The sequence below is a fragment of the Peromyscus maniculatus genome, chromosome 9 (genome assembly GCF_049852395.1).
Source record: "Peromyscus maniculatus bairdii isolate BWxNUB_F1_BW_parent chromosome 9, HU_Pman_BW_mat_3.1, whole genome shotgun sequence".
Lineage (NCBI taxonomy): Eukaryota > Metazoa > Chordata > Mammalia > Rodentia > Cricetidae > Peromyscus > Peromyscus maniculatus.
In genome coordinates, this window is record NC_134860.1 from 71,048,875 (window position 1) to 71,302,829 (window position 253,955).

Sequence of the window (253,955 nt, forward strand, 5' to 3'; positions counted from 1 at the left end):
CTGCCCCCGGCTCTCACTCCTAAGGATGCTTGTGGTTGCACTGGTGCACCTGGGTAGTCCAGGGTAACTGCCTCTTCTAGGCTGTTCTCGGTTGTGATGAACACCCAAGACTTTGGTTTGTAAAGAATGGAGGTTTACTTTGGCTCACAGTTCTGGAGGCTGCAAATCCAAGACCAGGCAGTCACATCTGGAGGGGCCGGTGCTACATCGTCACATGGATGAAGAGGGGGAAAAGCAAGGGGTTGTATGTAGAAGGGACAGACACGAGAGGGGACTTGATTTTGAACAGCCACTCTCACAGGCACGGACAGGAAGAACTCCAGCGTGAATCTTCCTGACCCTAAATCACACTGTAAGGCCCCACTGCCATTTGAACTGTAGGGGAAAGATGATATCCAACCATAGCATCCCCTCTTACCATCAACCAATTAACACCATTCATTCACATAACAGACATCACATACATCACATTCATGGGCTCCAGGGGGTGGGACGTTGGTGACTTTATGGGACCAGTACTCTGCCTGCTATATCATAATGAGGTTGTTACTTCATCTGGTAAATAGCACTAAGAAATGTCATTTATTTATTATTTGTCTTTACTTTTGAGATAAGCATCTTGCTGCAGAGACCTGGATGACCTGGTATTCACTATGCAGCTCATGTGGCCTCAGTCACTCAACAAACCTCCTGCCTCAGCCTCCCAGGCACTGGGATTACAAGCATTTAGCAGCACAATGGGGTATCATTTTACCTCTTGGGGCCTATGGTTCCAAAGACAGCCTGCTCTGCTCTCTGAAAGGAGAGCGCTGGGTGTGGTGATTTGAAAGAAAATGGCCCCCAAAAGGAGTGGCACTAATGGGGGGGTGTGGCCTTGTTGGAGTAGGTGTGGTCCTGTTGGTGGAAGTGTGTCACTGTGGAGATGGGTTTTGAGATCTCATATATGCTCAAGCCATGCCCAGTGAGACAGACCACTTCCTGTTACCTGCAAGATGTAGAGCTCTCAGCTACCTCTCCAGCACCATGTCTGCCCACATGCTGCCATATCCCATCATGATGATAATGGACTGAACCTCTGAAACTATAAGGGAGCCACCACAATTAAATGTTTTCCTTTGTAAGAGTTGCCATGGTCATGGTGTCTCTTCACAGCAATAAAAACCCTAACTAAGACAGAAGTTGGTACCAGGGACCAGGGTAGTGCTGTGATAGACCTGACCATGCTTTTGTTTGAAGGAATATGGACCTTGGGACTATGAATTAGAAAAGCAGTTGAACACTAAATGCTGCTTAATGGGCCATCCTAGTAGGAGCATGGAAGACAGTGGTGCGGAGTGTGATTTGAGCTGTGGGGAGCTGGCTTAAGAGGTTTCAGAAGAGAAGAATTCTAGTATGCACCCTAGAGACTGGTCTTGTGATATTTTGGTGAATAATGTGGCTTCTTTTTTGCCCTTGTCTAAAGAGTCTGCCTGAAGCTAAAGTGAAGAGTTTTGCATTAATTCCCTTGACAGAGGAAATCTCGAAACAGCCTAGTACAGGCTCTGTTGTTTGGTTATTAGTGTTAACTCTAATGAAGATATATAATGAAAAGGAGCAAACTGAGCAAGGAGAAATATTTGAGGAAAAAAGTAGCACCAGGAAGTGGAATAGAGCGAAGTCCTGTGTTCTAGGAGATAAACAGATTAAGAAATGGAATAAGGGCCAGGTGGTGGTGATGCACGCTTTTAATCTCAGCACTCGGGAGGCAGAGGCAGGCCGATCTCTGTGAGTTCAAGGTCAGCCTGGTCTACAGAGCGAGATCCAGGACAGGCTCCAAAGCTACAGAGAAACTGTCAAGAAAGAAAGAAAGAAAGAAAGAAAGAAAGAAAGAAAGAAAGAAAGAAAGAAAGAAAGAAAGAAAGAAAGAAAGAAAGAAAGAAAGAGAGAAAGGAAAGAAAGAAAGAAAGAAAGAAAGAGAAAGAGAGAGAAAGAGAGAGAGAGAAAGGAAAGAAAGAAAGAAAGAAAGAAAGAAAGAAAGAAAGAAAGAAAGGAAGGAAGGAAGGAAGGAAGGAAGGAAGGAAGGAAGGAAGGAAGGAAGGAAGGAAGGAAGGAAGGAAGGAAGGAAGGAAGAAAGGAAGGGAATAAGGGGAGTGGTGAATTCTCTCCTATGGATGGTCTCATAGGAACATCTATCATATGTTCGTTCATTCACTTTGTGAGGATTAATCTCCGCCGCCGTGAACAAGGCGCTGGAGATCCACCAAGGACTGTGACCCTGCGTCTGTGGGCAGACCCCTCCTCCCTGCAGGAATGCTGTGGATCTCTCTGAGGAAGACAGAGGGAAGCTGATTGGCCTTGGGTCTCCCAACCTTTGCTTCCACACAGCTGCTTCAGTGTTTCCTGTTTCACACTTTGGGAGTTGGTACCTCTCTAGTGCCTGGTACACAGAGAGCCCTTCTATACAGGAACACAGCAGCCTCTTAGCATCTGAAGACCACCGGGGACAAGCCTTGTCCCAGCTAAGTCTCCAGGGTTGGCCTGCAGCGTTGCCTACTCTGTATGACCCACCCCACGTCCTTTAGCCTCTAATCCTGAAAGCATCTTTCTGCTTTTTTTCTCCACACACGTCCATCGTGCAGTCAACAGCTACCCGTGCCCCACCAACTGCCTCGATGGTTTTTCTCCACTGCCGAGCCACGTCCGTTGCTCAGCTCGCATTATTTCTGGAATCTGTTTGGCCTCTCCTGTCATTTTTCTTTCTCCTGCTCACAACAGTTATGTTCTTCAAGCCACTCTGGGACTCCTTCAGCCCGGAAGCCCTGTTTTGCCTGAGGGAGAAGAGGAAGTACCACTTATGCACACTTGTGCCCCTCCCCCCCCACGCCTTCATCTCAGGGCGGTACCAACACCCGCCCCGCCGCCGGCCGCCGCGTGCAGCTCGGCAGAGACTTCTGAAGTGGCTGAAATTAGCTGTCTCAGCACTTCCTTTCAACTTCTAATAACACCTGGCATTGGCAGGGCCGTTCACAAACCACTTTGACACGGCTGCATTTAATTTGAGCCTCCAACGCCCTTCTGAGGTAAGCAGGGCAATGAGTCCTGTTCTGGCTCTGCAGAAAAGCAGCTGGGCTTAGACGGGACCAGGGGCACGAAAATGGCAAACGCAGCCCTAACTCTAGACTTGAATCTAGCCCTCTCCTCACCTGTAGTCTGCTTCACCTGCAACACAATTCCCCCGGGGTTTCAGGACCTCGGTCGGTTTTGCAGATAAATTTGTCGAAGAAAAGTAGGCAATAGGATTAATCCTGGCTTGGGCAAAAATGGCTACACCCACCCTCCTCAGTGTTAGCAGCTGGCTCTGTTCAGAACCACAAACAAAGCTAGCACGCAGAAGACAAAGCTTCTACTTGCATTTCATTTTGGGTCCTCCTCCAAGCTCAAAGGGGGAAAAAAAAAAAGGAGGAAACGCTGTGGCTTTGTTATATGGTGCAATGCCATGGGGAAACTAAGCCAGCTTGGCTAAGGGAGTGCTGCTCTTCCTTGGATGAAGTTGTGCAGCCATTTGCAACCAATGAAGACACTCAGCAAAATCCACAGCAGACCGCTGGCCTGCAAGGTGATTTTCCTCACCAACAAGCTTGATCTGGGCACAAGTATACACACACACACACACACACACACACACACACACACACACACACACTCATGTCTTCATTAACTCTCACACTTTGCCCTCTGCTCTGGCTAAATGAAGTTACATGTGCACAGACCATTTATTACAGGACTACTATTTGTCTTCTGATCTGTGTCTTGGCTAACTTGAGGGGTGCCATGATTTCCTTTAGGCCAGTGGCTCTGAACCTTTCTAATGCTGTGGCCCTTTAATATGGTTCCTCCTGTTATGGGGGATTCCCCCAACCATAAAATTATTTCATTGCTCCTTCATAACTGTAATTTTGGCTACTGTTATGAATCGTAATGTAAATATCGCAACCCCTGTGGAGGTCAAGACCCACAGGTTGAGAACTGCTACTGTGGATGGATATGGAAAAGGGCTTGGAGTCTTCTTCCCAGATGAACCAGTGGCACGGTGTTTCTTACAATCTACCCAAGCTAGCTAAAATCATACAGATTCCCCTGTTCAGGGAGAAGTGGCCTTCCCTATGGAAGATCACACTAATTGGTTGTCCAGTACCAAATGGTCAGCCTGAAAACATACATACAGATAGCACTGTACGAACTAAACAGGTTATATGTGGGAATATATATGGATATTCATGCTGTGGATATCACTCTATGTAAATAAAACACTGATGGCCAATGACCAGGCAGGAGGTAGGTGGGACAAGGAGAGAGGAGAATTCTGGGAAGCGGAAGGCTGGGAGAGAGAGACTGCAGCCACCGCGAGGAGAAGAGCATGTAGAGACGCCGGTAAGCCACTAGCCACGTGGCAAGCTATAGATTTATAAAAATGGGTTAATTTAAGATAAAAGAACAGTTAGCAAGAAGCCTGCCACGGCCATACAGTTTATAAGTGATATAAGCGTCTGAGTGATTATTTTATAAGTGGATTGTGGGACTGCGGGGCTTGGGGAACCTGGAGAGAAGCCCTCCAGCAACAAATGGCGCCCAACGGCTCGAGTTTCCACCTTAAACCTGAGAATATTTAATAACCAATTCTAAACAGAGCCAAAACCAGGTTCCTGCTTCTTGTCTCATATGAGCAGCTAGACGCTGCAAAACGCAGGTTTGAACACTGGCGGGTTCCTGGCGGGTGCGTTTCACCGGCAGTATGGCGGAAATGAGGCATCTGCCAACGGCAAATTAAGCTGTGTGGTAGATTTAGTCTTTACTAGTATTTAAAAAAAAAAAAAAAAAAGAGGTTTCTGGGCTACATGCTGCTTTGATAAAAGCTTAGACCCACTATTTCTGAGACTTGATGACTCCCAGAGCTGGCGGAAAACGTACCACCGCCATGTTGGGAAGCTGAAGTGGGCGGAGCCAGCAGCCACAGCGCCGTTTCAGGCTTACAATGGTACAGTTTAAAGCAATAGGCTCAAGGCTCAAGGTAATATAAAACATAAGCCACATAAAGATGGCTACCACACAGAGAATCTGGATTATGTTCTCTTTGATATTCATAACTAAAGAAAAACATTTGATTACAAAACCTGTTGAGTTATGCCAAAATGTATATTTTAAAGGTACCTTGACTTCAAAATTTGGATATAAGGATATGTTACTTTGGAAAAGAGGTTCTGCTTTTGTTTCCACAGAAAGCCAGAGGCTGTGGACTTGTTCCAGATTAAGATACATCAGGTTTCACCAGCCAAGACCCCCTGAAAGGTCTCCGATGACACCATGGCCCAGATGATCCAACATCCAGACCGGTTTCAAGGCAACTGGTTCACACAATACAGCCTCACGGACTACTCCATAGGTCTAAAATTTTCTTTGTATCCCCATAAGATACAGCGCCCCCCTCCAGCAGGAAGTAGTAAGAGATGCTACGCCCAAATTCCCAAATATACCAAGCTGGCTTTGGAGGTGGAATTGGCTCGCTCCCCCTCTAAACCCAGACATATTGCTTTAAAAAAAAAATGGTTAATTGATTCTTGTGTCCCAAATCAGAAGAGCCCTCTGGTGTGGGACAGAGAAAAACCAATATTTTTATTTAAAACAGGTTGATTATAAATGTGATCTCTTTCAAAAAAAAAAAAAAAAGAAAAGGGGATATGATATAGATATATAGGAGGATATGGAGATGATAAGATAAAAGGGTAGATTAATGAACCTACTTTTAAAGAATAACTTGTTTAAAATGTTTTACATTGGTATAGATTTTGGTTTATGTTTAAAATGTTTTACATTGGTATGGATTTTGGTTCGTTGATACAAACTTGAAGTTGATTTTGTTATACTCTCTCTATATATGTATATATTTCTATTCTTGTTTGAGGTGTTGTGTTTATATAACTCATTTAAAATTGTAATGGATAATTAAAAAATAGATTAATAATTAGTCATCTATGATAATCATATCTGTAGCCATGTTAGTTAAGTCTTCTAGGTATACATAGATATATTTCAGATAGATAGGTAATCTTCAAACACTTCATAGACCTGGAGAATATGGCATTTAAATAACTTAGAATTCTGTTGATGTGAGACACAATTGCTCCTGGCTGCACCAATTGATCCCGAGAGAATGTTGGGCTTCTAAGACATTTCCATTCGGAAGTTTGTCTTTTTGGCACAAAATGGCCTACTGGGCAAAGAACTGCCCTTGCCTTGACGGCTGACAGTACAAATGCAATGCTGTCCTTTCTGGACAAGCGGGACACAAGGAAAGCGACCACTGTACTCTGCCAAGACAGGGTAAGATGGTCTCTCAGAATTCCTGCTTCTAAAAATGGTCTGTCAGATACTCTAGGCCTGTAGCCAATTTGAATGCACCAACAATGCTGAGAAACATCAGGTGACTGTCCAGGCTGCCAGTTGTCTTGGTCTACTCTTGCAAGATTCCCGAAGTTGCTCGCATCCGTCTACCATTTCTCAGGTACCATTATGTTCCTTCTCAGGTCTTTGATGTGGTTGAAGGCTAGATAGTCGTAATTTCCTCAGTTATGATAAAAGATAAGTTAGCTATAAAACCTTAAACTCACAAATATAAGATAGATAGGACATCTTCTTTAATATTGTAACTATAATTCTTGCTCGGTAATTGTTTTGTTATATGTAATTTTACCATGTTAAAGTTAAAACCTTCCTTTTTAAAAAAAGAAGAAAGGGGAAGTGCTGTGGATATCACTCTATGTAAATAAAACACTGATGGCCAATGACCAGGCAGGAGGTAGGTGGGACAAGGAGAGAGGAGAATTCTGGGAAGCGGAAGGCTGGGAGAGAGAGACTGCAGCCACCGCGAGGAGAAGAGCATGTAGAGACGCCGGTAAGCCACTAGCCACGTGGCAAGCTATAGATTTATAAAAATGGGTTAATTTAAGATAAAAGAACAGTTAGCAAGAAGCCTGCCACGGCCATACAGTTTATAAGTGATATAAGCGTCTGAGTGATTATTTTATAAGTGGATTGTGGGACTGCGGGGCTTGGGGAACCTGGAGAGAAGCCCTCCAAAACCAGGTTCCTGCTTCTTGTCTCATATGAGCAGCTAGACGCTGCAAAACGCAGGTTTGAACACTGGCGGGTTCCTGGCGGGTGCGTTTCACCGGCAGTATGGCGGAAATGAGGCATCTGCCAACGGCAAATTAAGCTGTGTGGTAGATTTAGTCTTTACTAGTATTTAAAAAAAAAAAAAAAAAAGAGGTTTCTGGGCTACATGCTGCTTTGATAAAAGCTTAGACCCACTATTTCTGAGACTTGATGACTCCCAGAGCTGGCGGAAAACGTACCACCGCCATGTTGGGAAGCTGAAGTGGGCGGAGCCAGCAGCCACAGCGCCGTTTCAGGCTTACAATGGTACAGTTTAAAGCAATAGGCTCAAGGCTCAAGGTAATATAAAACATAAGCCACATAAAGATGGCTACCACACAGAGAATCTGGATTATGTTCTCTTTGATATTCATAACTAAAGAAAAACATTTGATTACAAAACCTGTTGAGTTATGCCAAAATGTATATTTTAAAGGTACCTTGACTTCAAAATTTGGATATAAGGATATGTTACTTTGGAAAAGAGGTTCTGCTTTTGTTTCCACAGAAAGCCAGAGGCTGTGGACTTGTTCCAGATTAAGATACATCAGGTTTCACCAGCCAAGACCCCCTGAAAGGTCTCCGATGACACCATGGCCCAGATGATCCAACATCCAGACCGGTTTCAAGGCAACTGGTTCACACAATACAGCCTCACGGACTACTCCATAGGTCTAAAATTTTCTTTGTATCCCCATAAGATACAGCGCCCCCCTCCAGCAGGAAGTAGTAAGAGATGCTACGCCCAAATTCCCAAATATACCAAGCTGGCTTTGGAGGTGGAATTGGCTCGCTCCCCCTCTAAACCCAGACATATTGCTTTAAAAAAAAAATGGTTAATTGATTCTTGTGTCCCAAATCAGAAGAGCCCTCTGGTGTGGGACAGAGAAAAACCAATATTTTTATTTAAAACAGGTTGATTATAAATGTGATCTCTTTCAAAAAAAAAAAAAAAAGAAAAGGGGATATGATATAGATATATAGGAGGATATGGAGATGATAAGATAAAAGGGTAGATTAATGAACCTACTTTTAAAGAATAACTTGTTTAAAATGTTTTACATTGGTATAGATTTTGGTTTATGTTTAAAATGTTTTACATTGGTATGGATTTTGGTTCGTTGATACAAACTTGAAGTTGATTTTGTTATACTCTCTCTATATATGTATATATTTCTATTCTTGTTTGAGGTGTTGTGTTTATATAACTCATTTAAAATTGTAATGGATAATTAAAAAATAGATTAATAATTAGTCATCTATGATAATCATATCTGTAGCCATGTTAGTTAAGTCTTCTAGGTATACATAGATATATTTCAGATAGATAGGTAATCTTCAAACACTTCATAGACCTGGAGAATATGGCATTTAAATAACTTAGAATTCTGTTGATGTGAGACACAATTGCTCCTGGCTGCACCAATTGATCCCGAGAGAATGTTGGGCTTCTAAGACATTTCCATTCGGAAGTTTGTCTTTTTGGCACAAAATGGCCTACTGGGCAAAGAACTGCCCTTGCCTTGACGGCTGACAGTACAAATGCAATGCTGTCCTTTCTGGACAAGCGGGACACAAGGAAAGCGACCACTGTACTCTGCCAAGACAGGGTAAGATGGTCTCTCAGAATTCCTGCTTCTAAAAATGGTCTGTCAGATACTCTAGGCCTGTAGCCAATTTGAATGCACCAACAATGCTGAGAAACATCAGGTGACTGTCCAGGCTGCCAGTTGTCTTGGTCTACTCTTGCAAGATTCCCGAAGTTGCTCGCATCCGTCTACCATTTCTCAGGTACCATTATGTTCCTTCTCAGGTCTTTGATGTGGTTGAAGGCTAGATAGTCGTAATTTCCTCAGTTATGATAAAAGATAAGTTAGCTATAAAACCTTAAACTCACAAATATAAGATAGATAGGACATCTTCTTTAATATTGTAACTATAATTCTTGCTCGGTAATTGTTTTGTTATATGTAATTTTACCATGTTAAAGTTAAAACCTTCCTTTTTAAAAAAAGAAGAAAGGGGAAGTGCTGTGGATATCACTCTATGTAAATAAAACACTGATGGCCAATGACCAGGCAGGAGGTAGGTGGGACAAGGAGAGAGGAGAATTCTGGGAAGCGGAAGGCTGGGAGAGAGAGACTGCAGCCACCGCGAGGAGAAGAGCATGTAGAGACGCCGGTAAGCCACTAGCCACGTGGCAAGCTATAGATTTATAAAAATGGGTTAATTTAAGATAAAAGAACAGTTAGCAAGAAGCCTGCCACGGCCATACAGTTTATAAGTGATATAAGCGTCTGAGTGATTATTTTATAAGTGGATTGTGGGACTGCGGGGCTTGGGGAACCTGGAGAGAAGCCCTCCAGCAACATATTCATATACATAAATGTATGCGATAACAATTATTTTTTTAAAAAGAGGCCATGAACTTGAAGGAGAGTGAGGAACAGTGTATGAGAGGGTTTGGAGAGAGGAAAGGGAAGGGAGAATTGTTATAATTAAATTATAATCTTAAAAAATAAAGGTTCTCCTCTTCAAGCATAGTTTGGCTCTGCCACACACATTAAACCAGCTATCTTAAATAAGCCAGATGTGAGCGCCCTGGAGTTTGTTGACACAAAGCCTGGATGGAGACTGGGAGAGCATAGCCATCTGGTCAACCTTCTAACTCTCTAGTAACACAGTCATTGCATCCCCAAACAGGCACGCTACAGAAGCCATGACAACATAGCCAGTTATCCTTACACCGTCTAATGTAGTTTCTCAACCTTACCACTGCTGGTATTTATGGCAGTATAACTCATCACTGGGAGAGCTGTCCTGTGATTTGTCAAATGTTTAGCAATGTTCTTCATCTCCCCTTGCTGGGTGTTATAGTTTAGATCTTGAATGTCCCCCTTGGGCCTCTCATCTTGGTGCTGATGGGAGGTGGTGGAATCTTCAGGAGGTGGAACCTAATGGGAGGTTTTAGGTCACTGTGCATGCCCTTGAAGCGGGTTGTAGAACTCTGTTCTCTTTCTCTTTTGTTTTTGCCTATGAGATGAACAGGCTTCTTCGGTGGCATTCTCCCACTCTGGTATTCTTTACCTTTCCATGGGGACAAAGCAACAAGCCAGCTAACCGAAACTCCCCAAAACTGTGAGCCAAAAGGATCTTTCCTCTTGTTTGTGTGTTTGTCTGGTGTTTTGGTTTTGGTTTTTTGAGACAGGGTCTCACTATGTAGCTCTGACTATCCTGGAATTCACTCTGTAGACCAGGCTGGCCTAGAGTTCACAGAGATCCATCTGCCTCTGCCTCCAAGTGCTGGGATTAAAAGCATGAGCCACTATGCCCATTGATCTTTTCTTTTTTTATATTAATTATGTCTTTTGTTATAGTCATGAAAAGCTGACTAACACATCAAAGTTGCAACAAGCAAAAGTCTCCTGGGACATGTTCATCCCGGGTTGAGCTGTACTATATACTCAAATAGCATTGTATAGTAAACTGGGTGACTGTCGTGGATTACAATAGTCTGAATTTGCCCCACCCCTTCCTTCTCTCTGTCTCTCTGGTGTCTCACTAATTAGGCCAGGCTAATATTTGGCTGACAATCCTCCTGCCTTAGCCTCCCACATGCTGGGATTACAGGATACACTGCCACACCTAACACATCTTACAATTGCATACTTAGCCATTGTACATGTGGTCATAATGCAAGTATCAGTCAGTTATGTGGAGAACATAGAAAATACTGTGAAGTTGTAACAATTTGAGTAGTGACTGCCTTGTTGCTTTCAGCTGCTTTGCTGCTTCGCTGCTTCCTCTAGTGGGACCTTCTTCGGTTCTCTTTTTCTCTCCCAGTGCATGCTTTGAAGCTGAGCTTGCACGGCACAGTGTGTTTTCATTTTCTTTCACCCAAGTTGGGGTTGGGGTCAAGTCACCGATAAGGGCAAGCTGCAGAGTCAGTGTTTCCAAAGCCTCTCCGAGTGTCTCCTATCATTGTCCTAACAGAGCAGGTCAGGAACCCAAGGAGGAAGTGAACCAAGACAAGGAAAGATGATCTTTTCAAATTGGAATATGCACCCTCCTTCATTTCCTGTGGTCTCCTTGTCACTCTTCGCTGTGATGGCAGGAATTTTTTTTTTCATGAGTTGTTATTGCCGGTGACCCAAGGGAAGGGGAAACATTCATTTATCGGTCTTTATTTCTGAGAAAAATCCTGGAGGGTAAGTGTCTTTCTGCCTTTGCAGCTGCGACTTCATTTCCAAGCTCTGCACGGGCCTGGCAGCTGTGTATCAGAGCTCCGCTTCCGCACCTTTGCTACGAGAGACCTGAAAGCAAACAGCATTAACTGCTCAGTTTCCTGGTGAGTCACACAGCTTATTAAAAGTGTAGCAAGGCAAGCTAGGATGACTAACGAAACGAATACAAGAAGGTTTCTTGTTTTGTTTTGTTTTAATTAAAGAAAGTTTACTTGGCCTAGTGTTAAGGTTCCTTTGGCCATAGTCCCTGCCAGTTTAAACACTTGTATTTAAATGTGATAATTACCTTGAAGCAATTAAACCAATTCACGTTTAGATACAAAGCACTCCGAAGAGCGCTGAAGAGATAGCCCAGTCAGTTAAAGTACAAAAGGGAAAGCTGGCTTAGGCCCCAGAACCCACATTTAAAGAAAAGGGGATCCCCTTGCTCCACATCCTCTCAGAGCCTATTACCTATGGTTTCATGCCTTGATGCTGCGGGGAGGGGCTTGGTCCTGCCTCAACTGAACCAGGCTTTTGCTGGTGCCCCATGGGAGGCCTTACTCTTTTGGAGGAGAGGATGGGGGAGGTTGGAAGGGGGAGCTTGGGGGTGGGGGAGCGGGAAGAGGGATGAGAGGGGGATCTGTGGTTCATATGTAAAATGAATAAGAAAAATCAAAGAAAGAAAGAAAGGAAGGAAGGAAGGAAGGAAGGAAGGAAGGAAGGAAGGAAGGAAGGAAGGAAGGAAGAAAGAAAGAAAGAAAGAAAGAAAGAAAGAAAGAAAGAAAGAAAGAAAGAAAGAAAGAAAGAAAGAAAGAAAGAAAGAAAGAAAGAGGCCGGGCGGTAATGGCACACACCTTTAATCCCAGCACTTGGGAGGCAGAGTCAGGCAGATCTCTGTGAGTGCAAGGCCAGCCTGGGCTACAGAGTGAGTTCTAGGAAAGGCGCAAAGCTACACAGAGAAACCCTGTCTCGAAAAAAAAAAAAAAATCTGGCTTGGAGTTCATAGTTCTGGAGGTGGAGGGTAGGTTCCTGGGGCTCACTGGCCAAGCAGCCCATTCTACCTAGTGAGTTCCAGGGTAGCAACAGATCCTGTCTTAAATAAAAAGTAGGCCAATACCATTGTCCTCTGGCCACCTCCATACACACACACACACACACACACACACACACACACACACACACACACAATCTGAAGAATAGGATTGATAAATGGACACTTAATAGACTAGTTAAAGAAATAAATACTCTTGCTTATCTGTAGACCTGGAACCTAAGGATTGTTAAAATAGGCAGACACTTTAGAAGTTTCCCAGACCGATCCTTATTTAGTTATTTATTTTATAACTAATAGCAAAACGGAAGCCACACCTGGAATCTCTCAGGCCACCTGAACAGGAAGCCACATTTATGAATAAGTACTTCTGTTCCTACCTCCTATTATCGCATCTCTAGTGTGAGGGGTCTGAGGTTTCCTCCTCGAAGCACACTGTTTCCTGCAGATAACACGCTAGATCTCTCCCGTCCGCACGCACTGCCTTTTCTATGCGGATGACACTGAGCAAGAAGATGCCCATCAACCCACACTGCTTGCAGTGGCTCTGCTTTCTAACACCACTGTCATCCTGGCTTTGCTTACAGCAGCACAATTGTGTACCAGAGGTCTGAGGCTTCCAGGCTGGGCGCTGTGGTCAGTGTCTGGCGGTTTAGATGTATTTCCTGCAGGCTTCTTAACTCTGTCTCTTGAAGTCAAAGACCTCAGAGTAGCAGTGGTCCAATTGCTGCTTAATTAACACACACACACACACACACACACACACACACACACACACACACACACCATTCCTTGCTTTAAGTGTTAGTAAATTCATAGATTTGGACATTAATCTGGTTCTAGATCTGTGACACAGAATAACAATATGCCTGAAAATAGAACTATAAATGTGGATTTGCAAATGTCAACGTTTATAGTGGTTAAATATATTTAGGTTAAATATTACTACAAACAATGGAATCAACAACCTCACCCCTCACACACAAAAATCCAACAACACCGTTTAAGTTTGGATTTCAAAGTCTTGAAGAAACGAATAAATGAGGTTTGTCCACATTACTCGTTCACAGTCAAGGTGCTTAAAATTTGAGGCAATTCACCAAGTGAGCCCTGGCTGATGCAATGACAGTCCTACCCTGTGAGGGCCCCTGGATCCACCTGAAGATAACATCATCAAAAGTGGAACAGCATTTGTGGAGTGACCACAAAAAATGCTCCAGCCAAAGGAAACCAAAGTGAAGAAGGTTACCAGATAATTCAGAGGCAATAACAGGTAGGGTATTTCAAGGGACAAATAAGTAGAAATATCAAGATAACATAGGATAAGCCAAAGAAAATAACACCTATTAAACTTCTCAGGCTAATCGCCCCAGCATTACACCGTATAATGTTGCTGGAGCTATTAGTATTAATAATAGTAATCATCATTTATTATGAGTGCAGCAGTGCAAAGATGAACAGATAGACTTGAAAGGAAATCTGCACTGAGTTCTGGGATGCCATGCAGACTATGAGCTCTAAGAACAAAGGCCTTACCCACTTCATTATTGTAAAATTACCACCCGACCACATGTAAGGCAAGTGTTTTCTTCCCAACTCAATTCCTGTAACTGAAGAAGATGACACTCAAATGGCTGACTTGGGTGACTGGAACCAGAAGTGTGTGCTCGTTGGGAGTCCATTTACCCTTTTTCCTAATGTTTTTCCTTTTTCAGAAGTCCCCAAACAAATTTATCTTGTCATTGTGTTGAGAAATATATAGATAGATAGATAATAGAATGTTAGAAGAAACTATAAAGCCCTATCAATTACTTAAAACAGTGTGTCACTTCAAACTTTTATTGATATAATTGCAGATTCCCATACAGCCATAAGAATAATATGGATGATACGTTCTACCAGTTTCCCTATTTTGCAAAACAGTATACTACTGTAAGCCAGTAGCTGGCACTGGATCAACACACATGCCTTATACATATTTCCCTGATTCAACATGTATTAGTGTTTGTGTGCCTCATTCTGCACAGTTTTGCTGCGTGTGTGTGTGTGTGTGTGTGTGTGTGTGTGTGTATCAGATCACACACAGGACACTCCACTTCCACAGGGATTCCTCCCCACCCTTTTTGTTTTCTTTTTATAAAAGCACTCACCTCTCCCTCTCCTCCACCATTATTAACCCCTGGCAACCACCAATCTATTCTCTAAAATTTTGCCATGTAGAAAATGATGCAGAAACAGAACCATACAGTGTGTGACCTTTTTAGATTGGCTTTCACACTCAGCATAATGCCTTGAAGATTCAACCAAGTTATTGCTTTCAACAATTATTGGCTCATTTTAATTCGTGTATAATCATCGATCTATTGAAAGTCATGAGCTTTTGGGGTTTTTGTTTAACTATTACAGTTATGCTGTGGATGTTCATGTGTAGGATCGTTTTATGTGATCAAGAGCACAATTGTTAGGTCATAGATTAATTCAGTGTTGATTTTTAGGTCATAGGTTAACTGAATGAATTAACATGCTATACTACATTATTGTTTATATTATTTATAGGCCTTTATTTTTTCTTCTAACATCATATATATAAATGTAGATAGATAGATAGATAGATAGATAGATAGATAGATAGATAGATAGATAGATAGATAGATAGATAGATAGATGCCTTTTAAGAAGTTACTTGAGTATTTTCGGGTAGCTATATAATTTTACTTCCAATAAAGACGTAACAACAGTTCCTCTGTGTCATCCCCAGCATCCCGATTGTCACTTGTTTGTTTGTCATTTGATAGTATTCAGTAACCTCATCATAATCCTAATTTGGATTTCTCCAAAGACCATCACCCATCAAACATCTTGGCATAGGTTTATGTGCCCTACTACCATAGGGCACATAAAAGCCTCTTCATGGTTTTCATCCATTTTCTGATTTCTGGTCACTCATATTAATAATTTTTTTACATACTATTGGATTCAGCTTGATAAAAAAAATGTATTATGGATCAATGTGTGTAAATTTATGAGGATATTGGTCTGTGCTAGGTAAGCCACAAAAAAATTCTTAAAAATCCAAATTATTAGCTAGGTGTGATAGCCCATGCCTTTAATCCCAACACTCAGGAAGCAGAGGTGCATGGACCTCTGTGAGTTCTAGGACAGCCTTCTCTACTTAATGAGTTCCAGACCAGCCATGGCTACATGGTAAGAATTTGTCTCAAAAAAAATTTTTTTAAGCCCAAATTATCAACAGCATACATACTACTTTGATCAATGTATATTTAAAAAAAACCCTGATATTTAAAACTAGCCTAAATGAAAAAAAATCATAATTTGAGATATCCTAAGACTGAAAGGCATTGCATTAATTTGTAATTGTAATTTTACATGAATTGTAAAATTGATGAGCTATTATAGATGATAATATAGGAAAATTTTTAGTTCTAAATATCTACATTGGGGCTAAACACATTTATTTTTTTCCCACAGAACATCCTCTCCTGAACTCCCAGAGTCCTAGGTCTAGGTCAGCACTTAGACCTATAATCAGCCAAAACACAGGTGCCTAAACCCCAGTGTATAAACACAATGACAACAGAGACAATACGTCTCCACTAGAGCCCAGCTATTCTACCACAGCAGGCCCTGGATATTCCAGCCTAGTTGAAGCACAAAACACACAAACAAAAACAAAGCAAAACAAAAAACCCTTAAAACCACCTGTATGAAGATGATAGAAGTCCTTAAAGAGGAAATTAATAAATCCCTTAAAGAAAGCCAGGAAAACACAAACAACTGGAGGAAATGAATAAATCCCTCAAGGAAATTCAAGAAAATACAAACAGTTGAAGGAAACAAATAAGACAGTTCAAGAGCTGAAAATGGAAATAGAAGCAATAAAGAAATCACAAACTGAGGGAATTCTGGAAATGAAAAATTTGGGAATTTGAACAGGAACTACAGAGGCAAGCTTCACCAACACAACAGAAGGGATGGAGGAGAGAACCTTGGGCTTTGAAGATATGGTAGAAGAAATGGATACATTGCTTAAGGAAAATGTTAAATCTAAAAAATTTCCTGACATAAAACATCCAGGAAATCTGAAACACTATGAAAAAAAAAAAAAAACAAAAACCTAAGAATAATAGGAATAAAAAAAAGGAAAAGAACCCCCAGTTTAAAGACCCAGAAAGTATTTTCAGTCATAGAAGAAAATTTTCCTAACCTAAAGAAGGAGATGTTTATAACGGTACAAGAAGCATACAGAACACCAAATATACTAGACTAGAAAAGAAAGTCCCCTCACCACATAATAATCAAAACACTAAACATACCGAACAACAACAACAACAACAAAAAGAATATTAAAACCTTCAAGGGAAAAAGACCAACTAACACATAAAGGTAGACTTATTAGAATTGTACTTGACTTCTCAATGAAGACTCTAAAAGCCAGAATGGCCTAGACAGATGTCCTGCAGACTCTAAGAGACCACAGATGCTAGCTCAGACTACTATACCCAGCACAACTTTCAATCACCATAGATGAAGAAAATAAGATATTCCACGATAAATCCAAACTTAAACAACATCTATGTACAAATCCAGCCCTACAGAAGGGACTAGAAGGAAAACTCCAGCCTAAGGAGATTAACTACACCCATGAAAACACAGGAAATAATCTCACACCAGCAAAACACAAAGAAGGGACACACACACATACACATACATACACACACACACACACACACACACACACACACACACACACACACAAACCGTCTTCTCAGCACCTCATAGAACTTTTTTGAAAACTGGCCATATACTCAGACACAAAGCAAGTCTTAACAGATATAAGAAAATTAACATAATTTCCTGCATTCTATCAGACTACTACGGATAAAAGCTGGATGTCAACCACAACAGAAAGCTTACAAATTCATGGAACTGAACAACCCTCAACTGAATGAAAAGTGGGTCAAGACAGAAATAAGAAAAAATTAAATAATTTATTAGAATTCAATGAAAATGAATACACAGCATACCAAAACTTATGGAACACAATGAAAGTTAGAAGGGAAGTTCATTATCAGTAAGTGCTTACATTAAAAAAAAAAAAGAAAGAAATCTCATACTAGCAACCTACTAGCACACCTGAAAGCTCTAAAACAAAAAGTAAGCTCATCTAAGAGGAGTAGATGGCAGGAAATAATCAAACTCAGGTCTGAGATCAGTAAAATATAAAAAAAGAGAACAATACAAAGAAACATTGAAACAAAGACTTGAGTCTTTGAGAAAGTCAACAAAATAGACAAACCCTTATCTAAACTATCTAAAAGATGGAGAGAGAAGATCAAAATTAACAAAGTCAAAAATGAAAAAGGGGACATAATGGACATGGAGCAAATCCAGAGAATCATCAGGACATACTTTAAAAACCTTACTCCACAAAATTGGAGAATCTAAAAGAAATGGATAATTTTCTCGATAGATACCACTTACCAAAGTTAAAACAAGATTAGATAAACAATTTAAATAGACCTATATAAGCTCTAGTGAAATAGAGTCATTGAAAGTCTCCCAAGTAAAAAAACAAACAAAAACAAAAACAAACAAACAAACAAAAAATCCTTGGGCCAGATGGTTTTAGTGCAGAATTCTACCAGACATTCAAAGAAGAGTTAATGCCAATACTCTTCAAATTATTCCAAAAAATTGAAACAGAAGTAACACTGCCCAATTGCTTTTATGAGGCCACTGTTACCCTGATACTCAAACAACATAAAGATTCAACAAAGAAAGAATTATAGACCAATTTCTTTTATGAACATAGTTCCAAAAATACTTAATGAAGTACTTGAAAATTGAATTCAAGAAAAAATCAAACAGATCATCCACCAAGATCAAGTAGGCTTTATCCCAGAGATGCAGGGGTGGATCAATGTACAAAAATCAACAAATATAATCCACCTCATCTCATTAGATGCAGAAAAGGCCTTTGACATCCCTTCATGATAAAAGTTCTGGAGATATTAGTTATTCAGGGGACATATTTAAACTTAATAAAAGTAATTTACAGCAAGCCTATAGCCAACATCAAAATAAATGGAGAGAAACTTAAAGCAATTCCACTAAAATCAGGAACAAGACAAGGTTGTCCACTTTCTCCATATCTATTCTAGATAGTACTTGAAGTTTTAGCTACAGCAATAAGATGACTAAAAGAGATGCAATTTGGAAAAGAAGAAGTCAAAGTATCATTATTTGCAGATGATATCATAGTATATACATAAGTGACCCTAAAAATTCCACCAGGGATCTCCTACAGCTGATAAACTCTCAGCAAAGTGGCTAGATACTAGATTAACTAAAAAAAATCAGTAGCCCTCCTATATACAAATGATAAATGGACTGACAAAGAAATCAAGGAAATAACACCCTTCACAATAACCTTAAATAATATAAAATATCTTGGGATAACTCTAACCAAGCGAGTGACACCAACCCAGCCACAAAAATCTTTGACCTACAATTTGTCCTGCCTGCAAGATGTGCTGGGACAGCGGTGGCACAGAACTTTTGGGAGTGGCCAACCAATGTCTGATTTAACTTGAGGCCCACTCCATGAGAGGGAGCCCATGCTGGACACTGCTTGGATGGCCAGGAACCTGAGACTGGTTAGACCAGAGGCCAGTGTCTTAGGATTTTATTGCTTTGAAGAGACATCATGACCATGGCAACTCCTATAGAGAAAAACCTTTAATTGGGTTTGGCTTACAGTTCGGAGGTTTAATCCATTATGAAATGGCAGGAAAGTATAATAGCATGAAGACAGACATGGTGCTGGAGAAGCAGCTGAGAGTCCTACATCTTGATCCTACAGGAAGAGAGTGCCACACTGGGCAAGCCTTGAGCATCTGAGACCTCAAAGCCAGCCCCCAGTGACATACTTCCTCTAACAAGGCCACACCTACTCCAACAAGGCCAAAACTCCTAAGAGTGCCATCTCCTATGGGCCTATGGAGGCCATTTTTATTCAAACTACCACACCTGGGTTTGGTGCCTTGACCAATAGTCGTCAGAGAGATTTCCTCTGGCAGCAGATGAAAACAGAGACCCACAGCCAGACATTATGAGGAGATAGAGTGTAAACTGGAGGACTCCATTGAGTCCATCTTCTCATAGCTCAGAGAATCCCGAAGAAGAGGGCACAGAAAGATTGTAGGAGTCAGAGGGAAGGGAGGACACTGGCACACAGCCCACTGAATCAACTCAGCAGGGCTCACACGGGCTCACAGAGACGGAAGTGGCAAGCACTGGGCCTTCAGGGGTCTGCGCCAGGTCCTCTTAGGACTCTTTTCTTCCTGTTAGGTTGCTTCGTCCAGCTTCTACGTGAGGGCTTTTTCCTGGTGTTGTTGTATTTTGTTTTGTTGTGTTTGGTTGCTGTCTGGAGGCCTGCTTTTTTTCTGAAGAGGCAGTGGATTCAGTGGAAAGGGGAGTTCGTGGGGGGGTCTGGGAGGAATGGAGGGAGAGGAAACAGGTCAGGATGTATTATTTGAGAGAACAATCTATTTCTAATAAAAAGAGGGAGAGATTCAGCACATACACAAATTAGTTTCATCCATCCAGTAATTTTTACAATGTATTTTGACCAAATACGTCCCATAATTTCTTCCAATGAACCCCTTCTTCCTCCCAAATAGCCCCCTCCCACTTTCATGTCTTTGGGTGTTTGTGTGTTGACTCAAAATGTTATTCTGCCACATCTGATTGATTTAGAGAAGCCCAAATCTAAAAAGAGTGTTCTATGCGTGGGCCAGAACACTGAAACTCAAATCAGCATAACAAATTTCACAGTTCATTTAGAGATTGTCAGCCTCAAAATATACTTTACATATTTGACACATAAAACTTACCATTTGCTCCTATAAGATATGCTTACATATATCTGATTAAAAAGGACATTTTCACTGAGCATTACCATGGGAAGATAATCACCTTTCAGGCACTGAATGGGGAGGGGCCAGTGGTGTTCCTGAGCTCAGGAATTCCTCTGAACTTTTAGGCAGATGTGGAAGATTTATCTGAGCCATGAACTGGTTCAAGAAACCTCACAGAAGGAGGAAGACAAAGAATCATGTGAGGTAATGGGAACCAGGAAGACAGGTTAAACTGGGTCCTGGACCTTCTGCTCAGTAGGTGGAAGATTCTGGGTCTTAAGCAGAAGTAAGACATGGAAGAGCTTTGGTCATAAATGCTGACGGAAGGGAAAGAATTCCAGGACATTGACCACAGATTGAACACTGCCAATCAAAGAGAAGTCCAAAAGAAACCCCTGCCAGACCCACACAGACAGCAGGAATTATAAGTAGACTGGCATGAGAGAGAGCAGAGAGAGGCGCTGGCCAGAACCGTGGAGTCCAGTGGCATCGTGTCACATCTTCCTGGTTTCTAGTTGCTGTTGTTACTTTTAAAGATGGGTATTATTATGAAGCTCTGGCTGGCCTGAAGCTCACGTTCTTCTTTAGACTGGCCTTGATATGGACTTAGAGTGCTCCTCCTGCCTCTGCATCAACCTTCTCAGCCTGTTTGGTTTCCTGATAACAAAGGTCCTGCCCGGTTGTCAGCCCCAGTGTGAACTGTTGACTTGTAACTGGTATCTGTGTTCCCTAGTCTTACTCCTCATTTCTTCTTCTCCACGTTGCTCTAGATGTCTCCTGGGGGAGAATCAACAACCATTTCATTGATGATGCCAGCACATCATTCATTTATCTATCTATCTATCTATCTATCTATCTATCTATCTATCTATCTATCTATCTATCTATCTATCTATCTATCCAGTTAGTTTTGAGACAGTCTCTCTATGCATCGCTAGCTATCCTGGAACTCATTATGCAGATCAGGCTATCCCAGAACTCACACAGATCTGCCTACCTTAGCCTTCTTAAAGGTGTACAGCAGCATGCCTGGCTATTTATTTATTTGAGACAGGGTTTCATCTAGCCCAGGCTGTCCTCGAGCTTGTTTTTGTTTTTTTAATTTGTTATTTTTTGTTTAATATATTTTTTATGTGCATTGGTGGTTTTGCCTGCATTTATATCTGTATGAGGGTGTCAGGTACCCTGGAACTGGAGATACAGACAGTTGTGAGCTGCCATGTGGAAGCTGGGAATTGAACCTTGGTCCTCTGGAAGAGCAGCCAATGCTCTTAACTGCTCAGCCATCTCTCCAGCCCCCTCACACTTTTTATGGAGCCTAGGATACTCTTAATTCCTGATTCTCTTACGTCTGCCTCTAAAAACTGGGGTTATAGCTATGCACAATCATAACCAGTGGATGTGGCGCTGGAGGTCAGACCCAGGGCTTTGTGTAGGTGAGGTGAGAATTTTACAAAGTGAGTTTCTTCCCAGCCTCCTCTGTATAAATATTTCAAAGTATAAAAAGAATTAAAATATCCCTTCAGGTCCTCCTTTCACTGAGATATGCCTGAGAACATCAGTTCAGAGTGTACTAGGAGCTTTGGAAACATGATACTCAGCCCTGCAAATGTGAGGAGGTATTAGTTCCATGGTTTTAGAGACTTGGGGCTGAAGTCATCAACTCCTAGCTCAGAGTAGGACAGCAGATGGGAATCTCGTGAGAGGGGATTGAATCAACACTGCTACTAAGTAATGGCATATGAACAGATTTTCTTCTATGGGGCTCTTCACCTTTCATACTGACCCATTCCTTGCAATTCTTGCAGTTGGGGTAGCATTTTTGAGCCAAAGCAGTCTTGTGAGCCTCTCTGGTGGCTGGCTTGGAGGGAAGATAGTTTCAGCCCTCCCCTCAGGTAGCAGGTGTCCTGCAGTATCCTCTCCAGATTCACACTGGCTCAGGCTGGAGTGGTTTGGACATGTTCAATTTTTTTTTTTTTTTTTTTTTGTGTGTGTGTGTGTGTGTGTGTGTGTGTGTGTGTGTGTGTGTGTGTGTGTTTATTTTTATTTGTGCTGTTGGAGAGAAGCCTCTGGAAGGCCTCTTTCACTCCTGATAAAACTTCAAGGCAGTCTGTTCCAATTTGGGCACACAGCCAACTTTATGGGAAGGCCCTTTCCTGAAGTCTCACAAGAATATTCTAGGGTAAGTCTGTGAGGATCACTTCACTGGAGATCCTGAAGGTAAGACAAGGAACAAATGTCAAGGCTACCATATGGCCCAGGAACCCACGACCTACTGTTTTCCTACTGAGGTAGAGGCCACATCTCTATTTGTAAGTCAGGAGGTAATTCCTACTGTCATTCATCCGGTGAATGGGTGGATGTATCTAACTAAAGCACAAACCAGCAGCTGACCTGGCCGGGACCTTTTGCCACATCCATATTGGCGGCTGTATGAGTGTGAACTCTTACTCCCTAGAGCTCTGACCTGGCAGTGGACAGAGGAAAGCTTGTTTTCAGTTTTCCTGCCCCTGCTGAGATATCACAGCTACATGAAGACTCTAGCCAGGCTCTGAGAGAACAAGAGGCAAAGGCTATAGACGACTCAAGTAAGTATCCGATTAATCAGTACTTGCTCTTTTCTGTCTCAAAGCCATTACCCAGGTTCGCCTGGACTCCCCCAACCATTTCTTGGTTGGCTTCCCTATACCCACTCATTCTCCTCTATGCTATCCTCTAGATCCTCTCTGTGAACAGTCTTTACACACCCATCTCATATCTTTCGGGCGTTTTCCTACTTCAGCACCAAATCCAGGAGCGCAAAGTAACCTGCTATGTTAAATTTGCCACAGCAGCTGTCCTAAAGCTATCAGAATGTGGGGCATGCAATGTTGACTCAGTGTCCTTTGTCACTGTGTGAGTGGCAGGATCTGTCATGCACAGTCATGACTATAGAAAGGAAAGTTTTATTCTGGAAGACTTGCATTTGTATGTGGGGGACAGAGTGTGTGTGTGTGTGTGTGTGTGTGTGTGTGTGTGTGTGTGTGTGTGTGTGTGTGTGTGTGTGTGTTCAGGTATGCTTGCCCATTCATGCATGTGAGGGAGTCAGAGGTAAACGTCAGGTATTTTCCTCTATAACTCTCTAAGTATTATTTGAAATGGGTCTCTCACATTTGAGATGGGTCTCTCACATTTGACATGGATCTCTCACTGGACCTGGAGCTGGTTATTTGGCTAGATTTCCTGCCTGGTGATCACACCATGAGAAAAATCATAGATAACAAGGACTTATAAAAAAACTTTTTATTTATTTTTGATAGAGGGTTTTACTGTGTAGACCAAACTGGCCTTAAACTCATAGAGATTCACCTGCTTCTGCCCCCTGAATGCTGGCATAAAGGGCATGTATCACCATGCATGGCAAAAAGGGACTTTTTGATGAGATTATGTATTTGGGGAAATGCTGTAACATAAAATAAATAAGAATTACTTGGAATAATACTTTAAAAAATGTATCATACCATGAAAATTTAAACTTTGTAAAAATATATAGGGAATTAGAAATTAGACATCCTCTCACCTATGAGAGAGAATTGCTCCTGACATTTAAGTGACTATTTCCAAGCACGTTTTGGTATAAACATACGCATTTGTGTTTGACTGTATGTATGTGGTTCTACTTGCCAGTATTATACCAGCAAGATGTCTCTGTCAATAAATCTAGGTCTCAGTACTAGAGAACAAAACTGCACATAAGTATCTCATGTGTCACTGGACTCTTCCATCCTTCCATGGTAGCTCCTCACACATTGAGTGGTAGGTGTCTCTCCAGAAGCCTTCTGTGGACTTTCTGGTACTACAGATCAATGGCTTGCACCAGTCACATGTCTGCCTAAGACCCTGTCAACTAAGAATGGCCTAGTACTATCAACTCAGAAAGCAATGGCTTCTTCTCTATGACCAGCTGAATTACAACCTAAGCAAAACCCAGGATCTCTGAAGGAGACCTGAAGATGAAGTCTATGAATTTGCAGTACTACCAAACACCTACAGACCCGGCTGGTGATGCTTGGAGAATGCTAGTGGGTTGACTCATTATTTTGAAAACTGGCAAATTAGTAGAAAGAATGAGGAGCTCCTTCTGCTTTTCCTGTGTTGACTGGGAATCACTGAGGAAGGACATCCCTCTCTATGAAAGTAGTCCAGCTCGTAAGTCAACAAGAAATAATACAATGCTACCATTCCCAACATCTGCTGACTGCATGGACTGAGCATCATCAATTACCATGTCAGAGAAAGAAACCATCTTACTTCCATGCCACTGATGGAAGGGACCACTGCTGACTCAGAAGTCAGTTTTCCAGAAAAAAAAGAAAGAAAGAAAGAAAGAAAGAAAGAAAGAAAGAAAGAAAGAAAGAAAGAAAGAAAGAAAGAAAGAAAAGAGAAAAAGAAAGAAAGAACACTAAGCAAAATTAAATACTTTCAAGACTCTAAATCTACTTATTAATTTATGGTGAACATGAAGGGTGTGTACTCAGGACAAGTAACTTGACTTTTCCAATTAATAAGCTGCATAAAACAGAAGAGGCAGGAGAAGGAACTTATGCATTAAAAGGAAGAAGTAAGGATTCTGACTCAATCACTGTGCCTGACTTCATTTGAATCCCAAGTCAAGCTGCCAGGGGACTGTGGTACCCTTTAAGTACTTGAGGACTTAGGCTCTGAAAGAGTGTTGCATGGCCAAGGAACTAGTGGTAGTTTTTGCGGGTGTGGTATATTTGATTAGAATTTTTAAGATGCTTTATCTTTTAGAAATAGTCTCTGAAACATTGGTAGATGAATAAGATGCTTCATACAAGCATGGTGGTGGTGAAGAGAAAGTATTAATCAAGCAAGGTGGGCCACGAAGTATGGATGGCTGAATGAGTCAGATTTTTACTTTCCTTTCAATTATTCTATGCTCACATATTCTTCCTTAATTTTAAAATTTGCAGCTTTTAATCTGCCATGCTTTAACTTACCCAAACAGTGGGCTATAGAATATATAGGCTATTTCCCGAGTACTGTTATGTGAATGGCAGTGTCCTTTCCTATTCATATGGTAGAACCTGGTATCCAGGGTGGTAACATTACCGTGGGCCTTTAAGTCATAGGAGAAGGGAGGAGACTCCAGGGACCTCCTCACCTATTTAGCTACTTCAGGAGAGTGCTATCCTTTCCACAGTGTGGGAACAAACAACAAGGTGCTGTCGACCAAGCAGAAAGCAAGCTTTTAGCAGACACCAGGTCTCCCCATGGCTTTACCTTGGGCCTCCTGGCTCCCAGAAAGGTGACCAATACATTTCTGTTTATAAATGACCCACACTACGGTATTTGGTGAGGGCAGCCTGAATGGACAGACACCATGTTCTCCAATTACAAACAACGCTACTGTGACCAGCCTTCTACATGTTTCATACTCAATTCCTAACAGTAAGATTGTCAGGGGGCAAAATGTCTTCCAGAAAAGTCTTCCTCTAACACACTGGGCTTTCAGTTACATTTTTAAAATATTTAAGTAATCCTAAGTTTGTTTGTTTGGTTGGCTGGTTTTTTTCTACCCTTCTATTAGGGGTGTGGATTAAATTTAGAATAGACTCCTTCCTAAGGATAAGGGCCTGCCTCTCCACTTTGCCTTGCCCTGGTTATATATTGTCTTTCTAACTGGACATCACCAAACTCTATCAGTACTTTTGAAAGCTTTTCAGTTTGTTTCCTCAAGGGTCAAAGCACAGTTAGGTCAGACCCAAAAGTGGGACAATTCAGGCAGTGTTTGCCCAGGGGATCTAGGGAAGCCCAGCCTTGCTGGTCTGCTCTTGTCTGAAGTCTCTAGAAGTACATATGAAGCAAAGCGTGCAAACGATCATTGATACAGGCTGTGATATTAAGCTGGTGTAAATTGGGCTACAACATTGTTTTTTTTTTTTTTTTTTTTTTTTTTTGTTTGTTTGTTTTTTTTGGTTTTTCGAGACAGGGTTTCTCTGTGTAGCTTTGCGCCTTTCCTGGAACTCACTTGGTAGACCAGGCTGGCCTCGAACTCACAGAGATCCGCCTGCCTCTGCCTCCCGAGTGCTGGGATTAAAGGCGTGCGCCACCACCGCCCGACTTGGGCTACAACATTGTACTATAAACATCTATAATACTCAGAACCAAGACCTGCTTGCCTTACAACCTGCTCTGCTCATGACTACCCTAGTACCCTGTTCTTACAATACTGGGAAAGGCCACGTTAGAGCACACCACTGACCACAAGTTTGTGCAAAATGCAAAGAGCATTTGCTCCAGTGACTGAGGCTACTCAACTGTCTTCTGGGCATCTTGCTGTTTCAGGTACAAGGTAGAAAAGCTGAAGAAGAAATTAAAATGTCACTTTCTGGGAGGGGTCTGGATGTTTTCTTTTCCCTCAAATGTAGGCAGAGTTTTTCTGTGTCCCAGCAGCTGCTCCCAAATAACCAGACTAAAACTTATTATTAATTATAAATGATTGGCTGATAGCTCAGGCTTGTTACTAGCTAATTCTTACATTTTAAATTAACCCCTATTTCTTATCTACACTCTGCCATGTGGCAGTACCTTCAACATGGCATGTTCATCTTGTTTCTCTCTGCATCGCCTGAGACTTCGGAGATTCTGCCCTCCTTCCTCCCAATGTCCTCTCTGCCCCAGAAATCCTGCCTAGCCATTGTCCAATCAGCTTTTTATTAATAGTGAGAGCAACTCGTCATTATAGTGTACAAAAGATTATTCCACAGCATTTAAGCCTTACATAGAGCAGTCAAAAAAGTAACAACTTTCAGAGCCTACTGCTAGACAGCTATCCTGTGAATGGATAACATGCTACCCCAGCTCCGTTGACAACTCCACCATCTAGGACAGCCATCCACAAATGCCTTTGAATTTCACTCATCAAAAACTGGAAAGGAAGCTGGGCAGTGGTGGTGCATGCCTTTAATCCCAGCTCTTGGGAGGCAGAGGCAGGCCAATCTCTGAGTTTGAGGCCAGCTTGGAGAAGGAAAAGAAAGGAACAATTTGTGATGTTGCCTACAGTCCTAGCGCTTGGGGGGTTCAGGTTTTGGTATCAGATGTTCAAGGTTAGTCTTAGCTACTTTGTCTCAAAAAGACTTTCTGAAAAGGAGCTGTGTGTATAATTGAATCACCTAAAACATCTGTACTAATTTCAGTTCTCACATTCCATCACTGTATTACATTTCAGCATTAATTATGTGAGCAAGCACCAACTTTATTCCTGTATTTCTTAGATATATTCTTAAGCTGTTTATTATTGAGTGAATGTAGCCATTTACTAAAGGTTTCTTTGATCAAAAATGACTATTGAGTCAGCCGTGGTGGCGCACGCCTTTAGTCCCAGCACTAGGGAGGCAGAGGCAGGTGGATCTCCGTGAGTCCCAGGACAGCCTGGTCTACAAAATGAGCTCCAAGACAGCTAGAGGTTGTTACACAGAAAAACCCTATCTTGAAAAAAACAAACAACAAAAGACTATTGAGTGCTATCACTTTAAATAATCAATTAAAACTTTCCTATTTCTTTGACCTGTTTATGTAGAATAACTCTTACCATTGTATCATATTTATACCACTGAAATAATCCCGATATTCATCGTGGTATTTATTGTTGGATCTTATTTGTTGATATTTTATTTAGGATTTTAAAAAATATATGTCATCTTTGTCCGGCTTGGTACCAGCAGCATGTTGTGCGAAATAGTAAACAGACCAATGCTCCATCTTAAAGGCAATGATTTGGAGCCCATAAAAATATATGACACGTATTTCGAATTTTTTTCCCGACCTTCCACATCTAGTCTTGATTCCATTTTCTAAAATTATCTTGAGCCCATTTTCTCCTCTCTTTAAGCCCGGTCCACTATTGTACTAAATTCAGGGGCTGCCGGTGTTCTGCCTAAACTGAGCTTTTAGCCTCCAGCCAGTAAACTTGCTCAAGACCAAGAATCATGCGGACCTCTTCCCAAGAGCCCTTTATGGATCCTGTGACCCAGGTTGCAGTTACACTGCTAAGGCCTTCATCATTTGACCCACTTTTCTGAGTCATCTGGAAAGAAACCACATGGTCAAGGAGTGAAGAGATGGCCTTGAGTCCTGGCTTTACCTCTAATTGGATGGCCGGAAGCAAGTCACCTAAATCTCTGCTGTCTCCCTTGTAAGTGGCCTGAGATCACGTACTATGAAAAGCTGAGGCCAAGAAAATAAGGAAGTACATTCCTTTAGAATTTCCACTGAAAATCATATATTTATGTATATATTTATAGGGCAGTTTTTTGATATATGTATACACTATGTGATGGCAAAAATCAAGCAGGGGGAGGAGGGAGGGAGGTTATGGAGTTCGAGCCTCACTTGGGCATCTAGGGAGACCCTGTTCCGCAATTATCTATTCCCTTAGCAATTTTTGGTGTGCACTGTTGATAACTGTAGCCGCCGGGTAGTACAGTGGCTTTCTTGAGCTTGCTCCTCCTAACTGAAATCTGATCACTAGCTCCCGTGTCCCTTTTCCCTAGTCCCAGTAACCACCGCTCTACTGTGCCGGTGAGACTTTTTAAAAGCTCCTTAAATGAGATCCGTAAGTATCTGCCCGGTGCCTACTCTGCTCAACATCCTCCAGGTTCGTTCCACATCGTCCCAAGTGACAGAATTTCCTTCATTTTTAAAAAAACGGGACCGATCTCTGTGCCTTCCAACACCACACAATGAGGCCGGCCTCCTCCGGGATGGAGTGGGTAAGCCTGGACTCGCACCCGCCGGCTCTTGGTTTCGCAGCAGGCAGAAAAAAAAAACAAAAACGAACGCCTTTAAACCTGGAGAGGCATAGGTCGCCCGAAATGTGGGCGCTAAGACAGAATGAGGGGTCCAGCACAGGGGTCCCCACCGAGGCTGGGCTGCAGGCAGGGTCGCGGGCGCGGGCGGAGGAGGGGGGGGAGGAGGAGGAGGGGCGCCGCGCGCAGCCCCCTCCCCTCTCCCACTACCCCCTCCCCTCCCCGCATTCCCCGGGCCCTCTCCTCCCCTCCCCTCGTTTCTCTTCCCACTCCGCGGCCCCCTCCTCCCCGCACGGCTGAACTCGAGCGCTGCCCGCCGAGCCGGGGCCGCTTCAAGGGGGGGAGGCGCCAAGTGTCGGCTGTTCCCGGGCCCCGGCCGAGCAGTCCCCGCTGCCGGCGGCGGAGCGGACGCGAAACCCGGAGGTAAGCGTGAGTGTGGGCGGCGGGCGCGGGCGGGTCCCGGGGAACCCAGGCCAGGCCGGGCGGAGGCCTCACCCTGCGCCGGCCCGGCTGCGCAGCCGCTGCGGGGGTGCTGGGCGCGCCTCCATTCCCACCCCGGGCCGCAGGCCGAGGGGGGCAGAGGGGGCCGCCCCGGCGCGCACGCGCGAGCCCGTGGGCGAGGTCGGCGGCGCGGTTCTGGGTTCACCTCCCTTTCCCGGGCCCTGGGGCCGCGCCGCCTTGCGCATGCGCGCAGGCCTGGACTAGGGTCCACCTTTTGGCGTCGCCCCAAGGCCACGAGGCTAGGATTCCGGGTTCCCGCTCGCGGTTGGGGAGAGGCGGAGGGGTCCCCCAGCTACCGGTGCGCGAGCTAGCCGTGCTCTTTCAAGGTCTTCCCGCCCGGGACCGCCTCGCGCGGCTCACTTTTGCAGGCCTTGGGTCGCCAGGTGGAGGGATGGCGGGGAAGGCCTGGCTCGGCATCCAGAGCCGCCCCAAGATTCTCGGCCTGCCACTTGGGCCCTACTTCGGCCGGAAGCGGAGGGGTTTAGCGGTGGGAAACTTGCCCAGTGCCCCCTCCTTGGCGGAGATGGGACTTCCGCCCGAGTTGAAGACAGGTTTAGAGCCGACCTTTTGCCGTTCGTTGTTCTTTACAAGGTAAAGATCGAACCCGGACTGTTAACAAAGGACACAAAAGTCGAGATGCTTTCTAGCGCACCCGGGCGGCTGCCCTGGCTGCCCGAAACTAGGCTTCGGTCACATGAGGCCGCTTGGCGAGAGAGCAGTAAAAAACGGATTTTCGTTGGGAAGGTCCTAACTTGAAATAGTGGGCAAGTGGGCAGGGCCAGGTGTGGTCCGGTGTGTCTCGGACCCATCCTGTCTCGGCTCCAGTCACCATTAAAGCCTTATAAAGCTGGAGGGAGAGGCACACGGTGCCTCCCTTTAGAGTAGCTTCCATCCTGCCAGAACCGTTACTTGGTGACTTAATCCCTGCCATAGCCAAATAAAAGTGATCGAGGAGTTCACCAACAGCCCTGCGGCGGAACTTAGCTCTTTTGCCCCGCGATAGTCCACTGTTTACCAGTCGTTGGGTTCCTCAGTTTCTGCACCTTCCCAGTGAAGTCTGCCACCTTCCCGGGCAATGGCAGGAAGTGAAGTCAGTTTCAAGAGGCCAGGGGCTACTATGGAGAATGTCTAACAATGCCATTACTTCTGTGCCTTGTAGTCTTGTGCGATGTTCTGGCACAGACATTTGGTAGCTGGAATAGAGTAACTGCTCGGAGACTCTGAATGCATTGGGTGCATGCATTGTTTCCTGCTCCATACACACTACCAAGTGGCAGAGCCACCAGAGTGACACTTATCTTAAGCACGACACCACTCTCACCGTACCGGCCTTGTTGCTGTGTGGGGGCTTCCTGAGTGGACCCCACCATTCCAGAGCGTGTGCATTTGTTCCACGGTCGCATGGCAGTCAGTGGACTTGAACATCTTGTGACGGTTGCATCACTTCAGCGAGAGAACTTTCCCATCTAAAATGGCCACTGCTCTGATTCCCCAAGCTCTTATCCTACCCTTGGCCTTGTAGCCCCTGATGGCATCTGATGATATACACTTCCGTGGTTCTCTTGTGTCTGCCCCACAGTCATTACCTACAAGGTATTCGTTAACTATATGAAATCTAACTATATTGAAATATATATATATATAACTATATTGAAATCTAACTTACTCTAGAGAGACTTTTTGCAGGACTTGGACTCGTGGAACACTTCTTTATTGCTATCCTAGTGTTTGGAGTTTAGCAGTTAATAAAAAGATCACTTTTCTCCGGTGCCTACATTCTTGTGAAAGTTGATCAACAATCAACATCTAATACATTTGCCAGAAAGTGTTAAATGCTCTAAAAAGTGGAATACGGATTGAGAGTGCAGAGGTGGGTTGTGATTTTTAACCACCTGGTGACTATGGAAGGTGATATTTATGGTGGAATGAAAAGTCCTTTTAGGAGGAAGTAAGTACTTCCATCCTCTGTCCTGAGGCCTGTAGCACTGCTGCTATGACAACAGATGTCACTGTCCTTTGTAGTGTGTAGATAAGAGGTGAAAGGATCAGGATTTTTTGGCTTAACTCACCATAGCTAGTGAAGAGACCAGAATCTTTCTCATTGAAGAGACTAACCAGATAACCACTATGGATATGATCGGAAAAACTATAGAGCCAACTTTCCATATCCTTACATTCTGTAACCACAGATTTAGCAAGCCTGGAATTGGAAAATATTAAGAAAGAACCTTTAGTGAACATATAGAATTTTGAGGGGTCATAATTAACTAAATAAGAAAGGATATCAATTTAAAATTTTTTTTTTCCTTTAAGACATGATTTCACTCTGTACTTTACTATCTCAGACTGTCCTGAAACAACTTACTAGGATCCTCCTGCTTCAGCTTCTCCAGTACTGAGGTTACAGGCACCAAGCCTGGAGGCATAGCAACCATCCACACAGCACTTGCATCGGGTGTTACTTCTGTGTCTGGTTGCAGATACATAGGAAGGAGGGTGTGCCCTGGCTGTGTGCACACTACAGTTTCTGTAGGTGACTTGAATATTCACAGAGTATGGTATTGATGGAGTCTGGGTCCTGCAACGGTCCCACTGTGCTCTGGTTTATTGTACCATGCAATTGCTTCTTAATGTCCCCTGACATTAAGTCATGGGGACGACTAGTGGGATGTTATGTCATGATATTCAGTGATCTCTATTAGAGGTTTTGTATGAGCCAGACAAATCTAAGCAGGCTTTGGCTCTTGACTTTAGAGGACTTGGAGAAAGACACTGATAGAGAGGAACTATTTTAGGAAAGTGGTTCCTCTGAGGTCGTTCATTGAAGTGAAGTAGATTACAGACACTCTATGTTCAAGCATTAAGAGACGATTGCTCTAGAGGTATAGCTGTAGGGAGCTCTATTAATTTACTTTATGCACAGGAGATGGTCATATTTAATTTCAGTTTTAACAGATCTGAAATAGAATTAAAATGCTTACTAGATACTACTATTTTCAAGATTTATTTGGCATTACTACCGTCTAAAATTGTCCAGGAAAGGGGGGATGCAGACAGAATTATCAGGGTGGCAGAGGCACTGAGACCTTCTGTTCACACTGAGAACAAGTGAGTCCATGTGGGAATGCCCCCTTAAGCAGATCAGTTGCCCCTCTTAGCCCTCTAGCTTTCCTTATCTGGAAGGAACACTGTGTCTCTTTCATGTGGTGACCTCATCCTAACACTTTGAATTGAAATAATAGATCATTATACATCCATCTGACCCTGAAGTTTGTGTTTCTAATATCTTCAGCTTTGCTAATCCAACCTGAGTTAATGTGCATTGTGTGCCCCCCCCATGCATTTTGAGCTAACAAGTGCTCGTGGATGATAGCTAAACTGCAGTGTTTTCTATATTATGCCAAATGTACACACAAGGATTCCCAAGAGGAAACAAGTGGAGGTCAAAGGGTCTACTGTGTTCATGGGATTCATGTTGTAGAGCCAGGGTTTTTAATAGGGTAATAGTTACCACATCTGTTAATATCTATTTAAGCATTGGATATATAAAAAAAATAAATCTTAAATGGACTTACAGATGGCTCTCTGTCTGCTCAGGTCATTCACGTAGCAACATAAAATGTATTTGTAGTTTATGTTGACTATTGCCCACTTGGAGATGACATTTTGTTATCAGTGTCATCAGTGTTGGCCTTCTCAGTAATGTGAAGACGACTGCCAGCATTGCTGTGGGCTGATTTACCCCAAACCTCACTGTGAGATTTGGAAACCTTTTTGAAAACAAATAATTGGAACAACAACAGCTATGCCCACACAGTCAGTGTTCCGCCTTCTGTAAGCATCGGGCAGCACTGTTTCCTTGGGGGTGCGCGGACTTTCTCACCCCTTGTGGTAGAGTTCTGTCCCCCTGTTTAGAAGCACCCCAGAGCAACCAGCAGCTGGTTAGATGTCCCACTGTCACTGTCTGTGACTGCCAGCATCTCAGTCAAGAAGAGCTGAATTATAACCAGTGCAAGTGACAGCTGAGGCCGTGCTTGATTACTTTATAGACTTACATTGCCTGTAACTCAAGGATGGCACTAATAAAAGACATGAATGATACTTTTTAATTACTCAGCAAACATGCTTGGGGACCCCCATGGGCATTTATTTTGTCTGCAGCTACCTTACACTCTGATACCATAAACTGTGCCCCTCCCCCACTTTGCTTAACCCTTTCTTTGCCTCTTACCGAGTTTCTCAGATGGGGGAACTTGCCAGTGGCATTGAGGTATATATCACAAGGAAGGAAGCTTCTTATACATTATGTTCCTCAAGCATGGCTTTAAAGCTGATCTGATGGAATTGAACTTAAAAACAACTCTTAGATTCTCTGAGGACCCCCCCCCCCTTATTTTCTTCTGAGACCACTTCTAATAGATAACTATCAGCATTTAGAAGCCTCTGGTTAACCAACCTATTAGCTCTTCAGGCTCTCCACAGCACTTGACAGTTGGATCTTCCTGTCTTGTGTTTTGTCTTTTCCATGTTTGTTTTCTACTCACTGGAAATACAGATAGTAATCAGGCAAATGAACCTGTGTTCTATAATCAGCTTAACTCCCTTGCATGTCACTTATTTCCAAGTAATGTCCCACGTTGAGTTGCGGACACACTCATTAATGCTGATTATTTCACCAACAGTCTGTATATACAGTTTATTCTTTGCTTTGTACAAGGATGTTAATTATCCTGTTGTCTGTGAGGATTAGGAAGGGGTATGTTTGTCATATTATAAAGACTTATCTTTTTATCTACCGGTCTTTGCCTACATTCTTACTAACAACGCGGAGAAAACTCTCAAAATACAATATATTCAAACCAGTTGTCTGTCTCAAACAAGGATAATTTAGAAATAAGTCATTAAATGATATAAGTTTAAGAAAACAGCTGGAATAAAAAAATACCATGTGACAGATGATCCTACTTTATACTTATTTGGCTTTGAAGAATTACTAGTCAAACTTTGGAACGCTGGCTCCTGAGTGTCCAGCTGCTGGCTCCTGAGTGTCCAGCTGTGAGTCTTGGAAGGCAGAGATAGGGACAAGAGCTTCCACTGGTAGACAGTCTTCTTTCTCATTCTTGTTTCTAGATCAAATCGTGAGATCCCAGAATGTTATTTTTGTTACTTGAAACCAAAGGAAATGTAGAGGAAACTATTTTTGCAGAGCTTACTATGGAGAAGCATATTGCCTACAGCAGATGGGGAGGCAGAACCAATAAAGTGACATGCAGTAGGACAGTTAGGGTACCCACTGCCATCCCTATCACAGGGGCCAACTTATGCTATGACACTGTCATTAAAGAACTGCCCTCTACCTGCCCTCCAGAAGCACTGCTTTCCTGTGCGGAAAACAGGGACACCCGGAAGCCAGTTTAGAGCAGTTTAGAGCAGTTAGAGAAACCACTTGTGCTATCCTAGCATGACAAATGTTAAACAATTTTTTTCTAGGTCAGATTCTCCTTGCCGGGCATGTATCATTCTATAGTATTAATTTACTTTTAAAATGGCAAAAGAAATCTTGGTGTATGAGTCATCATTATCAATATTTTATGAAATTCCTGTGTCCCTAGCAAAGGCAAAGGCAAAATGGTGGTACTCCGATTTTAATATTGGTTAACCTTATCCCCCTTACAGGTTGGGCTTGAACCAGCAATGTAGCTGAGAATGGCCTTGAACTGCTGAGCTTCCTAAGGACAGGGATTCTATGTGTGTACTAGCACAGTGACTCTCAATGCACTACCTTGTGATTGGAAAAGTAGTGGTCTACAAATACATTGTTATAATTACGTGGAGTCTTACCTTTGGCGTTACTTTCATCAAAACTTTTCTGTGAGAATCCTCAGTAAAGCCTCGCTATGCATCATGTTGTCATCTGCAGTATGACAAAATGAAGGACGTTTTCTCAGTGCTCTTAAGCCTTATCAAGTGGTCTGTTATACCATTTGTATTATTTTGTGATGTAGGGCTTGTTCAACATCACTAAATCTAGAAAATTATTTTTAGATGTTTATTTGTGTGTGGGGGTGGGTGGGTGCACACAGAGACTGGAAGAAGGCATTGGATCTCTTGTAGCTGGAATACAAGCATTTGTGAACTGCCCAACATGGACACTGGGAACCAAGCTCTGGGAGAACAGGACCCACTCTGAACTGCTGGGCCATCTCCCCATCCCCTAGAGAATTTATGTTAGTTGATAGATGGTATAGATGGTATGTCTATCCCTGTTGGTTATTCTGCTGACCTGTGTACTCTTCCTTAGTAGTGTTCTCTGGTTTTCCTACTGCAGGGTACATCTAGGTCAGCTTTGTTTTATTTTATATTTTTTAAACAGGGTGAAGTAATTTTAACATTTTTTTTTTACATTGAAATATGGTGGAATGACATAGGGTGGCAGAGGGCAGAATAACAGCAGTATAAACAAAAAGATCCACTATCTCATGTAGGAGGAATAAGAATTGTTTTATGAAATTTGTTTCAGTGATATAGTAGTCATTTTTGTGCCGCTATGACAAAATGACAGAGTGAAACCTTTACATTGAGGAAAGATTTACTTTAGCTCACAGTTTTAGACCTGTTGCTTTTGGCCCGTGGCCAGGAAGCACATCATAGTGGGAATACATGGTGGAGCTGAACTGCTTACTTCTTGGCAGCCTGGAAATGGAAAGAGGAAAGGGCCAAGAATCAGATATATGATTAGGGCTGGAGAGGTGGCCCAGTAGTTAAGAGTACTGACTCTTTCAAGGGACCTGGGTTCAATTCCCAGCATCCACATGGCTACTCACAACCATTTTTTAACTCCAGGATCCAGCACCCTCTCCTGGCCACTGTGGGTACCAGGCACGCATGTGGTTCACAGACAAACATGCATATAAAAGAACTATATACAAAATTAAATATACATACATACACATCCTTCCAGGGCATGCCCTCAGTAGCCTGCTTCCTCCAAGTACTCCCTACCTCTTTTTTTTTTTTTTTTTAATGGTTTTTCAAGACAGTTTCTTTGTGTAGACTTGGCTGTCCTAGAACTTGCTCTGTAAACAAGACTGGCCTCAAACTCACAGAGATCTGCCTGCCTCTGCCTCCAGAGTGCTGGGATTAAAAGAATGTGCCACCACTGCTTTTAGGACCTACCCCTTAAAGGTTTCCATCACCTTCCTGTGGCCCACGAAGCTAAGAGACCAGCAATTAATCTCTTGATAAGGTTAAAGTCTTAACAATCCAATCACCTCCCAAAGTCCACCCCCAGATACTGCTGCACTAGGGACCAAACTTTGAACACATGAGTTTTGGGGGAATTGTTTGAAATCCATACCATAATAGACTCTATATGTGTCAAAAGAAAAAAAAACACCAACAAAAAAAGATGTTGTGGTGATCCAAACACTGGAGTTGTTCTTCAGAGTGATTGAATTAATCTGTGTTCCCTTTGGCCTTATACAAGTATGCCTTTGTCTCCACTATCACTGGGCACTGTTCCGGATGAATTTCTGTGGGTCTAGTGGGTAAGGCTGAACTCACTGTGTTTGTGTTCCCGTGATGGTTCTGTGATGAAGTTGAGCAGCTTTCAGTGCGATTGCTGACTTGTGTGATTAGCCCGTACTCTGTCCCTTTAGTCCTTGGCAGCGGTCAGTTCTGTGTGCTGGAACAGTCTGTCTTCTCCCATGCTGTGCAGTATCTTACACTTTTCACAGCTCTACTACTCTGTGGTCTCTGGCTGAGTGAGAAGCATATGCCCATGAACATCGCATTGGGGAGGTTAATTCAGAAGGATTCCAAATTTGAAGGCAACCTGAGCTATACAGAAGAACCCTGTCTCAATAACCAATGAAGAAACAGAAGGAAATCTTCCTGTACTAGAGAAGTGGGAAGTTTGCCTTCTTATATTTCTTGTGCCTTCTCTTTTGTTGAAGAGTACAGTCAGACTTTATTGGGTGCCTGGGCATGGTGGTACTTGTATGCAGGAGGCAAAGGCAGGTGGATCTAGAGTTCCATCTACATAGTGAATTCCAGGTCAGTCAGGGCTACATAGTAAGGCCCAGTCTCCAAAACCAAACTCCCAAACCAACTTTCTTTAAAATATATTTTTACATATGCTTCATTGCTCACACTGTTAAAATCCTGTTTTGAAACTTATAAAACATATTTGAAAGTTGCATCTTAAGTTTTTAATATTTTATATTTGAGTACCTCTACTGCTGATTTTTTAAAAAAAAGAGCTGATGCAATTTAAGAAACATTTTCCTTTAATAAATAATGGATTGTTAACTTTGGAAAATTGTTGTTTGAATCTTAGATGATCTTTTAATAAAAAAAAAAAAAAAAAAAAAAATCCGGTACCAGATATTGGGATAAAAACTGAAAGATCAGAGAAGCAGAGCAAGCCACAGCCACCACCGATTACCTCACCAACTCCTCAGCCGATTCTGTTTCATGAATTCTCTGACTGAAATCCTCTGAGTCCTCACCAGAAAGGGTCTCAGCTGAACTGCTTTAGTTCCTTTTCCTCACACCTTATATACCTTTCTCCACCCTGCCGTCACTTCCTGGGATTGAAGGCGTGTGTGCTTTCCCAGTACTGGGGTTAAAGGTTTGTGCCACCACTGCCCGGCTCTGTTTCCAGTGTGGCCTTGAACTCACAGAGATCCAGATGGATCTCTGCCTCCCAAGTGATAGGATTAAGGGTGTGTGCCACCACTGTCTGGCCTCTATGTCTAATCTAGTGGCTGGCTCTGTCCTCTGATCCCTAGATAAGTTTATTAGTGTACACAATATATCACCACAGAAAATAGTATATTCTCTTTTTGAAATATCTCTAGTATAATTTATTTGTGTGTTTATATTTTCAGTCCTGTGAACTTTTCTAGAAGACAGCTTTACAAGGATCTAGAAGGACCAAATTCGGGGCTCCAGAACTCTCCAGCAACGAGGTACAGATGTTTGTGGAAGGAGTGCTCCTAGCCATTGTGTATAGAGTAAAAGTATTGAGATGGGCATAGGAAAACTTTAGGATCCTTTCATAGGAGCAGGCAAATCAACTGTGGGCTTGTGAAATGATGTCATCATTTACACGGTTCACACTCGAGAACAACATTACAAAGAAACTGCAAAACAAATCTCAAAATGTTTTTGATAATTTTGAATTTGGGTTAGGCACATTCATGGCTGCCCTCTGCCTCATGTTTGCGGCTGATTGGACGTGCCTGCTTAGAGGGTCCAAGAACAGCAGCTTTGGAAGCACGCCTGATTTTCATTCCAAGCCCGATCTGACTGATGGTTACTATAGCCAGGTTGCTGAAGCATCCTAAAATGGAGGCTGTGGTTATGCCTCATTTCTATGATTATTTGTCTGGATATTGCAAAAATTAAATAAGGTGCTAACCTACACTGTAAATGTCAGTATTTCACACCATGAATGTGGTTTACAATGCTGATAATAATAGCATAAAAATCATGTGGGTGACAGGTTGAAACAGCTGTAACCGCCACACACTGTACCCCAAGTGGGAGAAATCAATTTTCTCTGTTACATGTGCCACTTTGACATGGTGGAAAACAAGTTGTTGTTGTTGTTTTTTTTTTAAACAAAACTAGGAGATGTGTTTATATTATTTCACATTAGTAATTAGTCCTGATGTTATTTTTGAATTTTGACTAACACTGAATAACATGAAATTATGTTAATATTACAGTTAATTCTAGTTGGCTCTTATGACTATTTCCTCTTTGAATGTGTAATTTCCATATGCTATGCATACAGTTATGTTTTAACCTGACCAGTTCAATAAACAGAGTGGACTATTTTTATCATCATTTTTAAGGAATTGATTACACTTACAGTGATCAAAGAAAGATACTGAAAGGAGTCTTTTTTTTTTCTGCTTAAAATACTCAGGATTCGGGTGGAATGGGGGGAGGGGGAGGGGGGTGTGAGTGGGAGAACAGGGGAATCTGTGGCTATTATGTTGAACTAAATGATGTTGTAAAATAAATTTACTTAAAAAAATTATAGATAGATTAAATTACAAAAAAAAAAAATACTCAGGATTCCTAATCACGGACCTTAGCACATATGAGTGTTCCCCCTTCCTGCTAGCCGTGGGAGACCTGAGGGGTGGTGAGGGCGGTTATCTCTGGGTTTGCTCTTTTTTCTTCTCCCCATCCCCTCCTCCCCACCTTTGAATTCTTTCCCCCTATTCTTCCCTTCCTCATCATTCTCTCTCTGGTCTCATCTTTCTGTTTCTGTGATGCTGACATTGAACTGGACCCCCTGCGTGCTAACCCAGTGCACTGTCACTGAGCTGTGCCCCCAAGGCCAACTGTCCCTTCTTCTTCTTCTAGTAAATTTAGGGTTAAATGTGCAAAAAGTGTTTTCCAGTTAGGGTAATGCTGAAGGAAGGTAAGGGCCCCCTTAAATCCTTAGGCTAGAGATTGTAGCTCAGTGGTAGGATGCTCGCTCTGCATCAGCAAGATCCCAGATTTGATCCCCAGCAAGGGGGTGTGGGAGGGTACCTCAAATGGGCATGCCAGCTCCCAATATCTGGTTCTATTTTCCAGTACTCGGAACATTTACATTATGTTCTACTCTGAGTAATACATGGTTATAGTAACAAGCGGATTGTGGTCTCCTCTCTGAAAGAGCTTGCCAATTAATAGAGAGAAGAAGTCACACAAGGATAATTGACGTGAGGCAGACTGTGTGCTTCTTGAGGTTGCAAAGAGAAGTGCTGTGGAACTACAAAGGGCCCAGCCTGTGTGGCTAGTCAGGAGCCACAGCAGCAGCAGTCATGCTGGGGTTCAAAGAAGATTACGATTTCAGTAGATATGCCGAAGTGCTGTAATGTGTGATGGTGATTAAATATGGCAACATGTTTTTCCAGATCAAATCATGTAAATTTACAAGATAGAAACTTGAAGTGATGGCTTTTAGTTTTGGTTTTGGGTAGGCAAATAGTTTAGCCCTGAATTTCATCTCCAGTTCCTGAGTGAGCTTTTAAATATAAGCATGTCTTTTTAAAATTGAAACATTAGAAATAATGATTTACTATTCATTGTCCTCATTTTAAATTCAGATTTTCTGAATGCATTATTCTCTATAAAACCTACTTATAATTGGGGAAAAAATTGAGGAAAATTTCATCAAGAACATATAAAACATTGATAAGGGCTGTGGTGACATTTGGCCCAGTTTGATTTTTTGTTTTGTTTTGTTTTTTAACACAGAGTTTCACAGTGTAAACAGCCTTGGCTGCCCTGGAACTCGCTCTGTGGACCATGCTGGCCTTGAACTCACAGAACCACCTGCCTCTGCCTTCTGAGTGCTGGGATGGAAGGCGTGCAACTCCATTGCTCAGCTTGGTGTGTGTGTGTGTGTGTGTGTGTGTGTGTGTGTGTGTGTGTGTGTGTGTGTGTGTGTGTGTGTGTGTGTGTGTTCTGAGGAAGGGTTTCTCTGTGCAGCCCTAGCTGTCCTGGAAGTCACTCTGTAGACCAGGCTGGGCTCTGTTTCCCAAGTGCTAGGATTAAAGGCATGTGACATTTTTAGTCTATCTTTGTCCAGTTCTAGTTCTATTGCAGCATAACTAGGTGAAAGTGTAATAAAAAAGCTCGCAATACGCATTGCATTTAAGGAATTGGAGCAAACCTAATAAATTAGACAACAATAAATGTTACTAAATACAGTTTTATTAAGTTGTCTTCTGGAGGGACACACTACTTTGTTTATATTGTCTTTAGCTCTGGGCTAGCTAGTGTGTAATGGGTGAACCATAGTGAAGATCCCGAGTGCCTTCCATAGGGCTGCTGCCCCTGCTGTCCCCAGCTCCTGCTGTCCCTTGGATGCGACGGCAGGAAGTTGCTAAGGAAAAAATATTCAGTGATCTTGTTCCATACTTGATGGCTTTTGTTGTTTCAGACTTTTTGTTGTTAAAGTCCAGGACAACAAAGCTGCATTCATTTGTTCATTCATTCATTCATTCATTCATTCATTCATTCATTCATCTATTTGTTCATTCATTTTATTCATCCATTTCATTCATTTCTCCTTTGTTTTTTTCCAGCTTAGCAGATCATACATCCTTCAGGAGCTGAGAATTCATAAGTGTGGTCTTCACCGTGGTGATTTGGAACTTTCCAGTCTCAAAAAAGTTGGCCAAGGTCTAGAATTTGTTTATTCCCTATCAATAGCAAAGTCATCTGTGAGATGGAAGTTTCTGCTAATTTCCTTTTAGATAGAAGGACCTCTGTTCTGCGATGGCCATCCAGACTTCAGGAGGATGGTTCACTTAAGAGTTCCTGAACATTGAAAACTACTTGTAGGGCTTATAGCTGTTGGCTCCCATGCTAAAGGCTTAGTTCCTCTGTCACCCACTCACCATTTGGGGACTTACTTTCCCTGTTAATTAGAAGTAAAGTCATTTTGTTCGTTTGATACAAGGTCTTGCTTGCCCAGGCTTTCTAATTCCGTAGCCTCCCAAATGCTGGGAATACAGGCCCCTGCTTACTCAAGCAGTTTTCTGTGTCCCTTCATCTGGCACGGGCTCCTGATTTTACCAAATACTTTTTCCCTAGGGACTGCACAGGACTGAGTCCATATGGAAGAAGAACTGCCTGGTTTCTGTGGAGAAAGTGGCCAGGTTAGAAAAAAGCATGCCTTATAGTGTATTTTGTTGCATGAACCATATCTGTTGTTCACCTGGTTAGAAGAGCAGTGAGATCATCTAAGTCTTCCTTGGAGAGGCTGCAGTGTGGTGCCTGACATACCAATAAATAATTGATTGGGGGATATAGGATGTGGTCAAGGCCAGCAAGGAACAGATGCTACCTGGGCATTGAGGAAGGGCTCCCTGGGATGGTGGCATTTTAACTTGGTAAGGAATATAGGCTTCTGTTCACAGATGATGACCTGTAAAAGGCTTTGTTTAAATAATGTTTACTCTTTTCCCATGTATTGAAAAACACTAAAAAAAAAGTCATAGAAGATATGCTTCCAACTCATCGTGCTCTTTTATTTTCCATCACATCTGAACATTACAGTCATCCAGCTTAAGTCTATACAGTATCCAATGAATGCTGTTTCCCATGCAGTATCCAGTGGATACTGTTCCCCATCCTGTATCCAGTAATTATTCCCATCCAGGATCCAGTGGATATTGTTTCCCATCCTGTATCCAGTGGATATTGTTCCCCATCCTGTATCCAGTAGATATTGTTCCCCATCCAGTATCCAGTGAATATTATTACCCATCCAGTATCCAGTAGATATTGTATCTCAACCAGTATCCAGTGAATATTATTCACCCATCCTGTATCCAGTGGATATTGTTTCATATCTTTCAACCTGCCTGTTGATTTCTATCTTGCATCGTGTTAAATTTTCAAAGTATTTGCTCATCTCCATAAAACAGTTTAATATTAACTATTACTTTCTTTTGTCTTTTTTTCTACTTTAGGAAATAAAAAAGGTAAAATTCAATAAATTATAATAATTATACACAGAACAGCCAAACTTGAAATTTTACCACATGCTGACATGAATGTTTCTGTGTGAACCCTTACAGGAATTTGTAAAAGTAGCTTAAAAACTAATGATAGAGCCTAGAGACTTAGAAAGTGATCGTAGAGGACTCCCTGGAGAGATGGCTCAACAATCACTAATGCTTGTTGGTCTTGCCGAGGACCAAAATTTTAGTTCCCAAACCCTTGTTACGTAACTCCAGCTTCCAAGGATCTGAGGCCCTCTTCTGGCCTCCATGGCCATAGGTGCCCCCCCCATACACACACATAAAAGGTGTTAATAGAAAAATTCCTAATTCCTCCTGGGAACAGACTTCATAAAATTAAATAAATGAATTCACATAGTCAGCAGTGAATTTACCTTATTATGTATAAAATGTTGCAGCTAGGAAATCATCAACAGGTAAAGTGTTGAATTTTTTTAGACATTGTTTTACTAAACATGCCCAACATGTCACTTTGATTTTCCTATATAGGCTGTATTTTAACGGAATTGTAACAGCTTGCCAGTTTGCTGTGGTCATGTGCAGTGTGGTCACTCAGTGGATTTCTCAGTGGATACAGCGTCTGTTTGTTCCAGACCACACAATGAGACTAACAGGATGTGTCTTAGTCTCTAATTCATGGCAGGTGCATTTCCTGTATTATGTTTTCCTTGACAGAGTATTAACATCTCATTCCTTGCATTGCAAAGAGATGCCAGCTACAGGTAGGGTGGTGGATAGGATGTGACTGGAGTAGTACGGGAACAGCTCAGGAAGTGGTTGTTCAGTCAGGCGGCTACCTGGGTCACCCTGGAACTGAATTCAACAGACACCATCTTAATGGTGACGATTGCAAGGCTCTCTGTTCCCTTGAAGAGTCAACATTATGACCCTAAGCAATTTAGGGAGAAAAGGGTTTATTTTGGCTTGCACTTCCACATCACAGACCATCACTGGGAAAGCAAGGGCAGGAACTCAGTACAAGAACTTGAAGGCAGGAGCTGATGCAGAGGCCATGGAGAGGTGCTGCTTACTGGCTTGCTCCTGGCTTGCCCAGTTTGTTTTCTTATACCCCAGGACCACCTGTCCAGCAGTGGCACCACCTACAATAGGCTGGGCCCTCCCACATCAATCATAAGACTTGCTCACAAGCCAATCCTATGGAGACATTTCCTCTTCACAGATGACCTTACCTATTGTGTCAAGTTGGTATAAAAACTAGCCAGCACACAAGCTCTTCAGTTGATCCCTCACCTGGCAGTGGGCATAGAGTAGGTGGAGACTCCAGCGAAGACATTTCTAGCACACAGAATGGTTGACAGATGATCAAGGCTCCTACATGTGCTGTACAGTACATCTTTGTACATTGTCTCTTGAGTGTCCTGGAACAAAATGCTATAATTCCATGAAGCTACTATTAAATATTTTCTCCAAAATGTATTTGCATTTATAAATTAAGCTATCAGTTCCCTATGTAATAGTTTTCTCTCAGACTTAAATAATACACTTGTGATGACCGTTGCCAGGCATCTAGTTGTCAGACAGATTTAAAAAGCAATATATTCCCCTGTCTGGTGTACTTCCCATTAGATTGTGACCTCTAAGGAGGGCATGGCAGTGTCTTATTTTTGTCTTAAATTTAGTAATTCTACCATAGCTGATATTCTCCTGCTTAGCAGCATCTCATAATAAATATAGGACTGCAGATTGCATAAACCTCATTCACATTTTGGAATCCCAGTGGTCAGAATCATGGGCTGGGTACTGTGTACAACTGTACAAGTGGACCAAGGAGAAAGTTCAAGCTTATGACTTGTACAGAAGTGTTTAGGAATGGTTGGAATTTACCATTCAGTTTTCAGTATTCGGGAAGCCACTTGATACTGTAGCAAAGGACAGGATCAAATCCAAAAACATGCTTGAAAGGAGAAACAGCTGAGGTAGGAAGTAAGCAGTCATTGTATCTTGGCAATGCAAGATTCCTTCATGGTCTGAGAAGGTAGGTAATTTAAAACAGACGCTTAGACTAAAATCTCATATCACAGTTCTGTGTCCAGCTTTGACGGTCAACAAAGTGTCTCTAGAGAGAATTCTCTTTTACCTAAAAACTCCGATTTCCAAATTAATATAACACTACCATATAAAGTCTTCAGTTTCCTGAAATAGCCACAATGAAAGTAGGGGCCTATTCTATACATCCATACAATTGCAGCTTCTTGTAGATGTGAGATTTAAAAACAATGCCGGATTCCAAATTGAGTTTTTCTTGGATACCCACTGATACTGTTGCAAAATGCTCTGGTATTTAAAAGTAACTGAAGAAATAGTAACTACTGCATCAGAATCACAGGAGAAACAGCTGTCGCTGCTGTCCCAGGTGTGAAAGTAGGACCTATCATTCTTGGCATAGGGACTTGAGATTTGCATGGGGAGACATGGATAAGAGAGCTGGACATAGGGACTTTGAGCCACCCTTTAGACAGTTTTTTTTTTGTTTGTTTATTTGGTTGGTTAGTTGGTTTTTCAAGAAAGGGTTTCTGTGTATAGCCTTGGCTGTCTTGGAACTCGCTCTGTAGACCAGGCTAGCCTCGTTCAGGGATCTACCTGCCTCTGCCTCCCAAGTGCTGGAATCAAAGGCCTGTACCACCACCCTTAGACAGTTTTAATCAGAATTTACTGTATACTTGCCGTCATTCACAACAGCAATGGTGTGGTGATGAAGGAGGCTGCCCCTGGTTCTTTGCTCAGGACTGTGCTAGACAGTCTGTAAAAGCCCCAGAGTACCACAGTAATGAGGATGGGTGCTTGCAGGTCAGCCCAGACAGCCTCAGCTGGCGTCCAAGGTGAAGGGGATAAATGCTTTCTCAGATCGGAAGCAAGCAAGTGGCTGGCCTCTCAGATCTTCTTAATAAGGTTTGTTTAACAGCTAGTGAGAAAGAGCCCAGAAAATCTTTACTCTTTTAAATTAAATATGAGTTTGGTATTTTTCTGGAAAATACTTAAAAATACCATTTGATGGCATAAGGGCTATTAAATTTACAAAATATGTGCATATTTTTAAAACTCAAAAGTTAAATGAAGGGACTCTGGCCATCTCAAGTGAGGCAAACATGGCTCTGGCAGGCCTTGCCCTTCTCCCCCATTCCCGCTGCCTTGCTAAACCATTAGATTCCATCCCTAAAGCTGGCCACCAAGGTCTGTTCCCTTATTTGGCAATCTCCTCTCCTCCTGAGGCTGACTACCGAGGTCCAGCTAATCAAAGTATTGAAGTCCAGCAATCAAAAGCCCCCTTTGGTTCACCTAATTAACATACCAAACTGAAACATCCCACAGCATTCTAGCCCGTCCTAACACAGACCTTCCCATTTTGTCTTCTTTAAAATGACACCTGTAAGGTCATTTGCTGCTGTTTTTCTGCCTGAGTCAGAAAGCAGCCACTTTAACTTTGCCTCCCCACTTAATAAAAGATCTCTCTGTGAAAACAGGTGTTGGGGTGTGGTTTGTGCCTAACCCAGGGTCTAGGAGGAGGGAACACCCGCTGTTTGAGGGTCTCCTTCATTAAGTGAGTAAGTAAGTACCTCCATTGTACAGATAAATAACAACTGTCTTTGAAGACCACTTTGGAGAGTGCACACGATCATGAAATTATCATGCACTGTTGAGGTTTTCATGGCCCTCCAAGATTATGTGCCTAAGTCCAAAACCAAGTGTAGATGTAACCAACCGTCTTATTAAATAAGAAACACAGAAACAATGTAAAAGAGAAAGCCGAGAAGTCAGAGCTCAGAGCTAAAATCTCACCCTTCCTCCTGCTGTCCCAGCTTCGCGAAAAGAGACCTACTTCCTGTCGGTTCGTATTTTTAAAGTATGTTGTTCTGCCTTCTCATTGGTTGTAAACCCAAACACATGACTGACTCGTCACTGTCTGAATGTACAGCCCCCTAGGTCTTAAAGGCATATGTCTCCAATGCTGGCTGTATCCCTGAACACACAGAGATCTTATGGGATTAAAGGCGTGTGCCGCCACCGCCACACTCTTGCTATGGCTCTAATAGCTCTGACCCTGAACACACAGATATCTATGGGATTAAAGGCGTGTGCCACCACCGCCACACTCTTGCTATGGCTCTAATAGCTCTGACTCCCAGACAACTTTATTTATTAACATACAATCAAAATAATAATTCAGTACAATTAGATTATCACCACAACCAAGACCTCAGATTAGCTTAGTTAAGATGAGTCATTAAAGCTGGCCCTAATCCAGGCTGACTTGTGTGTTTATTAGAAGGGAAATATTGGACACAGATCCACATACAAGGCAGGCAGTGCAGACAGGCAGAGGGAAGAGAGCCCTCTGCAAGCCAAGAAGGGTAGCCTGGACTAGACCTTTCCCTGACAGCTCTTGCAAGTCAAGCTAGCTGACACCTTGACGTGCGACTTTGGAGTCTCTAAAAGTGTTAACACACGTAGTTGTTTCTGCCAGCTAGCTGTGGCTGTCGGTGCTAATGAGCACGTAAGCTACCTAGATGGTCCTCCATGCTGTGGTTGGTTTGAATGTCAACTTGTCACATGTTAGAATCACTTGAGTAGGAAGCCTCACCTGAAGAAGCATCCTGATGGCCTTGATTGATGTGGGAAGGCCCACCCTGGTAGTGTGTGGCATCTACAGGTAGCAGACTAGTTAAAGAGCTATTTCGCTTGTGCTCCTTGGCTTTCCCTCTGCCACCAAGTTGATTTGTCCTGCCACTGCTGCTGCTGAGTCCTTCCCTGAAAAGAACCAGGGTTTCCAAGCTTCCATCATGGACTGGGGACCACTGGTTCTCCAGGAACTTCTTGTGCTTCCAGTGTCTGGTTGGGACTACTGAGTCCACACCTTGTAGACAGTAACTACTGGTTGTTGCCACCCAGTGGGTGTTTGGGAAGCTGAACATGTGGTCCATGAGGAAGTGCACTGCACCAGGAGAACCTAATGAGCTTGCTAACTTATTCAAGCTTGGAGAGTATGTGTGGCAATGGACTTTAAGGGTGTGGGATAATGGTAGGAGGAGTATAGAATGAATCAAGCTGAGTTTGTCATTATGAGCCCATTGAACAGAGATTCTAGGTTTACTATTGAACCTTGAACAGTTTTTTAAAAAAAGGTACCAAGGATCTATTTGATTGGTTAGTTGAACTATTTGGGGAAAGGTGGTCTACTGAGAATGGGACTGATATTCTTGTTTTATTGTTGATAAAGGAATTTTACAGTGTAGGGAAACTGGAATGCTGGAGTGGATTCCCTCTTAAAACCTAATCCTCCACAATGTGCAGGCCCAGAAGACATGCCCTTCACCAGTACTGTAAGATACCAAAGTGTGGGAGGGATGTCAGCACATTTGAAGAGCTTTGTTGTCGCCCTTTTCCTTGGCCAGATGCTGCTGCTCAGCTGGATGCATTAAATATGATGCACTTAATGGGCCCCAGAGCAGCAGGAGTCAGGAGGCAGCAAAACATCACCAAAGGCAAGATGAACATGCTTACCCCCATAGTGGGCATCATAGGCAAAGCGATGCCCGCAATGGCCTGACCCATAATGGGCAGCACAGGGAAAGAGATTTTTATGATGGCATGACTCTCACATTGGACTTTTGGGACTGGCAAATCAATAATGGTGTTTCCTGGGGTGAAATAGATGAGTTTATTTTTGTCTGATCTATACATGCACAAGACTCTAGAACAAAGGAAAGAATTACTACATTTGATTGTAGTAATGGGGCTCCATGGCCCATCAGTCAGTTTTCGGAGGAGCCAGTTTACAGACCCAAAACCCCTTGAATGAAGGGAAGGCCAGGTCTCCCTGAGGGGCAACCTTGCTATAAGACCTAAGAACTACACTGTTAGCCAGAATGCATATGTGTTACACTGTTAGCTAGCCTCCCATTCTTCCCCCAGAGAACCCGACATCTGTTTGCTAGAGGAACCGTACATAGGGACAGCAGATGCAGTGGCCCACCCTCCTTCCTCCAGCCTGTCCTTGCTGAACCAGCCTGTTCCTGCAGCCGCATGCAAACCAGAGCCCCTATTTAGTGTGTTGCTACCATTCAGCTGGCCAAGGTCCAGGCTTGGATGCGTTGGGCGTCTTTGAGATCTCATTTTGCCCAGGCCCCTGGCCCCCGTGGGCTACAGCTCTGAGTGGCTCTCAGCAACAGACAGCCTGTGGCAGATGTGGGTCGTTCCTCCTGAAGCAGTTCACTCTGCAGAAACCAGAGTCAAGGGATGCTTTCTGGTGTTTTAATTGCTTGTCTCAGTACATAAGTCTTGTTCCTTTCAGCCAGTACAGGCTACCCTGTCATCATTGAAGATGTTAGATGTGGGAAAGTGGCCAATTTTTTCCCTTTGTTCTGAGGAAGAACTGCAGTCGATCCGTCAGGCTTGTGTCTTCGGCAGTGCTGGCAATGAAGTTTTATACACTACTGTCAACGATGAGGTAACTTTGAAGAAAAAATTCAACCACCCGTGTTTTTAGTAATGGGTTTGTAAGTACCTTGTGTATGTGTGTGGGGGAGGGGGATAAAGGAATGAAACCTTCAAACAGAAGTATGGAAAAGCAATTTTTTTTTTGTTTCAAGACAGGGTTTCTCTATGTGGTCCTGGCTGTCCTGGAACTTGCTTTGTAGACCAGGCTGGCTTCAAACTCAGAGAGATCCACTTGCCTCTGCCTCCCATATGCTGGGATTAAAGGCGTGTTTCAACAATAAAACAAGAATATCAGTCCCATTCTCAGTAGACCACCTTTCCCCAAATAGTTCAACTAACCAATCAAATAGACCCTTGGTACCTTTTTTTAAAAAACTGTGCAAGGTTCAATAGTAAACCTAGAATCTCTCATGGCTGAAAAGCCAACTTTTATGTATTCTGTAACAAGGCAGTTTCCTTTAGGAAGGTTGCTTGAGTTAACTTACAGACTTGCCAGAAATTTGCCTCCTTGAACTGAGTGTTTTGTCCACAGATTTTTGTGCTCGGCACAAACTGCAGTGGCTGTCTGGGCGTAGGTGATGTTCAGAGCACCATTGAGCCTCGGAGACTGGACTCTTTAACTGGCAAAAAGATAGCCAGCCTTGGCTATGGGAGTGGCCCACACATTGTTCTTGCAACAACAGGTAATAGGAACTCAATGGATAGGTTTAGGGTATTGCTTATTTGTTAAGAAATAAGACCAGGATGCCCTGAAAATTGAGAGCAAACCTTCTGATTGAGCAAGAGTTGCTGGCTCTGCTCTGTGAGCTTGGCCATACATTGGGAACATGGAGTATGGCTGTACTTGAGCAGCAGAGAATGGTAGTTTAACACACGGCGTCCCAACGGATGAAAGACAGTACACACAGCCTTTCCATTCCCCACTGGGTAAGTGTGAGAACTCTGCTTGCTTTGGATCTTAGGAAGCCTACACTTCTTAGATTCCTGACCTGTATATTGAGAGACCAAATAGTGATTCTGCCATTCCTCTAAGCATTCTGTAATTCTTACATTGAGTAAGTGGCTGATAGAAGTTTGCTTTAGTAATATAGAGAAAACATTCTCTTGGCTGCATCATGAACTCAGATATTATACAGAATTAGAATTAAATTATGCCTTTGAGGTATAAGTTCTGACAATATGGGTGGGAGTTTCCAGTAATAGGCAAGATGATTCAGACCATTTCTTCATTTAAAAACAAACAAACGGACAGCTGAAGTCTGGGGTTGGTGTGATGACTTTAGCAGTTAAGGGAAGGCAACGTCAGGTAAGGTGAGGAAACAGGAATAGTCACGTGAGGCTGGAGGAGACTAAAGCTGGCCTGCTTTTGAGGTACCCATCTGCCCAGCTGATGCTGAGCTATAGTTTGTACTCTTGAGGTGAGAGGTTACAGGTCAAGAGGTCAAGGTCCCATGTAACTGAAGTATAATAGGAGACCTCCAATAGGCTGGGACCACAAAAGCCACACTCTCAGCACAGGATTTGCCACTTCCTAAGGATTGAACAGGAGAACTTCTTGCTTGGAGCACCCCAGAGAAGGAAAAAGAGAATGAAACAAACCATTCCCTAGAATTTGCAGCTGTATACTTGTGTCACGTTAGACTGGATGGTCTGAGTTTCAGGCCTTGAATTAGAGGTATGGACTTTATCAAAGGGTGCCGTGGAAGTGAATGCACGTCCTTTTGAGAGCAAGTCACCTCCATTGGAAGCCTGGGAGGATCGCCAGAAACCGCTTGTCCGAGTCAGTGAGCAGCAGCACGTGGTTTCACACACAAGCATGTGGGCGCCAAGGCACCTGGATGTGGCAGGAGACAGAGCAAAAGTGCAGCTTGCAGACTGTGGTTGGCCTTCCCTTGCAGTTCTAGGATTGGACAGTGCTTCACCCCTGTAACGTGCCTGTTACCATCAGCTGAGCAGGAGGTTGGCTGTGTACAGGGAAGTGATGTCAGCAGAGGGAAGCTGGGGATTTATAGGCTGAAGCTGTCCTGTTTGGAACTTGGCGCTTGGCACCCTCCCACCTTGGTTTCTCGGGTCAGATAACAACGCAGCCTTGCTTGCTGATGTGGAAAGTGAGCACCCACTTTGGTTGGGTGCGGCACCGAGAGCTCAGTCCAAACCACCAACCTCCTGTAGGGTCTAATGCGTGAGACCCAGTAGGAGTGGCAGACGGTGATTATTAAACATGAGCTGTTGGAATCCCAGAAAAGAATTACAGAAAGCAAAATATCGACAGGAAAAAAGATCTACAGACAACATAGAAGATTTGGGAAAGACGCAGTGAGCAATTGAATTATCAAATGATTGTCAAACCAGATGATCAAATGAAGTCCACTCATAATATAACCTATGTAATGCAGAAAACACAGATGACAGGGAGCATACATGTGACTTAGTTCTTCAAAGTTCAGAATCAGAAAGCTAAATTCTTATATGTAGGTAGGGTACATGTATGCAGGGCTTTTGGGGAATCGTGCTATGGTTTGTGTATATATGATTTTTTATCTGTAAATTGCACATATGTTCTATGAATTTTTATAATTGCACAAGTAATACAATAAATTTTAAAATATATTTGGTCATCTTTCTCTAAAGGAAATGAAGATCTAGAAGAGTTAAGTAGCGCCTTACACTCTTGACTTTTGATGTACTATTTTCTCTGTTTTATTTAATTAGAAATCATCTAGCTATTTTTGAACTTCATAGCGTTAAATTCCATTGTGCTGCTTTCATGTAGAAGGCAGTTTGGGTTTCCAAATAGATTCTGTCACAAAGTGAATTTGGAAGGAGGAAGTCGAGCCACCTTTGAAGCTGACTCTTAGCTTCCATCTGTGGAGGCTGAGGGATGTGTTGTAGTCTTCTATAGAGAAGGATGTGTTGTGAAGGCTGTTCATCTTTCCTTATTTTCAGATGGAGAAGTCTTTACCTGGGGTCACAATGCTTATAGCCAGCTGGGTAATGGGACAACGAATCATGGCTTAGTGCCCTGCCATATCTCTACTAATTTGTCAAATAAACATGTCATTGAGGTTGCCTGCGGGTCTTACCATTCTTTGGTCCTAACATCTGATGGAGAGGTGAGGATAATTAGCATAAACTCACTGATTTTTTTTTCTTTTTTTACAATATGTTCTATAGATTCCTTTAACTGCCCCCAAAATATGACTAGGCAATAAAATCAGTAAAATTGAGTTTGCTTTGTATTGCTGTGATAAAACATCATGATTAAAAGCAACTTGAAAGAAAGGGTTTATTTGCCTTACAGGCTACAGTCCACCATTGAGGGAAATCAGAGTAGGAACTCAAGACAGGAATCTGGAAGGAGAAACTGAAGCAGAGGTCATGGAGGAACTCTACTTACTGGCTTGCTCCTGGCTTTCTCAGCCTGCTTTCTTATACCTCTCGGGACCACCAGCTCAGAGGTGGCACTGTCTTCAGTGGCCTGGGCCATGCCACACCAATCATTAATCAAGAAAATACCCTATAGACTTGCCTGTAGACAGTCTGATGGGGGCATTTTCTCAATTGAGTTTCTCTTCCCAGATAACTCTTCCCAAGAGTGCTCTAGAAGAACAAAACTTAAAAAGGGATCTATCTACCCATCCATCCATCTATCTATATCTAATCATTATGTATATATATGTATATACATGAATAATAAGATAGATGTGGGATTTATATATATATATATAGATATGTAGATGGGCTCTATCTGTCCATCTACTATAGATATAGACAGATTTTATATATATACACATACATACACACACACACACACACACACACACACACACACACACACACACACACACACACATATATATATATATGAATGATTACTAGAATGGTTTACAGGCTGTGGTCCAGCTAGTCCAGCAATGGCTGCCTACCAACAGAAGGTCCAAGAATACAGTACTTTTTCAGTCCACAAGGATTTAAGTCTCAGCTGGTCTTCAGTATATACTGGAATCCTAAAGAAGTAGGCTCTAATGCCAGTGGAGGAATATACTCATTAGTGAGGCGAGAGCAAACAGGCAAAGCTTGCTGCTTCCTTCTTCCGAGACCTTTATATAGGCTTCCAGCAAGAAGGTGTGGCCCAGATTAAAGGTGGATCTTCCCACCTCAAAAGATCTGAATAAAAGGTGTATCTTCTTACCTCAAAGATCCAGATTAGAAGTGGGTCTTCATACTTATAGTGATTTAATTAAGAAAAAAACAAAAACAAAAAACTTGTCAAAAATGTTCGACAATTTGGGTTTTAATTAATTCCATATGTAGTCAAGTTTACAACCAAGAATAGCCATCACATCTAGCTTGTGCCAGATTGTCAAAAAACTAACCAAAGTAGTTATGGTGAGCTAAGCGGGGATGTTTAAAATAATTGCTCCTCAGACTCAGCCTTATTCTTGGTAGCAAGTTATTATCATGATGGTTGTATTATGACATTTCCCTGTGTGTAGTAAGGACTTCAGTCACTACAAATCTTAAAAGGACTCATTATTACTTTTATATTGCTATAACAAAGGTCTTATTTGCAAAATAAAAAAATCCCAAAATGTTGAAAAATATGGCTGAGGTGGGCAGGTATTTTGTATTATATGATCATTGTTACTCTTGTAGCGATAGCACAAGCGTCATAAAATAATACTTTCTCTGCCTATATTGTGAGACCAGCGGGGAAGCTCTTTGACAGGATGGTGAGATGCCCTGAGCACATATCAGTGTCCAGCTGAGACACTTTATCCAAGGTGTGTTTTGTTTATCAGTCTTCTTTTTCACATAGGTATTTGCCTGGGGTTATAATAACTCTGGGCAGGTAGGCTCTGGATCAACCGCTAATCAGCCCATTCCTCGAAGAGTCACTGGATGTTTGCAGAATAAAGTAGTTATGAACATAGCATGTGGACAAATGTGTTCCATGGCCGTTGTGGACACTGGAGAGGTAGGAAGGTTACTTCGTACTTGGTTTCAAAAGTTTACTTTGCCTCCTTAGTGTCATATAAGCATGGCATGCTTCTCAACAACAGAACTGAACTGCTGACTGCTATGGTTCTTATCTTTCCCCAGGTCTATGTCTGGGGTTACAATGGGAATGGACAGCTGGGTCTGGGTAGCAGTGGCAACCAGCCAACCCCCTGTAGAGTGGCAGCCCTGCAAGGCATCCGTGTCCAGCGGGTACGTCTCCTGGTGGTCTGTGTGCAGTGCTCTGGGTCCTGGTTTTCTTATACACATGGAAAGTTCAGCTGGTTTGGTGCTTCTGTTGAAGTAAAGGTTAAAGCCCCTTTGCCTTGACTAAGGTATCCCTGTTTATAGAGATGCTGTTTCTATATCAGTTTTGTGAACTGAACCGAGAATGTAAGTTGCACACCCTTTCCTGAAGAATCTTTGAGAGCATATATGCCAACAGTTTTAAAAATTTTCATGCCTTTTTACATGTAATTCCACCTTTAGAGAATTCTCCTATGTAACCAAACAGAAAGTCTCATAAAATTAGTTCAGTCATATGAAATCCATTAATATGCATTAATAGTTATAATCTTAACAAAGGAATTCTTGGGGAGAGAATAAACAAAAATGGTTAAGAAGAATGTAAGAAAAGTAAGTTTAATCAAAGGGATAGGCATTGTATAATGTACTAATCTAATGGTAGGAGAACAGTTGCTAGATTATGCCCGTCAATATGAGACTGGTGGTGATGCTGTTCTTGAGACGCAGTCTCACTGTTAGCTCAGGCCATACCTGTGAACCTCTTGCTGCAGCCAGCTTCCTGACTGCAGAGATGACATGTATGCGCCACCATAGCCAGCTTACAAAGTTCTTTTTTGTTTCGTTTTGTTTATTTTTAAGACAGAGTTTTCTCTGTGTAACAGTTGTAGCTGTCCTGGAACTCACTTTGTAGACCAGGCTGGGCTCGCACTCACAGAGATCTGCCACCATCTGCCCCTTAAGAGCTGGGATTAAAAGTGCACCACCACTGCCACTATCTGGCTTTACAAAGGATTTTTAATAGTGGGGAGAAAGCAATGTCAAAGTAACTTTAGGTAAAAAAGATAAAAGATAGGTACATATGCTACCACTTAAAAATTTGTACATCCATATTTCTTTCTGTTTCTTTTCTTTTTTTTAAAATTTTATTTTATGATCATTGGTGTGTTGCCTGCAATGTATGTCCGTGTGAGGGTGTCAGATCCCCTGGAACTGGAGTTATAGACAGGTGTGAGTTGCCATGTGGGTGCTGGGAGTTGAACCTGAGTCCTTTGAAGAGCAGCCAGTGCTCTTAACCACTGAACCATCTCTCCAGCCCCATAAGTGCATATTTTTATATCTGAAAAGTTGGGGGAAAAAAACTTCTCAATTTCTGGTCTTGAGAACTTTTCAAGCTGGCAGTGGTGGCACACGCCTTTAATCCCAGCACTCAGGAGACAGGGGCAGGGGGATCTCTGAGTTTGAGGCCAGCCTGGGCTACAGAGTGAGTTCCAGGACAGCCAGGGCTGCACAGAGAAACACCCTCTCGACCCCAGAGAGCTTTTGATGTTTACACTGTCCTCCATTTTCCACAGTAAGCACGTTTTCCTTCCATAACTAGAAGAAAGAACTAGGTGTCCGTGCCTTACCCTGGCCTCACGGCCCCGGGTTCTCCGGGAGAAGCCAGTGCTGCTGGAGAGCTCACTGCGGTGGGCTGAGCCAGCGGAAGAACTGGGGGTGATCTCTGCAGCACCGGCCACACGGCTGGGCCTGCACTACTACCAGACAATACTGGTTCTTTCGCTGTCCGCCCTTAGGGGCAGTCTGCCCTTCCTCGGCTTCCATTTTAGTCTTGACCTCCTTGGTAAAAGTGCAACATTTCCCTTTACTTGCAGACCTGACAAGATTTGTCTTTTGTCCTTCCAGGTTGCCTGTGGCTACGCACACACGTTAGTATTAACAGATGAAGGTCAAGTGTATGCTTGGGGTGCAAATTCTTATGGCCAGTTGGGCACTGGCAATAAAAGTAACCAGTCCTACCCTACCCCTGTTGTTGTGGAAAAGGACAGGTAAGGGGGACATTTCCAGATCACCTCCATGGTCTTTCGTGTGGAATTATGGGAAGTCACTCTTAGCTTAGACTGCTCTTTAGCCAGATTGTTCATTCCTTGTTGAAGTTGCCTTGTGGGCTGTTGGGGACATGGCGTTCCTGTGTCACTTGCCTGATGTCACTGTCCCCCAGTGCTGTCTGTGCAGGCTGCAGTGAACTGTCAGGAGAGCTCTGTGCACGTCAGCTGAGTGCTCTCTCCCTGCTTTTGTTCTCATCCTCAAGGGGAAGGTGGTGGTGAGTGTTTGCGATCTGTCTTCTGTGGCTGGCTGGGGAAATTTGGTGTTTCCAGTGGGGTATGTATGACGCTAGCCTCTCGCCTCCTTATAAGACCTGCCGGTCAGAAGGGCAGGGTGGTTTCATTGTTTTGACGTCGCCGCAGACTTGTGCTGTGCAGAGGAGTCAAGTGCTAGAAAATGAGGACTCGGTTTTGAGTCATTTCCAAGTGATCCTAGTGATCTTGAAAGCCTCTGGCTTCCTCAGTCAGTCACGGCACTGCCTTTCCCCTGTCGTCTGGCCTTGGCGTGTGGCACAGACACAGTACAGTACTTCCCCTTCAAGCCAGCGGTGCTGTCACTGTGGAAATTAATGTGCTCTTCCTATTTTTATTCCACAGAGTACTTTTTATATCTGATTTAAATAAATATGTGGATTAATAGATTAGCTGACATTGGGCTTCTTTGATTTTTTTTTTCCATTGAGATTCCTTATAAATTGTCATTTTTATTTACATACTGTAAACATGGTTAATTTTACATAACTGATATAGATCTGGAAAAAACACTTTTTTTAAGCTAAAAGTTTGAAAATAGGACCTTTGACTCTTTAAATGGGGAACAGGGGGATAGTGGAGGCAGGAACTGGTCCATAGATGCCTGTGGCTCTTACCATTTGCTGGCCTTGTCAAGTATCCACAGAGGTCAAAGAAAGCAGAAGGGATATTTTCTCACAGCCGGGCAACTATGAGGATGCCTCGGCCCGCCCATGCAGGCGGTAGAGACACTTGGTACGCAGCCCGAACACAGTGCGGAAGGTCAGAGAGAGGAGCAAGGACAGCAGAGTGACTCACGGGCCCTTCCCTCGTGGGGCGTCCGCATTACCTTAGCATCTCATCAGCTAAGACTGGCTGGCATTGCCTTGCTTTCTCTGATCCAGAATGAGATCGCATCTTCCCACTGGTCCACTCTGGAGCCGACCGTGGGCCACTAAGAGGGGGCGAGAGCCGGAAGCTGAGACGCAGCGGAAGCTGAGACGCAGCGGAGGAAGCCATGGGAGTGCACATTGCTCAGCAGGGCTCTGAGCTGCCTGCCCCGTGCTCTGGACGCAGACACTGGGCTCCTCCTGTGTACTTCCGCCCTTGCTGCCGCCCACACATCAGGGATGGCTATTCTGAAAGGATCTCCCTGGTCTCCTCAGTTTCCCAGCCTTGAACTCCAGGTGGCAGTTTCTGAGCTTGCGCAATGTCAGTCAGGCCTCAGTTGATGGCATGTGGTGAATCTGCTAGGACTTGTCCGGCAGCACCCGGCCCTACCCGGCGGTTGAGCCTCACACATCAGTCATGACTTTCTTCTGACTCTTGTGGAGCTCTCCAGAAAAGCCTAGTTAGGAATGGAATTGAATTTTGGGTGGGGCAGGGGTGAGTCTGTGGTTGTTAGTGCCTGTTCATAGTGAAAGAAAAATAAAATCCATCTACATGATTCTCTGCTCAAAAGGAAACGTTTTTAAAAGGTTTAGCACATGTGTCCTTGTTCTTAAGTTTATCCCAAAAAGGCATATTATAACTTGTAATGTAAAATTAGCCGTGCCTTGAATTTCTGATCATTCTGTGGCCTCTTGAGCTCTTCAGTCGTCCCCTGGGCTTTCCAGAGCCATGACTAGGCGTCAGCTTCTGGGTTTGCCTTTTCTACGGGGGTGCCTTTTCTCCATTGTTCACCAACGCAAAGATCCTCTCTTTGTTCTCTGTTTTTATTTATATTCTTTCTCACACTCTGCCTTTTCATTTCCAGTATTTCACAGCCATTAAGCTCTGTGGTGGGGTAAGCCATTCCACCGAGGCGATACAAAACACATACGCTAAGAACTTGTAGTAATTTCCCCATTCACTTTGGCTACAGAGTGAGTGTGAAATGTGCCAGGGTCCACAGTGGAGGTTAGCTCACTTTACACCCGTTCACTGTTGCATGTCAGCCCAGAAAAGTCGAGGTTCAAAATGTGTTTCTTGGTACAAAATCAGGATTTTTTAAATATTTGTTGATTGTTGGTTTATTTTTGAGGTCTCTGTAAAACTTGCAGGTGGCTGTAGCACTGAAGTAAATTCTATTCCCTCAGGAGTTCTTTTTTTTTTTTTTTCATTTTTTTTTTGAGATTTGATATGTTTTATTATATTCTTCCCCTTCCCCCAACTCCTCCTAGTTCTTCCTTCACTACCTAGCTACCTACCTGTCTTAGTCAGGGTTTCTGTTGCTGTGAAGAGACGCCATGACCACGGCAACTCTTATAAAGGAAAACAGTTAATTGGGGCTGGCTTACAGTTCAGAGGTTTAGTCCATTGTCATCATGGTGGGACCTGGTGGCGTGCGAGCAGATACGGTTCTAGAGAAGGAGCTAAGAGTCCTACATCTTATCTCACAGGCAACAGGAAGTGATCTGAGACACTGGGCATGGCTTGAGCATACATGAGACTTCAAAGCCCACCCCCTACAATGACATACTTCCTCCAACAAGGCCACACCTACTCTGACAAAGCCACACCTCCTAATAGTGCCACTCCCTTTGAGCTTATGGGAGCCAATTATATTCAAACCACCATAGTACCCAACTTCATGTACTTTCTCTCTCTTAAAAAACAACAAACCAAAACCAAAACCAAACTGCACACTTGTGGACACACACACAGAGGAACCCGGCCTAGGCCTGACCTCAGAAGGAAGAGAGTAAGAATAGCTCACCAATGCTCACAGGAAGGTGGTATGGTATGGCTCCTCCTCTAACTCAGAAAAGCTGTGATTACACTACTGATAGCTAAGATGTTCAAGTGCTTAAAAACAAAAGCCTTTTATTAACTGCTTAGCTGTGTGTGTGTGTGTGTGTGTGTGTGTGTGAGAGAGAGAGAGAGAGAGAGAGAGAGAGAGAGAGAGAGAGAGAGAGAGAGCGCCCACCACAGTGCTGCTTCAGCCCCCAGGACCATGGGGTTGGGGTGGTCAGGGCTCACACTCCAGAGCCACCTCTGACTCCTCCTGCCTGTGGTCGTCCAGGCTACCTTGATTCTGCTTGGTGACAGGGCGTGGCTGTGGTGGTGACCTGCATGGGTCCTCCCAGCTAGCCCCCCCAGGCTGTCTTTTCTCTCCCTTACAGTCTGTTGTGTACACTGTCCTAGAACACTGTCCTCTGACCTGTTCAGAGCTCTCTCCACTCAGCCGCCACATCAGACCATGATGGAGCTCACGGGCCTTTGCTGATCGACACTGTGGTTCATAGCAAACCCCGAGGCTCACAGGCCCCAGACTGACCTGTCCGTTCCACCTAGATTCTCTGTCACACCTCCCTCCTGCCCTGCTGTGCCTGCCTCTGCCTCCTGTTTGGCTCTAGGTTTTTCTCTACCTCACAGGCTCTGTGTTCCTCTGACAAATTCAAAGTCTCCTGGTCCTGGTAGCTCTCAGGTCTGTTCTTACCCAGCAGAGCTGGTGGACTGCCATACTCTGGTCTGCAGCTTCTCGCCAGGTGGATGGCAAGCTCCCATGGTTGGCCTCTGTAGCTCCTGCAGCAGCAGCTGTTAAAATGATCATAGTCATGGAAGAAGACACACTTGATGTCTTGCTCTTAGGGGTTGCCTTGCTTCACTTCTTCTGTACAACAGTGCCTCTAAGACAGTGGCTGCTCTGTTACCTGTACTCTGTCTAAGTTGTGCACTCTGCTCTCCCCACCTTGATTCTTTTCCTTAAAAAGATAATAAAACTGATTATAAGACTATAAATGATTTGGCTTGTATAAACGACTGTTGCCTGAGGGCTAGTGTTGTACTCAAAGCAGGATGCTCAGAATGGCTGGCATTGAGGCCCTTGTGTCTTCTCTGAGGTGGGAAGCCTGCCAGTAAATTGATGGGAGTAGTGGACACATTTATCTTCTATTAGATGAATTTCATTTCCTGACTTCTCCTGTTTTCTGTATCTGTTGAAAAATGTATAGTAACTTTCTAGCCAGATCATGTGGGCCATTTTCCCGTTGCGCAAGGCTGTTCTGCAGAACACGGGATATGGGCATCAGTTGCATACAGACCCAAGCATGCAATGGTAGGAGAGACTAGGAAGGTCTGCCAGCTCAAACAGACCATCTCTACACGACGCGTTTTCATGTAAAGTGATACGTTAACTAGATGACCAGAGGCCATGGCTGTGCCCTGCACACACTCCTGTCTGAGGCCAAAGGTCCGAATGGACTCTCTTATGCTGGTTTTCAGGCATGGAACTGAAAAGTAAGCTATTTATCTAACCTAAGGAATCAGGATTAAAAATAACAATAGCCAGATTTCCCAAACAGGCCCATTGAAATGGCGTGACACCGAAGTTCCCTGTTGTAATCCTTATGCAAAAAAGGGTCACTTGATGTCACCCAGGCACTCATTTCCCTGTTGTTTTGATGGGGAAAACAACTGAACTGACCAGCTGTCTCTGTTGGTTTCTGCTTATTTCTCTCATTCCTTCTGTTTACAGCCTCCTTTGGCTCAGCCCACAGGACACTTTATTTTGTGATGTGTGATTGCCCAATTGTAGAAGTGAAGAGAGCTAGTTAAGGTTGCTGCAGGAAGTTCTGATTTTGGCCTTTTAGGCCCTTCTTACTCTGCTGGTCGCTTCACCAAACATGGCCCAGCATATACCACTTACCATTCAGTTCTCACCCTAGATGAAACCAAGACTCTTGGACCCAGGCTTCATTCAGTATAGTGCATCCTCTCAGCATGCAGAAGATGAGGGTCATTCAGTATAGTGCATCCTCTTAGCATGCAGAAGGTGAGGGTCATTCAGTGTAGTGCATCCTCTCAGCATGCAGAAGGTCCAGAGTCATTCAGTATAGTGCATCCTCTCAGCATGCAGAAGGTGAGCGTCATTCAGTAGGACATCAAGACAAGAAGCTATTGAGTTTATTGTGCAGATAGAAGCCAGAGTGACTTTCAGCCCTCTCCCTTTAAAGTGACCGAAGGTTTGTTTGGTTTCGGTGACAGGGATAAGCCCCGGGCAGCTCACTTGCTGAGCGAGTGCTTATGTGCTGAAACCCATCCCACCCTCAGCTTTCCTTTATTGACCCAGGTTAGATGGTCCATGTCTTCATTATTAGTTAGTAATTTTTTAAGCATAAAATGTTACATTTTTAACTCAAAGCAGGATGGTATTTTTAAGGCCTATTGGTGACCAATAGATCCTCACGAGTTAGAAATGCCATTGAAGTATGACTCCAGTATTTGGTGACTGAAAATTTAGGAAGTGAGATGTCCAGGTCTTGACTTGTTCTTTTTGTTCCTTGGGCCCACTCACTTCTGTCAACTAGTTAGTCCATGATAGACCAGTCAGGTGCACCCAGGGGAAGGAGAGGCAGCTCCTTTTCCTCCCGTTCACTGTATCCCTGTGGTGTTCGCTTGTGACTTTTAGGATCATAGAGATCGCAGCCTGTCACTCCGCCCACACGTCTGCCGCCAAGACCCAGGGCGGTCACGTGTACATGTGGGGCCAGTGCCGGGGCCAGTCGGTGGTCCTTCCCCACCTCACCCACTTCTGCTGCACCGACGACGTCTTTGCCTGCTTTGCCACGCCTGCTGTCACCTGGCGCCTCCTCTCCGTGGGTAAGCGTGCCCTGTCCATGTGGGGCATTTCCTGAGGAGTGGGAAGAGGGCTGGGGCCGTTGCTGGGGACGGGATCTGTGAACTTCCTTTCTGGGGGCGGCGGCGGGAAAGAGAATCAAAACTCCTGGGAGCAGCACCAACACGAATTAAAGGTCATTTGATTTGATTGCTTTTTTTTTTTTTTTTTTTTTTTTTTGGTTTTTCGAGACAGGGTTTCTCTGTGTAGCTTTGCGCCTTTCCTGGGACTCACTTGGTAGACCAGGCTGGCCTCGAACTCACAGAGATCCACCTGGCTCTGCCTCCCGAGTGCTGGGATTAAAGGCGTGCGCCACCACTGCCCGGCTTGATTGCTTTTTACTTTGACTGGAAACTGCATCTTTTATTTTTATTTTTAGCTAGAAACATTCTGAACATGCAACTTTCTAAAATTTTACTCAGTGAGAGAGTTGGAAACATTTTTGGTTTTGCCAAATTTATAGTGAAGTTTTGGAGATGTGAATCCGTATTCGGGGGTGAAGCCTTGTGTGGCTGGTCAGTTGTTTGGGGGAGGAGCCTCCCCTGAGTGCCCAGGGAGTAGGGTCCCCTGCCTCCGTGTCCAGCCATCTGTGGCTGACCCTACCCGTGCTGTGCTGTTCTCTTAGAGCCCGATGACCACCTCACTGTGGCCGAGTCACTGAAGAGGGAGTTTGACAACCCTGACACTGCAGACCTCAAGTTTCTGGTTGACGGAAAATACATCTATGCTCACAAAGTCCTCCTCAAAATTAGGTAAGAGTGGGCCAGCACAGTGGCTCGGCGGGGATGGGCTTGGTACCCATCAAGCCTAACGACCTGAGTCCCACCCTGGGTCCCATATGGCGGACAGAGAGAGCTGTCCCCATTTGTGACCTCTACATGCATTCTGTGGGACACACACATGCATGCATACACACACACACACACACATGCGCGCGCGCGCGCGCGCGCACTGTTTAAAATAATTAGTAAGAGCTCGTCTCTTGAGAATTGAAATTAATTCATATGTTGGTTGTTTCAGGTGTCCAAGGGACAATGCCAGGCACTTGAGTAATTAAGAGCCAGCTCTGTCAAGGCTATTTTTGCCCTTAAAGCACACAGTGTGGGTGGGGGCAATGGAACAAGATATGGAAAGGAGGGTGGGCCCTGGGTACTGAGTCTGTGTTCAGGGACAGCCCACCTTAGAAAGCTCTAGTTGTGGCTTCTGACCTTGGTGACTATGTTTAGCCCTTGGGATAGGGCCAAGTGCTCTGATTTACTTTACTGCCTGGACTGGAATACATCCCTTAATGACAGCCATGGTGACCCTTCTTCCTCAGGCTTAACTTTCAGATGCTGTTAAAAAAACAAACAAATAAAAAAGTGGTGGTTGGGCAAGGCTTTCCCAGACCAAGGAGGCCTGAGTGATGCCAACACAAAGATGTTTTAAATCATGTTTATTATGTTTAATTTCTAAGCACTGAATGATAACCACTCACCTTGGTCCCATGTACATAGTCTGGGAAGCCACTGCTTTACCTTCAGATACAGAAAAATTCTGTCATACCTCAAAGATCCCACAGCCCCAACTTGAGCAGCTACTGATTTTTTCTGTCATCATAGATCCTTAGCATTCTTTAGAAGCTTGTATATATGTAATTATATGGCATTTCTTTTTTTCTGCCTGGCTTTTTCCTCTTAGTGTAATGATTTGGGATTTTGTTGTCACTGTGTAAAAGGTATTTAAATCTTCTTTCAGTGACTCACAAACCCAATGTGGTGTTTCAGTCTCGGGTTCCCATCTTGTAAGGTCACACAGTGCCACGTGAGTTCACGCTCACCATAGAGCATATACTTTCATCAAGGAAGTGGGGTTTAGCTTACAGGGCACTTACACACATGTGGCCTAGACTGTAGAAGCTTACTTTTCACAGTAGCAGTTGGTTTTTCTCCGAGGCTGGAAGAAGAACCCAGGCCCCGACTTGAGCTTCTGGTCATGGCAATCTTTGTGGTTTTGAGGCCTGAGCCATGTGGCGTTCTCTGAGACTGCCTGTGTCTAAATCTCCCCTTTGTCTGATTGCACTGGAGCCCACCACAGTGACTTGACTTAACTTGATGTCTTCTGTAGAGAGCCTGTCCCCGAATATGGTCACACTGTAAGTTACCAGGGGTTAGACTCATCAACACAGGGACTTTTCGGGGATCTCATTCAGACTGAATGGAGTACAGAAGCGAAATTATTCCTTATCAAAACAAGCTGGTCAGTAAAGACAGTCTGAGCAGGCACAGGCCCTGCCGTGTCGCCTTTGGTTGACTTGTAGACAGCTGCCTGGGCTGCCCGCTGCGATGATTAGCTGACCCAAGAGCGTTGACTTAGTGTTTGGTACTGCTGAGCTGTACCTTCAGCTTGAAAGCTTCTTGCCTTGGCTCAGGTTTGATTGGAGGTTTCACTCTATGATTGCTTTGCACCATTGTTGGGGCCTCTTGAAAGGCAGCATATCATGGTAGGAAGTGCTTGGGGGAACAGCATTGCTAATACCATAAGCCAGGGATCAAAAGGAGCTTGGGTTCCACAAACCCCTTTGGGTTCATTTCCCCGAGATTGAAGACCTACTAGATTGCCACCCTGGGACCAGGCTCGGACAGATGGGCCCTCAGGGGACACCCAGTATCTAAGTAGCAAATAGGAATGTATATGACTTCAATAGAAAGTCCTCAAGCAGCCCTCTGACTCCAGCCCACAACCTGGGATATGATCTTTCTTTCTTCTTTTAGGTGTGAGCATTTTCGTTCTTCATTAGAAGACAGTGAAGATGATATTGTAGAAATGAGTGAGTTTTCATATCCTGTGTTCCGAGCTTTCCTGGAGTACCTATACACGGATAACATCAGCCTATCTCCTGAGGAGGCAGTAGGTAATCACCAGACATTACCACAAAATTGGCAAAATGTTGAGTCATCAGGAAGGCAGGCTTCTTTCCAACCCAGGAGAAAGACACCATGACCACTTGCAGGAGCTCTTCTGTCGATGTTGGGACTGAGCTTTCTCTTTGGGCTTAAGATGGGACACTTGCCTTTGCTCATACTCCACTGCTGAGCTACAGTCTCAGGCCCGGAACCCAGACTTCCCTTGTTGCTGCTGCACGTGAAGGTTGAGTAGGCAGATCCAGTGAGAGGTCCATAAGACACGGGTGCCCACTGGAGTATCACAGACAAGCATGCAGGAGAGGGAGGACAGCAGATGCCAGTGTCTGGAAAGGCAGAGCCCTAGAAAGTCTTCATCAGTGCCCCAGAGAAGCTCGAGGCCACATCTGCTACACAGCGCTTGTGAAGGTGGACATTTCTAGGTGGCTCAGTTAAATACTTCATGATCTGGGCAGAAAGGCAAAATGGATTTGTGTGTGTGCATGTGTATGTGTGCATTTGTGGGCACACATGTGAGGACTCAGGATGATATAGCCCAGCAGCCATATATATCCTCAGCAAAACTCATTGACCACTGGCCAAGTCTGACATTTATCCATTAAGCCCTTTAATGAACATTCACTACTACCTAATAAAAAGGTGTATGACTTTAAAGAAAGGAGAAAAAGCAAAGACTTACCATTATCTCTCATATAACAATCCATATTACCAGAGCAGGACAGAGTCCTTCAGACAAAGCTATTTGTTTTTAAAAAGTTAAAAATAGTATAAAGGGGCCAGTAGCCCAGCAGGTAGAGGTGTTTGCTGCCAGGCCTGACAAGCCAGAATTTGAACCGATTCCCACAGGTTATCAGCCTTTCAGTTTGGCACCGTGAAGCTATTTAAGTGGGAGGATTCAGCATGGCTTCAGGACAGGGGGCGGTGAGCAATGACAGCAAGTGCAGACTGCCCTCCAGGAGTTTTGCTAGAGGAGAAGATGGGTGGGAGGCAGATGTGCCCAGAAAAGGGGATTCCTTTCTATTCTTGGGTGCAGGAATTGAAGGTAGGGCTTGAGCCTGCTACGTGGTGCACATGTGCACTGTGTCACTGACACCCCCAACCCCAATCCGGCTCTGTCCTTTTTAATTCTGGGACAGCATGTCTGCTGATGGGCGTGGCCTTGGAGAGGATTCTGTGCAGGAGAGGGTAATTAAGAGAAACACAATCCTGTTGTTTTGTCTCTAGGAAGCATCATTGAAGCCATTCTTAGGTTACTCCCGTTCTTCAGTCGTGCTTCTCTGTTAGCTCAGCTGCCTTCCTAGGAGGCTACGGTCAGCAGCACGACCATAGCGTCAGTGCTGTGCAGAGCTAGCTCGCTGGGCCTGATGGTGGCCGCCCGCGTTCACATCCCTTGGAACGCTGCTGGGGGTGAGATCAGGTACTCAGAGGTGCACCCACAATAAATTCTCCTTTTCATCAGGACTGCTAGATCTGGCCACATTTTACAGTGAGACTCGGCTGAAAAAGCTCTGTCAGCAAACCATCAAGCAAGGGATCTGTGAGGAGAATGCTATTGCTCTGCTCTCCGCTGCTGTGAAGTATGATGCTCAGGTAAGAAAAGCATCTCCTAGAAGACAAGTTATGTGCCATCACCATACTGTAAAATAAGCTCTAGATGAAAATGGAACATACAAAATAAAAGTACAAGAAAAATTATGTGACTTCATATTGGTATAAAAATGTGACTCAGTAACGTCAAAAGAAGACATTTATAAAAGACTGGTAGACCTGATTTCCAGTGATTAAAACTTCATATATGAATCGTGAAATGACTCACAGGTAAAGGAGCTTGCTGCCAAGCCTAGAAGTGTGAGTTCAGTTCCCAGGACCCACATGATGGAAACAGAGAACTGACTCCAAGTTGCCCTCTGACCTCTCTATGTGTACTGTGACATGCTCCATGTACAAGCACACACACACACACACACACACACACACCCCTATAAATTCACAAGTAAATGACATATTGGGAAAATAGTTTTTACAGCATACAATAAAGCAAGTTATTCATAGTAAAAAGGAAAAAGAAAACATGGACAATTTGGGGGGGAAATGGACCAAAGAACAAATAAAAAATATAATAAATATCATGGAGGAGCTGGGAGATAACTCTATCATGAACGTGCATATGCTTGCATATGGAGATTAGACGCAGTTTTTATTTCCTTCTCTTTACTTTTTTCTTGAACTTTCTACAGTGGCTGTGTATTGTTATGATAAAGAAAGGAAAGAAAACTTATTCTAGAGGAATAATCTGTAGGAAACAGGCCATAACGTCTTGGAGACAGTTTCCTTTTGGTGTGAGGATATCCTCTCCATTGATTTAAAAAAAAAGTCTGGTAAAAGAGAATGCCTTTTCCTCTTTTGTAAACAGTGATATGCTTATGTAGGAAATTCTATGTCTGAGGGAGGAAACGAGGCATGGAACAGACATTACAACTGTCCTCTGTCATAGGGCATGGCTGCCCCCTCCACCCTGTCAGAGCTTGATCCTCTTTCCTTTCCTTTCTATTAAAAACTTTTATTTTTGGGTAGTTCTGGCCATTGAATCTTAGGGCTTTGTACTTGCCAGGCAAGAGCTGACCTCTGAGCTGTATCCCCTTCTCTGTTTATTGTGAGGTAGGATCTCTCTACCAATCCAGGTTTAACCTTGATCACTTTATACCCCAAACAGGCCTCGAACTTGCCATCTTCATGCCCTCGGGCTTCGACATGCCTTGAAGAATAGGCCTGAGCCACTAGGCATGACTTGCATATATTTCTAAATACCTGATGTTTCATTTTTTATTCAATGTTTAAATAAGAACAGAACATACCCAACTGTTCTACATGGAATAGGGACGGTAGGGAGTGTCCAATGAGGAGGCCATGTCCACCAGCAAGTGGTAGTGTGGACTCACCCAAGTCATTGGCTATAGGGATGGTGAGAAGTGGTTGGATTGTAACTCTACTTACAAGGCAGAGGCGTTAATATTTGTTGATGTGGGTTGGGGACTGGGAAGGACAGTAAGAATCATGTCAAAGTTTTTGGCTGAGTAACTAAAAAGATAAACTCTGTGAGGTGGAGGGTGGCAAGGAGCACCGAGTTGGGTAGGATGGTGAGGAGCAGCATTTTAGGAGAAACGCGAGGATCTATGAGACATTAGGAAAGACACAAAGCAAGGAGTGGGTCGCCCAGTCTGGAGTTCAGAGAGACGGGTACTGAGAGCTGTACGCAAGCTGTGTTATGAGACGGACAGGGTCGAGGCAGGTCTCGGGTGTTCAGTGTCAGAAGCTAAGATGGGGGCACTAGCAAAGGCACCCCAGGGGAACAGGAACCAGAGTGAAGCCATCCCCATGAGTACTTGTTTTTAACTTTAATGCCAAGTAAAATGTGAAATTTCACATATTTAGAAACATACACGTCAGTCCACATGGTTCAGGAGATGATACCCTGAAAGCTAGGAAAGACTTGAGTTTTACAGGAAGTAAGAAATCCTTAAATACACTAAAGCCCTGCTGAGTCAAGGTGCGTGCTGACATCTGCCAGTGTGAAAATACAGTGTGGCAGCGCAGCCCCTCAGCAAGGCCTGGCTGGAGAACGGAAGCTTAGGGACTGGGGATAGGGGACTGAGAAGCAGCTTTTCCTGGTTCTTTTACTGACAGGTTTCATGGGACACAGATTGGAGGGCCAGTTGAGACAAATCAAAGCATGTTGGTGTAAAGGGGGAACAATACATTGAAAAACAAGCTGCTGGGGACAGTTGCTAGAGCAGGTCCTTGACTAGGTGATAGAGTGAGGAGGCAGGCCTGTATCCATCGTGGACCGTTCACCAGGGTACTCAAAAGGAGGAGTGTCCACAGGTATGTAGTAAGAGGCATGGAGAGGCGAGGGAAGGGCTTTCTGGAGCCTCTTCTGAGTGAAGCAGGAAGTCACGTTCATTTAGAGCGAGGAAGAGGAAGTACTTGGACAAAGATGAGTCATGTGGGAGAAGAATGAACAGGGAACCATGGCGCCTGCATTTGCCTGACAGAACTAAGCCCTTGTTAAATGAGGCTGTGTAAAACAGTAGCATTCAAGTAGAGAAAGTGTTTGAAAACACTAAAGGACTTGTCTTATACAGACACAGAATTCCCTGGTAAGTCAGACTCTTGAGTATCAATTTATTGAATCTCAGGAACTCTTTCTGAATCCCATTCTCACAATAATTATGGGAAATCCCCAGTCTAAAAAGTAAAGGAGGTGGATCTAAGTGGTAGTTTCTGAAGGTCATCTTGCTTTCCCCGTAATTAATAACTCTCCTGGAACTGGCTGGATCTTAGGACACCGAGGTGCTCCTGCCCTTCCACAGCATCAGTGCTGGTACGGGCAGGCATCCCTCCATCACTCTGTAGGGTTTAGCCTAAGAGGTGCCACTGTCTTGTCTGCTCTCCTCTGCTGCCTGCACAGACAGCACAGTTCTGTTGTCGTGTGAGTACATGACTATTCCGTTGTGTCCCTGAGAGCTCATGTGGGACTACAGCAGCCTCCAGTCTCTGGAGGACAGAGTGACTGCACTGTCCTTGTGTAGCTGGTTTGCTTTCTCACAAGGGAAATGTCCTATGGGATGTGTGCATGTTGGCATGGTTGTCAGTGTTGTCTGTTGCTGATAACCTCTGTCTGCATTTGCTCGAGTTTAGATTTAGAGAAAAGACTGTAACAGGCAATGTACACATGTAATTTCTTGGTAACTGTTGGGAGCCTTGTATTTTATAAAATAGCTTCAACAACAGAGACAGAATTTAAAATTGGAGCATGAACGGGTATCCCTTGTGCTAGCTCAGATCGTACCTGGGTGTAGAACACTTCCCTAGTAAGCCTAGTCTGCACGAGGCTTTGAGCTCATTCCTCAGCCCCGATTTTATATATATTAAAACACACATATTTATACTGAAATATCTGTAAAAATAGAAATGATTTTGGATCTGGAGACTGAACCCAGAGCCTCGCCTGTCCCCAGTGCATACTCTAGCACTCAGATTCTGCCCGAGTCTAGACTGAAGGTGTGGAGCTGACCGAAGGTGTGACGTGGGGGCACGCACCCACTGCACCTGTTGTCGTGCAGAGAAAGAACAAGTGTGCCAGCCACCGGGCTTCCCGGCAGTGCCAGTTGTTTTGGTGTCTTCCCTTCCTACAGACTCTTCACACGCAGAAGCATTAAACACCAGGGCACAGTGCTTCTGGACGAGTACTGAAGGGGAATGGCGGATGGCGCACTGTTGCTAGGAAGGGTGCTGAAGGATGCCTTGCGTAGACACTCCTCTGAAGAAAAGGCTAGCTGCTTCGCCCGGACACTACTTTTCTGTTAGTTACCCTTCAGAAACATGAACCATGGTAGTTATATTGTTGCTGTAACTACTGCTCTGCTGATAACTCCCTCCTGCTGGCTGTCAGATCCTTTTCCTGAGAGGAATTGATTCTCTTGCCTTGCACTGGGGAATACAAATTCATTAAACTGTTGTTGTTCCTAGGATTTAGAAGAGTTCTGCTTCAGATTTTGCATAAATCATCTGACTGTAGTAACACAAACTTCAGGGTTTGCAGAAATGGACCACGATCTTCTGAAGAACTTCATCAGCAAAGCCAGCAGAGTTGGAGCCTTTAAGAACTGACCCCTAACATGGAGAGGAATGCCTTCCCACTTACCCCTGCAAAAATAAATAAACAAACAAAACATTAAAAAGAATAAAAGCCATTGACGAACAACATCTCTGTAATGAACAGTGTTGAGAGTTACATCTGGCCAAATTCTGTGTTCTGTCAAAAGGATGGCAGTCCGTCTTCTCCATCTCCTTAACCCACAGTTTACAGTAGAAGGCACTGAGTGCTCACCTGGATAGGACACACTCACTCCAAGAATGAGAACGTGCCCAGCCTCACTCCGGTGGAGAGGCTCCCTCTCCCAGCAGGTACCATTGTACATAGCTTCTTGGTTAGAGGTGGGACTCTGTGTCCACTTCCTCTTCTCCAGCCAGGACTCTGTCTGGTGTGAGCTTGCACAGGTCTTGTGCATGCTGTCGGTCTCTGAGTTCATCTCTGCGTTTGCCCTGTCGTATCAGCGCAGGCCCCAGGCTCGGGAGTCGTTGGCCAGTACAAATAGATTCCATGGCTCCACGCTTTTGTGGGCCTCGTGGTGTTTTGCTTCACTACTTTTTGTCATTTTGGTTGGTTGTCTTTTTTTTTTTTTTTTTTTTTTTTTTTTAAGAGAGAGAGAGAAAGAAAGAACACTTAGTTGGATAGGCAGGAAAGTTGGGAGGTTGTGGGAGAGGTTGAGGTAAGGAAAGTATAATGAAGACATACGAAAAATTAACAAGTACCACTTAAAAAATGAAAATGTCATAGTCATTTCTTCCTTTGAGTCACTTAGGATATCTTTGAGGCATTGATCGATTCTGTTCTGGAGAAATGTTCATTATTCAGCTGGCTGATACACAGTTACACAAGGAATGCTGTCCCTCCCATATTTTAAGCCTCTAACACAGTGTCTTATGTATAAAAGGCATTCGGTTTATTTCCTGTCAATCTTAAGGGTGTGCTGAGAACAGCTGGAAGGTTGGGTGAAGGAATAAACAAAAGTAGAAGTCAGTAATTGAGATTCATATTCTTTTAGTTCATAGTTCTGAGAAATAATAGCTAATTTAGAACATTATTAGAATGCACAAAAGGCCTTAGCAATTAAATTGTCAAAGGCCCAAGGGCTAATTTTAATTTTCTACTTTACAAATTATTAACTTCTTATATGGTATTATTGATGTATTAACTCTGAATGTTATTTCTGGAATCATCTGCCTTATGTAATTGCATAAAGCCCTTTGCTTTTCTTTATTTTAAGGAGGGTCTCCCTCTGTAAGATTGTATGTTTTTCTTGTAGCTAGCATTTATGTCACTATAAAACATGTTTCCTAACCTGGCACTAGTAAATACTATATGGAAAGGAACTAACACATTTCATGGGTAGCACTAATATGATGGAGAAAGAGTTTTTAGACTATAACGAGCCACCCTGTAGCAAAGGAGAAACTAGAAAGGATGTAGTGTTGGATTCTTCTAAGTGTCTCACAATATATTGTGTAAAGGAAACCCTTTTGGAAATAGAAATCTTGTTCTCATGTATAATTATTTGATAATAAAGTACTTACTTGAAGATAGAACAAATTGTCTTTTTAAATTATTGAACAACAAAAAAATAAAGTATCAACCTTATGTCTCACAGGCTTATAAAAGTCCCTTTTATGGTCTGTACTTGTTTTGTTAAAAAGCAGATATTTAGATGTCTTACAGCAAAGTTGACACTAAGACATAAATGGTTCCTATTTTTTTAAATCCATTTTATTGGATTTGTTGGCTGTTGGTAAGGTTACTGTATTAGTCAGGGTTCTCTAGTCTCAGAATTTACAGAATATATGTGTGTGTGTGTGTGTGTGTGTGTGTGTGTGTGTGTGTGTGTGTGTGTGTGTGTGTGTGTGTGTACACACATTTTATTACAGGCTGCAGTCCAGCTAATCTAACAATGGCTAGCTGTGAACAAATGTCCAAGCACCTAGTAGTTACTCAGTCCACAGGGCTGGGTGTCTTCAGCATATGCTGGAATCCCAAAGTAGACTCCAATGCCAGTGAAGGAATGGACTTGCCAGCAAGGCGAGGGCAAGCAGGCAAAGAGCAAAAGCTTCCTCCTTCTTTGTCCTTATTATACAGACTTCCAGCAGAAGGTATGGCTCATATTAAAGGTATGTCTTCCTGCCTCAAATCCAAATTCAAGGCCTGTGTCTCTTGCCTCAAGATCCACATCAAAGTTGTACATCTTCCTACTTCAAAGGTCCAGACTAGAAGTGGATTCACTTACTTCAAACTAAGCAGAAAATCTCTCACAGGTGTGCCCTCTATTTCTGGATTATAGTTCATTTCAGATACAGTCAAGCTGACAACCAAGAACAGCCATCATGGTTACTATTGCTGTGACACCAGGACCAAAGGAAACTTGGGAAGGAAAGGCTTTATTTCGGCTTGCAACTCTGAGAGCAGGTTCTGAAGTAGAGGCCATGGGAAGGGGTGCTTCTTACTGGCTTTCTTTCCATGGCTTGCTCAGCCTGCTTGCTTATATAACCCAAGACTACTTGCCCATGGTGGCATGTCACACAATGGCTTGGGCACTCCCAGACCAATCATTAAAAAAATGTCTGACAGACTCACCCATAGGCCATTTCCTATTCCATTTCTTAGGCATTTCCCCAATTTCAAGTCCCTCTTCCTAAGTAACTCAAGCTTGTGTCAAGTTGATGTAAAACCAAACAGGATAGTCACTTGTTTTGAAGATGTACTTTTTTGTGCAGTTTTACAATTTTACTTAACAACTGAGAAGGTATAAAGCTTTCCTTTGTCCCCTGCCTTACCGACATGTGTTAACTTGCCACTTACAGCATCTCCCCCAGTGTGGTACATCTGTTACAGCTGATGAAAGCCTACACAACCATATCCCTTTGTGAGTCTCACTCCTGCTGTTGAACATTCTGTGGGTCTGGAAAACATCCCAGCTCATTTCCGTTGCTACAGTACACATAAATGGCTGTGATTTACCTATCCGTTCCCTTTCTCCACCCCCATTCCCTGGCAACCACTGGACTTTTAAAAACTGACTCAACATGTAGAAATGTTTTCTCTGCATATATGTAGGTGCACCACATATGTGTCTCATTCCCGTCGAGGACAGAAGGGCTAGATTCCCTTGGAACCAGAGTTGTGGATGGTTGTGAACGGTGTGGGTACAGGGAACTGAATCCAGGTCCTCTGTAAGAGCAACAAACACGTGCTCCTGACGGCTGAGGCATCTGCGTCCCAGCACTCTTCTTTTCTGTCTTCATAATTTTACCTTTTCCAAAACATCACTGAAATCTGAGCATGCAGTTCTTTCACCCTGGCTTCTTTTATTTAGTCGTAGACACTTCAGATTCCTCCACTGTCTTTTCCACGGCTTCGCAGCTTCTTTTTAGTGCTGAAGAGCACCCCGGTCTCTGGCTTGACCAGTTTATCCATTCACTTACTGAAAGGTATCTTGATTGCTTTTAGGATGTGGCAATTGTCAATAAGTGGCCCAACAACTGTGTCCACATTCTGTGTAGACATGTTCTCAGTTCCTTTTAGCAAATAAATCACAAGGCGTGTGATTGTGTAATATTATGGTAAAGTTATGTTTAGTTTTGTAAGCAACTGCCAAGCGGTAGGTATTCCCACTGGCAGTGGAGGGTTCCATCGTCACCGACCTTTGGTAGTTAGTGTTGGGAGTGTGGTGGGGGTCCAAATGCTGACCGCTCTAACAGTGTGCAGTGCAGCCGCTGTCCTCCGCATCTCCTGGATGATGCATGATTGGAGCCTCATTGCATGTGCTCATCTGCCATCTGCTGCTGCTCTGGTTATCTATCTGGATAGGTCTGTGGCTCATTTTTAAATTTATTTTTTGTTGAGCTTACGAGTTCTTTGTAGATTTGGATAACCGTCCTTTATCAGATGTATCTTTTGCAACACATTTTCCCCTAGTCTTTCATTCTATCTCCTCTCTGCCTCTTTTTTAAAATTTTTATTTATGTCTTCCGTGTAACCCAAGCTGGCCTCCCACACATCCCTTCCCGACTCAGCTGCTGAGTGCTGTGCTTACAAGCATTTGCCACCACAGCCAGGTTTTTTCTGGTCCTGTGGTTCTGTTCTGGTTTTGCGCCCCTGTCTAGTGGAGGCGGCGCAGACAGCTCTTCTGAAGCTCAGTCCTCCTCCTGGGGCCAGCAGGCCTCACTAAGTTGCTACTGTAAAGGAGCCTCCTGTCATTTATTTCCATGTTTGGGTGGATTTACTGTTTGTCAATAAGAAGGGCCTGCAGCCAGCAGCTGGCCGTTAAACAGCCACCGACTGTCTCATCTGGGTCTTTCTTTGTGCCTACTGTGCTAGTAACGGGGTCTCCTAAACACACAATTTATTAAACAAATTCATTTCACAAAAATTGAGGCAAAGGGGAACAGAATTAATATATGTGCATGTATAAAGAAATAAATGTAGTATCTATTATATGTATGTTATATATGTCTATGGGCCTAAAAGCACATCTCTGTAATTCTGAGGATCATCAGAATGAATGTTAGGAGAAAGCTCATAGACAGAAAACAGCACAGAGACCATATCACACCAATAAGGCTCTTAACAACTAGTTTATTTTAAAATAGACAAACTATTATAGAAAATAGGAACATAGCAATTTTGAATGTGTAGTTTTAACCAGTACAAAAACAAAACCAATAGTGCAGTGTCTGCAGCCTTAAGAAATCTAAACACAGGGTCTTTGAAAATTCCTATAATTCTGTCACTAATTCTAACTTGAATTTACTAGCAAAAGACCTAGAAGTATGGTAAGCCCTTGACCTAAAACCTAACTAATCTGTATGATGTTCATGCAAAACTTAGTGAAGAAATGGAAAAAGCTGTCTATTGCTTGTTATCAAGATAACTAGCAAACTAGTAAAATTGAAACTAAATTGAGAAAATAGAAGTTTGTTTTCTAACAAGACCAGATTTCTTTTCAAAAAGTATGAAGTTTAGAAAAATGATTTTCTTAAATGCTAGCTGATGCTACCTTAAATATCACCTATTTTAAATTATACCATCTCTAAATAAGTTAATCCCACAAGATAATTTAAATACACCTTTAGGTGGAGGGGTAAAGGGAGTGCCTCTTTTCAATGCAGCTATTTTCATATGAAGCTTTTGCACAGAATCAGAACATTAACTTATTTATAAACACCTTTGATTACTAGCAGTAATGTTGGACTAGAAATAGTGTGGCTTTGAATGAGCCAGTGTTATTAGACCAGATTGACTTTAAAAAAAAAAAATAGATAATTGCCAGTTCAAAAGATACCTGGAAGACATGTACCATTCCAGAGAAAACACAAACTGTCCCAAATTTAGAAGAGTAGAATAATTGTTGAGGTGCAATTAGACACTTCTATGGAGGAAAAAAATGAAGGCTCCTATAGTTAACAGTCTGCTTGTGGAACAAAATTAATTTGTATCTTGATTCTTCAGGACCCAAAGACATTAGAAAGTGCACTTGGGTTGTACTGTACTAGGGTCCTCTACAGCCCAGTTGTGGCCAGACTGGACTTTCAAGTACTACATGGGTACTTATAAATTCAGTAATCTGAATGATTAAAAGGAAAAAAAAAAAACCTGGAGTATTATCAATAATCTTCAGTTAAAGCATGAGTTGGATGAATAAAGAATCAATTATTACAGGTTCTGAGGTATGAAATCTGTGTCAGTAGTAAGACAGTATCATATGTTTATATTTGTTTTTTGCTTGTATTTCAAAGGTAAAATATGTAAAACAAACATACAGCACATTAGATTCTAATATTAAAACAAGCCCAATGTGTAGAAATTAGTACTTTTCTGCGGTTTGTAACCATTTGTGTCAGTAGAAGATTCAAGATAATTTGGTTGAATGTGGACAGTCAGTCAACTTGCATCTGGAAGACAGGACACATTTTCTAAGGGTATTCACGTTAAATTAAAAAATACATATAAATTAATAAAACCAAGAGCAAACATCACACATGTGCCACGAGGAGAGGCAAAGTAGTCAGCCAGGCGTAAGGGGTTGTAGGACCCCTCTCCAGAGGCAGCCTCACTTCTGAGGGCAGCAGGCTCACGTTGGAAATGCAAACAGTCTGCTTTCATGTTTTAAATGGCATGATCTGCACAAGATTCTCAATCCTGTGTACTATCAATTCTATACCATTGATTACAACATTGAAGTGGCTTAGGAATCACCCACACGAATATTCAGCTTGTACCTGCACATTTTATATCTATAACATGAGTAAACATGGCCGTTAGCAGAACCTGGGAACTACAGTCACATCCATGAGACATGAGTCAGGTGTTCCCCAGGGTCCACAGTGTTCAGGGTCCTGAGATCCTCACTTTTCTTCCTTGTTTGAGATATCCATGATCTCATTCATTTTCTGCTTTTGCATTCGTGTTCGAGTAGAAGCTGAAAAAGCAACAAAGAATACTGATAGTGTTGAGGATGCTGGGTAAGTGGTCCAGGGCCTACTATGTCTACCATGCTCATGCCAAGGAGCTGGAGCTCTGAGCCCTGCAGTAAGGGTGTTTTTGGTTTCCACACGGGGTCTTGGATTCATGCTTCTCCTATCTAGTGCTGGGATTAACATGTCTACCTAACTTTTTAAAAAGCCAGATTCCCCTGTTAATTTTTTTCCCTCAAGCTATACCACTAGAATGTGTCTGTCTGTCTGTCTGTCTGTCTGCTTTGCATGTGCGTATGTATAAATTATAAAATAAATCTGGGAAGAGTTGGAGAAGGGTGAAATCATAAAAACATATCATACAATATTCTCAAAAATTAATATATATATTATGTGTACTTCAAAAGTACCGTTTTCTTTGTGACCCACCCCAATACACCATGCACATTCTTACATGTTCCCCATTGCAAACTACTAGTCTAAGGACACTGAAGTCAAGTGTGGCCACTTACTAGGGCCACAATTCCTGCCCTGCAGACTGAATGTTGTATTTCCATAATGGTAGCCATTCCCCTGGCCCCAAAACCTTTTTTTTTTTTTTCCCTTTTTTGAGACAGTTTAAACTGGGCATGGACATTTTAAAAATGATTGTTAATTATAATATGATTAAAACCAGAAACATGTAAATTACTAAAAATGAAACAAAAAAAACTACTTTTGACTTTACACATGAAAGTCATTATGCTCTTAGTTTGGGCTGGAAAGATGGCTCCATGATTAAAAGCACATGCTGCACTTATGCACACCATTCCCAGCACCCATGCCTGGAGGCTTACAGCTGCCTATAAATCCATATACATACATACATACATACATAAAAATAATTAACTAAAAAAGCAAACAAATTCTTGACTTTACAGGCAGACATTCCTCATTTAAAACCTACAATTAGTCCTCTGGGCAAGATTCTCCATTAAATCCCCAGCATAAAAACAAACTACAAATATTCACATTGTCCCAGAATGACCTTGAACTTTTGATCTTTCCATCTCTACCTCCCAAAGTGCTGGGATTAGCGAGTACCACACCTGGTTCAGCACAGGGTTGAGGATGAATCTGGCAGAGCGCCTGCCTAGCTGGTCCCTAATTTTCCAGCTGCAAAACACCCTGAACTTCACCTGCCAGAGGAGACTGGAAATCGAATCTTTGTGTGTTACCAGGAAGTGTACTGACTACAGCTACAGACCAGATTTCTTCTCTAAGGAAAAGGCATCATCTAACAGCTTTCTGCACCTTGTAATGTGTGCTTGTGGGCTCCAAAAATACTTGCAAGCATTCCAAGGCTTGTATTTGGTTATAAGCGCCCTGTCCTTTCCATGTACCTTGTAGTGGTGGTGGTGGTGGGGCGCTAACTAATTTAAAAGATAAAATAGAAATGTATTAATTGATATAACTAATATTCCAAACACTTGGTATATTTAACCTTGGTTCAAACAACACACTTAAGGAAAAAGGCTTTTAAAATCAGCCAGAAGTACAGTTCTGTGTGCTTTCTTTGGCTGCTGGCATCTCCAAAGCCTGGCTGTAAGTCCCCAACATACTCACTGGCACTACTGCCCAGCAGCTCCTAAATATTTCTACTCTTTCCAAGTCCCTTTCTTTGCCCATTACTGGATCTTGCACCAGCCATACTCACTACCACAGCTATGTGCCTAAGCCAACCAGAAACAGTCAGCAAATACCGCCTTCCATCTACTTAGTTTTGTATAGTCTCATAATAGCTTAGGGTAAAATTTCATTTGTCTTAATATTCCAAAAATGATTACCTCACTTTATTGAGTGTATACATATGCCTGCTAGTGCAGTGCTGAGGACGTAACTCAAGACCTGTGCACACTAGGCAGCCAACACTCTGCTACTCAGTGACAACCCATGACCCTACCATTCTAAATTCCTGTCACACTGACATTTGGAAAATGACCTGATCTTAATTTTTCAAAATTCTGATTTCCATTAATGAAAAACTTTGTTTGAAACTGTCTCAATTCTTGCAGATTAAGGGAGTTCAACAAACCCAGGGTAGTTTGCCCATGCTCCATGGACGTCCCTAAAGTGCGCACACCACCAGCACAAACTGGACTGACTCGGTAGACATTATAAAGGAAGAGGAGAGGAAGCTGGGAGTATAGTCTGAGTGGAGTGGCCTGGGAGGGGTGGATATGATCAGAATACATTGTATACATGAAATCTCATAAAATCATTTTGAAACCACAGTTCAACATCAGTGTAAGACTATTCAAAGGCTCATGGGAAGTGTGCTGACGACCTTCACTTGGTAGCACACACTTAGTCCACCAATGTGAGAGGTAAATACATACTCCTGTTTGAACTGTATTTTAAAAGCATAAATAACTCTTCCACTGAAGGACTAATGTGTGGATTCCTTCATAGAGTGAAAAGGTTTTCTTCAATGAAAGCAGCAGCTTCTTCCCTGTATGCAATCGCGGGGAGTGAATACTTACTCATTTCTGCCAGTTTCTGTTGAAATTTGGATTCTGCTGGGAGATGTTTACTGCAGATGGAAAAAAAAAAGTATTTCAAAAGCATACATACAACTTCCTAGTAAATCTGCTTTCAATGACATTTTATGCTATTATTTTGGTTTAATTTCAAAAGCTTTCAAGTGATCTAAAATAAAGATGTCCCAAATTTATGATCCTATAAATTTTTAATTGTTCTTATGAAGCACAATATTTAGTATTTTTCAAGAGGAAGAATTTTTAAATTTTGTGTTAAAACTAACAAATTTGTATCAACAGCCATGTAAGAGCACATGCAGACTTCTAATAACTGAGTCGTCACTAATTTCCAGATGGCATCGGATTTCCAGTGCTTCCCCCTTCACCACTCCCACTCAGTATGCTTTTTATCTTGTTTTTTGAGACAAGTGCTCATTGTGTAGCTCTGGCTGTCCTTGAACTCGCAGAGATGTACCAAGATTAAAGGTGGGCTTCACCCTGGCCTACATCTACTCTTGTTTAGCTGTTCCCACAACACAGAACACTGACTGGACAAGGACCCAGGGACTCAGGACAGTGCGCGACTCCAGCACCTCCATGGCTCCTACCTCCCGTCCGCCTCATCGGCTCCCTCGATGTCAAAGCGGAGCTTTTTCAGTGGTTTCGGAGGGTTGCCGTCTTCAGCACTTCTTTTCAGCACTCGGTCACTGTTACACACCATCTGGTTTATTTTCTGGAACTTCTCAGAGGTCTACAATTGACAGAGCTCTTAGTTAAAATCATTAAATAACAACAGTTTGAAGTTAGCAGCTGCAAATGTTATTTTGAGGTATGTCAAAAGTCAGGCAGAAGTAATCTCTTAATCTTAATTCTCTGTCTTACTAAACAAGAGATTTTAAAGAACTAACAGCCATGCCAGCTCGGCCTTCACTAAACATCCATTCCTCCTGAGTCCTCCCATCTTCAAGCAGCTCTGAGTCTCTGTCATCCCGTGCAGTCACACACTGGCTCAGCCTGTGGCCTTGCTGGGACTCACCCACGGGAAACCAGGGCCCTTTCACAGAAGCAGCAGAGCTGGGTTTGATTTCTGGAAATTTTATATATATAATTTATTTATATTTTATATAAATAATTGATTTAGAGTATTACATAATGAGAAGGAAGGCCACAAGGAACTGTGATTTATTTCTTGGGTGTGTTGACACATCATATGTTGATGTATCACAAATCAGCACTGATAATGGCATTTGTTGAAATGTTGATAATTCATACAGGTTTTTAACTTTAATAATCAAAGACTTCACAATTTAAGTCTAAGTAACATGATACGTGAGTTTGGTAAGCAGTGTGGCACACTACCTCATCTCACCCAGTAGATAAGTATGTGGAAACAGTCCATCTCTTAGCTTCCTTTTCAAAACTGTCTCAGACATGCAGATTACATGTTACTTGAGTCAACAAATGAAGTCAGATTTTCATACAGAGGTTAACTGTGATCTTTTTGGTGCATTAGACAGGATCAGCTTCATTTGAGGAAAATATACTTATAGTACATATCAGCATGACAGAAACTCAGTCCCATCACCCCATTAATCTCTAGACAAACAGACGTTTTCTTCACTGTTTTACAGGTTGCAGTAGGCAAAAGGCTTGATGACCTTTGTTACACAGCTGCCCAGCTCCAGCTGTACTTACGCGACTCCACAGCGCCTTCGTGAACCTTGGCAGCTGTAGCCCATCCTGAATCACGTCACAGCACTGAGTATTTGTAAAACTGACTTTTACACTTCATTTAGCATACTTCCGCCTACCTCTAGAGCAATGGTTCTCAACCTGTGGGTTGTGGCCCTTCGGGCAAATTTCTATCTCTAAAAATATATACATTACAATTCATAACAGTAGCAAAATTACAGTTATGAAGTAGCAATGAAAATAACCTTACGGTTGGGGTCAGCACAACATGAGGAACTGTATTAAAGGGCTGCAGCATTAGGAGGGTTGAGAACCACTGCTCTAGAGTATGCCTTCATACATGCACACACCGGTTCTCTCTTTCTCTTCCTCCCCTCCTTTTCTCTTTCTCTCTCTTATTTTCCCCTAAAACATTTTTGCTATGTATCCTATGCTGGCCTACAAATCACTGTGTAGCCCAGGCTAGCCACAGTCTCTTTTTAATTTTTTTTCTTTCACTGGAAACAGATATTGTTCCTACAATATATTCTGATCAGTTTCACCTCCCCAATTCTCCGAGATTTCTCCCATTTTCCCTTCAATTGGAATTCACCCCCTTTTTGTCTCTTGTGAGAAAACAAATACACATCTAAATAATAATAATAAATGAAGTAAGATAAAACAAACTAAGAGTAGGACAAAACAAACAGGAGAAACACAGGGTACACATACAGATGCAGAGACACACACTGCACACATAAGACTCCCCTAAAAACACAAAACTGAAAGCTGTAATATGTACATAAAACACCTGTAATATGGGGAAAAAAAGAAGAAGCCCTATCAAAACCTTATGAGACAAAGAACTTCCATTTTGTGTAAATCATCTACTGCTGGGCATGGGACCTGCCCTTAAAGTGGTTTGTATCCCCAGACAGACTCCATTAGAGAGAACTGATTTTTCATTTATTAGTAGACACAAATTCTTAATCCCCCTGCCTGTTCCCCAAGTGCTAAAATTACAGATATTTATCACTGTGCTTGGCTCATCATGAAACCAATTATTTAAAAAACAACTTTTATGATTATGATTATGTGTGCAGGATTGTGCGAATGTGAGCATATGTACCATGGTGCACATGCCGAGGTCAGAGGACTAACTTCTGGAGTCAGTTTTCTCCTTCCACCTTCTCTGTGGGTTCTAGGGATCAAACTCAGGTCACTAGGCTTATGCAGCAAGTGCCTTTACCCTTTGCACCATCACACTGTCCCAGTCCTTTGTTTACAGAGAAAGACTAGCACTGAGAGGAAGGAAGGAGGCAGTGGGGAAGAGGTGGAGAGAACCAATGGCTGGGTGAGCATTAGAGCACTGTATGTGTGCCAGGAGACCAGGCGCTAGAGACATGCTGCTAATGTGTGGAGATGGTGCTTCATTCCAGAGTGCCTCATTTCAAATTGTGAGTCACTGAATTTCAAAACACTGTGTAAACATTTACATGAGATTATATACATACATGTGTACCATGTGGCCTTTGTCTTCCTGCTCCTAAAACCCTTGGAACTTCCTGAGTGCTAAGGATGATAAGGCCATCTTTTGTTCTGATAGAGAGACCCCTTGTGGGCCCCTAGATGGCATCAGCATGGGGTCAGAGTGTCAGAAAGATAAGCCATAGTTAGAAGCTGAGAATGTTCAACCACAGTTCCTAACCTCCAGGGCGGGGAAAGTCAGGAGACATTTATTAGTACAAAATGAAATCCTTCAGCATCAGGATCGGAATAACTCTTGACCTGCTACCTCCACAGGAACAGGTTAGGGACCCCAGTGGACAACACCCTAGTGTGTCTGTTCGTCTAGTGCTTATCTGTATCTTCTATTAAACTGTTAATAGTCAGTAAACCATTTTCCAGAATTTGCAAATATTCTAGCAAATGGTCAAACTGGAAAGGAAAGAAGTTACAGGGATCCTCTGACTTTTAGCCAATTTGGATGGAAAACTGGTGTAACCCAGGAACTTGCCACTTTTGACTGGCATCTGGGAAAAGTTAATGACCTCAACCCTGGGACCTGTGGGATCCAAAGACAATTGGGTAATCAAGTCAAACTGAACTGAACTGGGTGACACCAGCTATGTATAGGGTTGGAGAATAGAGGTTTCATTTTAGGAGTACTGTGAGCATAAAAACACTTTATATGTGTATATAAATGACTAATTACATGTATATTACATAATCTCAGAGAAATGTTTAGAAAACAATTTGGAAGGTCACCAATTATGAATATTATTCCAAGTTAAACCTGATTTGAAAATAAATTCAGATGGCTTTCTCAATTTTATATAATATGACTAGAGGATGCATCTGAACAATTATACCTATAAGTTCAAATTATGGAAATCTTCCATTTCTTTTATAGCTGCAATATAAATCACAGATGTTCATATGCAGATGTCCAACAACAAACCACCAAATAAAGGAAGATGTAGGGGCACACAGAATATTTGCATCATATTGCCCAGTATAATTTATATAACAATCTATGACATCATTTTTCATAGAAAGAAATACTCACCCCAAAGGATTCACCAATTGAGACCAAGATTCTGTCAAGTTAAGATAAAATGTGAGTTAGTCGTGAAAACTAGACACAAACTGTGCAGATGTGCAGAGATGAGCATAGACACATCATTCTCAACCACCAGAGATCAAAGGTTTTCTGTCCCTGAAATCACTGACACCTTATATCCATTAGGGATTATTGGACTAGTGCTAGTGTGATTAAAACATAAGTAGTCAGGTGGTTTTTTGTTTGTTTGTTTGTTTGTTTGTTTGTTTGTGGTGCTGAGGATCAAACCCAAAGCTTTCAAATATGCTAGTCATGCATTCCCACTGAGCTATACCTCCAGACCTCTTAGATTTGCAACAGTAACTCTAGGTTTGTAGAGCATAATTCTGCCATGGCCCACATTTAAAGAGGATTTTTAGAAAGTTTTAAGATTATCTTAGTTCTTCATAAGTCAACAAATGTAACCTCATTCTAATTTAAGTTGCATTTGATACAAACTTGTAAGTCATTAAGTAAAATTTAAAAGCCCAGGAAGATGGCTCAGCAGGTAAAAGCACTTGTAGCCAGGCCTGATGACTTGAGTTCAGTGCCTGAAACTCAGAGCAGAGAATTAGTCCAACAAGTTGTGCTCTGCCCCCCACACGTGCACAGTAACATGCATGGCCCCCAAGTAAATAAAATAAACATGAAACAACACATCAACAATAACAATTTAAAAATTAAGAAGGTCTGGTGAGATGGCTCAGCAGGTAGAGATACTTGCTCCACACATCTGGTAACCTGAGTTTCATCCAAAACTCACATATAAAGGTGACTAGAGAACAGACTCCACAAAGCAGCCCTCTGACCATCACGTGTGCCATGGCATGCGAGCCCTGCTCCCCTCGATAAATACAATTTAAAAATTTATGTTTATAAAGTAATAACCAGACTTTAATTAGGATTTATATTGGTATGCAGTAAAAGGTATTTTTATGTATTCTATAATCAGAGATCCTTATTATTCTATTTGTCTTCATTTCAAATATATCATTTATGGTTTGGTTTGGTTTCTCATTACAGGGGTTGAAATTGGGGCATTTGTATATGTTAGGCTAGTGCTCTACCACCAAGCTACATCCCAACCATTCTCCTGACAAGGTCTCACTGAGCTGCTCAGCAAGACCTGAACTTGTGATACTCTGTCTTCAGCCTCCTAAGCAACTGAGATCACAAGTCTATGTTACCAGACTCAGTTATAATTTATATTTTTGATAATGAGGATGAAAAAGTATTTCTTTTTGTAGGCCAATAAAGATTTAAAAATATACATATGGAAATAGTAGCTATGTAGATTTTATTGCCATTCATTTCCTTGATAAGGGACATCCTTCCATGTTCATTTGATTAATCAGAATACCTAAATATGCTGCATGAACAGAATACTACAATTCTCTAAAGCCTCATCAGTGACTTGCCAATTGGGATGTTCACAATGTGGCTTTTTCCTAAAATGAGCCCCAAAGTGTGCTGGGCATGGTGGCTCCCCTGTAACTTAAGTACATGGGAGGTTGAAGCAGTAAGACCGCTGTGAATGTGAGGCGATCCTGGGCACACACTGAAAGATCTAGCTTCAAAGAGGAAAAAGGAAACATACAAACAGGGATCCAGACACACACAGGAGCTTTCCATCATACTTCCAGTTATGTTCCCACTTCATATGTTTCTACAGAGTTTGCAGTTTTCATCACAAGTGTGCATTACTCATGTGATTAAATGTACTACACAGGTATTTCCTAAAAAGCTAATGGAGCCCTCTTCTCATTTGTTTTTCTTGCCCACCAGGTACAAACTACATGTACTGAGAATTTCTGATGAGGCTGCATTAATTATACTAGTTAATTGACCTCCTACTCTATAAACATTAAGCCAATTTCAAATAGCCCATGATAACACATAATTAGTCAAATGAAGGACTTCAAAGCCAAAGATACGATTTGTCATTGTACAAAATCTTTCATCTGAGAATTTTAAACAACTTCACGTTCATTTTGCTGAGCCAGAGCCCTTCTGAAAAAGAAATTCCCAATGTAATGTAAGAAATATACCAACAGAATTAAGAAAGGTGGGTTTTAATTGACAGTAATCTACACTTAATAAGAACTCTTCATTTAAAAAATTTATTTACATATTATTATTACTGTGTGTGTATATGATCTCTGTGTGTGTGTCAATGTGGGCAAGCATGTCAAAGTCAGAGAACAATCTTGGGAGGCTGGTTCTCTCCTTCTGTCATGGATCTAGGAATCGATCTCATCATTAGGTTTGTGTGGCAAGTACTTTTATGGGTGGTCCATGTGGCCAGCCCAAGAAAAATACTAAGATCCATTGAGTTTACAGTAAATTTAGAATAAAGAATCTGGGCATGATGACACACGACTTTAATCCCAGTACTCAGAAATAGAGGCAAGTAGATCTATGAATATGTAGCCTGCCTGGTCTACATAGCAAGTTCCAGGCCAACTCAAGGGCTACATCGTTGAGACCTTGCTTAAAATAAGTAAGTAAGTAACTAAGTAACTAAGTAGCTAAGTAAATAAATAAATAAATAAATAAATAAATAAATAAATAAATAAATAAATAAATATTGTTAAGCTAAAATGATCTACTTCAATGGCTTATAAAACTATTAGTGTTTTAGCTGGGTGGTGGCAACACACACTTTTAATCTCAGCAGGTGGGAGGCAGAGGCAGGCGGATCTCTGTGAGTTGTAGGCCTGCCCGGTCTACAGAGCAAGTTCCAGGACAGCCAGGGCTGTTACACAAGGAAACCTTATCTTGAACCCCCCAAAACAAACAAAAAACCCACAGAAACTATTAGTGTTTTGAAGACCACATAACATTGGCTCTTAAACTATGTACACAGGGGACCTCAGCAGCTGGGCAAGTCCATCAAGGTAAACGCATTTCTTTCTCCCCAAATTCTTGTCATACGTTTACTTAAGGTACATAAGGAAATTAGATATCCAATAGCCTAGCCCATTCTAAACAAAGAAAGCTTTGCATTTTTATGCTTCAGTCAAAATTATCAATGTAAATGGTATTTTTTTTTTCAGCATTCCCTTAAAAAGGAAACACCAACCTTGATCTTGGAGTCATTTTTGTTGGTGTTGGCAGACCTTCTGAAATTTTATAAGGACTCTTTAGGGGTGATATATAGATGTTACCTCCAGGAATCCGTAAGGGTGAACTAGAAAACTTGTAAGGGCTTCGAGGAATGTGAGGTATTGGTGACAAGGTGGGAGGCTAGAGATAAAACAAAAGGAAAAAAGGTAATTGAGCCAATGTTTTGGTGGGGATCCATTACTTTGTCATTAGATTTCCCCAATCAAAGGATATTTTCAACATACCCTGGTGGAGGCATACTGCAAAATATTTGTTTTTAGTCTCTGCATGAAAACTGAGTTATAGAATACTATAATGGAATCAAACTCCTCTTCTCTGATCAAAACACGTTTAAAGGTCTGAGGAAAAATAATAAAAACATGTTACATGAATTTAAGAACTTGTCTCTTTAAATTTTCTTTTAAAATAGTTTGTACATAGTTTTATAAAAACCACATTTTATAAAGAAAACAATAATCTGAAAAGGCTTCTTTAGATTTAGATTATATATTCAAGGTGAAATGTCACCAAGGTGATCCAGAGAAAGGGCCTGATAGCCAGATGGAAAGCTGGCTATCCCACAAGAGTTATAGATAGGCTATGCTGAGCAAAAGTTAACACCATAACCCCCAGTACGCAGACAACATTCACTGGCCTACAGCAGCCCCCTGGTCTAAAGGTTTAGGAAGTGTGCACTACTCCCTTGCAAGAAGCAGACATTTAATATCAACATTTATTATGCAACTTCATTTTACTTTATTTATTCATTTTTTTATTTTTATAAGCAGGATCTGTAACTCCATACTCATGATATCTCTTTCTCACTTAGCATTCCAAGTAGGAATTGTAGGCCTGGGCCACCATGTCCAACTTATGAGACAATAATCCAGGATTCCCTGCTGTGCTCCAGGATAGAAATGTGAAATGTGTCTCATACTAAGTGTGTTTCATCATGATGGCCTCTCTGTGGGAGAGGAGACTAGAGACACAAATGGGCTTGCAATGGAAAATCCTATTGTGTCTTTATAAAGATTCACTTACACTGGCTTTTCCATGGAAAAATAAAAACTAATATACTACAAAGTTTATTTCAAATATCCTGGTTATTACTATATATAAATATAGTATTATTTATGAACTTCAAGTGTGGATTTATACTTCATAGTTTGTCATAGTTTTCTAATTTCACTTTAGCTGCAAGTAACTAGCCAACATTATAATACTAAATCAGAATATATGATCTCTAATTAACAACTGACATCAATTTTGAACATTGATCTATTTTTTAAAGTCTTACCATGAGAGATTACCTACCTCCTGGACAGCATGAGGAAGATCCTTGTATGCAGTTACGATGATTTTGAATTTAAGGTCTATGTTCTTGACTTTGCAGATGCCATACATAGAGCACATCATAATCTAATAAGGAAGTGTGACAGAGCACTCAGAACTTTAGTATATCTTTCTTTGGGCCTTAAAAGAAGGTAGTTTAATTTCTTCTAAGTTTTTTTCACCTATTCTGAGCTTAGTTTAACCTGAAGTCTATGTAAGATGTTTAACTAAAACATCTGTATTTACAAAACAAAATGAGAGCAGCTAACTCAATTATTCAGTACTGACTACCCAGTTTGTTAAGTTACCCTGACTGTAGCTCCAGCTCATTAATGTTTATCAAAAGTGTTGAAGCTAGAACGGGCCAACTGTATGATGAGTACTTTTTTTAAAAAGGTTGTATAAAAAAGTTTCAAGCTATCCAGTGAAGTAACATGTAATAATTTGGTATGTACAGACGTGCTGGTGACAGAAACCCAATACTGTGAACCATGCTCTGACTCAATCTGAATGTAGGTTAGATTAGTTTCGTTGCTGAATTTTCATTTGGCTATATCACGATGATAAAAAGATTTTCTACATGGTACCATTCAATAAAACTATTTTAAATGCAAAACTAAGATTTGAAAATGATTCTCTGTGGCCTTAAATATCAATTTTTAAAATCTGTATGAACTTTTCCCCCTAATTCAAGTATTCATCATTCTGCAACATTTTGCTGACATCTGCTGTTACCAAGGATTCCTGCTCACCATGTCCTGCTCAGTGTCTTACAACTGAGCCTCACGCTGAGAATGCCATTTATGATGCAGTGTGCCAATTGATATTTTTCTTCCCCTTTAAAGTATCACTCATAAAAATCTGAGCAAAAATAAGCAAAAAGCTTATTCTCCTGGAATCTGATTGTCTCTGTTATCTCAGTAGCTTCACCACTGAGCTGCATCACCAGCCTTTTTATTATTTTTACTTTGGGACAGGGTCTTAGTAAGTTACCCAGGCTGCCCTTGAACTTGTCATGTAGTACTGGCAGTCTTCAAATTTGTGAGTCTTTAGCCTCAGCCTCTTGAGAATAGTTGTGATTACAGGCATATGTCACCACTCCTGGTTAGATCAGTTCGTTCCTGGCTCATGTTATTTCTACACTAAAATGAAATCTAGCTTATCACAATATAGAAAAGGCTTATGCTAAGTGGGTTACTTGGTAATTTTTTAAATAAATAATGTCTGTGTCTTAATTAAAATATACATATAAAATCTAAAGCTCTGATTTGTAAGAACTATAGAAAAAAATATAAATGGCACCCAACAAGTGATGAAATAGATTACTAAACTAATGTAGCTGTTCACTTGAATCCAGTCTTGAATGGAAATCAGCACACAGTTAACAGTAAGTAGAAGAAATGACAGTGAAATGATTGACTTTCTTACCTGGTCCAAGTGCCGGTCTTTCATGAGCTCATACTCATTTTGCAGTGTGTGCTGAAACAGAGTCCAGATAATATGCTCTAGTTCTGGATGCTCAGACAGAAGGCGTGCACATAGTGTATTTAATCGGAGATATGCTAGACGGTACACTGCAGACATAAGGGGAATGAAGTCTGTTTACTGTTCATTTTCAATTATGAGTGGATTTTTTCAAACATTAAATCCCTTTATAATATTGTAAGTAGCATTTTAATAATAACTTAGCATCTAAGACTATTTTCATTATGAATAAATGATTCCTAGTATTAGCAATGTTACAAACACAAGGCTCAATAATACTTGCTGAATTGGCTATTACATTATGAAACTGAGGCAAAGAGGAAAGGTCAGATGATATTGTGAAATTAGGTAAACCAAGTAAGATTTGCTTTGGTTCTGTTGGTAATCACTCATCATAGTTGCTGGAAATTTCCATTAACAATATTAGAGATTATTTTTAAAATAATGAAATTGCAAGTGATTATTCTTTTTTACCCAACCTTAAAAGAAAAAGATCCCATACATTTCTCTATAAATACCAATGGAGCGTACTCATGAAAACTGTAAACTCTATCAGTGCAATATGACCATGACAGGAAGAAGTTTAGTTTAAGGGTACCACTACAAATATGACTTCAGAGAAAATAAATTTGTATTTTTATCCATTTACTTTACATATAAAGACCCATGGTTCAAAATGTTCCTTTACAATCTTGCATAGGGTAAACAAAACTTTTCAAAGCTAACAATTTATCCCCAAAGGTCTGAAACTTTATTGTATGTCAAGTTTTCTAGGTATACATATATATATATTTCAGTTAGGTAGATAATCTTCAAACACTTCAAAGACCTACAGAATATGGCATTTAAAATGTTTTCAAAACCTAGACTTTTCTGGACAATGAGACACATCTGCTTTTGCAGCACCAATTACTTCAAAGGGGATGATGGGCATCGAATAAACTCATTATGGAGTTTGCTTTCTTTATGACAAAAGTTAGCCACTAGGCAAAAAAAAAAAGCCCTTGCCTCAACTGCGTGATAGGATGCTGTATAAACTACACATGCAGGAACCACAGAAAGATGACCACTGAGATGGTCCTTCAGGTTCCTGCTTTGCAGAAGAGACTGACAGACATTCTACAGGACATGGAGAGAAATGACTGGTGAACTTTGCTAGAAGGGGCAAAACAGTCCTTAAAATTTCCTGCTTCACTGAAAGCCATGCCAGAGACTCTAGGCCTATAGGCTAAAAATAGATGCCTCAATGCTACAGAAAAACTACAGAAAAGACTCTGTCCAGGCAGCCAGATGTCTCTGTAATTTCTAAAATTATGGAAGCTGCTTGCCATGTACTTCCTGTTTACTCAGGTAATATTATATCCTTCTGGGATGGAGTTAAAGACTAGATAGTTATAATTATAGTTTTCCTTAATCATGATAAAAGATAACTTAGATATAAAACTTTAGACTCACAAAAATAGGATAGACTATTTTCTTTAATTTTGCCAAATACAAATAGACTAGATATTGTAACTGTAATTCTTGCTTGATAACTGCTTTGCTATATATAATTTTACTATGTTAAAGTTAAAACCTTCCTTTTTGATTATACAGAAAAGGGGAAATGCTATGGGATGTCTTTCTATATGCTATAAATATGTGTGGCTCTCATTGGAGAGTAAATAAAGCTGCACTGGCCTATGGCAGGGCAGGATGGAGCCAGGCAGAAAAATCCAAAAGCGATAATGAGAAAGGAAGGGCAGAGTCAAGGAGACACCAGTCCACTGTCAAAGGAGCAACAAGATGCCAGCAGACTGGTAATGCCACAGCCACATGGTAACATATAGATTAATAGGAACGGATTAATTTAAGATGAAAGAGCTAGCTAACAAAAAGCTGAAGCCATAGGCCATACAGTTGGTAATTAATATAAGCCTCTGAGTGATTATTTTATAAGTGGCTGCAGGACAGCGGGGCTGGGCAGGACCGAGAAACTGCTGGCTACACACTACAGATTTGTAGGGTGGACCTCGCTATTCTATTACATCTGCATACAACTAGAGAATGCTGTGTAATCTGATTAGCAGATTTCTTAAATGTCCTGAATATCCAAGAAATATGTCTGTATTATCTCAACTCTGGATAAACACGTGAAAAGAAAAATAATATTAGTGTATTTGCAAACACTAATTTGAAGACGTACAACAGAAACAACACTAACACAGCATTTTCTGAGTGCATACTGTATGCCAGGGCCTACTGACAGCATTTTATATGTACTAATTATCCTCTGATTCCTATAAGGCAATATCCTTGTAGGACAGATGATTATTACTTTTTTCATATTATAAGCAAAGAAATTGAGGCATAGAGATGTTAGGTGATGTGCTCAGGGTCACATATCATAAGTACTGCAGCTATGACTCAACCTAGTAAGCCTGGTTCCAGAGTCTGTGCTTTTGAAAGTAAACTTCTACTGACCTTTTTTGTAAAACAGGGAAAGGGAGGTAGATTTCAATGGCTTCTGAGAATGGAAGGCTGAGGCTGCTTGTGTCTCTGTATTTGTAGCAGAATTTACACGTGTAGTTGAACTTCTTTTCTTTGGGGATCTTATAGGAGAAAGATACCTAGATATATACAAAGGATAAGTCTTCATTTTACACACACACACACACACACACACACACACACACACACACACACACACACACGAGTTGTGTTTGATTATATACATGTACTCAGACACATTTTACCTATTTGATATAATACTGTATACCAAATTCAATGAGTCAGTTATTTAAATACAAGCTGGGAAAGCTAGCTTAACAGGAAAAATGTGCTACCTTTCCAAACTTCAATCTCCCAGACTTTCCTTTAGTTTACATAACTGACAGCTATAAAATGACTTAACTTGCACACTAACAGGTCTCTCTGGAGTTCCAGATGCAGCTATTCAGTTATGACATGAACAGACTCTCGGACCTTCAAAGGCCAAAGCGAACTCTGGATTCCCTCACCAAGTTTTTCCATCCCAAACAAATGTCACTTCATAGCATCTAGTGCTTTAAAGTAAAAGGCCTAGGAATGAAATTTAAAAATTTCTCCATCTGTCTAGTTCCTCAAATATGCTCTAAACCAAATCAATGTAAAACCTGTTATTTCTATTGCAAAATAAATTCCAGACCTTTCATTTCTATCTTTAATGTTTATGACAGACCAAGTCACCCACAACCCTCATTTAAGATGTTCAAAGTCTTCAAACTTTTTTCTCCATTTTCTTGTCTTGATGCTCTCTAGCCCTCAAGTCCAACTGTACTTCAAATAGCAGTCAGAATAGTCTTTTAATACAAATTATACATAGTTGCTCCTGTGTTTGAATGGTTTCTCACTACCTTATAAAAATCTAAACTTCTTACAGCTTATAGGAACTTAGAGAATCTGCACCCCTTCAACCTCACCTCTACTACTGTTACTATGACCCATCCACCCTAGATTTCTTTCTAGTCTCCAATTTAGTCAGTTTCCCCAAACAGCATTTCCCCTGGTCAGCATCCAGTTGCCTTTCAGGTCTCTAGTCAAAATATCACTTCATCAGAAAAGGGAAGCCTCTAAATGCTCTATCACTTTCTCTGTCTCACCCTCCTGTCACTCCATTGGTTTTACTTACAGCACCAAGACTAAAATCAACTAATGGTAATTTATTTGTTCACTGCTTCCTTCCTCCAACATACAAAGTACTATAAGGGAGAAGAACCAGGCTATCTAATCTTACCAGTAACTGACACTGTTAACCTAGCACTTAACAGATAATCATTTACTGACTTAAAGGAAAATATAAAGCTGACTTGTATGAAAATATTACCGAGCAAACAAACTCATACATAAATACAGAGTCTCGGTGATCTAGAAATACTTTAGATAGAAGTTACCATGGAAATGTGCTGTGGGATGGTCTGTATGTCAAATGTGTTGCTCTGATTGGTCAATAAATAAAACACTGACTGGCCAGTAGCCAGGCAGGAAGTATAGGCAGGACTAACAGAGAGGAGAACTGAGAGAACAGGAAGGCAGAGGGAGACACTGCCAGCCTCCTCCATGACAAGCAGCATGTGAAGATGCTGGTAAGCCACGAGCCACGTGGCAAGGTATAGATTTATAGAAATGGATTAATTTAAGATATAAGAACTAGATAGCTAGAAGCCTGAGCCATTAGGCCAAACAGTTTAAATAAGCGTCTGTGTGTTTCTTTTATAAGTGGGCTGTCGGACTGCCTGGGCTTGGCGGTACCCGGAGAGAAAACTCTCCAGCTACAGAAATGGTATCTCAGGAAAATGGTCCCTGTGTTAATCATGGAATGCTATATTTCTACAGAATCAGGCAGAAATGTTAAGCACATTTCTATGAAAGGCAGTAGCTGGAAGGATTAAAAAAGCATGGGTGTTGGTAGACTACTTGGGTTCATTTCTGTCTATCTTAAGTTACCTTATTTATGTCTTTCCCATTTTACAGATAAGTGTTGCTGATGCAGTATCTCCTAACTTGTAGGGCTGGTAAGAATATTTAATGAAAAATATGAATCTGAAGTACTTATGCAAATGCACAAAATATAGGGTACCCTCAATCAACGCTGTTTCTTCTCTTATTCTCACCAGTACACACCAATGATGTGGAATATTCTACACTACTCCGTACACTTGTGCTATATCTCACCCCAAAGGGTCTGATATATGCTCTCGGAAAAAATGGTCCCTGCTTTCTGGCTGTTACATATACAAGCCAGTTTTGGCTTGTGGGACATTTCCTCTTGCTTTTCCAATTTTCATGTTGAAATCCTGTCTGATCATTAAGGCCTATCTAAAATGGCACCATCTCTGTCCTGAAAAATTCCCTGTTACCCCAACTCCATGTGATTCAGCGGCTTTGTAATTCTTTATAGGACCTTATTTAAGTCATGCATCTTACATTCCTCTTAAAGAAAAAACAATGTCTTATGTAAAACTCCAGTCCTACAGTTTCTATATAATGTTCTGCATTTCCCTTATGGTCAGAGTATCTTTATAGTTTGAATGGATAACACATGGCATTTCTACTTACATATCTGCTGCAGTGTGGTTATTCTGGAGAGGAAGGCTAAGAGGACAAGCAGACTCAAGGTGATCAGGTCCTTCTCCATCTTTGGACTGCTTAATGAGATCAAATAAAGGTGAGTCCTGGATGAAAGAAAACAGAATTATAACAACATCAGCAAGCATGTTTGTTCCGAGTATATATCAAAAGCAGTTATTTGACATGATTAAGCACTATTAACTTTAGGCAGAATGAGATCCATTACTCCATTTTGAAATTCTTGCTTGCCAATTTTGATATTGTGTGCATGCACACACAAAAATAGAAAAATGTATGACCTTAAATATTCCTACAACATTGAATACATGGTCTTAGCTTTTGGTTTTTTTTGAATATTCACTTACATATAATGAGATGTATTAGGGATGAAATAAAAGTTTAAGTACAGGATCCACTCATGTTTCAAATATCCCTTATACATGTGGTCTGAGGTAATTTTATCAACACTCAGCTTCACTTTCTGATTATGATCATCATATGAAGTAGCATCATATTAGGATATAACAAGTTTTGGATTTGAAGCTGGAAAACAGACCAGAAGGTAGAATGATTTCTTAGCCTGACTCCAACCCCAAAAAAGGCTTTGGATTTTGAAGCACTTCAAATTTCAGAGGTTAAGCTAGTGATGTGTAAACTTACTAGGAAAGAGGGGAGAATTTAGGCAAAAAAACGCACAAAATATTCAAAGTATGTAGAGAAGAAAATAATAAGTCTATGAACAGAACTTAATAAAACTGAAAACAAAGATAAAATATATTCTATCAACAAAGATAACAACTATTATTTAAAATAACAAACAGACCTCCAGTAAAGTTGATAAAAAGAGAAGGAAGAGCTAATTAGTGCTAGAAACTAAGAGTGGAACATCATATGAAAGATACAAAAGATAACAGGGGACTTAAAAATAATTTTTGTTAATAAACTGGAAATCTTAGACTACGGTTTTAAAAAATCCTACAACCATCACACACACACACACACACACACACACACACACACATACACACACACACACACACACACACACACACACACACACACACACACACACACGCCCCAGGTTGGTCCCATGCAGGCTCATTAACTGTTGGTCCAGAATCCATGTGCTCCCATGAGCTCAGGTCAGCTGTCTCTGTGGGTTCCTCCATCATGACCTTGACCCTCCTGGCTGGGAATCAAACTTAGATCCTCTTGATGAACAGGAGTGCACTGAACCACAGACATCTTTCTAGTCCCCCACATGAACTTTTTAAACCTCTAGAAGGTCTGGAAGCCATGATACCAGATGGCTTGGACAGTGAGGCAAAAGGGGAATTAGCAACAGGAAAATTGGCAGAACTGCACCTAAGGGTAAACTAAACAACAAGACATTTGCCTCCTCTTCTACAGTGGTGAAAAAAATTGAGATTTGTTGATCATAAAACAAGACTGCTTGTCCTGAAGTCTCCAGACAGAATCTAAAAAGGAACTACTATACTAAAGAAAGTAGCATTAATGAAAGGTTTTGATCACAAATTTTACATATTCCATACTGCTTCCTGTCTCCACAGCCTTGGATGTTTGAAACTATGATCATAACCTCCAGGCATGAAAACATAATTATCAAGCTAAGTAAATGTTGACTCTAAGAGAAAAGAACTACAGATATTAGCAAACCAAAGGCTTTACAAGAAAATTATATCCATGCAAGTCACTACACAGTCAAAATCCCTTCCCGGGTCAACACAGCCTCCAGCTAACTTTCAGAGATTTACACTTACACATGAATGCCAACCAAGTATTTCAGGCAAGTTTCTACTATGAAAGTACCAAAGCAAACCAAACAAGAAACACTTCAGGAAAGAACAAATGTAAAAGGAAAGAAAACCCAATAAATTAAGTTAGCCAATCAATATTCCTTTTGAATAGAAGTTACTCAAGTCTAAGTAATATAGTCCCAAACAGTATGTTCTTCTTATCCATCTTAATTTCATTCACCTCATCTCAAAATACATAAAGAATTAGGGTTTTTTATTGTTTAAAAGCTTTATAAAATTTATGTGTATGGGTATTTTTGCCGACATGTATACCTATATATCACATGTACATAATACTTTGTATAGGCTAGAAGACAGTACTTGGACCATCTAGAAGTAGAGTTAGAGAGGGTTGTTACCTATAAGTGTTGAAAAATGAAACCCAGGTCCTCTGCAAGAACAACAAATTCTCTTAATGGCAGAGCCATCTCTCCAATTCTGGTTTGTTTGTGAGACACTCACTATGCAGCCTTGCCTGGCCTGGAACTTGCTAGTTAGACCAAGTAGGCCTCCAACTCAGACATCCCCTCTCTCTGCCTCCTGAGTTCTGGGATTAATGACATGCACCACCATACCCAGCAGGGTTCATTTTTCTTAATTGTAAAGTAGAGATATTCAGGTAAGAGTATCTAAATTAAAGTATTGTGAATTCATATGATACAATGCTAACAATTTGGACTAAGGTTTAACAAAGTGTCATATAAATATTTGATGATATTATGGTTATAGTCTTTATTTATAATTATAAATGCCATTTACAAAGGACAGTATATCTTTTCAAATGCAAACATATGCCTAATAAGCCATCCATCCACCCAGTACACATGTGTATTTTGTCCAGAAGTATTGATTTGTCACTCAGCATTTTCACTATGTTTATGCAGTGTGAACTAATCATTCTCTACCACGAAATAACAAAAAAATCACACAACCTCCTTCTCCTGCCTTTCCATGCTTGCTCCTTCCCTGTCTTGAATATTCTTTGACCAGAGCAGTCCAAGTCAACCCACACCATAGTCACATCTCCTCAAACAGTACTTCCCAAACATCTTGTCAGGGGGGTTGTAACTCCCACTGTTTCTTACCTGTAACTGCTCTCTCTATTCTCACAGCATTGGTCATTACTTGTTACTACGTTTGTTTACTTGCTTAGTAGCTATCTCTACTATAATGCAAGATCCAGGAAGTGGATTTTGTCTGTTATTCACAACAGTTATTTCTAATGTTTAAAACTGCTTTGTAAACATTAGGGGCTGAATAAGCATTTACTGAGTAAATGAATGGAGTGAGATTCAAGTTCTCATGAAATCAAATTCCTTGAGATTAATTCTACCTCAAAGTTAGAATAAGGTTAAAATGGAAGTTTCTTAGTTATATACTCTTCTAAATCCCTTAAACACAATTTTAAGTCAGGCGTGATGATGTGCACCTTTAATCACAGCAGAGGCAGATGAATCTTTGTGAGTTTTATACCAGCCTGGACCACAGACCATGGACCACAGTTCCAGGATGGCTAAGCAACACAGTAAAACACTACCTCAAACAAACAAACCAATAAATAAAAAACCACTCCTTTTTTTATAATTCTCCCCACAATACTAGTCATATAAAAATATGCATCATATCACAAAGTATAAGCATGTCAACTGCCTCAGAGTGCTTTTGCAAATATTTTCTTTAGAGAGTAAAGCACAGGGCTGGAGAGATGGCTCAGTCGTTAAAGGCTAGGCTCACAACCAAAAATATGAGAGTAAAGCACAGAGGAACACAACGGAGTATTCTGTACAACCTAGAATGAAAAGAAATTACTTTAAAGTGTAAACCATCAGTCTCTGAACAAACAGCAGGCAAGTGTAAAAAGCCCTGAGGACAGTGGCCAACAAGCTGACATGCTTCCTATTCAATTCGTGTGTAGTCTAGTGGGAAGAAACAGAAAGTGATCAAGTAAGAAAGTAACTTTGTGATTACAAATTCAGAAAGGGTTATAAAATAACAGCAAACATCTGTACAATAAGTACAACTTTACAGTGCAGGGGGAATACATCCTTGAAGGGGAACTGACACAATGTGAGAAACAGACATTAAAAGGGGAACAAAGCATCAACAGTCTTGAAAAGAAGTTAGAATGTGATGAAAATACAGGATGCTTTGCCAAGTTTTGAAAAAAAGGAAGAGAAAGTTATATGTGAATGAGGAAGCATAAGAAGGGCAGTTCAAAAGTCAGGAATAAATGTGCTTGCACTGCTGAAATGAGGAGACATAAACTGTCTATTAATAATGTTATGACTAAAGTTTACAAGTCGGTTAAAGACAAACATCCTATGATTGAATGACCACAATTAGAGAAACTTCCTCAAATAATCCCTGCCTCCTAACTGGGATCTCTGTGCCAGAAAATCAAAATCACCAGGCTTTGCCTATGGAACTCTAAGTTCCCCATGTGTATAGATTATCCTCCAATGTCAAATGCTACGTCAGGCCCAACCTACTCTTACAGGCAGTTTTTTTTTTTTTAATTTACTTTTAGTACAGTATTCTTTAAAAACAATAACCCAAGCACCCAGGAGGCTGAGGCAGAAGGACAGAATTTGAACTAGTCTGGGTTAAGTTAGTTCCAGGTCAGCCTAGGCTATATGGTGAAGTAAGACCAATCTTAGTAAATAAGTGAAACTTCAAAACTTTACAGACTAGAGTTGTGACTCAATGAAATGCAATTGCCCAGCCTGCGAAACCAAACAGCACCCACATAACACTTGAAGCACTTCACTGGCCTTGGTTTTTGATGCATCACCTTCAAGATATCCAGAGTTTACAGGGTTTTAGAAGCCTTGTATTTTCTCTGAAACTGAACTCATTAAGAAAAGCACCTGAACAGCAATAGAATATAGTTCCATTGTAGGCTACTTGCTTTCCATGTGCATGGACCTGGATTCATCACCCAGATCAACACACAACACAAGAGAAGCACAACTCTTATCCTCTTTTCCATCTCCATCACATCCAACCTCTGCCACCTGCCATACAGAGGAGAAATGGACACACAAAGATACAGCACATGTGTGCATGTGTGCACATACATCTTCCATCTCTTCAGGAACTACGAACTGTATTTTTCTATTGTGATGTAAGTTCCTGAAAAAGTAACTATCTTTTCTTAAATAGCAATATTATTGTAACAGCTCAATTTTCTGTCGTCTTATATTTCCAAAGAACTTTCAAACTTTCCCTCAATTTTATTTTCTAAAACAGTAACTATAAATAAATAACTATAAAAATAAACTAGTTACCCAAGCCAAGTCTGAAGTGTTTCAAATGCAGTTTCTACTGTGACATCACAAAGTTCCTAAATCCTAATGGCCAACTGCTAGAAGAAGAATTTTCGTTCTCCTTTGACTAAAGCAATAGGGGCAAGAAAGCAAAATGCTAAAAAAAATCACATTCACATGAATTTATGAGAACTCATTTTAATTATACATTAAACTTTCTAGATAAAAATTTCTTGTTGGCCATTGAGAATTATACACTGTAAAGAAGACAAGCAAGTGGTCTTTCTATCATCTCTAAGTTTGATAACTATTATTAATAACACAAAGACATTACTACATACTTTGCTTATTTACTTCACAACTAAAAGTCTACCTTCATGATTCTCCCTTGTTTAATAAGAATACTAGTTAATACTTACTGAGCATCTACTATAAGTGAGACTTTATGCTTTTTTACATACATTCCTTCATTCAGTCCTTATATGTTTACAAAGTAGACACTATTACTCTTTGCATTTTACAGATAAAGAATCAGAGGCATGAAATTATCATACATGTCCATATGACTAGTGCATGGTGCAGCGGGGCTCAAGCCCAAGGCTACCTGCTCCCAGAACCTGTGCTGTTTCTGACTATACTAGGACACAGCTATGCTCCTTTGTTCATCTTTCTGTTCTTCCTTTGCCTGTTGTTATGTTTTGTTTATTTCTTCATTTTCTTTTGTTGTTGTTTTTGAGACAGGGTTTCTCTGTGTAACAGCCCTGGCTGTCTTTGTAGACCATGTTAGCCTTGAACTCACAGAGATCCACCTGCCTTGGGCTCCTGAGTACTAAAATTAAAGGTGTGCACCACCATACCTGGCTTTTTATTTTTTTTTTCTTAAAGATTTATTTATTTATGACATATACAGTGTTCTGCCTGCACGCCAAAGGAGGGTACCAGATCTCAGTAGAGATGGTTGTGAGCCACCACATGGTTGCTGGGAATTGAACTCAGGACCTCTAGAAGAGCAGCCAGTGAGTGCTCTTAACCTCTGAGTCATCTCTCTGGCCCTGTTGTCATGCTTTTTAAACTATGCTTCTACCCTGTTATCTGTCCTTACCTGCAGTTCCATGTCTCAAAATTTCATCAATCATTCATCTGAGGGTACCAAGACAAATAGCACATCAATGGTAGGCCTTACTACTTAGAGTTATTAATAATCTAAACAAAAGCCTTGGTACCGTTACATTTGGATCAGGATCGTATCCTAAATGCTTATGTTCAAAGCTTGGTCTCCAGCCTATGGCGCTATTGAGGTGGTAAAACTTTCAGAAGGTATAGCCTAGTAGGAGGAAGTAAGGTCATTAAAGGTATGGTATTGAAGGGGATATTGCAATCCTCACCCCTTCTTCTCTCTGCTTCCCGGTCAGCATAATATATGAAGCTTCCTGTACTATGCATTATTGGCCTCGATATTCTGTCCAGCTACAAGACTCAAAACAATGGAGATGCAACCTTTGAAACCATGAGCCAAAAATAAACCTTACTCCTTTTAAGTTGATTTGTTCTGGTATTTTGTCAGAGACAGAAAATCAACAGAAAGTTGTAATGGGTAGCCATTCCAGCCAAAATAATTTCTCCAATAGAAAGTGGCACATATGCCGGGCAGTGGTGGCGCACGCCTTTAATCCCAGCACTTGGGAGGCAGAGCCAGGCGGATCTCTGTGAGTTCGAGGCCAGCCTGGGCTACCAAGTGAGTCCCAGGAAAGGCGCAAAGCTACACAGAGAAACCCTGTCTCGAAAAACCAAAAAAAAAAAAAAAAAAAAGAAAGTGGCACATAATAAACCATCAGTAATGCTGCCCTAATGCTATAGTAAAGCACCAACTATTTTACTTACAACCTTTTATTTACACTCTAAAAGAAGATACTTCTTTTACTGCTCTGTTACAAAATATGAAAAGCAGCTAAGAGTAAACTGCTAGGCACAGTAAGTGATAGAAACAGAATTTGGTCTAAAGCTATTTGACTCTAGAGTCTCTCATTTTTTGTTTTGTTTTAACCTTTTAAGTTACAGTTTATACTCTAATAAATAAGAGACTGATAAATAAAAATATCAACACAGAGTAGTTCCTTCCACAATATTAAAATGTACAAGGTATACGGATATCAAAGGAGGAACACCTACCTCAAATCAGGTGTGTTAGGGAAAACAACTTAGAATTTATGCCTGAGGCAAATCCCCAAGAAAGAGTAATTATTTTAAGTAAAACGTGAGGAATAGGGCTCAGAGACAGAAGAGGAATTATGACCCAAGAGAAACTTCATGTACTTCATTAATAAGAAAAATAGGTCCATTTTCCATTTTAAGAGGAAATCCCCTAAGGCTAGGTAATTTACAAAGAGATTCATTTAGCTCGAAGTTCTGGAGCCTGACTATGTAACATCATGGTGCAGGCTCTGATGAGACCCTCCCTGCCTGTATCACACCCTGGTTAGGGAGTCATGTGAGAGAGAGAGAGTAAGACAGGAAGCTAGAGCACTAAGAGGGACCTGGCTCTCTTGTAACAAGCTTCTAGCTAAAAGGTCAACTACATCAGCACACTGAGAAGCAAGATTCTAGCATATGAACCTTTGGTGATGAAGTACAGTCAACTATAGCAAGGCTATAACAAACAAGATGATACATTTAAAGTGCTTAGAATGGCACCTGGCACATAAGTCCTTAAGAAAGAAATCATTAGTTCCACAAAACTAAAACACAGATTGCATAACAAGGAAACAAGACACTTAAGGATCTCTAAGGAGGAGATTAACAAGTTCTACATAAGACTTTGAAAGAATCTTCAAAGTAAAATCCCAGGATCTGATATATAATGAACATTCAGTTATGTTTTTGCATTAGCAAAAATTTTATATCAGTAACATTAGCAAGTAATATGGCCACATTGTAGAGTAAGTTAAATACAGAAAGGCACAAATAAGAAAACTGATGACTGAATTTGCATTCTAGCAGACACAGCATGCAACTTTCACAGCTAGCATCCAGGATTATCCAATAACTTCTAACAGTGATTCTTTACATGCTGTGTATTATACCGATCACTCACCCCTAAACTGTGCTAGGATTAGTCTGTGTGACCAAGGGATATGTCAAAAGTGACAGCAAGAGACCTCTGAGGTTAGCTTATTAAAGACTGGCAGTTGCCGTCTTAGGATATCTTGCTTCTGGGATGGGGGAACCAGCTGCTATATAACAAGCAGCTATGGAGAGGTCCATGGGGCAAAGCTTCTGGCTATCAGCCAATGCCAACAGCCGTGGGAGTAAATCTTGAAGTCAATCAGTAAAGCCTTGAGCTGACTGTAAACCTGGCTGACAACTTCAAGATCTCTCATGAGAAAATACAAGCCAAAACCACACCTCTAAGGTGCTTCCTGACCTTCAGCAATTCATACGATAATAAACATTATCGTTTTAATTGCCAATAAACAACTAATACCTTAATCAACAGCTAATACAGCTAAAATCTGATTTTTAAAACCACTATGAGGGAAAGATGCAATGGCATACTTAACTTCTGAAAGTAAAACTCTGCAGCACCGTTGCCACCTGGCAGCACTCAGGGCGCAGCTTTCCCAGGACTCAGGCAAGCTGCCTCCCGACATGACCTATCTGCTCAAACTAACTGTCAGCTAACTGTTCTCCACACGCTTGCTGCTTTGGTACCTAATCCTGTGAGGGAAGCCTGATTCTCACTGTCAGGAAGATTAGTGTGAATCTCATCAAATAAACAATTCTGTCAGAAAAGTGGAAGCTGTAAGTGTATTCTAAATGACCTCCCATAATTAGCACCTGTTTCTAAAGCAAGCACAAACTTCTCCTGAGATTAGAGGATGGCCAGACTCTTCAGACACAGTGCTCCTGAAAGAGATTCTGACTGCCCAAGCGGGAGAGAAGCCTGCAGTGCTGGTAGAAAAACTAGCAAGGCGGGAAGCCACAGCAGGAGCTGCTATTGTTTGCTGGGTGCTATGAGGAGTATTAGTGGACCCACATTACAGGAAGTGTTTTTGTGCTATCCTAAGCCACTGCTTTGCCTCACAAGAGGAAACTAGGATAGACAATAGAAGACTTCTGGCCTTGGCCTTTCTGCTAGTTCTTTCCCGTGTATTTCTTTGGCCCTTTAACAGTGACATTCCTCTGGCTACTCTGCCACTCTCTATGCTGCGAGAGCTACTGTCATGGCTTTAACTGCATCTACACACCTCCAAACATACATTCAGTACTAAAGCATTCTTTGACTGCAGGTCCCCATTTCCAACTGGACCCTAAAGATGCCCATGTGAATAGATCACGTATGTCTCAACTGTAACACATCCCAACATGAGCGAGAACACTCATTCCCTCCACCACTGAGCAGCTCTGATTCCGTCGTCGGTACTGTTAGGGTAGCTATGCTATCAATCACTTGATCTCTGACCTCTCTACACATAGGGGAATCATCCTTAGTAATCCTTAATTTCCTTCAGGCTTCTAAATTCACCTCCTCCTTTTAGCATGTTTGTGTCTCTATATTTAAAATCGGCTTCCTACGGCCGCACAGAGAGTAGGCCTTGCTTTTTACCTACTATCATGATTGTTTTAGATTTATTTGGTGTATATTAGTACTTTGCCTTCACGTATGAATAAACAGAATCAGTGACTACATGAAGAAAGCATAAGAAGAAAAGGTATTTTTTATTTCTTTGTTATTTTGTAGTGCTGGGGTCACTGAGCAATGCCCTGAGCCCAACAGGAAAGATCTTTTAGGTGCCTGTCCTGTTTTCCAATGTATGTGACTAGGACAACAATCGGGCAACCTTTATTGGTCAGGTCAAAAGGGCCCACTTCCCTCTAACTCCAACAGCAACAACAAAAGCCTGGGCTCCTATAGAGGCTGTCCTTCCGCTCTCCTTCCGCTCTTTTGTTCTCAGCCTCTCAGAGGCAATGCTGGCAACATCTGGTATTGATAGGAAACCCTCACATGTCCCCGGAATTGGCATCTGTTGATTCAAGAAATTGCAGTGGCAAACTAAGAAGTGTTCATAGACCCTTCGCTGTGGGTTGTGACCACTGGAACCTCATCAGTAGCCCTGGACCTTTGTGTGCTCCTATCGGTACTGAGCTAGTCTCCTTCCCTGGATCTAAGTGGATTAAGAGCCCCAATGCCTAAAGTCAAATTATGTTTCTGGCTGTAATTATATCTGGAATAATGTTCATATAATTAGATATTTAAAACATCTGCTATCTATTTAAAAATACAATATTCAGTCACTTTCAGTACTGAAGGTAAAAGATTTTTAAACATAAAAATGTTAAATTTGGTACTTACTAAAACTACTTTTAAGTTAAGGATAAAGTGACATGCTTATTCAGACCCTCTCTGTTTTTTGTTGTTTGTTTTGAATGGGTTAATTTTGTTAGTTTTTTCTACCATGTTTCTTTCGATAAGGAAATACTCTTAAATGAGGGGGCACTTGGAAGGGGTAAAATGACATAATTATATTATAATCTTAAAAAAGAAAATTCTCTATTAAATATTTAATATGAATATAATATGATCACATTATTTTCTTTCCAATGCATAGTGAGACTGCAACAAAACTATCTGGTTAAAGCTGTATCTTTTCCTTAAAAACTTCACACTTTGTGTAACACTTGGCTTTTAGTGTCCTGTTTTTATCTATTGTCTTTTTTGTAAATTTTATTTTTATTTATACGTGAATGTATGTGCCCACAGAAGTCAGAAGAAGGTATCAGATCCTTGGAGCTGGAGTTATAAGCAGTTATGAACCACCTGATGTGGGTGCTGGAAATTGAACTAGGATTCTCTGGAAGAACAGCTAGTGCTCTTAACTGTTCAGCCATCTCCCCAACCTTTTAGTGAAGATCTGATCTAGGCTTCCAAACTGGGTAGGCAAAGGCTCCACCACTGCCCTGCACTGGACCACACTTCCATTTTTTTAATTGTATACCCCTTTCCCCAAACTACTGTAAAGGCTTTATTTTAATTTTTTATTATTACTTTCTGTGTGGGTGCTGTTTTCCTTGCATGTGTATCTGTACACCACCTGCATGCCTGGTGCCCACAGAGGACAGAAGAGGACACTGTATTCCTGGAACTGGAGTTACAGATGGTTGTAAACTGCCATGTGGGTGCTAGGAATCAATCCTGGGTCCTCTGAAAAAGCAGTCAGTGCTCTTATCCAATGAGCCATCACTCCAGTCCCAGAAATCTTTCTCTCTCTTTTCTTTTTATTAGATTTATTTATCTTATTTTATGTATGAGTATTTTGCCTACATGTATGTTTAGTGCCCTCAGAAGTCAGAAGACAGCATTGGATCCCCGGAGCTAGTTACAGATAACTGTGAGCCACCATGTGTTTCGTAAGTAGAACCCAGGTCCTCTGGGAGAACAACACGTGCACTTAAGTGCTGAGCCATCTCACTAGGCACCAGAAGTCTTTTTTGTATGTTTTGTTTTTTGAGACAGGGTTTCTCTGTGTAGCCCTGGCTGTCCTGAAACTCTGTAGACCAGGATAGCCTTGAATTCAGAGATTCCCCTACCTCTGCCTCCCAAGTGCTGAGATTAAAGGCTTATGCCACATGCCCATTGATATTAGTTATATTTCAGTCATATTAGTGTTTCAAAAAGCTTATATAATTCAAACATAAAAACAAAGTTCTTTGTTTAATATTCACCTAAGCTTTGATTAAATTTCCAATATTCTACCGGGGGAAAAATATTGGAAGCTACATGATACAGTGGAGTGTTGTGAATTTGGTGCCTCACTGGTCAGCCTTTCAGTGCCGGCAGCAGCAGCTGACGTCATCCCAGCCTCACCGCTAGGTGTGCAGTACTTCTGCTGTTTGGATGCCATGAGCAGAGCTGCACAGTGACACAAGCACCCTCAAAGGTCCCAGTCACCCGAGACCTCTCTGTCTTGTTCCGCCTGTCTCCCCATCTCTGTCTAGCCATGTCCCCACTTGACACAGCCTTTCTTTCTCTCCCCTCTCCTCCAATAAACCTCTTGCATTATTAGATCTGTTGACATGATGTGATCTCTTAGTGGCTGACCTTGGCCAGCTGGCCAAAGAACCTTTTCTAACATGGGGAACTCAAGTTATGCCAAGAAACTAGGATTGCAGTTCCAGCTCTGGCAATAAACAACCACAGCCAAAGAATTTGCTTCTCACACACATATGAAGAAGCCACCTTCTTCTGATCTGCTGGAGTGACTGAAGCAACAGGAATCCCAGGGGTTGGGAGGTAAGGAAACAGAACTCTGTAATGGGGGCTTGAGCAGACTACTCTTGGGTTTTAGGATCAAGTTCTACTACAATATTAAAGAATTCCAGAATTAATCCAGTGTGTTAGGTAATCAATAACCAACTCAAATAAACAAGTCTTTCTCCTAAGGCAAACCTCTGTCTACTTTAAGACTGGCTTCTGTTACCCATGATCTGTACTAACAAAGTATGCAAGGCATCACTTAAGACCATTTCCTCTTCTGGCATGCATTAAGCACAAGAACTCTTATCTTCTCAATAAAATGTAATGAAGCAAAAGCACATTGTCCTACCTCATCTTACAGCTTAACCTGTATCTTACAACTTAACCTGGATCTGACTGTGGCGGCTTACTGTACCCATCTAGGTTTTTTTGTTTGTTTGTATTTTACAATCAAAATTTATTTCACTTCATTTTGTTCTGAAAACCATCTATAATGTCAGAAGGGCATGGTTAGGATAGATTTTTGTCCAAGGAAAAGTCCAAATTTAGGAACTAAAAATCCTTGTAGCTCCGGATTAGAGTTTTCCCCCCACTATGCACGTACAGAGCTGTACTTTTCCACTTGATGAGCATGCTTAAGGAACTGGCCGGCGTACTCGGAGTGAGGACAGTACGTAGTCCGTCTCAGTCCCAGCTTTGTTAGCCTCCATCATCTATCCACTAAGCCACCCTAAGGAAAGCGTAACTCCAAATTCTAGTTTCTTCAGGAGCACTTTTTAAAATTTTAAAACAGAAAGTTAAGGGCTGAAAAAAATTCTAGAAATCTAATCATAGTGTCTTTTTACAAATAGAACAGAGAAGTTAAATTACTTGAAAAAGGTCAAATTTTAGTGGTAAAGACTAAAAACCAGGTCACTAAGAACCTAGTTCAATTGGTCTTCCCACTACTTCTTCCTTCTTCCAAAGTAGTTGAAAGATCTTTGAAAACTGCAACCCACTTTGTCAGTGTTAACTAAGATTTCATAATCAAATTAAACCCTTATGTCCCAAGATATTCCCTGTACTGCTCTCATAGGAATTTAGGTGGGACTAGATTATCAATTCCTCAAAGAATAAATAATTTTCTGAGTGGGAAAGGTAATAGGACTATACTAATGAGGTTACACCAGGACTAATTATTGTGAGCACTGTCTCTAGCCTTCAAGACCTGCACCTGGAGATGTTTGTGTTTTGAGACAAGATAGTCCCCTGTGTAGCTCCTAGAACTCATTAAGTAACCCAGGTTGGTTTCAAACATTCCATCTTCCTACCTTAGTCTGTGGAGTGCTGGAATTATAGACACCAGCCACCAGAACTGGCTTTGGTTCCTCCCTTCAGAGATCTATGGTCTCACAGTACCAGTGGTGGGCCCAGGGGGTTAATCCATTTTCTTTTGGCCTGGGCCCTCACTGCTATCTCTGGGTTCAGCCCCTCCCCCACAGCCTCTGGTTCAGACTTCCTGTGGTTCCACCAGGGTCTCACTAAATTAGCTGGTTGGGATTAGGAGGGCTGGAATGAGAGTGACTTTCCGTGAGCATGCGGCTCCTGCTGATTTACTGAGTACAATAAGGAACTTCTACTCGGCCCAGTCATTCTGCCTCTTACACATATTTCTTCCTCTTGCTCCTGCTCCTCTGTGGTACATATTTCTTGCCCAAACTAGTTTCAAAATTACAAATTCTTAAACATTAAGGCTAAAAAGTGACTCCTTGACACTGAAGAGCGAAAAGGCTCAATGTGACATCTTAAACATTCAAAGAGTTCCAAGAATCCGAACCAAATAGGAAGCAGGAAGGGAACTTTGTACAGCCTCATTCCTTTCTGTTACAGCCAGGAACCAGACTCCCCTTCTCTGGAGTGAAGTGGCTGACAGTAAGGGAAGCCCGCATTCTCTGCTGGCTGCTCTCTGCACAGCACGTTCGCACTCTCTCACTTAGAAAAAGACACACACAGCCATGATTTTATTGCCTACACACACAGCACAATTTTTTATTCATGCATAAAGAATCTACACTAGTAACTCACAGTCTATATTCCTTCCAGGTTTTCTATAAAGGAAAAACCTTCAACTATTTCAGAGATTATTTGCTGATCCCCCTTCTTCAGATCAGTGTTTCTTATGTGTTTTGAGTCATGGTGTTTCAGTCTCAGGCTACGATAAAACTAGTACCCAAGGAAGAGCATATAAAATGGCTTAGAGATTTCAAGGTCACTAGAAGCAGATCCTTTGCACTAAAATGTTAAGCTTAATTCATCACTGAACCATATATGTACATATATAATCTACCAACTGATTATATGTTTAGCCAGAATCACAATTTGACATTTGGTGCTTTTCCTAAAATAAAGCTAACAAGAAATGTCCTTTCACAACTAAGTATTTCTGTCAATGAAAAACACACACATGGGTACACATGTGAAGATGCACAGTACATTTCAGAGACAAAAGGAAACTTTTCCTGGATACTCTTATGGTTCTATTTATTCAATAAGGGCAACACATACTTTTTAAAATAAAATGTACCAGATTTCTTTCATCCAAACTTCTCTAATATTATTTCACATACATTCCTCTTGTATCTCAGACTACCATATGGTATTAATTATTTTACTACTGTGTAAATAAATTTATTATTTAAATTTTTATTTTAGATAACATTTATTGCATTTAAACTGAATAATTTTTAAAATAAATTAGTTTAGAATGGTATTGCTTACACTTCTCACATTTTTAGAATTTTGTTTTAACATTCTGGGATGCTGGAAATTGAGCTCAGGGCTTCACACATACTCAAGGTAGAGCTCCAACACGAATGACATTCCAACCCTCACATCTTAAAGTACCAACTCTTTAAAACATTTTTTTCTCCCTGTCTATGGGTGTTTTGCCTCCATGTATAGCTATGCACTAAGTGCATGCAATGCCTGCACAGTCAGAAAAGGTGTTGGATCCTCTGGGACTGGAGTTACAGGCAGTAGTGAGCTGCCATGTGGGTGCTGACAATAAAACCTGGATACTCTGGAAGAACAGGAAGCACTCTTAACTACTGTGCCATCTCTCCAGCACCTCCACCTTCTTCTTGTTTAGATAGGATTTCACTGTGTAGCTATGACTAGCATGGAACTTCATATGTAGACCAGTCTGTCCTAAAACTCCTGAGTGTAAGGATTAAAGGTATGTACCACAACATCCAGCAAATTACTAACTCTTTTACACTGACTTTCTTTCACAACTATTTTTTTTACTAAGTAATCTACATATCACAACATCCTAAAAATCAGCCTACAGTATATTTTACTTATTTTAAAGATTTATTTACTTTTATGTGTATGAGTGCTAACCTGCATATATGGGCGCACGCGCGTGCGTGTGTGTGTGTGTGTGTGTGTGTGTGTGTGTGTGTGTGTGTGTGTGTATCACATTCATGCCTTATATGATCAGAAGAAGTTGGCAGGCGTGTGTGTGTGTGTGTGTGTGTGTGTGTGTGTGTGTGTGTGTGTGTATCACATTCATGCCTGATATGATCAGAAGAAGCTGGCAGACTCTTTGAATTGGAGTTATGAGTAAACAACCATAGGTCCTGGGGGTCCTGAGTCCACTGCAAGAATAGCACATGCTCTTAACCACTGTGCCACCTCTCTAACCCCACTGTATTTATTTTAAATATTATAATTTCCTTTAAAGTCTTCTTGGAAACAAGAGAATAAATGAAAAATTATACTTGATTCATTAAGTTGATCTGTGTTGGGCTGATAGAAAGTAACTGAAAGACAGCAAGATTAGAAATAAGGAGGTAAAACATAATATTCACATGGATAAAATTGCCTAACTATATTTAAAACTGTGACAGTAAAAATGAAGGGGTAATACAAAATTGATACTAGCAAAACCAGAAATAGGCAGTATAAAAAAGAACTGAAAAGAACGGTTGGGCTGGAGCAATGGCTCACTGAGTAAGAGTGTCAGGTGTGCAAGCAGGCTGTGGCTGTGCCTGTTAACTCCAGAGCTGTGCAGGGCAGAGACAGGAGGATCACTAGGGATGGCCATCTGCAAGGCTAACTCCAGGTTCAGTCAAAGATCCTGTCTCAGAGGGAAATGCATAACAAAGTGAGTGATGGGCAGGGCACCAACATCCTGATTTAGTAAATTTACATTCTGAAGAATGATAATCTATTATCAGCAAACACTTCAGTTTTTACTAAGAGTAAAGGTTTATGCCAGGAATCTGGAATACAAACATATATTACTGATAATAATAAAAAGCCTAATGGACAGTGGATATGTATTTTTAAGCATCAATAATTAAAACATGAAAAAACTATAAATGAACAGTTAAGTGAATAACAGTCCAGAAACAGGAGTAACATGTGGAAGGGCGTTCCAGTACAGAACTAATGTATTTTCATACTCCACCTGAGAAAGTACCATTTTCAAAATGAAAGTAAAAGTGGATAGTACCAGGACATATAGCTGTATATATTATGTAAAATGGCAATAAGGAAACTTAAAAGTAGGTCACTCTGGTTTTCTATTTCAGAAAATTCAGTCAAGGAAGCCAACCCATAGAGCCACAAACGTAAGGAAAATACGTTTAAATAACTATTAACTGAAACCTTCTCTCCATTGAGAAGAAAAAAACTACTCCTTTGTTCATTACTGCAGCAGAGTAATGAATGCCTGTCTGCCTTCTCATGTGAACACATATGTATCTGCTTTCCACATCAAAAGCAATAAGGAAATTCAAACTGTCAGCCTCTACTGGCTGTAGGTAATACTCTATTATTTGATCATAGATGAATTCCTAATCAAAATAGATTACAATTCACCATCAAAAGTTGTTGAGTGTTAAGAGTAATCTGAATTAAAAGATATAGAACATGTGACTACACTTTAATATTTAAACTAAGGCATGTGTAGAGAAACTTGCTCTTAAATGCCTTAACCGACCACAAATGAGTTTCAGCTCCAACAGAACCAAATTTAGAAATTAAAGAAAAATCTGAAATACATCCCTACACACAGCCAACACGTGAAAGAAGCTAGAGGGAGAGAGACAGGGGAAGTGAAAATAAAAATTAGGAATCTAAAATTAGGTTAGTAGGACTCTGATTCTCTGTAAATTATTTCAATCAATTTAAGAGGCGGGAAAGCCCTTTTTAAAAAGTACACTTTCCCATTAAGCTTATATTAAGTCATGGGCAAATAAAAGTAATACTGCACCAAACTGTTCTTACCACTGAGGTATAATCACCCAGGAAAAATAAACATTCTTAATATATTCTTTGATGTATTACAAATTGAAATAGCTCTAGAATATCAGTTTCAAAGAAAAACGTTAAAACACTGTTTATCAAAAATTAAAGAGATCCAGGATTAAAGCTACTCACAATCATGCCAATTGAGTTAAATCTTGATGCGTAATTAAAAAACAAAACAAAAACCAGAAGCCAAGAGTGTCAGAACTGCCAGTCTTTCAAGCAAATCCTTTTCATATATAAACTCTTAAGGTCTTGCCTTTAGTTATCACTAACTAAAACAAAGCAAACCACTTTGGAGAGGTTGCCAGAATCCCAAGAAGGCATTTCGGCATAAAAAGAGTTAATGCCTAGCTCAGCTGGACAGCCAGTGACCATCTGCAAGCCTCCTAGGTATATTCCCAGCACACACATTATCAGATTAAAGGAACTGCAAACAACTGGGTTGAAGCCTTCCTTTTTCCAAGCCCAGCCTCTTCTTCCTGTGATGTCATATTACAAATCTAGGAAGCCTTTCTTGCTCTCTTCAGAGACAGCCCATCTCACAATACAGCTGGCAACCTCGGAAAGGCCTCCTTCAGCAAGAGCTAACACGCTTAGGAATTTATCTGGGAACCTTTAAAAGACTCTGCCTACCGCCACCTGGAATCAATGCAGAAATACCAAAACAGAATAAAAAGAAAGAAGTGCCCGAGGACGACGGACTGGAACTATCAAGACTCTGAAGTAAGACTGATAACTTATGCCTAAACACTCTGAACATGAAGACATTTTAATTTTGGAATATTCACTTTGGCGACTGAAGTACGAGTTTACACAAGGACCATCGTGTCCGACTTGAAACACAGCTTTCCCTTACGTTTGTGGCTCTATGGGTTGGCGGCTTCCTTGACTGCATTTTCTGCCAGTTTCTGGACTCATGGATTTTCTGGAGACCAGAAAAGGAGACTATTGTCCTGAAGAATCTACTAGAAACTTTTAAGCAACACGTTTCATGTTTTCTTTGAAGATTTCAGAGAAGAAAATATTTACAAGAACACGAAAAGAAGCAAATAATTTGCAAATAAACTGGCTGTTGCTGCGACCATATCTGAATACCAACACCACATCTGAATTCCAAAGGCGCCTGCTGCAGACAAAAGGACTCCCTGTTTGCTGGACTGCCTGACAATGGTAAGCTCCAACGGCTCCCACTGCCCTTACGATGACTCCTTTAAGTACTCTTTGTATGGGTGCATGTTCAGCATGGTGTTTGTGCTTGGGCTGATATCCAATTGTGTTGCCATATACATTTTCATCTGTGCTCTCAAAGTGAGAAATGAAACGACAACATACATGATTAACCTGGCAATGTCAGATTTGCTTTTCGTCTTTACTTTACCATTTCGGATTTTTTACTTTGCAACACGGAATTGGCCATTTGGAGATCTTCTCTGTAAGATTTCAGTAATGCTGTTTTACACCAACATGTACGGAAGCATTCTGTTCTTAACCTGTATCAGTGTAGATCGATTCCTGGCAATCGTCTACCCATTTAGGTCAAAGACTTTAAGAACTAAACGAAATGCAAAGATTGTTTGCATTGCTGTGTGGTTCACAGTGCTGGGAGGAAGTGCACCCGCAGTTTTCTTCCAGTCGACCCACGCTCAGGGTAACAGTACCTCAGAAGCCTGCTTTGAGAACTTCCCAGCAGCCACATGGAAAACCTATCTCTCCAGGATTGTGATTTTCATTGAAACAGTGGGGTTCTTTATCCCCTTAATTTTGAACGTAACTTGTTCTAGTATGGTGCTAAGAACTTTAAATAAACCTGTTACATTAAGTAGAAGCAAAATGAACAAAACAAAAGTTTTAAAAATGATTTTTGTACACTTGGTCATATTCTGTTTCTGTTTTGTGCCCTATAACGTCAATCTTATTTTATACTCTCTCATGAGAACACAGACATTTGTTAACTGCTCTGTGATAGCTGCAGTGAGGACAATGTACCCAATCACTCTCTGCATCGCTGTTTCCAACTGTTGCTTTGACCCCATTGTTTACTACTTCACTTCAGACACAATTCAGAATTCAATAAAAATGAAAAACTGGTCTGTTAGAAGAAGTGACTCCAGGTTCTCTGAAGTGCAGGGCACCGAGAATTTTATCCAGCACAACCTACAAACCTTAAAAAGTAAGATATTTGATAATGAATCTGCAATCTAAGCTGCCTGACTAAACCACTGGGACTGCTCCGTGTTCAACTGTGAAAACTGCTCTGGGAACTTTGCTCCAGCTCCAAAAGAAAACTAATTATGGACGCTTACATGTTTTTAAGAACGTCTGTGTCTGATGTGTTAAACATTAAACTACATTCTATTCTTGTATGCACTCCATTTCATTTTCTTGAACCACTTTAATGTGTTCTTTCCTCATTAAATCTCTATAAAGTTAGAGTCTAAGAGCAATTATGATTTAAATAATGTGATATCTGTACTTTTAAAATTTTGTATTACACAAAACGATTTAATTCAAAAATTTGTTAAATGATTTTATACTGAACCCAGATGTTGTTTAAGTAATAGTTTGCTAAATATTTCACTTCTATTTCATTTTAGATTAAAAGTACTTATCATGCCTAAAACTGCAAACCATGAAGAAAACTAATTTGAAATAGTCAAACCTTTTTAGAGTACTTCCCCCAAGAAAGCTATTGTAGTCTTCTGCATGACATTTTTGACTTTGTAGACAATTCATAAAAAAGATAGTGTCTAACTATACAGTATATTTTGAAATTACTATTTTGATTTATATTCTGGCTGCAACACCCAATTTTAAAATGATATGTTCCATAAAAATTTAAAGTAAGGAAACTAATAAAATGCAACCTTGCTAGGTAAATTGTTTTACTAAGTAAAATGTGCCAGACATTTATTTTAAAAGTACAACAAAAACGTGTACTTCCAGTAATGCTGGTCCAGAAGTCACCAGGACAGGAAGTGCAAGACTTTTTAGAAAGCAGTGCATAGCCAGATGTTTTTCACTTCTTTTCTTCTCTCATTTTAGGTCAAATATTAGGTGACTGAAAATGTTATTTCAAGTGAAAGAAAAAATGTTAACATGAAATATATTAGGTGAGGACACAGTTCCTTACATAGAAAGCAACAAACCTAGAAGACCAAATAACTAACCACAGCTATATTTTCATTTTACACAACTTAGAAGGCATGTTTTAGAGAAAAGTACCAGCTACATAAAAACTTTCTTTTTTCAACATACCCTCTCCCAATTCGGCATTTCCAAAGTTAACTGAAAAAGAAAGTTTTCATTTTTCGAAAAATGATATGTAATTAAATTCTGCGCTCAGTCTTTATAGTAAAACCACCTTAATCTTTGAAGTTTGACTATGGTATGGACATCTATGTTGTAATATGTAAATTTACTTCTTTTCTGAGTTTAGGCTGCAATGATTTCAGACAATCCATGATCTTTTTCTATCTCGGGCAAGTCTCCTTGTAATAAATAGCACAGTACGTGGAAGTTTTCTTTAGAAACTCAGAGTTGTTGATAGGTAAAACTAAGGCGAAATAAACCCCTAACAAGAAACAAACTGGTGAAGAAATTAAGCTTATCCGAAAAGAAGTATGTGTGTGTTACACATATGCATATGTATGTGTATATGTGTGTGTGTGTGTGTATGTGTGTGTGTGTATATGTGTGTGTGTATGTGTGTGTGTGTGTGTGTGTGTGTGTGTGTGTGTGTGTGTGTGTGTGTGTGCTGGGAACAAGTTTACTTCAGCTGCCCTAAGGTCCCTGTAGTTGGTATCACCCTAAAGGAAAGAAGCCTATTTAGCAGTCTTAACCATAACGTTGTTGAGGTGAAAAGCAGCTAGCAGTCTACTGATCAAGAGGAAAGGATCATGGAGTTCTGGATTCTGGATTCTGGATTTCTCAGAACTTTCCCTGCTCAGGGAAAATGAGAAAACCCTAAGGGAGATCTCAAAGTAGGCGTTTTACTTTAAAATACTACAAAGATGGCCATCAAATCACTGTTAGTAGTAGGCTCAGTGGAGTATTCACTGTTCTTGTGTGAACAACATACATGAATCAAAAGTTTGGAAGGACTTTTTTTTTTTGGTTCTTTTAAGACAGAACTCTGTAGCTATGACTGCCCTGGAACTTGCTCTGTAGACCAGGCTGGCCTCGAACTCAGAGATCCTCCTGCCTCTGCCTCCCAGGTGCTGGATTAAAAGCAACACCTGGCAAATTTTCTAAGATTCTTAACAAAGTATCACAACAGATTAAAAAGTTGTAATTTTCTCATCTACATCAAATACTAAAGGCAGGTGATATAGTTCTATAAAGAGTGCCTACCTAACATTTGGAAGGCCCTAGGTAATACACAACACAACCAAAAAAAGAATTTAAAATACTGAGTAAACTTACCTATCTGGACAAAAGAGTATCAGAACAAAATTTAAGTTATTTTCCTTTGTGAGTGTAGATTATATATTTTAGGGTTTCCTATTCCCCCTTCACTCACAAACATATATTAGTATTAAAACACTGAGAATTTTACTTTGTATTCCTTTAAAATGACAGTGTCTAGTCATCCCACTCCGGCCCGCCCCAAACAGTTTTCAATATCTTCATGAAGGGCAGATGACAGAGCAATCACTGCACACTGCCTTCCTTCAAAGAACAGTAAGACCAGAATGTGGTCATGGAAGACAGCTTTATGACATCCTAAAAACCAGCTCCAAACTTGGAAGTTAGTTTTTCTGAGAAAACAGAAACCAAGTAACTAGTCCACAAAATATATATGTTGCACATTGTCTTTCCATAGAAAAATAAAGATCAAGATACTACCAAGGCTATCAGCAAGCCTTAATATTTACATTCAAAATATTATAAAAAAATTGAAGTATAAATCCTAATTATAAGTACTGATCATTAAAGAAATTGACCACTCATTTGGGGACTATAAAACAGAAAAGAGAGCAGAGTTCATGCTTCCAATTCAGAAACACTGATTTATGGATGGAACAGCTACAGAAAATGCCTTTTGGTTATGTGTGGTAGAACCCCAGTGAACTTTATCTTTTACCATATATTAAATTACTAATACCTAGAAAAATCTTTGCCACTTTCTCAGCACCCAAACTTTTTTAATACTTATAGGCCAATCCAACTCCAGATATTATCATGAAAGAAGATAAGGCCTGCAATTCTTGACTATAAATGATTTTTTTGTATTGAAAATATATTATAAAAAGTGCTTAGAAGCCAGATGGTGGTGATGCAACCCTTTAATCCCATCACTCAAGAGGCAGAGGCAGGTGTATCTCTTTGAGTTTGAGGCCAGCCTGGTCTACAGAGCAAGTTCCAGGACAGCCACAGCTGTTACACAGAGAAACCCTTCTCAGAAAAACAAAAAAGTGCTTAGATAAGAATGAAATTTCAAAGTAATCCTAAAATAACCTGTTTTTATAAAGCTCTTTTGAGATAGCCTGAAAACTGAATTACCCAACAGTAATATGACTTCTAAAATGTTCTAAATTCAAAAGGACTAATCAAGAAACTTATGGCTATAGACCAATTACTTGGTGATTAACAATATGGCTCAATCAGCAATATTTTCCAGAACAACTTATACATATTCATATAAGTGTGAATTCTCAAATTCTATTTTATCTTACTATTTTTACTCATTATCTGGTTATTTTTTAAAGATGCATTTTTTTACATTTATTAAAGACCATCATTTATTGTTTATAAAAATTGCCCCAATATACAGAAAAAAACTCCTAATTACGGTAACTAAAAACTCCCACCTCCCTCATGTGCACAATATCCAATCTAGATGGGTTTAATCTTGAAATGTAATCCAATGAGACTGAAGACTAAACACTTCAGGTCCTGGACAAGATAATAAAATACTCGTAAGCCTTCTGGATCCTTAGACTGGTTGACATCAATAAGGGAACCAATTTTTGATTTTGTAAAAGAAATGTGTTCATCGCCAATGACGATTTCAAGCTCCTGCCGGCCTATTCGGTCAGGAGGGGGCCACAGGGCATCATCTTCTTTGGTTATTTCACTGTCATCAATAATTCTCTTTAATTCTTCCATCATACTTTTATGTACATAAGCCTCTTTTCTGATCATGACATCATTTTTGTAATTGCTGTTGTTGGCATAGTGCAGTTTTCTGTCAGGTCGGAACTCAAACTCCAGGAACTCATGACCGAACTTGCCTTTGTGACCCACGTAGTAATACAGGTAAAAGTCACTCTCCATGGCCCACAGGGGACAATCAAGAGCGAACTTTAGGAACAGATCACACTACCAGGATCTGCGCCCTAGACTGACGTAGTGGTGGCACCTTAAAGATGCATTTTTAGTATTGTTAACTCTGTGTGTATGTGTGCACATGTGTGCATGCAAGTATGTGTGCATGTGTGTCTTAGACCCCTTGGAGCTGCAGTTACAGATGCTTGTAGGCACCCAGTCTGGATACTGGGAACTGACCTTGGGTTCTCTGCAAGAGCAGTGTGAGCTCTTAACCTCTGAGCCATCTCTCCAGCCCCTATTCTTTACATTTTATTTATTTGTTTTACATTTAATGTATGAGGGCTCTGCATGTATGCCTACATGCCAGAAGAGGGCATCAGATCCTATTATAGATGGTCATGAGCCACTGTGTGGTTGCTGGGAATTGAACTCAGAACTTCTGAAAGAGCAGCTAATGCTCTTAACCCCTGAGCCATCTCTCCAGTCCCCTATTTTTTTTTTTTTTTTTTTTATAAAAGAAGAATGTCACAAGGTAACAAATCAATTAATAAAAGACTAGGAAATTAACTCCAAGCAAACCCTCCTCTTACTTATTTGCTTATGTAGTACCTACACTGAGTATTTATTCATATGGTCCTAATAAATACCCTATATGTGTTTCACCTACACACCTACACACACACACACACACACACACACACACACACACACACACACACACACACAAAAAAAAAAAAACAAACAAACAAACAAACAAAAAAACCATAAAGTTTGCCATTTCCCCTCATGGAGGTGGCACATTTAATTGTCTAAAAGCTCAAAAAACAAAGGCAGATTTTCTTTAGTCAATATGATACCAACACAAGAATTCATTTCTTGCAGTTACAACCCTAACTCTTACCATTTGTCAGTTTAAAACTGTACTTGGGCCGGGCAGTGGTGGCGCACGCCTTTAATTCCAGCACCCAGGAGGCAAAGTCAGGCGGATCTCTGTGAGTTCGAGGCCAGCCTACTCTACAGAGCGAGGATCCAGGATAGGGTCCAAAGCTACACAGAGAAACCCTGCCTCAAAAAACCAAAACAAAACAAAACTGTACTTGTTAAATCTTTACCATTTAGGTGAAGTTAAACAACTGCTTAAAACAACAAGCAAACAAACATTTTAAGGGCTGCATGCTGGGTCAGTGGGGTTGAAAAGCCTGCCACACAAGCCTGAAGACCTCAGCTGGGTCCCGGAGCCCACCTACAGGTGGAGAGTGAGACCACTCCTGGTAATGTGTACATCCCTCCTCTCTACTGCCTTGTTTTCATCTGGGTCATCTCCTTCCTAGACTGCCGCATCCTCCCTTTTCCCTCTTCTTTTTCTAGACTGAGAGTTTCACTTTTCTTAGGGTCTACGATACCCTCTTCTTGGGGTTCCTTTCTCATTTCTCTAAAGTATATTCTCTAGTAATTTCATGACAAAAAGAATACACAGAAAGTACACTCCCCAAATCCTTCTAGGTCTGAAAACTGTTAGTCCTCATGTCTGATAAAGAATACTAGACTATCAAATACCCAGTACTCTTGATAAAACTATAATAATGATCTGCATTTCATTCTCCATAAATAATTAATTTTTAATTTTCTCATTAACTTAACTCTGATTGTTTTGCTTTGTTTCTTGAGTCAGGGTTTTTCTTTGTATAGCTCTGGCTGTCCTGGAACTCACTCTGTAGACCAGGTTGCTCTCAAACTCACAGAGATCCACTTGTCTCTGTCTCCTCTGCTCAAAGGCATACATCACCACCGCCTGGCTTTAACTCTGATTTTTGACCAAATGTATATTCCTCATCATGCTTAGCATACCAAGAGGGCCTTTTCTGTCTGAAGCCTCCATGTTCTCATTAGCTTTGGACCATTTTCTTCCATTATTATTATTATATTCTTTTCTTGATGTTTCCCCTGACCTTTATTGGAGAGGGGAATAAAGAAAAAATGAACCAAGCACTTCTTGATATCAAAATAAAAGGCAGTGTAACCTAATCTAATAGCACAAACGTTTCTTGTATTTTCTCCCCAGGAAAAATTATCTCTGCACCCCTAGATCACTCAAATCTGTTATAGAAGTCTCGACATAACTGTTCCTGCTCTGATTCTCTTTGGCATCAATAGGAAACTGCAGGTCTGGCTATTTATGTGTATACAAAATTTGAATGTGGGCTGGCTAAGCATATATAGATGGTCCCTGATTTATAAAGGTTTGACTTACTTTTTTCTTTATAATAGCATGAATGCTGTATACAGTACATAGAAACCATACTTCAAGCTGAAATTTTATCTTTTCTCAAGTCAGTAACATGCTCCATGGCACTTCTTCAATACTAGGCAACAGCAGAGTCATAAGCTCCCCAGCAGTCACTTAATGACAGGCCAAACAAGTTATTTTGTAGGTCAAAGGCATCAAAGGCATTTTTGACTTACGATATTCATTACTTGCAATGGGTTTATGAGGATATATCCCACAGTTATATTAGAACTCTTTCTGTTGTATAGATTATGCACTGCACAACAGTGCTAGGCTTGGGCCAAAATCCTGCATACTTCTGATTTACCAGCACAGGGGCAAGTGCACTTTCGAGCTCCTGATGGACTGACCATGGCTCTCTGGGGCGAGGGCCCAAGGACTTCATGTTCTCAGACACCGACAGCAACATCTAGAAACATGTTAGAATCACAAATTTCTGAACCCCAACCCAGAAACTTTGGGGTTGTCCCCAACAATCTGTAACCTGTATTTTCACAAGACCCCCAGATAATTTGATAAATGCCAGCTGGTACTCCAGAAAATTCTCCTTGTTATTGACAACTCTTGTATTTGCTCAGAAGCTAAAGCTTCCAAAGTGCTGAAAGCAGTTTGCTGTGTGTGTGTGTGTGTGTGTGTGTGTGTGTGTGTGTGTGTGTGTGTGTGTTCTTTGTATCATGGTCTGTGACATCCACCAAAACACCCTCCTTTAGTTCTTATCCTCAAAAGTGAAAGGGTCCCTCTACTTCCTTTGCTCCTTTCCACGCCATAGTCTGAGCTCTGCTGGGTTTGTCCTGTGTGCTGTGTCCTGTGTCCTGTGTGCTGTGTGCTGTGTGCTGTGTGCTGTGTGCTGTGTGCTGTGTCCTGTGTGCTGTGTGCTGTGTGCTGTGTCCTGTGTGCTGTGTGCTGTGTGCTGTGTCCTGTGTGCTGTGTGCTGTGTGCTGTGTCCTGTGTGCTGTGTGCTGTGTGCTGTGTCCTGTGTGCTGTGTGCTGTGTGCTGTGTCCTGTGTGCTGTGTCCTGTGTGCTGTGTGCTGTGTGCTGTGTGCTGTGTCCTGTGTGCTGTGTCCTGTGTGCTGTGTGCTGTGTGCCGTGTCCTGTGTGCTGTGTCCTGTGTGCTGTGTGCTGTGTGCTGTGTCCTGTGTGCTGTGTGCTGTGTCCTGTGTGCTGTGTGCTGTGTGCTGTGTCCTGTGTGCTGTGTGCTGTGTCCTGTGTGCTGTGTCCTGTGTGCTGTGTGCTGTGTGCCAATTTGTTTCTTTCTGTTCTGTAAGGACAGAGGACGTAAAGGGGTGTGGTTAGAAGTCTGTAAGTTTGAACTAGAAAAATTATTTTAAGAAACAAGTATAGAAAGGAAGGTTTGCTGGATAGGAACAAAAAGAAAAAGGGCAGGGAGGTTGTTGGAGGGCAGAGGGAGAAAGGGAAGAACAGTAAGTCACACATGGAAAGTCCTGCTGTTAACAGCCTGACTCGGCTGAAACCAACAAAGGACTCTCATAAATCCTTTCACTATAATATAATCTTCAAAATCATCCTTTAAAGAAAGGATACTTTTACAACTAATTTTACCAATCAGTATTAGCTCATTTTTTAGAACATAAAGACCAATGTCTCAAAGTTATATTTATAGTATTTTAAAATTTAGAAACTTTTCTTTTTTTTTTTTTTTTTGGTTTTTTGAGACAGGGTTTCTCTGTGTAGTTTTGATGCCTGTCCTGGATCTCACTCTGTAGACCAGGCTGACCTTGAACTCACAGAGATCCACCTGGCTCTGCCTCCCGAGTGCTGGGATTAAAGGCATGTGCCACTTGCCCAGCAAAATTTAGAAACTTTTATGTAATACGAACATAATAAGAACTCTGGACAAAATTGTAGGTTGCTCAGAGAAAAGGTATAATACATGATGAACAAACAAGGTGTTGATTTAAATAAAAACGGCTGCTTAGCACTTAGCACTAAAACTATACTGCTTGGATAACATCACACTTATAATTTTTGCTGGCGGCTAAAGTAACTGGTCTCAAACTGGGCTGTCTTTTATGTGCTGGTCCTCGGGGCTTCTTCAGATCACAAAGACTAACACACACAGTTCAGTACAAGTTTACCTACTGAGAAAAACAAAAACAACAGATTTTGTTTTTTTAAGGAGAAAAAGACAGTTGCAAAGGCCAGGGAGAACACATTCGCCTGTCAGGGAGATCTTCAGCAGTCTCCACAAGCACTTTTCATTTGGATTGAACTGTGGAAAAGCTTGCTTTCAGAAGAGTTTGTTACTGTGTGAGTTCAGACAAACCTGATCACAGTGCTACAAATGTCCACTCTGGAAAGATAAAGCAAAGGCTATTTTCAGGAACAAATGATTCAGTGATTCCTTTCCTTAGCCCTTCCTCTGCTGTTCTCATTTCAATGCTTACAGAAAAAAAAAAAAAAAAGAATTTAAAAATTAGCATTTCTTAATACGAAAAAGAAAAAAATCCCAGGCAAATTATCTTAAAATATGCTAAAAGCAAAACGATAAAAATGACCAAGCACTACAGTTTCAAAAATAAAAGTGGCCTGAAAAACAATAATCTGTTAGTTTTTTTTAAAGTAAACATCAGCGTATAATAAAAATCTTATAGAGAAATTCTGTTTTATAAAATCTTGTTGTTTTTTTTTTTTTCTTTTTCCAAGCTAAGAAATGAACCTGGGGGCTTGGGCATGTTAAGCAAGTGTTCTATTTGCACTAATGTTCAGGCCCTGAGTTCTACATAGCAGTGGCCAGTCTGGAACGCAATACTCTCCTGCCTCTGCCTTCTAAATGCTTAGGCCATGGATATATACCACCATGCCTAGCTTCTCTGTTGTATTTTAATGAAAGATACAAAACAAAACAAAAATCACCTAAAATTTAGCAATAATAATTTCTAAAAATCCAGAAGAGTAAGAAACAAACCTATCTACCTTCTGTTGTACATTTTATTACCACTTTTTTAAAAAAAACTTTTAAATTAGATTTGTTTTATTGTGTTGGGGTAAGTGGGGGGCATGCACACACCAGGGTACACTTGAAGATGTCAGAAAGCAACTTGTGGAAGTTGATTCTCTTCTTCCACCATGTGGGGGCTGGGGACTGAACTCAAGGGGCCAGGCTTGGAGGCAGGGCCTTTACTCACTGAGCTGTGTCTCCGACCCACATGTTCTAAATCTAATCACTTTTAGCAACACAGGGAAAACAAAACTAAACAACCTCAGATATTTGGTCATTTTGAACAAAATTAGAATATGTTAAAAACCATTAAGTAAATTTAAAGATCGTGTATGCCGGGGCCATAAGCACACATGCTGAAGTGACTGGGCTGTGACGTACAGAGGAAAACTGGGCCGTTCAGAAGTGTTCAGAAAGAGAAGTGACAAGAGCTGTGCTCTTTTACTAATAGTGACGAGGAGCTGGAGATGACGGAAGAACAACCGCCTCATCTGATGGCCTCTCACTGTGCTGGAAAAATCCAGAGACCACCCAGTTAAGACAAATGTTTCCTAAGATATTTCTCCTTTTCTTGTACATCCAGAACTCTATCCTCACTATGCTAGTCGAGAAATGGCGAACTGAACCTGGAGATCTCAGGACTGTATGACCCATATTCATCCCTAAATTAGAGAAGTTATACTTCCACCGCACAGGTAAAGGACAGAAGATGCTTCTTAGCCATTCTACAGTTGCCGTCTCTTGTCCTGTTTGTACTTGAACAGTGCACTCGCACTGCCCTGGGGTAATTACTGACATGAATCATAAGCAAAGCAATATAATAAATTCCAACTGCCATGTAAGAGCCAAGGGACCACATGTAACAAAGCTAGGTCTCAATGGTCTCCCCTGGCCCCGACTATTTACTACTTGGAGAAGGCCACAGGGTGAAGGAGGCAGAGAGAAGGGAAAGGTTCTCAAAATGGGGAGTGAGCTAGGATAAAGAGTCCAAGGCTGCTGTCCCCAGTTTCCCTTTGTTAAGAAATCACTGCAGAGGTGAGGAAAGAGAATAAAGCAAAGGAAATCAGAATTAAGCGTGATGTTTCTCAATATCCTTTGCATAAATGCTTATTTATTATCCCTCACAACAGCTCTGGAAGCTTAGCATATCTCCACTTACAGGATAGAAAACCTGGTATAGTAAGCCATGATTTGCTTAGAAATCTCAGGTTTCTTTAGGTCTAAACTAGTGACAGCAGGGTTTACTCTTCAAGGCTTCTATGAAGAGTCAATATGGTCCAGCAACCCCAAGCCCAGGTGCCTGTGCTGGAAACAACACAGCAACAAACCAAGAGGCAAACAGAAGCAGACAAGGAAAGAAATCAATCACAAAGACCTACACTCTAACCATCATGTAACTAACCACGAGGAAAGGCTGCACAGAGGTCGGAGGAGACCACAGCCAGAGCCTAAGTCTATTCTTTTCTCCGTGTGTTTGTCTCCTTTAAGACACGTTTTGCGATTACTCTGTGTCTTGGTTTCTTCACCTATGAAAGCAGGAGCTCCTAGTTCTTAAGTTCTAAGAAGTAAATTAATTTACACACATAAGCACCCTTTTACAGTGCTTGTACACATTGCTTCTTATGGTTCCTACATCAACTATTTCATGCAGAAGGCGCGTCGTTTTGATCTGGTCTATATGAGGATCACAAAAATTACAAAGGAATGTGACTGGTGGGGTTTTTTTTTCCCTAAGCATTGCTTCCTAAACCAAGTTTCCACATGTTATTAAAATGCATTCTTAAACAGCTAGATTGATTGATCAGTTGACTGATTTTTAATTTTCAAGACAGGATTTCACTATGTAGCTTTGGCTGGCTTGAAACTCACTATAGTGACCAGGCTGGCCTTGAATTGGACTCTTCTAAGTTTTGCCTGCCCCTGCCTCCTGAGTGCTGGGATCAAAGGTATGCACCACCACACCCTACCTTGGATTTTTTTTTTCTTCAGTTTCCTAATCTGTTTAGTACTTTGAGCCAAAGCACAAACTAAGAGGATGGGTAATATATATATTGTTTCAATGGTGTGGTGGAGAAGGGACAAGGTAAAGAGATGAATTACAGATATTTCTCCATAGTCAACTCCAGCAATTTCACAGTGACAGTGTCTTAAAGGAGACAAACACACAGAGAAAAGAATAGACTTAGGGTCAAGTACTAGTAATCACTTGAGCAAGATTTAGACATGGAAAAGATTTTATGTTCAAAAGCATAAACGAGCCAGGAAGTGGTGGTGCATGTCTTTAATCCCAGCACTCTGGAAGCAAAGGCAGGTGATCTCTGAGTTCAAGGACCACCTGGTCTATAGAGGGAGTTCTAAAACAGCCAGGGTTACACAGAGAAACCTTGTCTTGGAGAACAAAAACAAAAACACCATAATCAGGTCTTCATAAGGGGCTTAGGCTTTCAAAAGCATGTGTAAAGGAGACTTCTACTGACTTACAACAGTTGTCCTCCTGTCTTTAGGTTTTTGTTAGCTGTAATGGAGGGAACCCCATATAAATACCCTTAGTTCTTTATTCACTGTACAATTATGAAGACAATTATTAAACTGACCTTCTGTTTTAGCTCTTTTAAACTGCCCATATACATACATCTCACTGGATAATTATTTAAATAAGAAAGTAATTATTCACTATGCTATTTTCAATTTTATTTGTATTTCTACTGAAGATCTATATATTTTAATTCTCCCTAGCATTTTCTTTAGATTTTAGTAAGTATACTGTTCTTTGTCACACCTTGTATCTGAATACACAATTATCCGCTGTCATATAATAAAAAAATTGTGAATGACTTAACAGATCACTTTACTAGAAATCATCATGGAATGCCAACTGGGCAACCTGATAGACACTATTTAACCTTCCTTAACCAGTTCCCACCTTTGGAGAATGATAAGACTACTTTACCACCAACTCAGGATTATTATGACAATTACACTAGGCAAACACTCTTGATGAACAGACACTGAAGCTGGTTAATAAATGCCAGATTCCCCTTTCAATATTCAATGTTTCTTTCCTCATATGCAAACTAGGAATCATGACTACATTTTCTTCTTTGCCTTTAAGAACAAATAGAGAATTTTACCTGAAAACACTTTAATAATTTAAGTTCATCTAAAATCAGTCATCAAGTATCCTGCTACTCTATGAAGTGGGGAAGGGCTCATGAGTCCCTACCCCTAAGTAAGGAGCTACTGACAGTCGATGGCTTCTTGGGGAGGAATAGTCCTAGTCCATTTTCTTTAGTGATTTGGCCTCTGGTAAGGCTGGTCATGCTTCAGTGGATGGCTTCATACCCATGCATATATGGGCAGTGTGAAATAGACGATCCATACCCATGAATATATGGGCAGTGTGAAATAGACTCTCCATACCCATGAGTATATGGGCAGTGTGAAATAGACTCTCCATACCCATGAGTATATGGGCAGTGTGAAATAGACTCTCTATACCCATGAGTATATGGGCAGTGTGAAATAGCCTCTCCATACCCATGAATATATGGGCAGTGTGAAATAGCCTCTCCATACCCATGAGTATATGGGCAGTGTGAAATAGACTCTCCATACCCACGAGTATATGGGCAGTGTGAAATAGACTCTCCATACCCGTGAGTATATGGGCAGTGTGAAATAGACTCTCTATACCCATGAGTATATGGGCAGTGTGAAATAGACTCTCCATACCCATGAGTATATGGGCAGTGTGAAATAGACTCTCCATACCCATGAGTTGGGCAGTGTGAAATAGACTAGATGGGTTACTTTAGAGGAGGACAAGGAAGAAGACAACAACTTGGGAAAGGGTGGGGAGGTGGAAAGTGGATCTGGAAGAAGGTAGGGGGAGGAGTGAAGGTGAGAATGATAAAAAATACAATGTAAAAAATCTCTAATAAATTTAAGCTAGGTGGTCATAGCACACACCTTTAATCCCAGCACTCAGGAGGCAGAGGCAGGTGGATCTCTGTGAGTTCGAGAGCCTGGTCTACAGAGAGAGATCCATAACAACCAGGGTGGTTACACAGAGAAACCCTGTCTCAACGCCCCCCCCCCCAATTAAAACTTTAAAGAAAAAAGGAGGAAGGGAGGGTCTTACTACCCCAGAAGGTGACTGTAGCAATGAATAGCAGGAAGAATTTGTTGGGAATCCTGAGTCTTGACCCACCCAGACCTCCTGGAGAAGAACCTGTATTTTCAAAGCTCTCCAGATGGTTCCTATGTACATTAAAATTTGAAATGCACTATGGAGAAACAGCCCTTAACATGGAAAACTATGCTGTCAAAGTTATGCCACATATCTTAGAGAACAAAGGGTATGTACAACAGTACAATAGTGATTCAATCAGCTTAGGAGAGCAAGCTAAAGGCAACTTCTTTTTTTTCCCTCGGGGATGGGGGGTGTGAACGACCAAGTGGGCATTAAGACAGGGTTTCTCTGTGTTGCCCTGGCTATCTTTGAATTCACTCTGTAGATCAAGCTGGCCTTAAACTCATAGAGATCACCTGTCTCTGCCTCCTGAGTTCTGGACTGCCTGGCTTAAAGGCAACTTCTTACAGACTTATAACTGTCATGGCAAAAGAGATTTTCTAAAGACAGACACTCATGCCTCTCTCTGGCTATCAACCTATTGAAACAATTAATCCAAAATTAAAATTTTCCTAGGAATCTCAGGCTGAAGGAAGGGAAAGGTTAGATCACTGTGCCAGCAAGAGGAGTAACTTGCCTTCCTAAAAGAAATTTTACATAGTTTTGACAACTTAACCACAGACCAAGTTGATGAGTGGGACCCACATCTTGAAGAAGACTGCTAAGTTAGGCATGCCTCTTGGACCTCGTTTCAGAACTCAAAGATGGACTTGGCAGTAACTGAACCCCATTTGTTCCTCTTCCCAAAGTGCCACACAGAATAATTTATCTTTCTCTGTGTTTTACTGTTCCTTATCTCTTATTTGTTTACTGGAGACAATTGACCAAGTGTAGCTTGTTGGGGCTTCCAGACTCAGGTTTTGATCCCCTGAATTCTAGTAATAGTACACTAGAACAGTGAGAAACCACAGCCTACCTGTGAGAAAAGAGGATAAGTAGAGAAAAAGCACTGAAAAAAAGCATAACACTTGAGGCTGAAGAGACTGCTCAATGGTTCAGAGCACCAGATGTTCTTGTAGAAGACCCAGCTCACAACATCCCTAATTTCAATTCCAGAGGATATGATGGCTTTTCCCGACCTCCACGAGCACCAGGCTCACAAGTGGTATACACACACATAAGGAAAACACTTTCACATACAACATAATATAAATAAATTAAAATACTTATTTTTAAAGCCATAACATTTTCAAGAAGCAAATGAGGACTCCAATGCACTAACATAATAGTGTTTAGAATGGTATCTTTGGCTCAAAAGCAAAAATACTAAAATATGCTTTGCTAAAGAAGAAAGGAAGCGTGCACTCTGTTTTAAGAATCCTCCTAAGCCCACTACCACACAAAGCTAGTACACAAAGTTAGCTGGCGTATTGAGTTTTATAAAATACCTCCTTTTCTAAGAGAGCTAGTTTTTCATTTTTATCAAGAGCAATTTGGGGAGGGGCTTCTTTGTATATTTTTTTGTTTGTTTCTAAGACATGGTTTCTCCATGTAGTTTTGGTGCCTGTCCTGGATGTTGCGCTGTAGACCAGACTGGCCTCGAACTCACAAAGATCTGCCTGGCTCTGCCTCCCGAGTGCTGGGATTAAAGGCGTGCGCCACCACAGCCTGGCTTGTTGCAGCTTTTGAGTGCTGGGTGTAACACAACTTTTAGGATCACTTTCACATTCATCTATCATTGCACATTTCCAAATCTGTTGCAAGCCTTTTCTAATCCATGTGTGACTATTATTTTGACTCTTGGTCATTTTTTTTTTTCTTTTTTCCCACAGCACAGCAATTCGCTTCTCTACTAGATCACAAGCTCCTTGGAGGCTTGGGGCTATTTCTCATGTCATATTTATTTCACTTGGGCAATTACAGTTCTTTCAAAATAGTTGATGTGGAGAATATCACGTACTGCCTGAAAAGAATTAAGGAAAATGGAACTAAAGAAAAACAGGAAAATGAGACTTCTGTATTATCTTATTTTTTTTATTTAATCATTTCTAAACTGAAATAATTCAAAAGAATATGTATTCACATTCAATAGTGACAAATAATTCGGAACCTTTAAATAATTTTCTAAAACAATATATTTGTAGTAGAAGGACTTGGCCTGTCTGGTAAAACATGTTCTTAGCCTAAAATTCTAGGATCCATTCCCAGCACCACCAACCATCTAATAAAATGGACAATGAAAAAAATTAAAATGTATGCATCCATTTACAAAGTGAGAAAAAAGCTGGGCGGCAGTGGCACATGCCTTTAATCCCAGCACTCGGGAGGCAGAGTCAGGCGGATCTCTGTGAGTTCGGATCTCTGTGAGTTCGAGGCCAGCCTGGGCTACCAAGTGAGTTCCAGGAAAGGCGCAAAGCTACACAGAGAAACCCTGTCTCGAAAAACCAAAAAAAAAAAAAAAAAAAAAGGGGGGGGGTAGAAAAAAAAGACATCGGTTTGTACATGAAGAGCTAGGACTTGAAACTTGAGTCCTCTGAGCCCGTATCTTACATCGGACGTGCCACCTCTCAGGGAAGCAGACCATTTACGTGGTCTACTTCAGAGACAAAGAACTCTGTGGCTACAGTAAGTAAGCTAGAGAGAAGGGCTGTGACACAACAGCCAAACTATTACAGCCACTGCAAACAGGCCAAGTTTTTCTCTAAGGCAACACAAGTTATTGCAGGTTCTTGTACGGGAAGAAGGTATGAACAAACTTAAAAAGATTAACTTGTACTAAAGTATAAGGTGGAAGGCAGTACAAAAGACACACTTCAGAAAAGTGACTACGATGTAAAAAAAAAAAACTAAAAATAATTAATCATGTGAGAGACATAGCTAAGTGTTTTCCGAGAACTCATAGCGCTCTATATCACACTACACACACACACACACACACACACACACACACACACACACACACACACACACATCACACTACAGCAAAGGAAAAAATGGGAAAAATTTTAAACTAATGGAAAAGCAGAGATATTGGGAAGCAAATGTGATATAAAATAATAGGGCAGAGGGTGAAGTCCCAGAAGACCTCATATCAAGCATATAGCATAAAGGCCAAGATGGCAATGCCCCCTACCCCACTCAGGGCCAGCTAAAACTAACCAGTGCCAGCGGTGAAGGCACAGAGCACTCAAGATGTCTGAGAGTAACCTAGGACTCATTATAATATAAACCCCATTCCCCTTGGGGGATATTCTAGATGCTGATCATACCAACAACATATGAAGTAGTATGTAGAATGACATTGTACTAGAGAATGCATGGAAAAGCTCATATTATGGAATGAGCCAAAAGCCCACCCCAAGGTACCATGAAAGCCCCCAACTTTCTACACAGAGGGGCCACCAACTTGCTAAAGGTTCTCTTTCTCAGCCTGCTTCCAAGCCCTTACCACCAGCCCTTAGACACATCCTCTCTTGATAAACTCAAGGGAAGTGCAACTATGCACTTCTGCTCAGTATCTCTTCTTCAGAGACCCAAGAACCTGGAACACGCCAGAACCCTGTAGCAGCCAATATCAAAACTGTATTCTGAATAAAATAAAATACTTTCATATTTGACGGTGAAGCCAAGTCTCTCACATGACCCGGGAATGTACTAGTTAATTGTGGAAACTAAAGGTGTGATATTAAGGATAAACTGGATAATGGTAAGAAAGGTTAAAGCCTTAGATGTTTTCAGAAAGAACTGGTTTTAAAGATTAAAAAAAAATCAACACAATAGATTTTTCATTATAGTTTTCTGCCTATTATTTAACTGTATGGCCTGCATTGTTTCATTGTCCAAATCCACATTTTAAAAACTAGTGAATTCAATAATCATTATCTTACAATTCAATTGTCTTCCTGTAACATATAATTCTTTGTAAACTGTAACTTGAAAAAAAAAGTCAGCACATTGTCTCCTGGTGAATACTGAGACCTTTGTGCAGAGTGCTCTGGAGGTTAATGATTCACAGAGGAAGAGACAACGCAGAGCCTTTCCTGGCTTTTATAGAACCACAGGCTTTTCTCCCTTTTGTGTTCACTTCCTGTCAAGCTTGACATTTCAAAAGGATACCAAAGCGTCTTAAAAATCTGTTTATGAGTTTACCACCAAATCAGGACTCAAAAAGTCTGAGTCGTTCACTCCCACACTGCTGTGTGGAATATTATCCTTCATCTAACATTTAGGAAAACAACTGAAGAAAAAGACTTCAACCTTTTTGTATGTAAGAATATACTGACCAAAATGAGTGTAGTCAGTCAGCCATGTTTGACCATATTCACAGGAAACAACTTTCGTGTGATTTTCTAAACGCCTTCTGAGGAAATAATGAACTACCAGCACTTCAGTGTCCACAGAGTAAGCAGTATTCCAGCAGAGCAGGAAAACAGGAGCAATGCCCTAAATATCCCTCATGGATTTCTATTTCATATTTATATATATTCATCAATCATGAAGCCTTGTATTTAGAAACTGACAGCCCTGATGAAGCAACAAGAACCAGAACAAAATAAAAACAATACTTTTCAAACGTTAGACACCAGGACAAAGGCCGTGACTCAAAATTCGCGCTGAGCCGCCATCGCTGCAGCTCACTGCAGAGAAAATGTCCCGGCCACACACAGACAAGAGCGGAGACGGAACCCACTGGTCCCCAACAAACAGAAACCAACAGTACTGAGGAGACAGAATTAACACAATGCAGCATAGCTTCAGAGGTCTGGGACACACTTCAGCTAGTTCACAAACAGCACACACTCCTGAGATTAACTACCCAGCACTAAAAAGGAACCACTGGAGGGAGCAGAGCCCCGCCTGTGAGGGACCACCACAAATTCTGATTTCTACCCGCCACAGTGAACAAGCTTGTGATCCATCTATAAGCACTTAACAGAACATTGCTTGGATAGTGGGGAAAAAATTAGATATAAAGACGGCTGTTTGAATGAATACAAAGTTCCTGGAGCCAGAAGGAAACAAAAAGTAAAGTAGGGGAGGTGGAGGGTTTTTATTTGTTTGTTTTTTTTAAATTGAACTATTTACAATTTAAATATGTCCCAAAGTACAACTCAAGAATATGATAATAGTCAGAACCCAGTAAGACAAAATTCACAATATTTAACACCTAGTTTAAAAAAAATCAACAAGAGGCAAAAAAAAAAAAAAAAAAAAAAAAAAAAAAGTGGTGCTGGGAATATTATTTTAAGGTGTGTTGCTTTTGTTTATGTTGCATTTGTTGAACTCTGTGAAGCTGTGTTACTGTGCCTGTCTACAACATCAATGCTCTAATAAAGAGCTGAACCCAACGGTGAGGCAGGAGAAAGGATAGGCAGGGCTGGTAGGCAGAGAGAATATATAGGGGAAATCTGGGAGGAAAAAAGAAAGTAGCCAGAGAAGGAGGAGGACTCCAGAGTCCAGCCACCCAGCTACCCAGCCAGCCACTGAGTAAGAAACAAAGAAAGGTATACAGAGTAGAGAAAGATAAACGCTCAGAGGCAAAGGATAAACAGGATAATTTAAAGTTAAGGAAAGCCAGGTAAGGCCGGGCATTTATAAGTAAGAATAAGCCATCGTGTGTGATTTATTTGGGAGTTGGGTGGCAGGCCCCAAAGGAGTAAAGAGCAAAACCAACAACAACGTGGTTGTTAGAAAAAAAAATATCCGTCAACAGAAACTCATCTAAGAAGAAACAGACATTAGAATTAGAAGGAAGATATTTTAAAAGTTTTAATATCTATGTTTCATGTGTCCAAGAAGGCAAAGGAACATAAATCTGTTAAAGAGATAAAAAAGGAATCCAAATAAAATTTCCAGATAAAAAAAAATATAGTATCTAATATGCACATGGAATTAACAGCATCAAACACTCAGAAGCAAAATACCCACAGGTCTGAAGGTATAGCTCTAGAAACCATCTAAAATGATGAGACAACAACCACCTTCCTGTAAAAAGAGGAGGGGGGGTGGAGTAAGCAGCAGTAGGCTGTGGAACAACCCCAAGCAACTTCATTATACGAGAATGGAACCTGCAGAGAAAATGTCCAGGCCACAGACAGAAAAGAACGGAGACGGAACCTACTGGTCCCCAACAAACAGAAACCAACAATACCAAGGAGACAGAATTAACACAATGCATATCTTCAGAGGTCTGGGACAAACTTCAGCTAGGTCACAAGCAGCACACACTCCTGAGATAACTACCCAGCACTAAAAAGAGGACAGGTAAAAAGGTCAATAAAAATATCTTAAAGTATAGCCGGGTGGCAGTGGCATATGCCTTTAATCCCAACACTCGGGAGGCAGAGCCAGGCGGATCTCTGTGAGTTCGAGGCCAGCCTGGTCTACAGAGCAAGATCCAGGACAGGCATCAAAACTACACAATGAAACGCTGCCTCAAAACAAAAAAACAAAAAAACAAAAAAAACAAAACTTAAAGTATAATGGCCCAATATCCAAATGTGGTAAAATCTACATGCTCACATATCCAAGCCAAAAAAAAAAAAAAAAAAACTATAATAAGGCACATTATGGGAAAACTAGTTAGAATCAATGATAAGGAGAAAATCTGACAAGTAGCCAGAAAGAAAAGTCTTCTGCACCAGGGAAACAAGAACACAGTGACTTGAGGAGGAATGTAAACCCAAAGACAGTAGAGCAGCTTGTTTACACATGAAAAGAAAGCTATAACCTAGATTTCTATGCTTAGCCAAATAGCTTCCAAGCACGAAGTGACCTGTTTCTTCAGACATACGAAAGTTGAAACAGTCCTCATAGATAGACCTTAAATGAACAAATAAATAAAAAGTTCCTAGAGACAGGAGGAAAATAAATCAGATGAAAATCTGAACCTATATAAAAAATAATGAACACCAAAAAGAAAATCATGTAAATAAATAAAAATGTATTTTTATTTTTATCTTATTTTCTCTCTTTTTCTCTAAAAGATAACTGATAGGCTTGACATTGTGCCGCATGCTTTTTAATTCAAGTACTCTGGAGGCAGAGGCAGGTGGATCTCTGTGAGATTGAGGATAGCTGGTCTCTACAGAGTTTTAAGCCATCTGGGGCTATATAGTGAGACTTTGTCAGTAAATAAATAGGAAATAAATAAATAAATAACAGAAGTTATACCAATGCACTGTTTTATAACCCTCTAGAGCAGCAAGGAACTGTGCCCTGCTACATCTGGCTTCACTGTCTTTATACTATATGAAAAGTTGTAAAATAATATTCAAAGGTAGACTGAGAAATTAAGGCCACACATTGTAAATCTTAAAGCATCCAATTATAAAAATAAAATAAAGAAGTATAAGTAGTGAGCCTACAGAGAAAATAAAATGGATTAAAAATATTCAATGCAGGCTGGAGAGATGGCTCAATGGTCAAGAGTACTGACTGCTCTTCCAGAGGTCCTGAGTTCAATTCCCAGCAACCACATGGCGGCTCACAACCACCCGTAATAAGATCTGGTGCCCTCTTCTGGCCTGCAAGAACACATGCAGACAGAACTCACTGTATGTATAATAAATAAATAAATCTTAAAAAAAAAATTCAATGCAAAAGAAGGTCAAAAAGAGGAAAATGAACAGAGACATACAAGGAGAAAACAAACACTAAGAGAACTTAGTTTCAACCATATCAACAGTCACATTAGATGTAAAACTTCCAGAAGCTGAGCATGGTGGCATACACTTATAACCCCAGAAGTTGGAATACAAGGCAGAAGGACTGCTTTGGAGTTTTGCATAATGATTCCAGGACAAACAAAGCTACAGGAGACTCTGCCTCCAAAAAAAAAAAAAAAGAGAGAGAGAGAAAGAAAGAAAGAAAAAGAGAAAAGGAAGAAGAAAAAAGGGGAACTAGGGGAAGGAAAGAGAGAGAAAAGGAAATAAAAGAGAGAGAAATTAAATATTGGTAGACAACAAAAACCAAAAGCAAGACTCAACAATTTGCTACTTTATAAAGATATTTACTTTAAGCATAAAGACACAAATCAGTTAAAAATTAAAGGAGGAGGGAGCCATGTCAGTAGTGACAAAAGAAAGCTGAAGCAGACTAACGAACAAGAGACAGTTGCTTCACAGATGTATCACCAGGCAGACAGTTTTTTCATAGCAACTGATTAGCAACTTGGTCAAAGATCATAAAATTCTAATTTTTCAAGGCCTTTTGCCTCTGCCCTTCTGGCCCCTCTGCACTGAAATCTTAGCCCCTTGTTCACATTCCTCCTTGCCACACATGCCCTGGGTGGCTCTGACCCTTTCCTGGCCTTCGTTCTTGAATCTTTTCTTTCTCTGACGTCCGTCCCTGTTCAGTCTACACTCTCCCAAGATCATTTCTGTGAATACAAAAATGTCTGTTTCTTAACATTAAGACTAAATTTCTCCTATCTCCGCCCATCACGCTGTCACATCAAACATCACTAAAAGTTCCTGCTAATTGAAATCTATATTTCATTAGGCTCCAGCAATTAAAACTTCAAATCTTAACCTTAACCATTCTCTGGTCAACATCCTCAAATTCCTGGCCCCACTACTGCCCTACTGTGCCTACCTAGCCATATTCTAATGCCCGCCCAAATTCACCTCATAACTTACCTTTTCTAATCCTACAAATAGCTGCAAGAAGATTCTGGGGAAAGAATGCCATCATACAGAACTGTGGTGGGACAACAGATGAATAGTTTCTGTCCTCAAAAGTGCCTGGAATTCTGCAGGGCAATTCTTTCCTCCTTCACCAGTCTACTCTCTCCATGTGGTCCCACAGTAACAATTTCAAGTCACAACCAGTCTCCTCCAACTTTTAAGTGCCACTGAATCTTCTCCACCTCACCCTCAGTAAACCACCTCAACTCCATTTTATGAAACAAATAAACACAAAACTGAAAAGCCATTAATTTGAAACTTCCCCAGTTTCCTGCAGGGCACACAACAACTACCTTACTCACAGTGTTGCTCGTTCCTCCCTTTTGCCACAGAAGTATTTTGGAACCCACATGCTCTTCTGAAATGTGACCTTGTCTCTCCTTCAACAGGAGGTGGCATCCATTTCCCTATCCCCTCAACCTGGCAACCATTGTGACTGTTTTGTTTTTTGTTTGTTTGTTTGTTTGTTTTTGGAGATAGGGTTTCTCTACGTAGCCCTAGCTGTCCTGGAACTCATCTGTACACTAGACTGGCCTCAAACTCAGAGATCCACCTGCTTCTATCTCCTGACTTCTGAGACATGTGTCACCACTGCCTGGTCAACTGTGACTGCTTTGACCAGCAGAAGGTAATTTCCAGATATGGTCCTCTCAGAAGCCTTTTGGAACCCAGCTTCTATGTCAGAAGTGTGCCTACCCTAAAACCAAAATGCTTTGAGGAAGCACAGCTTTCCTCCTGGACCATAGGGCAAGATGGGAGTGTGAAGAAGAGAAAGGAAGAAGCAAGTGTGAGTGAGAGTCAGAAGTCTGAACTTGGCAGGGAAGAGAATCTTGGAAGCAGATCTGCTGGCCCCAGGCTGTTGACACCACAGGGACAGAGAGCAAGTACTCTGTAAAGCTATTCCCAAAGCCTGTCTCACAAAAGTCATGAGCAAGATCAAATAATCATTTGCACTAAACTGTTTCCTAGCAACAGAAAACACTGGAGCGAGTTCTTTCCCAGTCTTTGCAGAGCTGGCACTGCCACAGTGGTGCCGCTTCTGCTCTGTGCTCAGTCCCCGCCTCCACCTGTGCCTCTTGTTCACGGCTCTCCCTCCTCACCACTTCGTGTACAGTCCTTCATCCTATGATGGTTGACTTCCTGCTTGCTACAAGTTTTAGTTTCACTGGTTGCTTCTACCACATCTGAAAGAGCAAGTTTTCCTTCAGACTTTGCAACCCTCTCGTTCATGCTGGGTTTTTTTTTTTTTTTCTTTTTTTTCTCCTCTCTCTCTGGCTGCTTTATTTCCCCCTTTTTTTTTTGGTAGGCGAAATCTTCCCTTTTGTGTGCATCCTTTCAATGTCCTTGGGGTTCTACCTATAGTCTTGTTTCCCCAGATTACATTCTCCGCTTAGGTGATATACCCAGCTTTGGACAAAGCACACCAAGATTCAAATGAGAGCTCTGACACTTGGCATGTATGGTCTGGGGAAACATCCCAAACTTCTAGTTATTCACTTCCTCATCTAGACTACTATGAGAATGCAATGATTAATTTTTTTTAAATGTAATGACATTCTAAGAGGTGCTTACCAAACTGACCAGCATAAGATAACTTGTCAAAAAAGACTGGTAATGTTTATTATATATGTGTGGCAGCTCTCAAATCTATATTCCTAGCCTAAGATTCTTTCCTAAACTCGACACATATATACAACTGACACCTCAATTTGAATGTAATTATTTCAAACTCAAATGTATAAATTGAAGTTTATCCTCAAAAAAAAAATTACATTCAATCCAGGCTATCTATCTTCTTAAATGACACTATCGTTCACTTGGTTATATAAGCCAGAAACCTGAATTTCATTGTAAGTTGATCCCCTCTTCCCCTTACTCAGCCTTATATAATTAACTGCTACATCTGATAATACCATGCCACATGCTGTTTTTAGTGCTTTATACATATTAAGTCACCCAATGAGATATAAAGATAATAAATGACTGGTAAGACATTACAGGTAATAGATAAAGTAAGACTGTAAAGGAAGCATGACTGTAGCTATAATATTTCCACAAAAAGCAAAGAGAACCATTAAAACATGGTAAATGAAAGGGCAGAAAAAAACCTTTCAAATCCCATGTACTAATAGAAACAAATGTGACTTATGAATTAAACAGAAAACTTTTGGACTCAGCACTTAAAATAACTTGTTGCCCTTGTGGAAGACCCAAGTGTGATGGTGGCTCACAACTATCCCCAGTTTCAGGGGATCCAACAGGCATGCATGTGGTACTATAGATGCATGCATGCAAAGAAACAGTAATACAGATAAAGTAAAAATAAATAAATCTGTGAAAAAAAACCACATTAAAAATAAAGTAAGCAGGGGGCTGAAGAGATGGCTCAGCACTTAAGAACATTAGTTGCTCTTCCAGAGGACCCAGGATCAATTCCCAGCACCACATAACAGCTCACAACTGTCTGTACCTCCTGTTCCAGGGGATCTGACACCCGCCCCCCCAGACATACATGCAGGCAAAAACACCAATCCACATAAAATAAAAATAAATAATTTAAAAAAACAGACAATTACTTAAATGTTTTGGAGTCCTAACAGACATGCTATGACTTAAAATGTCTCCCACATTCTCACATTTTTGAACACTTGGCCCACAGTTGCAAGCAGGCCCTGACAGGCTAATATATGAAGCTGTGAAAGTGAAGCCGACATTGCCATGGAGACCAGAGGATGTTGCAGATGCCTGGACTATAGGACATCAGCTGAGGAAAGTTACAGGCACAGAATGGAGCTGGACCAAGGGAGAGGCTATGTGGTCTGGGTTCAATCTTCAGTACATGTACACATGCACACATACTTTAAATGGGATGAAAATTATTATTACGTCATTTTATTCCATCGCCCTCCCCCCTCAGTCAACAACACAATGTGAATACAATCCCATCAGGTTTCAGTGTTAATGAGATAATTTTTTTAGAAATACAAAATCAAAAGTCTATGAAAGCTTGCTGAGAATCTTGACCTGGCTGTTCATTACATGGATGCACTCAATTTATGAAAAACTCATCAACGGTCACCTGAAATTTTTATTTTCCTATGTGTGTGTTTGTATCATATTTCAGTTATTTTTAAGTCTGTGAAAGCTCAAGTATATGTGATATGCTTTCCAACACAATGACCATCATTCTCACAGGAAAAATACACACCATCACATTTGCATGGCATGACTTATCTTCACAAAGTTATCCACTACCAATCTCATAATTTTATAATTTAAAGTGTAATATAAAATTCAGGCATTAAAAACATATGAAAAATAAAAGCATTTGCATGAGACTCTCACTGATTGACCATTCCTAATTCAAAAATCCCAAACTGGAGATGCTTCAAAACTTGAAATTCATTCATACTGAGGTTCAAACTAAATATGCTTAGCATGCAACACAGTTTAAATTATTATTTTAAAATCTGCAAATCTTGTGAATCTCAAGGTATTATCCAGTAAAGTAGACTTGAAGAAATAACAGTATTATAGGGGACTATTTTATAGTTAGTACATAGGAGATGCTTCCTTTATTAAAACAAAAGCGGCTGGGCAGTGGTGGCGCATGCCTTTAATCCCAGCACTCAGGAGGCAGAGCCAGGCGGATCTCTGTGAGTTCGAGGCCAGCCTGGGCTACCAAGTGAGTTCCAGGAAAGGCGCAAAGCTACACAGAGAAACCCTGTCTCGAAAAACCATAAATAAATAAATAAATAAATAAATAAATAAATAAATAAATAAATAAATAAAATAAAATAAAACAAAAGCTTTATCAGTAGCTTGTACCCTATAACTAAAATGCCTACAGCACAGAGCTTCCACTTCTATAATGCTATAAAACAATACCTACTATTAAACAATGGTGGACTTTGTATTAACTTCTTTGTTATTTTGCCTTATTTTTTTCCCCCCAGAGCTGAGGACTGAACCCAGGGCCTTGAGCTTGCTAGGTAAGCACTCTAACACTGAGCTAAATCCCCAACCCCGGACTTTGTATTATCTTTAAGACTGGGACAAAATGATCAAACAGATACAGAAAAATGTACATAATCTCGGGCTTTTAATTTAGTTAAAAAGTGTAAACATTTATATTATCAACAATAACACTTGGATTTTAAATAAATTACCTCAATACTTTTTTTTAATGTGCCAAGCTTTGTGAAAAATTGCTCCTAAACAAATGCATTAGATGGTACAGGAAGCTCAACAGGCCAAATGGCCTGGTGTTGTTCACAGCAGAAAAACAAGCAACTTACACACCTGCATTCACACTTAGGAATGCACATCCACCCACACAAAATCCATTCTTATATTCAACTTGACTCTTAGGCTGGGCATGGATTATTCATTAAAGCAATAACTTCTCATTAACAGGTAGTTAGCCATGTACATATGAATACCTTCAGTGATTTAGCTAGTCACTTACTGAAAGCCATGCAAGGGATTCCATGATTCGATGCTCACATCTTTCTAAATGTTTTATCATTTCTCTTGTCAAGTTGGTTTCCACTTTGATAAAACTTTCAATCACTTTGTAAAAATCAAAGGCTTTCAAATTAAGTACATTCAGAATCCACGGGAAGGATAAATCTGTCCCGGAATCAAGACTCTGTGATGTATTTCCTAAAATAAGAGGGGGAAAATGTGTCAATATGAAATGTTAAGGACTGAACTGATGAGATTTGGAAGATCTTATCACACAGACTCAAAATATAGAAAAAGGGGTAAGCAATTCTTACTTAAATCAGATATTTTTTATTCTGTGGTCTACAGACTCTCAAGAAATAGGCTTGAGTGTATTTTAAGTGTATCTCCACACATTTTTCTTAGAGATAGGAATAATAATTTGCCTAGGTGTACATAGCTTTCACTAATATTCAGGCAGGTATCCATTACCATATCCATTTTAACTACCATGACTGCTGGGTTGAGAAGACCAATGATGCTTTTAAGATTTTGCTAATTACCGGGTAGTGGTGACACATGTCTTTAATTCCAGCACTCTGAAGGGAGAGGCCAGCCTGGTCTATAAGTTCCAGGACAGCTAGCACTACATTATGAGACCCTGCCTCAAATCTGGTGCTGCAGGCCTATAATGCCAAATACTCAACAGGCTGAGGCAGGAGAATTATAAGTTCAAGACCTGGTCAGGCTACCACAGACTTGAGTTCAAGGACTAGTGAGATCCTGTCTTAAAAACAATGCCTAGTCCTTGCCCTGGGTTCAGTTCTCAACACTGCAAGAAGAAATGGGAAAGAGACTTTGCTAACATTGTTGGAAAATGATCTCTCTTTAAAAATGTGCATACTGTGGTTATTTATGAGGGTTCAGTTTCAGTGATTACTAATTTAACTTCTTTTACTGTCTAGCTGTATCTTTAGATCACTGTTCCTCTTTTGTTTCTACAAGTAAAACGTTTTACTATTTACAATGTTTGAAAAGTACTATTTTTTCAAATTATATTTAAAAAAGTTCTTGGGTTTTATTCTGCTATTTTCAACAATCATTAAATTTTCATAGCTATTATAAAAGCAGCAATCAATTACTAAGCATCCAGTTTCTAGTGGATTCCTGCTCTTGGTCTCTGAGCACAGAGGCAAAACAGTGCTGCATAGAAGACCGGCTGTTCTTCAACACTCCTGTGGCACCTTACATGTTCATAAGCCTTTGTAGTAGCAGTTTCAGTGGCTGCCTTTCTTGGACTCAATATGCTCAGAGCAGAAGCCTCATGAATTCTACCCCCCAGACGACCTGAAATGATTGACGTGTTAGCCATTTAAAGAGCTGTAACAGCCAATCACAGTGTTCAGTGTACAGTGATCTACAGTACAACTTCTTCTTCTCACCACACAGATATACATACAAAACAAAACAAAAACAATAACAAAGAACCCACAAGATAACTTAAGGGTTTCTTTACTTTAGATTAATTAAGTTACAGTGCTTATTTATTAAAACTTAACTTACTGCTATATGTAGCCATTACAACTTCAAGAGCACAGGCCAATAAAGACATATGAAAGATGTTGTCATTTAGGAGTTTGCTAAAAGAGGGAAAAGAATAAATGATTTTAAATATGGCTTTTATAAAAAGAAATTGTTTTATTAAAACTAGAAAATATTTACCTAAAATTCTGAATGGATAAACGTTCTTCTTCCTAAAACAGATAATTTTTTAAAAGTTTAATTGAAACTTTATATCAGCATTGATTTTTTTTCTAGTTTATTCTCTTTAACTTACTGATTTAAGCATGGATTCCATCACACGATAATATAATCGGACTCCAAGTTTATATCTCTACAAACAAAAGGGAAAATATTAAGAGCTCATTGTTTTAGAAAATCAAAAACTTAACTAATTTTTGTTCAAGTCTTTTCCTGAAACACACTCTACCCTTTTAGGAACATGGTTAGCAAGAGATTGTAAAAGCTAGTTGTTTAAAGTCCAAGGCTTCCTATAAACTAGTGGTTAGCACTCCCAATAAATTAACCAGACTAGTATGTCTAGGAACTGATGATGTCCCTTTGCTCTTTTTCAGCCAGTGTCACTTGCTCCACAGAGAAATATGCCCGATACTATTTTAAGCACTTTACACATCTAATATAATCCTTTTGGTGATGCAAACATTTGTTTTTGAAATGGCCAAGATTAAAAAGAGTAGTTTCTGTCTGTAAAACTCATTAACACTGGCACAGCCCAAAAACAAACAAAAAACCAAAGTTGACTTAATTAGTAAATGTTTTAAACAAATAATTAGTTCTCATAAATTAAAAAAATAGGTGTTTGAATTACAGACACATACACAATACTACTGTATTCTAAAACAAGAAGGTAAGTACTACATGTACTCAAAAGAATTTTAAGTATAATCATTTAAACCAGTGGTTCTCAATCTTCCTAATGCAGAACTCTTTAAATCAGTTTCTCATGCTCTGGTGACCCTCAACCATGAAATTATTTTCATTGCTACTTCATAACTGTAATTTTGCTATTGTTATTAAATATAATGTTAATATCTGTGTTTTCCGATCGTCTCAGGCAACCCCGTGAATAGGTCGTTTGACCCCCTCAAAGGGTTGCAACCCCTGGGTTGAGAACCGCTGGTTTAAACTAACCAGTGGCATCAAAATATAAACTCACCATACTGGAATAAATATGTTCAGTAGATTACAATATTTTGACTTACTTATTATATTACCCTAATGTCATGTAACAAAGCAAGCCAGACCCAGAAGCAGTCTCAGAGAACTTAAACAACATGTTCAAACTATATAGCTCATAAACAGAAAAGCCATGTACAAACACAGGCTTAACTCAATCCATGTAGTCTTACCAAATATATTAGTTCATTTCTGAAATGGTATTGCTCAATAAGAACACTGACAAGTGGTAGTATAATGTAATCCTATTCATGCATACATAGATTCTAATTTTTTCTTAATTTTTAAACTGCTATAATTAGCATATGCATTTTTGTTTTGTGCACTGGACTGAAAAGGGATTTCACATACAGTTTCCCATAAGCAGCAGCAAACACAGCAGCTGGGATATTTTCCACCTGCCATTATCTTATACTACGATGCAAATACTCCCACAGTTCAGACTGTATAAACAGATGATTTCTATACTGTGGCACTTACAGGTGTGAGTTCAAGTTACCTGCACTCCAATGTCAACACACCCCTGCCCCACAGCGTTCGCAAACTTCTCTTTAAAGATGTGTCCAACATCCTTTACTCTTTTCAGGATATTTTCTTTTGGATTCACTGTGCAATTCTTTAAGAAATATAAACAGAAATAAATATTGAAGATACTATTTGACCAGAATTAACATTTTTCTCTTTCATAGTAAATGACTTTGATCTGTTGCTTGTTTATAAAAAACAAGTAAACACTTCTACTATGACAAAATTGACAATACAGAATATAACCAGCCAACATAGAAAACCATTGTATGTTAAAACTAAAATTATTCAAAGTAATGAAAGTACACTGTTATTAACTAAAGTTTTAAACCAGTGGTTCTCATCATTTCTAATGCTGCAACCCTTTAATACAGTTAGTTACTCATGCTGTGGTGACCCCCAACCATTAATATTACTGCATTACTACTTTATAAACATAATTTTGCTACTGTTATGAATCATAATGCAAATATATGATATGTAGGAAATCTAATTTGCAACCCCCAAAGGGGTTGTGACCCACAGGTTGAGAACAGCTGTTTTAAACAAATAAAGGCTATAGACAAAAGATGTATCAGCCTTTCCATCTATCATATACTCTCATTAAGTATCCTCACAGTTAAGAATTACTTTACAGGGCTGGAGAGATGCTCATTGATTAACAGTACTGGCTTCCAGAGGACCTGGATTTGATTCCAGCACTCAAGGGAGGCTTACAATCCTCTGTTAACTCCAGGCCCAGGAGATCCAAAGACCTCTTCTAGCCTTTGCAGGTACTGCATGCATGTGGTACATAAATATACATGCAGGCACAAACACCCACATACATAAAATAAAAATATTTTTTAAAAAAATCTCTAAAAAGAAGGGGTTACTTTAAGATGTATGCAACCCAAAAGCAAATGAAGAAGTAAAAATAAGATTTGTGTTTGGTTTCATTTCCTAATTAAATGTGCTTTAAGATAATGAAGAATTAGGCAAATTGTTTATCTGAATTTTCAGGTAAACAAGCCAGGAGAAAGTTACAAGTACAAATAGTATCATGTGGAGTAGAATATGTCAACTTTGGTAATTAAAACACATCAGAATATGATGCACTCCACTTACATTATTTATATCCTAAAATAAATCTCATATAATCAGATTAGTTTCATTTTTTATAATCTTGATGGGATCATATATATTCAAAATATTATACACTAGAAAATAAACTTTCTAAAATTAAGATTAATTATAGTTCTTTGTATGGTAACACTAAAAAGGTACTTCACACCTTAGAATATCAATAATTCTCTATTTCTTAAAGAAAAAAGGATACTAATCTTAGGAATATCACACAGATATATACACACATACACCATTTCCTAACATGAAATCATTGTTGCCAAAATGACTATATAATTTCTAAGATTTTGTACCTAGGGATAGCATTATTTTTTTTCAAAAATATGAAGAAAACTGAACTAATATAGAAAGTAAAATTTCCAGCTATGGTAGAGGCAAGATCTTGAGTTCAAAGCCAGGCTAGGCTAAAGCACCTATCACAAAGTAAGGGTAAAAACATTCATATTCATTCTCTCTCTCTCTCTCTCTCTCTCTCTCTCTCTCTCTCTCTCTCTCTCTCTCTCTCTCTCTCTCTCTCTCTCTCTCCAAATCACATACCAGTAACCCCAAACTAACTAATTTTCTTTCTTGTTGTAAGAAATTGCTGTGGGAAGCTTTGGAGGAAGAAGAGGGAAGAGAAAATAATTTGCTTATAACCTCAAAATTAAAAGAAATAATTTTAAAAGAAGAAATGAAAACATTTAAAGAAAAAAAGAAAAGGACTCCCAGATAAAAGGGTGGACTAGAGGTTGCCCTGTGTGAGGTGGGGGAGGAGTCAGAATAAGAAAACCCATGCTCTATTCCAAAGAGATAAAGAGTTTTGGAAATCACAAAGGTAGTGACAGACACTGGAAAAGAAATAAGCCATGCCAAAACCAGCTACTACTTATGGCTCCCTGGCTGAGAGGGGGAGGGGAAGCAACAACCTCATCCAAACAGTAAAAGAGAATGGATTTCTCTGAGAACAAGCCTGCAAGCCTGAAATCCAAGTGAGCGTTTTAACCAAACAGGGATTCTTGTAGCTGATAGATGGGAAGCAGAGAGGAATCCTATTTTTTTATTCAGTATGACTCTAAAGACAATGGCCATGGTGAGATGGACATGTTATCTAAAACTGAACTACCCTGTGTCTGAAAGCAGAGGACTATGAGTCAGGGGGTCTGACTTTAACCTGCCGCAGCCCTGGGGGAGACAGCCCAGAGGGAGGACTTTGAGGAGAAGGGGGGTCCAGAACTTGACAAGTCAAAAGCCAATAGCAGGAGGCTCAACTTAGACAGGAAAGTACATAAGGTAAAACATTAAGCCCTCAGCAGCTCGGAACAGACCTGGGAGTTAGAAAGTCCTGACTTAAGGTCAGTGGGTGAATTAATCATGGGACCATCTATTTGCCATTCACTCCCTATAATATGAGAAGTCTGAATCTCTAACAGTCTAATTAGTCAGCTCCAGGCTGACTAATACTTGGGAGGTTTTGAAAGCACAAAGACAGGCTCTCCACCTGTTCTCTACAGATCTCAATGCTGCTGCAATTAGGCCCCATATTCACAATGATTTAGGCATCCCAGAGCATCTGAAAGAATGAGTTTGGGGAGGGTGACACTCTGCAAAATCAAATGTGACCATATGCCTCTGGTATGCACAAAAGGGAAGCTACTCAAGTGAAGACAGGATCAGCAGACATGGGATACTCATCCAATACAGACTCAACACTGGGACAAACCATAGGAAGACAAGCAGACACAAGTCCAACTGACCTTCCACTGTGGCTGTGAATATACCTGGCAATGTGCAATTTGAGGACCCAAGAAAAAGCTGCTCCAACATGTCAACTTGTTTTTTTGTTTTTTTTGTTTTTTTGTTGTTGTTGTTGTTTTTTTAATGAAAAGCTTATTCTAGTAACACAAAAAATAATCTCAAGAATTGACAGTTGGGGTGACATGAATTAATAAGCACTACCCAGGAAAAGGAATAATTAGCAAAGTAAAGAGAGCCTGCAGAGTGAGAAAAAAAATTGTCAACCACAAAAGGAACATGCATTTCATACCTACAATACATAAAGAACTATAAAAAAATAAGCACCCCAAACTAAATAATCCAATCAACATTGGGCTAATAGACTGAACAGATGGTTCTCAAAAGAAAAAATACACATGTGCAATAAATATTATAGAAAGTGTCCTAGATCCTTAGTAAAATAGGAAATGAAAATTAAAACTGCTTTGAGATTCTATCTCACTTTAGACAGAATGGTTATCAAAAAGAAACAGCAACAAAGGGCAGGAGGATCCCGGTGGTAACTGTAAACTGATATGACCACTACAGAAGTCAGGATGGAAGTTTCTGAAAAAAACAAAGCAAACCAACCAGACAATCTAAAAAATATGTGAGGCCATATGTCAAGCTTCACTTGTCAAAAACACTGAGACTAGAATTATCCTAAGACCGAGCTGTCCCACTCCTGGGTACATAGCCAGAGGACTCCAGGGCAGCTCACAGGAGACACTTGCTTCTTGTTCATTTCTGCACTATTTGCAAGTGCTAGGAAATGAACTCAATGTAGATGTCTATCATAGACACAATGGAATTTTATTCAGCTATAAAAAAGAAATCATATTTGTCAGAAAATGGATGCAACTGGAGATCATTATATCAAGCAAAATAAGCCCGATCAGGAAACCTATAAGTGTACTTTTGCTTACTCATATGTAGAAGCTAGATTTAAATTGGGGGAGGGTGGTGTGAAAGAAGAAAGGAGACCTTGATGAGAAAGGACGGAATCTTAAGGGAAGGGGAAACGGGTGGAGAGACAATGGAAAACATACAATGTGAAAGCAGAAGGAGGAACTAATGGGAAGGGGTGCAGCAAGGAGACTCCAGGGGTAGATAAATTACAATATAGAGTGAAGCATGTGTATAAATATGACATAATGAAATTCATTACTTTGTATGCTAACATAAAAATAAATAATAAAAAACGTACATACTGAGCAGTAGTCAAAAAGAGAGAAAGAGAGATGTAGAGGCCCAAATTACTCAGGGTCAGAGAATCTGGGCTTGCTTTACCCAGCAGGGCTGCATAAGAGGATGATTGGACCACAGGCATGGTTACTAGGTTTGGATGGGTCTACACTTGGCTGTATCTAGCAAGGGGGAGGTCTTTTGCCTCGCCTCTTGGCATTGTTATAAAAAGCACTTTGGAATAAAGTTCTGGGACGTTGGATATTGACCCAGGTCCTCCTGAAGCTATCCTGTGTTTCTGTCTTTCCTCTCGTCAACTAGGTCTCTCTTTCTATCTGGTATTTTCTTATCCCTCTCTCCTCAGGAGTACCCACAGTAAAGTGGGGGCAGGTCCCCCACAGAAAGAAAAGAAAAGATGAACTGGCGAGATGGCTCAGTGGGTAAAGCGCTTGTCATGTAAATATGAGAACCTAAGCTTGGATCCCACATAAACAGCCTGATGTGGCAGAATGCGCCTGTTATCTTAGAGTGGGAGGTAGAGACAAGAGGACCCAATCCTGGGGGCTCACTGAGTAGTCGTATAGCAATTGGTGAGCTCCAAGTTCTGTGAGAGAGTCTGTCTTTAAAAATGAAGAGCTATAGAAGATGCCAGATGGTGACCTCTAGCCTTCATGAACACACATACATGCAGAGAGATCCATATACCATATGTGAAGGAAGAAAAAGAAATGAGAAAAAAAAAAGGAAAAAGGAAAGAGGAAAGAGGAAAAGAAGTGTGGTGTGGTGGCACACACCTGTGATCTCATCACCAGGAAGCAGAGGCAGGCTGGGTCTCTGAATCAGTTCTATGCCAGCTATGGCTACTTAGTGAAACTCTGGGGGAAGGGAGGGAGGGAGGGAGAGGGAGAGAGAGAATGGAAAAAGAAAGTGTCTCAGAGGTGAATGTCTAAGTTGCAAGGAAAATGGTAAACATAAGAAAACTAAAACTAACAATATTTAAATAAAATAATCATCAAATCTGGGGAGGCTCAAAAAGCAACAGATAAAATACCAAATAAGTACATGGTATATGGAAGATAGGTGTTTTAAAATATACTTAGTACTTTAGCTTCTAATTTCAAGTTTCTTTCAAGATATCACAAAAAAAGTGATTTATATAGAGCTTACATTGAAATAGGCAATCAGATTTTCTGATGGTTGATCACTTGCAGAATTTAAAATCACCATTAATTGTTGGATAGTATTCATAACAGTCCTAAAGAAAAAAACACAGGAAGAAGCATTAAGCAACAAGGGAAAAAATTAAAGAAAAAATGAAATATAGCTATCACATAAGCACATCTTTTAACACACTGTGTAGTCAATTTATCTTGAAGTTCCCTAAAATAAGACCTTATTTAGATAAAATAAAAACCCCTTACCATGTTGCAGCTTAAAATAATTACATTTTACTTAAACCTTTCAGAAAAGTATTATCAATAAGTATAACAATAGAACTGATACACCGACTAATAAAACTGTCAATATTATTATTGATAGAGAATTATTCTTCTAACTAATGAATTTTCAGGAAAATATACCTTAAATTTTCATATTATATGCATAGGTAACTGGCATAAAAATGCTATTCTTTCAAGACTATATTACAAGTGTCAATTCCCCACTCTCCAAGACACTATGTAGTACAGGCTAGCCTCAAACTTGCAACAACCCTCTTGACTCAGCCTCCTCCAAAATCTGGAGATTAGATTAGAAGAGAGGACCACTATGCTTGTCTTTAAATATTACACACTTTCAAATAAAGACAGTAAGATATTCAGAAATTCGAATGAAGAATAGAAAGCGCCTTTTTTTTTTTAAACAGAGATCTTCAAAGAAGAAGAGTAAAGTCCTGAGTAATTTTTAAAAGTCACTTTTGCTGAAGCATAAAACTTGCCCAATCTCTCAGGACCTCCACAGTTCTATAGTTTTGCATGCAGACTCACACTTGTGTGTAGTATATAATAAAGATAAGTGTTCCAGTTTTATAGTAGCAGGATGTTTGAGACATTGCATAAGGATGCAAAAAACCACAGATTGTTTAGGGCTAGAAGGCTGATTTAAAAATAATACAAAACATGTCAAGTTCTTAGCCAGGCTTCTCTATACTTCAACTTTCACACATTACATTTTCTATAGCTACTATAGATAAATCCAAATCATAATGACTAATGCCACAAATGACTAACTACTAAAAACAAAAGATTGCAGACTTCCTTGAAGCAACTGACTCAAACACTTGTTCTGTCTTGATCATAGCACCTTCCCTCAGATTCTTGGCTTTATGCTCTCGCCTCCCAAGCCATACCAGCTCACTGCAGCCTAACTTCTATCCAGTTCCTATGACAGCACTCCTCAGAAGTCAACCTTTACCATCTATTCTTGCTGCTACACTTCCTCTCTTTGGGCAGATGTGGGTACTTTTGTTTTTAACTTGTCCTGATAACTTCCTGATCTATGGGTGCTTTACATCCTGCTGCTTACTAGAGATCTACATAAATGCTGTAAGACAGATACACTAAAATTGAATCCACCACATTTATCAACCTGGTTCCTACTCCTTCATTCCAACCACTATTCATTTGGTTCAGCTCTTTGGAATGTCTCAGCTGAACTACTCCAGGCCGTCACTCACTAAGAATAAAAGGCAGAGGCACGCAGAATGAAAAGAGTTCCTCGGGTTATTCTAATTTGCACGCTCCTCTAAGCACTAAGATAGACTGATAGCTCTATTCCTAAGCTGTTCTGGACTTAGTCTTCCCCCATGAACCACTGATACGCAAGATTATAAAAATAAAGTCTGGGCCAGATTGGTGTAGCTCAATGACAGAGGGCTTGTCTAGCATGAACAACGCCTTCTATTTGATCCATAGGCAAACAAGGGGGAAAAGAACACTTCTTATCTGAGAAATCAAGTCTATTTTTATCCATATTCATGTTTACCATCCATTTAAAACACAGGGCATATCATGCACCAAGTACAGTATGTGACAATGGCATAACAATACCTGTTTTCTATTCCTAATGCTTCATTCCCTCATCTTACAATCAATACAGAGCAACTGTGCCACATTTCAGTGCCTTTTCATGTACTACTACCTCTCAGTAAAATTCAATTGAAATATAATTTCATATCATCTGTGTGACTTCATTAACTTGACCTTAAGTGCACTGTTAAGCTGGTGTGAAAATGAGACTGTTTACAAAGTCACAGTCATTTGAAATGGATCACTGCTTGTTTACAATGCACCAAGCATCATGCTGGGTCTTGATTATTAAAACTGTCAACAGAAAAGTCATGATCTATAGGAAACAAATTTAAAGGCTATTGCTGGTTTATGTGAAAAACACAAACATGTAAATGGATTTATAGTTATATACAGATTTATAGTTATATTATGAACATAAAGGAAGAGTGTATAGAAAGAAGAATTTCAATAGAGAATGCCAAGTATGAAGGCTTTCAAGTACAAAAGTGCTAACAGTTCAAAAACTGAAAGAAGACCAATGTTATGTGGCCAAAACAGAGTAACCAAGAGCAAGATGAGGTTGTCCAGGCAACAAAAACCTGGTCACGTAAGGTCTTAAGGACGGTTAAGAAATTTGCTTTGTATTCCAAATGCAACTAGAAGTAACCAGAGCGTTTGAGCAGCCACCAACACACATGATTTGATTTACATTCATAGAATATTATTTGGGGACTCTGTGGAGAATAGATTTCTTGGTAGGGAAAGCTACCGTTGTAAGACACAAAGGGAATGATCAGACGGGTATTGCACAAAATCTAGACAAAGAGCACTGTCTTGCATAAAGGTGATGAGAGTAGAGAGAAATAGAGGGAAGCACATGGATTTAAGAGATGCTCTGGAGCATGCAGCTACATCTGGTAATCGATTTCTAAAGTGGGATATGAGTGAGGAAGGGACATACAAATAACTCTAGGTTATGCAACATCAAATACTGATGGTTTTTTGTTTCTGAGATGGAACACACATTTTGGGTTATGTTCCTTATATATAAATACAAACAAGTAATATTGTAACCTAAGCAAGTCATAAAATATTTACATGCTGTGCAAATACCAAGTCAAACAAGTCTGAAGCACTTACACAGCCCTTAATAAACAATGATGATGAGAGCTGGAACGAGGAAAATGCATACCTAACTGGAGTCTGTGGGGTGACCACGTTTGCCTCTTCATCAGGGTTGCTTTTGCGTGGCGTCCTCTCTGTTTCAAAACTAAATGATAAGTAAAGTAATTCATACTGAAATTTAAAACTTGAGTTTATGGGTCAAAGAGCAGTTACTGATTAGTAATAAATAATAGTAATTAAGAATTCCTGTTATTCTGAGCATCATACACGTTCTCAGTAAGATAAGTGCTTTGGAATAATGACCCAAGTGCTGCCTGAATGATTTTTTTTCACCGTTATTCTTAAAAATGGGTCTCCTTCCACAGGTTTACAGCAAAGTGGTATACCAAACATTGAGTACAACATTCTGGAAAGTAGAAAATGTTTTCTGGCTGGTGGTGTTAACCGCCAAGCTATGTGGGATCTTAAAACACTGCAGCTGACATTTTTTCAGTGCACTATGCTGTCCAAGGACTTCATTTCTACTTAAATAAAACTAAAAAGATTTTACTATGTTTAATTTCTAAATTACATTTTTTCATTTCACAATAAAATAATTCTTTATAAAGAGTCAAATTATCTTTACATATGACTAGTTAAAAATTGTAATACTCTCAGCCATTCCCTATCTTAAGAATCTTACTTGGTAAATCAAGAGAATATTCTTCTTTAAAATTTTTTTTTTAATATCAACAAGGTAATAGTGGATAAAAAGGATATAATGAAAGAGACACCACTTAAGTAAACTAATTAGTTCAATCATTTTCTTTTGGTACACATTTAAAAAGTTATCTAGATAACCAAAATAAGAAAGAAAGAAAACCCAGAAAATTGTTGTAGTTATAAGTCACACTATTTGTTACTAAACTGTATGCTTAGAGTACTACCATTGCACTACATGAAGACATTTGAGGATAATCTATTATAAAAGATGTTAAAAGATCTCTAAATTAATAAAAATCTATGTAACATATCTGAGTAATTATTAATCTATATACAATCTATATAAAAAGCATGTCAATATATAAAAATGTCATTGCAATACCTGTCTATAGGATCAGTCTGAAGTGTTTTATCATGATCCAAAAATAGTCTTGCATCTAAATCTTTGTTTTTAAGATACAGTTCTTCATAGCGTTTAGAAAGACTTTCAACCTCAAAAGAAAGAAACTGGCAATTATCCTTAGAATACACAAGTAGATTTCACTAAGGAACTTTTGTAAAATGTACATTTAATTTTAAAGCACATACTGAGTCCACATCCAAAGCAAGGCCTGTCTAAAAGTGAACTATGGAATATTACACAGTAAACTTCAATATTTCTTTACTATTGTATATATATACTGCACTTATTAGAATTTAATGTAGCTAGACAAGGGTCATCAAATACCACAAAACAGTGCTGACAACACAAATATTCATCAAAGGTTGAACATCTATGATATAACATGTTTAGGACCAAAAGTATTTAACATTTTAGAGATTTTTTGAATTTTGGAATACTGGCAAATAAAAGGAGTTATTTTATGGATTTCATCTAAATAAAAAATCCATTTATGTCATAGAGGCATATGATTATATGAATAGTATGAAGGTACTTTTACATAACCTTTTAAAATATTTTTGTGTCTTAAGTAGAACTTTTCACTTGTGGTCATATTAGTGCTTTAAAAAAAAATAACACATTTCAGTGTTTTCACTGAAAGTCCCAATCTTATTCTTAACTAGTTAACTGCTAAGATTCTTCAAGCATGACATATATCCTTCACTTTCAATATTCTACTATATTCTCAGTATAAAATAAGGCATTTCTCCAAACCCAATAAACCCTCTCAATTGTAAATTTTAAACAATTTTTTAAAACCCTTTGGTACACTCTGTTCTTTTTAGTTTAATATCTTTGGCAAGAGAATTAGCCCAATTAAGTATCCTAATATCATGGTTTGAATGACAGTGGCCTCCATAAGAGCATATACTTTAATACCTGATTTTCAGTTGGTAAACTGTTTGGGAAAGATTAGGAAGTGTGGCCTTGCTGAAGGTGTGTCACTTGGGGTGAGCTTTGAAGTTTTAAAAGCCACACAATTCCCAGTTAGCTTTCTCGGCTTCCTGGATTTTTTTTTTTTTTTTTGGATGCAGATATATGCTTCCACCAACTGCTCTGGGGCCATGCCTGCCTGCCTGCCACCATGCTCTTCACCAGGGTGGTAATGAACTCTAACTCTCTGGAACTGTGAACCCCAAATGAAACATTTTCTTATACAAATTTCCTTGGTCACGGTGTTTTGTCATGACAGCAGAAAAGTAACTAAAACGCCTAATTAACATAATTTTACAATTTACTTTCTATCATACCTTTTCAATTGCTAGAAACTATAAACAATTTCTTGATTCTGATCTCTTCTTATTATCATGATTTAAAACCCAGTGTTCAACAGTCTGCTATGACTTTTTTTCCCGTTCTGTTGTTAGGGAAGAACCAAGAGTCTTACACACAGTAAACACACATTCTACCACTAAATCAAGCCCTTAACTCCGAAGGGTTCTCTGCCTAGGTTGGTTTGTTATTGTTCAAGTGCTATGGATAGAGCCCAGGACATTTTACATGCTTAGACAGGCACTCTACCACAGAGCCACACTATCTAGGCCTTTCTGTGGCTTTCATAGTCAATGTTTAACCTCCAGGGAACAAAAACTGCATTATAAAAAGAATGGTAGAAGAAATGCAAAAATGCAAATTGTATGTTTCCCTACGTAAGTAAACTTGGCAGAATGGTTATCAATGCCCAGATAAGACTAGTGACCGCTCCTGCCCTACCTTGGAGAAACACAAACTAACAACCATCTGACTGGCAATTATATGTGCAAAACTGAAAATGTAAAGTTTCTCTTAAGGTATCCATTGAAACTATAAAGGGGTGGGGGATTATCCTGAATGTTAACACTCTTCAGAGTTCAGAACAGCGTGGTTCCTAATGCCTAAGGTAGGAATAAGACTCCTAAAAGACAAAGTCTCAACTGTGTTATGGAATAATATTTTAAGATGTTTTTTATGTGTTTATGCTGTGGTTTATTTGCTTAATGATACAAAGATGTGTTGCATTCTTTTATGTTGCATTTGTTTGACTCTGTAAAGCTGTGTTGTTTTGCCTGTCTAAAACACATGATTGGTCTAATAAATAGCTGAATGGCCAATAGCAAGGGAGGAGAGAGAGTAGTTGGGACTGCCAGGCAGAGAGAATAAACAGGAGAAAAAGAGAAGAGGAGGGAGTCAGACAAGGAGGAGAGGAGGATGCCAGAGGCCAGCCACACAGCCACACAGCTAGACACAGAATAAGGAGGAAAGGAAAGATATGCAGAAATAGAAAAAGGTAAAAGCCCAGAGGCAAAGGGTAGACAGAATAGTTTAAGCTAAGAAAAGCTGTCTAGAAATAAGCCAAGCTAAGGCCGGGCATTCATAAGAAAGAATAAGTCTTCATGTGATTATTTGAAAGCTGAGTGGTGGGCCTCCAAAGAGCTAAAAGTAAAGAGTTTAAGGAAAAAAAAAAAAAAACACCAACTATGCAATTGGGCAGTGGTGGCACATGCCTTTAATCACAGCACCCAGGAGGCAGAGATGGGTGGATCTCTCAGTCTGAGGCCAACCTGGTCTATGGAGTGATTTCCAAGACAGCAGAGCTACACAGGGAAACTCTGTCTCAAATAAACCAAAAAAGGAACCAATATTATCCTTCTTCATTTTTCTGTGTGGTAATACAATATCTCTTATATTCTAAGAGACTGGAACTTTTGCTGGACCTCATAGCCAAGGCTAATAATACACCTTCAGGTCCCTTACAAATTAAGACTGCTAGCCCACTGGACTCCAACTTTTGCTTAACCTGCCTGTAAGAGAAACTATAACTAATAAACAACCTTACTTGCCTTGGATTTACCATGTAATCAACTTTTACAATGCACAGCTGCAATTTTAAGTTACATACACTTCCATGCCTCTAACCTAGATAATTCATATGTATCATTTACTGAAAGCAGCAAATACAGAAGTTGAAAACAACTTCTTAAAATCTGTAACAAATTTTCAAAGCAACCATTTATGAATATTGGTTGATAAACAATGTATTTATCTGGGTCAGCTGTGATTAGTTGGAGCCAGTGACTTAATCCCTTGTAATACTCTGTTAAAGATGTTTGTCAAGTATCCCATTCCTTCCCTGTGTGATGCATTCTACGCTGTTCGATAAACAGAGTAAAGCCCTTTTCTGGGGACAGATACCACTCACATACAGACACATACACAGCTCAAACAACAGACATACACAATTACAGATACAGAAACAAACAGACACATAGGACAGACTGATTCACTGGACAGCCTTCAGGCAGGCACAGATTCAGATGCATACAACAGACAAAAGTATGGAAGACACAGTGTGAAGCAGAAAATTCAAATCTGGACTTCCTCTTGGTTAAGCAACTCCAAGGAGAAGTGTTTTTATTTCTTTCCTTAATGAGACACTGATGCATTGCTGGTAACTCACAATTAATCACTAATACATTATAATCTAAATATTTCTGAGTCTATATTATTTTACTTAATATTATGATCTCAAGTTATAGCCATTTTCCTACAAACAGCATAGATACCTTCATTCTCCAAAGGCTTCTAAAAACCCACTGTGTATAGAGATCACATTTTCTTTATCCATTTGCCTGTTGATAGACATCTAGACTGAGATTCTACTTAGCTATTGTGGATAGAGTAGCAACAAGCATGGATATACAAGGATTTTTATGGTATGCTGGCATAGCGTCTTTGGGGCATACATCCAGAAGTGATACAGGTGGGTTGTATAGTAGTTTCATTTTTAATTTTCTCAGGACCTTCTTATTGGTTCCATCAAGACTAGACTAATTATATTCCTATCAGAAATCTATATATTAGCTACATAAAGATTTATAGCTCCCAAGATTTCCTCTCATTCCATAGGTTTCTCTTCATTCAACAGTTTCATTTGCTATACAGAGCCTTTTAGTCTCAGTCAATTCCTGAGCTATTGGAGTCTTTTTTCCTAGAATAATCATACCTTTACCTTAAAGTATTCTCCCTATGTTTTTCTGTAGAAGCTTCAGTTTCTGATCTTTGATACAGTTTCATTTGTTTTTATATGATTTGAAGCAGGAGTCTAATTTCACTCTACGTGTAGCTTTCCCAGGTCACTTGTTGAAGAAGCTATGTATTCTCATTTTGTTTTGGTATCTTGGTGGCATTCCTTCCTTCCCTGAGTCCTGGAATAGTGTAAGGAGCATAGGTGCAATCGGCAGTGAATCCATCCAGACTTGAGCTTTTCTAGTGGAGGGACTTATTACTGGCTCGGGATCACTGTTTGTGATACACCTGCTTATATACTCTTGGTTTCATTTTTCAGTCATGTATGTCTTGAAATTTATCCATTTCTTCTAGATTTTCCAATTTACTGGAATATTGGTCTCCAAAGGTGCTCTAATGGTCCTCTGATTTTTGTTGATGTCTGTTATGTTTCCTTTTAAATCTCTAATTTTATTAAGTTGGGTCTTTCATCTGGTTCATTTGGCTCAAGGTTTGTCTATTTCATTTCATTTATCTTTTCAAAAAGTCAACTGTCAACTCTGTTTCACTGATTTCTTGTTTTGTACACACAGAGAGAGAGAGAGAGAAGAGAGAAGAGAGAAGGAATGAGAACAGCAGGCTGGCCTCCAACGTTAACCCCAGATCCCCTGTGCTCTGGGTACTAGATTGTTGGAGGGCTGCACCACCAACCTGGCTCCTCCTGCAGGGTTCTACTTCCTAATTTGCCTCTCCGCTAGCATCTTAAGGATAGTGACTGAAAGTGAATCTCTGTACCTACATTATCTAGCACAACACTTGACACACTGAACACATAACAAATACTAAGTGAACTCTTAAAAAAGAACTAGCTAACAATCCAAGTAAAAGAACCAGCAGCCTAGCTTTCTAATTCTATGCCTTCTGATAAAATCATGTTTACTTATACTTTTGAACCTATGTTTTCAAAAACCTTGCTGGGCAGTGGTGGTACACACCTTTAATCCCAGCACTCCAGAGGCAGAGGGAGGCGGATTTCATAAGTTTGAGGTCAGCCTGGTCTACAGAGTGAGTTCCAAGACAGCTGGGGCTACACAGAGAAACTCTGTCTCCAAAAACCAAAACCAAAACCAAACCAAACAAATAAACAAAAAACTCTGTTACCATAGAAATGTTAACTTTACATTTCTACTCAGCTAGGTTTATTTTGAGAAATAAACAACTGACATACAATAAATTTATGTTAGGAAATGTAAACAATAATCCCGCTTCCCCAAAGTCTTAAACAAACCATACTAATTTTAATTGAACTTTATTTCAAATTACCTCTGGAAGTCCATTAGATGATACAATTCCAAGCGAATTCATAAAAGGGATAAAATTTTTGAAATAAACATTTTTCACCTGAAAAATATAGCATTCAAATATATACATCTAAGATTACAATAATAAGATATTTTAATATTTAAAACAAAGTCTAGTCTTGGTAACTGTTCACACTAAAGTATTAACTGACATTTCCAGTACATTCAAACTAATGGTATTGATTTATAATTGTTAAATTATTTACTTTTAAATACAGATTTCTGAGCATAAAATAGTGGAAGACTGTTAATGAAATGGGATCTATTGCATAAGGAGCACTGAAACCAAGCTTTTAAAGTGACCCTCAGGAACAGATCACTGGCTGCTCCACAAGTGCAGTGTACTGCAGAATTTCTAATCACTGCTCTTCTTTTACTAATTTTCTTTTCCAAACATTAGTCTACACTTACTGATTTTTCTTCCTAACAAATAGTACATTTGTATTCTAATTAGTCCACACTTACCTGGGATATTTAGTAGTTAATCAATTAGTATAATTAACCAACAGTTATATATCCATAAATGCTATATTTAACCAATTGTCAAATAAAATACTAAAGTTTTTATTAGGTATAATTGAATTATAACTATGTAAACATTCTAAATTCTAAGAACAAATTCCTTAAGATGAAAACTTTATTTATCCTAATCCTCAAAGGAAAATGTAACTACTTATGGTACAAAAAATCCAGGTAATTAGAAAAACTTACTACTATCTGTTCCCTTACTACTAAACAGCAGAATTGAGATAGCACTATTTCAGCTATAACTGTCAGCTTATTTATATGTGGTAACTTGTGATTCTAGAAAGGTGAAAAGCAACCATTTAGGTTTCTATATAAAGTTAATATAAACACAAGAGATACATATTCATGACATTAGTAAGAACCACAGTGGTAAGGCATACATATCTTGGAAATGTTTCTAATACTTAGAATTTTAAAGATTTAACACTTCACACATCTGGTGAGATGAATTGTAGACAAAATTTCAACAAATAAACTATGAGAGAAAGAATCTTTAAAATGAACAGAGACTCTGTGTGAGATGTTCTAAACTTTAGCAAAGGATCAGTAGGTAACGAGCAACCAGTCTCTGGAAATATGTTTACTCATTACTACAAAGTAGTGGGGTGCATTATTTGTAAGAATCCTTTCAATTTCAAACCCTAGACTCTTGGAGAAAATAAGTAATTACTATGTGTGCATAAGTTCTCTCCAACAGTTATTAACATCTGATATAGTATTTGGAAAGAGTCATAACAGGCTAAACAGAAACTGAATGTTATATCACTCACACTAAAGTGAAATGAAGGTTTCTTGGCAGGGTGTTTTAAACACTAGGGATATTAGTAAATTCAAGGGAAAAGAAGAAGAAATATATTTGAAAACTATTGTCTTCATGATACACATTCAGCAATTCCAGAAAGGGATATTCTCTTTAAAAGCTAAGTAAGAAAGTATGAAAACTAATTTTTTGCAAGTATTTTGCTCCTATTAAATTGAAGTGGTCCTAATTAAATAATAAAAAAGCATGCTCACAATGAAGAGTATGTATTTTCAGGCAGACTTTGCATATATATCTACTTCAACTGTTTTAAAGAAAGAGTCAGAGAAATTACCTCATCTATATTACATTCATGTTCTTTACAGAGAACTTCAATAATTCTTGTATCATTTTCTAGTTGTTTTGCTATCCGGGCACTCCTGTTCTGACCTCTTCTGGGTGTTCGAGGTGAACCATTAATGGGTATTGCAGCTGTTTCTGTAAAAATGGTAAATTAGATAAGAACAACTGTACATTCCATACTGAAAAAAAATTAATGAAATTGGGCTGGGGATGCAGTTGAGTTGGTAGAGTACTTGCCTATAAAATTATGAAAGCCTGGGTTCAATTTCCATCACCACATACACCAGGAATGCTGGTACATACCTGTAATCCCAGCATTTAGGAGGCAGAGGAAGAATCACAGTTCAATACCATCCTTGTCTACATAGTGAGTTCAAGGCCAGCCTAGGTCACATGAGACCTCTATCTCCAAAACAATTACTTAAAATTAAATAAATCATAAAATAATAAAATTGCACATTCTAATTATAACTAAGACAACATTAGAAATAATCCTTGTAGAATTTTATTCCACTTATTATGGATCACTACATAATTAACAATTTAAACTTATTAATTAATACCTATTGGGTCTCCCCTTTGTTTTATAGTGCTGGCAATCAAATCCAGGGTCTCTGTGAATGCTACACAAATGCTCTATCACCGAGCCACGACCTGTTCCTGAATGCCTGTTGTGATGTATATGCTGTTACTAGTTTTTGCAACTTACATTTTTCTTTTACTCCAAATGCCACCCCCAAAATGCTATATCCCATAAACCCAGAGAAAGCCTGGTAAACAGATAATTTATAAATTACTTGTAAGTGTATTCTACTCAGTATGCATGACCAAAACTATTTCCTGGGCTGGTGAGATGTCTCAGTGGGCAAAGGTGCTTGCTGTCAAGGCAGACAACGTAAACCTAGTTCAGTCTTGGAATCCACACAGTGCAATGAAGAACTGACTCTTGCAAGTTTCCTTTAGCTTTCACACCCAGGCCCACACACAATCCTACTACCCCACAAACAACACTAAATAAGTATAGATAGTTTTGAGATCCTTAAAATGAATAACCAAATATTTATGAGTTCTATTTATAAACAGTATAAAATGTTTAAGTATTAGCAAATTACAATGTATTCAAAAGTTGTAGTGGAGGGGGCTGGAGAGATAAATGAGTCAGTAATTTAGAGCACTGGCTGCTTTTCCAAAGGACTCAGGTTCAATTCCCAGTATCCACATGGTAGCTCACAACTGTGTGTCCAGTTGCAGGGGATAGGATGCCCTCTTCTGGCCTGTACAGACACCAGGTACATAAGCATACATGCTGGCAAAAGACATGTACACATGACAAGCACAAACCATCTCCTCTAATTATTTAAAGAATAAAGCATCAGGAAGTGAGGGGAGAGAAGTGGAGCACTGTTTTGTGTGACAGATCAAAACCAGGACCTTCTGTGCTCTACCACTGAACTACAACCACAAGCCGGGGCAGCATGTTTTAGAAGTGTAACAAGCCAGGCACAGTGAACAGTGCATGCCTTTAATCACAGAGGCAGAAAGACCTCTGTGACTTTGAGGCCAGCATAGCAACATAGCAAGTTCCAGGCCAGCATGGGCTACATAGTGAGAGCCTGTCTCAAAAAACATAATAAAATAAAAATAAAAAAATTTACAAGTTTATCAACCAATCACAAAGTCGAGATTTCATGTAAATTCTGACTCAGTCAGAAAAGACACTTCCACTGAATTTATGAGCTAACTGGAAATCTGAACACTTATAAAGTATTGGTGGCATTAAACAGTAACTAATAGTTTTCAGATGCCATAATAGTACTTTCTTTTTAAGTCTTTATCTTTTACAGATACATACACCAAGATGAAACCATATACAAGCTGGAGGAACCTGTGGGATATGAGGCTACAGACAGGTCATAAACTGTCTTCTGAAGTTGGTCATAAGTACACGGAGACAAGCTACATCTCTTTATTTGAAATCCCCATCACAAAAGCTAGTTAAAAATTTACTGTACTCAGTCAATTCAGCTTCTCATGCTTGTTTCTCTTTAACAATGCACTTAAACAATGAAGTACAGATCTGAATTATCTAAAGAAGAACAAAGACATCAATTTGAATAAAGTAACACAATACACCAACTTCTTTTTTTATTTTATTTTATTTTATTTTATTTGGGGGACAGGACCTCACTCTGAAGCCCTCCTTGGCTGCCCTGAAACGAGCAATGTAGTCCATCTTGTCCAGAACTAACAGACTGACCTGCCTCTGCCTTCGGGGACTGGGATTAAAGGCATGCATTATCACACCAGCTAGTACACTAACTTTTAAAGTTTCAACATTGACATAAACAAGTGAGAAAAAGGCAGGCAAAAGAAACATTTAAAGGATGGGGACTTTTTAAGTCTATTTACTATTTGCTATATATTTTAAAATTTCTCCTGCTTTATATGTAGTTTATGCTAGCTTAAGTTTTCTGCCTCTTGTTTAATACACTGTCAAAATTCTCCTGCAGATTTCATTTTCCCATTAAGTCACTGTTCACAAAGGTGAATTAGGCTTCCCTACTTCAGCCTCTTCAACAGCATGCATAGACTTGACATTTTGATCTCTTATCTATTTTAGTACTTCTATTAGCACTTTCATCATTTCAGGAGCTAGGAATCAGCCTGTCCTCAGCTAAGTTTACATTTCCTGCTGTACAAAGTGATTTCAAGGTCTTTTTTTTGTTTGTTTGTTTGTTTTTGGTTTTTTTGAGACAGGGTTTCTCTGTGTAGCTTTGCGCCTTTCCTGGAGCTCACTTGGTAGCCCAGGCTGGCCTCGAACTCACAGAGATCAGCCTGCTTCTGCCTCCCGAGTGCTGGGATTAAAGGTGTGCGCCACCACCGCCCGGCTGAACTCAGGTTTTTGCAAGAACAGTATTTACTCTTAACCATTAAGCCATCTTTCTAGCCCTTGTTTAAATCTTATTATTATTGTTATTATTATTATTATTAGTGTGTGTGTGTGCGCGCATGCATATGCATGAACATTGGGGTTCCAGGGCACACCTGTGGAGGTCAGAGGAAAACTTTCAGAAATCAATTCTATCCTTCCACCATGAATTCTGGGCATCAGACTCAGGTTGTTAGGCTTGTACATCTCACTGGTCCTGAAAATTTTTTCCTATGTCTGGACCTCCCAAAACATTTGCTTTGTTTCGATTAACCCAGAGCACTTCCTACTACATTCACAATTATTTGTTCAACATTTTATCTTTTTTTCTGTAACTCACACTACTTGAAGGTTGCTGTCATTTGAATCTGGAAATGTCCAGACCCATGTGTTACTCTCAGTCCCCAGCTTGCAGCTATCAGCAGAGTCTAAGGAGCTTGAGGATGACCACAGTGCCTCTCTTGAAGGATAATGGGACTTCACCCTCTTCCTACTCTCTTCCACAACTCCAATGGAAGGTGAACAGTTTTACTCCACTGAGGGTGTCTACCCTTACTACAGACTCCAAAGCAAAGAGGCCAACTGACTGTGGATGGAAGCTCCAAAACTATGAGCTAAAACTAAGTTGATCACATCTCAATAAATTGATCACAACAGGTACTGTCATAGTAAAGCAAAGCTGAGAGCAAAAGGCACAGTCCATTCCTGATTAATGTTGTTTTTTTTTTTTAATTTATTTTATGTGCATTGGTGTGAAGGTGTCAGATCCCCTGGAACTGGAGTTACAGACCGTTGTGAGCTGTCATGTGGGTGCTGGGAATTGAACTCATGTCCTCGGGAAGTCCTCTTAACTGCTGAGCCATCTCTCCAGCCCCCTGATTAATGTTTTATCATCCATTCAGTTTTAGGACTACAGTAGACCTGCAAGATAGTCAATAAGGAACTGCTGAAGCTAAAGGAGAAGAACATTACATTGTGTACAATACTTACTGTATGGTTCTCTGAGTAATGCAGGAGGCGAGAACTTAATAAAATAGTCAACTACACACAGCATTAACTGAAACGAGATTACCAGATCATCTTCCATTTGTAATACTTCTCCTAAAAATGAAAAAGATCCATATTTAAACATTTTAAAAATTATATTTATCTATTACTCACTTACCCATGTGTGTGTGTGTGTGTATGCATGTATGTGCACATTTGTGAGCATAAGTGTGTGTGGGCGCATGTACTATAATGCACGTGTGTCAGTCAGAGGACAACCTGCAGGAACTGGTTATCTTCTTTTACTATGTGGGTCCCAGTAACCAAACTCAGGTTGCCTGGTTGATGGCAAGTGTCTTTACATGCAAAGGCATCTCACTGGCCTCAAGATTCACATTTTTAAGAAAAGTTAGAGATTGGTACCTTTAAGTCAGAGAAAAATGTGAGTAATGGTATATCCATATGCTCATTCATTTGCTAATCACTGGAGCCATGATAAAGACTTTTCTCCTCTTTGCAAAAAAAAAAAAAATGAAAAATGAGATTTAAGGCATAAATAAAATTTGAAATTTAGGTAGTGTTAATCTACCCTCAGAACTTTAAGATTAAGGGTTATAATAATTAATTCTTATTAAAATCATTTGGCATGGATCAGGTGGTTGGTGGCACATGTCTTTAATCCAAGCACTCAAAAGGCTGAGGCAGGCGGATCTCTGCGAGTTCAAGGCCAGCCTGTTTTACAGAGTGAATTCCAGGACAGTCAGGGCTACACAGAGAAACCCTGTCTCAAAAAACCAAAAAAATTAAAAAATTACTTGGCATTACCTTTTATAAAATTTACTTCCTATTTTGGTGTGACCTACAGAACTCACCACTTCCAGAAACCATGTTGAAGCATGATGCATGATAATTTTTCATTCTAAATATTTATACAAAGTATCTCATATGCTCAATTTAACCCCTCACAAAATATTACACTAACCAAAACTATCAAGAAATAACAAACTCAAGTCAAGTGATGATGGCGCACCCCTTTAATCCCAGCATTGGAAGGCAAAGGTAGGCGGATCTCTGTGAGGCCAGTCTAGTCTACAAAGCTAGTTCTAGGACAGCCAGGGCTACACAGAGAAACCCTGTCTCAAAAAACAAAACAACCAACCAAAAAACAATAAACCAAACTCAGAATATAATTATAAGGTCATCTCTAAATAATTATTGAACATAATATCCTAACAGTTTGTGTAACATACATACATATGTAACTTAAAATAATAAGTTTATGTAACATGTATAGCATACAATTACAAGGCTTGTAGAAATAAATACAAATAATAGGTACCTATATATAATGTAAATTATGATCAAATCCAGAAAATGGCTATTTGCTTATGGCTCTTTATTTTTAAGAAAGACGTGTAGGGGTCAGAAGATTGCTCGTGGTTAACAGCACTTGCTGCTCTTGCAGAAGGACCCAGGTTAGGCTCCCAGCATCCATAATGGTAGCTCACAAGTGTCTGTAATTCTCAATTCAAGGAAACCAATGCCTTCTCTGGCCTCCACAGGTACCAGGCATACATGTGCTACATATACATATGTGCAAGCAAAACACTCATGCGTAAGATAAAAATAAGTATTTTTTTAAGTAAAGAAGTTTGATTTGATTCACTTTCTACCTTTGGGGTATCTGCTAAGCTACTAACAATAACAACAAATACTGCAACTCTCAAAATGTGTGAGAAAATGGATAACCCTGCATCAGGTGGGTGTTTTAGGTCCATATGTTTGCAATGAGTTCAGTGAAGAAATATCACAGAGGGTGTAAACAACAGAGAAGAAATGTGTGATATGAAAATGTCACTAGAAAACTCATTAACTTGTATGCTAACTAAAAGTTAGCGATGGTGAAGAAACAGGTGAAGTTTGTTTTCAGGCATGTCCAAGTCAGAAGAGCAGAGCAAAGTTGGACGGACAGCCTCTCCACTCTAACAACCCCCGGGAGGGGAAACACACATTAGCCAAGTGCCACCAGTAGCAATACCAAAGCTGGAACAACGCTCCAGCAGGATGCTCATCTTTTTCGCCTTCTGGCTTGGAGGGAGAAGTAACTGCTAAAGAAAATAAAAGGGAAGTAAACCATGACGGCTGGCTGCCCAGCACAGACATCCCAGTATACGGTGCTGACTGGGAAAAGAGCGAAGTATAGATTCATTTAACAAAGATTCAGAACCTCAAAGGCTCATAGCACTTCAGATGAATTCTCTATCCTTGCCCTTACCTTCTGACTAAAAGCAGCGTAACGCCAGTTTACAGTACACTGTAATTCTCTGGGGAATACTAACTAACCCCACATTAAGTTAGGGTCTCTCAAACTACCTCAAAGAAAACATTAGCCAGGTCGGGTGGTGGTGGCATATACCTTTAATCCCAGCATTTGGAAGGCAGAGCCAGGCAGATCTCTGTGAGTTCGAGGCCAGCCTGGTCTACAGAGCGAGATCCAGGACAGGAACCAAAACTACACAAAGAAACCCTGTCTTGAAAAACCAAAAAAAAAAAAAAAAAAAAAAAAAAAAAAAAAAAAAAGAAAAGAAAAAAAAGGAAAAAAAAGAAAGAAAGAAAAAGAAAAGAAAACATTAGCCACATCACGTCCCCTAAGATGTAAAGCATATATAAAAGAAAATACTGGCCGGGCGTTGGTGGCGCACGCCTTTAATCCCAGCACTCGGGAGGCGGAGGCAGGCGGATCTCTGTGAGTTCGAGGCCAGCCTGGGCTACCAAGTGAGCTCCAGGAAAGGCGCAAAGCTACATAGAGAAACCCTGTCTCGAAAAACCAAAAAAAAAAAAAAGAAAATACTTTGATAAACAAACAAACAAATAAATAAATAAGCAAGCCATCCTGCATTATGGTGAACTCCCAGTACTTGGGATGCCAGGCAGAAAGATCACTATGTCAAAGGTCGTCTGGGTCATGTGTCAAGAACCTGCCTTAAAATAAATGAACAAACAGAAGCTCACTGACTTCAATTGACATAAAAACAAGGAGTCAGATGAGTTAAGAACAAATTAGGCACAATAACACCATTACAAAAAGAGTTCAAATCAAAACAAAAGACAGAAAGAACCTACACAGAATCCAAAGCTGGGGCTGTAGCTCAGGGACAGAGCATTTGCCTGGCACTCACTAGCTTTGGGTTCAATTCCCAGCATTGACAAAAAGACAAAAAGAGAAATAATTAAAATAAGAGAAGACAGATATGAAGAACAAAACAACCTGATATAATGTTTGAAGAGAACCTAACTGAATAAAATAACATCTTAAAATATAACATTATTAAGATGTCTCAGAAAAGAACAGATGCCTAGTTGTTTTTTTTTTTAAAAAAAAGGTATTGCAACACAAATGAATGCAGAATAATACGAATCAATAGATATCCTAGTAAAGGTATTACACTTCTCATTTAAGTTTCATTGTCTATTATTTTCTGCATGTGAACATCTGCCTGCCCCCATGCCGGGTGCTGTGAAGGCCAGAGGAGGGTAACACACACCCACTGGCACTGGAGTGACGGATTGTGAGCTGCCATGGGGAATGGAAGCAGGCTCTGCTGCAAGTGCTTAGTTACTGAGCTATCGCTTCCGACCTAAACCTCAGGTTTAAAAAGAACTCACCAAGGATTCAGCAACTAAATGACAGGAGGAAATTAAGCAAGCCTCAGACTTCTCAAAATCAACATTCGAAACTAGAAAATATTGCCTTAAGGGACAAAATGACTCAAGAACAGGACACACATTCAAGTTGTCTTTCAAGTATAAATACTGTGGACATTCTCCGTTAACATGTCAAACATGTGGACTATGACATCAAAGGGCCTAGTTTTTCAGATTCTATGGGCTGGAGAGGTGGCTCAGCAGGAAAAAGTGCTTGTCACTAAGCCTGAGGCGTACACGGACAATCAGTAAATAAATGTACAAGACAATTTTAAATCCCTGATGACACAATCCAACTGGCTAAGAACTGGATCCAAATCAAGAACTCAGAAACAGAGAAGCTATAATAAAGTAGCGATAATGGGCACAGAATGCATTTAAATACTGAACTGAGACTAAAGGCATGTAGAAACTATAATTACAGATGAACAGATGTTACAGCCTTTGATAATGAAATGAAAACAATAGAATGTATTAATTATAAAGTGGGGAGAGGCAGGAGGATGTGCTGAGAGATTATTATGGTTTTTCCAAGTAGATTAAGGTACACTGCTGTAGAATTCCCTCTTCCTATCTATGGCCATAACACTCTGAACTTGCCCGATCTCATCTGATCTCAGCTGCTAAGCAGGGCCAGGCCTAGTTAGTAGTTGAATAGAAGAAATCCCTCCTCTCCAGTGGTACTGCGATGGTGAGATGGTATGAATGAAAATGGCCCCCACAGACTCGGAGGGAGTGGCATTATTAGGAGGTGTGGCCTTGCTGGAGGAAGTGTGTCACAGGGGGTGGGTTGGCTTTGAGGTTTCAGATGCTCAAGCCAGGCCCAGTGTCTCACTTTCTCTTCCTGCAGCCTGTGCATCCAGACGTAGAACTTTCAGCTCCTCTCCAGCACCATGTCTGCCTGCATGGCACCATGCTTCCTGCCATGATGATAATGGACTAAACCCTGGAACTGTAAGCCAGTCCCAATTAAATGTTTTCCTTATAAGATTTGCTGTGGTCATGGTGTCTCTTCACAGTAATAGAAACCCTAACTAAGACAGATGGGATTCAGGCTGTTTTCCATCAGCACAGAATACTGGATTCTCATATTTATTGACTACTCTCATCAGTTTCTACTTTCTCTAAGTCAGAAGAAGAAAAATATGAGCATTCACTATGAATTTGGAACTGACATTTAACCACTACATTTTTCTTTTTCACTGTATTAACATTATCAAAATACAAGGTTAAAAAAGAAAAATAAAGATGTAACAGGAAATATTTTAAGAAATATCGCCAGGCGGTGGTGGCGCATGCCTTTAATCCCAGCACTCAGGAGGCAGAGGCAGGTGGATCTCTATGAGTTTGAGGCTAGCCTGGTCTACAAATCGAGTTGCAGGAAAGGCGCAAAGCTACAACAGAGAAACTGTCTCAAAAAAACAAAAAAAAAGAAAGAAAGAAAGAAAGAAAGAAAGAAAGAAAGAAAGAAAGAAAGAAAGAAAGAAAGAAAGAAAGAAAGAAAGAAAGGAGAAATATTATGTAAGATGACTAAACACAATATTTCCACTGATTATTTTTATTAAATTTTAAAATCACTGGGCACTGACTTCCATCCTTAGCACTCCTAAAAAGGAAAATGTAAAGAAAACAGAAGAGAAAGGAGGGACTAGGAGAAAAAGCAGGAGGAAAGGATAGGAAATGAAACATTTCTAATAATGTCTCTATTACCATAACTACAAAATGGTTTACAGTTAATAAGCCATACAGAGAATATAATGGAAGGATACATTAATTGAATAAAATTTTCATACTATTCCAAATGAGCAACTTAATCATTATATCAGACACATCAGCATGCAAAAAAATGTTCATTTACCTTTAGCTAGCAAAAAAGTGATCCAAGAAATTTTTAGCACCAACATAGAATTTATTTCAGTAGATATCCTGGTTAAAAAAAAAATACAAAGCAATAAAAAATTAGACACTGACAAAGTTTTTCAGCTTTACTTTTAAGTAGTTTGTTTTGTTTTAGATTGTAGACTAGAGTTAAATACACAATGGAATGCAATTCTCTTTAAAAGCACAATTTACACCTGAGCTCAATTTTATCTCAGTTCGTTTCATGTGCCTACCAAAACATTTATTCTAACCTAAAATTATATAAAACCCAAAGAACTTTAATGTAATTTGTTTCTAGTTACCTTTATACTTGTTTGCTCTTTTATTTTCTAGTTAAGATGAACAATGTAAGCAAAAAGAAAAAAAAGAATTAACGTGGCTTTGGTTTAGCAACACTTTGCCTTGAGAATGTTTCCATAGAATGGTCATTCATTAGAATTAGCAGATTTATATGGATTGATAAATGCACAACTTTCATTTCTATGCTACTGCTCTAATGGGGCAGAAGAGTCTCCAGGACTACTTGATCTGCTTCCAGAGAAGAACATGGACATACTGTTCTGGCCTGTGGTAGACATTTTCAAGATAATTTAGGATTTATAATTGAGATTTGTGTGTTGAGATTTGTGCGTGCGTGCGTGCGTGTGTGCGTGCGTGCGTGCGTGCATGCGTCTATATGTGTGTCTGTGAACCACTTGTATGCCAGGTGCTTGCAGAGGCCAGAAGAGGTCATGAGATGCCACGGCACTGGAGATACAGACAGCTGTGGGCCATCGTGTGGGTGCTGGGAATCAAGCCTGGGTCCTCTGGAAGAAGGAGTGTTCTTAAGCAGAGCCTTCTCTCCAGCCCCCTAACGTAGAATGTATTTGTTCTTATACAAAAGCATGCAGAGCCTTGTTAATACAATCCCTGTGGCAGATCCTCAGTATTCAGTGAATGGACTGCATTTTCCCCAGAACAGTGACAGAGAACACCGAATCAATTTCCAGCTAATTAGTTCTCCTTTGCAATATAAGGCATGCATTTTCAAAGCAGTTTAAACAGGATTTTTATCACCTCAACTTATAAAGTAGTATGTTTTTATCACCCAAAAGTAACCCTAGTAGTATCAGTATGTCTGAGATTCGTCATGAAAAAAAAGTTTTTTAGGAAAAGTAAATATTTTCAACTACTTACACACTGCTGGGTTGTGTCAAATATATAAGTTCACATGTCCTGAAAGGAATATATAATTTCATTATCATTATGGCTTTTTAAAAGTAACTTTTGAAATACTACTGCAGCATGACTGGTGAGCATTCTACAACAAAGGTAAAACACATTTACCCACTACAAAGTGTCATTTCACATCACAGTGTCCTAACTACAAAAGAGCTGGCTTCTGCCACTGACTTTTAAATCAAAACTGATAATAAAATCAAAATCTCTCACTAGAAAGTCATGTATATCTACACAGTTCATCCTGTAATGAAGAAGCTTTGGCATCACCATTTTCACACTCCAGAAAATCATACAAGTAAGATGGGAAAAGAAAACCTTGGTTTGATTCAGGGCAGGCAACATTAGGGCTAAATGATTCCATAAAACTGGTCAATAAAAAATATAAATTCCTTTTACGAAGTCCAGGGTGGCCTTTTAAGGACAAATCAGACTAAGTCATTCCCCGGTATAAAACCATTCGTCAACGTTCCAGTGCCTGCAGGGCATGGTCCTAGCTCAGTACCAATCAGACCCCTTCCTACCTTCCAGACATTCAGACTTAGCGGTTCAAAGGACATCATGCTACTGATTTTGGTGTTGTACACACACTCGTCACATGCTTAGTATGCCTGGTTCCAGTCCCCACTCATTTTGCTTAATACATTTCTATTTTTTCTTCATCTCTAGCTTTTTTTCTTAGTCAAAATCACCAGTACTGGGATTACCCTTTTCACCTAGCTAAGATATACAATGTATTACATCTTTTCTACTACTTAAATACAATACTCTACAACAGAGCATCACAATCATTACTGCATTTATTTTTCTTTTTCATGTGTACATGTTGTAGTGTACACGTTTGGGTTGATGCACATATGTGCATATATGTGGAGGCCTGAGGCTGATGTCAGGAATCTTTTTCAATTGTTCTTTCATCTTATTTTTTGAGGAAGGGTCACTCAATCAAACCCAGAGCTCATGGATATAGCAGAGTACTAACGGTTAATTCTTGATGTGGTTTGTTAATTTATTCTTTGACAAAACAACTGATATCATAAAGTTTCTTAAAGTATATTCCATAAAATACTTGTTAATAAGACCTTATGTTTAATACTGTTATAGTTTGAATGTGAAATATCCCTAACAGGAGCACACTTGAGAAAGGGTCACTCAGATGGCCTTGAGGCTTTAGTAGCCCAGATCCACTTCCTGTTCATGGACTCTGCTTCCTTTTATGGATGCCCTCCACCATGCTTGCTGGGGCTGCCACATCTTCCCAACTATGAGACATTGTAGCCCTCGGAACTGTAGATGGGAATAATTTCTTTTTCCCTCAAGTTGTTTTTGTTGGGGTATTTTATCACAGCAACAGGAAGTAACTGAGACAAAAACATGTGTATAACCTATTTAGAAAATGCTGAACTGAACCAAACAGATCAATTCTACCAAACTTCTAAACACCTCGCATCACCTTGGTACTTTGTGACTGTCTAAGGGGATACAGAATGAAAATATAGTATTGTGCAGTGCTCTCCAGACTATGTCTTTTTTCTTGTTTAAAAGCCTTGGGCCTGCAAGATAGCTCAGCTGGCAACGTGCTTGCTGCTGGGCCTGACAACCTGATTCTGAAAACGGGACCCAAGGGCGGAAGGAGAGGACCAACACCTCCAACCTCCGATCTGTGTCATGGTGCATTTCCCCACTTGAAAGCTAATATTCATGAAAAGTTTATTATGTTTATACAAAGCCCCTGAACAGAAGCACCATTTATGTATTACCTCATTTAATATATTAGACACTTAACAGGTATGTGATGGCTATTTTTGGTGATCAACTTGACCACATCTGCAATTAACTAAAACCTCAAAATAGAGGACACATCTGTGAGGGATTTCTGCCTAATTTGAAATGGGAAGATGTACTTCTAATCTGAATCTCTGAGGTAGGAAAACACACCTTTAACCCAGATCTTGAGGTGGGAAGACACACCTTGCAGATCTTTAATCCAAATCTAATCTGGGCTATGCCTTCTGCTGGAAGCCTATATATGAACAGGGAAAATGGAAGCTTTTGCTCTTTACCTGCTTGCCCTCACCTTGCTAGCAAGTCCATTCCTTCACTGGCATTAGAGTCTACTTCTTTAGGATTCCAGCATATAATAAAAACCAGCTGAGCCATCCAGCCTTGTGGAGGAGCAACTACTGAATTCTTGGACTTTCTATTCATAGCTGGCCATTGTTGGATTAGCTGGATCACAACCTGTGAGTCTTTCTAGTAAATCCCCTTTCTATGTAAAGATAGAGATTCAGACTATAATTTCTGTTATTCTCAAGGACCCTGGCTAATAAATCCCCTTTCTATATGTATAGAGAGATTCTGTCTATAAGTTCTGTTACTCTCAAGGACCCTGACTAATAGGTACTCTCATTAACTTGCTTTAGACATTAGAAAACAAAGTACCCACCTTAGGTAACTCATTTATCCAAGATCACACAGTACATGCCCGTGATTCGGTTAGAATCCAGGTATGTGTGACTGCATCTCCACTAAGCCCTACGATAGCTTCTCTTTTTGTTAGACAACACATCCAACTACTGTTTTTGATAGAGGAAAAGAAGGATGGATAGGAACTTCTATCTTCTCTGTTACAAGGGCACATTTGTACCTCAGAATGCAGAAGGGATTCCACACAGGCTTCTGTAAAGAGCCCATCATGGACACGCTTCCGTGGTTTGTTTGAGTAGCCTCAGTCTAGGTGCCTCAGAGGAACTCAATAAGGCAAAACAACCTTAAGAGTGTAAAGCCAGCTTCACAGAGAGAGATGATAATGAGGGCAAACTTCAGGGAAGACAGAGAAGCCCCGTCACAAGAATCTCAACTGGACCAGAGTTACAAGGCTAGCTTTGGAACATGCCTGCCACTGTTCCCACTCCCTGGATAGGTTGCTAGCTATGGATGAGAGGGAAGACAGCTTTGGGAGTTAATTGGTGATTTCTCTGATGGCTGATTCTCTAAATGAAGCACATCTTGAAGATTCAAATCCTCACTGTTCATTGATGTTTGTGTCAATGGTCATCATGAACTCTCATATTCCAGTAATGGTTGAAGAAAATTCTGTGGAAACTGTTGTCTGGGATCCCACTGATTAACCGGGAAATACTGCTGTTGATACTGGCCCTTAGGGAATAGGATCCAGGAAGATTCCGAACACTTCAAAATTGTCTACATAACTTCTAAAGCTTTTAAATTTCAATATGTAGTAGATGTGATATTCTTTCCTTCTTTCTCCTCTGAATTTTCTGGCATCTAAGAAATTCCCTGAAACTTTCTTCTCCCCACCCTTCCAAACCACTTAAAGTTACTCTTCAAAATACAGATACGAGAAAATTCATGTTAGTAGTCTTAATATTATTAGTTATTGTTAATGAATATTAAGAGACAATTTTTGGTTTAATGGTATTTCTATTGATCATTCACTGTTCTCTGTTTAGAGAAAAAGATGGCAAACCACCTAAACAAACTATTCTGTAAAGTCTAAAAATCACTTATGAGGTCATTCCCCTTTTCTAACATCCGTTTCTACTTTCCCCTCAATTCCCAGGATATCAACTGTAATTTATAAGTGGATAATATAATAAATAAATAAATAACCTGAAAACTGAAACTGGTATCAAAGCAGAGTACTGATGCCAGACAAGAGAGTAAAACTACCTAGAATTATCCAATTAAAATTATTATAGTAGAAATGTGGATGGAGAAATCTTATAGGGCCCAACCCCTAGACAAATAACTCCAGGCAATTAAGAAATGCTGAGAGCAGGAAAATAATTTTCCCCAGGGAGGAGCCCATTAACTGGTTATCCAATAACAAATGGTTAGCCCTGCAATCATATACACAGAAGTAACATTAAATGGACTCAGCAGGTTATAATTACAGATTTTGTATACATATAACAACATCAAAGAAAATGAGGCAACAGATTTAAAAGGAAGCAGGTGCACAAGGTGGGGGGTCTGGGAAGAGTCAGGGGAAGAAAAAGGAATGGGGAGAAATGATGTAATTATATTTTAATAATAAAAAAATTATTATAGCAAAAAGTAGTAACTTTTTTTAAATAATAAAATTATTGTAGCAAAAAGTACCCTTAAATGATCCCTAGCCCTCAAATTCCAGATCTAGAAATAATCTGATGGTCTTGTTTTTTGTTTTTGTTTGTCTTTTAGTACTGATTTGTGTAGAATTTTCTTTCGCTCTTAAAGATTCAATTCATTCTTATTTATGTTTATGAGTCTGTATCTCTGTTGTTTATACACACATCTATGCAGGTGCCCTGCATAGGCCAGAAGCTGGAGTTACAGGTAGTTGTGGGTCACTGGAAGTGGATGCTGGGTTAGAATTCCCATAATCTGCAAGAGCAGCAAGCACTCTTAACCACTGAGCCATCTTTCCAGCCCACTTTGTTTATTAAGGATGGGAAGCCTCTACACAATTCTGGAAAGCTGCTTTTGAAGCATTTCATGCTATGCACTACTGGCCTGGTTTTTCCCTAGTGCACTGTCACAATCATAGTATATGCTAATTTATGTATTTAACACTACAAATACATTAGTTTTTGATTATAGTTATAATACTTAAAATGGGGTTATGTAAAGTTTTTTCAAATTTTCAGAGATCTAAATAATATCATGACAGAAATCTCTGAACTTTTTCATATTTGGGGCCATAGTCTTATGAAAACTGCGGAGATGATGAATTAAGTGGTTATGGAAACATTTAAAGAATTTTAAAAGATCACTATTAAATTTTAAAGAAATAGAACAGTATATGTGAGTATGATTTATATATACATATATAAATCATATACACATACATATATTAATATTATGAGGTCATTAATGTAAAACAGTAGCCTAAGGAAAGAAACATTCCAAAATGATAGTCTCTAGCACTGAAATATTTTCTTGATTCTCACTTTGTTTAGGGCTACCTATACTATCCAAGTACTCTATAATCAGTTCACACTTCTTAGGCAACTTATTTGTCATTTCTTTTTAATAATTAAAAAGAAATTCTTTTTTTTTCTTGTGCAAAGAAAAAGAGCAAAGGCCAGGCCTCATGGTAGGAAATCTTTAATAGGCAGAGATATCATTGTGAGTTCAAGGCCAGCCTAGTCTATGTGGTGAGTTCCAGACCAGCTATAGCTACATAGCTACACAGAGGAACCCTGTCTAGGAAGGGAGGGAGGAAGGGAGGAAGGAGAGAGGGAGGAGGGAGAGAGGGAGGGGGAAGTAGAAAGGAAGGAGGGAAGAAGGAAGGAGAGGAGGAAGGAAAAAGAAAAGTCAAGGCATTATTTAAAAAATTCTAGGGCAGATCTAGAAATGGTTTTGCATGCCTGTGATCCCAGTATCCAGGAGGCTGAGGTAGGATATGAGTTCAAGACCAGGCTAGGATGGCCTGTCTCAAAAAATAAGTAGGATGGGGGTATGCTGGGGATGTAGCCTAGATCTATATGTTTAAGGTTAGACTGATATATATGAGACTCTAGGTCAAAAGAGAGGAGGCGGAGTAAAAAGAGGAGAACAATCCCAAGCCCAACTTTTGGAGCCTTTTTCCTCCATTTGTTTTTCACTTCCATCATCACAACTCTCTAGTTTTAGTAACACACCAATTAAAAAACAAAGGCAAAGAAAATAGTTACGTGCCTCTGTGAAGATACCTCTTTCTAGCTGTCCCCATGCTCATTCACCCCAAAATATCTAAGGACCCTCCCTTTATATTTTTGAGACAAAATCTCTTTATGTAGCCCTGGCTGTCCTGCAACTTACTATGTAGACAACTGTGGCCTCGAACTCACAGAGATCTGCCTGCTCGAACTCACAGAGATCTGCCTGCCTCTGCCTCCTGAGTGCTGAGATTAAAAGTGTGTGCCACCATACCCAGCCTCCACTTTTCTCCTTTCTTTTTATCATCCTAATACAAAGTTACTTATTGAGCTAAAACATTACTTTTTCATATGTTCTTGCTCAAATGTAGTGAGCTCCAAAACAAACAGTAACAGATATATGTCATATTAAGATCTATAATACTGGGGTTAGAAGACTATAATTGATATGAAAAATACATTTTAAAAAAATGAAACAAAGTTTAGTCATGATTTTCCAGTTGAATAGTGCTGGTGGAGTCTTCCCAACTACCACTTGGAGCACAGATCCCAACTTAGTAACATAGATCACACACCTTCCATTGGCAATATGATTTCTTTCTAAATTGGAAGAAGTTAAAATTTAGATCACTATTCAGAACTACAAGTTCTAATAAACAAGCTGGGAAGCAAGCTCAAAGTCTGAAGAAGCAAATGAAAGGAAAGGCTGGTAAAAATAGTTAATTTGGGGCAAGTGTTCTGAATGTTTATGAATAGATAAATTACCTGTGAATTAAAAAAAATAATAGCAAAAGGGATAAGGCTATGAGATAATAATACTTTTATTAAATATCTAACAGTTCTCAGATTAAATCTAACTGAACAGTGATGTGAAAATTTTGGTTATAAAAATAAAAAACAAAAAACAAAGGTGTAAGCCTAATATAACTTTATCTTACCGTTCTAATTTGCTGTAGAGGGCACATAACACATTGTACTTCTTCAATAGTCTTGACACAGCATTATCAACTTTGGTACTGGTATCAATTTCTTTTATTAAGTCAAAGAATTTATAGACACTATAAAGAATAGAAAAATAATGCATGAGTATCTATCAAAATTTGTTATTTCATTTTCAAGGCATATATATTTCAATCCAGAAGATTACCTGCTCTACAGTAAATCACTGTATGTCCTTTGGAAGGGTTGCATTTGTTTTTGCACTTTACCAGAAGTAACCCATGCCCCAATATCTACCTACCCCTGACTATATCTACTTAAAGTTAAGAAAACAAGAAAAGCAGGGGCATAGAAAGTATGTATATTTGTTTCTAAATATATGTGTATAGGTTTTTAATTAAATTTCTTTTTTTTTTGGGGGGGGGGCGGTTCAAGACAGGGTTTCTCTGTATAGCTTTGTGCCTTTCCTGGAACTCACTTGGTAGCCCAGGCTATCCTCAAACTCACAGAGATCCTCCTGGCTCTGCCTCCCGAGTGCTGGGATTAAAGGCATGTGACACGCCCAGCTTAAATTTCTTTTTAACTGATGCATAAAAGTCCAATAATTGAACATTTTAGGGGAGCACCATGTGATGTTTTCATACATGTAAGCACTGCATAATGAAGATAAGTAAGCATATCTCTCTCTTCAAACATTTACTGCTTGTACACAGAAAACATTTAAAATACAGTCTTTCACATTTATGAGACACTCTGTACCCATTACTAAACAGTCATCTGTATCTCTATGTTTTTTAAATAAGTTCCCATCAATTCAACCCAACACAAAACCATAGAGTTCACTTTAGTGTTTCCATTTTCATATTCAAAAACTGTTCTTATTTACTTATTCTTTGAACAAACAGCCATCTTTCACCCCCAAAGCCTTCTACTCCCCAACAAGGACAGACTAACACTGTACACCGCTTCCACCCCTTCCCACATCTCCCTTGTAGGATCTCTCTCAAACTAGCTGCCCAGAGCACCCTGCTTGGTCTCTGACACTGCGTACCAGACAGCTCATGGCAGGCTGCCCACCCGTCAGGTTGCTCTGCCCATGTAGATGCCCCCCATATGAATGTCTACCTCCCCTTGCTCTGATACCTTTTCTGCACCACTTGGCATTTCTTTTGCCTTACCAAAAGCTTCAAGACTGAGTATATGGAGAAAGAAAAAGAAAAGCTGGCTAAAAATTTAAATTGTTAAATGACTTCTACTCATTCATTATTGTTTTCTATAAAAACTAATCTGCAATATACATCCTTTCATTAGGGCAGTGAAGACAGAAGTTATCAGATACATCTCATACATCAATTATCATCTCTTCTTACTACTCCTGATACAAGATCTCACTACATATTCCTGACTGACCTGGAACACACTATGTAGACCCTTGAACTCAGCGATCAGCCTGCCATACACCATTATGCCTAACTTCATACATTAATTTCTAATTAACTTTGTATATGAGATTATACCAAAGCAGCTAAGTGAACCAAAGAGTAGTCACAGTCACTACAACTCTTATAGACTGTCCAACAACCAGAAACATCCTCACCTACAGCAGGTAAGAAAGCACATGTCTACAGTCCTAGCACTGGGGAATCTAAGGTAGATCAGTAAGGTCTAGTCTAGGAGTTTGAGACCCACCTGGACAATACGAGGTTACACCTCAAACCAAACAAACAAAAAAGGCTGAGCTAATCAGCAGAAGGCAAAGAACACTTGACAAAAAATATTCATGACCTGACATAGAGTTTTCATGACCTGACATAGAGGGGATGAGGCAGTGTTGATAAGCTACGTGGAAAAATAAATAAGGAAGCAGGAATGGCAGAAGACAATGCATATCAAGATGCTCACTAGAAAAAACTGCTTTGAAATTTCATCTTAGCAGTTTAGAAAGCTAGTAAGAAATGCTAAGATTAAAACAGAGGGCTTGGGTCAAAGAATGAATTGTCATTCTCCATGAGGTCCTTTGTTTACATTTACTTATGCTGCATATGGTTAGAAGAAAAGAAGAGGGTGTGGGAGAAAAGAAAGAAAAAAGTATATTGAGAAAATGTATAGAACCCAGAAAAAAAAAATCAACCTTAGAGCAGTCCAATGTTTACAGGAGTACAATACCTGTCCTGAGAGGCAATGAATACCATGGAAACTTGTTATAACAAAGTTGTCTTTTTCTAAGGGTAATTTAAGAGATGGCAGAGAGGAGTTTAGTGCCTGTGGTATTATAGGCATTGACTCTTGTGAATTCTTTATGCTATTTATACGATTTTAGATATACAAGTATGCATTTATGTATTTGTACAAAGCCTTTGTTTCTTACATACTTTATTTAAAGGTAGTAAGAAAAGTGCTATAAAATGTAGTAATTAAATCTACTTAATTTAACTGAAATGCCAATTATATTTCATTGTAGATTATCTCACTTAAGAAGAAATACATTTATTTACCAATCTGGTAAAATTACTTACTGCTGTGTTTTGTAAATATACTAAAAAGGAAAGAACAGAAGTCCATAAGTTCATTTAATACAAAATCTGCTAATTACTTGAGAACAAACTAATATACTTTTAAAGGTCAAAAAAAAATGTGCTAAGGAATTTCTGGGTCAAGTGTTATAATCAATACTGAATATATATCAGTTTTTAAATGTATGTAATTAAAACATCTACTATGCTAAAATATTTAAGTTAAATAAATCTTATTTAAGATAGATTCACTACTTTTTAAAAGATTTATATTTTTTTTACTTCTAATTAGGGGTGTGTGTGTGTGTGTGTGTGTGTGTGTGTGTGTGTATGTGTGTCTTTATATGGGTGCTCACATGATGACTCACACCACCCATAATTCCAGTTCCAAAGGAACTGCTGCTCTCTTCAGGCACTGCACATGGTGCACTTACATGCAGGTAAAACATAAAAGAAAAAATAATAAATTCTTTAAAAAAAAAACAAAACTAAACTTTAACCAACCCTATCAGAGAATGGCAATTCATTATTTATCCTGAATCTGTTATGTTTAATTTAATTATAGCATTTCCACCAACTTCCTAAAGTGTATAAAACTTTAAAAGCACTTTTAAATGGCAGACCTTTTATGACAGAGTTTTTACCTGGTTTCTATGGTCTTCTGTAGCTCAGTAAAAGTGAATGGCATCTCATCTAGGTCAACTGCTGCAACAAAGATACAGATGCCCCAGAGTTCCTTCTTCTTTTGAATATATCCTTCCTAGGAATAAAAAGGTTCAAATATTTTATTAAGTCATTCACACACTGGATACCATGTTAAAGCTGAATTTCATATGATTTTCCTCATCAAACATAAAAATGTATTTTTAAATTCTGACAATGGCATATACTTGAAAATATTTCACTTTATATTAATATAACACTCAAAATTTAAATTATAAGGCAAAAAAATTACAAGGAGTATTAAAAAGTTAAACTTTGGGAAACTCAGAGTCAGTCAATTCTTTGAAACAGTTTCTTAGTAGCCCAATATTATTAAAGCCATATTAAAAGATTCTATAATTTTATAACTTTAAACTTTTTTCCCAGAAAAAAAAAAAAGCTCTCTTACTTATCAGGGTATACTTCTTTTGCTCTAATTTATCCGTTTTTATTTCCTTTTGTTCATTCAAGCATTTACTGGCTTTGTGCAATTTCTTAAATAATCCACCTAACACAATGGATTGAATGCAAATCTCACTTAATAAGAATTAAATGAGACTATGTTTAAAGCCTTGGGCATAGTGTCCAGCATACACTTAGTAACTGATGAGAAATGGCTGACACTGTAAGTAAACTATTTTTTCAGTATCATCCTTCCCCCTCCACAGTATATGCCACCTTCTAAATGTATATATCTTGTAGGTAAAATCTGGATCGTATTAAGATAAAATGAAGTGTCAGATTATCTAATGGTCTAATGAGCAGGCAGAACTACTTGCTGAGAGGACAGATGTAAGACACTTTACACATCTGGATTCTCATGTACCAGCTGAAGAATGAGAGTGTCAGACTATCAAATGATTATAGATAATAGATAATTTACCATCATCCAACTATAAGCTTTTCCTTCTAATATAAATACTTTTAAATATAGCTATAGATCCATAAGAATAATTGAAATTTAAAAAGAATTACAATATTGTTAGTAAGGAAGAAGTATAAGAAGACAAGTGAATACCAATAATAAACTGAAAATGTATGACTATTTTGAAAAACAAGTTTGGCCTGTTTCTGTAAACCTGAATATATACTTTCTACATCACTTAGCAATTCTACTCCCAATATTTATACCCAGAAGAAATTAAAACACTACTAATAATAAACTAGAAGCGAACCAAATACAATAGCAATAAATAACCACAGGTAACTCTATAAACAAACTGTAATAGAAGTATGCAACAGATGCTATCTAACAAAAGGGAAAGTACCAATAAATGTAGCAACAGATAAGTCAAAATCATTACATTGAGAAAAAGTCACCAAAAAAGAAAAAGCTAGACTCAAAATAGTAGCATATTCTTCCATACACAGTTCCAGAAAAGATAAAAACTCATCTTTAATGTCAGAAACTAGATCAGCAGCTACCCAGGGACAAGGGGATGTGCTGGGGAATGACTATAAAGATGGTAAGAGAGCCCTTTTGTGACCAGAAAGTTCTAATCTTTGGTAATTATATGGGTAAATATATATATCAACTTTTTGAACTATGTACTTAAACTCATATAGTTTAATGTAAGAAAACTAACTCAACAAATCTGATTCAGAAACTATGTTACATATTTCCACTACTGAAACTGAATATTGATTCACCCATTACAATGACAGTGATATATTCTCAGCAAATAAAACATCAACTTTTGCCTATGTTTTTAAATTTTTTATTTTCTGAGATTATAATGTAATCACATCATTCCCACTTCCCTTTCTTCCCCCCAACCCCTCCCATGTATCCCTACCCCTGTCCTCCCAAATTCATGGCCTCTTTTTCATTGTTGCGTGCGCGCGCGTGTGTTCCTAAATACATAAATACAACTTAATCTATACGTTACTTGTAAGTGCATATTCATGGCTGACCATTTGGTACAGGATAACCAATTGGTGTGCTCTTCCCTGCGGAAGACCACTTCTCCTGCCTCAGCATTCCTCAGATGCCTGCAGGTTTTTATGAAGGGTTGGGGTCCTGTGAACTTTCTCCCTTCCACGTTAGCCTGTCTTCTGGTGTCCTCCTCGCTGCCTACATTCCTTAAAAAGGTTATTTTCTTAGAAACGACTAAGATATGGAAGTTGTTTACTTATACGGTAAGCAAAGCCCTAATCCAGACTTTTGGAATTTTTATACTTACCTATCGTAATTCCTGTTTGCTTCTTTGCCTCCAGCCACCTGCCTCTGTTGAGCATCACTGTCCTCAGTAGACCTGCCTATATCCACCACAGTCTTTTCTAAGAAAACTATTACATTCTTCATAACTAAAACGGCTAAAATGTATTATATTACTTGCTCATTGTTTTTAAACACAGAAATAAAGCTTTTGTGTGATGCTGGGGACTAAAACAATGCTAGGCAAACAAGCTTTCTAACACTGAGCTACATCCCCAGCCCTAAGAACCTCAAATTGTATTAGAATATAGCCCTACCACTGAACTACGGCCTGTGGTCACTTTGCATTTTCTTTTTCATTTCTTCCTTCCTTCTTTCCTTCCTTCGTTCCTTTCTTATGTGTATGTGTGTGTGTGTGTGTGTGTGTGTGTGTGTGTGTGTGTGTGTGTGTGTGTGTGTAAGCTAGAGGTCAACTTTGGCTATCTTACTCAATTGCTCTCCACTATCTTTTAGGACAGGATTCTTATTGGACCTTAACTTTACTGCTACAGCTAGACTGACTAGTGAGGGACCCCCCACAACTGACCGGTCTCTGTTGCTGCCCTTGCCCCAGGACTGGAGTTACAGCTCTTTGCTTGAGTGCTGGTAATCTAAGTCAGGTCTTCATGCTTATACAACAAGCATTTTGTCCACTGACTCATCTCCCCAGCCTTTCATTTTCTTAAATGATGTATTTCAAGGAGTAGTAGCTTTAAAATTTGGTTTAACTCTATTTGTTGTTGTTTTTTCTTTTATGGCTCATACTTTTAGTGATATCTATGAAAGTTTTTTCTAACATAGTTTCGCAATGATTTCTTATATGTCACACTCTATAGAGTTTTAGGTCTAGGACTCATTTGAACTAGTTTTTATAAATATTAAAAGATAGAAAATGAATTCTTTTAATTCCTATTTATTGGTGATCCACATCATGCTTATAAAGGTTGGAGGACAACTTGGCAGGAGTTGGTCCTCTCCTTCCACCATGTGGATTCCAAGGATCCAACTCAGGCTGTCAAGCTTGGCAACAAGCACCTTTATCCACGGTGCCATCTCTCAGACCCTCAAATGAATTTTTTACAGCTAGATATCCAGTTGCTCCAGCTTCATCTGTTGAAAGGAATAACCTCCCCCTGTTGAATTACTTTTGCACCTCTCTAGAAAACGAACTGACAATAAATTTGTGGTTTATTTCCAAATTCTCTATTCTATTCCACTGATCTACCTACAACTTATATGTTCACCAATACTACAGTGTTAAAATTATTGTAGCTTTAAAGATTCTGGACATTTTTAGATGAGTTTGATTTTTCTGTCAATTCCACCAAGAGTGCTATACTTTTCACTCATAATCTGCATTTATATTTAATGATATGGCTGAAGAGTCACACTCATCTAATTTCTTCCTTCAGCCTACCTCTGTGAGCCCTTTTCCTTAGCTTCTGAAGTGCTCTAACATCCTCCTGCTCTTTTCTGCCTCACAGCTTCGCAGTGGTTCACTCCAGGGTCAGTTCCCACCCTGCTTTTAATAAGCACCCCTCCCATAGCACCGCCATCCTCTCCAAACAGAGCGCCTTGTCTCAGTCTACTTCCCAGCATGGTGGCTCTGTTAAGCTCCAGGCCTTATTTCCAATCCAACTTACAACCTAAATCTAAAACTAGTCTGGGTTTTTTATTTTGTTTTGTTTTGTTATAATTCAATAAACCTTATTGTCAAAAGCTCACAAATAATTTTTTTCTTGAAAATTATAAGAAGAGGGCTGGAAGGATGGCTGAGTGGTCCACAGCATATACTACCCTAGTAGAAAATTCAAGATAGGTTCCCAGCACCCACATCAGGTGGCTCATACCCATGATCTGACCCTGTGACCTCCAGCTTCATGAGCACTTGCACTTGTGTGCACATACACACAAGTACACATAAATTTAAAAAGAAACACTGAAAATTATGAAAAGGGGGCTCTGAATAGCACTTTACAAATTATTATTAAAACAACAAAAAATCACTTCTCAGTCAAAACAACCACACACAAAAAGGTAAAATTTGTGGAGAAAAATGGATAAACACTTTGCAAAAATTTTTTTAAAGGTACCTTTCAGAAACCAGATCCTGAACCTACTAAATCTTAGAAAAGTGTCAACAGAATGATATGTTGTTAATATGTGTCAAGATCCTTAGAAGCCTTCCATCGTACAGCTAAGGATTCATCCAGTGAAAACAAACTATAACTATACACACACACACACACACACACACACACACACACACACACACAGACAAAATAGAAAATAACTAGAGAGCTGGGTCAAGATCCTTGTAACAGATGTTCTAATAGCTACTTATATACCCCAAACAGTGGTAAACACCTAAATATCTTAAAATGAATGGCTAAATAATACTAGAGCTGTATTATGGGATCATACAAAATCCTAAGATATTTTCAAAGAATAGTATAAGCACATGGAAAAATGCCCAAGATACAATGGTTATGTGGGAAGATAAACTACAAAACTATTTACATTTCTTTACTCTAATTATGTAAAAACAAACAAACAAAAAAGAAAAGTAATATAGTACTCTAGAATGGGTTCTTATCTCTAGAGCTATTAGGATCATAAGCAGTTTTCATTTTCTTCATTAATCCCTAATTAACATAACTGCAAAATAGGAGATGCAGCAATAAAAACTGCTGTTTATGAAAAGCAGCATAGAAAAATTAGAAATACATGACAAAAAATGTAAAAACATCAAAACTTCAATTATATATTAACACTTCAAATCAAAATATACAACCAACACTTTATATGGCTATCTATTACGCTATCATTTAGTTGTGTTCATTTGAACCACCCTAATGACAACCCCAAATTAGTGACAATTTATTTGAGCTTTCTTTTTAACAATATTCTAGCTTATAAAAGAGCTCCACCAAGTGGTGACGACAAGTATTTTGAAAACAAAACTCAAGTATGAGAAAATTACAACTTAAGCTATCAGAACATAAATCTGTGAAACTGATTGGAATTTCACAAGGTTAAAAAAAAAAAAAAGCTTCTTGGGACGATGAAATTCTCAGCGGGTAAATGCTCATGCCCAAGACTGACCATCCGAGCTTTATCCTCGGAACTCATATGGTAGAAACAGAACTTACTCTTGGAAGTAGTCCTCTGACTTCCACACTCATGTCAGGACACGTGTGCCCCTTCACACACACAACAAATAAAATTGAATAAAAACGGGAGAATAGTATTCTCATTAGCCTATATTTTTGAAATACGAAAAAAGAAAACTAGCGAGTTCAAATATGTTAACACAGTTAAAACAGTAAGGTTGAGCTATGTACTAAATGTGCTATAAAAGCCTTGAAACAGAAGAGCTTCTTTCTTCTGTGCTTGGATTTCCTCTTCACCTAAGTTTTATATGTGAACAAAAGAAAGAAGATACTAACATGTCAGGAAACCTCATCCTACTTGCACAGGCTGAGCTGGCAGCAGTCAGGGGTTTTGTTTGTTTGTTTGTTTTTGTTTTTTCAAGACAGGGTTTCTTTGTGTAGCTTTGGAGTCTGTCCTGAAACTCACTCTGTAGCCCAGGCTGGCTTTGAACTCACGGAGATCCGCCTGCCTGCCTCCCAAGTACTGGGATTGAAGGTGTGCGCCACCACCGCCCAGCTAGGCAGCAGTCAGTATTAAGGACATTCTTGGACGTGCACAGGTGATGCAGGAGTGGCAGAGTCACAAAGAAAGGTAAGAGCTAACCTCCCCGACTCAATCACAGTTTGACAAGACATGCGGGGGTAAATACCAGGTTAGTCAACCATTTTAGTTACATAATACATCTGAGGAGGCAGTTAACTCTACTCCCAGAAAATCATGAACCTGGCAAGTTCAGGCTTACCTGGCCCTATGCCCAAAAGATGAACAACCAAGATTCCTCCCTTAAAGACTGAATACAGAACTCGGTGTACGGCTGATCTAAGCTCCTCCCTGGACTGTGACTGACTTGCTTGTTAATTTTCCTCTATCTCAAAGAAATGTGTAGGTATCTTGAAGGCAGAGAAATTCTACTTTCCTACTGCGCCCTCCAGAGTGTAGGACACTACCCAGCATGAAATGCACACAGTTTTAAGTTTTAAGGTGTCTATGCCTTAATATAAGATATAGTAGCTTTCAGATTTTCTTTCTTATTTTTCCTTAACATGATCAGAGAAGCAAGTAGCAAGAGAATCGCCCAAAAAGTCTGTTGATTCGACCCTGGTTTCTTCAGGTTCCATCCACAGGCTGATAGCAAATTAGTAGCACCAGCTAAATAATTCACACAAAGAAATGACATCACAGGCTGGGCGGCGGCGGCGGCGGCGGAGCACGCCTTTAATCCCAGCACTTGGGAGGCAGAGCCAGGCGGATCTCTGTGAGTTCAAGGCCAGCCTGGGCTACAGAGTGAGTTCCAGGAAAGGTGCAAAGCTACACAGAGAAACCCTGTCTCGAAAAACAAAAAAACAAAAACAAATGACATCACAGGTCTCATTTTTTATATAGGGAACATAACTGATCTAGAGTTTAGCTTCTAATATTCATTAGTGATTTTAAAAATATCCAGAAAATTACAAATTGAGAGGTACTTCCTTAATTTAATAAAGAACATCCACAGAATATCAGCTGTTAAGTCAACAATAATCAAGCTACAATCCATGGAATCACAGAGATCAGTTGTAGAATAAGGGACTAGAGGAAACATGAAAAGATCTCCCTAGACAAAGAAAACAGAATAGTTACGGGGATGGGACACGACTAGGAAGATCAAATGTCGAGGGGATGAAGGAAGGAATAGAGACAGCTAAAACTAAGGACCATTGAGGGGTAGTGTGGAAACCTAACACAGAAGAAGCTTCATAAAATATATACATAAGAAGGTCATCAAAATGAAACTGCCAAATAACAGGGAAGACAGAACCCCAACTGGACATTCCTTGTCATCAAATGAAACTTCCAGTATCAAGACTGAGTTATATTTAATTAGGCTGATGGCCAAAGGGGTCCCATGGGAACCCGCAAACAACCCAGACTGTTGCCAAAACTATAGGTTGCTCTTAACAAACTGATATCAAGGCCCCATTGCTGAGAACAACTCCTACACAACTCACTGAACACGGCAAAGTGAAGCTGGTGCCTATATAAAGCTTTCATCCTTACATTCTAGCATATTTGGTAAAGCACGTACTCTGCACACTACCAAAGGAGATGCGTAAACACCAACCCAGCCACAAACCCTTTGCCCTACAATGGTGTCCTGCCTGCAAGATACGCTAGTGCAATGGTGACACAAAGTCTGTGGGAGTCACCAACCAATATCTGCTTAGACTGAAGGCCCACTCCAGGAGATGGAACCTAATATCCAACAGCTCTTGAATGACAAGAACCTGAGATTCGATAGCCCAGGGACCTAGGGTAAAATCAAACACCACTGTTCTACTAAAAGAGCGTAGCGATAAAATGATTCCTAATGACATTCTGTTATAGTCATAGATAGGTGTCTTGTTCAGCCATCTTCGAAGAGATTTCCTCCTACAGCAGATGTGAACAAATAAAGTGACCCACAGCCAGCGTGAGAAACCATGGAACACTGGGCCCTAAATTCGATATCCCCATTAAATCCCTCCCCTCAGGTCTCAGGGAACCCCACAGAAGAGAAGGCAGAAAGAGTGTGAGAGCCAGATGGGATAGAGGACCAAGAAAAAGGGCCCTCTAGATCAACATGGAAAAGCTCCTAAGAATCACAAGAGAATTAGGCAGCATGCACAGGGTCTGCATAGGTCTGCACCAGGTCCTCTGTGTATATATTACGGCTTCCAATTTAGTATTTTTATGGAATTTCTGCATGAATTAATGAGTGGGGTCTCTGATTCTTGTGCCTTTTCTTGGGCTATTTCCCCCCAAAAAAGATGGGGCCCTAGAGTTGAAAGAAGAAGTGGACACATGCTCCCATCCTAACCCAGACACAATCTCCAATTGATAACGACTTGAAAATAAAAATTTAGTTTCTTCCAAGAGTCTCACAGGGGAAACAAACACCTCTAAAGGGTAGGCTGCATGCCCCGCAGTAGATGGACAACAGAAAACAAACTCAACATCATCCTTGGAGGTTCCTTGTCTCATAATGTCATGCCAGGGCTGCTGCTTTCTTTTTTTAATCTTACTTTTTTTTTTATTTCATTTTATTTTTTCTCTTTTTACCCTATAGGTCCTATATATATATATATAGGACACACACACACACACACACACACACACACACATATATATATATATATGTATATGTATGTATAATGGCTTCCAGTTCAGTGTTTTTATGGGATTCCTGAGTGAGTGATTAATAGGTCTTTGTTTCTTGTACCTTTTTTTCGGCTCTTTTCCTTCTGTTTGTATGTTTTGCCCAATTCTGATGTATTAGTTTTTGTTTTGTTTTATTATTATCCCTTAGAAGTCTGTTTGTTTTGTTTTTTAATGAGAGACAGAAAGGGGTGGGTCTGGATAGGAGGAAAGGTGAAGAGGATCTGGGAGGAGTAGAGGGAGGGGAAACCCTAATCAGAATAAATTATATGAGGAAAAAAATCTATTCTCAATAAAAGGAAAAAATGTGTTCACAGAAAGTCTGTAGCTAATATCATATTTATGGATGAGAGGCCAGAAACACAATACCAATGTTATCTTCACCACCCGAAGACATCAAACAGGAAACCCTGAATAGCGCAATAAAACAAAAAGGAAAAATAAAAAGTTGTTCAGATTGAGAAGAAATAAAAATTCCTTTGTCTAAAATTATTTGATCATTTATACAGAAATCCCAAAAGAATAAATATACTATGAGATCAACTAAAGTTATAATAAGGATACAGGAAACATGGTTAGTGCACAAAACCTAACTGGCTTGTTATATCTCAACAAGGAACAACAAATGGACTCCAAAGTAATAATTAAAAAAAAATTAAGCATTATGTGATGGCACATGACTTTAATCCTTGATTTCTGTGAGTTCCACACCCAGCCTGGTCTACATAATGAGTTCCATACCAGCAAAGGATACATAAGGAGGAGACCATCTCTCTCTCTCTCTCTCTCTCTCTACATACACACTTTATACATGAACATCCAAAATGTGAAGTTATACATAATAAAGCAGCTAATAAAGTATATATCAAATCAACATGAAGGAAGTAATAAAATTCTAAAAAAAAATTTAAAGTAACTAAATAATTGAAAAGATAACAGAAGTTCACAGATAGGAAGACTAAATATTGTCAAGATTTTTCAGCATTCTCAGTTTGATCTAAAGATCAATAAAATGATTCTAAAATTAATGAGGTATTGTAGTTTGATTGAAATGCCCCCATAAGGTTCATGTGTTCATGACTTGGTCCTTAACTTAAGGCAGCAATGTTCAGAGGAGCAGAGCTGTCAGAAAGACAATCCATCAATGGGCTCCTAACTGAATGGTCCATCAGGAGGGGGTGGAAACTGTCAGAGGTGCATCTAGTTGAGGAAGAATGTCCCTGGAGGAATGACACTGAAGGGTCTACTTCTTGCCCCTGGGCCTTTCTTTTCACTTTCTCTATTTCATAGCCAGCAGAAGAGGTGCAGTGTGCTCTACTAAAAACTCTGAACCATGTTTGGTCTTGGATCAGCCAGAAGTGATAGGGTCAAGCTATCACAGACTGAAGCCCCTGAAATCATAAACCAAAACAAACATTTCTACCTTTGAGATGATTTTCTCATTCATTTTATCTCAGAGACAGAAAGCTGACCATCACAAAAGGAAAGGCATATAATCCAAACTAGCCCATAAAATATCGAAAGACAATAAAATTGAAAGAGAGTCAACACCTAAGAATTATGATAAAGCTCAAGAGTAAAGATGTAGGCACTGAAAAGGGGGAAAATGGAGAGTGTGGTGGTTTGAGTAAGAATGACCCCCAAAGACTCCTATATTTGAATGCTTAGTCTTCAGGGAGTGGTACTACTGAAAAGGATTAGGAAGTGTGTCACTGGGAGTGGACTTTGAGGTTTCAAAAGCCCAAGCCAAGCTTGGTGTCTCTCTCTTCCTGTTGCCTACAGATCCAGATGTAGAGCTCTGCTAGTTCTCTAACACCCTGTTTGCCTATGTGCTGCCATGCTCCCCATCATGATGAAAATGGACTAAACCTCTGAAACTGTAAGCAAGCTCCAATTAAATACTTCCATTGTAAGGGTTGCCATGGTCATAGAGTCTCTTCACAGAAACAGAAGCGTGACCAAGGCAGAAATTGGTATAAGGAGTGGGGTATTGCTGTGACAGACCTGACCATGCTGTTTGTTGGAGTAATATGGAAGATTTTAGGATTCTGGACTAGAAACATGGTTGGATACTTTAAGTAGGGCTTAATGGGCCATTCTAGTAGGAGCATGGAAGACAGTGGTGCTGAGGACTCTGAGGGCCCAGTTTAAGAGGTTTCAAAGAGGAATAATATTAGTAAGTGGCCTAGAAACGATTCTTGTGTAATTTTGAAGAATGTGGCTGCTCTTTGATCTTATCTAAAAAATCTGCCTGAGGCTAACTTAAAGAATTTTAGGTCAATGATATTGCCAGAGCTTTCAAGACAGCCTAGTATTGATTCTGTCATTTGGTTATTAGTGGTTACTTTTATGCAGATTTATAATGAAAAGGATCAAACTGAGCATGGAAAAATAGAAAATGTACACCTCGAGATGAAAAGGAGCACCAAGAAATATAACGTTGGAGCCACTTCAGTGGCTGAGGACTGAAGGAGATTAAAAAGTTTAAAGAAAAGCCCAGTGTTAAATGGAATAAAGGAAATGTTGACCTCAGGGCAAGACTAAGCTTCTAACTTGTGAAGAGGGATTAAAGCAAAGCTTAGGCAGTGAAGGACACCATCAACAACTGAAAGCAGATGCAGGTATAATTGAAGGAGGGGGCCATCCCCTAGCCCCAGAAGCAGTAGAACTAGGCAGCTTCAGCCACGTGGTTCTGACTTTAGAGTCAAAAATACAAAAAGTGGTGGTAGAATCTCCCTCAGTGGCTAAGAAAGCCACTGAGTTCAGCTGGGTGTGAGGGGTGCCCCTGTATGGAGGCCCAAAGAGGCCACTGACTGAAGCTGTGAAGGTGAGGCCTGGATTACCTTGAAAACCCCAGGATGTTGGAGATGCCAGAGTCATGGGATACCTGCCAAGGAAAATTTGGCAGAGTGTGGAACCAGTCCAAGAGAGAGGAGTATGTTACAGTAAACAAAGCTGAATGTATTGGGAGATCTGAAGAGCACTTTGACATCAGACATGTGGAGATGCAGAGTTTGGGGTCTGCCCTGCTGGTTTTCAGTCTTGCTTTGGTCCAGTATTTTCTCACTAGTCTCCCTTTCTTCCTTCCCTTTTGGAATGGTAATGTATATTCTGTGCTATTGTATATTGGAAGTAGGTGAAATTATTTTTTATTTTGATTTTATAGGGGTTACAAAGATTTCCTTGAGTCTCAGAAGAGACTTTAAACTTTGGACTTTTAAACAGTGCTGATACTGTTATAGACTATGGGAACTTTTGAAGTTGGATTGAATGCATTTTTACATTATGATATAGCCATAAGCCTATGGGGGTCAGGGAATGGAATGTGGTGGTTTGAATAAGAATGACCCCCATAGGCTCCTATATTTGAATGATTAGTCATCAAAAAATGTCACTAATGACAAGGATTAGGAGGTGTGGCCTTGTTAGAGGAAGTGTGTCACTGGGGGGTGGGCTTTAAGGTTTCAGAAGCCCAGTGTCACTCTCTCTTCCTGCTGCCTGTGAATCCAGACGTAGAACTCTTAGCTACTTCTCCAGCTCCATGTCTTACTGTGTGCTGCCACACTCCCCACCATGATGATAATAGACTAAACTTCTGAAAATATGACAGAGCCCCAATTCGATGCCTTTTTTTTTTTTCTAAGAGTTTCCATGATCTTTGTATCTCTTCACAGCAATAGAACACTGACTATAACAGAAAGGAACGGTAGAGAATAGAGGGGCCAGAAATAGAAATACAAAACTTCCATCTAGTATAATAGTCTTTGAAAAAGAAGCAAAACACAAGAAAAAGATGCCTTCCAAGCAAACTGTGCTAGCAACTATACAACTACATACAAAAAGAAAAAAAAAGGTTATAAACTTAACCTTTCATTACTACATAAAATTAATTTAAAATGGGTTGGAATTTGAGAAATAAAATGTAAAGCAACTGGGCTAGAGATGTAACACAGTGGTAGAGTATATGCCCATCATACACAAACCTTGGGTTCAATCTCCAATAACACACATACACACACAAAACAAACAAACAAACAAACAAACAAAAACCCATGGGGAGCATTTGCCTAACAGCAGAAAATATAGTTTTCCTTTGGTTTGGATTCAGATAAGACATTTTTGATATAAAACTAAAGGTATGCTCCATGAAAGAAAAAACTGATGTGATGAATTTCACTAAAATTATGAACTTCTGTTCTGCAAAGTCACTGTCAAGAGAATAAGAACATAAGCCACAAGCTGGGGGTAAATATTTGTAGAAGACATAGCTAATAAAGAACTATTATCCAAAAATGCAAATAATGCCTAAATTTCAACAATAAGAAAACGAAGAACTATTAAAATATGGGAAAGATCTGAACAGGTTTAAGAAGCTACACAAATGGTAATAAAACTTACCAGTATATGCCATTAGAATTTTCAAGCAAGATATCATTTCACACTTTTTAGAATGGAAAAAGAAAATCCAAAACACTGACAACACAAAATGATGGCGATGACGTCAGGTAATTCACTAACTGACTTGGGGATGTAAGAAGATTAAGCCGTTTGGAAGTCAGTTTAGCAGTTTCTTACAAAGCTAAACAAACCCTTACCACATGACCAGCAACTCTATTCCTTGGTTTGTCTTAGTTGGGGATTCTACGGCTGTGATAAAACACTATGACCTCAAACAGCTTAGGGAGAAAGGGTATATTTCAGCTTACAACTCTCAAGTCATACTCCTTTACAGAGGGAAGTCAGGACACCTCAAACGGTGCCGGAACTCAAACAGGCCAGGAACATGGAGGTGAGAGCTTATGTAGGCCTTGGAGGATGCTGCTTACTGTCTTACTCCTCATCAGCCTGCTCTACGGCACCCGGGAGCAGCAGCCAAGTGGTGTCACTGTGCACAGTGAGCTGGGTCCTCCCATACCAATTATCAATCAAGAAAATATACCACAGATTTGCCCATAGACCACTCTGGTGGGAACATTTTCTCAACTGAGATTCTATATTCCAAAATAACTCTAGCTTGAGTCATGATGACATAAAAACTAGCCAGCATAGTCTTATTACAAGGAGCTAAGCTACACACACACACACACACACACACACACACACACACACACACACACACACACACAAATCTGCACAAGCTTGGCATGGTAGCACACACTTAAAACCCCAGCATTCAGAAGACTGGGGCAGGAGAATTAGGAAGTAAGGCCAGCGTGGGCTGCACAGTGAGTGTGCAATCAGCCTAGGCAATTTCCCAAGATCCTGTCTTGAGACAAAATACCTGGGAGCCAGGGAGAGGGCTCAGTGAGTGAAATAACTTGCCACGCAAGCATGAGAACCCAAGTCTGATCCCCAGAACCACATTAAAAGCCAGGCAGGATGGTGCTTGCTTGAAATCCCAGTCCTGGGAAGGTGCAAACATGGATTCCTGAGCTTACTGGCCAGCCTGTCTTCGCCTAATAGGTAAACTCCAGGTCAGAGAACCCTGTCTCAAAAGAAGAGCCTAAGGAATAATTCCTAAGGTTGACCTTTAGCTTGTGTATGAACACACGTGGGTACATACATCTATGCACACACACGCATACATAAACATATACACACAAAAATCTGGACATGCATGTTTACAGCAGCTTTACTCATAATTGCTAACATGTGAAAGAAACCAAAATACCCTTCAGAAGAAAAATGGATAAATAAATTGTGGTTCAAACAGATGACAGACTATTATTCAACACTAAAAAGAAATGAGCCACCAAATCATGAAAAGATGTGGAAGAAACTTAAATATATATTATTATATGAGAGAAGCCCATCTGAAAGGCTGTATACTGTTTGGCTACTATGTTATATTCTAGAAAATGGGAAAAAATAAAAAAGAGCAGTGGTTACTAGAGGCTGAAAGGAAAGCAGCACAAACAGGCAAAGAGTACTGTACAGCAATGAAAGTATTCTATATTCACTATAACAGCAGACACATACCACTAGACACTTGTCAAAACAATAGAGCATTTCACATCAAGAATGAAACCTGGTGTAATCCATGGACTTACAAGGAATAATGTATGGATTAATGTAAACTTGTCAACTAACAAATATACTACTCTGATGGGAATTTTAACAAGGATAAAACACAAAAAATATGGACCAGAACTACTGTTTGGTATGAAACAACTAAAAAGTTGGGAAATAATTAAATAATTCAAGACATTAGAGATTAGGCAAAGGACACTGACCCCTAAAAGACAGAAATCTTAAAATGTGAGTCATACAAGTGCTCAAAATTAACTTGCTAAGGAATAACTGCAAGCAGCAGAACAAGCAGTAAGGAACAAGAAAGTAACCATCTTCTAGAATTGGTTAAACAGCTGGGGAACAGGAGAGTTGCTATAGTTTGAATAGTGTTTACCCTGTCTGAAACTCTTCTTGAAATCTGACAGCCATCATGGCAGTATTGGGAGGTGGGATGTTAAGAGGTGGTTAAGGCATTAAAGGGATACATGGCATTATCGTGGGAATCTACTCTTACCCCATGGGTCTGCATGAGTGAACACAGTGGGTTCTAAAAAAGTGAAGGAAATTCTCAAGGTTTCTCTTCTGCTGCTCCTGCTTCTCCTGCTTTTTCATCATGCTAAGACACAAAGTATTTTGGGCTTCCTCTCTCTAGAACTATGAGCCACAACAAATCTCTCCAGGTATGCATACCTATTATTGTTATAGAGACTTTTATGACTGTGGCAACCCTCTATACAGCAAGTCTACTGGCACCAGGGTTCCAAGAGAACGTGCTTGCTTCCTATTATTTTTGTGTGGTTGGTTTGGTTTTCTTTATTTGCAACACGGTTCCACTATGAAGTCTATGATGGCCTGAATAAAAATGGGACCCTGGCCTCCTATATTTGAATTTTTCACTCCCGGTGGAACTGCTTGGGCAGTTGGGAAGAAGTATGTCCCTGGGGGTGGGGTTTGAGGTTACAAATGACTCTAACCACTTCCAGTGTCTCACTTTGTTTGTATCTTTAGATATGAGTTCTCAGCTTCTTGCTCCAGTGCCATGTTTGTCTGCCTGTTGCCATGTTCTCCACCATGATGGTCATGGACTTCAACATCAAGAAACTGCAAGTCAATAAACTTTCTTCTATAAGTTGCCTTGGTCATGGGGTCTTAACACAGAAATAGAAAAGTAACTAAGGAGAAGCCCAAGCCAGGCTTGGACTTGTGACTCTCCTGCCTCAGCCTGAGTGCAGGGTACATGTCTATGTCTTCATATCTAGTTTCATCTTGGGGAGGGGGCTTAATATACCATCACAATTGTTTGGGAGAGCCATGAACCATATTATTATAAAATAATGAACATAATAAATATGTGTGGTGGTATTGTGTTCCTCAAAATATTGTGTACCTTAATAAACTTATCTGGGGTCAGAGTACAGAAAAGCCACTAGTTAGGCAGTGATAGCACACGCCTTTAATCCTAGCATTCCAGAGGCAGAAATCCATCTGGGATCTCTGTAAATTCAAGGCCACATTGGAAACAGCCAGGCATGGTGACTCATGCCTTTAATCCCAGGAAGCAAGCCTTTAATCCTAGGGAGTGATGGTAGAAAGCAGAAAGGTATATAAGGTGTGAGGACCAGAAACTAGAAGCATTTGGCTGGTTAAGCATGTGGCTGGTTAAGCATTCAGGCTTTTGAGCAGTAATTCAGCTGAGACCCATTCCGGATGAGGATTCAGAGGCCTCCAGTCTAAGGAGACAAGACCAGTTGAGGATCTGGCGAGGTGAGATAGCTGTGGCTTGTTCTGTCTCTCTGATCTTCCAGTGTTCACCCCCATAAATGGCCTCAGGTTTGACTTTATTAATAAGAACTTTTAAGATTCATGCTACATATGTGTCGTAACATTTGACAGACTGTTCCCTCATCTTTCTCTTCATCTCCTTATGAGTCCCTACTCTGAGACATGAAATTGAAACTAGTCTAATTAATAACTGTATAGTGATTTCTAAGTGTTCAACTAAAAAAAAAAGGCATATATCTTGTTTTAACCCCCATACTAAAACTACTAAACTTAGTAAGAAAGATATGATAGACAATCTTGGTTGTCAACCTGACTACATGTTAATCTACTAAAACACAAGCAGGTTGTGCGTGGTGACACATGCCTTTAATCTCAGCACTCCGGAGGCAGAGGCAGGTGGATCTCTGCATTCAAGGCCAGCCTGATCCACAGAGCAAGTTCCAGGACAGTCACGACTACACAGAGAAACCCTGTCTTGGAAAAAGAAAATCTAACAAAACAAACAACAACAAAACCACAAACAGCTGGCCACACCTCCAAGGGATTTTCCGGATTGGATCATTTGAGGTGGGAAGACCCAACCTAAACCTGGGCCACACCTTCTGGTGGCAGCCCACTTAAAAGGACACGGAAGAAGGAAACTTTTGTTTTTTGCCCGATTGCCCTCTTTGTCCCTGGCAAGTTCATCTATTCTGTCGCTGCGGCATTCCTTTGATGATAACAGAACCTACTTCCAGACCCCAAATTAGATTGAAGACCAGCTGAAACATCCAGGCCAGCCTCATGGCCTAAACAACTACCAGATTCTTAGCCTTTCCTCTGAGAGACAGCCATTGCTGGACTAACCATTTAACAAATGGAACCAAGTCTGGACGACAGCACATGTGCTCACAACATGGTTTATTAAACATCTGAAGCCTGCTGTTGAAATCTGAAGACCTACAGCTGAGAACAGAAAATCTTTTAAAAATATTTCTGCAGCCAGGCAGTGGTGGTGCACGCCTTTGATCCCGGCACTCGGGAGACTGAGGCAGGTGACCTTTGAGTTCAAGGCCAGCCTGGACTACAGAGCAAGTTCCAGGACAGACTCCAAAGCTACACAGAGAACCCCTGTCTTGGAAAACCAAAAAAAAAAAAAAAAAAGTAAGTGTGTGTGTGTGTGTGTGTGTGTGTGTGTGTGCGCGTGTGTATTTTTCTACTTACTGAAAATGTACTTGGCCACCTAAGGGCTCCGACAGAGATGTACCAGGTAACACTGTTTTCATGCCCACTGAATTCAAAATCCATCAGCAGCATGAATCAAGGAATAATTCTGATTTCCAAGTCAAAATGTAAGAAACATGTTGTGTAAGTCAATAGCTGCCATGATACTGAACTTTTGAACACATTAATCTAAACCCCAAACTAACGATGCTTTATTTATCTCTTTTTAAATCTGTGTGTGGCATACGCATGAATGCGCTATGTGTATGCAGGTGTGCTCGTCCACATATGTATGTGTGAAGACCAGAGACGGACACCAGATATTTTCCTCTATCACTCTCCAACTTGTGTTTTGGAAACAGGTTCTCTCCTGGAGCTGGCCGTTTAGATTAGGCTGGCTGCTTTCAGGTCCCCAGGACTCACCTGTCTCTGTCTCCCAGCTCTGGGATTACAGACAAGCACCGCAGCTGGGCCAGGAGTTTAGGCAGGTGCAAAGGAGACGAACTCCGATTCTCACGCTTGCACAGCAAACAACTTACCCACTCTGCCACCAAGATGGCTTATATTTTAAACACTGATCAAAAGCAAATAAAGTGGACTAAATGGAGTGCATGTTTATTAACCTTGTTCTCTAACGATTTCACACATCTATGTCGCGCATTCTGACTGCTCTCACCCCCGCCTTCTCACTTCCCTCCACCTCCAGTACACTCTCCCTCCTTGCCAGTCTCACACTCGTGCCGTTCCGTGTTGTGACCCACCACCGAGTTTAACAAGGCTGTCGGTGCAACATGAGTTTGCGACTACTCACTGGAGCACGGTGAGCTCATCAGGGGTACACAACTGAAGACAATGTCTGCCCCTCCCCCAGACTCCATCAGTAGCTCGGATTTCAGCAGGGAGGGGGAGGGCCAAATGGGCCTCTCCCCGATCTATGATTGACTGTTGACAAGCCCAGTCCTGCATAGGCCCACGGCTGACAGCTGCTGCCCCTGTGAGGTCATGGTTGCACTGGCTGTGTCGGGGCCACAAAATAGCATCTCACAATACAACAAAATGTTGTTAAAAAAAAAAAAACCATGTGTAGAGTTTGAATCAGTAAATTAACTTGTATGTACTTAATATGTGTTAATTTACTTAATATGCACAATGATCCCAAGATCTGGAAATTGCTGATAGCCCATTTTACATATGAGAAAATCAAGGACTGGAGATTTTAGGTAATTTATTCAAGAGTGTGAGTTACTACACTGTATACTTCAGACCTGAAACAGTTCTTTCTGACTAGAAACCTTAACCCATCCTCTCTCGACAGACACCTTCTACTTTCAAATGCCAGAAAGGGTTCCCCTAAGTTACCACACTCCTCTTGTTTCAGAGACGAGACAACTGGGACCACAGCAGCTGCTCTGCAAACAGGTTCGCTCTGTCTTTGCATTTGCTTCTCAGAACACAGTCCATTATTCTCAGGCCAACCCCCAATTAAACACTTAAAATATTGCAAAGACAGGGTCTGCTGAATTACAGCAGGACAAAAGAATATTCTTCCACACCCTCCAGAAATGTATCAAGTCCTAAAAGTAACAGAAAGTCCTCTGTTGTCTTCCTCCCCGACACAACCAGAATGAACCCATATGTTCTAGTTCCTATCACCACCTCCACTAGGAAGTGAGATTTTTAAATTATGCTATTTCTAAGGAATAAAGTCAGGAAGAGGTAAGGGGTAAGGCAAGAAAGCAGTCAAATTTATTTGTACATATTTAACTCTATAGCCCCAAATGGTTTCTATTAGTCTACTACTGCGAGGGAACCTTACTGTACTGCTGGTGGGAATGTGAACTGGCCCAGCCAGGCTCACCTTGTGATATACTCAGCTATACCACACCTGATTATACATCCAAAAGACACAACGTCAACATACTACAGATACACTTGCACATCCATGTTGACTGAAAGCACTGGTCACAGTGGCCACAGTATGTTATTAGCCTAGGTGTCTGTCAACAGATAAAGAAATGGTACACAAGCCAGTCAATGGTGTTGGCCCACACCTTTAATCCCAGCACTCAGGAGGCAGAGGTAGGCAGATCTCTGTAAGCACAAGGCCAGCCTGGTCTACAGAATGAGGTCCAGGACAGCCAGGGATACACAACACAGTGAAACCCTGTCTCAAAAAATAAAAACAAAACCAAAAAACAAACAAACAAACAAATAACAACAACAACAAAGTGGTATGCATACACAGCTGAGTTTTAGTTAACAAAATCATGTTTGCTGAAAACTAGATGCAGCTGAATCATCAGATTGAGAGAATGAAGAAAGACTCAGAAATATAAACATCTTATATTTTCCTTCATTTGTGGATCCTAGATTTTATATATACGCAGAAAGCTACTTATTTATAATATATGCATAATGTGAAATCAAAAAGCAGACCGGGGAGTAAAATGGCTAGTGAAGGGGGGAACAGGGAGAGGGGAGAAGGGAAGAGTATGGAGGGTTGAGCAGCCTCAAAGTATATGATATACTTGAAATAAATTATTTTTATGAAATCCATCACTATATACAATGAATACACGGCAATTAAAAGACAAAAGTGGGCCAGCACGGTGGCTCAGTATGATCAAAGCACTTGCCACCAAGCCTAATATTCTGAATGCAGTCTCTAGGATGAGCCCATGGGGCAGAAGGGAAAAAAGACTCCTGCAAATTGTCTTAAGATTTTCCAAATACATGCCATAGCACACACACACAGCCACCCTCACCTGTACCCACACTACCCACATAAACAAACCATCCTCTCTCAGGGTCTGCCAGAAGTCCCAAGAAAGATCACCAGTCACATATGCAATCAGCAAGGGCATTTATTTAAAATATCCACATGCTAGGGTCTAACCATGTAATAAGGTGGCAAATGGCAACCCCAAGAGAAGCTCACAGGGGCCTTTGAAGCAGGGTTAGGAGAATTCCAGGGAGAAGAGATTAGTCTGGGGCTGATTGGTGGATTTGAACAAGAAGTTTACAGATTGTTATATAATTGGTAAGTGGCTCTAGTGGTTAAGGACTTTCCAGCTTGCTCAGCTCCAGCCAGTTCCAGTGAACCGAAACTTAAGACCCGGTCTCTGGCAGGACTACTAAGGAGCCTGTCATGGCCCTCGTCTGGCTCCTGGCCCTCTCAGTCTTACAACCCAATTACCTGGGTTGTATTTCTAGGTGTTTTTGTTTTTTGTTTTTTAAAAAATAAGATTACCAGGGTGTGTGTGTTTATGTATGTATAAACACCATGTGTGTATGGAGGATGTACACACACTAGTACATCTGGCCAGTATGAAGCAGAAGACAACATTAAGAACCCAGGTCTTTCCTTCTGTATTTATGTGGGTCCCTGGGAACTAAACTCAGGTCATCAAGCTTGTGGGACAAACACTTTGACCAGATGACCCATCTCACTAGCCTTTCTTTTACTTTTTTTTTCTACTTGGTTTTTCCAGACAGAGTTTCTCTCTTTAGCTTTGGAGCTTGTACTGGAACTCACTTTATAGACCAGGCTGGCCTCGAACTCAGAGATCTGCCTATCTCTACCTCCTGAGTGCTGGGATTAAAAGCGTGCACCACCACCCCAACCCCAAACCACCCCCGGCTTTCCTTTCTTTTTCATTGAATTTTTTCAATGTGTATGTATGTGTGTGGCGTACACACATGTGCAAGTAACCACATGTATGTGTATGTGTACAGGCCAGAAAAGGAAGCCAGGTGTCCTGCCCTCTGCTTCTTCACCTTACTCCCTGGAGACAGGTCTCTCATTAATCTGGGAGCTACACTGGCAGCCAGCAAACTCCAGTGATCCTCCTGTATACAACACACACACACACACACACACACACACACACACACACAGTCGGGGTTGCAGGTGCAAATGGCCACACCTAGGTTTCTGCAGTAGTATGTTGGAATTCAAATTCAGATCCTCATGTGTGTGCAGCAAGCACTTGGACCCACTGAATCATCTCCCTAACCCCACAAAGGCCTTTCCATAGTCCAGTTTGTTGACTATTGATTGGTATATATAAACAAATTATATTGTTGAGGTTCATGTTAGTAACATTAAACCTCAAAGTTTCTACATAATCCCCTATCAGTTAAGTTCTGTTTTCAGTAGTTTATAGTTAAGTTATAGAAGGATAGAAGTTTATCCATATTTCTTAAGAAAGGACAGGTATTGTCCCTGGAATTTCCAGAGCCATTAATATTTGTATCAATTTTATTTTTTAAAGATTTATTAGTTATTTATTTTTATTTTATGTGTATAGGTTTTTTGCTTGCATGTGCATCTCTGGTGTCCAGAGAGGCCAGAGGAGGATACCAGATCCCCTGGAACAAGAGTTACAGAAGGCTGTAAGCCACCATGTGGGTACTAATAATTGAACTCAGGTCCTCTGAAACAGAAGCCAGTGAGTGCTCTTAACTGCTGAGCCATCTCTCCACGGCCTATTTTTAATTATGTACATTGCATGTGTGTCTGTTTAGAGGTATGTACATGAATACAGGTGCCCATGGACTTTAATTCCCTAGATCTGGAGTTACAGGTAGGTGTGAGCCACATAGGTGGAAATTCTCTATAAGAGCAGTACTCACTCTTAACTGCTGAACTGACTCCAGTTCATACACACATACACATACACACACACACACACACACACACACACACACACACACACTCATAAATATATATAAAAAACTGAAACAAGGTTTTTACTGTGTAACCATGGCCAGCCTGGAGTTTGCTATGTAGATCAGGCTGGCCTTTGAACTAACAGAAATCAGCCTGCCTCTGCCTCCATAATACTGGAACTAAAGGAATGTGCCACCATGCCTGGCTCTATTTGTTTCAATGCTAAACAAGGATCATATAAGAGTAACCTGGAGGTTTTAAATATACTACTTAAAAAAAAAATCTAAATTCCAAACTAAAGACACTTTCTCTTTAATAATCAAATACAAAAAAAGATAATATTAGGGGGTTTTGTTTGTTTGTTTGTTTTTTGGCTTTTTTGAGGTAGGGTTTCTCTATGTAGTCTTGGCTGTCCTGGAACTCACTCTGTAGACCAGCCTGGCCTTGAAATCAGAAGTCCACTTGCTTCTGCCTCCCAAGTGCTGAGATTAAAGGTGTGTGCCACCATCGCCCAGCTGTATTCAGTAATTTTAAAAGTCTGTAGATTTTGACTCAGTAAATTAACTTGTGAGAATTTATTCAAAAAACTATCAAAGATCCATTAATTTAATTATTTAATAATTATCAAGAACAATATGCAGAAGCCATTTCTATGAAGAAGGGTATACATATATTTATATCATGAACAAGTCAGTTAGAAAAAAAAACCTAAATATCCAACAATTAAGATTTTTTTAATTCAGTAGGTAAGATATTATATTACCACTAGAAACTTTATTACCAAATAAAGTTTGTATATATGTATAATTAATAACCTAAGAAAATGTTCATGATAGAGCATGCCTGAGGCACTGAACCTGAGCCCAAAACTGGAGAAATTGGGCTTGGAGGACACACCCTGTAATTGACTCAAGAAATTCAAGGTCACCTCTGCAAACTACATAATGAGTTCAAAGTCAGTCTGCGCTCTGAGACCTTATCTCAGAAAAAAAGAAAGAAGAGAAATAAAACTTACAAACTCCCAGACAAACTAATCAAAACAAAGCGAGAGAGAAAAACACATACTAAAAATAAAGATGAAAAAAGAGACTAAAACAGACTGTGAGGAAATCCAGAATGGAGACAGCTTCAACAACTTATATTTCTCCTCCAAACCTCTGGGAAATCTGAAAGACATGAATAAATTCCTAGAGCTATATGAGCTAAAATTAAGTAAAAAGATGTAAGTTAAATAGACCCTAGAAAGCCACAAGAGGAAAGCAGTGTAAGTCTTTCCACAGGAGAAACCATGGTCAGACGATTCACTGCCAGTGCCCACCAGACTTTTAGGAAAGGCCTAACACAACACTACAGACTGTTCCTCACAACAAAAGGGAACAGAGATTACTAAACTCACTCTACTAACCCAAGTTAATCTAATAGCAAGACCAGATAAGGATAAAACAACAAAAAGAAGAAAACCAATTTCCTTGTGAAAATTCTCAATAAAATTCTTGCAAATCAAATCCAGAGGACACATAAAGAAAATCACTCACCATGACCAAGCTGGTTTCATCCCGGGGATACAAAGTTGACTCAACAATGAAAACTGATATTTAATACAACACACACACACACACACACACACACACACACACACACACACACATGTAAAGACAAGAGTCATGGTTATCTTAATAAAAGCAGAAAAGGTTTTTGACAAAGTTCAAAATCCTTCCTGATAAAGTTCTGAAGAGACACTAAAGGGATAGCTCAGTTGGTAAAGTGCCTGCTTTATACGCATGGGAACCTGAGTCAGATCCCCAGAACAAATACACACACACACACACACACACACACACACACACACACACACACACACACACACACACGGCTGAGCATGTGGCATGTATTTGTAATCCCAGTACTGGAGAGGCAGAGACAGGTAGCTCCCTGGGGCTCCCTGCCATCCAGCCTAGCCTACTCACTGAGTGAACTCCAGGCCTGGGAGAAACCTTGTCTCAAAACAAAAAAGTGAGAAGAAAGAAAAAAAGGAGGAAGAAGGTGGAGGCATCTGAAGAAGGACACAATGGAGTCCTCTGGCTTTTACATGCACACACAGATGAACACACACACACACACACACACACACACACACACACAGCCCTGGAGAAACTTGGAACAGAAGAAACATATCTCGATACAAAAAAGGCTATATACAACAAACCTAAGGTAAACATTGTTCTAAATGGGGGAAAACTGAAATCATTTCCTCTTTACGATTAGGAACGAGGCAAAAGTCCCACTCTTACCGATCCTCTTCAATATAGTATCTGAAGTCCTAGCTAGGGCAATAAAACAAGAGAAAAGAATAAAGGGGATACAAATAAAAAGGGGAAGAAATCTAAGTATCCCTACTTGCCAAAGATATGATCCTACATTGTAAAGACTCCAGCAGAAAAACTTTTGATAAATACTTACACACAGTAACAGAATATAAAGTCAACACAAAAAGATGAATACCTTTCTACATACCAATAACTAACTTGCCAAGAAAAGAAACAGTAAGAAAAAATCCCATTCATAACCGCTTCACAGATAAACCTTTCTCTCCAAAGATGTGTTTTGTCAGGGTATTTATCACAGCAACAGAAATGAAACTAGATGTGGTCCTCCTGCAGCCAGGGTCTGTGCTGATGTCCGAGGTTCGTTACCATCGAAGGCCCGAGATGCCTGAGATCTGGAGCCATGTTAGTGTCTGAGAGCCACGATGCCGCTGGAGCCATGCCAATCTGAGTGCCCTCCACTGCCACCCGGGGCAGTGGTGACATCCAGACCTGGCTGGGTCCATGGTCCTCCCGAAACTGGGGTCTGTGCTGAAGTCCGAGGCCCGTGTTGCCAGCAAAGGTTACACAGGAGCCTGGGATCGAGGCCACAACCTACGGCCTTGTTGGTGTCCAGGAGCCATGCCACCACCAGAGCCATCTTGATTTGAGTGGCCTGGGCTTCTAGCCAGAGCCAGGATGTCATCCCAGCCCAAGCTGTTGCTGAGAGCCATGTCTGGGTCCAGGGTCCTGCTGCAGCTGGGGTGTCTGTATTGATGGCCCATGTCACCTCAGGGGACCATAGGAACCATGCTGAGACAGCCCCACCCTCTCCTGGCCCTGGGACGGCTGGTTCTGCCCTTCTCTGGACACTGCAGCAATGAGAGCAGGTCCCAACCCTCTTGGGAGAGCTGCCCTCCCCCGAGAGATGGCCCTATCCCTTACCACAGGTGAGGGATGTGTGATCCTGATGGCATGGGTGGGAGCTGGCTCCACCCCTTCCTAGGTGGGGGGGGCAGCCCCAGTGGCCTGGACTGACCAGCTCAATTCCCGCCCAGGCCCACAGCTGGGCCTGGGGTTGGCCCACCCTAACATCTACCCCATCTCGGACCTGCTGGAGCTCATGAAGGGACTGGTCCTATAAAATGATACCTGCAGGGTCTCCATGACTCGGGGTGACTGCAGGATATCTGAGAGGAGTTTTGGTGAGGATCCAGTGATGGTGGTGTACCAGAAACCAGACACCTTGAACAGGCCAATGACTCATTGCATGAACATTTGCAAGGAAAGCTGATTGGACAAAAGGGTATATACTGTGTAACACACACACACACACACACACACACACACACACACACACACACACACACATCTCAGCTCCCCATGCCACCAGCACAAAAGAAGAGTGTTGGAGAGGCAGGAAAGATGAACGAGCAAAGAGGGGTTTTTTTGTTTTGTTGGTTTTGTTTTGGTTCTTGATTGTTTTTTGTTTGTTTGTTTTGGTTTTGGTTTTGTTTGGTTGCTTTGTTTTGATTTTTAAATTTTTCTTTTGGGGGAGTACTGCAGGGATGAGGAAAAGATACGGAAGGACTGGAAGGTAAGCAGAATTGGGGTGCACGATGTGAAAATTCCCAAGGACTCAATAAAGAAATTATGTTAAATAAAAAAGAAATGAAACTAGAAAATGGACCAACAAAAGATCCTGAACAACTAAAGCAACCCTAAGCAGGTTATCAGAATCTCTGATCTCAAGCTATGCTATAAAGCACAGTAACAAAAACTGTATGATACTGGCATAGAAAATACACAGACCAACAGAACAGAACAGAGAACTTGGAATTAAATCTACAGTTATAGCTACCTACTTTTTTGACATTGAAAAAAAAAAGCCTCTTCAAATGATACTAGGTGCCGGTCGGTGGTGGCACATGCCTTTAAACCCAGCACTCGGGAGGCAGAGGCAGGTAGATCTCTGTGAGTTCAAGGCCAGCCTGGTCTACAGAGTGAGTTCCAGGACAGAGCTACACAGAGAAACCCTGTCTCAAAGGGAAAAAAAAAAAAGGATGCTGGAGTAATTGGCATCTACCTGCAGAAGAATGTGTAACTCAATCCATATCTTTTGCCCAAAGTTGTGCCAGTGAGATGGCTTAATGGATAAAGGCACTTGTTACGCCTGATGACCTACATTAATCCCAGAACACATGAGGGAGAAGGAAAGAACTGACTCCTGAAAGTTGTCCTCTGACCACCACACATGCACTGTGCCATGTGTGTGTACAGACACACACTAAATTGCAATGAAAAACCAATACAGGGATGGGTGTGATGGGGCACACCTTTAATTACAGCACTTTGGGAAGCAGAGGCATGGAGATCTCTGAGTTGGAAGCCAGCCTGGTCTACATAGTGAGTTTCAGGCCAGCCTGAGCTACATAGTGAGACCTTGTCTCAAAAAAAAAAAAAAAGAAAGAAAGAAAGAAAAAAGAAAAGAAAAAATTGATACAAAATGAATCAGTGCCTTAATATACAATCTGAAATCTTGAAACTACTAGAGAAATTCATGGCAAACACTTGAAAACCCAGGCACAGACAAGTCTGTTCTAAGAGGATTCCAATAAGACTATGGGATTACATGAAACTAAAAGGCTTCTGCACAACACAGGAAACAGTCAGCAGTGAAGACAAAAAATACAGATCAGGAAAAAAAAAGTATTTACCAACTACAAAGTAGATGGGATTAAAATGTAAAATTGATAAGGACCCTCAAAAATTAAATATTATTAAAATAAATCATTCATTCAATAAATATGCCAATGAACTAACTGAGCACACAGTTCTCAGAAGAAGATATACATATGAGTACTAAATATTTGAAATGACACTTGAAACTGCTTTGAGATTCCACCTTGCCCAAGTCAGCATGGCTAACATCCAAACAACAAACGTTAGAAAGAAGCAGCTTAGACACTGTCAGTGGTGAGGCAGAATCATGCAGCGACTATGCAAGTCAGTGTGAGGTTCCTAAAAACCACCACTCTACCAGCGCGTCTATGTCCAAAGGACTAGAAGTCAAAACACAAAAGAGATGCTTGCACAACCATGTTTCCTACCATACTACTCACAACAGCTAAGAAATAGAACAAATGTAGATGTCCATCAATCCAGGCACAGATAAAGAAAATTCAGCTCAGAATTACCATTTTATTCAACTACAAAGAAAAATGAAATCATGATTATCTGCATGGATGTAAATGAAGATCATCATATTAATCAAAATAAGTCAGACTCAAAGACAAGTGTGTTCTCTCCTATGGAGATCCTAGATTTAAATCTGGGTGTGCATATGTATGTGGGGGGGGTCATAAAAGTTGGAAGGGGGAGGTGAGAGGAGAGGAAGAGACCCTAAAATAAAATGAAGGGGGAAAGAGTAACGGCATACTTGTGACAGGAAAGCAAGGGAAGCCATCTACAGTGGGAGGGACCAGCAAGAGGAAGACAGAGGGATGGGAAAGAAGAGTGAGGGGTGGGGAGATAGAGGAAGCAATAATGATGTGTTAGTATGAAACTGTCACAATGAAACCCATTACTTTGTATGCCAATCTAAAATGAAAATAAAAATAGAGCTAGTGAGACAGCTCAGGGATTGAGAGCACTTATCTTACAAGCCTGGCAACTTGAGTTCAATGCCAAGAAAGCACATAAAACTAGAAGGAAGAATGCACACGCACAGACACATGGACATACAGACACACACACCAAAATCATCATCATCATCATCATCAAATTTTAATTAAGAAGAAAAATTAAAAACTGTAGTAGTACTTTTTCGTCAGGACCACCAGCCCGCAAATAACGACACAGAGACTTATTATTAATTATGAAAGCTTGGCCTTTAGCTTAGGCTTGTCTCAACTAGCTCTTATAACTTAAATTAACCCATTTATATTATCTATGTTCTGCCACATGGTGTTACCTCTTTCCCATCTTGCACCTCCTGTTTCCTCTCCTTCCTTGACCCAAAAGGGCCAAGAATGTTTCTAATGTTTCTACTACTTCCTGTGTTTCTCTATATGTCCTCGGTCCTCCGGAACCTCTACAGCTAATTTTGGTCAGCTAGTAGCTAGCTCCACCCTCTGATTCAAAGTTCAAAGTAAACTTTATTGGCAGTCTCGGGAGTATCAGCGTGTGATTAAAATTTCCCACAGCAAAAAAACCTAAGAAAATATTAAAATAAAAAGCATTTTAGCACCATTAGTGAAATTATTACTAACTTTTACTTTATACTTTTCTACTTTCTATGAATAAACAAACAAACTTTAAAAACATCCTTACCAGGATTCCATCCACAGATGAAACTTTCTCCCAAGTTAACCAAGCTCTTTCTCTGACATGATCGGATATCTTTAACTTCTGACATAATGCAGTAAATTCAGGTTCTTCAATGTCTTCAAACTCAAGCCTACCAATTGAAAACAATTACAGAATACACTTATAAATCAAACCAATTAAGCAAATATTTAGCTTCTATAGTTTGCACATATCAGCACTGTTTTGAAAGAGAACGTCTCTAAGTGCTTTAAGGTCTATTTTATCTTTGAGTAACATTACACACCATTTAAACATATGCTTATCTTTGTCATGGTCTTTCCAAAATAAGAATACCACAAAGTGAAAAACAGCTGCAAGCCTGGTGAACCAAATACACTCCAGGACAGTAACACAGCTCTATGAAAGACAGTAAGTGCAATAGCGGAAGCATTCTGGGAAGATGGGACAATTGTCACAGCAAGAAGAAAAAACGATCTGCAGTCAACTCAGTTCCAGTGACCACGGCTAACTGTAGTCTTACTGTGTCATATATTTCTTAGGTGATAATTAACTTGATAGAGATTATTGCATCACGTATTTCAGCCCTATCTCTTTGACCTTTCTTTTTTTAATTTTATTTCTTTCATGTGTGTGAGTGTTTTGCCTGCATGTATGTATGTGCACCATGTGAATGCCTGGGGTCTTCAGGGGCCAGAGAAAGGTGGTAAATTCATCAGAAGTGGAGTTACAGTTGTAACTAGCCACCACGTGGGTGCTAGGAATTGAACTCAGGTCCCCTAGAAAGAGCAGTCAGTGCTCTCAACCTCTGAGCCATCTCTCCAGCCCCCTCTTTGACATTTCTTAACCACAAGCTTTTAATAAATGGCTAATTCCTTTCTACATGTATTTGACATATAATAACACTATGAAGAGCAACTTGACTCTTGAGAATTTACTATGATCCTACAAAAAATACCATTATGCCTGGTTTTACTGAATTTCCACATCAGCCATACTTGGTAAGTATTCTCATTCATGTTTTATATGTCTACCACACCAGAAAAATTAAAGCAGTCACTAAAAGCATAGCAAGTGAGAAGTAATCGGGATATGAACCCTATAGGCTAACTCCATCATCATGCCCCTGACCACTTTTCTAGCTGGGAAACTCCTCCTTCAAGACATAATTAACTTCTGCATATTTCAGCAACGAAAGTGGCTAGCAGTCCCCTCGTCTCAGCTTCCATTACACCTGTAGTGCTTAGGTCAGAGACAATGTAAAAGAAATAACACCTAAACTGTAAAAGTAGACTGTCCTTGGAAGTGCAGATGGACTGGGCTGAATCCAGCCCTAAGCGATTTTCTAAGTTTCAGACTGAGGCAGTCCTCTTATCCTTGCTAAGGTACAATCATGTGCTACGAGACATTTCAGTCAATAAGGCGGTATACAACAGTAGTCCTGTAAGATTATAATGGAGTAGAAACATCACTTAGAAGACGTCTTAACCAGCATAACAGGGCAGCCCAATCCATCTGTCGCTTGTGCACTTAGGGGGATGTCGCTGTAAAAAAAGTCTGCTGCACTGATACTTGTAGGAAATGATAGCATATACCATGACACACAGGACACAACATCGGAAAAGAAATGACTGTGTTACTGGCTTGTATGCTTTCTATACTGTGGCTTTATTATTATTTTACAGCATGTTTCTATTATTAAACAATAAAGGTATCTGCACAACAGTATGCTTTGTTACACCACTAACAGCCTCTTACACAGTGATGACCACCTCTATTGACTGCAGCAAGACGGCACAATGACTGATCTACATACCATCGATATTTGCCTAAGTGCATTCTGCAACGATCACACAAAATTCATTCAATGGCACAGTTCAGAGGAGACAGCAAACCCCTATGGCGAAGCACATGTGACTGACTGTAGGTAATTCAGAGACCAACTGTCAGTGCTTATGAGAACCTCTGTGGCAATGAGTAACCAAGAAGAGACTGTGTCTTGAACAGTTTTAACTTACAGGAGAATCTGTGATTCCCCAGAGTTAAACATATATAAAAGGGAACAAAACCGGGTCCTTCTTTCCCCAGGCAATGTGTATGTTTATTCTAGAATAATCAGGAATACTTCCAAAGCTGTGTAGATGGCATGGACTCTTTTAGAATAGATGTTATTGCTCTTTCTAAAGGGAAACTTTCACACACTGGATACGCCCGAGTTTAATTAGAAACGAAAGCAAAATCTTCCCGCTTGAACCTTCTCCAAATATAGCTTTTATTCCGTATTTATTTTCTAATGAATACGATTTTTGTTTGACCCACAAGACAATCCACCTAAATATACAAATTTTAATAGACTTAAACAAGCCATTTCCAAAATTAGTTCAGTCTTTAGTCTGTTAAGAGTATGGGGCACACAAAGAACTTCGATGTTAGTGAGGATAAAGGAACTTGGTAGCCTGGCAAGGTGTAATATGCCTACAATCCCAACACTGGGGAGGCTGAGGCAGGAGAATATAGAGAGCTCAAGGCAAGCCCGGGCTAAATAGCCAGAGTAGTTTTTTTTTTTAAAAAGTCAGGGACTTACTGATGGGCTAGAAATGGGAGAGAGGATGGTGAGGGACAATGATTCCCATTCTGCAATGGATCTCAAATTAAAACTAGTGCTGACAATAACAACAATCATATTGTTTCAATTTCTGTTACTTAATCACACAGTAGCACAGTTAAGAAAAATAAAATGTTGAAATACAATAAATATCTCTCTGTCGTTCCTATTGGATCCACATGGACTTGCTTAAGTTTAGATGCCATTTAATAAATGGAGAGAAAAGTTCTTTGAGAGAACACAGCACTAAAAACAAGACCAAAGGGGGGCGGGGGGGGGGGGAACGACACCAAGATCCTTGTAGGCTCAAAGGCAAAAAGCAAGAAATAATGAAGCATGTTGCGGCCAATCAGTACGCAGGAGGAGGCTTTACCCTGAAAAAAGGGAGGTGGGGGCAGTTTAGAAACTTGCAAGCCCTTGCATTTAAATGCCTCATGAAACTTTTGCCCACAAACCAGTTCTTCTAAGAGTTATGCTCCACCAGTCTCCACAGATGGCTTTAAATCCCCGAGGCCTCAAAGCATTGTTCCAAAGAAACCCCCCACAAAGCCCGGGAGCTGCGGACCCAGTGAGCAATTGACACCCACGACCCTGCGCTTCGCCTACAAGGCTTTTTCTTGGCCTCTCCCAGGACCGAGCTGCCAATGCAGCGCACGGCCAGTGGAAAAGGCTCCCAACTGTTGCATCTCAGGACTGCAAAAGAGAAAGTCAACCGACCCCGGGGTGCTCCGGATCGCCACGGAAGAAGAAAAAAAAAAGAAGAAGAAGAAAGAAAAGAAAGTAAGAAAGAAAGCATCGGTCTTTTTTCTTTTCTTCTTCTTCTTTTTTTTTTTTTTTTTTTTTAATTTTTTTGCGTCTGATGGGGGCTCTCCAGGACCCGCCGGCTCCGCGCCTGGGCGTCGCTGGAGTAGAGCCTGCACCTGTCACTTCGCTCGGGTGCAGGAGCCCCACCCGCCCGACACCTGTCAAGCCGCAGCCCAGACCCCTCCGGGATGCCCTGGCCGTCGCCCGTGAGCCGGGGACCCTGTCACGGCGGCGCCGCCAGCCCGCGGAGAATCGGGGGACCGAAGGGTTCCCGGGGACCCCGGGCACCGCTCCCTACGGTCAGCCCGGCCCCGCCGAGATGCGCCCGGCGTCGCCGTGCCCCGCGCCCTTCCATCCCTCCCGGCCCGCGGCGGCCGCGCTCCTCACCTGGCCAGGGGCAGCTCTTCGGGGCCGCTGTCCGGCTCGGGGTCGTCCTCCCGAGGAGGCGGCGGGGGCTCGGCGGCCGCGGCTCTGCGCGGGGCTTTGGGCGGCATGACGCGCTGCGCGGGCCGGCGCGAGCGAGCGAGCGAGCGAGAGGGCGGGCGGGCGGGCGAGGGAGGGAGGGAAGGAGGGAGGCGCGCGGGGAGGCGGGCGCGCGCGCACGCCGGGCACGCCCCGTCCTCACCCGACTCCCGTTACAAAAATAATGGGAACGTCCCCCCGAGGAGAACCGGACGCGCCCGGCAACCGAGCGCCCCGGCCAACCGCGGGAAAACGTCACTTCCGCCCGCGGCGTCACGTCCGCGGGGTTCGCGGGCCGCGGGCGTCAGGGGGAACCGGGGCGGCGGCGGCGGCGGCGCTGGCCGCGGCGGCGGCGGCGGTGATGGCAGGCGAGGGCGCAGGCGGGAAGCGGCGGGGAAGCCGCGCCTGCCCGGGCCTGTCTCCGCCCGCCTCGTCCTCCCCCAGTGGGCGGCGCCAGCCGGGACGGGGCGGGCCGCCGAATGGAGCCGCGGCCGCTGGGCGATCGCTGGACAGGGCGCGCCCCTCGACAGGCCCGCGCGGCCGGCAAAACAAAAACAAACGTGCCGGGCCAGTGGGAGGTGGGCTCGGCCGCGGGGTGGGCGGGCCAGGGTGGAGCCATCCCTGGCCTTCTGGGTTAAGAAAGGGAAGATGGGCGATGCACAGAGTGGAGCGTGCATTCTCGGTGTGCACCCTCCAAGGGGGCTAGATCTTAGCGGGAAAGGAGCTTTTGAAAACCAGTTGGCCCGGAGGACCTGACGTTGGAGGCCGGTGTGCTGTGTTCGAGCGCTTGATCGGGCTGGCCCCCTTTCGTAACTGTGTCCCAGACACAGCCCGTCAAACTGGCAATGGCAGCGTTCCACTTTGCGTGTTGGAAAAGGGAATTCGAGGAGTTAAATTTGCCTATGCCACATAGCATTTGAGTGGCAGAGGACTTGAGCCCAAGTCATCTTGGACTCCCTGGGTTGCAAACGCACAGACAATCAGAAAAGAGCAGACGAAACCTGCCACCACCAAACGCTGGCTCAGCAACTGTAGCTCGTCTTAATTTACTTTTTCGCGTGTCGATCAACATGATTTTCTCTCTTTGGCCGTCCTTATTGGTGGTTGTCACACAACTCCCTGACCGAAGTTCTGCGAATAAAAGACAGTTGTTGCTCTGGTGTAAGCTGTCTTGGAGCAGCTGAGCAAGGATGTGTCAAGGCTCAGCATACATGGGCCTCCGTCAGCTGTCAGCCCTGCCTTTTATAGAGGCCAAATGTTTGTCAGGAGGTAGAGCCCAGGCCCAGATGCAGCCCCGGAGAATGAATGGAATTAAGATAGCAGTTGCAGTTCACCTTGTCCCGGATTTAGGCAAGAGCTCAGGCTGCATGCTGTCTAGGTTTGGGGGAGGGGAAGGATAGACAGCAGGGAGCCTGATAAAATGATATGCAGAAGTAACACGGTCCTGCCTCCTAATTATCAGGATAAGGCGACACTTGCCAATTAATTGATGCCACTGGGGTGATTTGTGGCAAGCTACTTCTGGGGTAAGGCAGAATGGCAAAAGAACTCGTGTCTTCAGACACAGAGCTAATAACTGGTCACCTCTGCTGGTACTGATCTCAGATATGCTGGTAGTCAGCTATTTGTGCCAGAAGTCACTGTAACTAATATTTTTGCCATAGGCCCCTTTCAACATACAGACCAAATATGAGCCTGACCTGGCAGCAGTACAGGCCTATAATTCCAGGCTTGTAATGCTCTGAGGCTGAGGCAAGAAAAATCACAAGTTTAAGACCTGGCCGTGGCTACAGAGTGAGTTGAACTCCAACCTGGGCAACTTATTAAGGCTCTGTCTTATAATAAAAAGTAAAGACAGCCGGGCGGTGGTGGCGCACGCCTTTAATCCCAGCACTCGGGAGGCAGAGCCAGGCGAATCTCTGTGAGTTCAAGGCCAGCCTGGGCTACCAAGTGAGTTCCAGGAAAGGCGCAAAGCTACACAGAGAAACCCTGTCTCGAAAAACCAAAAAAAAAAAAAAAAAAAAGTAAAAACAAAGCTGGAATGTAAATTAATGGTAGAGTGCTTGCCTAGAAGGAGGAGCCCTGATTTCAGTGCCCAGGAACACACACACACACACACACACACACACACACACACACACACACACAGTAGAACAAATGTCAAACATCATTATAGCCTTAGTATCTAGTAGAATGTTAGGCATTGGCCACATGACAGCCAAGGAAAGTCTGGAAAATTAACTCTCTTCATATGTAGTTAAGACTTGTTATATTTGAACCTAGTTCATCACTACAATTGCAAACGAGATTTTTTTCAATTTACAAAAAGGTGGGTATCTTTACCGTGAGTGTAACACCCTGTCTCAAAAAACTAAATGTAGCAGGGTTGGGAACTCCGTGGGAGAGGTGTTGGGCGGTGGGGGAGGTGAAGGGGTGGAGAAGGAGAGACGGAGGTGGGGAAAGAATCTGGAAAAAATTTCAAGTGTTAGTGTTTGTGGTAGTGTGTGATTATTGGACACTTCATTAAACAGAATATAGAGCAATTCTCTCCAACGTGTGTGTGTGGGATGTTGTTGGGTGAGATGGCTGTGTTTTTGTCACATGCCAGAGGAATGTATGACAATGGACGAAATTGTCAGGTTAGTTTGTCACTTGCTACTCAGAACAGGGAGAAACCTGTGAAAAGGTAAATCTTTATTGTTATTTTTAAAGTCCTTTTCATGTCTTAATTGAGCCTGACTTCTGAAATTCACTGCTAAGTTGAGAAAGTAAAATTTTTGTCCTTTATTTTGGATCTTAGAGTTAAAAAGAAAAAGAAAGCCTGCCTTGCTTTGTCAGTAAAAGACACACATCTGTAATGAGTTAGTAACAGTAGTAATAGATTACACAATAGTCATAGAAATTATTCCAAGGAAGTAAAGCCCTAAGGGTGTTTACTGACTTGACTTAGAACTGTAGTCTCTCATTTATTTAGTAGGAGCCTGAGACAGACGGATTCCAAGTTCAAGGCCTGCTGGGCTCCAGAGTGAGTTTACAATCAGCCTGGACAATGTGGTGAGACCCAGTTTCAAAATATAAAAAGTAAAAATGGGCAGGGCCATGTAATTGGACATTTCCTGTCCCGACTGCCTGGTCCAAAATAACCGACTCAAAGGCTGAATATGCATTATAAATGCTCAGCCAATAGCTCAGGCTTGTTACTAGCTAACTCTTACATTTAAATTAACCCATATTTCTATTTATGCTTTGCCACATGACTCACGGCCTGTTACCTTATTTTCTACACATCCTATTTGCTTGGCAGCTGGCTGGCATCTCCTGACTCTGCCCTCCTTCCCATCATTCTCAGTTTGGCTTTCCCACCTTATTTCCTACCCAGCTACTGGCCTGTCAGCTTTTTATTAACCAATGAGAGTTATACATATTCATAGTATAGAAAAGGATTGTTCCATAGCAGGCCAGGCTGGGGATGTAACTCAGAACACTTGTCTAGTGTATGTGAGGATTAAATTCAATCCCCAGCACTGCAAAATAAAATAAAAACCAGTCTCTCACTTATTCCTAATCATAGCTCTTGGCAATGGCAATAAAGCCATCAAACTTGAGTAACAATTATAAATCTAACATATAAAAATATTGGTTATGAATTTAATAATCATTTTGAACTTTCTACTAAAATAAGCTCCACACATAAAAATTCATGAGTCCAGATTGGCTGGACTCTGAACTCAAAGATCCAACTGCCTCAGCCTTCTAAGTGTTTGGGATTTAAGTTGAGTACTACCAGGCCCAGCCAGAATCCCACTTCTTTCCCTGAAAAACAGCTGAAATGTAGCCTTAATTCTGTGAGCCAGTTTTTGAACCAGGATGCCAATAAAAGATTAAGGACAAATTTTAAAAATAAAGCATTGCTTCCTTCATTGTGGATAAAAGTTTATTGCCCAGGGACCGGAGAGAGTATTGAGTGCTACTGCTCTTGCAGAGGACCCAGTTTCAAATCCCAGCACCCACATGGTGGCTCACAAACATTAACTCCAGTCCTAGAGATCCAGTGAGCTTGTCTGGCCTCTACAGGCACCAGGTATGCACATGGTATGCAAACATACATGCAGGCAAAACACCCATATACGTAGGTAAAAAAATTTGTTTGTTGTCTGAAATCTTCTTTGATTCACTTCATATCTTCGAGAGAAAGGTTTCTGTAGTATTGATAGTGTTACTAAAATGAACTATAGAAACAATTTAGCTATGCATTGTCTCTTTCAAGTAGCATGCCATCAATCCAAGCAACCTAAATGTAGCTAAAGTATCTCATTTAACAAGCAAAGAACAGAGCTCACTTCTCACATTATCTGTACTTATCTGTATGGACATATTAATGTTATTTTTGTAATTCTTTTCTTCCCATTTTATGTTTGCCCCAGTTATATTTATTGAAATGTGATTTTATTTCTGGCTAATCTGAGAAAAATCTAAGTTTATATTTAGTGGCTCTTTATTATTTGTTTTCATTTTATTTTCCTGGCAGTTCTTTGTGGTTTTCTGAGACAAGATCTCACATCGTAGCCAGAGCGGTCCTGGAATTCACTCTGTAGCCCAGTCTGGTCTCAAATTCCTGGCAGTCCTCCTGCCTCAGCCTCCCAAGTGCTGGAATTATGCCCAGCTTTCACAGTTTGTTTTTATTTCGCTTTCTAAAAGCGTCAGTTCAGAACAATTGAAGAATGAACAGTTCCTTTGCAGGGAGTGTGGGAAACAACCGGCCTCTGAAGGACTTCAGTTCTCTCGTGGTGGAGTCAAGCCCATGAATCACTTCCCTTATGTGTGTGCTTCTTAGATTGTTTCAGGTTTCAGGAACAGAGAGCTGCCGGGTTCATCTCAGTCACTGAAGGTTAGTGATGGGCTGGGGCAGGACAGAGTGAGGACAGCAGAGCCTCAAGAGGGGCCCTTGCCGCGCACTCCTGCAGAGGATGCTCCGCCATGGCACCCCTGCTCAGCACCACTGTCAAGGGTACCCTTCCTCTCTCCATAGCCATGCCTCTGCTTCCGTTTCCCCTCCATGTCGCCAATTCACACACCTCAGTAGAGAGACTATGATTGATTCTCCCTCAAAAGTGCAGTTTCCGTCAGCAGGACCCACTGTATCATTTCCAGGGCTCCAGAGAAAATGAGAAGGTAGAACCTCTATTTAAAAATCACCAAAGATTTCAAGATGTGACATCGGAGCATTAAAATCATGCTATGGTCTTTGTAGCCTGAGGTGCCACGTAACTTTATAACTCAATATGTGCACAAAGGCAACCAATTGATGGTGATAGGTCCACAGCTACACTGAATGGATAAGTGGATCCCCATGCCTGGCCTGGCCTTGGCACATGGTACAGAATTTTAAAGTATGTAAATGGAATAATCCCAACAGCCTCATTTTTAACTTCATCAAAGGCTTTATCCCTAAACACCATCACATTCTGAGTTATAAAGGAATTTGGGATGCCAGCATTATGAATTTGGAGGAAATATAGCTCAGCTCATAACATTTGGAGAAGTGGTGTTGGCAGGACTCTAAGCTTGCTAATAAAGAGGGTAAATATTTCTCAAAGCTTGTGAGGGAAGAAACTAGACATCTAAACAAATGTAGTAGTCACATAGGCTTTAACTCATATCTCAAGGGCACAGAGGGATAAAGATGACAGGCAGGCTATAAGAAAAGAAGAAAGCCTTGATCATAATGTTTGGGTTGGCTTCACATTGCAACACCCTCACTGCATGCCCTGCTCTTCTCTGCCAGTGGCAAGGGTTAGGAAGTGTGAGCAAAGCAGGAAGCTGCTAGACTACTGCAGTTCAAGCCAACGAAGTTACCACACTGCATCAAGAAACGGCTCCACATCCAAGTTGCCTGGGTTTTGTACTAGGAAGGAAACCAGTTGCTGTCATTTAGATGTAACTCTCAAAGTTCATGTGTTGGAAACGTTATCCCCCGCCCCCCCCCGCCCCCCCCCCCCCCGCCCCATGCCATAATGCTGAGGTGACACTTTGACATTTGTCCTAACATTACGAAAGGCCAAGACAACAGCTGTGTGGGCTGACTGACATTTTCTATAACCAAATCATGAGTTACACATAAATGCAGCCCCTGAGACGTTCGGGGACTGACTGAAGACTGAAGACACCTCCCTTGCCTCAGGAATTTTTATCAGCAGCCATTCTTGAGTACACAAAGCCTTCCCTAGTTCTCCCCCACACCAATGCCAGGCCCTGCCATGAAGATTGGGAGACAATTAGTCATCTCATTTACGTGTGGTTTTTCCTCATCATTCACAATGTGAGGTGGGCCCTAACCTGGGCAACTCGAAGCAGGGTTTACAGATGGGTCATACTGAGAGCTTTTCCGGCTTAGAGAAACATCACTATTGTTTTATATTCATCCTCTTGTGTTATTTTATCTTATTGCCTTAATAATTTGATAATCTACACTTTTAATTCCATTATTTTAGTTCACAGGATGGTTGTCAGTTAAAACTGGTGTATTCCTCTCTTCCAATGAATAAGGGTTATTAGAATCACATGGCCTCTTCAAGGTCCCATTGTTCAACATTGTCACATCAATGGTAACATCTCTAACATATTGAGGGCCACATTCAAGCTATAGCATTACTTTTTCCTTTTGAAAATAAATCCTTGCAATTAGAAATAGAGAAGTTTTTTCTTATGGGTCAGTGACCTTGTTCACTGGTTTGGGTTGTAATTCAGGAACTTGCTGCTTTGCTCCGTTTCAAGCAAGGTAAATGGAAAAAAAAGAAATAATATACTATGGAGTATGATCTAAAGACACATGGATAATGTATTTCAGTAGTGTAGAAATTAACCACAATGATATTAGCTGACGATAACAGAACATAAAATATCAATGTACTAAAACAAAAGGTCACTTTTACTTCAAGGAAATGTCTAGAGAAATGAATACTAGGACTAAGTGAAGGTTCTGTCTAGCAAAGCCCTTAGGGACACAGGCACCTTGGACTCATAACTTTGCCATCTCTAGATAGTGCCCAAGGTCTAATGTGACAGGGAAATGAAAAGCATATATTTTATTTATTTTATGTGTATGGGTGTTTTCCCTGCATGTATGTGTATGCACCACTTGCATGTCTGGTGCCCACAGAGGGCATTAGATTCCATGGAACTGGAATTAAAGACATTTGGGAGCTGTCCTGTGGGTACTGGGAATTGAACCTGGGTCTTCTGGAAGAGCAACCAGAGGTCTTAATTGCCGAGCCATCTCTCCATCCCCTCAAACTCTAGTTTTTAGAGAATGCAAGCTAAGATACTTGGCACAAGAAGCATCCCACTGACCCTTAGGACGCTCAGTGATGCTTGCCTGGTGACAAGATTGCCCAATGATTTGTTTTGAGAACGAGGATAGGATACTGGAGCTAGGTTACTCAGTAATCCTCTGACAATAAAGGTCCATGGAACATTATGCAGTAAGCAGAACTCACCATAATAGTAAAATTACTAAGGCTTTCCACTGCAGTCCATTGGGATGCATTGTAAGTAGAAGATGGCCTAGGTGGTGGCCATGATGTTGGAATAGTACAGGAACAAGCAGAAGGGTTGTGGGGTGGCTGAATTCTGCTGATGGAGTTGTATACTTTTCAAGAAAAAGTGGTATCTCAGAGCAACAACTTGGCACCACAGAACACACTGTGAAAGCATTTACCCATACTGGCAATTTTTAATCAGGATCTGATTTCCTGTAGCCTAAAGCCATAAAGCAGGCACAGGATCTAATGGGAAGAACAAAGAAATTGAAAGGAAACTAAATGCACACAGGTTTGCAGGGTTTCCTTGGTCCATGTCTGTTCATTGAAAGAGGAAAAAGAACAAACCTATGAAAAGATCTAAAAGACACATGAATGGAAATGTCTGAAAATATTGAATCCCCACCATCTGAACTGTATCTTATTCAGTGAATCCTCTGATAACGTGCTATAGACTTTCTAAATACAAAATTTATTAACTTATTATTTAATTTATTAGTTTATCTTTCTTTGGACTAGTATCCAAGTCCAAACAACACCTAGCTGCCAAGTTCACTTTGGCATTATGCCAAAGAACACAAGATAAAGTCTGAGGTCTTCAAGGGCTCATCTCATCGGTGAAAGCAGGAGTCAATGCCCTTCGTGTTCTAGGAACATCATTTTCAATGTAGAGGACAAGTTGTACCTCTCACATCCTGACACCAAGAAAGATATGATGACTTAGTGAGCATCTTTGGAGGGTAGCATACACTGTCTTGGGAAGTGAAACTCCCCCAACTTATCATGTGACTTCCAGCTGCAAATGGATACCAAAGTCAGAGACTTCTCTTGATCAGATTCAAGCTGCTGTGTAAGCTGGCAAGACACTTGATCTATACAACCCAGAAGCTCTGATGACGTCAGAGGTGTATCTGTAGATAAGTGCTATTGAGCATCTTCAGTAAATTCTTATAGGAGGTATACCCCTGAGGCTTGGGAACAAAGCAGTTACTTTTACAACACTAGATTTCCTTTTTAAATTATTTTTTTATTATTTGTGTGTGCGTGTGCGTGTGTGCATGTGTGTGTGTGTGTGTGTGCGTGTGTGCGCACGCACGCACCAAGGCCACATGTGGTGGTCAGAGGACAACTTTCAGAGATTGGTTCTGTCTTTCCATCTTGGTTCTGGGGGGTCAAAGTCAGGTCCTCCAGCGTGTGCAGTAGGATCATTACTTACAGAGACATACAAGCAGCTTCTAGGATCAGGGGTCAAACTTTCCTGACATCCAGCATGAAACTGAGGTCCTGGGTCATGTGACCTGGGGATACGGATTCCACCAGCTGCCTGAGTTTGGAGGTGGGTCCTTGCCCCAGCTGATCTGCCATGTGAGAACTTAGTCTGAACTACCGCCCTGACTGGAGCCTTGAAAGGGGCCTATTCAACTCTACCCAGACCCATAAAAGTTGTGAGGGTAAAAAAAAAAAAAAAAAAAAAAAAGGTTAATCTGTTTGGCAGTGTTGATGGCGGTGGTGGTGGTGGTAGCAAGATTTGTACCTAGTGAAATGCTATAATCACTCTAGAAAATGGTTTGATTTTTTTTTTTTCATGACAGGGTTTCCCTGGGTAGCTTCGACTGTTCCGGAACTCGCTCTGTAGACCAGACTGGCCTCAAACTCAAAGAGATCCACCCGCCTCTGCCTCCCTGGTACTGGGATTAAAGGCATGTACCACTACTGCCTGGCTAATTTTTAATAACATTGAGCACAACTCAATAGTATGATCTCAAAGAAAACAGTCAAAAAGATTTCTACGAGCATTCAGAACAACCTCATTTATAATAATTGAAAGTCCTTTTAAAAATCAAATTTCAATACAAGAATGGGTGAAGCCACTTGCACATCCGAGGTGGAACAGTGGAGCCCTGCCAAGTCCAGGCACAGAACACAGGCTCCCTGAGGTGGTACAAAGGTACACAAAATGTTCTCTCAAGAAATGGAGCTGGTGGCCCTGTAGACCTGGGACTTGGGGTGCAATCCATGCACCATCTGCAGGGTCCGGGTGATGGGTGCCTGTTTTTGATGTCAAGCTGAAAACAGAGGGATTGTGTTGTATTCTGGGGAGGATACAATCATTCCTCCCACAGCTGCTGCACGTCCCTGAAACAACCCTCTCTGCCCGCTGCCAGCAGGACTGCGCTCACCAAAAACCTGCAGCTGAGAGGTGGAAGTAAGGTCTTCCCGGTGCAGTGGCTGGTAGCCCTGGTGGGTCTGGAGGTGGAGCACTGGGCAGAGGCTAGAAGGTGCCAGTGGATGGCTTCTTCCAACAAAAAGGATGGATCTGTGGTCCTTTGGGACTTATCAAAGGCATGGTTTAGCATGTTGTCAGTTTACTTTTTAGAAATTCTCTACAGTTAAGACAGTTTATTAAAGATGGTCTTTCCTACTTCTTCTTAGCAGTACCATTTAAAAGTAAAAAAGGAGAAAATGCCAACAAATTGCATGGCCTTTATAATTTCCCTCCCAGTGTACAGGGGCTGTGAGAGCAGCTGCATTCACAGAAGAGCATTTGCATATTTGTGTTTGATTGGTTTTAAAAAAGAATGTTACAGTAACAAATAGAACTCAGCTTAATACTCCTCCCCCAAAAGAGAATGGATAAAGAAATTCTGACATTTAATAAAATACAAAGAACACTGCTTTAAATGGAATGAGCTCTTGAAACTCTCCAAACATGAATAAATCTAAATAACTTGTTAAACCAAGAAAACATCACAAAGGGAGTATTTATTATCTATGTGAAACCATTTACATGACGCTTTAAGACAGACCAACACAGCCTCTGGTGAGAGAAACTGAACCAGTGGATGATCTGAGCAGTGAAGACAGTCATTACTTCAGAAAGGGCAATGATGAACATGCTTCATGTTTGAGGTGTTGGTTATACAGGTATATGTCTTTGCCCAAACTCTTTTAAGATTTATTTTTATTTTTTAATTTGTGCGCATTCGTGTGTGTGTGTGTGTGTGTGTGTGTGTGTGTGTGTGTGTGTGCAGACACCATCAGAGGTCAGAGGCATCAGATCCACTCAGCTGTAAAGAGGTTAGGAGTCACCCTACGTGGGTGCTGGAACTCAAATTCTCATCTTCTAGAAGGGCAAGTACTCTTACTACTGAACCATCTCTTCCGCCCCCTACCCAAACCTTTGAACTATCAGATCTTGCTTCCTGTATCCTCAGCCAGCTCTGGGACTCCTAGGAATCTCTAGCTGTCTCAGGCTGAGATTTGACAAAGCTGCTGAGGAAGTTCCAGCCAGCTCATCAATGAGGTGGTGCTCGTCTTAAGCTACTCCAACAAGCAGTTGTGGAGACCTAAACGCAGAATGGCCTGGAAAAATATACCAGACCTTGAAGTCAAGGCCAAGTGAGATGCCTGGAATCAGCCAAAAGAGAATTACCACCGAAGATGAGGGAGGAAAGGAACACTGCCTAGCCTGCAGAATCATACCACCAATGTACTGTGACTTTCTTCCTTCTGTTACTTTAAAAAGTTCATGAAACATGTTGGAATGTATCGCTGGCCATAGTCAGTCATATTTGGCTCCAGGATAAACTATCTCTTGTCCCCCTTTTGGTGAGAGTTGTGCTTTTGTGTTGACAAAGGGAAGAGACATTTTCGGTTATCCATCCTTGCCTCGCCTTCCTCATTTTGACAGCCTGCTGTTTTCTACACTGCTCACATCAGACTAGCTGGCTCTCATGTTTCTGTGAATTCCCCTGTCTCCATTTCCCATTTCCCTGTGGGAGCACTTGGGTTACAGGTTCTGGGGCTATGCACATTAGCTTTATACGTGAGTTCGAGGGATGCAAATTTGTGTTCTCCTAAGTGCATGGCAAGCACTACCCACTGGGCTATCTCACCAGGCTTACTACTGATTTTTTTTTTTTTTGTATGTTGAATTTATCCTGATTCCCTGATGAAATTGTTCATCAGTCCTAAGAGTTTTCTGCTGGAATATTTAGTCTTTTATGTATAGAATCCATCTGCAAATGGGTAATTTCAATTCTTCCTTTTCTATTTGTGTACCATCTGTTTACTCCTCTTGGCTTATTGCTCTAGCTAGGGCTTTCAGAATTATATATTTAATGAGAATGGATAGCATAGATTTTACACTTGTCTCATTCAGATTTTAGAAGAAACTTTCCCGGTGTTCCCCCATTCAGTACAATGGTGGCTATGGGTTTGTCATAATATAGCATTTATTCTGTTGAAGTATATTCCTTCTAATCCTAGTATCTTCAAGGCTTTCATCGTGAACAGTAATCCAACTTTTTAATAGTGTTTTCTGCATTGATGGAGACTGATGGACCTTACGTCTATTTATGTACACTTACTGATTTACATATGTTCAGCCAAATTTGCATCCCTGGAATAAAACTAGCTTAGTCATAGTGTGATCTTAGAATGATCTTCTTAAAGTGTTCTTGAACTTGATTTGCAAGATTTTATTGAGGATTTTCCATCTGTGTTCATCAGGGAAATTGGTCAATAATAGTTCCTTTTTTGTTGTGTCTTTGTCTAGTTTGGGTATTGGAGTGATATTGGTTTCAGAAGAGTTCAGCAGTGTTACTTCTCTTTCTGTTTTTACATTTGTATTTACTTGTATTATTTGGGGGGCAGAGAGGGAGGGATAAAATGCTAGTGTGGGTACCCATGGAGGCCAGAAGAAGGCATCAGATCCCTTGAAGCTGGACTTATATGCAGTTGTGAACCACCTGACATGGTGCTGGAACCTGAACTCGGGTCCTCTGGAAGAACAAGCAGCAAGTGCTCTTAACTGCTGAGCCATCTTTCCAGCCCCTTCTCTGTTTTATGGAACAGTTTAAGGAGCATTAGTGTTAGCTCTTCTTTAAAGATTCCGTGGAGAATCCATCTGGTCCTGGAATTCTGTTTACATGGAGGTTTTTTTATTACTTCTTCAGTCTTCTTGATTGTCATGGATTTGCTAAAGTGGTTTATATCTTGATTTTCTTTTGGTAGCTCCTATATGGCTAGAAATGCAGCCATTTCTTCTGGGTTTTCCAGTTCAAGTGAATATAAGTTTTCAAGGTACTTCCGAAAGATTTTGTGTTTCTCATTGGAATCTAGAGTAAACACCCCCACCACCTGCTTAATCTCTGAATGTATTAATTTGGGTCTTCTCTATCCTTTTAGTTAGTTTGGCTAGAGATTTGTTGATTGTATATTTTCAAAGAAGTGTCTGTTCAAATTGATTCTATGTATTCTTCTCTCAGTCTGTATTTCTTTGACTTCTGCCCTGATCTTTACTGTCTCTCACTGTTTCTGCCTTTGGAATTAGATTTGCTCTGGTGTATTGGGACTTTGAAGTGCAGTAGTAGGTTATCTGAGATCTTCCTGATTTTTTTTTTTTTTAAGGTTAACTCTCATGTCTATGAAATTTTCTCTTAGGACACTTAGCTATGTCCAAATGCTTTCCTAAGTTGTGCCTTCATTTTCTTCTAAACGTAGAAACTTTCAAATTTCCTCCTGGAGGTCTTCAATAACCACTGGTCATTCAAGAGTCTACTGATGGGTCTCCAAGTATTTGTACAATTTCTGTAGCTTTGCTTACTACTGATTTCTAGTTGTATTATACTTTTATTTAAAAAGATGAACGATTAAATCAATATTTGTATTTGGTGAAATTTGACTTGTGTGGTATCGGTTTTTTTTTTTTTTTTAATTACATTTGTGTGGAGGCAGAGGACAAACTGCAGGAGCTCATTCTCTCCTTCCACCGTGTGTGTGGTCCAGGAATTCGTTCAGGTCATAACGTTACCTTCCAGGCCCTAGAGAACGTAGGGGTTTTTATCCCATTCATTCTCTCTGCCAGTTAAAGAAGTAAAGGGACAGAAAATGCCTCCCCAACAGGTAGGAGAAGCAGGGAAAATCTCAGATGCCACAGACGGTATCAACTGGTGAGGAGAGAGACTTTTATTAAATGTGAGGGTGCCAGGCATGGTGATATAGGGCTTTAATCCCAGCAGAGGCAGATCTCTGTGAGCTGCCTGTTGCCTGGTCTACAAGGTAAGTTCTAGTCCAACCAGGGTTACATAGGGAGACCCTATCTAAAAAAAAAAAAAATGATGAGGAGACACACAGAGCAAGGCCCATAAAGAAAAGACCCCCAGGAAGCCAATGTCTGGTCTTTCCTTGAGGACTAGATGTTTTAAGGGTCTTTGATGGGTTGGGAAGGGGGGTCTTCTCCCCTTTATTTAGGATTGGTCAATTTAAACAAAGACAGGGAAGTTGGAACTTCAGGTAAAAGTGTTCTAGTCCAGCCTTGAACTTGCCAAGTAGTCCATGGGCAGGGGGCCCTACTATCAAGAGAAAAGGCCAAAAAGCCTGATGGGCCTGTGTCTCAAGCTGCCAAGACCTTCTTCTTTGAGGTCTTTGAAGGGTCTCAGGCTTAGGGGGCTCAATGGGAACACTGAGGCAGACTGTCCTCAGAGATCTATTAGATGATGTGTAAATTCCACGGGCATACAGACAGATAACAAACAGCAGCATACTAGGGACTCTGATGAGAGTTGAAAAAAATCCATGCAGCAGAGTGAGGGCCCCTTGTAAGTCTCAGAGGAAAGGGGGCCCTTGCATGAAGTCGGGCCATGTCTGACTCCTGGGCAGCAGAGACAAGGGAGGGAATTCTGGAGCAGGGACCTCTAACTCTGAGGATGAGGAGGAGCATATTTAGCTAAAGTGTGCCTATCATGCGGGTGGGAAATGTGATGCCACCAGCACCGGTCTGATGTGGCAGAAGCCTGACAGCCTGGTCTGTAACTTCCATGGGGGAAATGAGATTGACACCTGCCATTCTCCTGGACTCTGGGGCACCTATTTACAGATTCCTGGTAGGGTGTTTCTCCCTGTAGCAGCAAGGATCCCAGAATCAACTGTGCCGGTGAGGATAGAGAGGACTGTAGGTCCTGGGCATAGCATAAAAAGCACCTGGCCTGGACTTACCCCTTTTTTTCCAGCAGGCCTGGTGCCCAGCAAGTCTGTTGCAGACTCACAGACAAGCTCTTGGTATGGTTTGCCAATGATTGGGGGGACAGAGAAGAAGGGAGAGTCAGCTTCAGGGAAATGTGGCCTGATTAAAAACCTCTCTCAGAATCCAACCAGCTGAGACCCCCTTGAGTCCCAACTGGAGAACACTGAAGAATCTAGATGGCCTCTCCACCCAGTTCCACAAACAGCTGGTATTTCTGTCATGTCCTCTTCCCCAGGGGACACACTGAATGTCCCTCTCAGCAGCTTGTAAGTTTTTGCCTTACTTCTGTTGGCCAGACTTTCTTTTCCTCTCTGCTTTGAGCATCATTAATCCGAAGGCAGGAAGCTCCTCATTGGCTTGTATTACAATAAATTCTGCAAGGTCGTGCTGAGTCCTCCTCAGGGTTTATGAGAAAGAGAGATAATTACAAAGATGCTGCTCGAATGTGAGTTAAAGTTAAACACCACGCAAAGGCTTTTAAATCCACAGAAGTTTGTGGAAGTAATTTTCCATTCCAAAGATCATTTCTGAGTCATTTTTCTGGTATGAGAGATAATTTTTCTTTCGTAGTCGAGAAGGCTTTTTTTTCCCCTCAAGTAGGTAAAATTCAGGTTTGCCTTGTTTACAGTCATCAAATGATGACTTTATCATGGGATCAGAAATATAATTACAGAATGAGCTAGAGCGAGGCTGGAGACACAGCTCAGTGAAGCACTTGCCTAACGTAGAGAAAGCCCTAGGTTCATTCCTCAGTGCTAAGAAAGATAAAAATGCACCGGAAACGATGTGCAATGTGGAATAACTCACTCTAAGAGTTAGCTCATTTCTTTTTTTACTTCTCTTCATGAAAACAATAAAAAAAAATTAACGAGTATTTTTTTTTATGCTCAGGTATACATATGGGGGCAGGGATAAAACACAGACTTTTTCTCCAAGTAGCACAGAATCTTTTTAGAAAACAAATTCTAGGGACTGGTTATGAGCACTGAGGACATGAATTTGATTCCCAGCACCCACAGAGGATCCAGTGCCCTCTCTGGCCTTTGCAGGCAATACACATAAATGGTGCACAGACATACATTCAGGGAAAAATCCATATACACACAAAAAAATAAATATATTTTAAAAAAGAAAATAAACCCCAGATGTAAGCGAAAAGTTAAAAAGTAATATATGGGGGTAGTTGGAGAACTGCTCCAAGGGACAGGCAAATTTCATAATCAGTGCACCCCCTCTTTCACCCTCCCCCCAACTCCCCGAAGTTGGAGCTGGCGAGCAAATCCAAGTTTTTATACTTGCTGGGTAAATGCTTCATCACTGAGCCTACTCTTCAGCCTGATACTGAGCTTGAAGGATGTTTAGGGTCCTAAGCATGGTGGTACTCAGGAGGCAGAGGCAAGAGAATGGCAAGGGCTCCTTAGTGAGGCTGTCTCTAAAAGCAACATCAACACAATCAAATTGCAAGGAATTTGTAAATCTTAAAGAAGGGTTATCATAGTTCCTGACTGTTATTCTCTTTTTTTTTTTTTTTTTTTTTTTTTTTTTTTTTTTTTTGGTTTTTTGAGACAGGGTTTCTCTGTGTAGCTTTGCGCCTTTCCTGGAGCTCACTTGGTAGCCCAGGCTGGCCTCGAACTCACAGCGATCCGCCTGGCTCTGCCTCCCAAGTGCTGGGATTAAAGGCGTGCGCCACCACCGCCCGGCTTGTTATTCTCTTTTTTAAAAAAAAAAATGAGGCCAATCAACAGATCTAACTAAATAAAACCCTGAAATTTGGGGGTGGTTGGATAGGGGTGGAATTCAAGAAGACAGAGTACCAAACCAGCTTTTGCCCTTTGCATTTTATGTCCAAGTTGTGATAGTGACTGGGTCTCTGTCTCTGTCCCTCCTGTCCTCCCTCTCTCGGCCCCCCTGCCGTGTGTGTGTGTGTGTGTGTGTGTGTGTGTGTGTGTGTGTGTGTGTGTGTGTGTGTGTTGCCTGTGTATCTATTTCGGGTGGGTCACAGGGAAGGAGAGACTGAGGTAAGGAACTGGAGAAGCAGCCACCCACTCCTGCAGCTGTCTGATGTCTGCATGTCACACAGAAGGGGAAAACTGTCTAGCTGTCACAAACGGGACACAGCTATTGGAAGTGCATGACGTTATAAAGCTACATCTGTACTCACCAGCTGGTACCGCCTGTGCTCATAACTCTTCCCGATTTATTCTTGTTGATTCATTCGTCTAATAAATATTTATCAAATCCCTATCCTGTGGGTACTCAGGGTCCAGGAGGAGTGTGTGTGTGTGTGTGTGTGTGGTGTTGCCGAGAATCAAACCTAGGTATGAGCTGCTAGGCAATGGTTGATCACTGAGCTACATTCCTAGCCCCCAGGGGAGCCTGCATCCATGATATCTATAAGCAAATAGGGCAGGCAGACACTATAATCACTCAAATTCATCCTTATAAACAGTGCAGGAATGGCTACAGAGCCAGGAAAGGCATAATCTGGGAGTGCTCTACTCTGGGAGTTCAGCAGATAAAATCACTTAGCCACCAAGCCTGATGACCTGGATTTAATCCCTGGGCCCCACATAGTGGAAGGAAAGAAACAACTTCCAGAAATTGCTCCCAGGCCTCCACATGGTGCCCTGGAACACATGAGCCTCTGTGTGTGTGTGTGTGTGTGTGTGTGTGTGTGTGTGTGTGTGTGTGTGTGTGTGTGTGTGTGTGTGTGTGTGTCTGTGTGTGTGTGTCTGTGTGTGTGTCTGTGTGTGTGTGTGTGTCTGTGTGTGTGTGTCTGTGTGTGTGTGTGTATGTGTGTGTGTATGTGTGTATGTGTGTGTGCATCCATACATACAACTAAACACATGGAAGTTTTGAAAATATACAATAAGAGATGGGGACCTCCTCAGGTGTGGAATCAAGGCCATCCAGTAGAGATGGGGACTCCTCTGGACCATGGTGCGAGGCTACACTGATTCTAGGATGGGGGATAGAATCCTCGGATTTGAGGTGTCAGCCTCAAATATTGGAGACCTTGGGATTAAAAAAAAAAAAAACTTGGATTGATGTCAAATGTCTACTCTGGAAGCGTCTATTGCCTGGCTAAGGAGGGAGTCACTGCTGTTGCTGGGAGAGGGTCAGTGAATGACTCTGGAAATTAGTCACACAGCAAAACTTGTACCAGCCTCTTGATGAATCTAAGAGATGAGGGTTACAGAATTCTGGTGAATGAAATTCCAGACTATTTACCAGTTCTGGCAGATCACCAAACTCCTACAAAAGCCTATGCAAAGGTGGGCAAAGCTTCATTGGGGGATCCTCCCATGTTCATAAGAAGATAATGATCTTCTCTTAGTCCATGAGATGATTGATTGATGGGATGTATGACTTGGGTCACACACAGCTAAATGATGGAATCTGGGGATAGCAAATAACTCCTGGCCCCGTACAGGGCTCATCCGTTGGCAGTTTAAGCAGTAAGCCTTTTGTCAGAAGTACAGACGCCACATATCAGTCTCTTTTCTGCGCCAACACAGAACTTCTGTGTGTAGTTTAGATGTTATGGTAGATCCTCCGTGGTTTTACCCAGGTCAACCTCGGGAGTCGGGAGGTGACGTAGGTCTTTGACAGAAGTGGGAGCTGGCATCACAGAAGCAGACGTAAACAGAAGCAAGTGGCAAGGGCAGTCTGCTGGCCAAGAAGCGGAAGACGCAGGTCCTCAGAATGTCTCTGTACTATCACAGAAATGGACATAATAGGATTGCAATTCTCTCGGGAGACTGAGGCAGGAGGATAACTAGTTTGATACCAGCACAGGCTTTGAAGTGACTTCAAGGCCAGGGTGGGGCTACAAAGGGAGACTATTTCCAAAAGAAAAAGATTGTAATTTTCCACAACCCATTCATTAGGTTCTATCGAATCAAGCTTATTAACATGGGACATTTTGAAAAGAAATCTGTTTAGTGGGCATTTGGATCAAATCCAATGTCGAGAAGAGACGTCTCATTTTTTTTTTTTTCAAACGTCTCTTTTTTTTTTTTTTTTTTTTTTCTGGCAGCAGATCTACAACATGGCCTTCCATCTGCATCTGTTACTAGGCAGGAGTTGCAAGGGCTAAGAGTGGGTTTCACAATACATCATGTATACAGACTGGATAGGAAGCTCCACAACCCCATTCTTGTGGTACTTCTAGGTGTGGTCACCATGACAAAACTGCTGACTCCGCTACCCTAAGCCCCCCTCATTCGATGTAGGGGAGGGTTATTCAATTTAGGGAAGCAAGGTTTGACAATAAACTATGAGAAGTTTGACAATTTAGGGAAGTTTGACAATAAACTATGAGAAGGCAACATACTTTATTGCTAATACTCAAGTGACCAAAGACAAAATTATCTCTTACCTACTGTACCTTTAAACCAAACATTAACTCATCTTTAGGGTGTTTCTTTTTCAGTGAAGTTAAATAAGCTAGTATTTACTTAACATTTTCAATCTTTATAATTAGGTCATCACAAAAAGAAAGTTCATCTATGATGGATAATGTTTAATGTGTATATTCTCTTTTAATCCTCATGGATTTATTTATTTGGGGGATATTTTTGAGCCAGAGTCTCACTGTGTAGTCCAGGATGGTCTTGAGCTCCATGATCTTCCTGTTTCAGCCTCCCAAGTACTGGGATTACAAGCATGTGTCACTGTCATGAACTTGAAAAGTAATCATTACCATATATCACTTTTATAAATGTGATATCTGAGATATTTAAGTAGCAAAAGATATTGCTTAGGGTCACAAACATAATAACTAGCCAAGAAGAAACTTGAGCTCTTTGTTAAATAATTCTCAGCCCTCCTCACACTGCTGTTTCCTGATGATGAGGACTGGTCAACAAGAAGATGTAAACACAGGGCATTGGTGGAGAGCTGAGTATGATGGTTAACTTTGATTGTCAACCTGATACAACCTAGAATCACTAGATCTACACTGGGTTGGCCTGTGGGCATGCCTTTGAGAGACTGTCCTAACAAAAGTTAAGACCCAGCCCAGTATAGGCAACACCATTCCCTAGGCCTGGTATCCTGAACTGCATAGAATTGGAGAAATTAAGCTGAGTAAGCAAATGAGAATGCATGCATGGATTTCTGCTTGCTCCTGACTATGGATGTAATGTGGCCAGCTTTCTCCAGCTCATGATTTCCCTGTGATAATGGCCTATAACCCAGAACTGTGAGTTAAAATTAAATTTTGTCCCCTAGATTGTTTTTTGCCAGGGCATTTTATCACAGCAACAGAAACGAAATGAGAACACAGGATGGATGGCTTTGAGGTAATTTGCCTAAATCCCAGAAAGTCTTAAACAATCCTGGGCTGGCATTCTTCAAATACTTTGGTTTCAGAATCCTTTCATGTTCTTAAACATTATTGAGGGCTCTCTATATTTTTTGTAAGTTACAGCTATTAAGATTTAGTATCTTAGAAATTAAAATTAAGAAAATTTAAAATGTGTATTTATTAATTTTACTTAAAAATATATGCTTATTACACATTAACAAAATAGTCTAGTTTTATGATTAATTTCTAAAACAAAACAATTCAGTGAGGAGACTGGCATTATATTTTAGGAAATTGCTGAACAGAATAAGCTGGATTCTCATATTTGCTTCCTCGGTGAGTTAGAATTCTACTAGTCATGTCTCTGGAAAATTAAAAAGGAGGTAGGGAAATAACAAAAAATAGTTTGGGTTGTGTATAATACCTGCCTATGATCAGCGCTTGAGGCAGGAGGATGAGAAGTTCAACACCATTCTCAGCAGCTACATAGCAAGTTTGATGTCATCCTGGGCTACATGAGAACCTATTTTAAAAAATCCAAAAAATGAAGTCGTTTTTACTTCACAGATTTCCTGAAAAATCCCAGAAGAGGTCGAGAACCCTCAGAGACCTTCAGCTCACACACTGAGAACCACTGCCCCGGCTTGCAATGGGACATAGTAGAAAACAATGATCTTCATTAGATGTTGAGAGTATGGGGGTGTGGGGAGTTGGCTAACACTGAAAACGCTGCCTAAACCAGACAATGGGGTGGTAGAGAAAGAAAGGCCTATCTCCTCTGCTCTCCTCAACACGAACCGGAATTCAAGCTACTGAGACGACTCAAGTGACTGGACTCACGCTCCTTTTGTGGCTGCCATGTCTACTCTGCCACTGAGAAATGATAGTGATGATGCACTTTATCACCAGGACAGGAAGTGCTATGTCTTCTGCCTTCAGGTGCTCCCCATCCAAGCCAACAATCCAGGACTGTCGACGGACTACACGTCTAAAGAAAGAGGGGAACCTAATGTTCTTAGGTTGGTCGGATTTAAACTGAGAGGGCAAAGTTGAGACATAGGCCCCTGCTAGTCTCCTTGTGGCTCCTCTTCAATGCTTGGTGTCTTTTTTTGTGACCAACCGCTGGGATCAAATGACACTTCATCCAGTTTTCTACCTGGTAAGTCAATCTAGTTGGTTTTGGCAGGAAGGGGGCAAGTATTTAGTATGTAAAATTTGAATTAGAGGCCAAAGAGAGGTAAAGAACTTTATTTTTTTCTCCTTCCAAGAAGACTATAAACTGATTTGCAACAACATGCCTTCTTGATTTTAATGGTTGCCTAACAAAGACATTTCCAACAGAAAAAAAAAATCGATTTTATAATTCTGTGTTTGCTTTTTATTTTACAAATAAGGCCAATGCATTCAAAGTGGCATGCTATAGACTGCTTTCTGTGTCACAGATGTGCTATTTAGAACAAATCTTATTAGAATAGAGATGGTATCATATGTTTCACTGGCTTTTAATCTGAAGAAATCTTACCATGTTTTCCTCAATCTTCAAGTCTAAATGATAGTCATAAAAAGTATGTTCATTATAGGTATTTTGTCTGAATGTATGTCTGTGTACCCTGTGAGTGCCTGGTGCCCTTGGAAATCAGAAGAGGGTGTCAGGTCCCTTGGAACTGGAGTTACAGATGCTTGTGAGCTGCCATGTAGGAGCTGGGAATCAAACCTGAGTCATCTCAAAGCATAGCCAGTGTTCTTAGTGGCTGAGGCACCTCTCCAACTCATGTGACAGTCTTCCTTTTTTTTTGGTTTTGTTTGTTTGTTTTTCTTTTTCTTTCTTTCTTTCTTTTTTTTTTTTTTTTTTCTTCGAGACAGAGTTTCTCTGTGTAGCTTTGTGCCTTTCCTGGAACTCGCTTTGGAGACCAGGCTGGCCTCGAACTCACAGAGATTCGCCTGCCTCTGCCTCCCGAGTGCTGGGATTAAAGGCGTGCGCCATCACCGCCTGGCAGTCTTCCTTTTTTTTGAGATACAGTCTCACTGTATAGCTCTGGCTAGCCTCGAGAACAGTGATTCTCAATCTTCCTAATGCTGTGACCCTTTAATACAGTTTCTCATGTTATGGTGACCCCCAACCATAAAATTATTTCATTGCTACTTCATAACTAATTTTGCTACTGTTATGATTCGTAGTGTAAATGTCTATGTTTTCCAATGGTCTTAGGTGACTCTGTGAAAGGGTTATTCGACCCCAAAAGGGGTTGTAACCCACACATTGGGAACTACTGCTCTAGATATACCCTGCCTCTGAATCCCAAGTGCTACAATTAAAGATATGCCCCCTCAACTCCCTCAAAATTATTCTTAAAATATGGTCTCAGACCAAAAGGGCAGGATACTCTAGGAACTGTTAGAAATGCAAATTCCAAGGCCCCACAAAAAATATGTGGTGATGCATGTTCCAGAGGTAGCAGCCGGTGGACATCTGTGAGTTTGAGGCTAACCTGGTCTACACAGGGAGTTCCAGGCTTTCCAGGGCTACATAATGAGATACTGTCTCAGAAAAACAAAACAAGCAAAAATACCCCAAAACACAAACACATTGTTAATCATTTGTGGGGATCAGTGGTTGGAGAGGGTCTTGCATGCCCCACTCCTTGTTACTGAGCTATTAAGCAGTGGACAGCTGCCAGGGAAGAGTCATTTTTGGGGGGCATGGGTAGCCACTGGTAAGTTGCCTATGCCCTAGTGAATAGCTCCACACCCATGAGCATATAGGTGGTACCTATTTGGATCAGTGGGCTATTGTAATTTTTTTAATTTAAAAAGAAGAGGACATTAAGTTGGGGAAGGTACATGCTGTGGAGGGGTGCATATGTAAAGTTGGGGTAGATATAATCAAAATACATTGTATGCATGCATGGAATACTCCAAGTGGGCTGGAAAGTTGACTCAGTGGTTAAAAGCACTGGCTGCTTTTCCAGAAGATCTGGGTTGATTCTCAGCACCCACATGGTAGCTCACAACAGTCTATAACTCTAGTTCCAGATAATTAGGTACACAAGTGGTTCATGGACAAACATGCAGGCAAAATACCCACACATATAAATAAAAAATTTAAAAAGAAATTCTCAAAGAATAAATTTAAAAAATTTGTTTTATACATACATATATATGTATGTATACATATGGACACAGAGAGAGAGAATGTGTGTGTGTGTGTGAGAGAGAGAGACAGAGAGACAGAGACAGAGGATGAATCAGAAACTTTAGGCATGCTAGATAGTTTTTTGTCAACACAGCCAAGGTTATTGAAAAGAGTGTCAACTGAGAAAAATGCCTCCATCACACGGGTCTGTAGGCAAATCTGTAGGACATTTTCTCGATTAATAATTAGTGTGGGGTGGTACACTGGGGATGGTGCCATCTGGAGCATCCTGGGTGGGGTAAGAAAGCAGGCTGAGTAAGTAATGAGGAGCAAGCCACTCCTTGCAGCGTCCTTCCGTGGCCTCACTGCAGTTCCTGTCACCAGGTTCGTGCCTTGAGTTCCTGTCCTGGCTTCCCTCAATGAACTGTGTCTTGAGATAACTGTGTCTTGAGATAAGTAAGCCAGAATAAGCCCTCTCAGCCCCAAGTTGTTTTTGGTCATCGTCTTTCTCACAGCAATAGAAATCTAACTAAGACACCAAGATAGTCTGTATTTTAAAAACCTTCCAAGTAGTTCTAACTTGCTGGCCTAAATAAATCCGAAATCATACAACTTTCCTGGATTACAAGACTAAATATCATAAAGATATTCATAATCTCAAATGTCTATTGATAGGATGAATGAATAAAATGTGGTATATTCATACAATGAAATATTATTCACATGGATATACCTTGATAACATTGTCAAGTGCAATAAGCCAGTCATAAAAAGACAAATAATATATGATTGTCCTCATATGAGGTGCTGAGAATAGTCAAATTTATATAGTGATAGGTATGTGAAAAGGCTCAGCAGGTTAGGACACTTGCTGCCAAGCCTGATGAGCTGTGTTCCATCCCTTGGACCTACAGGGTAGAAGGAGAGAACTGACTCCCACAAGTGGTCCTCTGCGGCATATGCACCTACATGCCTACACACAAACATAAACATAATTTCAAAAAAGGAAAGGAAGTGGTTACCAGTGTCTGGGGAAAGCTGAGAATAGTGAGACATTATTAAATGGAGGCAGACACTCAGTTTTGCAAAAGAAAAGGTTTCTAGAGATTGGTCACACAATGTGAATGTACTTAACAACACCAAAATGTACATTCTAATGTTGAAATGGTCAGTGTTAAGTTTTGTGTATTTTACATTTTTTTTAATTTTAACTTTAACATTATCAGTTAATTTTAGTGTATGGATCTTATTTGGCTACTGATCCAGATATACAAACTTATAAACTTTAAAAAAGAACCAAAAACAGTTGTAGATTTTAGGGAAAAAAATGAGAGTAATTATATATTTAGTGATATGAAATCATTATTGTCTGGTTTATAATTTTTATTTTAAAGGTTTGTTTTATTATTAATTTGTGTATATATGTGTGTTTCTCTGTGTGTGGTTGCTCACACAGGCCAGATGAAGGTGTTGGATCCTATCAAGTTGGGATGCTGACATCTGAACTTTGATCCTCTGGAAAAATAATAGCCAGTGCTCTTAACCACCACGCCATCTCTCTAGCCCTTGCCTAGGTTTTTGGTGTAATGTGGTGTTGTCTTATTTAAGATCCTAGCTTCTATAGATACATACAAGGATAAAAAAGCTTAATGAATAGTTTGGTTTAATGTACAGTGGATGGGGACACAGATAAAGCTGGTTATGAGTTGATAGTAGTTGAAGCTGGTTGATGGTTATATTTGAGTGTCTTTTCCCTCAACCCACCCAATACACGTATGTATTATATACATATTACTAAATAACACAGAACACATGATAAAATGAATAAATGGATAAAACTTGACTTCATTATGCTAGGCTTACAACTGGGAATGACAGAGAACCGTGTGTGTGTGTGTGTGTGTGTGTGTGTAATTCAGATATATAATGCTATTTCTCTTTCTCTATATTTCAATATGGGTGGTATCTGACTTCTAAAAACTTTTATTTTTATGTGTATAGATGTTTTACCTGCATGTATGTCTGTGTACCACATGCATCCTTGATGCCAGCAGAGGTCAGAACAGGATGTTGGGGCCCTTGGGACTGGAGTTAAGGACAGTTGTGAGCTGCCAGACAGGTACTGGGATTCGAACCTGGGTTCTCTGGAAGAGCAGCCGGTGCTCTTAACCGCTGAGCCATCTCTCCAGCCCCTGACCTTTAACTTTACCGTTAGATACACAAATAGCAAAGACAACTACTTTGATGTCTGTTTACTCTCAGCTCACAGTGACATGCTTGCTGGGTGGTAGCTGATATTTATCTTTAATATTAGATATGCAAATAGCAAAGACACTACATGTATGTCAATTTATTCTCAACTCACAATGGCTGCTTGTTTTCAACCTTGTCTTGTAAATCTGTTTCCTTCTGTCAAACACCATGGAAATAAGTACCTCCTTGCACTTCAGTTGCTCAGAAGCCAGAATAAATAGCCGTGTACCCCACGGCACCATCAGTTCCTGTACACAGTCCAGAAATAACACTGGGAAATGGGTCACTAATGCACATGTCTGTCTGCAGAAAGATATCCTGCAAGTCACAAGGTGTCAAAAGCCTGTGGTCTGATTATTGCTCTGCAAACAGGACAGCACGGGAGACACGGAGGCTGAGTGTGAGGTTAAATTTATCCATGAAGGAAACAGACAGGCAATGTTTATGAGCCAGTAGGAAGCCGAAGAGTGCGCCCAACATCACACGACTTCAGACCATTGTCCCAGAGCTGTTGCTGAAGAACAATGAGCTGTTTCCTACCATTGATCCCTAACCTTCACGTGTACAGTTTGAAGTAGAACATAGTGAGGGATTCTGCTTCAGTTTTTCCTGTTTTCTATTTGTACGCTTTCAGACTCAAGTATTTCTACGAAAACAAAAAGTATATACTCAGTAGTATTACAAACAAGATAGTTTCTTTTCTTTTGGGAATCAAAAGACTGAATGATTCTTAAAGTGTATATCTGTGTAAACTTATTCATGTAGATGACTATGTGTAAAAACAAAGACAAAAACAGAAACAAAGTTGGGCTGAGAACATAGCTCAGTTAGTTGGTAGAGCACTTGCCTAGGAAACTTGAAGCCCTGGGTTGGATCCCAGCACCACATAAACTTGGTGTGGTGGTTCTCACTGTGATTCTAGCACCGAGGTTCAAGGCTGTTTATATGTATATAAACATATATATATATATATATATATATATATATATATATATATATATATATATATATATAGTGAGCTTGAGGGCCAACTGGGTCTAAATGAGTCTCAAAATAAATACATAAAATAAACTCATGAAAAATATAACCATAGCCCTACTTCAAATGTGTTTTCTGTCTGGAGAGATGGCTCATGTTAATAGCACGTGTGCTCTTGCAGAAGATTGGAGCTCAGTCCTCAGCACTCACGTCAAAGCTCACAAACACTTGTGACTCCAGACCTATGGAACTCAATGCCTCCAGCTGCCATAGGCCTCTTGCAGGCCCCCTTACTTGCATTCTCTCTCTCTCTCTCTCTCTCTCTCTCTCTCTCTCTCTCTCTCTCTCTCTCTCTCATAATAAAGGCAAAATTTGAAATAAAAAAAAATGTGTTTCTCTCACTCTCAAACATCCATCTTTGGTCCTGGCTCATAGCTTCTACTAGGAAATCATCCCTGGCCTGTGTTTTACAGCAGTCCAATAGCGTTCTGAATCCACTGCATTCCGCGTTCACCCTAAGCATTATGAAAAGATGAAGTAGGCATTCCCTTCTGTTGCTGCAGGGAAAACGCTTAATGCAAGTGAAGCCACACAATGGCAGTACATAAGTGAAGGACAATGGTGCTGAGTTCAAGTCATGACTCGGAATCACAATAGCTGAGTGACCAGCCCACTAACAATCACTCGACCCACTGGGGCTCTGCACTCTTCACTGTGCATGTGGACTCTTCCAGCAGCTGGTCATTAGGACAGCTTCCAATTCTAGTATCTTTTAAATTAGCTCATGTGTGTAATGTAAGGACTGGTATGACTTGAGATTCACAGATATTCCAGAAGCCAATGTCCTTCAGCACAGATTTACTTTGTCCTCTTTCTACTCAGTATAAATTAAAAAACACTAACAGTCAGCACAGGGAAAACGTGACAAACTTTGTTTTTAATCTACAAAAATGGAGAACTTTCTATAATTTCTTTATATATGCCTGAATGAATCATTAAATGTCAACCTAAAAATCTCTCAAAAACTTTGAACAGCTGAGTTTGTTTATGCCCATTGAGTTTTTCTTAACTGAATACAGAGAATGGCCTTATTTGATGTTGGCACCACAACATTCAGGAAATAAGTCAGTCTTAGGACTTTGAACTTGCAGTCAGATGACTCCAACACCTCCCTTTTATGAAGTGGGAATATGTGCCTCTCCAACAAAGTCATTGTGAAGATGAGCAAAAACGATGTAAAGAGAAAACAAAACAAAACAAATCACATGCACAAAAATGCTACTACATAGCACGAAAGCAAACTGCTTCCTAAGTGAGTGGTGGTGTGTGCTGCTACTAGGGAGCCTGAGACAAGAGGACCAGGAGTTTTAAGGTCATCCTTGGCTACATAACAAGTTTGAGGCCAGCCTGGGCTATATGAGACTGAATCTGTCTCATAAATAAAATAGATAATAAACAGCTGGAAGGTGGTGAAGGAAAGAACTCAGACTTAAATATACAGCAGACAACCTGGATAAATGTGACAGACAACCAGACTTGAATCCCAGTCGATACAAATCAACTACGAAAAGTCAATGTTTAAGCCAAATGAAGAATATTGAATAAAGATTTAAGTGTGCATCAGCTCATGTTGTTGCTTATTTTTTGAAGATAGGAATATCATTATGATTTTGTTTAAAAAGAAAGAAAAGCTAATGTATGTCAACATTTATGGGCGAGATGATGTTTTAAAATACCAAAGCATATGTGACCATAAGGAAGTATACATAAATGAGAAAGACCAGAATATTCATTCATAAAGCTAAGTGGTAGGTTTATGAGAATTATCCTAGTGTTTCATCTTTCATGGCTGCGTTTGAAGGTTTTTCCAATAAAAAGAGACAAATATCTTTATCTTTTAAAACAAAAAAGAAGTGGTCAGTGGGTAGAGTCTCTTCTGTCTCTGGGCGGTCCCTGCTGTGTCCTCTGCCTTGTCATTGATTCAGATGATAGAATACAATCATAACCCATCACCTGCCTGTCTAGCAATGGCTGAGTGGATCAGTAATGCTGTAAACTGGGTTTCCAAATCATTGCCGAGAGACTAGCAATGTGTACCAGTCTGTCCAGGAATTGAAGGCTTCTGTAGACTACTCCCTGGAGAAATGACTTTATATTTTTGAATACTGATGCTTTGAGAGATAACAGGCCATCGGTTGTAACAGCTTCAGCTACTGTTTCAAGTGGACTGTGCTGAGAAAACCACCAACATGGGTCTGGGGACATTTATGCTTATTATCGAGTATCTCTTTGTGAACTTGGTTGCTGTTTTTCATCTGACCTCTACCTATGGTTTTCCATTCTGGTTTAAGTTCCCCTTGTTTGCAGTACTTGCCCGTGAGGCTTTGTGATCAACCAGAGCTGGCACTCCCCATCCTTGGCCAAACTCCTTGTGCCTAGAGTTGATCTGTACCAGACTTTCTTAGTTTAGCAAAGATCTTAAAAGGTGTGTGTGTGTGTGTGTGTGTGTGTGTGTGTGTGTGTGTGTGTGTGTGTGTGTCCGTGTCCTGTGTCTAAGGATGTAGCTAAAGTTGATCTTGAGCTTATGCTCCTCCTGCCTTCTTGTAGGATTACAGATGTGTACCACCACACCCAGTTTATACAAGCTCTCTACCAATGGAGCTCTATCCTCAACCCTTCCAGGTGAACTTTTGACTCTGTAGATTCAGTTTTGTCTGGGAATATCTTTCACCACTTAAAAAGAACTTAAAAAGACAACTACTCTTTTCTTCTGTTTCTTCCTTTAACCAGAATTTAGTGGATGGAACACCCTTGTTCTTGCAGGAGCCATCCTAACCATCTTTCTTTCCAAGTATTGAGGCAGGATGAGCCACATATACAGGATTCACAGCCCGCCCAGCTGTAGGCTGTTTCCAAACTGAGTAGATAAAGTATCAAATTCGGTAGAATGTCAGTCTGCCAACACCAAATATCCCACCAATGTATAACATAATAAATGCTGTTTCCATCTTACAGAAAGATATGGTCTCTATCAGTCTCAAGAGTGCACATCTTTCAATTACCCATAAAGACAGCCAAGCTTATTCTTCTTATTTCAAGACCATGGAAAGAGAGAATTCGTAAACTCCTTCAGAGCAGAGTTTAGTGCTTATGATCTACATGCATGGGTGCTCACTACATGTTACTTATTGACTACCAAAAGCCTGGATTTTCTGGGTCACCTAGTAGAAAATATTTTGCTATATAGTAAATGTTGGCTTTTAAAGGGTTAATATCTGGGCTGGAGAGATGCTCAGTGGGTTCTATCTCTTGCCACTCTTGCAGAGAATCCAGGTTCAGTTCTCAGCACCCATATGGTGGCTCACAACCAGCAATAACTCCAGTTCCCGGGGCTCCAACCCTCTCTTCTGGATTCCACAGGCACCAGACATTTATGTGGTGCATAGACATACATGCAGGTAAACATGTACACAAAACAGTATCTGGTACACTGGACACAATAAAAGTGTTTCTTGGGATGAATAAGTAAGAAAAGGCTCTCAGTATTTACATAAGCATCTACACTACATCACCCATTTAACCCTGTAGGCTTCCAGGCAAGCATGATGTCTCTCAGAACGCCACCTCTGGGAGGACTTTTACTTGTGAATCAGCCTGAACTTCAATGCACTCTCTGCCATTTTTTTCCCTCCAAGGTGATGCTAACTACCACATTGAAGAAATCCCACAGTAGAAGGAATTTGGACTTCAAACACTAAAATTAGTAGCAGATTTCTTCTGTGCCCACTAAAGGCAGAATGTTGGTCTTGCTTGACATGGCAATGTAACTAGTGCCAAGTCTGAGGTGTCTGTGGCGGCTCCAACTCCTAAATATATTCTAAGACTAAAAGGGAAGGGAAAAGGGCAAAAAAAGGAGGTTTAATTTGCAACAGCCTCTGAAGTCTATGCAATGAAGCCAGTCTCCCCAATCCCCAAGACAGGGGTCTCACATAGCCCAGACTGGCTTTAAACTTACTAGGTAGCCAAGGATGACCTGAAGCCTCTAATCCTTCTTCCTCCACCCCCCCGCCCCCAGTGCTGAGACTATGGTGTGGCACCACACTTGGTTTACGAGGTGCTAGGGATTGAACCCCAGGGCTTCCTGAATGCTAGGCAAGCACTCTACCAACGAGCGACACTGTCCCCACCACCCCATGAAGCCAATTTCTTAAAAGGAGGCTACATAGAACCATGTTAAGAAATTTTTACATACTTACTGTGTGCCAGGTGTTAAGTCTCAGAGATGAGAACAAGAATAAAGTTTCAGGTCTTAGGGAAATTTGCATTTTACTCAGACATGCAATAAATAAAACAATGTGTATATATTTCAGGTGGTGTCTTGGTTAGGGATTACCATTGCTGTGAAGAGACACCATGACCAGGGCAACTCTTATAAAGAAAACATTTAATTGAGGGTGGCTCATTTACAGTTTCAGAGGTTCAGTCCATTATCATCATGACAGGGAATATGGCAGTGTGAAGGCAGACATGGTGCTGGAGCTGAGTGTGCTATATCATGCAGGCAACAGGAAGTCGGATGACTGTCACACTGAGGGAAACTTGAGCAAGACAGACCTCAAAGCCCACCCCCACAGTGACACACTTCCTCCAACAAGGCCACACCTCCTAATAGTGCCACTCCCTTTGGGGGCCATTTTCTTTCAAAGCACCACAGATGGTATCCAGTATCATAGGGGAAGAGGAAGGAACATGGTCATGACTAGGAAGGCCTCAGTGGGGCCAGAAAGGAGACTTAGAGAAGACCATAGTCACGGTCCCAAGATCACCTGGGCATGAGCCTTGTGCAGCAAGATGGAAAATACCTTGGCTTGGGTTGTTGAGTGGCCTACATGGGGAGGGGAAGAAATGAGAGTTTTATGTCCTTCACTCTGGTGGAAGGAAGAAATGAGAGTTTTATGTCCTTCACTCTGGTGGAAGGATCACTCCATGTAAGCTGTGGAGAGGCCAAAGTTCCAGAACCCTCTGTGAGAAATCAAGGGAGCCAGGACAAGCTATAAATCCCTCAAATGTCTCAAAAATAACAATAGTGGAAGAATCAAGAAGAATGTTTATCAGCCGAGAACTATCTAATGGAGTGGCACGTGAGCAGAGACTGGAGTGAAGCGTGATGGGAGGCTGTGGAATTTACAGGGAGAAGCAGCTGTGGCAATCCTGGCCCACCGTCTGCAAGGACAGAGGCTCTGGGGCAGTAAGGGACTTGGTATGTTTAAGAGAAAGTGAGGCAGCCATATGATGGAGAAAAGATTGGTAGGTGGTATAGGAAAAATTACAGGAGAGGCCAGATTAGTATTGTCCCATCTCAAACACCATAAGGACTTTGGCCTTTATCCTCAACAAAAATACAGGGATTTGGTCAAAGGAGTGACATGACATAGTTTAGACTGGGTCACTAGTGAAATCCTGCACTAATCTTAGCAAGCGACAACTGATGGTGGCGTTGGCGTTACAGCAGAAGAGAAGTCTTGGACATCTGTAGTCTGAAGGTAGAGTACACAGGACTTGCTAACAGGGCGAATATAAGGCCTATGAAAAATAGTCCAGAATGACCCATAATTTTAGCAAGATTAATGGAAAAAGGAGTTAAGATGAGGAAATTCCAGGAAAGCTGGGGGGAGGGGGTAAGACTGGAATACATTTGGCTTTAAATAATGCTAAGCCTGATAATGGCCTACTAGACAAGCAAGATGAGATTTGAAGAGATCATAACCTGTACTCTTCAGGGGACAGAATGAGAAGATATCCCAATTGCAGCTACTTAAAGGCACACATTGCATATATGATTAGACATTAACTCCAAGGTAATGGGAAACATTTATATGTCGGTCTTAGTGTTTATGACTGTGAATCTAATACTACTTGGGGCTGCTATAGTCTCCTGTATTATTCATGCCTTATCAACGCCTCCAAGGTTTATGATAAAGATGGTTTCACAGTGAAAATGTTACAGATTTTTAAATTTTATTCAGTTTGGGGTTTTATTGTTAATTTTTGAGAATGAGTCTCACTATGTAGCTCTGGCTGGCCTTGAACTCACAGAGATCCACCTGTCTCTTGAGTGCTAGGATTCAAGGTAATGCCATTGTGCCTGAGTCCTTACAGATTTTAAAAACCAAACTATCCCCAAAGACTTATATGTTAATGTTTACAGTAACTTTTTTTTTATATATAAGAGTGCTCCAATTTGGACCAAATGACTATGAAAAATTCATGAAAAATAAAATGGTACATGCAAAAGTGGAATGCTCGGCACCCAAGAAGGCACTACTCCACATGACTGTCAAAAGCATTGGGTGGAAAGGGGGTCAGGCCAAAAGATCACACAGTACATACTTTATGACTCCAGTCTAACAAACTCAGGCACAGCCTGACATGGTCTACAGCTATAGAAACCACCAAGTAGCTACAGCAGAGCAGCGAGCACTGAGCAGAAAGGGGAACAACGGGATTTTCTGGAATGGTGAAAATGTTTTGATAATAACGTGGATGTATGAGATTGTCAAAATTTTATCAAATACTTGTGTGCTTTCATTGCATATAAATTATATAAAAAATACACAAAAATATGTAAACCCTGATGAAAATGGTATATATTGAAATGCTAGGTTAAAAAAATAACTGGTCTAAACTAAGAACAGACTCAGCGTTGAGCTTCCCATCGACCAAAGCAAAGAGGAAAGAAATAATCTAGCTGCATATACTGTTAATCTATTGTAAACTGTTAATCTAGCATGTAACAGAAGAGGAACAAACTGTCCGATCTGCTAAGACTACAATTAAGAGCATTAGGGAAGAAACCCAAAGTGCTATACACTAGCACTTTAGTAAAAGTGGAAGGAACCTTTTTTGGCTCCATGTTGTATCTATCTTCCACACAACAGGAGAAAATCACACCATTGTCCAATGAAGGCCTTCCTTTGAGGAGTAAAGGAAGGGACTTAAGATAGGCGTTTTCTGGAGTACTGCTAGCCGCAGACTCATCCCTATGAACTAGGAGGCTCGGATTTCACAGGCTCCCTCCCCTCTTTGGAGGACTCAAGAGCTTGGGATGGGAGTTGGGGACTTGGTAATTAGGGGGTTCAGGTGTCATGTTCTCTGGAGTTGATTAAAGCAAGATATCTGGGTTTCAGCTACTGGACTTGCACTTTGCTAATTACAGGTGTGTTCTAAAAGCTTGCTATATTTATACCCAAGTGGGAAAACATTCCTCCCTCTGCTTACCAGGCATAATGGATACCTTTCTCCCTGGCACTCTGCATGCTCTTCTGAGTCTCTGCAAGCTCTGTAGCAGACGCATGCTGGATATTAAGGTGGGGCTGACTCTGTACTACAGAACTCCCCGGTGCTTGAGCTCTGGGAATAACTGGGCTTTGCAATGGTGGTGTCCTTTTGACTGTAGAATGTGACTCCAGATGCCACTCTTGTGGAGCACAGAGACACAACTTTGAAACATCTGCAGACAGGTAATGTCAGCCCTCCACTGCTGCCTCGGGAAAACCTCAACGAGGTCCCCACAGGACATTTCAGTTAGAACAAGACTGAAGTCATTGTGCCCCAAACCTCAGGGATGAACAAGATAAACCTTTGCCAGCTGAGTTGACCCACAAGATGGAGCTCGTTTGTTCACTCACTATTTGATAGAGAATTGCCTCACAGTTATAATTGGCACTTTAGACAGGGCACAAGTCTGCTTTTCCATGACTCTCTACCTTTAAGATTGCTTGTCCAGGGCCAGCAGGAAGGCTCGGTGAGTCAAGGCACGTGCTGCCAGGCCTGGTGGTCTGAGTTGGACTCAGATGGCGGAAGGAGAAAAGTGACTCCTTCAAAACAAAATCTTAAAAAAATTTTTTTTTTTAAACTGCCAAAACCACTTTAGTTTTAGTGACATCCATGGCATACTTTTCTACTGACCAGGATATTACTTTATATATTTATTCAATGTGAAGACTTACTGTGGTAGTTTGAATGTAACTGGCCCCCATAAGCTCATAGGGCGTGGCACCGTGAGGTGTGGCCTTGCTGGAGGGAGTGGGTCAATGTGGGGGTGGGCTTAGAGATCTCCTCTGCTCAAGCTACACCCAGTGTGGACACAAGACTCCTGCTGCCTGCAGATCAAGATGTAGGACTCTCAGCTCCTTCTCCAGCACCATGTCACCCTGCATGCTGCCATGTCCCACCATGAAGATAATAGACTAAACCTTTGAAAGTGTAAGCCAGCCCAATTAAATGTTTTCCTTTATAAGAGCTGCCATGTTTCAAAAAATAAAAAATAAAAATAAAAAGTCAGTTAATCCCAGTACTTGGGAGATAGAGGCAAGCAGATCTCTGAGTTTGAGGTCAGCCTGGCTACAGTGTGAGTTCCAGGACAGTTGGGGCTACACAGAGAAACCTTGTCTTGAAAAACAAAAACAACAACAAAAAAATTGCCATGCTCATGGCATCTCTTCACAGCCACAGAAACCCCAAGACACTTCTGTGTACCAAATATTGGGGCCACTGTGGCAGAAAGTTTTGCCTATGGTCTAATGGAATGTTGCAGACGCAGGACACAAAAGTTTGAAGCCAGGGAGGCTTCTCTGAGAAATGTTACCTGGGTATCTGAAGGATAAGGACTTGCCTACATGTTTTGTTTCCACAGCACAAGGGATGGAGCCAAGAGAGAGAAGACTGTCTCAGGCTGGGCTATAGCCGCTCATACCGGATACTAGAAACTAGAGGCTGGGAGTGGAGTGCACATGGCTACCATGGCTACGTTACAGCACCTGGCTACCATGCATAAGGCTCCGCCCAGACAAAACAGGAAAAGATACTGTGTTTATTCTTTTTGGTCTTTCAAGACAGAGTTTCTCTGTGTAGTTTTGGTGCCTTTCCTGGATCTCGCTCTGTAGACCAGGCTGGCCTCGAACTCGCAGAGATCCGCCTGGCTCTGCCTCCCGAGTGCTGGGATTGAAGGTGTGTGCCACCACCACCTGGCGATACTGGTGTCTTAGTTTTGGGAATATATTAAAAATGTTATCATACTAAAATGCCACTAAGGAAAAACATGATGCTAATGATACTGAGACAGGAAAACATTTTCTATTGGTCCACTGAGGAAGAGAACACATGAATAAATCTTGAAGGTTGAAGGAGATGCTACCTTAAGAGCATGGTTTCACGGAGCAATTTCCTCTGAGACAGAACCATGGACGGAAGTTCCTCAAGAGGCAGGATGTTAACAGGAAAGTGAAACATCAGGGAACTGTTCTAAGAGGATATGAAACTTTCCAACTTGTGGGGAAACTCTTTAAACTCAGAAGTAAACAACTAAATAGCTTCAGGGAGTCCCTGAAACTGATCCTATTCACTAGGCTCCTCCCTCCACAAGCATATAATAAGCATTTAGGGCTGCTAAGAGATACTCAGACCAGCCATACGGCCTTAAAGAGGCAGAGACCAGTTGAGCAGCCTGGAAGAGGCGCAGACTATCTGACCCACCTGGAAAGGACACTTTCCAACCTGTAAGGTACCTACAAGCTATGCTCCAGGTTCCCAGCTTTTGTGAGTGGTCTCCCAGAATGGGCTTTGGTAACACAGAATGTTAAAGAGTCATTTCTGCTTCTGTAAATAATCCCTCCCCCATATTCTTGCAAGCAACTTTAACAAAACTTCTTTGTTCGCCAAGGAGGACTTTGACGGTAACCTTACTTTGGCCTGCTGTCAGTTTCCTATCTGCAGTGAGTAGACATTTGTTCTTATGTCCCCAGGAATAGTGCCACACAACAGGAGGTGAACAGATGGGAAAAGGTTTCAGGGGGAGCATCATTTACCGAGAAACCATAAGGCACTGTGTAGCAGGACGCTCAGGGCAAAGGAGTTTGAGATGCGGTTAGAGTGTGGGTGGGGACTGGATGGGCCAGCAGTATCTTTTGGTTTTCCCTTTAAGAACTAGAGGCCGAGACAATGTTTTAAAAAGGGCAGATATGATGTTAGGAATGTTGAATTCATGTTTTCTGATTACTCTGCAAAAAAAAAAAAAATGGGATTATAATAGCACGTGTGGTGAAGTGTGTTGAGCCACAGCTGTAGCAGCATGGAGAATTGTTTGGAGATGGAGGATTTGGTGACTGTCCAAGGATAAAATTTCTGCTTTGGCCTTTTTAAAGATTTATGTGTATGACTGTTTTGCTTACATGTGTGTCTGTGTAGCATGCATGTGCTGTGCCCAGGAAGACAACGGAACCCTTGGAAGTAGAGTCACAGACCAGTGTGAACTATGTGGGTGCTGGGAACTGACATAGGTCCTCTGCAAGAGAGTTCCCACCTGCTGAGCCAGCCCTCCATTCCCTGACTTGGTCCTCTTAAACGTAACTTCCAGCTTGATGGTAGAAGAACATCACCAAGTCATCTAAAGGTTACATTACACATTAAACTGTTAACTGCCTCCTTTGAGGACTAGGAAGGACTGGGCCTGGGGAGGAAGACCTGGTAAACGCAGGGTAGCATTCACCCTTAGTATTTCTGAGCTGTTTTTTCATAGTGAAACTGTATACACAAGTAAAAGTTTAAGTGATAAACCCATGAACTCATGTGGAGAAAGCCAGGGACTGTCTGGCTTTGCGCCACTATTCTGGATTTGGAGTTCTGAAGAACCCACTCCCATTCCTTAAAATCAATATGCAACAAAGTCAAGAGAATGAGAATGTGGGATCTGACCTCTCTCCAATGGACACACAAACAGCATCAAAAAAAAAAAAAAAAAGATTTTCCTTCATAGCTTCAAAGCTCAGTAAATAGCTCAACATCTTCAGTCACCCTTACTGGTGTTTTCAACATTACAAAAGCCTAAAATGATTAATAGGGAGCTGGGACTGAACCATGCCTTACACAAATAACAAAGACCAAGAAAGAAAAAGCAGTGTCTTTGAATAATACAGGGCCAAGGGCTATCCTTTTTCTAAACGGACATGCTGAAGTCCTTGTGTAGAAAACAAAGCCTCGAATATGCAGGAGTCAGAGTCCAACACAGAATAATTTACACCTGGGCAACAAGCCCTGTTCAGAGGAAGGAGTCTCAAATATACTAAACTATTAAAGGTGCACCCACCAGAATCCTACATTCAGCCAGCATTAGCTCATAACCATATTCCAAAGTACAATCTGCACTGTTTCCTTCCAATAATCCATTTGCTTTTTGGTTGCATTATTGAGCTGTCATTGAGTTTCTTTTAGCTGTAGACTCCTACTTCTGGCATTTCAGATAAATACCACTCAGATCACCGTGTACTTTTCCCTTTTACTAAAAATTGGTATAAAAAAAAAAATGAAGGAACCAAGAAATGCAATGAAAAAAAAAGTACACATTTAAAAGAAAACTCGGCATTTACTTGTTCATCATAGTAGCGCTGGGGTTTAAAACCAGCACAAATTGCCAACAATTGTACCGAGCTAATACAAAACACTTTTAGTCATGGTTTAATCAGTCACCTCTGGAGCCAGAGGGACTCTCATTCCTCTGTCACAGATCATCAATCAGAGTCCTAACCATGTGTTTTCTCACATGGGTGCTCTGTCACACAGGAGCACACATGGGCCACAAAGGGGCAGAACTAGACCCACGCTGGGCTGTAGGGTACCTTGGGATGGGCTCTGAACATCCTAAGCCTGCCACACACAAAATCCATGTTGAATTCCTAACCTCCCAAGTGTTGGTGGCACTAAGGGCTGGGGGCTTTGAGTGGCCATATGGGGAGAGCCCACACGAATGGAACGAGTGTCCTTATAGCAGAGGGACCTCTGAGAACACAGGTGCCGGTCGTTGGTGACAAAGCAGGCCCTCACCAGAGGCACCTTGATTTTGGCCTTCCAGACTACACAGTTCTAAGAATGAAATACCCGTAGGTTATATTTCAGTACATTATCCCACCTGCAAAGAGAACTCAAGGTCAAAGAAGGACAGCAGTTCCCTTGGCAGCTGTAAAGCAGTAGTCCTGCATGTTTGATCCATTTCCTTTCAGATCCTTCTAGCTTTTCGAAGGCTTTGCCACAGCACTTGAGATCAAATGGCACCTTCTAGAACTTCAGCTAGTAATTCTCAGATTCCTGGGAGACAGCAGACTGAGTGTGGATGCGAGAAGCTTTTTCTTCCCTTTCTTTAAAGATCTTGCCATGTAGCTGCAAGTCACCAGTAACCCTCACGTTGTTTGTGTTGCCTTGAACTCACCACCCAGCTTCCCGACTGCAGGGGATTACAGGCATGCACCACCCAGCTTCCCAACTGCAGGGATTACAGGCATGCACCACCCAGCTTCCCGACTACAGAGATTACAGGCATGCACCACCCAGATTCCTGACTGCAGGGGATTACAAGCATGCACCACCCAGCTTCCCGACTGCAGGGATTACAGGCATGCACTACCTAGCTTCCCGACTGCAGGGGATTACAGGCATGCACCACCCAGCTTCCCGACTGCAGCGCCCTACTCCACTGATGTGTTAGTAATGGCAATACTGCTAGTCCAATCCAGCCGAATCAATGGTTGTAAACGGTCTGCACTATCACGTGTTTCACGAGGGCTCTATGAAGTTCTCACACCATCCCAATGGAACACTATGCTGGCACCCACCATGCTGAATCCGGGCAAACTCATACTGTGTGAAGTCAGTGAGACACTGAGGTGGTTGCCACAGCTTGTCACCCTCATACTGCACTATAATAAATGGAAGAACAAACTAACATGCTCTTTAAATTACAAACCTTAATGACTGCCTATGGATTATCCAATGACAGCTTAAAGACAGTCTATGAGGAGGATGGGGCTATCATCTGTGACAGGGTGTTTGTACAGCACCTACAAGGCCCCAGCTTTGATTCACAGATCATGAAAGCATTTAAACGAAGGTCTGTCCAGTAATTATCATAACGAACTCTGACTGACTACTCATTAGTTACTTACTGGACTATAAAGATGCACAGATGCAACACTTTTCTTTT

General features: G+C 40.7%; 4 protein-coding genes, 1 long non-coding RNA gene and 1 pseudogene across 24 annotated transcripts; 2 read left to right on the forward strand and 4 right to left on the reverse strand.

Annotated features, from left to right (window-relative positions):
* Positions 1 to 22,423: 22,423 nt before the first annotated feature.
* Positions 22,424 to 28,838, reverse strand: LOC121832355 (uncharacterized). The gene is made up of 2 exons (XR_013042523.1): positions 26,671 to 28,838; positions 22,424 to 22,619 (listed from the first exon to the last, which is right to left on the reverse strand). It is a non-coding gene; the product is annotated as an uncharacterized LOC121832355 (long non-coding RNA).
* On the forward strand, positions 22,865 to 72,786 carry Rcbtb2 (RCC1 and BTB domain containing protein 2). Of its 15 annotated transcripts, none has more exons than XM_076545362.1 (16): positions 22,865 to 22,993; positions 38,608 to 38,688; positions 41,815 to 41,911; positions 42,326 to 42,390; positions 43,747 to 43,900; positions 49,568 to 49,723; positions 50,246 to 50,396; positions 52,660 to 52,826; positions 54,533 to 54,691; positions 54,817 to 54,924; positions 56,641 to 56,783; positions 62,464 to 62,654; positions 63,296 to 63,422; positions 65,424 to 65,563; positions 67,033 to 67,163; positions 71,103 to 72,786. In XM_076545362.1, exons 5-16 carry the CDS (start codon positions 43,793 to 43,795, stop codon positions 71,241 to 71,243), a joined length of 1,722 nt encoding a protein of 573 aa, XP_076401477.1. In that variant the 5' UTR covers positions 22,865 to 22,993; positions 38,608 to 38,688; positions 41,815 to 41,911; positions 42,326 to 42,390; positions 43,747 to 43,792; the 3' UTR covers positions 71,244 to 72,786. The 15 variants fall into 15 exon arrangements, with proteins under 15 accessions (XP_076401477.1, XP_015841230.1, XP_042141076.1 ...); XM_015985744.3 differs by lacking the exon at positions 22,865 to 22,993 and adding an exon at positions 28,948 to 29,022; XM_076545361.1 differs by lacking the exon at positions 22,865 to 22,993 and adding an exon at positions 28,990 to 29,064.
* Positions 35,892 to 58,103, reverse strand: LOC143267426 (uncharacterized). The gene is made up of 3 exons (XM_076545366.1): positions 57,922 to 58,103; positions 44,509 to 44,649; positions 35,892 to 36,409 (listed from the first exon to the last, which is right to left on the reverse strand). Exons 1-3 carry the CDS (start codon positions 58,101 to 58,103, stop codon positions 36,316 to 36,318), a joined length of 417 nt encoding a protein of 138 aa, XP_076401481.1. The 3' UTR covers positions 35,892 to 36,315.
* Rb1 (RB transcriptional corepressor 1) lies at positions 71,843 to 214,936 on the reverse strand. Of its 5 annotated transcripts, none has more exons than XM_076545358.1 (27): positions 214,611 to 214,936; positions 210,821 to 210,947; positions 181,935 to 182,050; positions 178,777 to 178,896; positions 172,152 to 172,190; positions 170,953 to 171,020; positions 165,393 to 165,503; positions 161,466 to 161,608; positions 159,806 to 159,883; positions 154,439 to 154,548; positions 153,422 to 153,499; positions 150,389 to 150,476; positions 145,134 to 145,250; positions 143,715 to 143,771; positions 143,600 to 143,631; positions 143,441 to 143,517; positions 141,900 to 142,096; positions 95,451 to 95,566; positions 92,838 to 92,965; positions 90,318 to 90,463; positions 88,872 to 88,976; positions 87,803 to 87,916; positions 87,535 to 87,698; positions 84,420 to 84,450; positions 80,788 to 80,930; positions 80,183 to 80,232; positions 71,843 to 77,665 (listed from the first exon to the last, which is right to left on the reverse strand). In XM_076545358.1, exons 1-27 carry the CDS (start codon positions 214,715 to 214,717, stop codon positions 77,592 to 77,594), a joined length of 2,736 nt encoding a protein of 911 aa, XP_076401473.1. In that variant the 5' UTR covers positions 214,718 to 214,936; the 3' UTR covers positions 71,843 to 77,591. The 5 variants fall into 5 exon arrangements, 4 of the variants coding, with proteins under 4 accessions (XP_076401473.1, XP_076401475.1, XP_076401472.1 ...); XM_076545360.1 differs by having other exon boundaries at positions 71,843 to 77,686; positions 80,179 to 80,232; positions 92,838 to 92,983; XM_076545357.1 differs by having other exon boundaries at positions 92,838 to 92,983; positions 214,611 to 214,933.
* Lpar6 (lysophosphatidic acid receptor 6) lies at positions 113,575 to 115,458 on the forward strand. Its single transcript, XM_006992148.4, has one exon. It carries the CDS (start codon positions 114,263 to 114,265, stop codon positions 115,295 to 115,297), a length of 1,035 nt encoding a protein of 344 aa, XP_006992210.1. The 5' UTR covers positions 113,575 to 114,262; the 3' UTR covers positions 115,298 to 115,458.
* Positions 118,809 to 120,081, reverse strand: LOC102926055 (protein mago nashi homolog pseudogene; annotated as a pseudogene). The gene has a single exon (XR_013042522.1). The product of XR_013042522.1 is annotated as a protein mago nashi homolog pseudogene (transcript).
* Positions 214,937 to 253,955: the final 39,019 nt, after the last annotated feature.

Coding starts and splice junctions, on each gene's coding strand:
- Lpar6 (XM_006992148.4), top strand. CDS start 114,263: ATGGTAAGCTCCAACGGCTCCCACTGCCCTTACGATGACTCCTTTAAG.
- LOC143267426 (XM_076545366.1), bottom strand. CDS start 58,103: ATGTGCACTCCCATGGCTTCCTCCGCTGCGTCTCAGCTTCCGCTGCGT. Junction 44,650..57,921: donor TTAGCTGATGAGATGCTAAG/GTAATGCGGACG, acceptor ATGGAATTATAG/CATTTTGTTCCAGGACACTC. Junction 36,410..44,508: donor TACTCTATGCCCACTGCCAG/GTGAGGGATCAA, acceptor TTCCATTTCCAG/GCTGCCAAGAAGTAAGCAGT.
- Rb1 (XM_076545357.1), bottom strand. CDS start 214,717: ATGCCGCCCAAAGCCCCGCGCAGAGCCGCGGCCGCCGAGCCCCCGCCG. Junction 153,500..154,438: donor CAGACTGATCCTATAGACAG/GTATTGCAATGA, acceptor CTTATCATTTAG/TTTTGAAACAGAGAGGACGC. Junction 150,477..153,421: donor ACCCCACAGACTCCAGTTAG/GTATGCATTTTC, acceptor TTTTTTCTTTAG/GACTGTTATGAATACTATCC.
- Rcbtb2 (XM_076545362.1), top strand. CDS start 43,793: ATGTGCAGTGTGGTCACTCAGTGGATTTCTCAGTGGATACAGCGTCTG. Junction 50,397..52,659: donor CATTGTTCTTGCAACAACAG/GTAATAGGAACT, acceptor CCTTATTTTCAG/ATGGAGAAGTCTTTACCTGG. Junction 63,423..65,423: donor AAAGTCCTCCTCAAAATTAG/GTAAGAGTGGGC, acceptor TTCTTCTTTTAG/GTGTGAGCATTTTCGTTCTT.